This window comes from Spea bombifrons, chromosome 4, assembly GCF_027358695.1.
Source record: "Spea bombifrons isolate aSpeBom1 chromosome 4, aSpeBom1.2.pri, whole genome shotgun sequence".
Classification (NCBI taxonomy): domain Eukaryota; kingdom Metazoa; phylum Chordata; class Amphibia; order Anura; family Pelobatidae; genus Spea; species Spea bombifrons.
The window spans coordinates 105,944,295-106,229,087 of record NC_071090.1 but is presented as its reverse complement, the minus strand read 5'-3'; the positions used below and the strand labels follow the sequence as shown (position 1 = coordinate 106,229,087).

At 44.1% G+C, this 284,793-nt stretch overlaps 16 protein-coding genes and 1 long non-coding RNA gene across 27 annotated transcripts in view; 7 read left to right on the top strand and 10 right to left on the bottom strand.

The window, feature by feature from the left end:
• The window catches only part of CLPP (caseinolytic mitochondrial matrix peptidase proteolytic subunit), a 5,299-nt gene extending 2,641 nt beyond the window's left edge, over nucleotides 1-2,658 (top strand). The window contains exons 5-7 of the mRNA XM_053462253.1: nucleotides 819-1,006; nucleotides 1,399-1,504; nucleotides 2,085-2,658. Coding sequence (XP_053318228.1) covers nucleotides 819-1,006; nucleotides 1,399-1,504; nucleotides 2,085-2,239 — 449 coding nt within the window. The 3' untranslated portion in view covers nucleotides 2,240-2,658. The remainder of the gene's footprint in view (nucleotides 1-818; nucleotides 1,007-1,398; nucleotides 1,505-2,084) is intronic.
• Nucleotides 2,659-11,698: 9,040 nt separating this feature from the next.
• On the top strand, nucleotides 11,699-15,132 carry ALKBH7 (alkB homolog 7). Its single transcript, XM_053463134.1, has 4 exons — nucleotides 11,699-12,004; nucleotides 12,346-12,519; nucleotides 13,418-13,542; nucleotides 14,721-15,132. Exons 1-4 carry the CDS (start codon nucleotides 11,699-11,701, stop codon nucleotides 14,842-14,844), a joined length of 729 nt encoding a protein of 242 aa, XP_053319109.1. The 3' UTR covers nucleotides 14,845-15,132.
• Nucleotides 15,133-16,338: 1,206 nt separating this feature from the next.
• Nucleotides 16,339-18,528, bottom strand: PSPN (persephin). The gene is made up of 2 exons (XM_053463871.1): nucleotides 18,468-18,528; nucleotides 16,339-16,931 (listed from the first exon to the last, which is right to left on the bottom strand). Exons 1-2 carry the CDS (start codon nucleotides 18,526-18,528, stop codon nucleotides 16,537-16,539), a joined length of 456 nt encoding a protein of 151 aa, XP_053319846.1. The 3' UTR covers nucleotides 16,339-16,536.
• Nucleotides 18,529-23,691: 5,163 nt separating this feature from the next.
• Nucleotides 23,692-37,660, bottom strand: GTF2F1 (general transcription factor IIF subunit 1). Of its 2 annotated transcripts, none has more exons than XM_053462628.1 (14): nucleotides 37,641-37,660; nucleotides 36,624-36,659; nucleotides 36,015-36,073; nucleotides 35,436-35,508; nucleotides 29,497-29,690; nucleotides 29,235-29,405; nucleotides 28,759-28,964; nucleotides 28,465-28,609; nucleotides 28,209-28,267; nucleotides 26,708-26,818; nucleotides 25,342-25,415; nucleotides 25,096-25,237; nucleotides 24,730-24,853; nucleotides 23,692-24,630 (listed from the first exon to the last, which is right to left on the bottom strand). In XM_053462628.1, the coding sequence occupies exons 2-14, from the start codon at nucleotides 36,633-36,635 to the stop codon at nucleotides 24,426-24,428; spliced, it is 1,575 nt and encodes a 524-aa protein (XP_053318603.1). In that variant the 5' UTR covers nucleotides 36,636-36,659; nucleotides 37,641-37,660; the 3' UTR covers nucleotides 23,692-24,425. The 2 variants fall into 2 exon arrangements, with proteins under 2 accessions (XP_053318603.1, XP_053318602.1); XM_053462627.1 differs by lacking the exon at nucleotides 37,641-37,660 and adding an exon at nucleotides 37,481-37,634.
• A 1,178-nt stretch (nucleotides 37,661-38,838) lies between these two features.
• LOC128492310 (general transcription factor IIF subunit 1-like) lies at nucleotides 38,839-47,053 on the bottom strand. Its single transcript, XM_053464813.1, has 8 exons — nucleotides 47,023-47,053; nucleotides 46,304-46,362; nucleotides 44,293-44,365; nucleotides 43,202-43,395; nucleotides 42,940-43,110; nucleotides 42,162-42,346; nucleotides 41,776-41,908; nucleotides 38,839-39,771 (listed from the first exon to the last, which is right to left on the bottom strand). Exons 1-8 carry the CDS (start codon nucleotides 47,032-47,034, stop codon nucleotides 39,405-39,407), a joined length of 1,194 nt encoding a protein of 397 aa, XP_053320788.1. The 5' UTR covers nucleotides 47,035-47,053; the 3' UTR covers nucleotides 38,839-39,404.
• Nucleotides 47,054-48,499: 1,446 nt separating this feature from the next.
• Nucleotides 48,500-53,077, bottom strand: YJU2B (YJU2 splicing factor homolog B). Its single transcript, XM_053464637.1, has 9 exons — nucleotides 52,873-53,077; nucleotides 52,715-52,768; nucleotides 52,341-52,423; nucleotides 51,818-51,873; nucleotides 51,663-51,723; nucleotides 51,263-51,405; nucleotides 50,484-50,656; nucleotides 49,688-49,826; nucleotides 48,500-49,578 (listed from the first exon to the last, which is right to left on the bottom strand). The coding sequence occupies exons 1-9, from the start codon at nucleotides 52,873-52,875 to the stop codon at nucleotides 49,130-49,132; spliced, it is 1,161 nt and encodes a 386-aa protein (XP_053320612.1). The 5' UTR covers nucleotides 52,876-53,077; the 3' UTR covers nucleotides 48,500-49,129.
• A 3,224-nt stretch (nucleotides 53,078-56,301) lies between these two features.
• LOC128490833 (surfeit locus protein 4-like) lies at nucleotides 56,302-61,472 on the bottom strand. 2 transcript variants are annotated; one of them, XM_053462924.1, is made up of 6 exons: nucleotides 61,335-61,472; nucleotides 58,994-59,180; nucleotides 58,281-58,357; nucleotides 57,808-57,851; nucleotides 57,359-57,545; nucleotides 56,302-57,275 (listed from the first exon to the last, which is right to left on the bottom strand). In XM_053462924.1, exons 1-6 carry the CDS (start codon nucleotides 61,377-61,379, stop codon nucleotides 57,009-57,011), a joined length of 807 nt encoding a protein of 268 aa, XP_053318899.1. In that variant the 5' UTR covers nucleotides 61,380-61,472; the 3' UTR covers nucleotides 56,302-57,008. The 2 variants fall into 2 exon arrangements, with proteins under 2 accessions (XP_053318899.1, XP_053318900.1); XM_053462925.1 differs by lacking the exon at nucleotides 61,335-61,472 and having other exon boundaries at nucleotides 58,281-58,418; nucleotides 58,994-59,128.
• Nucleotides 61,473-61,734: 262 nt separating this feature from the next.
• On the top strand, nucleotides 61,735-70,195 carry LOC128491974 (uncharacterized). Of its 3 annotated transcripts, none has more exons than XR_008354051.1 (4): nucleotides 61,735-61,861; nucleotides 67,596-67,735; nucleotides 68,602-68,704; nucleotides 69,998-70,195. It is a non-coding gene; the product is annotated as an uncharacterized LOC128491974 (long non-coding RNA). The 3 variants fall into 3 exon arrangements; XR_008354052.1 differs by having other exon boundaries at nucleotides 67,517-67,625; XR_008354053.1 differs by having other exon boundaries at nucleotides 67,517-67,735.
• A 47,741-nt stretch (nucleotides 70,196-117,936) lies between these two features.
• Nucleotides 117,937-192,850, top strand: CACNA1A (calcium voltage-gated channel subunit alpha1 A). Its single transcript, XM_053464950.1, has 46 exons — nucleotides 117,937-118,029; nucleotides 118,841-118,980; nucleotides 128,872-128,963; nucleotides 130,597-130,749; nucleotides 131,769-131,956; nucleotides 137,288-137,391; nucleotides 138,777-138,892; nucleotides 139,725-139,778; nucleotides 140,873-140,962; nucleotides 141,487-141,696; nucleotides 142,104-142,216; nucleotides 142,306-142,418; nucleotides 143,647-143,778; nucleotides 144,080-144,152; nucleotides 145,145-145,262; nucleotides 145,712-145,779; nucleotides 145,882-145,988; nucleotides 146,275-147,063; nucleotides 147,278-147,690; nucleotides 147,818-147,959; nucleotides 148,348-148,477; nucleotides 150,243-150,302; nucleotides 151,011-151,117; nucleotides 156,373-156,472; nucleotides 156,935-157,095; nucleotides 157,357-157,494; nucleotides 157,983-158,184; nucleotides 158,425-158,589; nucleotides 164,726-164,836; nucleotides 165,062-165,145; nucleotides 169,394-169,510; nucleotides 171,140-171,205; nucleotides 171,494-171,594; nucleotides 171,907-172,057; nucleotides 172,503-172,630; nucleotides 178,395-178,491; nucleotides 182,355-182,460; nucleotides 183,112-183,219; nucleotides 183,656-183,756; nucleotides 184,309-184,418; nucleotides 185,420-185,558; nucleotides 185,825-185,938; nucleotides 188,099-188,137; nucleotides 189,577-189,775; nucleotides 190,020-190,231; nucleotides 191,422-192,850. Exons 1-46 carry the CDS (start codon nucleotides 117,937-117,939, stop codon nucleotides 191,950-191,952), a joined length of 6,885 nt encoding a protein of 2,294 aa, XP_053320925.1. The 3' UTR covers nucleotides 191,953-192,850.
• WDR83OS (WD repeat domain 83 opposite strand) lies at nucleotides 146,332-269,687 on the bottom strand. Of its 2 annotated transcripts, XM_053464949.1 has the most exons (5): nucleotides 269,547-269,687; nucleotides 266,417-266,522; nucleotides 264,492-264,589; nucleotides 263,818-263,929; nucleotides 146,332-146,343 (listed from the first exon to the last, which is right to left on the bottom strand). In XM_053464949.1, exons 1-4 carry the CDS (start codon nucleotides 269,594-269,596, stop codon nucleotides 263,863-263,865), a joined length of 321 nt encoding a protein of 106 aa, XP_053320924.1. In that variant the 5' UTR covers nucleotides 269,597-269,687; the 3' UTR covers nucleotides 146,332-146,343; nucleotides 263,818-263,862. The 2 variants fall into 2 exon arrangements, with proteins under 2 accessions (XP_053320924.1, XP_053320923.1); XM_053464948.1 differs by lacking the exon at nucleotides 146,332-146,343 and having other exon boundaries at nucleotides 263,554-263,929; nucleotides 269,547-269,686.
• On the bottom strand, nucleotides 200,272-201,623 carry IER2 (immediate early response 2). The gene has a single exon (XM_053464947.1). The coding sequence runs from the start codon at nucleotides 201,545-201,547 to the stop codon at nucleotides 201,089-201,091; it is 459 nt and encodes a 152-aa protein (XP_053320922.1). The 5' UTR covers nucleotides 201,548-201,623; the 3' UTR covers nucleotides 200,272-201,088.
• On the top strand, nucleotides 212,735-218,390 carry STX10 (syntaxin 10). The gene is made up of 8 exons (XM_053464946.1): nucleotides 212,735-212,911; nucleotides 213,680-213,850; nucleotides 214,302-214,395; nucleotides 215,361-215,423; nucleotides 215,521-215,625; nucleotides 216,809-216,915; nucleotides 217,021-217,115; nucleotides 218,178-218,390. The coding sequence occupies exons 1-8, from the start codon at nucleotides 212,877-212,879 to the stop codon at nucleotides 218,258-218,260; spliced, it is 753 nt and encodes a 250-aa protein (XP_053320921.1). The 5' UTR covers nucleotides 212,735-212,876; the 3' UTR covers nucleotides 218,261-218,390.
• NACC1 (nucleus accumbens associated 1) lies at nucleotides 223,448-232,783 on the bottom strand. Of its 3 annotated transcripts, none has more exons than XM_053464941.1 (7): nucleotides 232,656-232,783; nucleotides 232,167-232,331; nucleotides 225,817-226,749; nucleotides 225,417-225,593; nucleotides 225,165-225,270; nucleotides 224,771-224,868; nucleotides 223,448-224,581 (listed from the first exon to the last, which is right to left on the bottom strand). In XM_053464941.1, exons 3-7 carry the CDS (start codon nucleotides 226,685-226,687, stop codon nucleotides 224,307-224,309), a joined length of 1,527 nt encoding a protein of 508 aa, XP_053320916.1. In that variant the 5' UTR covers nucleotides 226,688-226,749; nucleotides 232,167-232,331; nucleotides 232,656-232,783; the 3' UTR covers nucleotides 223,448-224,306. The 3 variants fall into 3 exon arrangements, with proteins under 3 accessions (XP_053320916.1, XP_053320915.1, XP_053320917.1); XM_053464940.1 differs by having other exon boundaries at nucleotides 232,167-232,378; nucleotides 232,656-232,735; XM_053464942.1 differs by having other exon boundaries at nucleotides 232,167-232,712.
• TRMT1 (tRNA methyltransferase 1) lies at nucleotides 237,700-246,310 on the top strand. 3 transcript variants are annotated; one of them, XM_053464937.1, is made up of 17 exons: nucleotides 237,700-237,734; nucleotides 237,975-238,222; nucleotides 238,604-238,659; nucleotides 239,148-239,287; nucleotides 239,677-239,864; nucleotides 240,176-240,291; nucleotides 240,573-240,685; nucleotides 241,667-241,815; nucleotides 242,317-242,400; nucleotides 242,669-242,738; nucleotides 242,975-243,109; nucleotides 243,922-244,007; nucleotides 244,275-244,383; nucleotides 244,934-245,010; nucleotides 245,568-245,687; nucleotides 245,846-245,963; nucleotides 246,113-246,310. In XM_053464937.1, exons 2-17 carry the CDS (start codon nucleotides 238,002-238,004, stop codon nucleotides 246,221-246,223), a joined length of 1,893 nt encoding a protein of 630 aa, XP_053320912.1. In that variant the 5' UTR covers nucleotides 237,700-237,734; nucleotides 237,975-238,001; the 3' UTR covers nucleotides 246,224-246,310. The 3 variants fall into 3 exon arrangements, with proteins under 3 accessions (XP_053320912.1, XP_053320911.1, XP_053320913.1); XM_053464936.1 differs by having other exon boundaries at nucleotides 237,706-237,775; XM_053464938.1 differs by lacking the exon at nucleotides 245,846-245,963 and having other exon boundaries at nucleotides 237,706-237,775.
• MAN2B1 (mannosidase alpha class 2B member 1) lies at nucleotides 246,964-259,139 on the bottom strand. The gene is made up of 24 exons (XM_053463870.1): nucleotides 259,062-259,139; nucleotides 258,001-258,103; nucleotides 257,630-257,803; nucleotides 257,242-257,435; nucleotides 256,884-257,016; nucleotides 256,453-256,598; nucleotides 256,215-256,331; nucleotides 255,828-255,910; nucleotides 255,397-255,517; nucleotides 255,198-255,276; nucleotides 254,308-254,417; nucleotides 254,025-254,132; nucleotides 253,672-253,788; nucleotides 253,244-253,432; nucleotides 252,797-252,894; nucleotides 251,995-252,112; nucleotides 251,290-251,408; nucleotides 251,119-251,220; nucleotides 249,526-249,613; nucleotides 249,044-249,124; nucleotides 248,424-248,660; nucleotides 247,957-248,106; nucleotides 247,768-247,870; nucleotides 246,964-247,228 (listed from the first exon to the last, which is right to left on the bottom strand). The coding sequence occupies exons 1-24, from the start codon at nucleotides 259,137-259,139 to the stop codon at nucleotides 247,098-247,100; spliced, it is 2,979 nt and encodes a 992-aa protein (XP_053319845.1). The 3' UTR covers nucleotides 246,964-247,097.
• Nucleotides 269,688-269,714: 27 nt separating the features above from the next.
• On the top strand, nucleotides 269,715-274,558 carry WDR83 (WD repeat domain 83). The gene is made up of 9 exons (XM_053464945.1): nucleotides 269,715-269,971; nucleotides 270,428-270,548; nucleotides 270,943-271,048; nucleotides 271,133-271,181; nucleotides 271,333-271,459; nucleotides 271,644-271,711; nucleotides 273,138-273,246; nucleotides 273,483-273,597; nucleotides 274,172-274,558. The coding sequence occupies exons 1-9, from the start codon at nucleotides 269,869-269,871 to the stop codon at nucleotides 274,325-274,327; spliced, it is 954 nt and encodes a 317-aa protein (XP_053320920.1). The 5' UTR covers nucleotides 269,715-269,868; the 3' UTR covers nucleotides 274,328-274,558.
• Nucleotides 274,394-282,667, bottom strand: DHPS (deoxyhypusine synthase). Of its 2 annotated transcripts, none has more exons than XM_053464944.1 (10): nucleotides 282,592-282,667; nucleotides 280,510-280,719; nucleotides 280,069-280,182; nucleotides 277,461-277,582; nucleotides 277,149-277,245; nucleotides 276,982-277,068; nucleotides 276,186-276,291; nucleotides 275,887-275,990; nucleotides 275,668-275,793; nucleotides 274,394-274,876 (listed from the first exon to the last, which is right to left on the bottom strand). In XM_053464944.1, the coding sequence occupies exons 1-10, from the start codon at nucleotides 282,601-282,603 to the stop codon at nucleotides 274,769-274,771; spliced, it is 1,086 nt and encodes a 361-aa protein (XP_053320919.1). In that variant the 5' UTR covers nucleotides 282,604-282,667; the 3' UTR covers nucleotides 274,394-274,768. The 2 variants fall into 2 exon arrangements, with proteins under 2 accessions (XP_053320919.1, XP_053320918.1); XM_053464943.1 differs by lacking the exon at nucleotides 282,592-282,667 and adding an exon at nucleotides 281,379-281,446.
• Nucleotides 282,668-284,793: the final 2,126 nt, after the last annotated feature.

The window sequence follows — 284,793 nt, the reverse complement described above, 5'->3', positions numbered from 1 at the left end:
ACGCAATATAAAAAAATGGGAGATGAGCTCTTATTTGCATTGTCGCCTACATGGGCTGCGTGTGCGATCTCTAGGCAGGGGGCCATCAGGGGCCCACGACAGCCGTCCTTCGGGGCCCCATCGATAACCACCAGACTTTTCCGTCGCTCTTATAAACCAAAAAATGAAGGGGAAATAAATGAAAACGTGGATTGTCACTGAATGAATAAGTCTATGAATAATAATCATTCATGAACGTACTGCGCAGGAAGACAGAAGGACGATCCATTCCTAAGCTTCCGCCCCGCGCTGTTGGTACGTAGTCCTGGGTCACCGCTCGTTATTTACAAGCGGCTGACATCATCGCTCCGCTGCGTCTTTTAGTCAAACCTTTCGGTTTTGCATATTTTGAAAATTAAAACAGTCTTAGAACTTTAACCCACGCCTGCCTGTTAACCGCAGGATTCCCTAGGCAATCGCCTTCCGCAAATCACAGCTCGGCCTGTCGCACACATGGTTATTCCTCCCCGTAATGTTATCGGCCCCTTGTTAGGTTGGTGATGGGTTCGGGTAGCTTTTGTAAGCGTAGAGAAGGGAGAGACCTTCAGGACTGGAGAAGATTAGATAAGGCTGCTCGTCTTCCACGACTGGAACTAAATGTTTCCCAAACAATTGCACTTATTGACGTTAAAAAAACCCGTTTTAAGCTGATTTTCATAAATGAATTACATGTTATTTACGCCTCTAGGAAACGGCATGGAGGCCCTTTCAATGTATTTTGTGTGTTCTTTTTGTAGCCAGAGATGGCCGTTTAAATGTCTGTCTGTCTGTCCGTACAGGGGGCTCCGTCACCTCCGGCCTGGCGATCTACGACACCATGCAGTACATCCTGAACCCCATCTGCACGTGGTGTGTGGGCCAGGCGGCCAGCATGGGATCGCTGCTCCTCGCTGCCGGGACAGGCGGCATGCGACACTCCCTGCCCAACTCCCGAATCATGATCCACCAGCCGTCTGGGGGTGTGAGGGTAAGGACAGCGAGGCCGCCGTTCTCCTGGACCAACGTGTCCCGTTAACAATTTAATATAATGTTTTTTTAATGGAGATTGCAAACTGGCAAAGCATGATGGGGGTTGTAGTCCAGCAGATTTTGCGCTAACATTATGCCACTCCCTTACCTGGAACAGGTGTGTATGCGCGTGCATCGGGTCTAATATGACTCCTCGTCTTCACTTATTTTTGAAGTTTTTACCCTTTTTTTATGAAGTTGTAAGCACATACCCGGTGACCGGCGTGTTTTTACCCCAGGAGTGCGTAAAGATGCCCCAAACGCGCGCGTTGTAACCTGAGACGGTGTCCAGGCGCCTTGGCTTTGCATTGAGTGTCATTTATTTATTTATTATGTATTTTATTACCGCAGGGTCAGGCCACCGATATCGCAATCCAAGCCGAGGAAATCTTGAAGCTAAAGAAACAGATTAATGAGATATATGCCAAGCATACCCGGCAGCCGCTGTCTGTGATTGGTAAGAACCGGGCGACTAGACGGGGGCCGAATGGGGCCCAGAACGTCCTCTCCTAATTACGCGGCGTGAAGGCGTTCTACCCGCCCGTCTCCGTCACACTGTCTAATGCATCCAGGCAACATCTCCAAGATCCTTCGGAATAAACGGCTATCCACGGTTGCTTAGGGACACCTAGAACTAATGGGACACCTAGAACAAAAAATATCAGACCTTGTTCAGCATTAAGCCGTTTAGTTTTTCCTCTGCCAGGCATATTCCAGATTCCATCTTATTATTCTGGGAGAATTCCCTGGATACCAGTGTACGGACTGCTCGATATTTTAAAGAATAAGCCCAAGTCTTACTTAGCCCTGTAGAATATAAGCTCCTGAGATCCGGGTCCTCTTCTCATTCTGTTTTAACGTCGGTTATAGTTATTCATTGAATGTACCCGGCCGATTCAATAGAGGTAACGCCAAGTAATTGACGTTATTTTGTATCCTCGCATTCTGTGATTCGGAATCAGCTGGACCGTTTAGATCTTGCGGAAGTTCCATTGTGTGTTTTATATTCACGGCTCACAAGACTCTTTCTCCCACAGAGTCCGTAATGGAAAGGGATCGGTACATGAGCCCCACGGAAGCCCAGGAGTTTGGCATCCTGGATAAGGTCCTCGTGCACCCTCCTCAGGATGGTGAAGACGAACCAGAGCTGGTCAGGAAGCAGGACACGCAGCCTCCACCAAAAGAACCCTAACGGCAGCAGAGGGTGCTGCCACCGGCACACGCGGCTGCCTTTTTGGGGATGGTGGACACCTTACCCTTCCCAAATTCATTAATGCCTACACCCCCTTTTAGCTCCTTCTCACCGGCCAGGACCCAATCCCTTAGCTCTAAAAACAAAAAATATCGAACAATATCAGGTTATATTCTATTTATTTTTTCTTTGAAGTAAATGTGGCCGGTGTTTGGAATTTTCTGTTAAGGTGCTGACCCCTGGTGGTGGGGAAAGTGTACTGCAGAATTGTCCGTAGCCGCTATAGTTGTTTTCAGTGATTCGGGTCACAGGGTGCGGCGTATTGTATTTAAGGCTCATCAGACCCTTTTTTTTCTCATTGGGCAACCAGCTTTTGTAGGTGGAGTAAAGAAGTGTGAAAATAAAGTTATTTTCGCAAACATTCTGCATTTTTTTTTCTCTTTCAACTGAGGATGGTAACACATCCCTCCTAACTTTTATTTTAACGTAAAGGTCTATTTTTTTGTTTTTTGCAGCCTTCTTTTCATGTTACTTGGGAACCTGGAGGTTACACTAGTATCGCATGTAGTAACATATAAGATCCAACAATCCGATCCTTATTTCTTGTGTGTTCTAGGCACCTATTTTCGACACTTGTGGCAGCAGACAGGTAGCCTATTTACCCCTTTGTGTGCTAGTCTGTTCTGGTCAGGGTTAGTTTCCTTTAAAAACAAAAATGCAGCCTGAGGTCACGTGCCGATGGAAGACACGCAGGGTCAGACTGGGATTTAAATCCGCCCTGGCACTTTAAAGCCTCCATGACCTGGATGGAGATGGAGCACCTGGCACTGGGCACTTACTTCATTGGCCAGTCTGAGCCTGAAGACCTGAGAGATGTTCTGCAAACTTGACCCTAAAAAAAAGAAATGGCATAGAAAAGCATATCCCCTGTGCAGGCTTAAATTCAGTGCCTCTCCAGATATAGATTAGGATAGAGCTGGATCTTTTTGCAAGCTTGAGACCATGTATGCAAGTCAATTTCAATCCATGGAGGCAAAGGGTGGCACTCTATAGAACGATACACACTTGCTTCTATGTGCTATAAAGGGTTTTTTTCTCCCGTCTCTCTGTATTTGCACCTACACATGAATTATATTGGAATATGACTGTTGAATCCAGAGTTTTGCGAATGAATGTAGAAAGAAACGTGGAAAGAAATCATGCCATAGATGGACGGTCGAAAAGTTGAAAAGATTGTACACATTGAGATGGAAGGTGTAAGCAAGTTCCAGGGGTATAAGGCAGCACGAGTGAAAGGAGGAGGCAAAAAGACAGGAGGAAAGCCTTAACCCAAAGAACGAGAAGGTGGAAAATCGCACTGTATAACCCAAGTTCTTATAAGGATTTTAAATGTGGCTTATGAGACAATAGGGAGACAGTCTAGGGCTCCCCATTTACAAAAGAAAAGCGTTGTGTAAGGAAGATAAGCCTGCTTGAATAGATTGCGGAGGACAGAATTGAGATAGAGGAATGCCGACCAGAAGGATATTGCAAGCGTTCAAGGTGGGAGATAAGAGAATGAACCAGGGTTCTTGGGTGAGGAATGGGCGGATGCCAGAGAATTTTTTTTTTTTTTTTTTTTTTTTAAATGTGCAAGGAGCAGGATCTGACGATGGACTGAAAGCGAAGAAGGGAGAGGGCAGAGTCAAAAATGACCCAAGGCATAGTAGGGGAGATAGTCATGTAAATCAAAGTAGAGAATTCAGGTGCTGGGGTGGAGATGGAGTGGAGATAATGAATGAGAGATTAAGTAGAAATAGCAGACAAGCAGTATGATTTGACAGACCTGGCAGGTTGATTGAGAGCAGTAGCATGCACAGGCCGGAGAGCCTCCCCTAAAAATATAGCCTAAGTAGTCACTTAAATAAACGTGTGTATATACATTTTTATTTGCATTTTGAGCTCACTTTCAGTATTATGCATATTCAGTAATATGCCTGGGGGGGGGGGAGTACTAAACCCCACTGTGTGCCTGATCTCAACTAAAGAGAGTTACAGCTTCTGAAGAGGACATGACATAGGATGACCACATGTTCCAGGTCACCCAGGACAGGGTCCCGGAGACCTGGTCAACGGAAAGAGCTTCCACGTAAGGGGAAAGCAGCGTATCCCCATTCCTCCAAGTGTGGGATAGGTTGTCCATTTGGTGCGAAGAGGCTCTGCTCCTTATGCAGAAGCACTCTGCAAGGCTGGTCAACCGAACCCATACCAGGGAGAAGCAGATGAAGAAATAAGACAGATGAGGTGGAGCTGCAGGAAAAGGGTCAGCAGAGAAGCTAGTGAGACATTAAGAAAGACCATGTGAATGGGGAGAGAAAAAAAACCCAAAAACCTAAAATGATGGGAGTAATGCTGTACCACCATCAATGTCAGCCTCAGTATATAGTGATGGGAGTTATGCTGCACTACCATCAGTGGCAGGCTCCCTCTATCAATGTTAGGAAATGTGGATAGGGACCTGCCTCCTGCATGGCCAAGAAAGATAAAGCTTACTTTTAGTTAAACAAAATATTAGTCTGAAATGTTTGTTAAATTAAGACCCTTTATTTAAGATACAAACAAAATTAGCGTACTAGTACCATGGCATATAAGTGCAGAATTATTTGTGCATAGTGCATTCTTTAAACATATATATATATATATATATAGAACTTCATTAATGTGTTGCAAGGAAAGTTAATTGTGCTCAAATAGTGGACGTTGCTTACAAAAGATACCAGACGCCCATAGATAGAGGGGTTACGATTAAAATTAAAAATTAATACATGGCTATAGGTATGAACCCAAGTGGTTGATACCCTGTCCAAAAGGATAGAGATTGAGCATCTCTGGCATTAGGTAACCCAGTACGGTTACTGAGAACAGTCAAGGAACCGGCTCAAGAGGTCCTCGCAGAGGTGAGGGGGATTATATGCTGTAGATTTATAGCCACAGTCAGGGTTAGAAAGGCAGGAGCGGCGGAAGTTGTGAGGAGAGGGTCTGTGGTCAGAGGACGACGAGGAGTCTCTGCGGTGACAGGATGTTCTTCTGGACACAGAGTGACTTCTGCAGCTGTCCCTCGGATGTAGGGTTTCTCTGGACCGGCTCCTTGAGCTGCACGCAGGAAGTCTATCTTCTCTGGACAGGCTCCTGCAGTTGTGTCTAGGGAAGCAGGGCTCCCGCGACTGACTTCTTAAGCTGCTTTGATGGTGACGAGTCTCATTATCGAATACATGGCAGCGATCGCCGGTAGGGAAGTCATCTGCTGACCCATTCCTGTCTTCGTGACGAAGATCTTCATTTGACCTACTTCTGTAGCCGTCTCTTGAACGAGAGGTCTCCCTCAGATGAGCTCTATGACCGTTTTCAGCTACACAAGACCTCTCATTGCATGGCCAAACATACAGACAGGGGACGCCACCGCAATGTAAAGAATCTCTCCTAAGTTGGTGTTCCTCAGGGTGTACGTCGGATCGTCTGTGGAGAGGTGATACTTTACATAGAGAATCATCATCAATGCAGTTAGATGCATCTCTGGGGCAGGACCGTCTCTCTAAGCCAGGGGTGTCACAGTCTTCACCGACGGGCCTGCCACCGTCTCCAGAACATAGAGAGTCTGTCTCATAACTGCCTCTTGTTCGCTCGTGAGGATACTCACAGACAGGCTCAGAGTTCTTGACGTTCTCGTGGCAAAATACAGACGGTGTTCCCTCGTAGGCTCTCCCTCGGTTGTGCGTGTGATACAACACAGACTTCCTAAGAGCACTGTCACATTTTCTGTGGCCTGGTAACACACTGAGACACAAATTGGTACAAACATTACGGTCAACATATGGTACTTAAAGGACAAAACCTACAGGACAAGAAAAAACCCCACCAAAACCTATGTTTATTCTCTATTCTTGGAAATACAGCATCCCTGGTCTACTTTGTACAAAGCCAAGTAGAAATGGAGCATAATGGTACCAGAAAAATTAAATAGCATTTTCATCTACTTGGTTTTACCTGCCAGCGGGGTTCATACCCAGCAATCTGTAGAGTTCTGCGGTGCTGGGAGTCTGCGCATCCGGATGACCACGAGGTACAGATCCTGGAGTTGGTCTGGGGCGGAGATATGGGGTCATGCTAAGTCTTCGGGGTCTTGAACGCTGTGGCTCTGGAGCTAAAGCAAAAATATAAAAAACTAGTAAAAAAGAAAAAAAGAAAACAAAACAAGCCAAGTTACAATTCCATTATATGGAGTAATGGTAGGAGATTCCACTCACACACACTCCTCGGGGACAGGCTGTCACTCCTGGTCTCCTCCGAATCAGAATAAACCTTGTTCCTGCTTTTAAGTCTTTCCGACATCAGTGTAGACCTGCGGAGCATGAAGAACATTCTATGAATACCGTTTAGGACGGGAACTAAGATCACGCCATTTAAAAAGATATTTGTGTTAATTAACCATGTGCAAAACCTTGGTATTGGTCCCAAAAACAAATACATTGTTTATATAAACAATATACATATATCCTGGCTTCCGGAAAGGGTTTCTCAACATGTGGACCCTGGCAAGGTGAAAATACAATGACGTCTCACCCAAACCTCCTGGATGGCCTCAGGTGAGTCCACATCACAGTGAGAAGTAAGAAGTCTACGGCTGTGTCAAAGCTCTTTGGAACAGCTGTTCGGAAGGCGGGAAATTAAGATGCCAACGCTCGGAGAATCTTGTCTCCTGACTAGAGCCTTAAACATCACATAACAGAATTTTGCACCCCCAGAGGTGGTCAGCCATTGTTCCGGTAGAAGGACGCCATTACCTGCTGGGAGGTGCCAGTCTCAGGACTCTATACAGTTCGGCAGTGCTGGGTGTGAAAGGGTCTTGAACAGAACCTCTTTTGTGCAGCGAGTTGCCCGTACAGGACCACTTAGGGGTGAAGCATCGTTTGGAGTTCTGGGCTGACCCACTGGGAGTACGGTTAGCTGGTGTAAGCCAGATAAAAAATAAAAAAGGTAGTAAGGTGAAACGCTTAATTTTAATACATAGATTTAATAAAATAAAGGTAATAACGCGCTATGGAGAAGAAACTCACTGAGTCCAGACCAGGGTGGTGTCTTTTTCCAAGGCGGTGTTTCCAACCCAGGAGTCATGTTCAGGAACTGTTGCTTTAAGAAGAGGGCCTGGTCAGCCTTAAACTGCATACGCTGTAGAACCGAAAGGTAAAATATCATTTTTGGTGTATAGTGATTGTTGTACGCGTTTAAAATAATTTGAGTTCAGGTGTTGCTTCTTTTTTCAGTACATCTAAAGCAAAGACCAAAGAGGTTCTAAGCCAAGGGATGGAGGTCTGCTTGCCTCACCATGCAGCCTGCCCTTTGATTATTGGATCATTCTTAGCATCTCTATAGAGTTTATATTAAATACACTTAGCACAAATGAAGCCATTTGCTTTGAGACAGGGATACACAGAATTCCAGGGCCGTCTTCGGTTCTAGAGGACTAGATTTGTCCACTGCTCTAGACGGATGTGTCAATCATCTAAAAGATGACTTTTGGACCAAATTATTATTATCACCATCATCTTTATTATATATACGCAATACAGCCCAAAATTGCATTCATCTACAATAAGGATTTTGTCAATGAGAGGTGGTCGTAATGCTAAATAGAAGTCACCTCTCGTCCCAGGCGGATAGCTGCCTCGGTGAACTTCTCTCGCTCATCCTGAAACGCCAGCTTCTGCTCCTCGAAAGCTGCTCTATCTTGCTGCAGCCTAAGTTGTTCCTCCAGAAAATAGGCATCCCACAGCGGGGAGGGTTGACCTTCACCAGGTTTTGGCAACATTTGTTCCTGCCGGTAACCAAACAAATTAAAAAAATTAATAAAATAAAAAAAGTTGTGCAATTCAATATAATGCAACATGACCCATCTTTGGAGCCCTGTAGGACACGTAGCGCCCTGTAGGACACGTAGCGCCCTGTAGGACACGTAGCGCCCTGTAGGACACGTAGCGCCCTGTAGGACACCCTCATACCCAGCAAACATTCTCAGCTCCTAGAAAAGAGGGGCATTTGGGTTGCTAGGAGGGACTGCCCTAAACAGGGAAACAAGGACACTTGTCAGATGGCCTTACCTGGCCTGCAGGCTCCCTACAATTTAATTAGCGTACATCTTCAAAGCCCACCATAGACGGCGGACCCCGTTCCTAATCTTACCTGTAACAGCTGCTGCTGCTGACTGATCAGCTCCCGGCTCTTCTCCAGTTCTTCTCGGAGATCCTCCATCTCCTGCCTCATCCTGGTCAGTTCTTTCTCGTGATCGGTTACACTGATCACATCCGCCTGGGCAGCTGAGCGGGACGAGGACAAAAAACGACAATCAGTATTCCGCTCAAACAGATATCAGTGCACCCAGACATAAGACGCCGGACTTCACTGCAGGATCCAGCAATATTTATTTAGATACTTAGCCGTAATACCAGTGTTGATTTTGCTGTAGGCAACAATATTACAGCTTCCAACAGACCTAAATTCGCTAGGGCAGTCCTGACAAGACCCAAGTCCCAGCAAGTGTTCCACAGATTGGAACTGCCAGCAGGTTGCACCTGAATCGGGAAAGAACCTCGGCATTTCATGAATTTATCAGGCATGTTCATGTGTTCTGGAGCGGGATGGTTGGCCTCGTGTAATTAATGGATTAACCAAATACACAATGTACACGTTGGGATTTATTCACCAACAACGACGACATCTCACAGGTTTACCTGTATAGGATTCTCTCAACTCTTCTTGCATGAGAAGCTCCCCAGAGACGGAAACATTCCATCCCTTCCACGCACGGTATTGTAAAACCCCTTTGGCAATCAGTGGCAATCCAATGTTGCCGTTTCGTCCGTCTCACCTTGGACCTCCAGAGTGTCGATCAGCTGCTTCAGGCTGGTCCACTGCTTCTTGAGACTTCCAGCAAACCCAACATCACCGGCACGGGTCGCCCTCGCGCGTCCCAATCCAACACGCCTATTGCTGCCCATGGTATCCTTAGAAGAAAGAACGATGGGTTATATCTCTGGGGTCATTTATAACGAGCAATACAATCGGAATACAGCCAGTCTCACCTCCGCTGACCCCCTGTTACCGTCATGGCGGCTCAGGATGCTCCGCACCTCCCTCTTTATCTGTTCATGGAATTTCTTCAGATCCGCATTCTCAGCGAGAAGATCCCTCACCTGCCGCTCTTGAGCCGCTGATCGGTGCATGTTCACAGACAGCCCTACACGGCAAATAACGGGGATTTCCCTGCTATAAATCAACTTATTGCATAACCTATAAACATGTTTTTTCTTACATTATTAAAGTAGCCTCAATAAGTGCCTTATTACCCCAGTAACGTCTTATTACAGTAACCCGGCCCCCCAAGTGCCTTATTACCCCTGTAACATCTTATTACACTAACCCGGCCCCTGAGTGCCTTATTACCCCTGTAACATCTTATTACAGTAACCCAGCCCCTGAGTGCCTTATTACCCCTGTAACCTCTTATTACAGTAACCCAGCCCCTGAGTGCCTTATTACCCCTGTAACATCTTATTACAGTAACCCAGCCCCCGAGTGCCTTATTACCCCTGTAACATCTTATTACAGTAACCCAGCCCCTGAGTGCCCATTACCCCTGTAACATTTTATTACAGTAGCCCGGCCCCTGAGTGCCTTATTACCCCTGCAACATCTTATTACAGTAACCCGGCCCCTGAGTGCCTTATTACCCCTGTAACATCTTATTACACTCAAGCACATTATTGTTATCCTTTAGGTACTTTGATAGAGGCCAATCCCCTCCGTACTCATTTATGTACACACACACATACATATATATATAACACCACAGTAAGTATACAGGAACTCTGGTTATCTTTGAAATGGCATGAATAAAGCATTTTGCCCTGAATCATGCTATACGACGTAAAACATCTAATACCATCTACCTACACAGATTAAATTACATAAAACGATGGCTTCTTACCGATGCCTGTTATTTAATTACAGAACCGCAAAATCTCTTCCCGTGACTATGTGAACCCTTTAAGAGGAACCAAGCGCGAAACTAAAACCCCCAACACCGCTTCCAACACCTACAAAACCCCATCCGCCATCTGCTGCTTTATCAACTCCTTAATTAAATGACTGAGAACAGGTGAAGCTTTAACGGAGCCGAGGCAAAAAGCACCTATGGTGTACCTCCAAAGTGCCCCTGTGTGGGACGGCCAGTCCCTCTACAGGTAAAGTGACCTGATGTTTTAATGAAATCCAGGGACATTATGTTAAGGGTATATATATGTATGTATGTATATATATGTATGTATGTATGTATATATATATATGTATGTATGTATATATGTATGTTTAGTATATGTAAGCTTTAGTATGTTAGCTGTTTTTTTTCTATTTGCTATCATGCAGCAGCGTCCACTAGGGGGCGATAACAGACAAGCACCATGGATTTTATAGAATAAAAAATGTATCATTTTTATAATTGTGATAATAATGCTGAATACATTGTGGCACTTCAAGCACGTGTGCATCAACGTACAAATGGGCAAAAAAAAAAGAGAATTTGCCCATTTTTTCCTGCTGTAAAAACTCAGACTTTAATCAGACCTTGGTCTCGTCTCAGATTTAGAATCTATTTTTTGCCTATTGCATGTTTAAATTCCCTCACTGTATTAGCCTCTTCCACTTCTGCTGAGAGGCTGTTCCATTTATCTACCACCCTCGTTGCATTCCATCTAAGCCCCTGCCTCTCTATTGTTAGATTATGATCTCTTTTTGTAACATTCCTCCTCTTTTGGAATAAACGTCCCTTCTGTATTTTGTTAAATCTCTTCATGTATTTAAATGTTTCTATCCCATCCTTTCTCTCTTCTCCCCTCCAAGTCGGACATGTTGGGTTTAGGGCCAAAGATGGTACTTCTACATTTGATCAATCGTGGTAAACAGCTATTCTGAGTGTCCTTGAAATATTTTTTGTAAATGCCGGAAATTTAAGATAATCAATTTAGATTTGAAAATGTAATCCACGGAATGGAATGGCTCTGTCTTAATACCCCCGGTGGACTCTCTGGCTAATGAAAGTCTATGGAGGGAGGACTTCGTTAGCTTTGTCATAAAGCATCAGCTCAGTGTGTCACCCAAAATATCACATGACTGACAATAATGGCAGCAGATAAAGGGAGTTTATTGGAGTAAAATCACATAAAACCAGGTTTCTGTCGATGCCGACCTTTTGAGGGACTTTCTCTTTAATGGGACTTTTTTCCAGAAAAAATGATCGTCTTGTCACCCTATAGAAAGTGGCGGCTGCATGTCGATAGGTAACCATTAACCCATAACAATTTATTACCCAGCAGCAGGTAATGCAGTGCTAGAATGCGGCCCTCCCATGATGCATTGCAAGTTCACAATATGGCGGCGCCCATTGCCGTCCCCAGTTGCCTTGGCAACATGCGGCTCTTGCTGGAGCGTATGTGTAGGCCGCGGAGTTTACGCTCTTTCCTGGGCTCCGTACGCACTATTCTTGCGGCTTCTCTGTCCTCCACTTCTCTTCCCGAAGCCCTGATCGCCCCGGCTTCTAACTCGGTAGCCAGCCGCCTCTCCCCAGGCCTGAGCCTGCGCCCTGAATTTATAACCCCAGCCGAGGAGGAGGCCCTGTGCTCGGAACTAGAGCCTGTGCTGCGGAGAAAGCGTTATGAAAGCGGTCATTGGGATGAGGTCAGGCTCTGGGGGGTTAATATTGATACCCCAGCCTCCGGGGGGCGCAAAACGTGTAATATTACAGTAGAAGCAGCTTATATCCTGAAGGATGCCCTTGAAGGGTTAATACATATACACCTCCAAAGCCTGTTTTATCCATTGTGATTTAATAATGAAGCCGGTTATTTACATTAACGGGGACCTAGCTGATACATAAGATACGTTATCATACACTATCACATCTATTTAACGCGCTCAATGTATTTATTCTCATAGCCCCCATATTGAACCCTTGTGTTATTCCTCCCCGCTACATCACTGGTATCTTGATTCACGTCTTTTTGCCCCCCTTTATGCAGGCTATCCATGGATTCCGGGAGACAGAGCGCCTGCACTGGTCGCCAGAGGGCTCGGCGGTGCTGCAGAGGGTGAGGGACGCCGCTTTCCCGCCCGGGGAGTCTCACCTGTCGCTCGTCCACGTCCTGGACCTGAAGAAAGAGGGATACATCAAGCCGCACGTCGACAGCGTCAAGGTGAGAAAATGCAAACCAAAACTTTACGTTTTTTGGGTTTTACTGTTTTTTTTTTTATTATTATTATTTTTTTACATATTTAGTACCAAATTATATATATTGGTTTTCTACAGGGGGAATTGCTGGTTTCATTCGATACCGTACATTGCATGTAAATTTAGAGACAAACTTAAGATTTTGTAGCGCTTATATTAAAAGGTGGGTGAAATAATAATAAAACATTAATTTAAAAAAAAATAGGATTTCTTCTGAGGAATGGCTCATTTTTCTGAGCAAATACACAGTTCATACACGGCGATAGCGCACATGCATAATTTTTTCAGGATTTGGAGTGCCAATATGCTCTTTTACACACTTTATTATTATTATTTTTTATATTTTTTTTTAACAATTTTGACATGGAGCAATACTTTATTTTTTGGGGTTTTTATAAACATTTTTTTTGTATAGGGTATAATTTTTTTTATTATAATTTTATTTTTATAACAATTGTGACATGGTTTAACAAGGGGTTTTTTTGTGGTTTTTTTTTGTTGGCTCTCTTCTGGGAGTAGTACAAGTCACTTTGTTTTTACTTTTTTTACACCAAAAAGAATTGCAACATCATTAGAGAATATTTTAGGGTCTTTTTCTTTTTTCTTTTTTCTTTTTTTTTTTTACCCCAAGGATCTCTTTTAACTAGCGGGTGCCCCTGAAGGTATTGGTGACGTCATAGAGGCCCCGCTTGTACTGACGGCCGATACCCATGAGCCTTGATCCTATAAACGGAGGACATTCTGTGCCCCCCCCATCTGTCGGTGCCGTCTGATGACGCGATGTGATGGGTTTAATTTGCCTCCATCTTTGCGGTAGCGGCCGGTGCGGATTGTAATGTATATCTCTCTTTTTTCCGTTCTAGTTCTGCGGCAGCACTATTGCCGGGATCTGCCTCCTCTCCGGTAGCGTCATGCGTCTGGTGTCTGTGGAGAACCCCGAGGATCGAGCGGACCTGCTGCTCCCAAGACGCTGCCTGTATGTTCTCAGGTAAGCCGTGTGCTTTTTTGGGAAGTGGGACCCTTTATTTGAAAATACTAGGGAATGCGGGCTTAGTTAATAATAATAATAAGCATTGTGCGTCTCTGCCGCTAGATCCGAGGTAAGTGTTTGGCTGCAGTAGTAGTAGTTACAGTGTCGGTTATGATGTTGTGTGTCTTCACTTTTTATTGTTATCGTGTCATTTTATTCAAAGTCCTTTTTGATTTCGCGCGGGGGAAGATTTGTATTCCTCCCTCCTGGCCGTGGTAATGAAGTGCTTTTAACTAAGGGAAGGTTCTTCTTCGGTTGGAGTCCGTAAGCCACCCAGACTCTTTGAAATATGCAGAGTTCCGGAAATAGAATACTCAGGACTTTGGAATTCCAGAATCCAGTCTAGACCATTTTTAATACGAATAACCATACTTTTGTTACTTGTAAATTTAAAGCAAGCAATTTAAACTTAGAAGGCCACGATAAGCATAAATCCCAACAGTCCTGATTTTCAGGCACAGTCCTGCTGTCCCGGTTAGCTGCTCCACTGTCCCTCTCTTGCTGGCCGTGGGACGTATGAGAGATCTCTGATCTCCTTCGTAGCCCACGAAGCTGTAAAATCAATCACAGTCCTCCGTTACAGCTCCCCACATGGAGTCCTTGTGATCCTCTGAAGCTAAGTGCGGCGCTGTTGCTTTTCGGGTAAGGTGGGCGACCACAACTTTAACCCTAACCACTGTTAGTATCGACAGGGCCCACTTCCAGCACTGGCCCTGCCCCATGCCACTTTTTGCTGTACCCCCTACGGTTGTGCTGGTGGCTCTGAGTTAACAAATACCACCTCCGGTATATCTTGAAGTTCTGAGATTCTGCTTCACTAACCCTTTATTCCCTGGGGCTCTTGCCCCTTTTTTTAAAAAAAAATATTATTTTTTATTAAGTGCTAACATATTCTGCAGCGCTGTCCAATCTGAATATGGAGTGGTTAACAAATAACAAGAATACTTTTACACATACAGATAACGGGGGGTTGAGGGCCTGGCAAGAATGATGGTCTTATGGTGGCCCGGCTCGTGAGCTTACAATCTAAAAAATGAATCCACCATAACCTGAATTTTAATGGTGTCCCATTAGTTAAAATTAATGCAGATTTTTTAACTCCTTGAGTGCTTAACAGCGCCTTTCCCGTTTTGCAGCGGGGCGGTACGCTATGACTTCACACACGAAATCCTACGGGACGAAGAATCGTTCTTCAATGGCCAGCGGGTCCAACGTGAGCGTCGCATCTCTGTCATTTGCAGAAACCTCCCTGTGAGTTGACAGTACCGCATGGACTGGTGTAAGGGATGGGAGGAATTATATCATCCTTGTTGCTTAAAGTTACGTCCCTCAGCTAGTTCACCTGCTCTAAGTGCAACATATTGGGTTTAGTTAATTTAAAGAATTGTAAAGTTAAAGAATGTACTGGAAAGTATTTTTAAAAATATATATTTAATAATCTCATTCTTAACACTGCCTTAATTAGTCTTATTTTCCTTCTTATGTGAATGTATGTGTGAATGAATGAATAAATAAATAAATATATTGTACAATACATTGTTTTTGTAAGGACTGATGCTCTTTATCCTGTGAAATTTCTAATTGCCCCTGGTACAAAATCTCAGCTAAAATCCTTCTTTGATGGCATTTTTAAGGGTACCCAGAAACCCACCTTTGAAAATTGGTAATGAAATTATCTCTGTGCAGGAATGTAAAAAAAGTAATAAATAAAAAAAATTAAAAGCTTGTATGTTTTTGTAACCTATGACCATACATGTAAAGCATAATACAGAGAAGGGGTAGCATGTTATAAAACTGCTTTCCAGGATTTATAACGGAGCCATGAGTTCTCCATGCACCCCCACTCAATGTTAATAAGACCAAGGCATTCTAATACTCTGGAACTAGAGCAGTGCCCTGTATGTTAAAGCGGCTCTGTCATGGCATTTATCAATAAAGTAAAAACAACCTGTATTTTGAGTTAATTGGTTTAAACGCTGTTAAATAATAAATAATTTCACACTTGGCTAAATTGTTTCTGCTTGTTAGGGGGCTTTAAAGAGCTATGAAATAATCAGCTTTTCAGAAACAGGGGCAGCGGGAAATCTCACCTTAGCAGTAGAGACAGGGAACCGCCGCAGGCTGGGTTACATCAGATCCACTAAGCCTGCCCCGATGAGCTGCCAGGCGTACAACCCAAACCCGCTTTATCCTTCCCAATTCCGGTCATGTTCATTACGCAAATTCGTTTACAGGTTTGACAAAACATTTACTTTTATTATTCAGATTTTCATTGCAAGATAATAAATAAATAACTTATTTTATAAATAAAGACTTTTTTTTCTCTACAAAAATGGAATAGCGTAATATGAATGATACAGGGGATATTTATATATGTTAATATATATTAAAAAAAATCAGACTTTTTCTTCTTCCTATTTTCGTGAACCCGTTCTTTGCAAAAACCCACAGGATATCCCTGGATTAACCCATCGCTTGCTTTGCGTAGCCTTTTAATGCATTACACAGCCCGGGGTTAACCTAGAGAAGATCGTATATAATGGAATTCTTTCCTTGACTATACGGTATGACCTATACTGCTTAAAACTGCAATCTGCTAGTGATTTATGGATCTCCTGCGTCATTTCCATACTAACTCCATCCTTGCTAGAAGCCTATAGACACTTTAGACTCTTCTTCTTCCATTAGAGACCTCAGGTGCATACTGCCTATGTCTTGCTATTTAAAAAAGCTTTTTACTTTCAAAAGCCTAATCCCAGCTGATACTCAGTAGTTAAGTAAGTTTTACAAAAGCCTCTAAATTTGTAACCCAGCTCCCATATATCTCCCTGCATCGCCGATCCCAGGGCGGCTATCTGTACTATCGCCTGCAGATGTTACATTGCGTGTATTTGTAGTTCTGTCCCTCTGTCGCTTGCCCCAGCTGTTTGGTGTCCGCGCAGCTCCTGTAGCTCAGCCCACGCAGCCGCAGGCCGCCGCGGACAGCTGCTCCACCGTGTGCCACCGGTGCCTGTCGTCCAGGAACGCCACGTCTTCGAAATGCGTTGGGCGACAGCATGGTCCTCCAAAGATTTTGTCCTCCACAAGGGACGGGTGGTCGCTCTTTTGAAGAAGCCTTGAAAGCGTCAGGTCGTGGTTGTTTCGTGATCTGGGGCATCCACCACCGCAGTACTTGAAGAGGACACTCTCCTCGGAGTCGTACCCAAGCCCCAAGTCACCAACGCGGAGCAGTAGCGTCTTCAGCCGGCACTCCCTTTCATCTATACGCGGTCGCCCCAGTTGCAGCGGCCGCCTCTTCACTCTCGATCTGGGTTCGCCTCCGTTTGTCGAAGAGAAACGCCCGGAATCTGCAGCAATACGCAAGCAGAGGAGAGAGACTTTATTAATAGGTTTTCCAGACCAATATACGTGTTAAATTTAAATGGTAAATAAGTTGGTTAATACCTTAAAATATAGCATCGGTTTAGACTGGAAGTACGGCCAGCAATCTAGCAAGGCATGCCTATACCTACACTCAACATCGCGGCTGATTGTAAGCACTGACACTGCAAGGACTTTGAGCGAATGATCTCTTCCCCGTTGCTCGTAGATCATGTTGCTTAAAGGGAAACTCCCTGCTTAAAGAATTCTAGTTTTTGCTCCATAAAATAATGTTTTTAGACAGCTGCTGATCAGCCATTTGTATGAGTTCTACTAGACAAACTCCCCCAACTCCTTATCATACTACCTGTGGGAAAACGGTAGAATGACTCGGTCTTAATCCCCCAGGTGGACACTCTGACTAATAAAAGTCTATGGGGGAACAGATTTCACTAGCATTGCCATAAACCACCAGCTTAGTGTGGTGTTTGAGCAGGGAAAGTCATCCAAAATAGCAACGGCGGCCACCAGGTCTGAAGATAAAGGGAGTTTATTGAGGCAAAATGAGATTAAACCCGGTCAAATACAGCATTGGGGTTATGCTCAGGGCAAAAAATATTTTTCCATGGGACTTTCCCTTTAAGTACTTACAGCGAGTTACAGCATCTATTTTAATTTCCCGACTCTTGCTCGTTATGACTTAGTGTCAGCAACATTATAAGTTTAATTACATGGACATAATACAAGTGCTATTCAAATATTCATTATATATATATATATATATATAATGTGTGTATATTTTGTATTGTTAATAGATATATTTTAAACATTTTCTTAAACTCCTGATCTCTCTCTTTTACATGTAAAAACTGGCCTCCCGGGGGGATATACCCGGGCCTTTGACACCCAAAGGGTTAACCCTGTGTTGCAGGCTAGATGTTCCTCCATCCCATTTGATAAAACTACAAAGAAATGCCTGTATGTGATAAGGACCAGACCTCGCCTATCACAGATGCCAAACCAGTTCTGTTGTCTGATCGTCTTATGGCAGAGCAAAAAATGTCAATCCAAAAGCGGCTTGCGTTACATATAGCCGACTTCCCCCAAATTCCCTAATAATAAAATAATAATATAATATACAAAATGAACATCAATTATTAAAAGATAAGAATTTAGAATTCTCAGGACACTAATCACCTTGCCATTGCATATACGTATGAATTATAGAAAAGGCAAAAAAAACACCCAAAACAAACTAGTTAATGCCTATTAACTAAAAAAGAAAAATAAGAATATGAATTTTAGAAGTGTATTATTTGAATAATACTTGGAATATGAAAGTTTAAAAAAAAAAGCATTGGGGAAATGGTTAATGATCTAGACTTTCCATCAGATCTTTAGATATTTGAGTTGATCGTTTCTTTTTCCTCGGCAGTCTAAATGGATCGGAGGATCTGTAACAAAAAACACTTGCCCCTATCCCCCAATTCCTGCTTTTTAACTTATTATAGAAGACAACTTACCTTGGTGGGAACCCAGTCTACTTCGCACGACCTCATATGCCCTATTGGTTTCAAGAGCCATTGATGCTGCCTTCCCAAGTAGCGTTAAAAGTAGGGTTGCCCAAAGCTGCCCGGCGCACCTCATTCTGTCGCTTCTCAGGCTTTTTCCCGGTCTGCACAGGGTTTCTCAAGTCCCCCAAATATATACCCATCGGCGGGGTTGGGTTAACCATCCATATGCCAAATGTTTCCGTTTCAGACACGTGGTGGTGGTGGGGGGGGGACGTTTGGAAAACCACAGAAGGATATCTTAAATCTTGAAGCATCCACCCACCTTTCGCAGAGTAAAATTTATATACGCGGAGCATATTTCTGTACCTTGAGCAGATTTTTGGTTCTCTGACCTATAGATGTTAGCGACTGAGCACAAACATATCAATCATTCAAGGCAACTTTTTTTCTCTTTAGATCTTTTTAGATCACGTTAGCAGATGAGATGGATACTAGCGCGCTTGGCTCTCCGGCGGCGACTGACAGGGATATTACCGCGCGCCCAAAAGAACGACGCTACCACCTCACAAAGGGTTAAAAATGGGGGGATTTGTGTGTGTGAATCAGAACCAAATTCCTTCTCTGATTGTACACAGATCCCCAGCCGGAATACCTAGAATAGGGGAAGTATTAGGCTTTGGTCTTCATGCTAGTCACGGAAGGAGCACAGCCCTCTACGCCAAGCGCCCACGCACACTTAACACCCAATACTTCTAAGACGACAGTCGGACGCAGTTAGATGATCGGGGAGATGGGTCAGAGCTTCCCCCCCGCCTTTATTCGCTTACTTACAGACATCCCTTAATGCTTTTTTTATCTGGGAGAAGGATCAAACACGCGTCTGGGAGAGATAATACATCTCCATTCCACCAAATCCATATGGTGTGATATATGTATGCTCCAGTAGGCGTTAATGCTCATTGGGTATATTGCACGCGTGGTGCTTGATGCAATGGGGTATTTATATTGCAAGTTTGGCCCTTTAAACGACATTGTGACATGACTTATTATAAGCTTGGTTTACTGTACTGCTCTTCTTTCTACCGCAGGGCCTAAGGGCAGGTGTGGACCTTGGAGGTAGTCCTCTGAAGGTCCCATAGTGCCTGAAATGTGTATGAATGATGATTAATCTAGTCGTAATCTAGACACTCTTTTCAAAGCCAATTAACTCTTCCATTGGCGGTCATGGAAAAATGGGACCCTATGTGATATTTAGCTTAATATCTTCGTTGACTGGAATACAAGGTAATGTTAGGTTGAGCTGGTTATCAACTGGGTGGTCGCCTGCCAGAGGGTGGCCATTGTGTCCTATCACTTCTTAGATAGGATACATGCTATCCATGCATTTAATTTTAGGTAAGATGTAACAAGAAAATATTAAACGTGTGGGGCCAACAAGAAAAGGGCATAGAAGATAAAATGACAGAGAAGGAGAAACCTCCCTTCCAGCTTTGCTCCAGATTGAGCTGGGCTGTGCATGTCTTGGAGCTCTGCTGACTTTTGGTGATGCAAATACGGCCAACTTACTGGCCATAAGGACCTGCTTGGTTGACTTTGGCTCATATCTTGCCTACCAAAGCACAAAGACTTGACTATAGGAGCTCGAGCATCTAAATACTTTTCTTAGATGCACCAAGGTGAGCCTCTTCAAAGAACAAAGAGGGCAGAATTCACGTGTGATATCATCAGAGCCGTACGCTTCGATGAGTATCTGCATGAGACGAATGCCTACTGGTCCAGATGATGGTCGAATGCCTACCGGTCCAGATGATGGTACGCGGTATATTTAAAGGTTCCAGAATATCATCTGGTTGGATCCTAACTATCACTGAACCTAAAGCAACCACATGGACGCCACAGTTATGGGAGGTGGGTTAAAACAATCACTTTGCCAAGCACTATTACAAAATACGTCTTCCTCCTGACCAACCTTTACGATGTTCCCATTAAAATGTCTGTGACCTGTTACAGATATCGTTTTCAGTTGGTTTCAATGAATCTTCTCTGAGTCACTAATCTCAAGTCTGGAAACTCATTATCTCGTATTCTGTGTCTGGAATACACAAGTAAGTAACATCTGCTTGAGGCTTGACAGCTGGACACCATGGTCAAGTGTACCACCTCGCAGACGCACGCAAAGAGACACCTAGGTTTAATGATAACATAAACATTTGGTCTTGTTTCCCTTCTAGGGTATCTGCGATTCCTGGTTCCTTTCCCGGCGCCAAACGTCTCCCCTCCTCATGAGCCTATTTTATTTTTAGCAGCATCTCGAAATCTGGAGGCAACATCCGTCTCTCCCCAGCGCATTCCAGTCTAACCAGTGAAACCTGCTGTAAGCGCGCCAGCCACGTTCGGAATGCAAAAGGAATTCCTCTAAATCAGAATGTGGCATCTTCGGCATGTCTGTGTCTGAGGCAAACACGGAGGAGCAGAAGGATAGGGAAGAAACGCAGGCAGGGACCCCTACGTTCAAAATGGCGTAGGGGGCTGGGGTTTGGTGGCATCTTGGGGTGTAGAATCCATTCCTCCCATTGCCCTGTGAAAACGTGGGTTTATTCACTAAGCTTTATGTAACAAACCTGAGAGAAAGCCTTTTCAATTCAAGGATTCAGCATTTTAGTCGCCCTATGCAAGTATAATGTTCAGTTGACATTGTTGGTGCTGGTACTGGTCCTTTCACCGGTGCAATCTGGAGTAAATCGGTTCCGTTCACTTCTCTTGGTTCCCACACCCATAGATTTACAGCACAGAGTGGACCAATCAGCAGGAACATTTTATTAGTTGCTATGGCGATAAGACCACTTTCAGACCTTCGCACTGCTTTGTAGAGATAAAGCCCACAGGTTGCAGTAGACCTACGGCCGCGCCTCTACATCGCGACATGAAACATTGAGAAACGTTTTGTGATAACGTGGAAGCCATTCTAGAATGTCCCGTTTTCTGTGTGGGACGAGACTATGGCGCTATGGAAAATGAACAGAAAAACATAAGGGATAAAAGAAAATAAGCGACGATTTGGCACCAGAAAGAGATCGGGATGTTTACTATAATTCAGACCATAAAAAAATATCACAGAAATGCAGAGATTTTGTAATTCCTGAAAGAAAAAGAAAACCCATAAATCAGATTGTGGTGGAGACACAGACGGAGGAATTAAGAGGATCTGCGAGCCAGAGACGCACCTGGGACAAAGCAATGAATTATTGGAATGGAAAGGCGAGGGCCGAGACGGACAGGACAATAGAGATCAGGGGAGACAATGTACAAAAGGAACGTGAGGGATGAGGAGCGAAGACAAAGCAACGTTCCAAAGACGACAATGGAGGAAGAAGACTGAAAAGTGATCCTGACGGAAAGTTATGGAATACGGTCTTATCACCATAGCAACCAACAGAACAGTCCATTCACCAGGAGCACTCCATTGGTTGCTATTTTTTTAAACGTTGCACCAGAATCACTTTCTATACGTTACCCTCATTTAACCAATTTTCTGATTCGCAAGGCTTCTCGTCTTCTTCGTTAACTTAACGGGATGACCTCCCTTTTTGGAGGGATTGGACATAATTATCTCAAAGTTTAAAGCTGCTGCTCTAACTACACGCCAAAAACAGCATTAGAAACATCATTCTTTCCCCAAAAATGTGGCCCGATTCATGATTTGTCGGGAATGGTAACCATGTGACACAAAAGCAGGTGCCCATAGGTCGTTGCCGTAGAATTATTTTTTTTTTATGTTTCTTTGTTGCTTCCATGTGGTTAAGCATTATTCAGCAGAAAGAATAAAAATGGCATCTGCTAAGGTTTAACATCCAAGTTCCATGGGACTCCAGGTTGGTCTCTTCAATCTCAGGGAAGGGGAGCGGAGTTTAATTAGTGCAGGAATTCTTTAGTTATTGGACTTCTTTACATAAAGAAGGAAGTGTAAGCAGTAAGCGTACTTCTTGCACATGCTCAGTAGCACTTCCATTCTAGCCAATGGGAGCTGAGCTCTCAATTAAATCAAACGGAGTAGCAGGAGCCACCAATAGCATGCATAGAATTGGCGGCTGCTATTCACGTCAACTTGAACGGAGGGAGAATTAGCGATATGGAACATATGATTACCCACAGATTTTAATATAGACAGCTGCGGGGGGAGGGGAGTACACGAGACAGAAGTCTATTTTTCTAACCAAGAAACCTGCGCCTATTTAAAATCCATCCAGAATGGACTCCAATATACAGTTAACACGAACATTTGGCTGGAGTAGACCTTTAGGAAGCCAGATCGGAATTCGGAAACAACCTAGTAGAACACGGCAGACATTGTAGCGAATGACAAAAGAATGAAAACACTTTTAACCATGAAACAGAGCAGGAACAGTTACCAGGATGAAGAGGTAGAAGAGTCAGAGAAGACACCAGCCCAACCTTCAAGGGTTTGCCACAAGATGCCACCAACCCCATAAGGGCAAGGATACAACTACTACATATCGTGTAGACTTCAGGAACAAGTTCTCACGAACAGATAAGGAGAAGATTAACCTGCATAAGAGCAACGCGAGGAGAAAGGAAGGAGCTGCGCGTATCCAAAGCATGACATCTCATCTGAGAAACATGGCGGAATTAGCACCGTCGCTTGGCATGCGTGGCTGCCTCAAACTGGCTCACCTTCATCTGAATCAACTTTAATACATTACCCTCACTACAATCAAATCATTCTCCCTCAGTCTCTCGCCCTGTGTCTCCAACCATCTAATACATTGTAAGCTCACAAGAATACCAGTGAGTACTTTAAACTAGTAAAACACCCGAGGTAGAAGCTGCAGCTGCACTGCTCCTCTGTGGTCTGATGAATTTGTCAGTCAGGATCAGGATAGTCCTGCATTGTACGTCTCGTACAGAGTGCAGTAATACTAATAAGAATTCTCCAACCTGCAGGTTCATAGGCTGCCATGTCACATAACTTTTACTACCCCTTGTAATATATAAAATTATATAGATAATTACACACAATTGGCTCATATTATAATAAGTGGCGTCACCCAGCTTATATGGTTTGCGATTGGTTTCAGGATACTTGGTTTTATACCATACCGCCTGATCGTATTTTGTCTGCCTTCTCCTCCGAGGGACAAACGACAATTCGCAATAGAAGAGAGAGGAATAACCAAGAAGAGATCACGTTAAGGTGGTACACACATAACGCGGGTTTCTAATATATACCGGTATTGTTTATTTCCACCCAGAAGCGCCACTAAATAGCTGTATTTAGTGCGTTAAACCATAGAACCCCATATTTTGGGAAAATCAATACAGCCAGTTTAAGGAGAAGGGGGGGGCACTAAAATGAAAACACTTTAAAAAGTCTTAAAATACATTTTTATGAATTATGCAAATCATCAGGAATGCTCTGGCAGCCGTGCAAACTACCGCACGTTGGCACAATAGAGGTGGTTCCAGTTCAGCAAAGCTCCGACGTAAGCCGTATGAGATGGGGAGCGGAGCTGTGAATGGCTCCGACTGCCGGCTCCCACCTCTGGATGTTCTTTGTTAGAATGCGCTGCTTCTTTGGGCTATTGTTCAGATATGTGAAATATTCAGACAAACGCATCAGCCAAATGTCCGCACTGGATTCAGCTGCCAGGTGGGGGGGGGGCTCTCCCCCCGTTCGCAGAAACACAAAAATATTCAGTTTCCCCCCCATTTTTAATAGAACTTATGTTGTAACCAGTACAAAAAAAAAACAGAATTGCATCAATTCAGGCTCTGCCCACACCACTCGCACCCCGAAAACGTACACGGCTACACCGGTACCATTCCCCACTTTCAACTGCATACAAAATATCACTATACACACGGGGTCAACGGGTCGGACAATAAAAACCCATCCCAGGGTTACAAAGTAAATTCTCCCGGGATAAAGTCTCTGTGCTGCGTATCGGGTCACTCCTTGAGGTAGAAGTGCATTTTGTCGTGTACAATCTTGCGATCGGGGTTCAGTCTCTTAAGGATCTGCGCAAGAACGTTCACCGTCTGCTCGCTGCTCAAACCCGTTTTCTTAGTCTGGAACTTTTTCAGAAGGTCTTTCGTCGTCATCGGTTTACGGGTTAGGTACCGGCGCACGGCGTCCTCCGTCAACTGGATATCCCTGTGCAAGGGAAAGGAAAACATGGGTGTCAATCGTGTCTAGCGTGTCTTTCAGAAAAGAAAAAAAGACTCAAACACCTGTATGTACTACTCCTCTTACCCGCTGCTGGGAGTGGATTTTCCAGACTGAGGTTGGGGAGTGGATTTGCCAGACGCGTTTTGCGGGGCGGAATCCATTTTCAGACGTTTTGCGGCTGGAGTGTGAGAAGCAGCTCCTCGTTTGCCTGTTAGACACACGTTGGAAGGATTTTAGAGCAGAGAATGAAAACACTAACCTCACACAAACCACCGTGGGACCACCACAGTTCACTTCCCCAAAGACCCACACACTGACCTCCATCATAGTACACAAACCCTACGAGGGGTAAACATTCTAACGCAGAACAGCTTGTTTCTCACACTCTTCCAAAGACTGCAAACATTCTATCGCACAACTCCACCTTCCGCACAGCCATCTCCCACCTACCTTGTTCCAATTTATTGGCTGCTGCTCGTAAGGTGTTCGATGTGTTTCCTGAGTCAGGAGATGGCGTCCCCGGTCGGCTGTTGCCACGAGAGCTGTTATTGGAGCCTCCTTTTTTATCTTTCTTTGGAGGGGTCTTCTTTTTCTGAGGAAGGTGGGAGAAGGAGAAGTATGATGTTTTAGTTGGAGAGGGTGGGTTCCTGTTGTCCCCTTAAATTGCACAGGAGGACCCTCATCACTAACTGTTACCTGCATAAAGAGGGCAGATGATGCTTCTCCATCTATATCGCTATCCTCCGATGTGTCAGACTCATCGCTGCTGTCTAAAAGGAAAAAAAGTTTGTTAAGATCATTTGACGCATATGTTTATATAGCTTATGTTTCAGATTTAAGTTCCAATCCTGAAAATGTACTCTTCTATAAGCTAGCAGTGCATGTAACACCATACTTTGGGGACTAACTCTCAGCATAAATAGCGTAACTTTGGGGCATAACACTGGAGGGAGCCTACAATAGTACCAGTGCACATAAGTTGACAAGAAAAAGGACATGGTTAAGTACCATGTAAGTCAGAATTGATCTATACGATGTATTGGCAAAGACTAATTTCCATACAAAAAAAAAAAAAAAAAAAAAAAAAAAAAAATGTATGATCTCTAACAGCTGACCTTGGCACCACAGGGAAAAAAATATATATATATATACACACTTCTTACCTGTCAATCTGGGCTTTAGCATAGTTACATAGTTATATAGGCTGAAAAAAGACATGCGTCCATCAAGTTCAGCCTTTCCTGTATCTGTTAATTTGTTGCTGTTGATCCAAAAGAAGGCAAACAAAAAAAAACTATACATCGTATAGATCAATTCTGACTTACATGGTACTTAACCATGTCCTTTTTCTTGTCAACTTATGTGCACTGGTACTATTGTAGGCTCCCTCCAGTGTTATGCCCCAAAGTTACGCTATTTATGCTGAGAGTTAGTTCCAATTTTGCACTAACTAGGGAAAAAATTCCTTCTTGACCCCAAAATGGCAGTCAGATTTCTCCTTGGATCAATAAGCTGTTTCCCCATAATTAAAGATTATATCCCTGATTATGTTTTTCCAGGTATCCATCCAGTTGCAGTTTAAACGTCTGTACAGACTCCGATAAAACTACCTCTGCAGGCAGAGAATTCCACATCCTTACTGTCCTTACTGTAAAAAACCCTTTCCTCTGCCTTAGACTAAATCTCCTTTCTTCCAGTCTAAACGCGTGACCACGTATCCTATGCATAGTCCTGTTTATGAACAGATTTCCACACAATGGTTTGTATTGGCCCCGAATATATTTATATAATGTATATGGGCCCCGAATATATTTATATAATGTATATGGACCCCGAATATATTTATATAATGTATATGGGCCCCGAATATATTTATATAACGTTATCATATCCCCTCTGAGGCGACGTTTTTCTAAACTAAACAGATTTAAATTTGTTAACCTTTCTTCATAACTATAGTGCTCCATTCCTTTTATTAATTTTGTAGCCGGCCTCCGCACCCTTTCTAGTGCCATGATATCCTTAGGACGGTTTACTACACAATGAGCGATAAACTTTTTACCTCTCTTTTTTTTCTTTTCTTGAGGGGTGGGGGCTTTCTTCTCTTCCTCTTCCTCCTCTTCTGCTTTTTCTTCTTCACTCTCCTCACTGCTCTCACTGTCCTCATCGATTCCTGAGGAGAAACAAAAAAATCAGTAAAATAAAGTAAAACAACAGGGTAACGGATATGGGAGTAGACCACTTATTTTATTCTGGATTTCCAATCCCATCGTGAACTTTCAACCTGGCAACAGCACAATTACATAAAACCACAGTATTAGCACGTAGGTGTCCGCGAGCCTCGTTAAACACGTCGGAAAGTGGACGGCATTAAAGGCCGCGCAGAAAGAACGAGGCGTCAGAGGACATTCAGCGTGAAATGTCTGGATCGAACTCCAGAGCCTCCAGTGGCGATGTGTGGAATTACAAGAAAAAAAAACATTGCTCCTAAAAATTGATCCCTCTTGCCCCTCAGTCCATCATCCCAAACACACACTAATTTATATATAAATATATATAGGTAAAAGTGATTTACAGGACCCATATTAAGCGATAGTAGACACCCCATGTCCGTATTTTTTCTGTTTCCATGCAAGAATTGTTAAAAGCGCTAATTTTAGGACTTGCTCATAAAAATAAATAAATTAATATATATATATATATATATATATATATATATATATATATTGACCTTTTATTACTGCAAGGTTCCCCTGAGGGTGACATCAGTGGAAAATCATTTTTACATGTTACCATTTTTTCTTGGCGTTGCTGAATGCCTCGACATTGTAGGTCGCTTTCTGCATCCATATAAAGCCATGACGGTCCTGGCACGTAAATTGTCACTAACCGGATGTTGGCACATGACGTGCCAGAACCGGCAATTGTCATTAAGGGGATAAACCAAGTCCTAGGTTTTTTGGGCTAGTAGGCACCCATTTGGCTCTATGTTAATATGCTATGTGTAAGATACACAGCATCGTGTAACACTTCTAAGAGAGAAGCAAAAAGAATACTTTCTCCATTAACACAGTGGACAATAATTTCAAACGTTTGTCTGGCATCTCTATTTGTAAGGAACAATTATGTCCCTAGTAACTACACTATAGGTTGCAGGGGTAACTTAATGCAGACTTGGAATATTTTATAAATCACTAAAAAGAAGCCAACGATTAACCCTTTCAGCACGCTGGTTCAAACATGATTTTATATTGCACTTTTATCTTACGGTCATTGGGATTTCAAAGTGAGCAAACATTTTTTGAACACTAAGCTGCACTGTATTCCTGGAGAAGCAGTTCCCATTAACACAGATCTACAGCGGCTCCCAACCAGGCCAGGATTTAATAATTACCATATTGTACTCCAATAGGGAGCTGCATAAAACCTGAACCGTTTGTGTACCTTGAGCAATGGATTTGGAACTAAATTGTATGTTTGGCCTGATCATGCAGTGTCTTATTCTATAGGGCCTGTACTGTTAAGCCCAGAAAAGTCATACTAAGTAAAGAACTAAACTGTACCTTTAGGCACATCTTCCTCCTTGGTAGGCTTGGGTTTTCCAGGAAGTTCATCATCTGAACTGCAAATGTGAAGAAAAATAAATATATATAAAAAATATATAAACACACACATATAATAGGAATCCTATTATATATTGGCTTGCATTTCAGATAAAGCATTTGTGTGATGAGACTATGCTTGTACGCCTTACCCCAAGAGCCAATTTTAGACCATTTCACTAAATTTGAATTCAGATCACCCCATCTTTACACTCACCTGCTTTCATCAGACATGTAATCCACTTCCTGTCCCTCGAAGTCGCCATCATCACTGTCCTCGAGAGCCTCGTTATCAGATTCTCGCTTCTTCTTCTTCTTGCTCTGAGCAGCAGGCTTTTTCTGGGGCTTCGCCCGACGCTCTCCTTAATCATGGTAAAAATTGAAAAAAAAAACAGTAAGAGAGGGGAAGGATGATGTTGATTTTGCTTTAAAAGCTTAATTCCACAATATCAGTTTCCTCCCTGTTTCACTGTTCATTCCCCAAACAGCCAAAGGTTTCCTGCCTTCTCACCTTCTTCCCCACTCTCCTCACTCTCACTGGAACTGTCTGGTTCATCATCTAAATCGTGAATTTTTAAGTCATTCTTTTTCTTTTTTTTCTTGTTCTTTCCGCCCTTATCTTGCTTTGCTGCACCTTCCTCCTCATCATCTTCTCCCCCTTGGTCTTTCAGACGACGCTGTTGCATGATGCTGAAGTGATTGAGGATTTTGTTACGTCTGTAAGGCGATCAAATATGTTAGGATTAATGCTTCTGAGACAATAGTATAATAAATGGAGCCATGTTACACTTTGTTCCTCCCACTCCAGCTCATAATACCAGAAATCATTTTCGGGAGATAATTTCATAACCAATGAAAGCCTTCTATCAAGGTCAATTCACAGTGAATTGGACATCACGCAGCTCAACACATTTCCTTCACGCCATATTACGGGCCAATACCATCATCAGGCTCCATACTGATTTAACCGTTTAAGAGAAGTCTCACCTTTCCCACTCCTGTTCGGCCTCCTCTGCAGTCAGGGTACGATGTTTGGCCAATGGAGTGAAGTTGTACCAGTTTGAGACAGGAAAGGCTTCAAAGGCTCCATCAGGGCACTGAGTGAAAATGTAGTAGGAAGCGTTCTCCGTCACCCCACCTTTTTTCACCCCTTTGTACCTATGTGGATACAGGAACAGACAGTGACCATGTGCATCCGTTATCGCACGTAGCACATCAGCCATACATTGCTTGCATCTGTATCAGTTACCTGCGTCCTGCTTTGCCGTTCACCCGCAGAACCCACGGCTGGTCCTCGGTCTTGAATTCTTTTAGGATAATACCGTATTTCTTCCTCCGGGACTCCTCTCTCTGTTTACGGTTGAATTCACTCCCTGCTCCAGAGTCTGGAAGCTCCTCTTCCTGATACATCTTCTTAGCGCTCAAGTCTCTTTCCATGCGAGCCTATGGAACATATAGATGACAAGTCTAATAAGATCAACAATATCAATGGCCATGATAATGCAAAGGCAAAAATTAATTTCTCCTCCCATTGATATAGTAAGGTTATCTGAGTAATGACTCTCAACGATATGCATGAAAACTGCGCAGAGAATATGGTCAAATTCTAGATTTCTGTGTTTTTTTCCATTCTGGGGGGATGGTGATCCCCATGGGGATCCCCCTGAGGGGATGGTGTCAACATGTGTCACTACTGTGCTCTCTCGAAGAGCAAGGGGGTGCGCACTCTACACCCATAGAGGAGCTCCAACGGGGAAAAGCCTGTGGATTCTGCCTATAAGCAAACAAAAAGGTGTGGCAGGTATCGGTCCCAATCCCTCCCCGTGACTCTACAAATGTCCTCAGCATCTGTTTTAGGGTCCCATTAAACCCCTCACACAAGCCAGACATCTGGGGGTGGGGGCTGGTCATTAAATGCTCTACCTGCACCCTTTTACAGAGAGACTGCATCAGATCATAGGTGAACTTAGGGGGAAATCCCATACGGGAGAAGAGCATCAGCCACCTTGTCAGCCCCGATAGATGAGAATGCCACAGCCTCTGGGTAGCGAGTGGCATATTCTAGACCGGGCCGACAATATCAACAGCTATCCTCTCAAATAGTTCCCCCACTATGGGAAGGGGGATTAAGGGAGCTTTACTCACCTCCCCAGGCTTTCCCACCCTCTGACACTCAGGGCAGGAGCGGCAGTAATTTGCCACATCCATACCAGGCCAATAAAAATGATGGGACAAGCGGGACTTAGTCCGCAGCACACCTAGGTGCCCAGCCATGTGGATGGCATGAGCGACCTTCAGCAGCTGGTCCCTGTACCTCTGGGGCACCACCAGCTGTCTGTTTCCAAGGGCTCTTGCCCTTCTGCGGAAATAGTTTCCCTATATAAGCTTCCTTTATCCCAGTATACCCGCTCCCTATCAAGGTCTGTGGGCGGCTGCCTAGCACGCTCCCTCAGTTTCTCTAATGCGAGATCTATCTGCTGGAATTCTAGGGTCTGTCCTAAGGTTTGTACCTAACCTTCCTATTCTTGATCCAAAAGAAGGCAAAACCCCCCCCCCCAAAAAAAACCCTAATTAAAGCTACTGCATATTCTGCCATCAGGGGGAAAAATCCTTCTTGACTCCAAGAGGCAATCTGATTTCAATTAATGTTATTCTATTTATAGCCCTGTATGTCATGCCTTTCAAAAACAAAAACAAAAAAATATCCAGACCCCTTTGAAGGCATCTAGTGTATTTGATAATTCGCCACCTCCCTTGGCAGTGAATTCCATATCTTTATTGTCCTCACTGTAAAGAATCCCTTCCTTTGTCTATGAAACCTGCGCTCTTCCAGTCTCAGAGGGCGACCTCTTGTTCTTTGTACATTTCTGTTAATGAACAGGTCACCGAAGAGCTCGTTATATTGGCCCTATAAGAGGCGCACATCCCTTCTGGTTCCGCAGGCTGAGTCAGCCCCTGTCCTTTATTCTGGGCAGACTTGACTGGTTACCATGGCTACAGTTACTCCATCTGTCGCACTCTCACTCTTTGCCCGCAAACATACTGGTTCCTGGGACCTGGTCGTTTATGACAGACAGACATTCACTCGTTCTCTGCCCTTCTTCACAGTCGGGTGGCCCTCTCACATGGCACCTCAGACATTCTGGGTTCTGGCACAGACTGACACGCACAACCTTTATGCCCACTCCCCATGAGGCTGCCCTGGTACATTATTAAACACCGCCCTTTCTATAGTAGGGCCCTTAGAAGACTTGGATAAATCACAGGTATCCTCCTCAGGCATATACTTTGATAACAGCCTACCCAAATCAGTTCCCAGTAACACGTTAGTAGGAATGTTATCCGATTCCCTCGTATCTCTTAACCCTTCCCTGCTCCCCAATCCAAAAATACTCGTGCCATTGGCACTGCAGGACGTACTCCCCCAATTCCCCTCACTGTTAAGGTCTTGTCAGGAATAAAGTCCTCGGAGCTCACTAGCTCTGGACGCACAAGAGTAACTTCTGCCCCCGTGTCTCTGAGCCCCACAGTTACCTTGTTTCCCACGGTGACAGGTTGCATATCCATATTGGGGGTGTCCTGAGCGTTGGAGACGAACACCACCGAAGATGGTGACCCTGAGGGGCGACTCCCTCCAGATGGGGGTGCAGGCTTCCTCTTATCTGGGCACGTATTACGAAGGTGCCCCACTTTGTTGCAAATAAAACATCTGCGGCTATCCCCACGCGTAGAAATGACACTAGCTTCCTCTCTCCCTGCGGTAGAAGCTAATGCAGATGGTGGTACAGCAGGTTGGGTGATGGGGAGCCGTGGTGCAGCGGTCTTCCAGCTGGACGCTCCCTTAGTAAAAACTCTGCTCCGGTCCGCTGGTACTCGGTTGGCAGTGTGGAAATCCGCCAGCTCACCCGCTTCCAATGCTGTTTTGGGTTTCCAGACCAGCAGCCGTTCTTGCGTATTGGCTGGGCACAGCTGCTGTTCCTTGATGATCAGATCTTCGTACACCTCAGGGGTAAGGTTGTACCTTTTCTGCAGTGCAGCCTTAATTGCCTCATAGTCCTGGTCAGATTCTGCTGGTAGCTCCGCAAGTGCTTCCAGCGCAGGACCTCTGAGACCAGGGGTGAGGTACTTTGCCCACTGGTCCTTTGGTAATTGGTACTGCCTGCAAACCTTTTCAAAACTGTGCAGGAAGACATCCAAATCCCCATCTTTGTCCAAAGTGGGGAAATTCTCTGCACGTGGTTCGGGTGCAGAAGAGTCTCTCGAACCAAAACTGATAGGCGAGGCACTTAACCTCTCCAACTCTGCCAGTTTTAGTTCATGCTCCCTGGCGGCCTGGCGCTCCGCAGCCTCCCTGGCGGCCTGGCGCTCCGCAGCCTCCCTGGCGGCCTGGCGCTCCGCAGCCTCCCTGGCGGCCTGGCGCTCCGCAGCCTCCCTGGCGGCCTGGCGCTCCCCAGCCTCCCTCGCGGCCTGGCGCTCCCCAGCCTCCCTCGCGGCCTGGCGCTCCACAGCCTCCTGATAGTTAAGGATAAGCTGAAGTCTTAGGTTTGCATCAGCTGAGTCCGCGTATTTGAAAACAGTTTGTAGATAAACCTCCAAGGGATCTCCAGATCTTGGTACGTCACTGACATCAGTCGCAGGTATCTCCGTGACCATGCCTCTCTCAGAAGTGTTTGAGGCATCACTTCGTGCTGCTCGTTGCATGTCATCGTCCACCAAATCTTGTACTAGCTCCTCTTTGGTTTTTCCCTGGCAGGGAATCGATCTCTCACGGCAAAGATGGTCTAGTGCTGCATTGGACTGCGCCTGGTACTCCATTTCAAACTGGCCCAAACAAACGATGGCAAATAAGAAAAACAGAGAAAAGGGGGGGCTGTTGAGGTGTAAATATACTAAGTATGCACTGAGTTCAGCCTTTGGAAATTGAGAAAGAATTTATTTTTAGTGCCTGGATTAACTATCAAATCCAGCAACACTGAAAAAGATGAAAAATCTTTTAGTTATCCCACCGTCATGCCACCAGTTTGTCACAAACGCACCCTACTCCAAGCGTGCGCGTGACTTGGTTCTGGTGGTAAAAGGGTTAAAATTCTCACAGTGCATACAAAAAAGATGATGAACAGATTATTTACACCAAACAGATAAAAATAAAAAGGAGAAATTATAGAAAACCTAACTACTCACTTGAATGGTAAAGTAACGTTTTTTCTGTCCGTAGGGATCCGGCAAGGAAAATGAGATCTTGGCCCCTAGTAAGCACACTGACCAAATTCCTACCATTAAATTTATACCGTTTCCAGTTCATCTCAAGTTTCCAAGCCGGCCCAGAGGCGGTATAGGGGGAGGGACGGTGTACCTATAGGAGCCATAAGTGACCTCCCCCTCGGGTTGTGGAAACATCAGTCAAAATAACTCATTTTCCATTTTATCGTCCCTCCTGTGCTCGCCACAGCAATAATTCTTGCATTTATGAATTTCTTGTAAATTAAGAAGTCCATAGATATGTCACACTTGCTACTTATGACTGAATACCAAAACCGCTTAAGGAGTGCCACGTTATCTCAATCATAAGGTTTCTCAGAGCCGTCCGTATTTACCATCCTCTCCCCCAACAGACTACAATAGAGACCCCCTACTGGGCTGAGTGCAAACACTGAGTCATGTGCAAAGGAGGGCAGGATGAATAACCGTGTGTGTCTATTGGATGCAAATCAACCCCTTGTACTGTCTATTGGATGCAAATCAACCCCTTGTACTGTCTATTGGATGCAAATCAACCCCTTGTACGGTCTATTGGATGCAAATCAACCCCTTTGTACTGTTTCAATATCCCTGTGCTTCCAAATAAACTGAGTCCTGTATTAACCTCAACCGGAGTGCTGCCTGATGCTAGGGGTTGGCTGCTATGGTTTTTCCACTTCACGTGTTTTTTTTTTTTTGAACAGGGCAAGGAATTGATTTCGATTTTGGATCACGGACTTTGTACTTCGTTTGAGCACTGCACTCCTGCAGTAGACCTGGACATTTTCGTCCTGATGGGTAGAGGTAGTGCGATGCCTTATGGCTCCCTATCGCTCCCATACAGTGGTTCTCCTCTTCGGAGGAGGACCAGAAGATTCAGACTCTCCTTCAGGTCTTACGGCTGGGGAGGAATTTGTGTTTTTTCAGGACAATAGCCACGCTGTGTAGCTAAGCTTCGGATAGCCACAGTGCCAATGCAGCCCCGGTGCAGCAACGTCCCCCCATTCTACAACGCTGGTTCTGCCTGGCGCTGAAGGGGTCAATTGTTGGTGTCCCGGCAGGAGGAAGCAACGATTGGCGGGAGTACAGGGCGTCCCGTCACGTATGGACGTATGGGTTATTGTTGATGTATGTGTTGGATATGACCTTGGAAGAAATGGTTTTCCTGACTGCTAGTGGTCACTTAGCATATCAAAAGAATCCACTATCTATGGGAGGATCCAGGCATACAGTGGATTACTCAGCAAGTAGACAGAGGCACCGCTGCTGTAAGATTTCACACCTTGCAGAGAGCTCTGGTTGGAGTCCGAGCTTCAAAAGACAAATTCATCTTATAAGACCTTTCGGCACCACACACCTATACAACTGAATTAACCCCTCTCATGCTGAAATTGGCCATACCATCTCTACCAGGCAGCAAGTCCATGTATGCACTACACGAGTTGGCATGACACCGCACTCTTCCAAAATAAAAATAAATTGGTTGCTTAAGATGTCAATTAGTTGCAGAAGTCTGAATGCAGGGTTCAGCAGAGCCAGAGCTGGCTGCGAGAACATCGCGTGGCAGGAGATGTATTCAGCCAAATGTTTCTCCGGCAGGGGAAAGGGGCAAGTGCATTTAGGGGGATTCTGAAGAATACCCCATGTATCTGCAAAAACAGACCTTGCAACTATCATTTGTATTAAAGTGCATATGATGGCTGGAGTGTCCCTTTAGTCAATTCTTTCTTGTGTTCAGATAACTTTACGCCAGTCCCATGCACGTTTAAATTCTCTCACTTTATCAGTCTCTACGAGCTGCTCCACGTATTTACCACCATCACAGGCACCTTTTCAGTCTTAAGGACTTATTATGCACCCAATATCCCACATACAGAGGTACAAGACAGATTAATAAATGACAATACACTCAGCGGAGCGCAGGTAGACAGACACTAGCATGTACACTACCTGATTCCACGTGGAGAAATCCACTTTATCTGCAGCGTTGAAAGCCATGAGATTGTATCTCTTACTGGGATTCCTGTACAAGAGAGAGTTACATTATTTTATTAAAATATCTGTTTAAAGAGACAGCATAAGATTTGCTCATCGGTAAGTAAATTAAATACACCTACTGTATATAGAAAAGGCGGTACTGAGATTGTGAGAGAACACATTGGATAAAATAGACTGTGATGAGGATCTCTGGGTGTTGGCAAGCATTCACCGTGCCTTAAACGTAGCGCTAAAGGATTTCCACAAATGCATCACTTGAAAAAGAAAACCCCTTATAATAATTCCATAGTTCACTCACATACAAATGCCCAAAGGGAAAAAAATTCTATTCATGGGGGAAGCGTCTACCCATTCCCTGGATTTACAGGGTTCTTTTGTACGCTTTACAGAACCAACAGGAGCAAAGTGGGTTAGCTGGTTAATCAGTAAAGATCAGTTCCCGACGTATGGCATAGGACTCATTCTTTAAAGGAAGGCTTACTCACTGAGTGATTCTATGGGTAAGTAGACACTTGGAGTGCAGATACATACCTGGGAACCCGTACCACATATTCAGTGACAGACTGCCCGCTGGAGGACTGACTGGTGTTCTGCGTGTGAGAAGAGTACAAAGATGTATGAGAGACCCCCTGTGGAAAGCGATGTGGAAAAAGAGAGGGGGGGGAATAGCGGACCGAGGGGCTTGGGGCTCTCATCTTATCTGAATACACAAGTGCAGTATTCGAGCAGGGATTTTACAGTAATTGCAGGGAAAGAGAAAAGTAGAGGCTAAGGGACAAGGGATGTGAGAGAATGAGTAACATACAGGAAAAAATAAAATGTTAGAAGGGAAATGTGGAGGAAAGCAGGACTGACTGCAATGAAAGGTTATTCACTAAAGGGAGAGCTTGACTGGCCCTGTATAATGTATACTTAAATCAGTGAGATTCCCCCCACCACACACACACTTACGCACCCAGTGAATTATGTATTACACAGGGCTAGCTCATCCCAATTTGCTGGACAAACATGCCAAAGTAAAAACGCTCTCTTTAGTGAATAAACCCCAACGTATGTAGGAGACAGGTCTGAGTGAAGGGAAAGCAGTAGAGAGGGGAACACGGTGGACAGCATGCGTGATGGTCTGGGGGGCAGGCTTACCAGGGATGTCATGACGGATTTCAGTATTGTGAAGATCTAAAATAAAGTGGAAAATACATTATTATACATACTGACATCAAAGAGGATAAGGTTAGATCAGTAACTACACATTTCTAAGGACTAGGTGTGGGGGGTCCAATGCAGAGAAGGTATAAAGGAAATCGGTGGGCAGGGATACAGAAAAAAAGAAGGAAACATGGCACGTGGTGGGTGCTTGTGAACAACGGAGCAATGCCGGGGCAGATCCGCCAGCTGCAGAGATAAGCGGGAGACAGACACGGTGCGGCTAGAACACCAAGCGATGGGAAGGAGGTCTGAGAGAGAGAGAGGGGAGAAGAAGAAGAGAAAAAAAAAAAAAAAACAAAGGCAGGCGCAGGGAGGAACGGAAAAATAAGTGGCAAGAGGAAGGACCAAGAAGCCCCGGAGCAGAGAGGACGCGGCAGAGCCCCGGAGCAAAGAGGACGCGGCAGAGCCCCGGAGCAAAGAGGACGCGGCAGAGCGGGCAGACCAAGGAGCAGGGAGGAAAGGAGGGTTAAACCCAGCAGTGGGCAGCCCAAAACAAGTCATAAAGTGGAAGACGGGGAGCAGACCCCAGAATGTGGAAAATTATGCTGCAGGGCAGATATAAGCAAAGAGACAGAAGAGAGAGCAAAATATTCAGTAACAGCTACTAAAAAACAATTTGGAGTTAACCCTTTTACTGACTTTCCTGCTTCACAATGCAAGACGATGTGTTATAATAAATACATAGTGGGGAGCGATTTTCCATTAGTTAACGGACAGGGCTCCATTGAACAAAAAGCCCCGAGGACCAGCTCCAGGCATCAGTAAACAATGCACTCCACAGAAAAACAAACCTCGGGGGTAACTGGGGGCAAAAGAGAAGACAGTGGCAACTCCGATGATGCAAACCGGCCAGCAATGGCCCCGCACCACGATAGAGGGAAGATGAGCTGCGATAACACAGCGTCCTGATACAATTCACTCAAGCGTTCAACGTTCCTTCCACATTCTTACCCAGGTAACCGCTACAACTTCCGCTTCCGGCCTCTACCTTTACATTTCCGGGTCACACTGCGTACTAGTTTGGCGTAATCCATTGAAAGCCGCTCAAATCATACAGCAGCCTTACATTGACGCCGTATTTGTTAAGGGCAGCAGAGGCTTGACGGCCATATTGATCACTGGAAGCGTTCCGATTTCCATAGCAACGCATCCCGATTCCATGCAGATAAATAAGTCAAGCGCAACATCCTTGTCTTCACCTTAAGTAAAAAAAATACATATTCACTTCCCTCAGAACACAGAACATCGTAGAATGTGTGTTTATTTAATAAACATTTATCACTGCCATTATATGGCTGACAAAATATCAAAGACCGTATATAATAATTGGAGTAAATGAAATATAATCTGGGATTATGCTATGTACAAATCTCCCGTAACAGAAAAATTAGGTTTGGTATGTTCCAGAAAAAACATCACACGATAATAAACCCTTCCACTTAAAATTAAGGGGGTAGTAGAAGCATTATTACACACTCATCTACAGACACCAGACAAGCCAGAAGGCTCCTGCTGAAGAGTCCCATTAAGGATGAAACAGCTGTCCATGAATGGTGATCCGGCTATCGCACCTCTTACCCGAGTTTTTTCAAAGGCTGTTGTGACCGACCAACCAGGGACCTCAGGTTATCCCTCTCTGCCGAGAGGCGACTTCTCCCTTCAGGACAATAATTCCCCTCAATCCGTAGGCAATATCCCCAAGCAAAGTAAAGGCATATTGCTATCCGGTACCCAAATAACCAGGCAAGACTCGTCTTTAGGTACAACAAGAGGATAACTGATTTATTTTAGACGCAGATGGCTGGATATATCCAGCAAAACACACATTAACATAAAACAAGATATTGGGATACAAACCAGGTCCAGGTATATGCCGCTGTCACACAACACCCCCAAAATGTGTTCAGCAACATCTCCAGAGTACAGTGATACCCCCCCACATGCATGGTCAGGTTGTTTGGGGCTGAAAGGCCACATTTGGGACGTGTGCCTTTTTCTAATTGGAAATTTGACAAGTAGACATCTTTCCCTGTGTGTTAATTGGGACATTGTTGAACCCGGCCAATTCAATTTATCCCATCATTGGAACACCTTTTAAAATGGGCATCCACCAGGTTCTTGTGATATTAAAGAAAGAGACAAAGATAAATCATGTCAGAACTTTTCCCACCTTTAATGTGACCTATAACGTGAACAATTCAATTGCAAAACAAACTGAAATAACTGAAAACAACTCACAATAACCTGGTTGCGTAAGCGTGCACACCCTTAAACTAATACTTTGTTACACCACCTTTTGATTTTATTACAGCAATCAGTCTTTTTGGGTAGGAGTCTATTAGCATGGCATGTCTTGACGTGGTAATACATGCCCACTTTTCTTTGTAAAAGCTCTCCACATCTGTCAGATTGCGAGGACATCTCCGGTCCTCCTGGATCACCCCACAGATGTTCAAATGGATTCAGGTCTGGGCTCTGGCTGGGCCATTCCAAAACGTTCATCTTCTTCTGGTGAAGCCACGCTTTTGTGGATTTGGATGTGTGTTTTGGGTCGTTGCCGTGCTGAGAGGTGAACTCCCTCTTCAGCTTCCCAACAGACGCCTGAAGGTTTTGCACCAAAATTGCCTGGTATTTGGAACGGTTCATAATTCCCTCCACCCTAAGGCCCCGGTTCCAGCTGAAGAAAGACAGCCCCAAAGCTGCCACCACCATGGTTCACCGTTTTGCCACCCTACCCCATAGCCCATTCATATGAAGAATACGGGAGATTGTTGCCACATGTAGCACACAGCCAGTACTTGCCAGAAATTCCTGCAGTTCCTTTAAGGTTGCCGTAGGCCTCTTGCAAACCTCTTTGACCAGTTTTCTTCTCGTCTTTTCATCGATTTTGGAGGGACGTCCAGTCCTTGGTAATGTCTCTGTTGTGCCATATTTTCTCCACTTGATAATGACTGCTTTCACTGTGTTCCACGGTATATCTAACGCTTTGGAAATCTTCTTGTACCCTTCTCCTGACCGATATCTTTCAACAATGAGATCCCTCTGATGCTTTGGAAGCTCTCTCCGGACCACAGCTTTTGCTCTGAGATGCAAGTAAACAAATGTCAGGTAACTCCTACTAGAACAGCTTTATTTGTGATTAATCAGGGTCACTTTATATGATGGCAGGTGTGTAATGACTTGGTAACGAGTTTGAATGTGATTGGTTAATTCTGAACACAGCCACAGCCCCAGTTATAAGAGGGTGTGTACACTTATGCAACCAGGTTATTGTGAGTTTTTATTCTTTTCCACCTTCAAAGATTTCAGTTTGTTTTGCAATTGAATTGTTCACGTTAAAGGTGGAAAAAGTTCCGACGTGATTTATCTTTGTCTCATTCTTTAACATCACAAGAACCTGGTATTTTAACAAGTACATTATATATAAGTCTACACACTGTATATATAAGAGACTTGTAATCACATTCCCGCTCCTCCTATACACGGTGAACTCCCATATCTGGACTATTTGAGATATATATATATATATATATATATATATATCTGTCCCTGCCAATATCTGAAATACAAGCCAATATATAATATTATAGGGAGCATATACACACATAAATTACACTCTGCTACAATGTAAAGTAGTGAGTGTACAGCCTGTATAACAGTGTAAATTTGCTGTCCCCTCAGAATAACTCACCATATTAATGTCTAAACCTTGGCAACAAGTGAGTACACCTGTGGAAACGTCCAAATTGGGCCCAAAGTGTCAATGGTTTGTGTGGCCACCATTTTCCAGCACTGCCTTAACCATCTTGGGCATGGAGTTCACCAGAGCTTCACAGGTTGCGACTGGCGTCCTCTTCCACACCTCCATGACGACATCACAGTGCTCAATAGGGTTTAGGTCTGGAGACATGCTTGGCCAGTCCATCACATTTACCCTCAGCTTCTTTAGCAAGGCAGTGGTCGTCTGGAGGTGCGTTTGGGGTCGTTATGTTGGAATACCGCCCTGCAGCCCAGTCTCCGAAGGGAGGGGATCATGCGCTGCTTCAGTATGTCACAGTACACGTTGGCATTCATGGTTCCCTTAATGAACTGTAGCTCCCCAGTGCCAGCAGCACTCATGCAGGCCCAGACCATGACACTCCCACCACCATGCTTGACTGTAGGCAAGACACTTGTCTTTGTACCCCTCACCTGATTGCCACCACACAAGGTTGACACCATCTGAACCAAATAAGTTTATCTTGGTCTCATCGGACCACAGAACATGGTTCCAGTAATCTATGTCCTTAGTCTTTTTTCTCGCCTTCGGCAAACTGTTTGCAAGCTTTCTTGTGCATCATCTTTAGAAGAGGCTTCCTTCTGGGACGACAGCCATGCAGACAAATTTGATGCAGTGTGCGGCGTATGGTCTGAGCACTGACAGGCTGACCCTCCACCCCTTCAACCTCTGCAGCAATGCTGGCAGCACTCATACGTCTATTTCCCAAAGACAGGCTCTGGATATGATGCTGAGCGCGTGCACTCAGCTTCTTTGGTCGACCATGGCGAGGCCTGTTCTGAGTGGAACCTGTCCTGTGAAACCTCTTGCCCACCGTGCTGCAGCTCAGTTTCAGGGTCTTGGCAATCTTCTTATAGCCCAGGCCATCTTTATGTAGAGCAACAATTCTTTTATTCAGATCCTCAGAGTTATTTGCCATGAGGTGCCATGTTTAACTTCCAGTGACTGGTATGAGAGAATGTGATAGCGAAAACACCAAATTTAACACACCTGCTCCCCATTCACACGTGAGAACTTGTAAAACTAACGAGTCACATGACACCAGGGAGGGGAAATGGCTTATTGGCCCCAATTTGGACATTTCCACTTATGGGTTTCTAAACCCCTAATGTCTAAACCTGTTGCCAAGGTTGAGACACTAATGGTTGTGTGTTATTTTGAGGGGACAGTAAATTTACACTGTTATACAGGCTGTACACTCACTACTTTACATTGTAGCAGAGTGTAATTTCTTCAGTGTTGTCCCAAGAGCCAATTTTAGACCATTCCACTGCATTTGAATTCAGATCACCCCATCTTTACACTCACCTGCTTTCAAACATGTAATCCACTTCCTGTCCCTCAAAGTCGCCATCATCACTGTCCTCGAGCGCCTCGTTATCAGATTCTTGCTTCTTGCTCTGAGCAGCAGGCTTTTTCTGGGGCTTCACCCGACGCTCTCCTTAATCATGGAAAAAATTGAAAAGACAGAAAGAGAGGGGAAGGATGATGTTGATTTTGCTTTAAAGCTTACTTCCACAATATCAGCTCCCTTCCCTATTTCACTGTTCATTCCCCAAACAGCCAAAGGTTCAGGATTATAGGGGGATAATCAATCTTGATGAACCCACCCCTCGACTCTCATCTGGAAGCTCGAATACCGGTCATTCAGTTTCTTACGTTTACTTTCCTGCAAAGTTTGTGTGCCCTCTCACCTTCTTCCCCACTCTCACTGGAACGGTCTGGTTCATCCTCTATATCGTGAATTTTTAAGTCATTCTTTATCTTTCCTCCCTTATCTTGCTTTGCCGCACCTTCCTCCTCCTCCTCATCTTCTCCCCCTTGGTCTTTTAGACGACGCTGTTGCATGATGCTCAAGTGATTGAGGATTTTATTATGTCTGTAAGGCGATCAAATGTTAGGATTAATACTTCTGAGACAATAGTATAATAAACTGAGCCATGTTACACTTTGTTCCTCCCACTCCAGTGTAAGTGCTAGAATTCCTTTCTGAAAAACCGTGTTATGAGACAGAGTCCCCATGTCACCCTCTCTTATACCTTTTTAGTGGGAGAAATAGGCACCGTGTCCCATAGCTCTCTCCTCTATCTGTCGCCCTGCAGTGGGAGGGGCAGACTCCGTGCCCCATAGCTCCCTCCTGTCTGTGTCACCCTGCGGGGGGAGGGACAGACTCAGTGCCCCATAGCCCCCTGCTGTCTGTCACCCTGCGGTGGGAGGGACAGACTCCGTGCCCCATAGCCCCCTGCTGTCTGTGTCACCCTGCGGTGGGAGGGACAGACTCCGTGCCCCATAGAAAATGATTTCTGGTACTAAATAGCTCATAATACCAGAAATCATTTTCGGGAGATAATTTCATAACCAATGAAAACCTTCTATCAAGGTTTTCCATCACACAGCTCAACACATGCCATATTACGGGCCAATACCATCATTAAGCTCCATACTGATTTAACTGTTTAAGAGAAGTCTCACCTTTCCCATTCTTGTTCGGCCTCCTCTGCAGTCAGGGTACGATGTTTGGCCAATGGAGTGAAGTTGTACCAGTTTGAGACAGGAAAGGCTTCAAAGGCTCCATCAGGGCACTGAGTGAAAATGTAGTAGGAGGCGTTCTCCGTCACGCCACCTTTTTTCACCCCTTTGTACCTATGTGGATACAGGAACAGACAGTGACCATGTGCATCTGTTATCGCACGTAGCACATCAGCCATACATTGCTGGCATCTGTATCAGTTACCTGCGTCCTGCTTTGCCGTTCACCCGCAGAACCCACGGCTGGTCCTCTGTCTTGAATTCTTTTAGGATAATACCGTATTTCTTCCTCCGGGACTCCTCTCTCTGTTTGCGGTTGAATTCACTCCCTGCTCCAGAGTCTGGAAGCTCCTCTTCCTGATACATCTTCTTAGCGCTCAAGTCTCTTTCCATGCGAGCCTATGGAACATATAGGTGACAAGTCTAATAAGATCAACAATATCAACGGCCGGCCATGATAATTCAAAGGCATCTTGCTGGAACCAACAATGCAAAAATACATTTCTCCTCCCATTGACACAGAGAAGATTGGGGCAAAAAAAGCACAGAAATCTAGAATTTGACCATTCTGCACATTTTCCTGATGCAGATGCTCAGATCTTAAAAAGGGACGGTCTCATGTCCCCGACACCCCTACCATAGAAGAATGCATATTAAAGTACTACGAGTAACCCTAACACGCTGTAAGTACTGCACGCTTCCAAAATGAAAATAAATTGGTTGCTTAAGATGTCAATTAGTTGCAGAAGTCTGAATGCAGGGTTCAGCAGAGCCAGAGCTGACTGGAGGTGAGAACATCGCGTGGCAGGAGATGTATTCAGCCAAATGCTTCTCCGGCAGGGGAAAGCAGCAAGTGCATTTAGGGGGATTCTGAAGAATACCCCATGTATCTGCAAAAACAGACCTTGCAACTATCGTTTGTATTAAAGTGCATATGATGGCTGGAGTCAATTCTTGGTCTTGTGTTAGGTTCAGATAACTTTACGCCAATCCCATGCCCGTTTAAATTCTCTCACTTCATCAGCCTCTACTATTTGCTCCATGTATCTACCACCATCACAGGCACCTTTTCAGTCTGAAGGACTTATTATGCACCCAATATCCCACATACATAGATACAAGACAGATAAATAAATTACAATACACTCAGCCGGCTCACCTGTTGTCTCTGTTAGTCGATTTGTAATGTAACATACTACTTTTTATGTCCTGTCTACCCATTGTACAGCGCTACGGAATTTGATGGCGCCATATAAAACCATAAATAAATAAAACAGACACTAGCATGTACACTACCTGGTTCCACGTGGAGAAATCCACTTTATCTTCAGCATTGAAAGCCATGAGATTGTATCTCTTACTGGGATTCCTGTACAAGAGAGAGTTACATTATTTTATTAAAATGTCTGTTTAAAGAGACAGCATAAGATTTGCTCATCCGTAATGAAATTAAATACACCTACTGCAGGGCTTGACAAATTTGTTGTGAATCTAGGCGCCAGGTAAAAAAGTTAGGAGCCAGGATTTTTTTAAACTAACAGTTGGTCAGGAGTGATCTGATCATCATCAGCCCACTTACTAAACTCACAGCGTTTGACCTGGAAGCACCCTGGACTTTCAGGTCAGTGCTGTTTGTTTTTTTTTTTTTAAATACATTTTTTTCATTTTTTTAACTCTTTCGATGCTGATGTTCCATTGGAGCACAGCATTGACAGATATTTAGTCCCCACAAGCTTGTGGGGACAAATGTTAACCCCTGCAATGCCACGAATGTGTCATACACAATTGTGGCATTGAAGGGGTTAACGCTGCACCGTCGCTCTCATGGAGTGATCAGGCAGCAGGGGGGTGTTGGGGCTGGTCTCCACACTCATGGCGAGACCAAAGAACCCTCTCCCCCTGTCCCTGAAGCTGCCTCTGGCAGCTGGGAAGCAATTGCTGGTCTATAGACCAGCCAGTGCAGGGGGGAGTCTATGATGACTGCTGTAGGCTTCTATGCCTACAGGAATCATCACAGGGCTTGTGGGGGCTCGTTTTTTTTTGCTGTTGCTGGTCTGCCTGGGCTTCCAGGCAGACCACCGGCAGCAGAGCCCCTTACAAAACGGGAGTTAACCCCTAAAACGCCGCGATCGCGGTATTGAAGGAGTTAACACTGCACTGTCGCTCTCAGGGAGCGATCAGGCAGCGGGGGGGGGGGGGGTGTTGGGGCTGGTCTCCACACTCATGTGGAGACCGAAGAACCCTCTCCCCTGTCCCTGAAGCTGCCTCTGGCAGCTGGGACTCAATTTCTGGTCTATAGACCAGCCATTGCAGAGGGAGTCTCTTTGATGACTGCTGTAGGCTTCCATACCTACAGGAGTCATCAAAGGGCTTGTGGGGGCTCGTTTTTGCTGTTGCTGGTCTGCCTGGGCTTCCAGGCAGACCACCAGCAGCAAAGCCCCCAAAACGGGAATTAACCCCTAAATGCCGCGATCGCGCCATTGAAGGGGTTAACGCTGCGCTGTCGCTCCCATGGAGCGATCAGGCAGCTGGGGGGTGTTGGGTGAGGTCCCCAGACTTGTGTGGGGACCCAATCAACACACAAACCCCTTCCCTGAGGCTGCCTGTGGCAGCTGAAAACACGAGTGCTGCTTTTCCAGCAACCGCGTTTTCAGCCTACAGGATCACTCCGTGGGAGTGATCTCAGGCTCGGGGGGCGGGCTCTGAGGGGCTGTGCTGTCTGCCCAGACTTCTGGGCAGACAGCAACAGCGCCCCCATGTGGTGACTCAGCCTCTTACATCCACAATTTTTTCTGGATGTAAGAGGCTGACAAAACCTAGGCGCCAGGACAAAATTCTCTGTCGCCATGGCGACCTGGCGCCTGGGATTTGTCGAGCCCTGACCTACTGTATATAGAGAAGGCAGTACTTTTTTTCTCTCTCTTTTTTTTTTTACACATAGATTGTGAGAGAACACATTGGATAAAACTATGGACAGAGATCAGTATTTAGTTCACCGTATCTGAGTGTTGCGGGCAAAAAAAGAAAATAAACTCTATTGGCAAGCATTCACTGTGCCTTAAACGCAAAGCTAAAGGATTTCCACAAATCAATTACTTGAAAAGGAAGATGGGAGGAAAATTCTATTTATCAGCATGGGGGAAGAGTCGACCCATTCCCTGGATTTACAGGGTTCTTTTGTACATTATACAGAACCAACAGGAGAAGAAGCAAAGTGAGTTAATCAGTTAAGATCAGTTCCCGACATATGGCATTACTCACAGAGCGATTCTATGGGTAAGTAGACACTTGGAGTGCAGATACATACCTGGGAACCCGTACCACATATTCAGTGACAGACTGCCCGCTGGAGGACTGACTGGTGTCCTGCGTGTGAGAAGAGTACAAAAATATATGAGAGACCCCCTGTGGAAAGCAATGTGGAAACAGAGGGGGGGGCAATAGCGGGCCGAGGGGTTTGGGGATTTCATCTATTACCGTAAAATGTCATTTGTTATAAACAGATTTTTTTTCCTTGTAGCTTTTTAGATAGTTGGTGTATAATAAGCAGACAAAAACCATGACTTCTTCAAAATGTAGTTATAGATTACACAAGTGCGTTATTAGAGCAGTGATTTTACAGTAATTGTAGGGAAGGAGAAAAGTAGAGGCTAAGGGACAAGGGATGTGAGAGAAGGAGTAACATACAGGAAAAAATAAAAATGTTAGAAGGGAAATCAGGACTGACTTCGATGAAAGAGGTTATTCACTAAAGGGAGAGTAGAGTTTCAGCTCCTTGATTTACTCCAGCGAGCTTCTGCTGCAGGAAGAGCTTGGCTGGCCCTGTATAATGTATACTTAAATCAGTAAGACCCCCCCCCCAACGCACCCAGTGAATTATGTATTATACAGGGCTAGCTCATCCCAACTTGCCGGACAAACATGCCAATGTAAAAACGCTCTTTAGTGAATAAACCCCAACTCTCAAAGCAGTAGAGAGGGGAACACGGTGGACAGCATGCGTGATGGTCTGGGGGGCAGGCTTACCAGGGATGTCATGACGGATTTCAGTATTGTGAAGATCTAAAATAAAGTGGAAAATACATTATTATACATACTGACACCAAAGAGGATAAGGTTAGATCAGTAACTACACATTTCTAAGGACTAGGTGTGGGGGTTTAGTCCAATGCAGAGAAGGTATAAAGGAAATCGGTGGGCAGGGATACAGAAAAAAAGGGAAGGAAACATAAGTGGTGGGTGCTTGTCAACAACAGAGAAATGCTGGGGCAGACAGACCCGGTGCAGCTAGAACTCCATGCGATGGGAAGGAGGTCCGCAAGAAAGGACAAAGACAGGAGCAGGGAGGAAAGGATGACATAGGACGGGCAAAGAAAGGAGAAAGCATGCAGCAGGAAGGGCAGACCCAGGATCAAGGAGGAACGGAAAACCCAGCGGCAGGAGGAAAGACGAAGGAGCTAAGAGGACGCGGCAGAGCCCGGGAGCAAAGAGGACGCAGAGCAGGGAGGAAAGGAGGGTTAAACCCAGCAGTGGGCAGCCCAAAACAAGTCATAAAGTGGAAGATGGGGAGCAGATCCCAGAATGAGGAAAGTGATGCTGCAGGACAGATATAAGCAAAGAGACAGAAGGGAGAGCAAAATATTCAGTAACAGCTACTAAAAAACAATTTGGAGTTAACCCTTTTACTGACTTTCCTGCTTCACAATGCAAGACGATGTGCTATAATAAATGCATAGCGGGGAGCGATTTTCCTTTAGTTAACGGACATGGCTCCATTGAACAAAAAGCCCCGAGGACCAGCTCCAGGCATCAGTAAACAATGCACTCCACAGAAAAACAAACCTCGGGGGACATGGGGCAAAAGAGAAGACAGTGGCAACTGCAATGATGTAAACCGGCCAGCAATGGCCCTGACCGGCCTCACACCACAATAGAGGGAAGATGAGCTGCGATAACACAGCGCCCTGACACAATTTGCTAAAGCGTTAAACGCTCCTATCACATCTTACCCAGGTAACCGCTACAACTTCCGCTTCCTGTCTCTAACTTTCTATTTCCGGGTGGTACTGCGCACTGGTTGGCGTAATCCCTTGAAAGCCGCTCAACTCCTACAGCAGCCTTACATCGACGCCGTATTTGTTAAGGGCAGCATAGGCTTGACGGCCATATTGATCGCTGGAAGCGTTCCGATTTCCATAGCAACGCATCTTCATTCCATGCACATAAATAAGTCAAGCGGAACATCCTTGTCTTCACCTTAAGTAAACATATATTCACTTCCCCCAGAACACAGAACATTGTAGAATGTGTGTTTATTTGATAAACATTTATCACAGCCCTTATGGGGCTGACAAAATATCGTGGACTGTATATAATAATTGGAGTAAATGAAATATAATCTGTGATTATGCTATGTAGAAATCTCCCGTAACAGAAAAGTTAGGTTAACGGAAAAATTAGGTTCGGTATGTTCCGGAAAAAACATCACACGCTTTACAAAATAAAAATTTGACATGTAAGCATTTATTATGGTAAGATCATTAAGTCGGTAAAACCAAAGTACTCCCGTTACCATAACGACACAGTATTACCCCTCACTCAGGGCGCATGTTAGAGGCTCTATCTTTAAATACTTACTTGACCCAGCTGTAAAAAGCAAGCTATGGCTTTAACTATATGCAAGTTAGTGGCTGCAACGTGGGCCACATCACGGGGGGGTAATGCTTAAAGCGTTCCGTTCCAACCACTCGCAGGCCCATAAATTGAGATCCCACCCAACCGCTTCGATGGCAGCTTCCATTCCCGTCCTCACTCCTTTTCAGTTTTAATACTTTAAGGGGTAACAATCAATGAGTATTTGAAAAGTAGCTCAACGCTAACTCCAAAACCAGCAAGGCTTGGACTCAGCTCACCACCGACTCCGCAGAAACAGCTTACAGTTCCCCAGAACGGACAAAACCGTCTGCGCATGCGCAGAACGAGTACTGTTGTGTACTGCCAAAGCATGGCCCAAAAACACCCCCACCTTCATAAACTTAGATTTATTTCTTGTTTCTGCTTCTTAACATTTACATAAATATCATATTCTGGTGGCATTGTCTTTTTTTTTTCTACATCCTCCTGTGCAGCAGTACTAGTCCTCTGGTCCAGAGCTGGAATCAGAATACGCAGGTACAAGACACGAGATGGAAGACGGGACTGCGGAAGGGTTTTCTGTATCAGGAGGGGTGGTTGTTGCCCCAAAAACCTGTGTTGAACTGTGTCCTTCCTCTGAATGAGGTTGGCCCCTCTGCCCCAGATCGTTTTTACACATTGGCAATTCTCCACTATGGTCTCCCTCAGCTGCTTCTGTCGTACACCCCCCTTCAGATTGTGAACCCTTATCCCTTTTTATAACACGCCGCACAAGCCCATGCGCAAGAGCTGCTGTTCCAGGAGTTAGTGGGGTTGATGGAGATTTGGGGTGGATTCCTAATTTTTTCAAGGTACTTCCTGCTGTTTGTTGCTTGCCGTCTGCACCTTGGGAAAACCAGGAGCGGTTGCATATCTCCGAACGTTTTTTTTTCTGTCTTTGATCATATGCTGTGAAAGGTGGTGAATGAAGAGAAGAAAATCAGAACGGGGTTAAAAATACTGGATTAAAATTATCTCCTCCTATATAGACACATCTCTGCATAACATATCTACTCACACTCCACGCTCCGGTATCTGAGGAGAGCTGCAAGTTTCTTGTCCTCTTCTGTCTCAGGGAGAAGCTTCAAGTCTAACGAAGCTCTCTTGAGCAAAGCTTGATCTCGTTCCTCCTCCTCCTTTATCAACTTCTTCTCCTCCTGCGGAGATGAGATTTAAGAATATTGTGTATAAAAATATAAAAAATCCCCTTTTAGAATGTGAGCAGGGCCATCTCCTTTTTACCTAATGTATGGGTTGTCCTAGTCTGTCAGTCCTAATTTTTTGAGACCCATTGAATATACGTCCTATAGGAAGCGCTGCGTAAATTGTTGGCATTATATAAATAAAATACAAATATTTGCTCCCCGAGTATACTCTGACAGTTCTGGTGGGTTATGGAATGTCGTGAAGAACTGTGTATACTCAATAAATACTGGTAGCCCTAAAAGACAATAGCTTCTCTGAAATCTCAGTGCACTGTTGTTGAAAATGAAAGCCAAACATCATGGCAGAGAATGGCAACTATAAAAGAACCTGATGGGTTAACTTGTAAGATTACATATTCCAGTTTGTATGATCTGACAAGTTTCTTTGTCTATGAGGCTAAACATCGGTACTTCCGGGTTACAGAACCATCACGTAGGCGCAGAGTTCTACAGACTTGAGTCTCATTATATTTCAACAGGGAAGCATTCTATAAACGCAGATGATATGCATAACAACAACAGAGAAAATAAGAATGAAAATATAAGGCAATGAGAGGAATAATGATAAATATGTGCAGTAAATCATATATGACCTGCAGAGGCTCTCACCCTGAACTTGCTTCGCAATAGGCTGTTGATGGCAAAGTCATCTTTCCATGTACTTTGCACTTCCTGCAGCTCAGACAGTGAAGGAACAGCCTTCTGCAGCTTCTCTTTGTCAGCCACTCCATGTTCCAGACGGAACATAGAATCAGTCTCCAGTTTCTGTTTCTGCTCATGCTCTGTGGATTTAGAATTCACAACATGTGTCTTATTCCAAAATTAGCTTTCCTCCTGCCCCAGAGATAACCGACTGGTTTATTCACTAGACCATGAGTTGAAACGGGAAGTAACGCCATAATTGGACAAAAAAAAAACCCACAGCAATCACATTCCTATCATGCCCAGGCAGCCAGTACATGCTAGAACCTGAGAATGATGGGAGTGTGATTACAGGCTCCTTATGCCATGCTATCCCCCCACCACTTACACATCTATGCTATTACACACACTCATTCATAAACATTCATATACTCATTCATTCACAGATACTCATTAATTTCCTTAATCACGCATACTTTATTTCGGCATTATGCCTATAATGCCCTATTCGGCCACCGATATATATCAGTGCATTCCTAAACTTTTCATCTCACTGCCTTTAACATACCTTATGAAGGGACAACCCCGGCAAGTTTCTCCTGCACGAGGCCTTTAATTGAAACTGCATAGTAAAATTAGTGAGATTTTTGTGGGATGAGGTAAAATATATAATCTCACCTAAAATTCATGGCTTAGTAAATAAACCCTAGACTCTGAAATACGTTGGGGTTCTGCATCATACTAACCTGTTGTAAGTATCTGTTCATTTTCACTCATGTCCCAGCGTTCCTCTTTACGTTGTGCTCCACTGACGATGACATAGTCACAATTTGCTGGATCTGTTTGCATTTCAATGTAATTAACACAGAGATGACACTTCATTCTAAACCTAAAGAAAATGGACAGGGATACGATTATCTTTTGTGAGCATTAATGGAAATTTAAACACACAATCTGTACTGAGAAAATCACTCTACTTTGTAAAACTAGCGGATGAAAGTGTAATTTTTAGAGGCTGGAAATTATTTTAGTTAACGGATCCGAAGCCCATCTGGTTTAGTTTATTTTGCACTTTGAAATATATATTTTTCTCCTTTTCTCAATAATGCTTTTTAACTAACATTATGGACTAAATCGAAACCCTACCTGTATATGGGAGTCGTATAGTAATTCCCCATTTTTTTTTTCTCGGCATTATATCGCACACCTGAAAAAGAAAGGAAGAAGGGCATTAAACCGAAGGCGGGGGGGGGGGTCTGTACGTATGGCACATTGTAGGTAGGCTGGACAGACGGACTTACCCATTCCTATGTGATTCTTGCAGCCATCGCACCATATGTTGTAGGGCATCTCAAATCTGAGAAAAAGCAAGAGACTTTAAGCACGGCCTTCCCACAGTATCCAATAACCTCACAATAACCCAAAAAAGCATAAATAACCCTAACAACTTCTGATTTAAAAACAAATTGTGAGAATAATCGGTTGACAATAGCTTACAATGAAGGGGACTGAGCAAGAACCAGATCCCAGCCAACAGTTGGGTAACTGCAGTGTATCCCCACCTAATGGCCCAGCTTGGAAAATAAACACATTGTGCTTCCCATGACTGAGCTCAGACTGCCTGGCAGTGTGCTCTACCACGACAGCCCTTCACAGATGATGAGCCGCATCAAATGCCCTATAATGCTTCAGGACGCCTGATAACAAGGAATTTATATAAGCCTTAAATTCTTACTTTATTGAACTCTGTTGGAAACATTAAGGAAGAACAGTCAGCTACGCACTATATTACTGTTCACACCTTCATGCTGATGTCTCTCTCACCTGATAATAAGGATGCCTTGCGATAACTTCCTAGCCCTTTCCCGCAAGGGGTGGCTGTTTCTGTATCGATTGAGTGATCCATGCTGGTATGAAAGAGATACAAAGTCAATTAGAAACACGCACTGGAACATTTATTGAGTAACAGCAATCAAGAGAACCGGGTCCATCATCCATCACATCTTGGCACAGGTACTGCCAGAAAAGATTTTAAATGACGGATAACTAATGTTCCCAGCGTACACCTGCCAAACCGCAGGATCGTATCACCATTATACATTTTAATTACATACAGCCAATTTGTTTTCTTACTTTGACGTGTAGCTTCAACTTTTTTATCCACTATCAGTAAGTTTAGCAGCATGCCCTGCTCTTACCTTGGCAGGATCAAAGTCCGGAGGGTAGTACTTGTTGGTCCCTTTTCTTTCCCCCTACAAATCACAAAAACGAGATTGAAGACAACATAAATCTTTAGCTCCATCACACAACAGGTCGCGATCAGTTATACATTCTGTACAGCACCGTGCACACTCACCATCCCAAGAAATGTGTCCTGACCCCACTAGGAACACCGTCTGTTCAGGGAGAGAAACGTATTAAATGTGCGACTCGCTTATTTTAAAGGGTCCTATGTGACCAGCACCCCCTCTTTCTCTGAACCCCACTTCCCCTCCTGCTCTAATTTTACTAAGACCCCTCGTAATCTCCTTCCTCTCCCCACATTGCTACATTAGCTACCTTGTTATGACAATGACGTCAACAAAACGCGCCGCTGCAGACTCAGGCGACATTCTACGGCAGACCCAGGAGGACAAACCTCGTCTAGATGCGTTCTAAAAGGCTTGCGTTCTTACCGTGTAACGCTAATGAAAGATGCCGGGTGTTTATTGAGGCGTACATCACATTGCCAGCGCTTCATAGAATTTCCGTTATGGATTGTGTGCTTCTTCATAATGCGATATAAGAGAGCTGGCCCTGTTTTCCTTCTCTGTATGTGCTTCTGTGGGTCATGCTATAATCCAGGGCTTCTCATCAGTTAAAATACATTAGAAACATATATTACAGTAAAACCTGTTAACTTGTATAATTTAAGCCTTTGCACTGGGAATGTTATGTCATACTTTGGGATAGAACACCTGCCAAGTGTCCTTGTTTAGCTGGTCAGTCCCCTTTCCCTCCTCCCTCTTTTCTAGAAGCTCAGAATGTTTGCTGGGTATGAGGGTATCGCAGGGTTCTACAGACCTAGAACGATGAGCATAGAAACAGCCGGAAATGGGTGAATATGTTAAATCGTATAAATAAAATACATTTTTACCATACCTGGGAACTTGTGGGCTTCACCTACCCTGAGCCTACCTTTGCGGGACGCGGTCAGAGCTGCCTATTGATGTTCCCGCTGACATTGCACAAAAGACCCCCCATTTAAAGTGGAAAACACCCCAGAAACTCATTTGGTTTGAGATTCGGTTGTTTCCGGCCCAAACCCAGAGAGTTTTCAGGTATGATTTGTAGGGATTTGTAAAGATGTTGCAGGTGTAAGAACGGTCAGGGACCCGCCGACATTGTTTTTAATAAAATAAAAACAGCTAGTATAAATGGGGGGGAAAAAATACCAAAAAGCCAATTCCCCATCACACTACTAACCCGATATTCATTAAAAAATACAGTATGTTTTAAAAAAAATGACTCCTCCTAGGGTACGAAAATTATTTTTTAAAATTCTTTTTAAACCTGGATATTGTGACCCAGGGAACACGATCAAAGTGAGGCAGAAAACAGAGACAAAGGCAGAGCTTAGAAGCCGATTTTGTACGGCAAAACTGATAAAGTCCTGCATGCACAATGAAATCCTTCCCTCCATAGCCTTTCATTAGTTAGAATGCCAGGTTAGATGTTTAAGACTGAGTCATTCTTTTTTTTTTTTTTTTTTTTTTCAAATAAAAGTTTATTGAGGACCAAGGAGATAAAAAATGTGAGCACATAAAGAGCGTACGCAATCAGCAGTTAAAATACAACAAATCAGGATCGAAGACAAGGAGCATAGGAATACAGATCCACAATGGTTCGTATAGAAGACATAGGCTGCCCAAGGCAGAGTTACAACGTTGTCGACATACCAAACAATACGGAGAAAACTCCTAGTGGAGGTAAAATAATATAATTGTGGACGGAATTACAAAAGGTGGTCCAGTTTTTACATTTAAAGGCAATGTTGTGAACCGAACTATAATAAAAGAACCAAAAAAAACCAACAAAATAACAAAACATATCGTACTCTGTAGTAATGCGTTCGGTGGTGTGGGAAAGAAAAAGTACTAAACATGGCATACCCAAAAGTAAGGCAAGTTGAGAGGCGGTTAGGAGAAGTGTGTAGTGTAAACGGAGCTGTGAATCCAAGGAGACTACACACGGTCATAGATATGTGTAGTGTGATTTACCATATGGGACATCTTTTCCATGACCCTATGCTTCTCCAAGGTGGTAATGACTTCTAAAAGTAAAGGTGGGGACGATGCCTTCCACGTTTTATCTATGCACAACTTAGCCGCCAGGAAGACATGGACAACCAGTTTCCGAACGGGAGAGGGAGGATCGTCAAACATATGAAGGAGGGCAAGCTCAGGACGGAAATCTAAATTAATGTGACATAATGACGGGAAAAGGGAAAATATTTGTTTCCACAGGGGCTGTAATATCGGGCAGCTCCACCACATATGGGTCATAGACCCCACTAAACCGCAACCCCTCCAGCAAAGGTGGGAATGGCCAGGGATGATATGAGACAGGCGAGCTGGGGTAAGATACCACCTGCAGCTTATTTTCTTTTGCAGCTCAAGGTGATTTGTGCAAAACGAGTTTTCTTCCGCGATTTAGGTTCAAAGAAACTCGGCATTTTAGTCGATTTAATGTAATTCTTTTTTTTAATGTAATTTTTCACCACAAGGCATTACGATAACCCCAGATCTCTAGTCCGGTTCTTCTGACTAAACTCCAAATGTTTTTTTTTTTTTTTTTTTTAACAGAAGATAACCTAGAACTTAAAAAAAAAAAAACCATAAAACCCCCTATTTTTAATATATTAGTAAGTTTGAAAACAATTGGCATAACACATTCCAACCTATGGTCTAACTTTCATCACTCTGACTTTTTAGGACTTAAAAAAAGTAAAATTGAATATATACTGTACACATTTGTATGTTCATTTGTTTTGGTTCATGTTAGTGAGGCATAGCTATGACATCACGTTGGTCTCCCTTTTACCATCACACTTGGGACATTTCACCTGCCGATGCTTCGCCTTTTAGATGGCCTGGTTGTCCTTTGCTAGCAAACATGACCTTCCAAGGTCTGCTCTTCTCTGCATTCATGCTTCAAATGAGCTACTCCAGGCCTACCATCACCCCCTGTAATGTAGTCTATTCACTAAAGAGAGTTGTGTTTTAGCTTCTTGACGTCACACTATACATTATAAAGTGTTTCTACAGGAAGATCTTGGCTGGCCTTGTAAAATGCATAATTAAACCAGGTCTGCTCAGCCTTTCTTGCTGGAGGAGCCAGCCAGTTGTGGCCCTTTGTAAGGAAAAGAGAAGTGAGGTAGTTGAAACCACAACTCCCCTTCCAACTCTTCTTTTAGTGAATAGACACCATTGGCTTTGGCTTGAGCCCAGCTTGCTTGGCCTGGCTCAAGAGTGTAGTAGCATGTAATGTATCAATGCCAGCTCAGATCCTGTTTGAGTTTGGTCTTCAAGAACATCTGTATGGACGCCTGGGCTTTATGGTGACCTCAGCCCATATCGCGTTTAAGAACACGGCTCACCCATCTCCTAATTACATAAAGAAAACATATATTAAGATAATATTTAGGTATCTTGCACACATGGATGTTGAGTAGCTCAATAGTAGTACAACTGAGTAAATTGGGTAACAAACTTCCAAGTTAAAATTTTGGACACCACTTACTTCCTTGTCTACACTACTTTTATTTTCTGGTTGTAGCCGCCGTGTATTGTACATAATTTAGCACAAAATAAATTTCTGGGCAATGTTTTATTACACAGTATTTGTTAAGATATGATTATTTAAGCAATATACTTTCATAGTCATGGTAAAAAAAAAAATATTCAACAGGTATAATTGTAATTCACTTTTTTTCTTCTTTAAAAATACTTTTAAATATACTCGGCACTACAATCTGCGATCAGCCGCTTGACCTGCTTAGCGCTCATTTCATAAACCGGTAGCTCCGTCTCATGGAGATTCACAGAAGAAGAACGTTAGCACCCTAACAGCCATATGTAGGTTGTGACAAAGGTATAGGGTACTTGAGCGGGATAGTGTTATGGAATACAGAGAATTACAAATGGGCAAGCAAGATATCTGAAAATAATTCTTATTGTAACACTGGATTATCTTTTGCAAAAGAGAAATGTCACCCAATTGTTTTATAACAAAGTGAGATGCCATCGGCATTGAGTAAAGGGGTCATTGACCGTACAATATGGCATCTTAGTGTCTCGCGAAGACATATGTGCTGAGCGCCCCCTGATGTGTTACTTCGGCAGAAGGTTCCAATGCCGGACCGGCAAGTGCTGTTGTAAGGAACTCTGAAAGTTGGCAGTTCTCGGCGTGGGTATGTAAAATATGTCCTACTTAGAAAGGGGAGTTTGCAGATCACCATTTCTTCTTGTGTTCATCCATGGAGACTCCACCAGGCCCCAGTGCTACGACCAGCAGCAGCCCTCCCACAACAGACATGGTTTGGAAGAAATCATATTTCAGGAAATCGTGAAGCGGACGGTAACTGGGCACATTCCAGAAAGAATTCTGAAGCACATTTATAATCATGAGCCACAGGACCAACGTGAGCGCAGCTAGCTTAGTTTTGAACCCCACGGCTACCAGCAGAATAAGGGCCAAGCCAAAAAAGTCCTGGAAAATCTACAAGAAAGAAAAAAGAAAAATAAACGTGCGGGACAAGAATATGTTCAACAACAAGAATACTTGTGTAGTGTGTTACTTACAGCAAAAGCACTCATGTTGAATCTTAGAAGGGTCATGAACATAAGGACGAGGAGCACGCGCCCTCCGAGCTGCATGTACTGACGTGGGGAATTGTCCCCAACGGTGGGGACGCCTGCAAACATGGACTTCCCTTCAGAGCGAGACTCTGCCAGAAGCAGCAGGAGGCCACCACCCAGAGCAAGATTCCTAGATAAAAAAAAAAAAGAATGAGCAAAATAAGAATCCGATGGACTGAGGAAGTGGAAATGTTTAGGATGGAACATATGAGGTAGACCAAGGAAAGCTGGGAGATGTGCAGGATAAATGAGGTGGGGAACAAACGTGCCACAAGTGATGACCTGGGGACACGCAATGCATGGCCATAAGATGACCAACAGAGAAGATCAGCTATAAGCAAAGTCCCAAGAGGCACAACAGAACGTAAATTACACAGTATACCAATACTGACCTCATCAAAAACTTCACTTCCCATAGGATGTTGTATACAATGGTCTGAAAAGCACAAACATATGAGACATTCAGTCACAGAGAAATTCAACGGCTACCATACGTATTCTGAACTAGCCCATTGAATCGCAGCTCTGCCCCCGGAAGAAGCCTAGCCAACCACAGCTCTGCCCCCGGAAGAAGCCTAGCCAACCACAGCTCTGCCCCCGAATGAAGCCTAGCCAACCACAGCTCTGCCCCCGAATGAAGCCTAGCCAACCGCAGCTCTGCCCCCGAATGAAGCCTAGCCAACCGCAGCTCTGCCCCCGAATGAAGCCTAGCCAACCGCAGCTCTGCCCCCGAATGAAGCCTAGCCAACCGCAGCTCTTTTCTGTAACTGAATCCACCCGCCATTATTCTGTATTCTCATCAGAATCACCAACAATCCTATCCGAATGTGATTGAAGATACCATCGCGCACACAGACATCCTCACCTGAATAAAGATGATCCCAAAGAGTCCAAAACAAGCGTACGGGACAAATTTTCTAGTCAGGACCAGAATACAGCCAGCTGAGGAGAGACACAGATAACATTCAGGTTCACACCCCAGAGGTGGCTGCACTGTGTATAACTGTAATAAAAAGAAGCTGTGTAAATACATATATCTGCTACTTGGGATCTCAACCCAGATGTGGCTACTCTGTATAATGTAACAGAAAGGAGCTGTATAAATACAGATATTACTGGGATCCACCCCAGAGGGGCCCCGCACTGTGTATAATGTAACAGAAAGGAGCTATAAATACACATATTACTGGGATCCAACCCAGAGGGGCCCCGCACTGTGTATAATGTAACAGAAAGGAGCTGTATAAATACAGATATTACTGAGATCCACCCCAGAGGGGCCGCACTGTGTATAATGTAACAGAAAGGAGCTGTATAAATACAGATATAACTGGGATCCACCCCAGAGGGGGCCGCACTGTATATAATGTAACAGAAAGGAGCCGTGTAAATAGATATTACTGGGACCCACCCTAGAGGGGGCCGCACTTTGTATAACGTAACAGAAAGGAGCTGTATACATAGATATTACTGGGATCCAACCCAGAGGAGCCCCGCACTGTGTATAATGTAACAGAAAGGAGCTGTGTAAATACAGATATTACTCAGAACCAGGGGAAAGTCATACACTGAACCCACCTAGCTGGCCAAACATGTTAATGAGGACAAACACCGTTGCCAAGAACATGCCGCAACCCCAGGACATATTGATGTAGTCCCTCTGCTCAGTCCATTGCAACCACATTCGAAGTCCATCCTCCAGGAACGTGCTGATCAGACACAGGTGAGCGATGTGCGGGAGAAAGCGTTTAGTAACACGCAAGAACTGCAAAGAGATCGGTCATAGAGAAAGCAAAAAAAAAAAAAAAAAAAAAAAAAGGGAGACAAATGAAAACATTAAAACACAGAAATGCCAAATCACATGATTCAATAATCAGAACGTTATATTGTCTATATATATTGTCACATAGATTTAAAGGACAACAAAAGCAAAGGGGTTTAAGGGTAACTATGGTTCAGGTGCAAAGTTCCAACTGTGCAATCAATAGAATGTTCGTGCAGATCAGATGATTCCTTTGGTCGCTATGGTGACAAATCCACAAGTTGTATGTAATTCTTAATCAGCGAGCGTAAAATCGCCCAACTCTTGATTGCATCTTACATTACATCTTACATTTTAAGCAATTCTCAATAAATTGTCAAAGAAACATTGGAGTTCACATTGGAGTTTTAGTACATGCACATTTTAACAGCAGAGACTCTTGAATCCTAAATGTATATATAAATATATACATTATATAAATTAAATATACACACACTACTATTTAAAAGTTTGGAGTCACTCAGCAAAAAAACAAAAAAAAAACGCAAAAGGGTTTCTAACGATCAATTAGCTGTTAAACTTAAGCTTGGCTCAGCGAACACAACGTGCCACTGAAGCACAGGAGTGATGGGAGTGATAAAGGGCCACTGAAGCACAGGAGTGATGGGAGTGATAAAGGGCCTCTGTATGCCTATGAAGATATTTCATCGGTTTCCAGCTACAATAGTCATTTACAACATTAACCCCGTCTGGATTTCTGATCAATTTCTTGGTATTTTAATGGACTACATGTGCTTTTCTTTGAAAGACAAACGTAGAAGTGCCCCCAAACTTTTGAATGGGCAGTGTACATGTACATACAATATATATATATATATGTACATACAATATATATATATATATATATATATATATATATATATATATATATATATATACATACATACATACACACACACACAAAATTTCTGCCAGTGATATAGAAGGGAAAGCTCTTTGTTCATACGAGAGCATCCAAACTTTTGCTATAGGTGTAACATACGTTATCCTTTTCTCCAAATTTTTGCAATCCCACCACACTTACTTTGCATATAACAGTTTTGGGATAAACGTAGTAACTTTGTAATCCGATTAAAGGTGCCCTTTTTAAAGGTTTATAGAGGGCTAGTCTAGTGCAATAAAATGCTTTAGAAGTCACCTTATCTCCATAGCAACTAACTGCCCCAGCTTGACTGGACCATTCCATAGATTGCTTTGGCATTATCACTTTTAACAACAAGACTCTACATAAGCAACCCCAAGCGTGACACAAGGGAAGCAATGTTTATAAATAAAGGGTCAGTGCCCTAGCGAACCAATGACGGCAACATATTATAAAGGTTAAAGACTAAATATGGCATGCAGTTGCCTGTAATATCAAGGCGTGAAGGCAAAACCCCTTATCAGTCCCAACAGGGAGAACAGAGAGTTCATGGCAGGTTTAAATAATTTAAAGGGTCAGTCCCACTAAGGAGCGGAGTGATCTAATGACAGCGACATGTCTTAGTACTTGGGTGCTTTATATTAGTGGTTAAGCATTGAACTTGTTTCTATAAAGAATTTGTAGCCACCATAACCCGTCTGTGGATGAATCTGACGTAGTGCCAGAGAATTATGACATGTGACATAGGGAGCAGGGCCCCACTCTTGGAGATCACAGCATATAGGGAAATATGGAACATATACTATACCACAGAGGTCAGTGACACTATAGAGATAGAACACTTGCAATGTGAGGTTGTATATATTATTGCTTATCTATGAGCAAACGAGGCCCATATGCGAGGCTTATAAGCGGATAACGGTGACTGCCAACCATTAAATAAGTGTCAACGTGGCAATAAGTGGCACTGGTTTAAATACTATTTCACATTTTTTCACAAACAATTTATTAGCATCACCAATTAGGCCAAAGCGATTCCCTACATTCCTAAATTGGTTTATTCCTTCTCTCTTTTACAACTACTAAGTTGGGGAGAAACCAATATCTCATGGAGGGGATAAACTTAAACTATGGGCTATACCATTTCCCCTGCCAGCAGCATCTTACTATGCAGGCGTATGTGTATGTACTGAGCCCTAGTATGCAGGGATGCGGCCACCGTGTTTAGCGGTTACCTGGTCGGCCAGTTCCTCCGCAGCTTCCAGCCAATCACCAGGCATCTTCTCCTCCTGCACACTTCGCAAATGAACCCGTCCGTCTTGCGTTCAGTTTAGGAAAAGCGCGTGAGAGGAGCGGAGCGCTGAAAGGACGCGTCACCACATGCTCTCGTAACCATTGGCTGAGCGTTTGTAAGGCGCTAGGCCCACGTTCCTTCAACAGCCAATCGCTGGGCACCAGCTCACCGCTCCATTGTGGAGCGTACGTCACGAAGAACCGTGTTTGTAATCACTGCAGCTCTAATTCGCGAATGGACTGAAGGCGGGTCTTGTGTTAACAATTGAGCAGCCATGAACTCCGCCTATTCAGAATTTATAACCTATTTCGCGCGAACAGGTAACCGCCATCTTTGATAATGGCAAATGCCCTTAATGTCAACGTGTGAAGGCGAAACCGGTTGTTAGTGGTAATAACAGGGCAGTGAAAGGGCATAATTACCATAATGATAACCTAACATTTAATATTCTTAGTGAGACAGTCGAATGTAAGTATAGCAAATAATAATGTTACTGGTGATATGGGGCTAATACCTGGGTGGTAAAAATATCAACATAACAGGATTGCTGTAAAGACTTGGAATCCGGTAAATTTTGGGCCTGAGGTATTTTCACCTCAGGGTATATTAAAATGTCAATGTCTGCTTAAATTAAAAATCACATAAGGATTTATCTTATTACATGTGATGGCGTCATCCCTGCGATTAACTGACGGGAAATGGTGTTTGCTAAGGCTACTGTGAGGTAAAATAGGCGCCATTTCCCTGATATTTACGTAACTAAATATCCTTTGAATGCGTTTTCCTTCCCAGTACATTGTATGTTTATTTGACAGGATTTTTGGCGGGAGAGTATGCAAGTCAAAAGATTAAGGGCCCCAAAGTCAAATCGTTGGGAGGGGGTGAAGGCTAATCGTGATTGTGGGGCAAAATGGTGACTCATCTCCATAGCAACCGAAATCATTTTGCTGCTGACTGGCACTGGATCCCTCGATCAATTCAGGTGGTGAAAAGACCACGCTTTACTTTTTGCACAAGAATCTTTTTTTTTTTTTTAACATTTAACCCAATTTTGTTTGTTTTTACCAAAAAATAATATATATATTTTTAAGAACAAGGTACATTTAGTACATTTACAAACCTAATTCACGCAGGTCCTACTTCTCTATGCATTATAATGGGCGGCTTATTTGTATATATTTAAATATATACGTTTATGCGTGGTGGGAAGCAACGTATACAGCAATGCCAGTATATTTCTAACCTCCCAGGTATCCCTGTTTAATTTCACCAGTCTGCCATAACGACCCAAGTTGTCCCTTTTTCCTCCCCTGATGCCCCTCTTTTCAAGGCGCTTGTAAGCGTGTTTTTTGATGTGTCTAAACAGCAGAGATTATGTGTAATGGTATAAATATACAAAGCTGGCTATATGTGATCACGTTTTCGATAGCAGTATGTTAACGGTTACCCACAAGAACAGACGGTTTCATGATAGCTGCGAGTAGAGGTCATCACCATAAAAAGTCAGGAAAATAAAGTGGGAAAAAAATAAGCAGTGAAAACGTCCCAGATTTCCAGGATCTTGGATGTTCCATCCACATGACTGCAGAATCTACACTCATGAAATATTATTTCTTTAATAGTCCATAAAATAAGATCCTGTGTAGTGACTGGCTCAATGGATCCAATACCGGTCCTGATGGAAACCTAAACTTGTCATTATTTAAAGATAACCTTCACTGAGTCGCCTTCATTCAAGCAGGGATATCAAAAATAACATACTGGTAGCAAAAGCATCAATTGGGAGTCTTATATGTGGTCACAGCCATGTAGAATAGGAAGCAGTCAGCTCCAGGCTGTGTGACCCTGATCTGCCCCTTCACCCTGAGATTGGGGCAAAACCCCTGAGACTCTGGGGCAAACCCAGAGAGTTCCCAGGTATTCTTATCAGTACACCAAGGGAAGCAGAACGGCTGGCCGCCAGCTGGAAAGCATTGAGGCTTTTTGCAATGATGTGTGAGATTGTGTATTATAGGAAAGCATATTATTATTTATTCTTTTATATGGCGCCATCAAATTCCGTAGCGCTGTACAATGGGTAGACAGGACATAACAAGTAGTATGTAACATAACAAATTGACTAACAGAGACAACAGGTGAGGAGGGCCCTCATATTATTTATTTATCTTTTATTTGTATAGCGCCAACAATTTACGTAGAGCTTTATACAATGCATATATTCAAGGGATATGACAAGATGAGAATTGACAGACTAAAACAAACCGATACTTTAGGTGGAGAGACTCGGCTCACAAGCTTACAATCTTGAGGGAATGGGGTGACAAACATAAGGCATAGAGAAAGGGTGAGAGGTATTGTGGTGGGGGTATCGATGACAAGGAAGTTCTAGCAGCTAAGATGGTGCAGCTTCTCTGAAGAAGTGGGTTTTTAGATGTTTCTTGAATGTCGGGAGGGAGGGTGAATGCTGAGGTTTCGGTGGAAGTAGATTCCAGAGATAAGGGGCAGCCTGAGTGACATCTTGTAGACGGGAAAAGGAGGAGGTGATGAGTGAGGAGGAGAGCCTTAGCTCATAGGAAGAACGTAAGGTTCGAGTAGGGGAGAATATGCTTATGAGGGCAGAAATGTATGGAGGAGCAGTATTATGGGGGGGCAGTATTATGGAGGGCCTTATATGTTAGTACCAGGATTTTAAATATAATTCTAGAGGTAATTGGGAGCCAGTGGAGGGATTCACAGAGTGGGGAAGCAGAAGAGGAGCGACGTGCAAGGAAGATAAGCCTAGCAGCGGCGTTTAGGACAGACTGCAGAGGAGAGAGTCGAGACAGTGGAATACCAATCAGAAGTATGTTGCAATAGTCAAGGTGAGAAATGATAAATGAATGAACCAGAGTTTTTGTGGATTCTTGGGTGAGGAATAGGCGGATGCGAGAGATATTATTTGCAGTTTGGGACGCACTGTTTGTTGGAGGGGTTTCTCTGCACCGGGGCTGCATAGTGTTCTCACTGAAGCCTGTAGTCAGACATGAAAGGATGAGACTTTTATGGCCCCATAGGTCTCTTCAGATTATTATTTATATAGCGCCATCACATTCCAGGGTGCTGTACAGTGGGACGGAAAAACAGCTTATGTAACTATACATCTTTTTCTTTGTTGGCCCAATAAAAGCTATTACTTTTCACGAACGGCTTCCTCTTATTTAGGACCGGCGTGGCTATATATATTCATACATCTACAGCTGGCCATAGTGACTTGATTCAGGAATGTCATGCATCCTGCACCACTGCCTTCATTGTGCCTTCAGTACAAGAGCCACTTAAGACTGCAGATCCGTAGTACCCTTTGTAAAAGTTACGGATGTTTTCAGGTTAATGACAGCCTGTGAAAGTTCCCCGTAAGGCATAGATGTCAAAATTGTTGCCTTCCTGCCCTGCTGTAACATTTTACTGCATTGTTCGTGTAAAAGCATCCTATGGCCAATGTCTGGATAGTTTGCATCCCTCCACGTGAAAAGGTTTGTGGACATAATGATGTAAGACGATCTATCTACTGATAGGACATTTTTAATAACAAAGAAAGAATACAAAAATATTTGAGAATACCGGTCATTCTGTACACACATAATCAAACGCTGAATCAGATTCTTTTGTCTTTATATATGAGGGCCGGGGGGAAAAATAGCGCAACATGCCAGAGAATAAACCTCCCCATGTCACATGCATCAGATGGATACACTGTTATCATACATTACAATCTGCCCCATAGAACTGATATCCGGAGCAGATGACCCTTTGGGGTGTATCCTATAAAACGAGGTATCTCACATCTTTGTTAGAACATCTTGTTACTTCCTGATACCGTGCCAGAAATCTGTTCTTCCTTCTAATTTGTTTTGTTTGCTGTCTGGTTCCAAGTCTTGAATTAGCTGACCTCTGTTATGTAGCTTGGCTAGACACAGGCTAAATGTAATTAAAAGTGACAGAGGGTTAAGAAGTAGGCGTTTGTTCTTAAATTGCCCTGTCTCCTGGAAAGTGGAGCTTACAGTGGATCCATCATCCTCAGATGACAGATCTGCTTCTAACAGAGGGATAAAAAATCAGTAGGTTCTGATAGCAGGTACAAATCTAAAGGTATTTGTAGCATATTTTGCTAAACCACGTACCTTTGCTATCCATTTAACCCAGTGAACTCACAACTCACCAGCACGGAGGGATGTATAGTTCAGGATCGTTCCCTAGCCTAGGTTAACCCACTTGCCTGGTCCCACTTGCCTTGTTCATTTTAGGGAACATAAGAGCTACTTGATGATTATCACATTTACTGAGCACTCTAGAACGTCCCTATCATTGAGATATGGAAACGGCAGCCATTTTTTTTTTAGCAAATATATAGATAATAGTTATCTGAACTATAATATTTTTGGCAATGTCATAGAGATAAAAAGGTACAAGTACAGTATAGTTCATCTCTTGTAACTAAATCTAGAGATTTCTGCGCCTGTATTGCTAGTTTCAGGTAAGCATTCCAGTTACATGCATTTGTCGGTGATTTAGCACAATGGAAATCTAATCTTAACCGTACTTGCGATTGTCATCCACATGTTTGTGGAGGGGATGCCATCGCCCCGGTTCCATCAGTCATCACCTAATTGAAATAGCAGTAGTGTATAATGAAATCAGCTATTGTATATATTATTTCTCGTGACAGCAGAGCTGTAAGGGCCATCAAGTGATAGAACGCAGATACAGTATTTATGAGTCACAGAATTATTAAGGCTAGCAGAGAACACTAAGGGAATGACGTTGCTGTAATGTAAAGAGTGCCAGTAATTTTTATCCTACGTAAAATGGCATGGAGCGAGTGACTCACAATGGTTATTCACACAGAGTGATTACAGTGCAATTGAGTGTTAGCTCTGCGCAAAGAAACTTTGTTTTAGCTCTCAAGGACGGTCCTCTCGATCATGAATATGACTAAGACTGGGTGTGAGACCAGGTTCTACTGCTCACATTAAGTGGTATTTTTGATTATAATTATTATTATTATCTTTTATAGACCCAACAATTTCCGCAGCGCTTCTTACAGTCCATACATTCAAGGGTTTGATAAAACCAGAACTGACAGGCTAAGGCGACCTGATACATTAGGCAGAGAGGGCCCCTGCTCACATGGTTCAAAGAAACATAAGGTATTGAGAACGGGCCGAGATGGTGCTATAGATGTATGGGGAGTTGTATTATTGGCAGTTTGTACGGTTCTTAGAAGAGGTGGTGTCACGATAACCCTCTAAGGCTGAGAACTCATGGGGGTATGTTTGAGTTTGGGAGGGGTCCGCTGCTGGATTCCTGGGGAGAGTCCTTACCTGCCTGCCCAGTCCCCTTTTATGTCTAAGTAACACTGTGCTCATTGGGGGGCACAGGGTGACAGGGAGACCCCATCTGGTCTGCCGGAACCTGACTTCCATGAACTAGCCGGCTATGGGGGGTTCACAAAGCCAGGAAACGCTCAATGCGCCTGACAATTGTAACAGCGCCGGTACGGACACCCCTTGCCCCACCGTGCCGCTCTTTTGAGGTTACAGTTCTTTTGATACAAGTTCATGTATGGCCCTGCATACATTGTTGGCGCTGTATAAATAAAAACATAATAATTACAAATCTTTTCCCATAAACGCTAGAGTACCTCCCCCATGCCACTTGGTTTATATATGATTTTTTTCTCTATGAATTAATGGTACAGATTTGTGCTTGTTATGGAATATACAGTTCTGTGAATCATGCATATAATAAAACCAGTAAGAAACTTACTTTTTTAAAAAACAAAAATTATTTTGAAATTAGTTTGTACGTGTGAATAATTTTTTACTGTTTATTTTAAAAAATGTGCCTTATGTTTGTCACCCCATTCCCTCTAGATTGTAAGCTTGCGAGCCAAGCCTCTCCACCTAATGTATCGGTTTGTCTTACTCTGTCAATCCTCTTCTTGTCAGACCCCTTGAATATATGTACTGTATTAAGTGCTGGGTAAACTGTTGGCGCTATATAAATAAAATATAATAATAATAATAAATAGACAAAATGCATGCTTAATCACGGATTTCTATCTTACTGTAATCGGTACACTAGGTGGCAGTCTTTGGAAAGACGATCATTGCTGTATGAGAATTGAGAAATGCTCTTAATATGTCAAATGTATGAATCACAGGAACACAACTGGAAGTTCACTGCACGATCTGTGAGTTCCCATAAGTAATGATCACTATTCGTTGTTTGACCCTGCATTGCACACGGATGGGAATGTCTGTTTTGCAATTGAATTGTTTCACGTTATCGGTCACATTAAAGGTGGGAAAAGTTCTGACATGATTTATCTTTGTCTCATTCATTCTTTAAAATCACAAGAACCTGGCATTTTAACAAGGTGTGTAGACTTTTTATATCCACTGTGTGTATGTGTATGTATATATATATATATATATATATATATATATATATCTCCCTCAGGCCTCAGAACATTTAGCTGTTATGCTTTGTACTTACAAAGAACTTTAATATGATTGCTCATTGCTGAGGCTGCATGGGACACCAGACTGTCCCTTTAATAAGGGAGAATAAAAAGCTATTGCCCTTCACATTCGGTTAAAGCGACGGGGATCAGAGGAAAAGATCTGTATGTAAGAAAATTGTGCTGTGTGTTTAGAGCAGGTCTTTTTATTTATTGCAGGGGACAAAGCCACGTAGGTTCTTGTGTATATCTGACACATACTCAGATCTGTGTCACTGTATATATGCTTTATTGCTTAGGCAGTAAGCACATTTACACCGGCTTATGTTTCCGGAATAGGTGATGTTTAAATTATAAAAATAAGTGCGTATAGGTGCTTTATAAACGTGATTAAGTGCTGCTGAATCACTAGGGATAGTCACAGAAAACAGATAAATATACCAAGAAATAATATGTGAGAGCGCACAAGAACAGTGTGGGGAAAAGAATGTTTATATATACTTCCCCAACAACTGCCTCACAGATTGTACATATTCATGAGGATCCAGAATGCTTAAAAGACATAAAAAGAACACAAGGAAACCATATGGTGTAGTATATCAAACGTCAGGCTTATATATGTTAAAAAGTAATAGGAGAGACCCTTACAGTATATAGGGCACTAACTTGACCCTTTTTTTTTGCTTTCTCAAACCGCAACCTTCAGGTGCTGCGTTTAGTTCATGTGTACTGCGCTTCTGTATACGTGGTTCCTCCCCTCCTGTTGTCATCACCATGCGCAACGCGTTTCGCTTCAAATGCTTCTTCAGGTACGTGACTCCTGTATCCGCCTTACGTTATTTAAATCCATCCCTTTGATCCGAAATATTTCCCTGAAAACTGGAGCGTTCCATTTAATTCCCCAGCATGTCGCTGAACAAACGGACAATATGTGGCTAACATTGAGAGCAATGTAATGGGAGATGCAGACGTTTGAGCGTCTCTCCACCAATCGGATCAAAGGAATGTTTGCACCTCTTAACCTCCCGGGATCTGCCTTTGATTTTCGGGAGAAGAGACAATCTGTTTTACGTGTTTGGCGGCACCCGAAGGTTGCATTTTGAAAAAGCGAAAAAAGGGGCCAGGTAGTACCCTATATACTGTAAGGGTCTCTCCTATTCCTTTTCAACATATATAAGCCTGAAGTTTAACTGAGATTTTTATGTAAGTACAAAAATGACATCAATGGATATTATACCCGAACCTAAGGTGTGAAATCCAATTCTTTATAGAAATGACTTTGCATGTAATGTTTAACTACGAATATTGACTGTATAGAGGATATGCTGTCTGATGACAATATACAATATATATATTATATATTGGATATTATACAATATATTATATATATATATAATATATATACAATATACACCTATCTAATGCGTGCTGCTTTGCATAATATGGCAGAACTGAATACATCCATAATAACACAATGTGGGGAGATGAATTTAAATGGAAGGAAAATGGGGCACAATTACTTCTAGTAGTCAAAAACCATAATCATAAGAAGGAAATATGTTGTAAGTCTGACATTGGTCACTCGAGATCAGGTCTTAAATATAGGCATGATATAGGTGTGAATTACTCAGATTTGAATCAATGCAAAATAAGGACTTTTCTAGGATTGTACATTCAACTCAGAGGTCTAGTGTTTATTCCTTCATTGTACAGTCCTGGAGAATATGTTAATCTACCATAAACGATCAATCATATTTGGAATAAAGTTTATTGTAATGTTACTAAAATAAAACATTCCGACTGCTATATATATTTAACTCTGCGTGGGAGCATTGTAAGCAGAGAGGTGTGTTGTGCGTAAAATGAATTAATCCTCTCCTGTGTTTGTTTGTACAGAAGTTCTCTCTCCTCTTGTGCCCTGCTGGCCGTTGGCACACTACTCTTTGTCTGTAAATAGCATGTTCCTTTATATAATAGGGCGTGTGCATATGCCCCCGGGGAAGAACACTGCTTAATATAGAGGATTTAGTACATCTCTGTTACTGATCTGTGTTGTGCGTATGTTCAACATTTTAATCGCCCCTGTTCTTTTACTTTACAAGGTAGCACACAGCAATGAAGGAAACTCTAAAATATAAGCTCTGATATCACAATCTCACGGACACAAAGCGGCGGACACCAGTGCGGAAGTCGATTGCAGACCCGGATCTCACTAGGGTGGGACGCACATCGTCATTTTATATATAAGCATTTGCACCTCGAACAGAGTTAACTCAGGAACAGAACTAGGGATCGTGTTCTAAGCAAAAGAGAAAGGTAATCTGATACAGATATGTTAAAACCATTTTCAAAAACATTAAACGTTTTCTCGATTCTAATAAGATGAAGGTTTTACAGTGGTCTGTTTTTAGAGAGAACTATCACGTTGAATTCTACTTTGTGAGTGGTGGTATTATTGTTGTTTGTATGTTCCCCAAATTTCTATTTTGCAGCTTTAACATTAAATCTGCTTCTGTGTCATTTAATGCAAAAGTTTCCCACAATCCTTCAGTGACAAAATGGACCCGTCATTGAAAAAAATCCAAGGTGTCACTTTGTACGGGGTACCATGTCACCTATACATTTTGTACTAGCCAACTGGTTAAGAAAATTCGATAAAACTCTAAACATGGCTTCTTCCACCACGTCACAGGCTTTATATGCCATTGCTCTCTCAAATTCTTACTCGCGCTCTCAAATCTGCAATATTCTGGCTTCCAAAAAAGGGCGGAGCCACCGTGCACACCAATCAGGGGAAAGGTTGTACGCGGAAGCTCTACCCTTTTGTGGAAGCCCTCTAGAAGGCCTGGACAATGGCCCGTGCACTGCGCTCCCTTCCTATTTCCTGGGACATGTACCAGGACACTGTATTTACCTGTTCATGACTGATATAAGATAAATATATATACATATATATATATATATATATATATATATATAGTATTTTTTGTTTATAAAGTGCAGGATCTAGCCTAACCAACTGCTTTTCATTATACTTATATATACCCCTTTAATGCTTTAAAGGCAAGGTGAGTTTGTTTCTTGTCAGAAGACATGTTGATATTTTGGCCCAAATACAAAATAATGTTCAGTATTTATTTTATTATTTGTTTTTAACAGCATGGAAGACATTAGATGGGAACAATAAGGTAAGGTTTGTGTCAAGAATATATGTATTAATAATACTCCTTAACATAAACTTGCGAAATCTGTAGGTTACTGACATGACAATGAAAATAAAGGCTTGGATGTAGTATATATAAATATAATATTTTAACATTTTTCATGTTTTATTATTCTTTCCATGTGATATCATTATTAAACTTTCTTACACTACATCTAAGCCTTTGACCCTCTAGTTTTAGATTAGATTTCTCTTCATCTGAAATAAACCTACCTCCTGTACTTTATTGAAAGCAAGCTGTCATTCCTGTATGTGGAATTGAACTGTGACTGCCTGTGGAAAAACCAGGAATCCTAACTGCTAGACAATATGGGAACTATATGAACATGAATTATTCTCCTGACATTTTTCTCTAGCACAAGGAATGGATTAAAAATAAGGCAAACATGGCATTTGCTTCAGTGCCCTTGGTGACAAAGGGGCCCAACTGGCTGCTTACTTGCTTCTATGTGATCTTTCTCACTCACTCTCTCTGTATATATGAGTTAACGGTATAGCAGGAACACAGTACTTGTGCTGGATGATGTGGAGACTTAGGTCGGGGTCTGCTTGGTACATGGAGCCCCTTTCCTGCAGCACTGGTATTTGCAGAGACAAAGATTGCATTTCTAGAGTATAATCATATCATGTGACAGGTTCAGCTAGTAACTGCTAGTCACATGTTTCTATCAGTAAGCATGGAAGTGTCTCTCAGCATGTAAACAAAAAAGGCAAGGCTCTGAGCTACTGTGGTGGGATTCTTCAGTCAACAGCCTGCAGTCATAGGAGCAGAGATACTCTGCAGGTAGGTGCTTAGAGTCTTGTCAGTAGCAGTCAGTAATATGCATGCATGTTTGTATATATATTTATATATTACATTTAGGGCTGAAACAACTAATCGATAAAATCGATAATAATCGATTATGAAAATCGTTGGCAACGAATTTCATCATCGATTAATCGGATCGATTTTTATCGATTACAAAAAGAGGTTTTTTTCAGAGCAAATGCTCTGAAAAACCCCTCTCCTTATATAATCCGACCTCAAACAGAGATCGGATTATAACACCGGAATCCAGATCCCCCGCTACGCTGCAGGGGACCTGGATTCCCCTCACTGTCGGCCGGTCTCTCACTTCCGTCTCTCTCTTCCGTCTCTCTCCCCCTCCCATCTGCCTCCTCCCCCCTCCCATACGTCACTCTGCCTATCTACCCGGCACCGTTACTGACAGGAACTTTCCCTGCAGCTTCATAGAAGCCTCAGTGTAAGTGAAGGTGAGTAACGGAGTCTGTCTGTGCGATGCAAACCCCCACCGGCTAACAGAGAATCATCCTCTCTGACAGCCGGTGAGGGTCAGCATCGCACAGACAGACTCCGTTACTGCACTTCACTTACACTGTGGCTTCTATGAAGCTGCAGTGAAAGTGCCTTCAGTAACGGAGCCGGGTAGAGAGGCAGAGCGGTGTATGGGAGGGGGGAGGAGTCAGAGGGGTGTATGGGAGCCACCCTCCAATACACCACCTTGGCTCCTCCCCCTCTCATACGCCACTCTGCCTCTCTACCCGGCTCCCTGGTGTCTTGTCAGAAACGGAGGTTCACAGGAGGCAGAGTGGAGTATGGGAGGGGGAGGAGGCAAAGTGATGTATGGGAGGGGGAGGAGCCAAAGTGATGTATGGGAGGGGGAGGAGGCAGAGTGCTGTATGGGAGGAGGCAGAGTAGAGTATGGGAGGGGGAGGAGCCAAAGTGATGTATGGGAGGGGAGGAGGCAGAGTGGTATATGGGAGGGGGAGGAGGCAAAGTGATGTATGGGAGGGGAGGAGGCAGAGTGGTGTATGGGAGGGGGAGGAGGCAGAGTGGAGTATGAGAGGGTGAGGAGCCAGAGTGGTGTATGGGAGGGGGAGGAGCCAGAGTGGTGTATGGGAGGGGGAGGAGCCAGAGTGGTGTATGGGTGAGTTATAGTGGTGTATGGGGGGTATTATGAATTTTTAGGGCATATAGGGGGTATAAGGCATATGGATATTAGGCATATCAGGGGGGCATAAACATATCTGGGGGTAAAAGGTATATCAGGGGGCTCAGTGGCATATAGGGGGTATAAGACATATCGATATTAGGCATATCAGGGGGGCATAAAACAAATCTGGGGGTAAAAGATATATCAGGGGGCTCAGTTGCATATCACTGGCATATAAGGAGTATAAGGCATATCAGGGGGCACAGTGGAATCTGGCATATAAGAGGTATAAGGCATATATGGGGGCAGAGTGGCAAGCTGGGGGTCAGATGTGCATAACTGGGGGCAGTTTGGTAAATAAAAAATTTAAACAAGGCTTTTTTCTCAGTTTTTATTAAATATGAAAAATAGTTAACATATGAATTAATATTTACTAATACCTTTGTATTAAAACCTAGTTTGAGAAACACCGTGTTTGGGTTCTTGTAGCTTTTATTATTATAAATAAACCAGGGATGTATGGGGCGCAGGAACGTATATAGGGAAAAATAAAATAAAAACAACACAATATAGTGTAGATTGTACTTCCAATAGTAGTGATAAAATAATGTATTGCACTCACAAGTGAAAGAGGCAAATCCAACCCATCAACATGGAATGTAAAGAGGCTTTTAATATTCTTCAGTGAAAATCTAAAAAACAAGCTTAAAATGGTGCAATATCTTAGGTAAAAAGAATATACCAAATAGAAATGCACTCACATATTTTCCATGCATAAAAATGCATATATAGGCATAGGTTAAAGTCCAATTGAGTCTTTTTCTACGCGTTTCGCCCTTGGGCTTCTTCAGGAAATCAATTGGTGCGGGTCTCTGTCTGTGTCAGCAAGATCAGCAATCCGTAAGTATTTCTGTTCGTTCTATCTGTTCTTTTATAATGATTTATATGTGTGTTTCCGGGTGTGTCATCGCGTATTTTTTCTGCAATTGTGTGGGACTGCCATGGGGACCAGATTTGCGCCCAGTTATGCCAATCTTTATGTGGCAGACTGGGAGGATAAATACATTTGGTCCAATAATCCTTTTCACGCAAATCTGGTCCTCTGGCGACGTTACATAGATGACGTCCTAATCATTTGGGATGGATCTAGAGATCATTTAGAGTCTTTCATTAGATATGTTAACCAGAATGAATACAATCTTCAATTTACCTCCTGTATAAGTGAAAAAAAGATTGATTTCTTGGACCTCACTTTGTATACACATGGGGAGGATATCTACACTAAGACCTTTTTTAAACCAACAGATAGGAATGGTTTTATTCATTTTAATAGTTGTCACCATCCAAACTGGCTACAGAATATTCCTAAAGGACAATTAGCCAGGATCCGAAGAAATTGCACAGAAGAAAAAGAATTTGTAGCTCAAAGTAAAAAACTAATCACCAAATTTGAAGAAAAAAACTATCCGCATGATCTATTAGAAAAAAGTTTCACATCCATTAAACGAAGAAAAAGAGAGGATTTTTTTAAAAAGAATCAATTACAACCAAACAAAAACTTTGAATTTGCCTTTTTCACTAAGTATAATGATAAGGCTTTCGAAATTAAAAAAGCAATTAAAAAATGCTGGCCCATTTTAAAACAGGACAATGTTTTAAAAGACATTATACCAAAGTACCCCAATGTTATATATAAAAAAACTGATAATTTAAAATCCATATTAGCACCTAGTGCACTACCTGAAATAAAAAAGAAAAACGTTCAAAATGGCTTCATTGTCAGAACACCAGGATTCCATAAATGCGGCAGGTGTAAATTGTGCAAAACATGCAATTTACAAGAGAAGAAAAACACCATTTTTAAATGCACAAACACAGGAAAGGAATTCAAAGTGAAACAATTTATTCACTGTAATACGACAAATGTGATTTATTTGTTGGAATGTAAGTGCGGTGCACAATACATAGGACGCACATCGAGAAAGTTGAAAACAAGAGCACTAGAACACATTGGAGGTATCAAGAATAAAAACCTTAAACACAGTGTTCCTAGGCACGCAATTAATTGCAAACAATTCTCTCTTGATAGTTTTAAAATCATGGGTATCGATATAGTCACCCCACATTGGCGAGGGGGAAATATAAAAGAACAACTAGCTAAAAGAGAGACCGAATGGATTTATAAGTTTCAAACCCATAAAAAAGGTGGATTAAACATGGAATTAGATATCCTAGCATTTATGGATTAAATATTTTAAATATTTTAACTATCTTAATTATTTTGAATTAAAATATTGTTCACTTATTTATTTTTTAAAAATATTATATTTATTATTATTACAATATAAATTTTATTGATAATAATTTTATGTACAATTTATTATCTATTTTTAAATCTACAATATAATATTATATATCCACCTATTTTATTCATAACGGTTTCAAATACCCTTCGGATCAGTTATTAATCTTACTTTATTAATATACGAATTCAGACCTTATTTATTTATTATTATCATTATCTATAAATATAAATATTTATGATCATTTTTTCGGATTAGTCATTTTTATTATTTTTTATTTTAGCGGCATTTCATTAAACATATGAATTTATACTCATATGCTCTTGGATTTAACATTTTTAACACATGAGACAATTTCAACACATATAAGACATTTAGAACTATTATGGATGACACTATGTTTAAATTTTGATAATTAATTAATTTTTTCTTCATAATTATTATTTCATTCACATGTTTAACATAAATAGGAGGTTTCATTATCCTCAAGTTGTTTAAATACACATTAATTATGATAATTTATATAAGATAAGTATACACATATCACTATACAGATAGGAGATCTCCACACCCATCACACACATCCACACATGATTATGACACAGATAGGATAAGTTCACTTCCATCACACACGTTCATCACACATTCACATTCAGACACAAATAACACAACACGGGACACATAATAAATTATTGATAAATCATCACTTTATTATCCAATACACATTATTATTTTAACTTATTTATTTGATTAACACACATATCAGATTCATCCATACAAGATTTTTGAATCTATTAATACCAACTAACATAAGGAGAATTAATATAAGTACACACATACTGATTATTTAATTATTTTCCCTTCTATTTCCGTGATTTATTGAGCTCATTCTGAAGACATTGAGCCACACATGTATTTAATAAGCACACATACTTCATGAACCTTGGGAGGTATGTAGGACCCCTCTGGTCCTTTTTTTCCACATGTTTTTTATACATATTCTACACGATTTTAAATAAGTTTTAATTTACAATATACAAATAATATCACATTATTTATTCCTGAATCCACAGACCGGGTCTCCGCTTTCCATTTTCTTGTGAATTTTCATTTCTTTTGGTTTTGGGTCTCCGCACGCTCCTTTTACTCTGTTCTTGTAGTAGGGACATCGTAACCGTTTTTGAACCTCTTTATATCCAACTCCGTTGAATCTCGTCTATGTTTTCTTCGGCTGACGGCGTTATCTTGGTGGGCATAAGCCGCGATCGTCCGATATAGACTGTCCGAATATATTAACACTTATTTTTGTCTCTTGAGTGACATACGGGAACATCTATACGTATGCGATGACGCGGTTCTTGCTCTTCCCAATGATCTCGTCGACAAACTTTATCAATCAACGAGAGAACAATCAACCTGAACAACAGAGAAAAAACGTAATGACAACAGAGAACAAAGGTCAAATACGCGATGACACACCCGGAAACACACATATAAATCATTATAAAAGAACAGATAGAACGAACAGAAATACTTACGGATTGCTGATCTTGCTGACACAGACAGAGACCCGCACCAATTGATTTCCTGAAGAAGCCCAAGGGCGAAACGCGTAGAAAAAGACTCAATTGGACTTTAACCTATGCCTATATATGCATTTTTATGCATGGAAAATATGTGAGTGCATTTCTATTTGGTATATTCTTTTTACCTAAGATATTGCACCATTTTAAGCTTGTTTTTTAGATTTTCACTGAAGAATATTAAAAGCCTCTTTACATTCCATGTTGATGGGTTGGATTTGCCTCTTTCACTTGTGAGTGCAATACATTATTTTATCACTACTATTGGAAGTACAATCTACACTATATTGTGTTGTTTTTATTTTATTTTTCCCTATATACGTTCCTGCGCCCCATACATCCCTGGTTTATTTGCATTCCTACACTTTGAGGAGAGTGTATTTTGGGCAGCTGCGGTCCGATTGGGGAAGTATCTTTATAATTTTGTTTTTTATTTGCACCTACCTGAGTGACACGTGATTTTAGTTTTATTTCGGTTCACGATATTTTCTATATAGCTTTTATTATTATGTCAGTAAAATAAGAAGGTGAATAGAGAGAGGCCATTACAAAGAGATGAAAGTGTAAATTGTACGTTTTTTATTGCAATTTTTCTTCAATTTAAAATAATGTATTTTTTTATCCGATTAATCGATTAATCGACAAAATAATCGGCCAACTAATCGATTATTAAAATAATCGTTAGTTGCAGCCCTAATTACATTACATTAATTAGCCTCCCTCAGAATATGCTGTTTTATTCAGTTTGAAGCGCCAGTTGGTAAGAAAGATGCAAAGAGTACAAATAAGGGCCACAAACAGTGTTCCCCCTAAGCTGTGCGCGCACATAGCTTTTTTAGAGAGCGCACATGTCCAAAAATTTTTGCACAAGAGAAATTTTCTGCGCACGCCAACTAAGAAAAATTAGATGGAACATTGGCCACAAAATAATCATAATACTTCATAATCAAGGTGTCTAAAAGGAGACCTCAACACAATGTACCATTTATAATTAAAGCCACGCATATCTCAGGGGAAATCTTCAGACAGTGTGGCTAAAACAAGGTTACTAGTTATGATTAAAACATATATGGATCCATCTTAAACAGAGAAGAGCATTCTTATCAGTGCTGGAATGTCTTGGAATGCACTCCCCAAGGAGGTGGTAACTAAACAACATGTGGAAATGTTTATGAAAGAGCTGGACTCTTTAGCAAGGAGGGGTATTAATCAGTTGATGTTTTACCTTAATAATCTGTAAATCATTTTTGCACCTTTAGAAGAACTTATCTTTACTTTCAATTAACACGATTAACACCATTACGGGTATCTTTGAATGGTTGCTCTTGTACAACCTACTGGAAGCATTGCTTGCAACCTCATAGGTGACTATACAGCGAAACTGTATCTTAACCTGTGACAGCCTTTTTTCACATAGGTTAAGCCCCTGGGTACTCTTTTAGTTCCAGTACTTGCTAAGTGACAAGGCAAACACTTCGACTTGGCAGTCCTTTTCTCCCAAAGTATAGGCAGGACACAGAAGTCTGGTGCTGTTATTTTGTAGACAGTGCAACCATGTGACATACATCTTCTTCGTAGGAGTGTGAGAGAACATGTCTGCGGCTTATTGCCCTATTCCAATAAACATGGACGTCCCTTCTTAACCTTACTACTTAATTATGTTTGTGAAGGCAGAAGTGGGAAGCGTGCATGCCTTTAATTATCCATGAACTAGCATAAGTACCAATGATAAAAAGAGCACCATTTTTTTTCGCAGTTACCAAGATCATTTTTCCCGTTTCGATCTCTCTCTCTCTCTGCCCAATCACTGCCCAATATGTGTTATTGTATGTGTTTCTAAATTGTTCTTCTGACTGTAACAGCGCTGCGGAATCTGCCGGCGCTTTATAAATAAATGTAATGTCGCTAATTATCATGTAATCAATTAACATTTTGCACCGGTTAGCACTGGGGTATGTGTCTTGGGTACCTGATTTGCCTGTGGACCTGCTGTAGTATACCATGCATCGTGCTCATTACTGTGAAGGAAAAAATAATGTAAGTTTTATTTGAACAGTGAGAAACAGAATAACAACAAAAAATCCAGAATAACACATTTCAAATAAGTTATAAATTGATTTGCATTTTACTCAGTGAAATAAGTATTTGATCCTCTATCAATCAGCAAGATGCTTGGCCCAAGTGTCTTTTATACAGATAAAGGGAGTGCTCCTAATCTCAGCTTGTTACCTGTATAAAAGACTACTGTCCACATGTAGAGCCCGTCTGAAGTTTGCCAATGAGCATCTAAATGATTCAGAGGAGAACTGGGTGAAAGTGTTGTGGTCAGATGAGACCAAAATTGAGCTATTTGGCATCAACTCAACTCGCCGTGTTTGGAGGAGGAGGAATGTTGTCTATGACCTGAAGAACACCATCCCCACCGTCAAACATGGAGGGGGAAACATTATGCTTTGGGGTGTTTTTCTGCTAAGGGGACAGGACAACTTCACCGCATTAAAGTAAAGATGGATGGGGCCATCATGTACTGTCAAATCTTGGGTGAGAAATGCCTTCCCTCAGTCAGGGCATTGAAAATAGGTTGGTATCCCAGCATGACAATGACCCAAAACACACGGCCAAGGCAGCAAAGGAGTGGCTCAAGAAGAAGCACATTAAGGTCCTGGAGTGGCCTAGCCAGTCTCCAGACCTTAATCCCATAGAAAATCTGTGGAGGGAAGTGAAGGTTCGAGTTGTCAAACGCATACGCTACGTTTATATGGACTCTTGTATATTTCTATAACCCCTTGTGTAAACGACATTGCTTCCAGTATACGCCTGACTTTTTGTGGAATAAATTCCTTTTTGAGCCACTACCGAATCTCCTGTATTTGGTATCTTACTGCGCTGTTCTCCGTTCCCCTGCCCCCTGACAGTCATGTTTTGCAAAGGGGTCAAATACTTATAACCTATTTGAAATGTGTTATTTTGGATTTTGTTGTTATTCTGTCTCTCACTGTTCAAATAAACCTACCGTTAAAATTATAAACTGATCATGTCTTGGTCCGTGGGCAAATGTACAAAATCAGCAGGGGATCAAATCATTTTTTTCCTTCACTGTAGGTCATATAATAATAGTAGGAACTATCTTATTGCATAGTGTTCATAATATTTACAGCTATGTCACAGCATTTGTTAATATAGTATTGTCACACCGTGTGGACACATTCAGAATGCACACATCATGCAAAGAGAAAGTTTTCTCATTATCAATGTATCGGTCATCGCTGCTCAGTGCATAGATGTATTGCAAAGACAAATGGACCTGCAGGTGGTGCCAGTGCATTCCTTGAGCGATCGATCCTTGGTTGATATGCTCTAGAAATTCTGCAGTTTTAACCATTATGTTTAAAATAAATACATCATAACCAATGGTACTTTAAAGGGTCAAAAATGTAAACTGTTTTAAAAAAAAAATATATATATACATCTTATATATATATATATATATATAAGATGTGTACAGACAATGAATGGCCTCAAGGAATGCCTCTTTGGCGAGGGTGACCATATTTCTGCTTTAATTGGGACTGCTTTTTTCGATTGAAAAGTTTTTTATTGACATCCAGGCACAGCATACAACAGAATATGCAAAAAAAAACCATACAGGTCCGAGTAAAGCGGCGCCCAGACATCATTTTTTTTTTTGTTCGTGTGATAACGATGGGACTGCTTTAAAATTATTAACTCCCTGCAAGATTTCGGTTGTTAAACATAATGATGCTATGTTTGTGAACATATACATTGAACCTCCAAATAGAATAGACATACCACTCAAACTTATAGATTAGATGGGCTGAATCTGCTGTCAAAATCTGTTTCAAATATTATGCACGCCAATAATAGGGACAGGCCAATTGCATCAAAAAGAATAGTAAAAAAACTATAAGAAATATCAGGTACTACAGTTAACGGGATAGGTCCCTCATGATTTAATTCATATTCAATTCATGTTGTATGCAACGAAACTATACACTCGGTAAATCAAAATATATTTTATTGAGCTAGCAACATTTCTGCCATAATGGCCTTTATCAGGGGAAAAAATAGAGAGGAATGCAAAAGTGTACATAAAAGGGCATGGATTTTGGGGCTATGTGGCCCTTGATGAACAATCCATGGTGCATGGTATGTTCATATTGGAGTTTTTTAATTCGTCAGAAGGCCAGTAACGGAGGCCTTCTTGTAAGTTAACATGTCGGCTTTTATTATTGCTTTCAATATATTTACATTTGTGAGAGAGAAAACTTGTCTGTATGTGGAAGTTACAGGAGAAAGGTGGAGCAGAAAACATTCAGGCCCAGGATATACTAATGCTGAAACAGTGAGGAAACTACTTCTTAACAACCCCTCCTGTCCATCAAATCAGAGGATTACTGTAACTTTCTTTCAAATGACCTACTCTATTACATCTCAGCACTTATGACATCATTCCCAGCTCTGCCCAAGTTATTAGGACAGTCTCGATGCCGCACGGTTTTCCACAATAACATTGTGGATGTTTTGCTGCCCACAATCCAGTTAAAACAATATTTGCTGGGGCAGCAGATAACCAGGATGCAAACTTGTGACTGCCCTGGCAAATTTGTCAAAGTCCTGTGAAGTTAAGACCCTCTTTACAGGCTGTCGACAACTGGACTACTGCCTCCAAGCTGGCAGTTCCGGTCGCCTTCTAAAGTACAAGCTGCTTTGTAACAATGACTTGCATACATTTAATGTATTTTGAATTTATAGTGAGTAAGTCATATTACAATTACCGCATACAACCTGTTCCAGGTCATTGCTTCTTATTTGGCCCTGAGAAATCTGATTTATCAAATATTCCTTTATAAAAGAACTAAACTTTAGGTTTGGAAGCTGGTGCTGGGTGGTTTTAGTACCAGCTGATACATTCATGATATCTTGCATGCCTGCACGCCGTCTCCTCCTGGGATTTCATGTGAGTCACTAAGCACATACTGTTATGGGGTAAACTGAAGCATAGAGCATCTTTGGTAGGTGTGTGGTTAATAGGAGGTTATGCTTTTGTTGATCAGAGCCATGTCCTGTTCCTTTCAAGAAGAGTCGAAGAACCAAACTGTTTATATGCACTTTTAATTGATCAGTAATATCACACTCTTTATGACAAACACAGAAATTGTAAAGGGTGAGATTCAGGTTACTGTACTTGTTTATTAAGAGAAGCTCGTCTGCTTGTATCTCTCATGTTTATATGCCACTTGATTGCCTTACTTATGGTGTCACACATCTCTTGGGCAATAGGTAAACCTAAGACTTATCTTCACCAAATAATGTATCACTTTACCATGCATATTGCATTCATTAACAAAATAAAACTTATCCAGGGATTATTGCTAAAAAACTACAAGACTGATTTATAAAGATACCCCAGGTACTGAACAGGTGCAACACAATGAACCAACCCTTGACAGGATAGAAGGGGCTACTGAAACATTGGTATAGAAGGCTATTTTTTCATCGTTTAACTTATGAATTTGGACTACTGCTATGCATTAAATAAATTATTAGTTTTTGGTGTGCAACTTGTAATTTAATAATATAGCACACATTGTAATATATATATCCATTTATTTATTGAATGTAACCCTGCACACAATCTCAGTTGGTTACTTTGGTGCATCTCCCGACCAAAAATAAAATACATTTAAGAAAGCACACCTAGGATTTATAATGCAGATATAAAGAACTAATTTATTTTAATATGGTGGTGTTACAAACAACTATTTCTTACACTATTATGCTAAACTAAATAAGTTCTTATAATATAATTCCTCTTTTTATTTTCTTTTGAAGGGTTGGTTCATTTTGCTGCACTGTGTGACCCAGACCATTATCCACCCGACATCAAGCTTTATAGTAGGCACTATGCATTACGATAGATAGCGTTCTCTTAACTGCCAAACCCAGACTTCGAGATAGAAGTCTCAGACTTTGAGATAGTGAAGCGTGATTCATCACTCCAGAGAACACATTTCCGATTCTCCAGTGGTGGTGTGCTGTACGCCACTTCATCCGATCTTTGGCATTGTGCATAATGATCTTCGGCTTATGTGCAGCTGCTCGGCCATGGTAACCCCATTTCATGGAGCTCCCGACACACAGTGTTTGTGCTGATGTTGCTTCCAGAGGCAGTTTTGATCACTGTAGTGATTGATGCTAGGTGACGGAGAATAGCTTTCAATGTCAGGGTCCCACACGAGAACACAGTCCAATATTAGAGTCCAGTTGCATAAGACAGATTTTAAAAAGAGGTGCAGAAATATGTTATTTCTGTGTGAATCTGTCTGCAATATTGGGGCTTCTTAGGGTTCTTCCACAAAAGAGCAAAATCATGAGGACAGCCTCCCTGCCAATCAGGGGCACGGGTGTGCTCGGAAGCTCCGCACTTTTGCGGAAGTGCGCTGGAGACAAGCAGGAGACAGAAAATGGATAAAAGAATGAGAAGAAGCAGAGTCGCGTGTAAGGAGATGGGCATGGAAACAGTCTGCGGATATGGTAGAGGGGACATATATCATGTACATATATATATATCTTAAAATACCTAAACACCGATTATAGGGCAACACCCATAATTTAAAGATTTAAATTATGGTAAAAAGTTCTGCCTATAATTGGGGCAATTCATAGCTCCTAAATCACCCTGTGAATCAAAGTTTAACACTGCCACCCACATTTTATATGTGGAGTTGCATGTAACATCACATGGGCTCCGTTGTTCCTTCACATGCTTACATTGGTAAGTGTGATCTAGAGTTCACTTCTGACTAAGAAACTTGTGTATGTAACTAAGAAATAATGCTGTCATTAATAATTTGTTACATAGCACAGTCCATATTCTCCACCCATTTCAGGTTGTATCTTCACCGAGAGAGCCACAGAGATCAATGAGCGAGACTATGTAAGATTTTCATTCAAACACCAAGATCCTTCATGTTAAGAAAACGAAGGGTTTTGTTTTATGGTCATAAACATTAAATTAGTTGAGCATGCGTGAAATTGACAGAGAGTTGTTATAGAGAGGAGGGCCTGGGCTACACTCACATCCAGCACATATTATCCTAAAAAAGAGGGATGTAAGGAGGAAAAGGGGACAAAGGGATTTGGGTCCCAAAGAGGGACTGTCCTTTCTGAAGGGACACTTGGGAGGGATACAATTATGCTTTCAAACAGTGTTATACTGAAAGATCAGGTTGGTATGAATGTGTTTGTAAAAACTCCAGTCTGTAATAGCAATGATGCTGCTTATTCTTTTGTGAAGAAGCTTTTATGCCTAGTGGAATAAGTAGATGATTTTGGTGGTTTGTTCGGTTAAATGGGCTGTGTCACCTAAACATTACAGAGCGTACAAGGTGATCTATACATTTTCCCACCAGAATAGCAAGTGGAAAATTGGTTTTGAATTCTAATTATGACTAAGACGAGGCTCCGTAACTAACGCAACGGAGAATAATTCACGTGACACCGTTTTCCTTAGACGCAACTGCCTCTTTTGTCCCATTGTGTTCAATTGAAATTTGAAAAATATTAACAATTGATTATCTGATGGAGATTCCTTCTAAACTGATATAAGGTCACTTCCCCATTCACATTTCCCGCACACACAATTTGTGTTAAGAAATCATTACGTCTGAGGTGATAAGTTAGACAGGTTTATATGCACATGTTATGATGACTGAATGTGATTGTAGCAGTTATATATACCTGAAAGAAAATACAGTGTTTTGTAGCTTGACTGAAGCACAGGTCCTTTTTTCTCTTTCTTCTGGTTGAAGACTGCGGTGTTGCGGCTGTTGCCTCTTATTATATATACATGATCTTTAGAAACATACAAACACATAAAATAGAATTTTACTGCAGATAAGAACCATTTAACTAGAGATGGATTAAGATTAAACGGGGCCCTGGGGCAATACTGTCACAAGTGGAGAGTCTGGAGAACTTTGCTTTGTAAATAGAAAAGGCTTCATAGCCAGGCAAAAAATGGAATTATAGGGGAGATAAATTAACTTGAAGTTGATTGGAGAAATTCTATATGCACTTCATCTAAGGAGAGTAGGTTTTGGGGAAGTTGAAAGATAATTTCTTATCTGTTTCCTGTCTGCTTGTGGAAGAGACTGACATTAAATATGCGTTACTGAAGTTGGTGATCACTATATGAAGGATGTATGAACGACATACATCCTTCCCATGCATGTCATAAGTCGCGCCCCTGACAAAGCCCCTCCCCCTGAAGACGGACAGCTCCGAGTAGCCGGAGCGTGAAGGATCCCAGGTTTGGTTATCACAACTACTGCAGAATTCTATCCAATATCCAAGTAAACATTTAAGAAATGGCGATCACAACATGGTCTCTTTTGAAATGTATTAATCAGGATAAAAGGGTTTTTTTAGGTAAAAGCACAGAAGCAAATAAATAAATAAACTGTAAAATAAATTTGAGAAGTAAATATATAAACCAATGCAGTTTTAAAAAATAAGTAATTCATTCTTTCGGCGATATTAAAAATAAATGAAAAGTTGTAAAAAAAACAACAGATGAACCCCTAAACACTGAGATGGATATGCTGGTTTCAGATGAAAAGCTGAAAGCAGTACTTAATTCATTTTTTCTACATTATGATTCAGTGAAGAACAATTTGCAGAGATCTCACATACGAAGAAACAATCTAGTACCTAAAATTGTATTGAAATTTTTGAGTACATGTTATATCGACTCCAATGCATTTTACTGTGTATAAATTAGAGTATGCATTGCTTAAGTATAGGATTAAGAAATCCTGGCTGCCTCTTCTGAAACCAGAATGCACTGGTGTATAAACTTCCTGCACTTGCTCCGTACCACTCCAATTGAAGTCACTGAAGCGGCAGCCAAACGCATGTATGCTAGCAAAGCACCAGTGTCCAGAGAGCATACACAATGTTGGATGCTGCTGCGCCCAATGATTTCAATTGGTTCTCGGTTTCCATTGAAAAACATCACAATTCTGCTCAGTGTGTGCAAGAAGCAAACTAAGGTATAATATATGCTTTCAGTAGGGGCATCTGAGGAGGCAGTTACATGAAACAGAAGTCTCATTTCCTAATTTCAATAACTAAAGAACGTTTGCATGGATCTTCTTGCAGTAAAATGCCTTGGAGCCTATTAAAAATGGACTCCATAGTGCATTTAGCATGAAAATAGGGCTGGAGTGCTCCTTTACAGGAGACTAATTTTGCGACCACCATGCATGATCTTTACCATGAATTCAAAAGAGATTGAATACACCCTAGGTTAATAAAGTGCCCATTGGGATTCATCATCAGGTACTTCAGGAGGTAAGTTAGGTAATTGACAGACCCTTTTTTTTTTTTTTAGTTTTTAAAGGTTTGCATCTGGAGCGAATATTAAAAAAGGATAATGTTCTGAGCCTGGAAATTATTGACCAACACTCCTAGCATCCACATTGGATATAAAGCATTAGTAGTCAACGTGGTTTTATGAGTAATCTTTTTTGTCAAATTAAGTAACTTGCTTTTTATGAAAACTGTAATCCACCGTGTGGACCAGGGGGTAGATGTAGTCTACCTGTGTTTTGCAAAGGCTTCTGGTGCCACACAATATGTTACTATCTCATTTAAAGCATGTAGAATTGTTTGAAAGAATACAGATGGTTGCTATTGATATAACATTCTCCATTTAGGCAAGCATTTTGAATGAAGTATTCCAAGGATCTGTAATAGGTCCCACACTTCTTAATTTATTCATCAATAAGCAACATCTCCTTATCTGCAGATAACACAAAATCATGATTAGAATTAAATCAGAAATTGGTGGTGTCTCCCTACAGGGGGATTTAGACAAAATTGAAGACTGGGCAGTTAAACGACAGATGTGTTTTAACATAGAAAATGGTACAATTATGCATTTGGGGAAGGAAAACAAGCATGCTAATAATGCGTCGTACAGCTACTTATTGGGGAAATGCTATGGAGAAAGATCAGGGAGTACTTGCCAATAATATACTTATATTCTGGCTGAGCACATTCTCAGGAAGTTGCTGCAAAAGCAAGGATGTTGTTAATCCTGTATTAAAAGTGGAATGAGTGTACCTGTTTAGAAAATAATACCGGCCCTTTATATATGATTGGTAAGACTATACCCAGAATATGCAGTAAAGTTTTGGGCACCATATAATGGACAGTGTCCAGGGACAAGCAACAAAACTATGGAAATGGAAGATCTCAGCTGTGATGACACACTTATCAAATTGGTGGCATGTGATGATATTACCATCTACAAGTGTGGCTAGTTTTCATTTGTAGAACATTAAAGACTACATAGGGGTATTCTCTAAGGCTGGAAGAAAAAAGATGTCTTATTAAGCTAAGGATTCCCCCCTCGAATCAGTGCAGTTTAGATATGAAATGCGCTAGCAAGTGCTTTTGCCTAATTCAGTTAATACCTTAAGAGTTGGATGCCCTTCTAGTGATCATGGTTAAAACACTTAACTTTAGCTTAGATTTTACCCTGGATCAACATTCCCTAATTGCCTTTGGAGTCAAGGATTGCTTTTTACTACTTTGGAGACATTTTATTTTATTTTTTAATTTTATTTGCCTTCTTCTAGACCAAAAGATGTGGTTAGTTAGGATGTGTGAAGTTGATGGTCACCCTTTTGTCAACCTGATTTTATATGGATGGACAATGACAGGCATGTCATTTCTGCTCCGAGGGATCTGGTGAAATGCATTAGCTTGAAGTGATGAGCTACTCCTGGAGGGTCTTGATCTTGTGTGGTCCCTTATATCACAGTGCCACAAGGGTTACGTTTTGGAAGCTAGGTTGATAAGTTACAGTTGAGCAAGTAGAAGACCCCAATACATAACAGTACTGTGACGGGACCAACCTGCACCCCGACTGGGTACACCCGCCGAATGTTGCTTCCTCCGCCCCATGGCCACTGGGACACCAGCAATTAACCCCTTCAGCGCCAGACAGAACCAGCATACAGAGAGAAGGGCTGCCTTACCACTGTGGCTAGCCGAAGCTGAGCTACACAGTGGGGCTATTGTCCTGAAAAGGATAATAAGTGATCACAGCAGAGGACACAGCTTTTCAGGAACCTCGGCAGCGCTGTAGTATACAGAAATATAGCAATACAGCGCTCTACCACCCTGATAAGGGCAGCACCGAGGCTTACCTCAATAACAAGACAGGATTCATAGTGAGGTAAAACAGGACACTTAATTTGGGAAAAACACAGGCTTATATACAGTCCAACACAGGAAAAAGGCCATGAATGATGTCCACATAACCCCACCCTGCCTAGACAGTCCGGCACCATACTCTGGGCACCGAGCCCCGCAAGGTATGTACAACATTAAACCATCGTTTTCGGGGTGATCCTGAAGGAGCGGCCGCGATCCCATGGTACCGATGGATAGCTCGGTGTCCTGAAGGGACCCCGAGCGGCAGCAGTTCAGAGCTCCACCGGGACGAACCGCGAAGGTAGCTGGGCGCGGGTTCCGTAAACCACGCCGGCTAACCCCCGCTCTTCTGAAAGTTCTGTCGGCCGGGAATCTACAGGCGGCTCCCTCCCCGGACCACCCCTGGTCGGCACCACCCGTGGGGTATCTCTATACGATAGTGCTGTGGTCGGGCCAATGGTGTCCGGGTTATACAGGGTTAAAAGTCTGAAGGCAGGGCATGTGGCACATGGATAGGGTAGGACATGAGGCATAACAAAGTAAGTACACACAAATAAACACCACATATATGGGGAAAATACATAAATCACCAACAATTGTACCACGTGGCGAAAACCCATTGTCCTATGTGGTGGTGTTATTTATGTGTGTATTAGATTGTGTCTTATATGCTCCAACAACATAGTAAGTGGCTGTTCAGTTCTTTTTAATATTTGGTGCATTAAAGATATTGTCTTTGAATATTTTTCTGCTTTTTATCCTGGAGGATTTAATTATGTTATGAATTATTTTTTTTTCACTTCCCCATCAACAATCAATTAGATTGTAAACTCCCTAAAGCAGGGCCCTCTTTTCATTTTGTAACAGTTTGTTACTGTGTGATTTTATATTATTTTTACTGACTGATTGTAACAGCGCTACAGAATCTGCTGGTGCTATATAAATAAATGTAATGCAGTTTAATGAGGAGGATAAAAACATAAACGAAGACGACATAAACATTTTTTTGTATGTTTTTTCAGTTGTTTTGTGCTGCACAAAGTAATATGTGGAGTCTCAGAAGCTTTCAAGACCTTATATTAGAAGAAGGGACCTCAGAGGACTTCAGTCTGGGACCAATATGGCAAAAGCCATTTTTACATTAAAGATAAAGACTGACAAAGGCTACAAGAACATTGAAACCCTTAGGAGAGACACCCAATGATAGTTATTGTAAATGGAAGTGCCACACAGATATCTCTGATGACACTAACTGGCAGTATGGAGACTTGTATGAGTGCAGTCTTTTCTGTTTGCCAGTGAGATGTAATTCTGAGTCAAGCTTTTTAATGAGTATAATTTACAGCAAATGGTAAAGTGTGCTGGTAATATGTAATATTTTTGTTGCCGTATAGCCAGTCAGGGTTATGACAAGCCAATACTGTTATTCATTATCATACAATCAGCTTCACTTGTGACCATTGTGTGGTCACACAAAGAGTTAATCAACTTCTCCTTAGGCCTCTCTGCCTCTCCTGGTCAGCTACTTCTGCATCCCCTGAAGCTTTAAAGTGCTGAATAGGGCAATGAGCTAAGTGCCTATCTCCAGTGTCAGCAGAAGTGCCTGCTGGGAAACGGTTAACTCTTAACCTGCCTCTACTAATGGCACCTAGCACAGGAGGGCTAGCGATAGCTGCAGAGCCTTGAGACAGGAAGGGTTAAGGGTTTTATTTAACATGTTGGAGATAGACTGTGAGCTGATATTTTGCCTATCACATAGTGACCCTTTACATGGTTGGGAAAGGGTCTTCATTTTGGCGCAATGCTTTAAAGAGGTTAATGCCAAAAGGGCGACTGTAGGCTGTTGTGTATTTGACAAGGCACAGGTTAATGGGGTGATGGTCTTCAGACTGTGTTGTGGTTCCAGGAGGCATTGTCTGAAGGTCTCTCAGGGGATAATGCATCAATATAATGGCAGATGTTTCGTTGATAAATGGTGATCCCTAGGTCTGAGTACAAGGAGACATTAATGAAGTGATGTTCTGCAGTCTGTGGGAGAGCAGGGGTTAACTGGGTGATTCTATAATGACTCCTAGTGGCAAAATGGTTAATACTACATAGGCTTATGAAAGGTTTTTTCCACAAGCCTAAAAAAAGGGGCTTTTAGGATGCCCATGGTAGTGAAAAGGTTAATCAGAATGTTACCTGCGCCATTAAATGCAAGTGACAGAACAGTGATACAAAAATACAATTCTAATAATGAAAAAAAAAAAACAGAGATCTAGTTTAACTGAACACATAGCATAGTGACAGAATGGTGAAGGTGCACAGAAGTGGTGGCAGAGCAGTGAAAGCGTTATGACAGATCGGTTATAGTGAAATTATGGTGAAGTGACGGAGCAGTGACAATGAAGTGAGGGTGACTGTGATGTTATAGGTAACGATAAGGCTGCAGTGAAGTTTTGACAGAATATACAATATACCTCCATCCTAACCTTAGGTACAGACACACACACATTTATAGGCAGTTATATATAGGAGTGGAGGTTCGAGGGAGAAAGAGATGCATATTGTCTGCCCAATCTGGGCTACACCTGCATCATAAAACATTTATTAACTTGTATGAATAATATATGGATATTTTTCTATATTGTGTTGTAAATGTAGAAGGCTATCTGTCTGTTTGTCTGTCTGTCTAGCTCTGTAAATGCAGTGTCCATGTTGTAGCCTGGTGAGCGGATTCAGCACTCTGGACAGCTCCCTCGGCTTTCCTTGCACTGGCTATGTGTGACACATCACTGCAATGCTTCTGCTCCCTCCCTCCACTCCTCTCTTATCTACTTTCTCACTCTTTTCCTTTCCTAGCTGACCCTGTCCTGTGTTTCGTGTTTCCTATCCTCCCAAATCCCCTCCTTGCTTTCTCTTTCGCTTGCTACGCTTCCAACTAACCCCCCAATTCTTCATTCTCTGTTCAGCCCTCTTTTAGTCTCACCGAGTCTGCCTGCCTCCCCTATATCTTCTCTATATACCTTCTCTTCTGCTTGTTTAGTCCTTTCATATTTTACCATCCATCCTTCCCTTTTTTCTCCCTCATCCTTCCCATGTTCTTTTTTTCACTCTGCTGTTCAATCTGGATTTCTTGCTCCCTATTCTGTCTGTTTTCCAGATCCCCTTCCCCCCACCTATAGAAACTCCTGTGGGTTTGGCAGGCCAGCTGCTGCAGTGATTGGCCTGAGGGTATCATGTGTAGATCAAGCTGAGAAGCTAGGATAAATTGCCCAGCTAACGTTCATTACACCTCCACTTTCCCTAAACCTTATTTATAGGTATTTTGATTATATATATAGATCCATTTTTGTGGTCACCCCAATCTTCTGCTCATACTAATACACAGGTGCTAAATGACCCATGGTTGCCAGACCCTTCAACATCGGAAAGGACTGGGGAGTTGGAGGGTGGAGGGAGGACTGCAGCATGTCTTTTCCCTCCATCTTTCCCAATCCCTCGCTTCTCTATACCCTCCTTCTCCGTCGCTCTCTTTACTGATATCGTAAAGGGTTCATACTTGACTATTACTGTATTGTCCCAAGTCGGAAATGAGCTGAGGCATCATTTTGAGAGCATAGTAATAGGAAGAGGGGTAGATACAAGATCTTTATTCCCTAAGGATTTTCCTCCAATCTAGCCCCCCTTCTTGTGTTTTTTTTTCATGATTCAGGTCCCCTGCATCAAATATATTTCTCCCTTTTCCAAATGTCACTATAGCTAAGCCATTTGCTTCTCAGGTGCTCCCCCATACTTTGAAATCCTGCCTTATCTCCATCCTGTCTATATCACCCCCCCCATTCCTCTCCTCTCTTTCTCCTCCCTCTCTCTCTTCCACCTCCTCCTCCCACCGCCCCGGACGGATTGCAGGATCTTCAAACTGCGGCGTGAAAGATGCAGCTCTGAAAAAGGCAGAGCGCACCGGGGAGTGGGTCTACACCGACAGACCCCTTGATCCTTTTTTTTTATTTTTCATTTTAATTTTTTTTTTATGTCTCGAGAGGTGGAGGGGGAATGATTTATCTGTTCCCTTTTTTAACCATTCTTTTTATACACATAAATCTATTTTTTCTGCCTGCGGATTGAACTTTGAATTTTTTTTAGCCATGCATGAAGACTCTGTATAGATTTATAGATATATGTATATATAGATAGATTTGGCTGCATATTACGGAGCACACCTGAGCATCTCCGCCTGCAGTTTCTCTGCTCTGTGTGCAACTCTTTAAGTTCAGGTCCTCTTGATCCTGACGAAAGACTGGTTGCTGTATGTTTATCTATCTATATATTTATATATTTTTTGCTCTGCCTCTCTCCATTTGTGTATATTAATATATAGTTATACATACGTATATCTTTATAGATATATATATTTTTACGCCTACTTGAGAAGATAACCGAGGAGCTTGCAGCCAGATTTGGGACGCAGCTTGTCTGGATGATATGTAATGCTTTGCAGCGTCCTCTTCTCTCGGTCTCCTGTGTCTTTTTCTCACTCCTTGTTTTCCGGTAACCCGCGGACTTTATCCCCTGCAGCATGGGGGCACGCTTTGGGGATGAAGTGCCGGCCCGAGGTGGTGGCGCAGGGCGCGGAAGCCGGCAGGGTGGGCCCCCAGGGGCCCAACGGATCTACAAGCAATCAATGGCCCAGAGGGCCCGCACCATGGCTCTTTACAACCCTATCCCTGTGCGGCAAAACTGCTTTACCGTCAACCGTTCTCTCTTCCTCTTCAGCGAGGACAACGTGGTGAGGAAATACGCCAAAAAAATCACCGAATGGCCATATCCTTTTACCATAGAGGGATTGAGGGACGGGTCATAATGCACCATGGGGGCTGACATACAACGACACTAAAACCATTGCTTGTGTATGTGTATATACTTAATAGTTATGTATTTATCTCTTAATCCATATATCCACCTATCCCTGTATACATATCTGTATTCATACACATACATATCTATATATATATATATAGATATATATACACACACACACGTCCATATAACAGTCTATTACGAGGCTCATCAGTTCTGTATTTAAATTGCAAGTGTCTGGTAAAAAAAATGTATATGTGGATATATATACTTATAAGCCTCTATATCACTCCACACTATATATCTATTCATGTCTATTGTGGTGCATGTGTATATGTAAATGTTTTTTTGTGTCAATATCAGGGACATATATGTATGTATGTATATTGCACATAATGTTGTCTGGTGTATCTTGCTGTACGTATCAATACACAGGCACAGGAATATACATTTGTCTGTACCTACCTAGCTAGAATATTTACTGCCATCTGCATGCCCCTGTGTATTATTTGGATACATAAAGTATTGCAGTTTATAACCTAGTCTAGGATTTGTATAAATGCTTATGAAAAAGGAACACACAGGCACATACAACCCTGCTGTGCCCAAATATATGGCAGCTGAATGCAGCACTGCATTGGACAGCTACTGCACAGGCTATGTGGCAGCCATGCAGGGATATAGTATTATAACATGTAGAATACTTCCATAGATATTCCCAGCACTGCAGTGCATTGACCCACTGTGCAATGGCAGAGAATAAACACAGATATTGCTGCATACAGACAGCTGGTAATATATTTTAGGGGGAACACCATTGTCCAGCCCATGATTTCAGAACCAGGGCCATTTTATACCCATCCCAGATGAAAATACTATGTTTTATTATACAATCTACCCATCCTCCTTGTACATGTACAGTCTAGTTATCATTCTGTATATCAATTAATCCATTATATATATATATATATATATATATATGTGTGTGTGTGTGTGTGTGTGTGTGTGTGTATATATATATATATATATATATATATATATATATGCACATCTGTCTGCCTACCCATATTTCATCTTCTGGAATGCTTCTATTGCCTATGAGTTATATAGACATGTATTATTTCATAGGTTAAAGGTGAAATTTATGTATGCATACAAATATGCTAATTTGTTCACAAATTCACAGTTCTAACATATTACACACTGTGTGTTAATTGTATGTAAATACACACATTCAAGGAAATCGCATTACTACAGCGCAAATATACACACCACGTCTATCTGTATCTATCTATCACCGGCTATGATCTCTGTCTGGTAGCTTGTCCCCCCTGTTCAACTATAAATCTGGTTAATATCCATCTAAATAATATATCTATCTATCTATCTATCTATCTATCTATCTATCTATCTATCTAGATATATATAGATATATTTATTTACATATCTGTGTGTGAAAGGGAACATTCAAGATATTATAGAGATTGCAAACAGATATTTACACGTGTGGTTCAAATTCTTAGTGACTTGATTTTATTTTGGGGTCTAAATCTAAGTGACGTATGGGGGAAAAAAACCACACCTTAATTGCCTTCCAGGTGAAAGAGACATATGAATAGAGTGCAAGGCAGTGCTGAAATCCCAGAGCTCCCTGTCTAAAGCTCATATAATGCACCTGTCCTTCCACCATGTTGGTCTCTTTGGGAGGAATGAACTTAACTTGGATTGCTTTTACTGGTGTAGTTTCTCAGTGTAATTGTAATCTGAATATTTGCATAGTTTTCAGTTTGGGAAGTCCATGCAAGCTTCTTGTGAATGGAAGTCTTTGTTACTTTCCATATGTTTATAGTTAACCAGCAGGACAATGTATGTATACTAGTGTGGTGTGTTGCTTGATTAATAAGGAAAATGGCTATGGCCATATTGATCCAAGAGAATGTCAGAATGTCAGAGGTGATACCTTTTCTAGGGCCAATGTAGTAAAAGATGTCACATAAGCATTTGGGTCCTCGCAGATCTCTTCATCAGATGGTTATTTGCAATTGAAATGGCAGTGCAGGTGTAGAAGTATGAGCCAGTTGTAGGCAACAAATAGTTTTCCATTTTTAGCTACATCCCTCAGGATACATTGTAGTTGTAATTTCCCTCTAACTCATAAAATGGGTTGTTGTAGAATGACTACATGGGACTTCATATTCCACAAGAGAAGGATGTCTTCCTATTGGGTATCTCATGCTTACTCTGTGTTCATTTTTGTGTAAAAGGTCCACAAGGATGAGTGGTACGCCATGATTTTAAAAGTTCCGACTTCCAAAGTTCCAAGACATACTCTTTTCAATATACTGTTTGTTGTCCTTTAACCTCAAACTGCTTCACTGGTTCAATTTCTGAGCTAGGTATGTTTAACTGTTCACCATATTTATGGTCTTTCTTCAAAGTAGGATTATTCTGCTTACCTCATTCTGCAATATAGTATAGATATGAAATCTTTTTCTATTACAATACATGCTTTAATCAATATTCTGACATGTAATAATGCAAAGTAGTCACTGAAACTAGACACTTATGCCATATAGTATAAGTACCTAGTTGTTGTTTTTTTTAGGGATTTAAATTAATGTCTACATACGCGCAGTGCAGCCATCAGACCTTGATGGTCAACGCTGCAGGTCTGGCCAACCCAAAATGCCAGCTAGACTTGTCCATCCCTTCATGCATCTATATATAAATAGGCCTCTATTTCCAGATTCATCATAATGTTTTTTTGTTACAGAAAACAGATATATTTGAATGGGTCCCAAATTAAGACTGTTACAGCTGTAGATTCCCATCATTGTACAATATGTCTTTGTTACCTTATCCTGAGCTGGTTTGATATAGAGTAAGTAATAACTAATAATAGTAGGGATAGACAAAGTGTCTGTACAAGGACACAAGTGTCCGTGACAAGGTTTGTGAAGGTCCTTAGAAGATCATTAAATAGTCCACTACAGACCCCAGTAAATGTTCACCATAAGTAATGTTGGTGCCTACCCCCGGTCACGCCACTATGTGTCCATGATGTTATATTTCTGTGTCACATTTATGTTAATGAAGAGGCGTAGTGGCTCGGAAGAATCCAATGAGCAATGATATCGTCGTTCAATATATATATATATGTAAAATTGTATTTTATGCAGACTTTTGACAGATACATGTCATTCTGTGGTTAACAAATTTTATGTCAGACAGGGGGTGTTGTGGAGCACTATTACCAATGGACACACATAGCTTTCTGTACATTAACAGCCTCCAGTTTGATAAAGCTGATTTATTTTGATATTTTCTGCGGCGAGTTCCTCATGTGGAAAAGACTGATGCTCAATGCTGTCAGTTTAAATGATACATGTAATAGTGCAAACAGTGACTGTGGAAAGAAATGAATTACTCCATACACATAGTTTAATGGCAAGTAAAGCCTTACTTTATCTATATAATAAATAATCTTATATTACACTATAAAATCTAATTATACATCATATTAATCCATATAACCTCTTCCTATAACTCCTCCTTATTATTCCATATAACCTCCCTATAACTCCTCCTATTACTCATGTAACCTCTCTTTATAACTAAATAATCCTATTACACCCCATTACACCTCACATTATACCATATAACACCATAAGCCATCTCTATAACTCCTCCTATTGCTCTATATCACCCCATCCTATAACAAAGGCTACCATTAGACATTTGACATTGAGGCCCATATCATCTTAGGATCCAAGCCCACTCTTCTTCTATCGGGGCCTCTCAATGTAAAAAAGTACAAACACCACATCACTATTCACTATGAAGGCATATGGGGTCGGTGTTAGACTGTGCAGGCTCCAGGGCCTCTCTAGAATCTGCTCCCCTTAGATTGTTTTGCTGCATCCCCTAATTTAATTCCTGTCTGTAACGCCTTTAATTGTTCTCTTTCTTTACTCATTTGTATCTCATGGTTCTTAGTTTAATTCCCTTGTTATGCTTTCTCCCCGTCGGTTTTTTGTATTTCTTACCCCGTTTCCCCATGTTTGCCCTCTCATACTTGCTATCCCTGGTGGTATAGTTCATAAAGTGACCAGCGATCTTGACTTGTTCTCAGGATCCACATGATTAATCCTCCACATTTAGTTTTCTCTCACCTATTGTTAAGTTCCTTACTGTTATTGATTGGTTCAGGCATCTTTTCCAAGGGTGGAATTAGGAGGAAAGGGAATAACATTAGAAGATGAACTTTATTGATGTGCTATTCGTGCTGCTTAGTTTTAATATATGAATTTAGTTATCCTAAAAGTTACAAGGCTGACAGTTCCTCATTTAAGTCATACTGTTCAAGACTACAAAGGAGCGGCTTTATTGAGGTCTGTAATGTAAACACTTTGTTATCGCAGGTGGTTAATTGATGTTGGCTTATTAAATGAGATCTACAAAACATCTCATGACCTTACTGGGCACAAAAATTTTTTAATTTTTATGTGTCCCATGATCATTGTGTTCTATACCCCCGCTAAAACTACAGATGGCTTGCCACATTCTATGGGTCACCACTTAGACAATCAAGGTTCTCGTTGATGTTTTTTTTTACTGGCACCTATAGTTTGATTGTTATGTATTCTTTGATAAGATGTGTAGTCTAGCACTGCTCATTTTGTTTATGCCAACCTCGGCTTAAGGGTGTAGCTAAATTGCAGGAAAGCACCTGCAAGGAGATGAATGTTCCAAAGTTTCTAGTGATCTTGAAGTGGAGTAATGCAATATGTACCTCCATTCTCCTTCTCGCTGCCTGTCTACCTTAATTGTGAGGACTTGACACACCAGGTTGTGATTTCATAACTGCAATTTTGAGTGTCATAGGAGTACTGATGGTAGACCAGATCTCTGTTCCATTGCTACCCCACCAAGGAGAGGGGTTCCAGCAGTGATTCTTCCCCCTTGGACCCTTTGCTTTGTGGCCACTGCAGCCCATGTAGTCAGAAGCTGCTGCCACCTGCATTGATTGTCTTCTCTGGTGAACAAGCATTGCGTTTAGGGGATATGCAATAAACTAAATGTGTTCAGCAGCTGAGGAGCTGCCAGAAGTGGCCTGCAGATGTTTTAATGAGGAAGACTAAATTAAAAAAGCAAACTGCATTTTGTAGTTTGCTGAGCTGGGCAATATTGGTACACAGTCAGCCTTCCATCTGACGTAGCCCTTCCCCCGCTTCCTCCCCCTTACAAGCTCTTTTAGATAGCCTCCGCTTTGCAATGCAGCAGTTTTACTTCTAATCCAACCTTTTTTTCCAGGGTCAGATTTAACAGTTCACCCACCAGAGGAATAGTTAAAGCAAGTACCTAGGTTTTAAGGGGTTAATATTAATGGAGCCATGACTAAGTCCCTGCTGGTGGCCATTCTATATGTCTTAGAAGAGAAAGGTCTAGTGTCCATCCTGCATTATTTTAAACAATCTCAAGGGTGTTGTTTTTTTTCTAATTCTTCACCCCCTTTTTCCCCCAAACGATTTGCCTTTACCTTATGAGGGCGTGAGGGATCTCAGCACCTGTGGCACAATCTCTATAACTTCCTCCATTATTTGATAGGGCTGTAATATGACATTGTATTCTGTGGTGTGATGGAAAGAACCATTGACATAGGTGCTAGAGGAGCAAAGATATCAGCTGCCTAGCAAGAAGGGTTCTTACAGAGCCACTGTAAAAAAGGGGCCTTCCCTTGCAGGACGCGGCCAGGAATGCACACTGACGTCAGTGGGCGGTCCCGCTGACGTCGGGGGAGTTCCCGCTGATGGCAGTGGGCGGTCCTGCTGACTTCAGGGGCGTTCCCGCTGACGTCGGGGTGAACCCTCATGTAAAGGAAAAATAGGCGGGGCGTGACCCGGGGGTGAAACCCGGAGAGTTCCCTGGTATGGTGATCACCCAATGTGATGATTCTCAACCAGTTAGCCAAGGCATGGTATTCTTGTAATTAGTACCAGGGGCATTACCTATAGCTCATGTGCCTTCATCAGGATGGCCATTTGTGCATGTTGTCCTCTTTTGCATTAAATGAATGGTATCATGCCTTCAGGGTACTGCAGTACTATTGGCGACTATGATCTGGGTCAATATAGCCTTTGTGGCCTTTTATCTCATCACTTAAAGTAGAATCCATGTGTAAAAGAAGTGTGTTTTTAGCGTGATTTGGGCAGGAAATCCTTATTATTAGTATGTGCTGTGGGGAAGAGAAAGTGTAGTGTCACAATTACCATTTAATTTAATGAAAACAGTCGTATTTTTTTCTCACATTCCTAGCAATCAAAGCAATACACAGCAACGCTAAATTTCTTTTAGTGTCGTAAAAAAAAAACATGTGGTTGTGGGTTAATAAAAACACTTAGTGATAAATGTTTAAAATGACTATGCTGAACTTCCATCTAAATACTAATGAGACAAATTACGAAGAGGTGTTATCTTCTCAAATAATTAGTTTTTTTGTGTCTGCAATGTTCATATTTCAACTGTGGCCAAAGAGCACATTTGTGATGTCACAGAGGGACCTCGTAGCTAGTTATATTACTTTACTGAGTGAAAGCAGAAGTGTGGTGTGGGAATCCCATGCGGGGATCACCTTTAAATGTGAGATGTTGCAAGGTTTGCTGTTTCATGGGTGTGATATTTCTTATGTATGACTAGCAGCATGTTCCATAATCTGTATGCAGGAAAAAATTAAGATACAGGCGCCTGGGTAGGTGCTAGCAAGAAGAAAAAAGAGCAGAGCGCCCCTGTTTGGTGCCATATATATAATGCATCTGCAAGACATAAATGGCCTGGGATGATGAGCTTTCAAAGATAGCGGCCTAAAAATGATGTCACAGAATAGACATTTTGGTTTTGAGTTATATAGGAGGAGGTAGCAGGATGCTAAGCCCTGCCATTAGGATCCAGAATCCTGGATAATGAAAATACCTGGAAATACTCTGAGTTTGGAAATCACAAGGCAACCTCTGATCTCCAGATAGTAGAAATGTTGCCGGTTCCCCACCCCATTTCCTAGACGCTAACCCTGCCCCAGTGCATGACTAGCTTTATAAGACCCTCATCCAGGCACCCATGAAGATCTGGATGGGGAGGCCTTCTTGAACCAGCCTTGGGAAGTTCTCAGGTATAATGCTACAGGAATGCACTGCAATCAAGTTTCTGTTGATATCTTTTACTTTATATCTATAGGGGTGCACCTGAAAAACGTTAGATTAATTGCTGTCATACAATAAATACAAGATATTGGAGTAGTACGGACGTCACAGGAGTTGTAGACTAAAAACTAATTGATATGATGAGTGGGGTTTGACAAAAGAGCCGAGAAATGGGTATTAGGTTGACAGACCGCTTGCAATATTAAAAAATACAGTTGTCAAAGCTTGGGGGAAATGGATGAGGAATGGATTTCCAGTGGATTTGGGCAGTCCAGCTTAAGGCATGCAGGCATGATTTAAAGTAGATGATGAGAAAAGAAGAGAGGTGCAGTTGTTGCAACGTTATTTTTGAGATCCCTGGCACTGATGGCAAGATGTTAGGAATGCATTGTGTAGGGCGATGTTTTGTGTTCTGCACTACACTGCATGTGTGACTATTGTGCAATTTCTACCTGGTCGGTGCTGTTCTACCTGCTATGCTGAAGTTAACACTTTTCAAACTAAAAGCATTCCTAGTTCTGTTAAAACCCAGAAACAAATCTTTAATCATATGAAATTTAGTTTTTTGCTGGGAACACTTGTCATGTGACACAAGAGCAGGTGCTGATAGGTTATTGCCACACAACCTGGCAAAAATCATATTGAGCTGCGGTTATGAGATTAAACCTTCAGAAGAAATAATACAGTAATAGATCTCCTAAGGTTTGTTTGCTTAATACTAGGGAACGGAATTATTGTTTTGTTTAGCACCCTTAAAGAGAGACGTTATACTAAAAGAGTCTAACAGCAAACAAAAGAAAAGGACTAGGTGTCATGCAAATGATTTTTAATAGTTTGTCAGATATGTCAAATAACAGAATTGACTGTCAGTGTGCTTCTCATGTGATTTTAATGATTAATGTCAGGTTCTCAAAGGTGATGATGGGTCTTTAGCTTTTGTTTGCATTGTTAATTGCCCTTGATTGTTAGCAGTCTTCATAGTGCTGTGAATCCCGTATTACATGATTTTTGTGGTATATATGGTTCAATGCATTTAGTATTTGTTTTTAAGTATACTTTTGTGATTTGCATTGTGTAGACTGAGCAACCGAGTGATGTCCAGAGACCTGTTATGTGACACATAGGGTTTTCTGAGGGTATGTCATGGTGGGAGAGAAGAGTTCAAGGTTCTTTGAGAGAGTGTCATGCTACTAGAGGACGAGTTCAAAGCTCTTTGAGAATCTGACACTAGTAGAAGAGAGTTCAGGGTTCTCTCTGAGTGTGTGACACTAGTAGAAGAGAGTTCTGGGCTCTCTGAAAGAGCGTAATGTTGCGACTGATGATTTCCCTGTGAATGTGTCACGCTGAGAATAGATAGTTATTTTGGCGTTTTCCACACTGGGAGTGGTTGGGGCAGTGTTCTTCTGGTATATATCACACTTGGTGTGGATAGATTAGGGTTCTGGGTACACGTACCATAATGACAACTTCAGGATCCAGGATGCATGAATCACTTTATGACTGGCTGGTTCAGGGTTCTTGGTGCATCTGTCTCGCTAGGAGCAACTGGTACAATGGTCTGGGTACATATATCACTTCACCAATCAAGATTGGTGGGTTTAGGGTTCTGGATGCACAAATCTCGATAGGAATTGCGAGTGCAGGGTTCCAAGTGTATCTTTCACATTAGGACAGGCTGATGGCTGGTTAAGGTTTCTCTGGTTTATGATTTGCATGCTGTATATAATTTCGGGTGTCTGTATGAGTGTGTACTATGGTTTTGGGTTATGATAGGGGTGCGTAGATGTGGGATCTCTGGATACGTGCTATAAATGCTTATCATGTTGAACACGCTTGCTGCAGTATCAGGCTGTCTGGTATTCCCTCTTTCTTCGCCCCCGCATTTTCCTGTTAGTTGGCACACTCCTGTTTGCTCACTGCTGTTCACATGCTGGAACATCCTCTAGTCTGAGCAAGTGGCAGCTGTTACCGCCGGCTCATAGTATTAACATGCAGCTAGATGAGTATTAGAACGGGCGTGGTGATACCAGAATTATATCATAGAATTACTTCATTAATACAAAATAATGTGCATCTCAGAATTATCCCTGTACTGGCTAGCTTTAGGCAAACAGGTTACATTTTATTAACCCATTATTGACTATATCCGTGTATTGCTAATAGATATTAACATTTTGGGTAGACATATAATATATGGTATTTATTATTTTTTCAGTTTTAACACTGTATCAGTCAATTGCAATAGCTGTGTAATATTTGGGGTGTTAATTGTCAGTGCATGGCTACCTGTATATTATTACTACTTTATTAATACTAGCATATACTTATTCCACTAGTATCTCAATGTTACAAGTTACTTGTTTATTGATAGCATAATATTCATTGCCCTAGATATTGTAGCTGATTGCTTCGCCTCTGGAAAGTCCATGCTCACCCAGCATAGGGAGTGGCTTTTGTCTTCACCAACTCCTTGGTCAATTCCAGATCTTCTCCTCCTTATTTATAACGACGCTGTTCCACACTAAAGTAGGCACTGTAAAGTTGTTGCTATAGAAACTGAAAATGCTTCTTGAGCCTTCAGATGAAAGAATACACAGATCTCTCAAAGTTTGATTGCTTAGCCAACTAGAGAGTGCAGCTAATGTTTTGTCTAATAACCCTACCTGGTGCGTGCCCAGCCCCACTTGCCTTCTTAATCAGCTGAGGGGATGAATTTCAAGGGAAAACCTCAGGATTAGCAGGATTAGTTGAAGCTGGCACTGACACAGGCTGCCACCATACCTGGGAGCTCTCAGGGTTTTACCCTGAGTATCGGGGTTAAGGAGCAGATTCTCAGGTTCACACAGTCTGGAACTGACTTATTCCTATTCCACACTGCTATGATCATACATAAGACTCTCAATTGATGTCTTTGCTCCAAGTATGTTATGGTTGATATAGTTGTTTTATTTTAGGTTAACTATATCTTTAACTAATGGCACAGTTTCCATGTGAACATGTTATAGAGCCATTTGGTTAACATTTGGGAAATCCCTACATATAATCTAAACTCTAGACTGTAAGCTCGTTTAAGCAGGGTCCTCCTCCCCTGTTATCTTTGTTAGTCAATTTGTTATGTTACATACTACTTGTTATGTCCTGTCTACCCATTGTATATTGGAATTTGATGGCGCTATATAAAACAATAAATAATAATAATGATGAGTTTTTAGTTGGCTAATATTTCAAGGGTCTCAGGGTGAGTTCATTTAGAAAGTTCACATGTATCTCAGATCTCAGCTTCTGCATAGTGAATCCAGATATCTCCAGTTAAAATTACATTTATCGGCAAGCAAAAAGTGCGTATGCTATCGATGGATTTAATTAATAAACATAGTTATCATAGAAGCTATGTCAAGGCAAATGCTGCCCAGCCCTATTTTCATTTCAAGTGCTGCTGAGCATGGATGAGAAGTTTAGATACTAATGCTTCCTGTGTTTTACTAAAGGCTGCATTAAATGCATTAAAGTCCAAAAAAATAAAAAAATTGAGACTGCTACTTTAACAGCAAAGACATATTTCAATATTCTTTATAATTCCTACATTTAGATCAGCATAGATTTTCAGTACCCTGTTCTTCACTATTAATGTGGTTATTATCTGGATCTTCCAATATTACTCGGTGTTGACCCAGGAAAATGCCGTGGTTGCAGGAAAAGTGAGTGAGGAGTGGAGCTTAACCTGGAGAGTTCCTAGGTCTGACCATGCCGGCTCCTCACCCAATGCCCCTCCTACTCCCAGCCCATGTAGTGTTCTCTTTGGCCAGTACCACCCTTGTCACAACTAGTCACACCCTTTGGCTAACCATGACCCTCGAGTGGCCTTGCGTGGCTATCCCTTCACGCAAGGAGAGCTCAGGCCCATCTTGAGAAGTTCCTAGGCTTGTGAATTCCTTGATTGCATAAATTGACTGTATAAATAACTTATTACCATACATTCACATCTGCAATCATTTTTATTACCAAAAAGTGGATGTACTTTTTTACCACATATCTATTATTTATTGTATACTGTTTTCTGTACAGAAATATGTATACTTTGTGTAGCAAAACATTAGGTCAGCTCTGATTTATCTCCGTCTCAGGTTGGTGGTTAATTAGTTTTGATAATTACCTTACTTAGTGTTACATCAGTATTATTACGTGTTAATTATGTTAAATCATTATTATTTGTTGTAGGGAATTAAAAATCTAATTAATTAATAGCCTATCTCTATATATTTTAATCTATTGTTCAGTTTTATGTCTTGGTTGGACATTAGATCAGTATTGAGTATTAGCTGTATTACTCATAAGTCCAAGAGCATTATCATTAAGTCTTTTTAATAGCAAACTATGATTAATATTATCTCTATAGCCTAATGCAGGATCTGTATTGATTATTAGCATTGCATTAAGTAAATATTTCATAGAGGCAAAAGTGGATCCATAGTATTTTTTTTATTATGTTTTTTAGCAGTATTAATTCCATTGGCACAGATTGTATTGGTTAATTATTATTAGCACTATGTTAAATCAATATATATATTAAAGGCAAATGGATTGATAATCATTATCATTGTGATACGCATGAAATACAAAATGTTAAATGAATATTAATTCTGTTAAGACCAGCATTTTTGGCAGAAAACTGATGGTTATTATTACTGTAGTGTTATGCTATTTTAATTAATTACTAGTTCAAATTATTAAAATTGTATCAGTTTCTTACCCTATTTCTATTAGTTATTTAAACATTCCTACATTCCTGTTGTGTATTATAATATTTACATATATTACTGTATAAGTAAATACTCTTTGTTGAGTATTTACTCATACTGCTAAATCATTTGTATCACAATGTCACAATGTTAGTGTGTATTACTATTACTATTGTTCTTATTAGTATTAGTATTATCATTCATTAAGCTTTAATTGCTGTTAAAGTACCAAATAATAAGTTACATGTAATGTTACGTAATTCTTCTTTTATATGCTATATTAATTACTAATATATTTATTAATAACATAAAAATCAAAAGGCCACAAAGCCATACAAACAGTCCTGGCGATGCCCTGTCCCGTAGCCATACCTCTAACTGAACCCCTAAAACAAAAATGCCCCTCTTCGGTCATTTAAAATGGTATGAGGTGTGCTATGAGTGTGCTAAGATTAATGCTGATGTTCTGTTGAAGGACATTGTATGAGCACATTTAACTATTAGCAATGTTATATCAGTACAAACTAATTAGCACAGTGTTAGGTCAGAACAAATTGAATATCGGTGCAGTTTTTGGATCATTAGTATTACACTTTTTATTTTCTACTTTTATTTGAATAATAGCTGAGTTTTGACCCTTTGTTCGTTATTTTCACAACATCAGCTGTGAAGTTAATTAGGAGCAAGGTATCATCTTGGTAATAGCCATAAAATAGTATGAACCAGTTGGCTATTCACAATTTATACACTCTTAATTATTATATAAATTGTACATTAAGAGCACCATGTAGTATGATTGGCTAGCTCCTGCTACTAGTACAGTTTCATGTAATAAAACTGTAGTATATTAGAATAACTCTAATGTATAATAAATATAATAAGATTATTATTAGCGCAGTTCTAATTTACTACGCAAATGTGCCATTTCTTTACTTACATCGTTATAGTGCAGTAAACAAGGTTACCACTTGTTGCTAGTGCTGTAATAATTTAGTATACATGGTTACCGGTCATTTATGGTGCAAAACAAATTTTGTTTCCAGACCTTTCGGTTTGGACGAAATTCAGCAGGGTTTTCCTAACCTTAAGCATCACTTTCAAATCATCCCATCCATTACCTGGCTGATCTCCTACACCACTCACATGCTATCTACAAAACAACCTCTACCAGTCCTCTATAAGTTTCATGTCCCCCAAATGATCTGTTCCATTGCCTCCTCTGTTCCATTCTCCCTGCGCTCACATCTTCTCTAAAATTGCTTATATTGTACATTCTCCCACCACCCACCAAACGCTATCCTACCGCCCCATACCAAAATCTTTATTGGCCATATTACACATACAAAAAAAATACACGCACAACTAGTAAACACATTTAGCTTCCTCTTTCACTTGTTCCATACACCCTTGTTTTCAGACATTCATACGAACAAACAAATTTGCCAAAATTCATTGAAATTACAATTCCTACGAATCAAACACAGTCTTGGAAGTATATTTTCCCCTTGTCATCCTTTTTAGACCAACAGGGTATGAACACTGCATGCAGAGCCGGCCTTAGGCGTTGTGGCGCCCTGTGCAGACTACTCCTCTGGCGCCCCCCCTACTGTCCCTTCAAACTAACCCCCCTCTCTGCCCCTTCAAACTACCCCCACCTCAAACTACCCCTCCCCTCTGCCCCTTCATTTTTATATTCAGTTAAGTGGGCCCCATTGCTTCTTAATCAAGGGTAGCAAATGCCAGGACAGTCTTAGTACCAGGTGGCCAAGGCAGCTGCCTTGGGTGCCTTAATTAGAGGGCGCCTACCGCTGGAGAAGCAGGGCCAGTTGGGGAGATCATGGATCTCATTCTGATCAGCCTGAAATGAAGGGAGCTCAAGGTCTGTTTATAGAGATCATAGCTTCAGGGCTCTCTCGCACTGTATGCTGGCGATTGACGGCAAGCGCTGGGATTTGTGCAGGGTTGAACTAAGTGTGTGTATGTGTCAGTATATAAGGTTAGAATAAGTGTGCATTTAAACTGTGTCGGTTTATGGTCTTTGTGTGCGTGAGGGGAGTGTCAGTGTGCAGTGTTAGAACATGTGTCAGTGTACAGTGCTACAACGAGTGTATGTGTGTTAGTGTACAATGCTAGACTGTGTGGGGTGTCAATGTACGGTATTAGAATGAGCGTGTGTGCGTGTGTTTTTCAGGGGTTGCAGTATACAGTGTTTTTCCTGTACCTGAGTGTGATGTACTTTGTGTACCCGGTTCAGCTGTCCCCTGTATAAAAAATAATTGTTCTGCACCCTACTCTGTACAGCTTCTTCACTGGTCGATCCCTCTAGTTTTTAAACATATTGCCCTCTATGTAAAAGAATGGGGAGGCGCAAGAGAATATTCTTGCCTGGGGTGCTGCTTGGTCTAGGAGCACATGTGTAACTTGTAACAAGGTTTTTTTTACAGTTACATGCCAGTCTTCATCTAGTTAGTAGCTGGCTGAGAATTATGGGAACTGTAGTTCTACATCAGTTAGGGAGCCACCTCTGCTCTAAGTTGTAAGTTTGCAAGCTCTGTCTGATTTTTCTGCATATGTTATACACCCTGTAATAAGCACCATGTAAAATAATTATAGTAAGGACAGTGGTTTCATCTTGAATCAGTTAGTGTTAGAAGAACATTCTTCGGCAGTGTCTTGGTGGTAGGGCAGTATTAGTTTGGCAGTGATTGATGGTAGAGCAGTGTTGTTTCAGTAGTAGAAAATCAGTATTACTTCAGTAATATCGTGGTGTGTAGAGTACTATTTCAGCAGTGGTTGGTAGTAGAGCAATATTAATTTTGGTGGTTGATTTCTGTAGTTGCTTAGTGGCTTATCAGTATTATTTCAGTTGTAACTTGCTGGTTTATAAGTATTATTTAAATGGTAGCTTAGTGGTTTAAAATGAGTATTTCTATAGTAACGTTCTGGTAGAACAGTATTATTTTGCTGTAATTTTGCACTAGAATAGTATTATTCATTAGTGTCTTGGTGGTAGAGCAATATCATTTTAGCAGTGATTTGTTGTAGTACAGTATTATTCAGAAGTAACTTGGTAGTAGAACAGCGTTATTTCACTGCTATCCTAGTGGCAGAGCAGTATTTCAGTAGTATCTTAGTGTGCAGAGCAGTATTATCTCAGCAGTAACTTGATAGAGCAGTATAATTGTGGTAGTGGTTGGTAGCAATGTTTAGTAATGTCTCTGCAACCAGTTTTTTGGCAAAGCAGTATTATTTCAATGGTGTCTTGGCAATAGCATGCAATTGTATCAGTTGTGGTTGGTGGTAGAGCAGGATTATCCTAATAGTGGTTGGCAGTAGAGCATGCATATTATTTCAATAGTATCTTGGTGGTAGAGCAGTATTATTTCTGTAGTAACTTGGTAGAGCAGGATTATCTTAGTAGTAGTTGGCAGTAGAGCATGCATATTATTTCAGTAGTATCTTGGTAGTAGAGCAGTTATGTGGCTGTAGTAACTCGGTGGTAGAACAGTATTATTCATTTGTAATTTGCTGATAGAGCAATGTTATTGCAGTAGTGGTTGGTAGTAAAGGATTATGATAGAGCAGTATTATTTAAGTAGTATCCTGGTGGTAAAGCAGTAATATTTTGGTAATATCCCTGTGGTAAAGCACTATAATTTTAGTAGCGGTTGGTACTATTATTCAGTAGTATCTCAGTGTTTCGGCAGAACATTATTTTATTTGTGTAATGCTGATAGAACAATGTTATTTCAGTAGTATCATTCTATAATGCTTTGATGGTAGAGTGGTATTATTTTTGTAGTAAGTTGGTGGTAGTGCTGAAGAATTTTAGTAGTGGTTGGTAGTATTATTTATGAATAACTTGGCAAAGCAGTAAAGTAGTACAATTTAAGTAGTGGTGGTACTACTGTATTATAAGCGCTGCGTAAACTGTTGGCGCTATATAAATAAAAGATAATAATAATAATATTATTACAACAGTGCCTTTGCTGTAGAACAGTATCATTTGAGTAATGGCCGGTAGCAGTGGTTGTGGTACTGCAGTACTATTATGGTAGTAACTTGATGGTAGAGCAGTATTATTTCAGTAGTGGTTGATGGTGGAGCAGAGTTATTTCAGTGGTTGTTTGGTATTCACTATAAACAGAGTATCAGCTTGTCATTATCAGAATTATTAGCTGTTGACTACATCTTTGTTATTTACTGCATATATCGATTAGGTCCTTAGGTGTTAAGCTCAGTATTGGTTTAGTTTTTTTAATGGGGTTTGCAGAAGTTCAGTATACACAGCTGGGAGAGCCAACATAGGTGTGAGTCTAAAGCCCAGATCAGCCCAGCTCATCAATAATATAGGTGTTTGAGCCGAAGTAGGTGAAACGACTACTGAATTCTGGGAAGTGAGTCTGGTACGGAATCTCTACGTAATACTCCATAGGGATTATTTACCTGTCTGTCAGGGTAAAGACATATGTTACCACGACATCACTTATGTACCCCTCCCCATTGTTTAAGGATGAATGTGGGTCTTCAGGATCTATAATGTGATTTGGTGGTCGGTCCTGGTCATACCCCAGTACTTGCATGTCCTTACCACAATAATAGTATTGCCACCGTAAACTGTATTGGTTTGTTATTGACAACAATAGGTTAAGAATCCAATAACTTATCTGGTTGCTATAGTGTGTAGATGACATGGAAGCAGTTTCTAGATACTGGTGGTAGTACTGACATGCAGGATAAGATTTTCTCATCGATTCCCAATGCCTGAAACCCCATAGTATTTCATTATGTTTCAACTGGGTAGAGAAGGACAAGGAACCAAATGGAGCGTTCGGTGTCCAAACCCATAATAAAATCTACTACTTGCATCGACAATACAGTAATCAAGAACGCAAAAAGAACCGCTAAAGCGGAGCGCTGCCCAACTTGTTTTACCTGGAGGATGCACATCCATTAATCATAAACTTAGAAGACAGACCAGTGGAAGTGTCTAAAAACAATACAGTGGTTACTGGTAAAGTCTGCAAATGGATTCGCTTCAAAGGAGTCCCAACACAAACTCATTAATTATTAAGGCAAATCTGTCACTTTACCCAAATCTTTTTCTGTTACGTATGCATTTTTTTTTTCAAGTCTCAGTCTATCAATTGTTGGCAGATAAAATAGTATTTTTTTAAATAAATCTCCAGAACAATTATACTGCTTTAAAGATTTTTTGAAGTTAATTTAGTTATTCTAAAAAGCTGTGATGGTGGCACATCCCCCTTTAAGACATTTTATATTATAGTATTTATATTACATTATTATAATACTCTCACGCAGCCTTGATATTTTATGGCAGACAAACCATCATTACAACCTTTCAATGCTAGAGAGGACTTCTAGTACTAACAAAGTTGTGCTACAGGTACATTAGTATTGTATGGATAACACAACAGTATACGATCTATCACAATAGTATTGCAGTGTCTTCTCTTGATCTGCCATCACAGTATGATGATGACTTCACTGTAGCATTCTGGTACTCGCAGAGTAACATTGAAGTATTACAGTTGCATAGCGCCACGGTGTCCCCCTTTAGGTCTTTGGGACCCTATCTTTCTTCCCCTGATGCCCCTCTTTTCTAAGAGCTCAGAATGTTCGCTGCATAGGAGGGTATCACAGGGTACTATAGTCCTAAACAATAATAAGCCCAATAATGTGTACAGAAACAGCAGGAAATAGGTTTAGAAATTAAATTGTTTACATTAAATACATTATTCTTCTTTAATATGCCTTTAACCGTTATAAATAGGTCACAATAGCACTGACTACTACTCAGTACGAGTGCACATGTGGCATTGTTACTGCAGTATTAGCAGCGTATGATCAAAACACATACGCAGCGTGAGGGCATTGTTTTTGCAGCATTAGACTGACAGCTCTTCAGCCTCTTCCTGATCTGCAGTATTGGGGCAGACAGTCTTTATGTGTTGTATGCAGTGTGTTACTAGCCTATTACACAGCATTGTGTGCCAGCGCAGTATTGCAACATCAGCACGGTCTGAGGCTTGAATTAGCTCAGCCACATGACTTGATTAACACTCCGATGCTTAAAAACCCAGCCAGGTGCGCTCAGCGTATTAACACCCCATGGTTCCTGCAGTACTAGAGTTTTCATGTCCACTTTCAAGCTCCGTGTCTCATTGATTCCATCTCCACCACCGATCCCTCTTCCTGGCCTAGTTTAATCCGTGGTGAGATGTTCTTCTCCCCAGGGTGCTGCTGTAAGCAGCATGCCAGGTGTCAGCTGGGTCCCCACTCTTTAAATATTTAATAAATAAGAAAGACAAGCTCTGATGTGGCAGGTTGTTTGATAGTAGCGTTAATGAGAGCTCCAGTGCCATCATGTCACGAGATCACACGCTGATCGTTCATTTAGTCTGCAGTCAGTCTGCGTATGTCATTGTGCTTCTGTTTAACCCTTTGATCATTAGAGGGGGTTTTAATCCCACTCCAGCAGTTAAAGAATTCAGCACATCTGTGTTTGCACACCTTTAAAGAGGTTTATTTAATGATGTACTTATGTAAAAAATGATGATGTGTATTTGCGTATTAGTGCATGACCATATTTTAGATGCGTTCGGTTTTAATAAATTTCAAATAGCGATACAAAAGAGAAAGTGTTTGAGGTTAATACTTATAAAATAGCATACACAATAAATTATCCTGGGGTGTGTTATTGTATTCAAAACGATAATCTTTATTATATATTATATTGTTATATTATGTTATTATCTATATATGCCAATCTGTGTGTCATTGGATGTGTAGGTGTGTGCGTGTATGTATATAGTGGAGATTCACAGCAAGGTGGAGGTCTAGGTTTCTAGGGTCTGTAACCCTATTTTAACATGAGTGATATATTTAATTACCTATGAACTAAGAAATTAAACAGTGTGTTGAATTTTGGTTTAAAAATAGGTTGTACAGATTTCAGGTCTCTAAGGAGCATTCTATGAGGGTTGCCCCATAATCTTTGGGGCTGTAAGCGACTGCATATACTTCTTACATATTAGTAGCTCCAGGATTGCAGGATCGCACTCACGCTTGGTGTGCCAAATGGCCAGTCACGTTCTGCACATAGCCCAGGTCATATTAAACACTCACGTACAAAATTCTAGTCCTCTACAACTGCAAACAGGCCACTATTCTTTAGTGTCCAAGCCTGAGCACAGGCATATCAAATTAACCTTGTTAAACTACTTGTTTAGGCAAAGAAGACCTTGTGGACTGAAGTTGTTGACCCCTAGTCTAAATAAATAAGTCTTCTAATGAACCACGGTTGGTTTCTACCAACTGTGTTGGTTTCTAACAAAATATTTGCAAAGAACTAGAAAGTTTTGTTATTTTGAAAGGTATCCGGCAAAATGGATCTGGATGTTTTTGAATGGCTGGACCAGGTAGACCTATTTATGAAGCTCACAATTGTTTCAGCAGGGTTTGATGCTGACAGATAAACCCATCATGGATTAAGCATTGCATTTTTTTTACATTGTAGAAAACTTCTTTATTCCCCCATAACTGAAGAGCGCTTCTACATGAAACAGAGCTTAATGGCCCAAAAGCCTGCTTAGCCTTGTACTGTCTGGTGTACTGTTCTGGACACCTGCTGTTAGAGGAGAAACCATTAGGAGCATATGAGGACCATATGGCCATATGGCCAATTTAAAGGATCCTTACTTTTTCAAACTTGCAGACCTCTTTGGCAGTTCAAATGTTTTAGTTTGATGCAGGTGGGCTACCCAGCCTACAAAGCACAATTCAGTAGGTGCTCTTACTGCTGGGAAATGAGCACTCGTAGATGTTATTTGAGTAGTTTTGCATTGTGTCTTGTGTGCTAAGTGTGTTGCGTACTGCTTGTAACCATGGTTTCTCTGTATGGGTTGAATTGTCACGTCAGTCATTCTGACTGAATGGCAATTCTTAATTTTTGCCAAGACACCATTCAAAATCATGCATTTTATAGGTTAGTACATTTAATAAAGACATACAAAGGTGCGTAAAGATTAGAATAACCAATGTAAGGACTGAAAATCCACTTTACAGATATGCAAGTAAAAGCAGCCATCGTAACCACTTGCCATAGGACTAGCATGATTATTCCTCCCCGATTAAGTTTTCCCTCCCCTTGCTGATCCACATGCTGATCGGCTGTGGCAGTTGTAGACGGGCACAAAGAGGAATTAGTTCACCACAAGTAAGTAATTAGTTGTATACGTTTTATCTGCTATAGTTCGCCAACCTGCTGAATTATAGGAAATAATTTTATTGTTACTCATGCAGCCAATCCCGTCTTTTACTTTAACAGATGGCTGTACACATCATATATTGCCCCCTGGCCTTAAAGTGCCAAGGCTGAATTTTAAGCCCCATTCCATTCTTTCTCAGTGTAAGCAGACTTGACATCAAAGCCTTGCCAAAAACAGTTGTGCGCGCCTGCAGGTTACAATGAATACATTTATTCTTTTACATTTTTTTCTTATATTTTACAAATCATTTTTTCTATCACTTTTATTAGTGTTAACATTTTAGAAACTGGGATTGGGATATAAAGCAGCGTAAAAAAACCTGTGCCCTTTGAGTATGTCAGAGGCTGAAGACATAGATGCATACATCACACACACATACAGACAGTATAGTGTGTGTGTGGCTTGTTAAAGACATTTGTTGCTATAAGTAATGCCCTCATATGTTTATATATAATTATACTTTGCATCAGTTGTATTTGCATTTGGGACCTTTGACACCTGTACATGTACCAACTGACTCTCTAAATGTACCAGAATTACTCCATTCTACACGGTTCCTCGTTTTTAGACTCTTTTTTGATTGTTTGCAGTCATGTTGAATGCATGCGCAGTAGACCTGGTGGCACAGTGTGGCTAGGCACCACTTGTATCAATGAAAGAAGGGGATTAGCAAATGCAACGAATGTCCCTTTAAGTGTTTCTTACGTTTAGAATTCAGTATTTCCTGATGGCTGTCCCCGTTCCACCATTTAAACACCAGCTGTAATACATTACAGATTTATATCTTGAAATTTAAACCTCAGGGGCGAACTTGATTTTGTTGTGAATAGACCTCATAATGCTATCTGTACCTAGATATAAAGGCATCATTTTGCCTGGCATTTCTCTCTGCAAGACTGGAAGATATATCTGGAGAGGATACAAAAAAATCCTGTGTCTAGCGATTGTTCCTCAGCAGTTTATTTCATTCTCTTACTTTATCATATTTTTATTTTTAACCACCCTTCTGTCGTTTGATGGGAAACAACACAGGATGTCCTTGTTGCAAACAGATGCAGTCACACGGTGGGCCTGGCACAACCATCTGAGAGTGTTGTGACATATTGTGACAGCAGCCATATTCTCCCCAAGCATTGTGTAACCATGCCATGTCAAAATACTAGAGTGAGGGTGGCTGTATTATTCAACAGCGAAGAATGTGGCAGAACAACAGAATTTCTCCAAGAACAGCCTAATAACAAACAAATTCTGGTATCTCCTATTAATACTCACATATCAAAACAAATACTAGTAGCAGTAACTGTCACCCTGTCCTAATACACAACCTTAAAGACACCTAATGCGCACCCATTCCTAAAACACATACATCAGTGTATTTACCTCTCACCTCCTCTTAATACCCAGTCTTCAGGACACCTAAGTCTCACCTCCTACTAATAGCCTTCCAGCAGAAGTAGCAGAGGTTAATACAGTGAAGGAATTTAAGCAAGCATGAAAGAGGCATAAGGCTAAGCTAGACATACAATAAGGCCGGGACAAAGAAAAGTATTCAGAGGTTGGGCAGACTAGGTGGGCCAAATGGTTCTTATCTGATGTCACTTTCTATGTAATACACAGATATCAGGATACCTACCTCTCACCTCCTCCTACTACACAGACACCAGTGTATGTATCTCTCACCTACTCCTAATACACAGACATCAGCGTATGTACGTCTCTCACCTCCTCCTAATACACAGACACCAGTGTATGTATCTCTCACCTACTCCTAATACACAGACATCAGCGTATGTACCTCTCACCTCCTCCTAATACACAGACACCAGTGTATGTACCTCTCACCTCCTCCTACTACACAGACACCAGTGTATGTACGTCTCTCACCTCCTCCTAATACACAGACACCCGTGTATGTACCTCTCACCTCCTCCTAATACACAGACATCAGTGTATGTACCTCTCTCACCTCTTCCTAATACACAGACATCAGTGTTTTAACCTCTTACCTTCTCCTAATACAGACATCAGGACGCCTACCTCTTACCTCCTTCTTATATACAGGCATCAGGACACCTACCTCTTACCCCCTACTTATATACAGACATCAGGACACCTACCTCTTACCCCCTACTTATATACAGACATCAGGACACCTACCTCTTACCCCCTTCTTATATACAGACATCAGGACACCTACATCTTACTCCCTTCTTATAATAAGACATCAGGACTCCTACCTCTTACCTCCTTCTTATATACGGACATCAGGAGACCTATCTCTTACCTCCTTCTAATATACAAACATCGGGAAACCTACCTCTCACCTTCTCCTAAAACACAGACATTAGGACACCTACCTCTCACCTCCTCCTAATACATAGACCCCAGAAGACATACCTTCCACCTCCTCCTATGAATGCATGTACAATTTCTGTTAAACACATATTAATGTACTAAGTATGTCTATACCTCATGAAGAAAAGCCACATGAAAATCCATTTAAAATCAAATGAACACGTCTGAAACAGTTTTTTTTGTTTGTTTTTAAAATCCTACGTGCAGTTTTGTAGATGTTTGACGCGCCGTTTGACAGTCATTTCACGGCTTCCTTCCAGCCCATTTATATGTGTGAATGTCTTCCTGTGCTCCTGGAGTGTGGCTTGGAAGGGCCCATGTGAATGAGCAGAGATTAACTGGGTATTGGGGGCAAGTCTTGTTGTAACACCTTAGCTAACAGCTTGCCCGTCTTAAGAACATGCTGCTTCTGTGACTATATTTCTAGGATCATGCCAAACTAGGCTTCTTCATTTTTAAAATATGACCTGAGAAATTTCCCTGATTGAAAAACATTCCTGTAAAGTTGAAAGCTCATTTTGTTCACTGGGCACTCAAATGCAACAATGACCTAGCATAGACTCAGGAGCACTGAGTATACGGGATTACTAAAGAATGTGGTGGGGCCAATGCACCACATTGTGGCTAGCTCTGCTGTTGAGATCTGTCATTATAGTACCTAGGTTATGACTAGTCAGGTTTTTCCACATTATTATGATCCTCAAAATGATTCGGTAGTGCCGTTGGTAGACCTAATTCATTAATAGGCGACCCACTCAACATGGTTTCAAGTAAGTAGAAGTGATCAAGCCAGCCTATGGAGTGGCATGAACAAGGGCTGAGCCATCACACTAGGTAAGTTCTTCTGAAAAGACTAATATACTAACAGGCATGAATTTGAAACAATTTGGCTTCAGCTCTTACTCTGACTCACATTATTCCATGATGAATCAGGCTGAAGTAGGTGACTCAAGTACATGCCAGTTCGACAAGCAATATGAGTTCCATAAAGCAAAAGTTGCTAAAAGGTTACTAGAAGGTTACAATTTAGTGGATCTTCTGTAGTGGACTCGGAGGGGAGATGTCCAGTTAAAAAAACAATAGAATTTGAAAAGGTAAATGTAACTATGTTTCAAGGACCTTTTGGGAACCAAAGCTGGACCGGGCATTTGAAACACATATTCTCTGCAATTGAAAAACATCCGTATTTTTAGCTTCTAGAAAAGATGGTAATTAGGGACCCTAAAGAGGAACTTTCCCTCCTAAACAATGACACATGGGAGGTATGTGAACTCATTCAATTTATGCCGATGTTTCTCTATTTGGCTAAGGTGACTTCACTGTATAAATATCGACTAGAATAAAAACTCGCAGGGTGGTTCACAAAGTGTAACTCACAGCTTACCTGATTGTCTATGAATTTGTAATATATTCTCTCAGCTTCAGCAAATTACTATGTTGCTTTTTTCCCAACCCTTTGTGTTTATTAACAAAGTAGGAGTGTGTGATCTGGCAATTATGAACGTGCCTACAGTTAAATGCATTTGGGTCATGATGTATCAGACAAAAGTGTACATACATATCACGTGTAGCAAGCCATCTAAATATACTCAATACAGTTTTCACAGAATAAGGTACTTTTATTTGATCAGTTGTTGAAAACTTTCCCCCCTAATTTCCATCATTGGGCAACAAATACCTCATGGGTGCCTTTTTTTACCCTTGTAGCAGTAACCCAGCTCCTGAATGCCTTATTACCCCTGTAACACCTTATTACAGTAACCCGGCCCCTGAGTGCCTTATTACCCCTGTAACACCTTATTACAGTAACCCGGCCCCTGAGTGCCTTATTACCCCTGTAACACCTTATTACAGTAACCCGGTTTTTGAGTGCCTTATTACCCCCGTAACACCTTATTACAGTAACCCGGTTTCTGAGTGCCTTATTACCATACCTGGGAACTTCTGGGCTCTGGCTACTCAGAGCCTTCCCTTGCGGGACGCAGCCAGGACTGCCCACTGACGTCAGCGGGTGGTCCTGTGACGTCCGTGGGAGGTCCCGCTGATTTAAAGGGAAAATGTCAAGATCCCGCTTCCGCAACCTGGAGGATTCAAGTCCCGGAGAAGCGGTGCTTCATCCAGCAATCTCCAGGTCAAACCCAGAGAGTTCCCAGGTATGCTTATTACCCCTGTAACATCTTATTACGTTAACTCAGTTCCTCGGTATTTAGGTTTAAAGTTTTTATACCAGAATGTGATGTTGTTACTTGATATTTGCTATTAAAAGTCAATCTCAATTTTAATTATATTTTTCCTTAACTGGTGTGCCTCTTCACTCCTTTTGAATACATGATTTTAGCAACTATCATTGCAAATTGCATTGTTTTGGCTATGGAGCAGCACTTACCTGAAGGGGACAAGACACCGATGTCAGAGCGTCTGGTAAGTGTGCTTTTATTGGCTTTATGTATATCCCATGTCAGGGAATGTTGACAATCTCCGGGGAATCTCACAGCTCATGCGCAGTCTGCTGAAACAATGCAAGTAGAGTCCAGGAAGCTGGCTGCAACTTTGTGCTTGGGCCAAACAGCGAGGTTCCAGTGCAGTCTTACAGAGTACCAAAAGAAAAGATAGAATTTAATTAATGCCACGTATATTCCTTTGATGGAGGCAAATTTTATGCCAGGTGGAAAAAAATAAAAGTATAACATTTACGGTATTGTGACTATATTTCTAGGATCATGCCAAACTAGGCTTCTTAATTTTTTAAAATATGACCTGAGAAATGTCCCTGATTGAAAAACATTCCTGCAAAGTTGAAAGCTCATTTTGTTCACTGGGCACTCAAATGCAACAATGACCTAGTATAGACTCAGGAGCACTGAGTATGCTGGAGTACTAAAGAATGCGGAGGGGCCAATGCACCAAAGATTTCTGAGGGACTAGCAGAAGAAAGGAGGCCTCATAGGTCTTTTAGTACAAATATCTGAGAGCTAGCTTAGACAAAGCTCGACAAAAAATTTAATTCTTGGTCAACAATGACCAATCGGCATATAACAATTAGCCTTTACTTAGCAAGACTGCTATGGTATCTCCACTATAATAGAAAGCATATAATAAGATGATGTCCATCATGGGTAAGTAACAGAATCCTGCCCAACACGAGATGCCCTCATGGAAGAAGCTGCCAATTTGGCAGTCATATGTAACCGGGAGCACTAAGGAAATCTTTATCTTACTTTCTTTCTTACAGGATGACACTGAACCATATTTCATTGGCATCTTCTGCTTTGAAACTGGGATTAAAATTATTGCTTTGGGCTTTGCATTTCACAAAGGATCGTACTTGCGTAATGGCTGGAATATGATGGACTTTGTGGTGGTTCTCACAGGGTAAGGTTTTTTTTTAACATATTATGTTAATCAAAGTGTCTCGTTCTCTGCATGTAAAATAGGCACATGACATACCACGTAATGGTAATACATCTCACCTGCATATAATCTACGGAACTCAGGACATATACCTCTTACCTCCACCGTATAAGTATATGTTGAGATACATGCCTAACGCCATCCCCTAGTACACAGACGCACAACTTTGTTATAACACAAGATATATATCACAGTGCCTGTTTTTTCTGGATCAGGTACATTTCTGCAGGAACTAGTTCAGGCTTTAAATAACTGTCCTCATTAAGCAGTCCCAGCTATAGGATTCTGGGAAGTCATGCCACCAGGGACAGAATTTTTATCTTTCTTTCACAACAATCAGACTTTATATTCCACGTGCTATACTGTCAAGTGAAAAGCAACTGGCTTTTAGCAGCCGTGTTCTTAAGAATGTTACACTGAAATACAGAAAATGTCAGAATCTTGATAATATTTGAAAATCAGATTCCTAAACATGTAATGCTAGCAGTATAAATGTATATACATAGTACGTTATATGTATGAACAAGTATGAGTAAGGGAATCTTATCTATTGGAAAAAAAACTACTTTTTTGTAAAATACAAAGGACCCAAAGGACACACACAGGTAGGTTTATCGGTAGCATTTGCCTAGGGTGCCACCTACGATCTCCTGTTTCCTTTTGATCCATGCACTGCCTCAGTCACTGTGCATAGGGCAATATGGAGTGATGATGGCATTTGAACCACTGTCCTCTACACACTGTATTTTATCAGAATATCATGTGCTTATATGGTGCTTGTTTTCGAAAGCTGTGCGTTATTTTTTTTTTACAATAGACCATGTTGCATTGCTTGTTAAACCTGAACTCTGTAGATCCCTCACACCATCCAAAATAAAATACCTGACATCAGTCAATGACCATGTCTATAAACTTTGAGTCTCTTATGCAGAGTCTTGTGGTAAAAAATAGAATGGTTCAGTCTTAGTCGCCCAAAGGGACCTTCTGGGTAATGTAAGTCTATAGAGGAAAGGACCTCATTAAATAAACAGAACTTCATTAGCATTGACATAAAGAATCAGCTCAATGTAGTGTTTGAGCGGGTAAAGATTAACTAATATCACATGACTGTCTACACTAGCAGCCTACAGATCGGCAGATAAAGGAAGTTTATTGGAACAAAATGAAATCAGACCTACTTTTCTTCGATATATAATCTATTACTGTTTACATACTGTATTGAATGCTGAAATTTAAGAAATAATGGGACTCCCCCTTTAATGATATAAGAGTGACCACCTTCCTACATAATACAGGGAGGTATGGAAAATTACATTATTGTGTCATTTGATTTTCTTTTGGACAAAACATGAGTAATCCTATTTCGATCGGTCTATGTTCTTCCTGATAACCAAGATACAATAGTTGGGTAAATTAAGCTGTTTCTTTAACTATTTCCACTCAAATGGTTATAGAAATGAAGAAATAGATCCACTGAACTCTTCAGACAAAAACAAATCAAAGGAACATAGGTCTTCTACAGCTCCCTAAAACGTCACCTTTCCTCATTGTGTCACGAGTAGTCTGCGATTGAATACTAATTAGCACTGCGTTGGCCTTCATGTCTTTCATTCATGAAATTCAGGCAAAAGTGAGAGGTGAAATTCAGGTGAAAGCTTTTTTTTTTTTCTCCTGGTCGAGAGAAGGTGCTCAATTAAAGGAAGATAAGAGTTATCAAAAGCATACAACTTGCCGCTGCAGTCATACCAGCATGCAATGTCCAGCAATAACAGAAATACATGAGCCACGTACAAGTTCTTGAGAGCGACCGAGGATTCAGGCTTTTAAGTTTTAACAAGGGGACACCTCTTGTATTATAACCTGTCTCAGACAGATTCCCCAAATGAATTACAGGATAAAGCGCAATAATACCCAAAAGCCTCTTCTTCCTGCGGGAGACAAAGCCTGCAGGTGTCAGCTGTGGACGTTCCCAACAGACGTTCATTAAATCCCATCTCAGTTTATTGAATTTGATTCTTGGGTGTACTCTGCCATGCGTGAAATTGGTGCTTCCAGCCACTAACCAACCAAACGCACAAGAAGAACCTACACATTGCTCTCAGCATCAAAACTTTCTGCGGACGTGGCCTGTGATTGACAGCAAATGAAAAATAATGTGAGCACACGTTCAGACATACTGGTACAGAAGGAGAGGAGGGCCCTGCTCATTAGTAGGTTGAGAGTGAATGAGACAGAAGGACAGGGAGGATCTACGCAAAGCAAAATAACAACCCAAAAATATGGCTATTTGCTAACTTATAAGTGTATGTTGTATAGTAGTGTGTGCATGAATGTGGTTGCACTTTTCTCTAGCAATATCATCCCCATATATCACCATCCATGCGCTTGTGTGACGGAACCACCGTCAGTCGATACTAATGTGACAGAGGAAGCTAATTCTCCTTCTTTTTAAAGACGGCTGAATTCACTGTTTCAGCCATGGGACTACAGGCATAATTTATCCTTGCCGTTCTGCTGAATTAGCAAAGATAAAGAAAGCACAACGTACCAGGTACAGACTACGGATTAAAAAAAAAAAAGACCAGCGGCTGATAAATTACATACATGCATGGCTGACAAATATAGACAGCGCATGCTACGCTCTTAAATTTCTGCGGCTTGCAGATATTCATTAGGAGCACGGGACTGGCTGCCCATGGGGCAATTAAGGTATGTAGGAGGCATTTGACGGGTGTGTCTGACAAAATAAGTCCCTTAAAAAAATGATAATGGTGTTTGATAGCCGTCATTTCTATGGAGAGCTTGTGCAGCTTCAAAAAGATGGATCTTCCAAATAGTAACGCAACTTTTGATGCTATCCAAAAAAGTTAATTTTTTTTCTTCATATCAGATATAGTAACCCTATAGCACACTGTAAATCTCACAAAACTACAAACTTTCTATGTGACTTTGTGACATGATAACAACTTATGTAATTTAGTAAGGCATTTGGCAGATGCTAATGCATTTTATTTACACAACCACACTTAGAAAGCCGTTTGCTGACATCTTTTCTTCACTTTTTTCTTTTATCATCTTTCATCTATTCTGCTCCCACACACATACAAATACACACATGCACACATATACACATACATATATACACACAAATACTTACACACATACACACACATACTTACTTAGCGTGTGCTCCACTTCCCTCCTATATGTTCCTTATGGCCTGCAGCTCCCTCACTGAGCATTATTTCCAGAGCGTGCAGTGTCAGTGAGGGAGGATAATTGCTGCACTTCATGGACCAGATTGGATTTCTGCATCAAGGACAGGTGAGAGGTATGGACCCATCAAAAATTGGTACAGGGCCCTAGGCCCTCAGACCTCCAGGGCCCTGGAGCAATTGTTTTCTGTACTCTTCTGTTAGAGAGGCATAGTCACCCACCTGGCTTACACGATTAGCCACCTAGTGATACTAACATCGCAAGGAGGCTATGTAGGACCTCTATCGATTTTTCACGTCTCAGGTCCGGTCAGGGGAGAACAGAAGATCTACCCAAACAGCGCATGGTCCCCATGTCACGCAAAAGTGGAACTTTGGGGCAGCAAGGTGGGACAACAGTATAAAGCCCTAAACATCCTGCCAGTTTTAGAGCATATACAGCTATTTTGGGTATACATGCAGATTTGTCATATAGTGGCCTCAGTGCATCTCTGCTGTGAGTTTGATAAACAGACATTTTGCTTGCCAGCTTGACTATAACATGGGAATTGCCTAAAAACAGCTGTTAGTAGCAATATATGCAAAGTGTCCTGTATCAAATGTTTAATGTGGTGTTTTCAACTTATATAAAACATTAATTGCAGGGCCAGACTGACAATGATAAGGTGGTACTAGCCCTTTAAGGACAGCGGCCCAATGATGAAATAAGTGTGGTCGATGGCTGTATATATGCAGCCATGCATTACGTTTGAATGCTCATGCAGTGTGGGTCCAGGCACATCCAGCCGCAGGCTGCACACAATAGTACCCAATCTGCCACTGGAACGGTGAAGGCCAGATGGCTAGTATGGGCCTAATTAATTGCACACGTTCTAGTATGTTGGACAAATAAACCTTAGCAGATCTATAATTTTATTTTTTCCTCAAAAGGCTTAATCACATATAAAAACAACACAAAACATTTAAGAAGCCTCAGTGAACATGATTAGTGTATGGCGGTAAGGTTAATGTGTGTGTTGGTATATGTTGTTAGCATATGTGTGTGTGAGCATATGGTGTTAGCGTAAGTGTGTGTGCATCAGGATATAGTGATATAATGCATGTATGTTAGTGTTAGCATGAGTGTTAGTATTTATTGTCAGCGTGTGAGTGCAGGGGGTGTTAGCATGAGAGTGTGTGTCAGCATATAGTGCTAGAATGTCAGGGATGAGCCTAGGGTTTGTGGTGCGAGGGGGGGTGTATGGTGTTAGAATCAGTGGGTGTTAGAGTACGTTTGCGTGTTAGTATGTGTGTTTTAGTTGTTTTAGGCAGGGGCACCTAAGAAACACTGCACCCAGTTGCCACTAACCCTAGGATCGCTCCTATGACTGCAGAACCATTTGGCCCTTCTAGTCTGCCCAAACCTGATTTAATCCTTCGTCTTGTCTTATAGTCACGATAAACATATATCTTGAAGAGCTAGATTTACCTTCTACATCATTTCTGAATACAGTGATTATGTTTAGCTTCTAAGAGCTGTAAAGATTGTGTGAGCAAATGATAAAAATAACAATTACCATACATACCACACCTACTCAGTCAATAATCTTTCTCAAAACATTCTACACAAATAAATAATTATTTCACTCCAAAATACGTAACATAACAGTCTCTGTTCGATTATACGCAGCATGAGAAAACAGGTTTGCAAATTATTTAATGCAGTGAGGAGCTTGCAGCCCATTAATTTGGAATTCATCCCATGCTGCAAAAAGGATTAGACAGCCATAAACATCTCTCTCTAGTCTTTGTCAGGCATTTTAAGTCATTCATAAAAGCTGCATGTCTCCACCCCCTCTCCACCAAGCTCTTCCATCCTCGGAGCTTGTTCAGGGAGTTGGAGGATGGGAGAAGGAGCCAGAGCCGCATTCTGGCCCCAGCTAGATGGTATCAATGAACAGTGGTCCATCACCATGGAAACCGAGCAAGGTAGTCGTGGAAACTGTGTGAATGAGGCATGGCTGGTTGCCATGGAGATCTACTGAATGGGGATAGACCCATAGCCTCTTATCACCTCTCCCCCCTTCCACGTTCTTCCACCTTTCATTATTACCATAAATCCATAATTTATGGATCCAATAATTAGATATTAATAACACTGCAAATAGCGGAAAAAGAGGGTGCTATTAGCATAAACAGACATTGTATATAATTTACTGTGTCAGTGAGGGATGGGTGATATATAATGCTACAGCGGACATCAGGAAATAACATCAATAAGACACAGCGATTTATCATTGTGTCCTGGCTGCCGAGTGTTTTATTACCCCTGCAGTAACCTGGCTCTAGAGTACCACTGTACAATATACAGTGCTGTAAAAAATGATTTGCCCCTTCTTAAATGTTTCACATCATCCGACTAATTTTAATATAAGTCAAAGATAACCCAAGTAAACACAAAATGCAGTTTTTAATTTGTGATGTATAGAAGGAAAAAAAAGGCTATCCAACCCTACCTGCCCCTATGTGAACAAGTAATTGCCCCATTATTAAATTAACCAATTTTAATTGATAATTGGGTTCAATTTCACCAGACAAACCCATGCATGATTACTTGCAAAGTGAAGTAGGCTAAAAGGTCTTAAAAAGCAACGCATGATGTCGCGATCCACAGACATTCAAGAGGAGATGAGAAACAAAGTCATTGACATCTATTAGTCTGGAAAGGAATACGAAGCCATCTCCAAGCCTCTGGGACTCCAATGAACCAAGCTGAGAGCCGCTATCTACAAATAGAGAACACTTGAAATGGTGGTGAACCTTCTGAGGAGTGCCTGGCCGACCAAAGTTCCTCCAAGAGCGCAAAGACAAGTCATCCAGGAGGTCACAAAAGAACCCAGACAAACATTTAAAGAACTGCAGGCCTCATTTTTTTAAATCAAAACTTTACAATTCTACAAAAAAAGCAGTATCAATAAAAGATACCTTTCACATACATATAGTGCAGATGGATTCACATACATTACAGACCCCACATTTCCATTACATTTAAATTAAGAATAACAGGATTACAAGAGAATTTCCAAACACATAAAATATGGTTTCGCACATCAAGGAAAGTCCTGGAGAACTTAGAAGGCTGAGGATCAGGTTATTTCTTGTGAACCGTATAGCGTCATTAACACAACACATTAGGCACCAAGCATCTTCAATGACACCTTTTGTGAAAAGTCAAGTGTACTGCCAGGTATTTTCCTCCAACAGAGTCTTTAAGCTTAGGCTCTAGAGCGCCAAGTAAAATCTGCACAAATGGGCACGACCAGAACAAGTGAATGGATGTCTTGTCCGCCATTACACACTGCACAATCTCCATAGCCCCCATGCATGCATAGATGTCCTATTGGGGGAGATGTCATTAAATGGCCATCCGTGCAATGCCCTTGTTTCGGTTGGTCTGCATACTTGATGCTTCATTAGTCTATACCGTCTTTGCCACCATTCAAGTAGAACCGAAACCAACTCCAATGGGAGCTGTCCCACTTCTCCAATTTCAGTTGTCTAAAGAAGGGCAGTAGAAAAAAATGAGAAGTGGAATTTCCATCTCTAATTTCTAAACAGAGTGACACGCAAAGAAGGCTCATTGTACATCATGGTGACCTTTACCCTGTCATTTTTGGAGCCCCAGATAAAGTGAAACTCTGCATTGGTAGAGGCTCTGCAAACAGTAGGTAGAGGTGGCCATGCCTGAGCCAGGTGCTGTAAGACGGAAAGAACCTCATTTTGCTGTACGAGTACTTCTCCCCTGATTGTTAGATTTTTGAGATGCCACAGTCCAAACGATTGCTTCACTCAAAAATCCGTATGAAGTCTGTCTTGATGGGAAATGGGAGTGGGTCAGTAGTCATGTCCCACTGAATAGCATGGATGTCAAATGGGACTTCCCACAGTTTTGTACCTGAAGCTTTGCTGAAGTCCTCACACGTCTGGACAAGCGCTCTCACGGATTGGCAATCTATATAAAAGATGGTTATGTCATCCATGTAGCGTAACCCCTAAATTTTGTTTGTCTTCCGACCCAAAAAGAAGAATCAAGAAAGAGCAACCTTGTTTGAACCCAGTGAGAACTGAAAAGGGGTCAGTATTAAAGCCGTTCACTAGCAGCAGGCTGCAAACATTGAGGTACATCATGTTAAGATAGGAACAGGATATCTATCCTCGGTTGTTCTCATAGTGGGCATGAAGGAGGTATGCCTGTGACAAAGGCGAGGGGCAAGTGCAATACGGAGACCTCCCACGCATGATTTCCCAGCACAGAAATCAATTTTACAGAGTATCTCCCCTATCGGTCCATGAACCCCACTGTCCTGCTTTGGCTGGCCTGTGCGAAATTGGCTGAAAATTGGGACTGCCCAGCTCAAAAAACATGGTTGGGAGGTATATATTTAGTCTGACCTAAAATATAATACTAAATGCATCCTTTACTAATATGGTGCTGGTTTTTGTCTCCGTTTTGCAGTAGAAAGTGTTTAGTACCTATCCCCAGTGTGTTGTATAATGCTAAGTATTCTCACACTGATAATGATCACACTGAGCTGCAGTCGTGCTGAGTACAAGAAAATTTTCCCCAGAATATCAAATCCCATTTGATTTCATTGAGCAGTCTGCAGCCTCCCAGTGTAAAAACCCAACGTTCCCAACCTGATATATGTTCCCAGCGGGGGGGTTCGTGTGCTGAATCATCTGTCTTTAACCAAATGATTCTGGTCGTCATTTCATTAAGCATCCTGAAACGTTTAACTCCTTAACCTAATATGGTTCTTCGTGCTTAAAATAAATATGGAAGAAATATCCACGGGCTGCGTCTCTATTACTGGGGCAATAACTGATACGATGTTACAGGGGTAATAAGGCACTCAGGGGCCGGGTTACTGTAATAAGATGTTACAGGGGTAATAAGGCACTCAGGGGCCGGGTTACTGTAATAAGATGTTACAGGGGTAATAAGGCACTCAGGGGCCGGGTTACTGTAATAAGATGTTACAGGGGTAATAAGGCATTTGCTTCAAAGAATTCGGATACTTGTACCCCAGGCTTAAAACGCTGCAGAAGATCAGCCCTTAGACCGTTTAGAGAATATAATTGGTAAAGTCACATCGGGGGCTTTATTTTATATTAGGGGCGAATTTTCTCAGTTTGCAGAACTACAAGAGAAGTGGGGTTTGGGGTCTAAAGTGCTATTCTCTTACATCTGGACAACTCGCCTTCATGATAGAGGCTGAGAACAGCCGCCTATATCATATAGAGCCATATCCACATGCCATGATTGTGTACTGGAGGCAACACATCATCTCAATGATCCATACATATTGAAGTGGGAGGCAGACTTGCACAGGGTACTTCCCAATAAGACGTGGGACTGCGCTCTATTACACCTTTCCGAAGTATGGAGATTCGCTAGTTTTATGGAAATTTAGGTTGATGACATCTCACACAATGCAGAATACATTTAATGAACCCTGCTGTGTAAGATGACTGTTGGAGAGAATCTGCAGGTATAGGGTAAGTGCTGCATATGCTGTGCCCGAAAATTGATAAAAGTTGATAAAGGTATCTAACCTTAATAAAAATCTCAGCCCTGGATCCTGAAACTCTTATTAGGGGTCATTCCAGAACCCTCTCCTTCATAAGCTACTGGGTCACCTACCCTGGACATACAATCATTTGCGCCTACCTTTATGTAAAGGACATTTGTACTCATGTTCCTACAGATTGTAAGCCTGTTGTTTTTGTTAGTTGAATTTTTATTTTATATACTACTACTATACTACAAATAATACTGTGAAATACCATATATTAATCAATCGATTACCAACAGTGTAATAATGCGTTTTCCTTCCCCCGATTTCTTCCTTCTTTTATGGACACACATATGCACCTGTCACTGATATGGCCTTAGTAGAGCAATAGCTCCTACCTTCCATATTTTTTACTTGATTCTATATTTAAAAACATCCCAATAGAGATAAATGTTAAAAAAAAATTCAGATGCTAAATAAAAAAAATAATCAATCATAAATGATATCCCTATAAAGGCGGTATTTAATCTACTATTGTTTGTAAATGTTTCATACCTTAGGTCCAAACAGTAGAGAAACAGACCTGAAAATCACATGTGGATATTTGATGTATATATGTAATAGACTAAGGAATGTGGCTGGATTTGTGGGCGGAGCCAGGGACCTATATAAACCCCCTACCCCTCTTTCTCATTCTCGTCGATTGTTCTGAGTTTGTCCCACACACTCCTATTTCTTTTCACTTATCACTATAATGCCCTCTTTTTGGCGTACCGACCATCGTGATCTCGGCACACCTCAGATCATGTCTATCTTTACATCCTCGTTCTTTGTCTGTATCTGTCCTTTTTTCATACTGACTCGTGTCATCCCTAGACTCAGGACACAAATATATATACCGTATATATATGTCTGAGCTGTGTTCTCCATAATCATGGTATCCAGAATGGGATTAATGGTCACTCCAGACACTCATTTTAAAGTATTTTTCACCCAGTCTTTCCCAATTTGCCCATACAATGGCAACATTTCTCTGTGTAAGAGAATCCCATATATCCCTTATCTTTCTGTCTCTCCTGCAGAATCGTGGCATCTACAGGCCCGGAGTTTGACCTGAGGACACTTCGAGCCGTACGTGTGCTACGACCCTTGAAACTGGTCTCTGGAATTCCAAGTACGTCTCTTGAATTTAGAATTGACTTTAAATGCACGCAGTAACTTCTTTTGGTTATTGTTCAGGGAAAATTTGTTTAGTTTTATATGTGGAGCCAAAGTATATTTTTAACAGCATGAAGGAAGACCATGACTGTTGGATGCCCTTTTTCAGAAATAATGATGTCACTTTGCTAAACTAAGTAATACTATTTTTGTAATTGTAAGAATCCCAGTCACAGGAAGAATTCCTCATAGATACACAGTAAGTGGCGACAGAATAGAACCAATTGGCCCATGTAGTCACTTTTTGGGATAGCTGAATGCACATCCCAAGTATTCGCAAATGTATTTACTGTGTTTGCCTGTCCTAATACCACTTGAAGTATGTTCCAGGTATCCACTGCCCATTCTGTAAATCATGCTCTGTAGTTTTGGTGCGCCTCTTTTTGTTAAAAATGTTTCCTTCTTGGACTTTATTTAATCCTTGGCCATATTTTAAGGTTTCTATTATATCCCCCCCTCCCTTTGTTCGTTTAGGGCAGTGACGTCCAACCTGCGGCCCTCCAGCTGCAGCAGCTGGAGGGCCGCAGGTTGGACGCCCCTGGTTTAGGGTGTACACATTTAGGTTTTGTTACTATAATCACATCATATTTTAGTGGCCCTTCTTTGAATTCTCTGTGGTCTCCAATACAGAACACAATAAGGTATCACCAGTGCCCCATAAAGCGTGTCCCTTGTTAAAATAATTCACGGTTGGAGAAGACGGGGTCGGCCTGGCTCCATTGAGCCTCCGCTCTAAATTCTGTTGAATGGCCCGATGGTATAGCAACGTGAAACTGCACATGGTACATTTTAGATCCGGCATTTTAAATACTTATTTCTTAATGTTAAATCGTGTATGTAAAAAATAATAACACGGAGGTGGAAAATCTTCAATTCACTTGCCTTGGCACATTGGCTCTGCATCGATAACAGTTCTACACACATGAAACAGGGTCTTATTACCAGACACACATGATTTGGTTTCTATTACATCTACCATTTAGTATGTGTTGTGAAGTTACTAGCATAAGAGGGCAAGTGAACACCAGAGTTAGATTACACATGTTAGAAGACATTTAATCCTAGCCTTAAGTGGTCTGGCTGTGTTTAACTAAATACTTTACGTAGACACTGTTGATAATGTAAAATATACAATAAGCTACCATCGCATCAGATGTGTTTAATATTCAGGGGTATGTGGATTGGTTGAAGTTGATACCTTTCATTGCTCCAGAAAGCAATTTAAAGTCACCTTTTAGCACCTCACACGTCTCCTCTGTAGATAGAATTAGATGGTTCTTATTTGAAGAAAAGACATTTGAAGTCCCAAAGGCCAACAGAAGGTATTATCCACGTCTAAAGACTCCATCTTAATATTTAGGGTGGAAAAAAAATGTCCAGTAAAATCTGAAATAGCGTTAGAACCGTCACGTGCATTCTAGTGATTATTAATTATGTATGTGCAGCGTGCACTAGGCTGTGTCAATGTTCATACAAACCCCTTTGGGTTATCAGTAATGGCTCCTGGGTGTTGGTTTGTAGGCAGATGGGTCTGGGGGATCGTTTTCACTGTGTCCTCCAGCTGATGTAACAGGAGTCTTTTTACGCAGGTTTACAAGTCGTGTTGAAGTCTATCATGAAAGCCATGATCCCTCTGCTCCAGATTGGGTTGCTTTTGTTCTTTGCAATCCTCATCTTTGCCATCATCGGTCTGGACTTCTATATCGGCAAATTCCACACATCCTGCTATGACCTTGCTGGAGGTTGGACCTGTTCTGTACTATGCACTTTATCTCTGTGTTATACTGTGTTACAAGAGACACATTTACAGATTTGTAATACACCACATGCCCCTTCTGTCAGGCACACGGGAAATGCCTGGTGGGCTTGTGGCTGATAGGGCCTCATACTTATCAGTACTGCCCCTCCAGTGACAGATCAGGTCCTACAGAGTCAGCTGGATATGCACAGCCGCACTCTGCAAGATTATAAAAACATTCCATGAGGCCACACATATCCAACTGGTGGGACACACTTCTATCATTTTGCAACCGCTGGCCTTAAAGAACCAAGGCCGCTTTATCATCCCCAGCCTTGCCTATAGCCCCCTCCTGTCTGTTGCCCTGCGGTGGGAGGGACAGACTCCGTGCCCCATAGCCCCCTCCTGTCTGTTGCCCTGCGGTGGGAGGGACAGACTCCGTGCCCCATAGCCCCCTCCTGTCTGTGTCACCCTGCGGTGGGAGGGACAGACTCCGTGCCCCATAGCCCCCTCCTGTCTGTGTCACCCTGCGGTGGGAGGGACAGACTCCGTGCCCCATAGCCCCCTCCTGTCTGTCACCCTGCGGTGGGAGGGACAGACTCCGTGCCCCATAGCCCCCTCCTGTCTGTCACCCTGCGGTGGGAGGGACAGACTCTGTGCCCCATAGCCCCCTCCTGTCTGTGTCACCCTGCGGTGGGAGGGACAGACTCCGTGCCCCATAGTCCCCTCCTGTCTGTCACCCTGCGGTGGGAGGGACAGACTCCGGGCCCCATAGTCCCCTCCTGTCTGTCACCCTGCGGTGGGAAGGACAGACTCCATGTTTCCTTCTGTCAGGGAAATTGGTGAAGGAAAGAGGGACATGAGGGATTTGGCTCCCAAATGGGGATTTTTATTCAGAGGCATGCTCCTGCCGTATGCTGCAGGTTAAATATCCTGTTGCCTGTACTTTTGTTTTTACAACTTACACCCCACATGTACACTGAATGCCATGTTTTTTTAAATATATATGTTATTACTTTGCAGAAGATATAAAGGTGGAAGGTCTTTGTGGTGTAGACGCCAATTCACGTCACTGCCCTAACGATACCGTGTGCCTCAGTCGCTGGGAAGGTCCCAATAATGGCATTACACAGTTTGACAACATACTGTTCGCGATCCTTACAGTGTTTCAATGTATCACAATGGAGGGATGGACAGACATCTTGTACTACGTGAGTATCGTCCGGCATAAGCACTTTCGTGTATCTTCTGTAGCATTACCTATCCGTATTATGTAGATAATATGTAAACATATAATCAATTTGTCAAATTCTAATTTTTTTTACTTAATTCACAAGCTCTAGCGTGTTAACACAAATACACCTTAGTTGATCCGTCAACACAGGAATTTTTTATTTTTTTTATCCGTTTGTATCAGTGTATGCTTTTGTGTCCCGTGAGACAATTTAGTGTTCCCGGCACAAATCGAGAGTAAGATTTACCCGATTAAGGAATTATTTCTGGGAAGGGTTTGGACGTTGAACAGTATTTAGTTACAAAGTGTCACATTCAGAAGACCACACGGAACAGCACCTTTAGCAGGTCATTTTACACATATTTACACATTAAACTGGACACCTCACAAAATTGAGACATGAAACCACTCGTTAATAGTGTTAGACCTCAAGTGATGCCATATTAAAGCCACTGCTATTCAGTGTTTGCCCCTCCGTACCCGGGAACTCTCCGGATCTCGGCGATCGGCGAGACTCCAGGTCGCGAGAGCGCCATTCCCCCACGCCCCGCTCACTTCCCCTCCAACAATGGCGTCAGCAACAGTCTTCTCTAAATAGCAAAATGGGCCTAATTGAAAGGCTCTGTGTCTTGTTTTTAAATTGTCATTTATAATGGATAATTGAGGGAGGCTGAGAGAGGCAGACGACATGTTTGCTCAGAGAGGAGAAAAGCTTGGCTCACTGAGGCAGAGGACAGTCTTGGATCCAGAAGAGAAAACATTGCAGCACAGAAGCAAAAGCTTAATGATTCCGGATTCTGCATAGTCAGGAGAAACAGAGGATAGAGACACGGGGAGGAGGGAGAGCAGCAAACGGCTCACAGGATGATAAAAAAATATACAGAATTGGAGGTGGAGAGAAAGAGAGAGTCGTCAGCGGTAGATGTGAGGGAGAGAGGGATGGGAAATGCAAATGATTATAAAAGATGGGGACGTTATCAGGGGTTGCAGGGGATGGAAGGCCAAGCTGGAGGAGAAGTCGAGCGATGCCGGAGAGAAAATGGGAAAGAATGAGATAGAGGGTGGAACTGAGAGCTTGATTGTGGGTTTCCAGAAATAGGGTTTTGAAGAAAATTAAAGCAGCCTGTTCTATGGCGAGAAGCTTCAGGGAGATCTTGATTAATAACCCTGATACCCTTCGGATATTAACACTTTAATTGCTCGTCAGTGGTGTAGCAACTCGCTAATGGTGGCAACCAAATGGTTCTAATGACAGGAGGGTAAGATATTCTGAGTGGAGTCATTTGTATCCAAGCAGGAGTTTCAGCTGTGAAATGGCAGCGAGAAAAGCACCAAATGGGCTGCTCGGGTATCGTTAAGTGAGAGTAGGGTATCAAGGAGTCAGCTCCGGGCTGTGTAACCCAGAGAATCTGTCCATCCGCCTATAAGTTGGGGCAAAAATACCTTGAGACTCAGGGGCAAAGCCTGCCGGTTCCCAGGTATGGGGTAAGACAGCATAGACAGAGAAATTAGGGCAATATCTAGGCAGTAGTCGGGTAACGGGAGATGGATATAAATCACGCTAGAGTAACGGGAGACTCGCGGGATAGTGTTTCCAGATTCACTGGTTAGAGAGGATGCGTAAGATCAGAATAGAGAGAGGTTGGGGGTAATTTAATAGGGAGAAGCTACACTGTCGGGGTGTTTTAAGGTTACCCACATTTACAGTCAGTATGGAGAATGCGTAAAGGACCATTACCACCCCTTTGCTCCAAACAAAGCCTGATGTGTTCTCGTGATACCCGCCTTAATAGCAGCAGGTTTCTCCAAGACATCTGGGGAGCTGGGCTTCGGAAGATGGGATAAATGTCGATGAAATATTCAAAACACCAACTTGCATGTAAAAGCAATTTCTATTAACCCATGCGAGGCGGAATGGGGCAAATCTGTCGTGCAGAACACAGCAGCGTACAATAGCATGTAGTGTGGAGCAATGGATGGGCACAGCTTATAAGCCATTCATAAAATGGAACCTATACCTGTCAATTCATACATACAGTATATATATATATATATATATATATATATACCGTGCTCTCAGAGAATGGCATCCCCCATACATACAGCTTTCTATATGAACCGCTCAGTGCTCCACATCTCAACGCCCATACATAAAAACAGATATTCTGAATGAAGTCACCTTAATTCAGGCAGGTATTTGCCCTGCATTATAGAAGTGAGAAAAGCACCAGTTGGGATGCTCGTGTTCCATTAAATCAGAGTATGAAGCGGTACTGGACTAGTGGGTTCGACCTGGTACTTTACACCATTATAACGTCGGGAAGGCGGGAGAGAGTCCAGCCGTTATAGGCTTCTGCTTATCCTTACGTACATTAAAAATTACAAATATGGGGGGAAACGAATGTATAGACCAAGGGGGGGAGGATCGCATCCTTCATCCAGATCCGGAGAGAGCAGAATTAGAATCAGGATATAAATAGATCGGCACAGAGATAAAAATGCAGAGATACAAAATGAGCCGCGATGTAGGACAGGAGAGTGACAGAGTAAGAAAAGAAATAGGAGGAGATGTGAGGATCCATATTGATTTTGCGTATCCACGTGGGTTAAAGCGAGTGACAGTCTGTGTGTGACAGGGGAGCAGTCTCCCGGCTGTCTCTCTCAAGGGCAGCCTCCTGATATACAGAGATGTGGTCCTACCCTCCCCCAGCTCCGACAGGAGAGTCGCTGCCTTTCTTAGGATGCTTTCTGCTGCCGGTTGTATTTTTAGCATCAAGAAATGGGCACAGGAACCTTTCACTGCTCACGTAGATAAGAGCGCAACCCCCCATCTCCCTGCGGGGGCTTCGGGAGGGGAGGCGGTAACCCTCCCACTGCTACAAACCTCAAAAGCACATTCACATTCACCTTATGTACAGAGCGGCTTTATCATTTATATTGTGTAGCTGTATTCATCATTAATGTGTTACAGGACCTGTCACCTCATAACTGCCCCGTACTTATCACTGCTTTATTACAAGACCCTGCTTCCTATAACTGCCCCGTACCCATCACTGCTTTATTACAAGACCCTGCTTCCTATAACTGCCCCGTACCCATCACTGCTTTATTACAAGACCCCGCTTCCTATAACTGCCCCGTACCCATCACTGCTTTATTACAAGACCCTGCTTCCTATAACTGCCCCGTACCCATCACTGCTTTATTACAAGACCCTGTTTCCTATAACTGCCCCGTACCCATCACTGCTTTATTACAAGACCCCGCTTCCTATAACTGCCCCGTACCCATCACTGCTTTATTACAAGACCCCGCTTCCTATAACTGCCCCGTACCCATCACTGCTTTATTACAAGACCCCGCTTCCTATAACTGCCCCGTACCCATCACTGCTTTATTACAAGACCCCGCTTCCTATAACTGCCCCGTACCTATCACTGCTTTACTACAAGACCCCGCTTCCTATAACTGCCCCATACCCATCACTGCTTTATTACAAGACCCCGCTTCCTATAACTGCCCCGTACCCATCACTGCTTTATTACAAGACCCCGCTTCCTATAACTGCCCCGTACCCATCACTGCTTTATTACAAGACCCCGCTTCTTATAACTGCCCCGTACCCATCACTGCTTTATTACAAGACCCCGCTTCCTATAACTGCCCCGTACCTATCACTGTTTTATTACAAGAACCCGCTTCCTATAACTGCCCCGTACCCATCACTGCTTTATTACAAGACCCCGCTTCCTATAACTGCTCCGTACCCATCACTGCTTTATTACAACAACCCGCTTCCTATAACTGCCCCGTACCCATCACTGCTTTATTACAAGACCCCGCTTCCTATAACTGCCCCGTACCCATCACTGCTTTATTACAAGACCCCGCTTCCTATAACTGCCCCGTACCTATCACTGCTTTATTACAAGACCCCGCTTCCTATAACTGCCCCGTACCCATCACTGCTTTATTACAAGACCCCGCTTCCTATAACTGCCCCCTACCTATCACTGCTTTATTACAAGAACCCTCTGTCTATAACTTACCTTTACCTATCACTGGTGTATAAAAAAACTGCTAACCTGCCAGTGTTGGCCCTTCATAATGAATAGTGAAGTAATGTAGCAAAAAACACAGACCTGGATTGGGCACCTGGCACACCAGGCAAATGCTGGCCCACAGCTCCCCATACTTACCTGATCTGCTGCTCCTCAACTCTACTGCCAACTATCCATTCATTGAACAGACCCCTCCGCAGTAACTGTCTTTACCTATCACTGGCGCAAAGCCATCAAGTTCAACCCCACTATTTATCCAGAAGACGCCAAGAACCCTACATATAACAGTGTCCTTATTACCCGTTATATCTCTGTATATTGTTTATATATATTTATGTAGCACATATTTAAAGGCACCAATGTAATCTGATAGCACAAAGTCTGTGGGCAGTGAAATCCTCATCTTTACTGCTCTTAATGTAAAGAACCCTCTTTGCTTCTATAAGTAAAAATTCAATTCTTCACATCAGAATGGATGACCTCTTCTTCTTTGCACAGTCCTATTAACGAACAGGCCCTGAGAGAGAGATTTATTGTCTTGTTATGATGGTATCTTACAAACTCTTGCAGCAGCTGCCTGGCATTGAACACCGTCACCAAGTGTATTGTTTATAATCATTTCCAAGCACTTCTCATTTAATGATTTCCCCACCACTACCCAATTTAAGGTATCATTTTCTGATTTATTTTTTCCCCCAAAATGCATAACCTTGCATTTGTCAACATTAAATCTCATCTACCACATGGTCACCCGGTCCTCCAATTTGACCAAATCTTGCAGGGAAATGAGGTCTAGTTCAGACTTTATTACTTAATTTTGTGTGGAAATACCCACACGAGATAATTAATACAGACATTAAATAGCAGTGAGCCTTGGACAGAACCCTGATGAACTCCATGAACCACGTTTGTCCAGTTGGAGAATTTTCCACTAACAACAACTCTCTGAGCTCCATCTTTAAAGCAGTTTTCAATCCAAGTGCACGATGGTTTTAGCGCCAGATCCAGGCTGTCGGCCTAAAAAATGATCCTAAAGTGTGGAAAAAAAAGTATAGTGTTTGCCAGGTGAATAACAGAAGACTGAAAAGCAAGGGAAACATGCGCAAAGTGTTCTGTGCCGGTATTGTAAATCTTAACAAAGACGTGGTGCGCGTGGATGGGGGCAGAGAGTTCTTGCCTGTGGTGTTATTTGGCGATGTGCCAGTCCCTGTTTAAGTATTAATACTCCCCTTTCCCACTTTCCACAGAGTAACGATGTGTTTGGCAGCACGTGGAACTGGCTGTACTTCATCCCTCTTATTATAATCGGATCCTTCTTCATGTTGAACCTTGTCCTGGGCGTCCTCTCAGGGTGAGTATACCTAGAACCGGCCTAGGATACAATGCGATCAACAGTTAGATGTCACAAGATTGACATACAATGTAACTATGATGAAAATAGTATTATCCGATCTGCAGCGTCATACGATTTCATTTTCTACCCCATAAACATTTTTTGGCCTGGGATGAGGACATTGACATCTATTTTGGGACAATTAGTGGGAAGTTGATGGGACAATTATCTGTTCACCTACTTTCTCAAGATGAGTCAAGATGAGTCAACGTGGACTTCAGCTGGGACTTGACTCAGGAATAATTGACTGGGACTTGAAATGAGACGTATGATGTCTTGGCTACAGTCGTATGCAGATTCTAACCATTCTAGCCCTAGAAGAATCCAAATAATGAAACTTTAATTTGTCCCGTTTTTTATTGATCTTGATGTATGCATTAGTTCCTGACTCATTACATTTTCTGTCTGGGTTCTATTTGCTAAATATATTAAATTTCAGCCCCAGGGTCAGTGAAATGATCGATACGGAATCAAATTCCAAATGCTGTATAGAATGCGATCCGGATTTACTTAAAAAATGTGATATACCATCTTTTCTATGGGTTTTCTATTCTCTTACAGCATTAAAACTATATTTATTTTGGTATAGGTTCAGACGTGGCAACGCTTTTAAACATCTCTAAAACATCTCTAATCTGACTCTATAAAGTGGAACTTAAGGGGGTAAAATGCTCAAGAAAAGCCCCACGAAACACTCATCCGGTGGTTCAGATGCCCCGTAGTCTAAATTGGATTGAGTGTTTGGGTGGCATCTATCAGAATACAATAGTCCTAATAACCAAGCAGTCCAGAACAGGTTCAAAATGTAATGCTTTCTAAATCACCAAACAGAATGACCCAGGAAGCCCATAGAAAGAGCCCCCAAAGGGTCCGGTCAGGTGCTGGCTACATGACGATCTGCGGGTTACACTAGACCCCCCTTGTGGCTGTATCTGGAATTTAAAGTTCAAAAATACTATGTGAGCAGGAAAAAACTGATCAAGGCACAATCACCTAAAAAGTCGTTAATCAATGGCCAAATTATAGACAGAAAATGGTAGATTGTAAGCTCCTTGGAGCAGAGCCCTCCTCACCTTTTGTACAACACTACAGTGGTAAAAGTAACTGCGTTGTCCAAATATTTCAAATCGTTGAAAGACTGACATCTTCGCAAATCTCAGGACACTTTTTTTAATGTCTGGAATGTTTTACCAACAAAACCTAAACTTTGAGAAGGTTCCATTTTGAAAAAAAACGGTTATTTATGTGTTCTCTCTCTCTCTCTCTCATCTCCTCCAAGGCAGACGTATTAGTAAAGTCCTTGTGTAAGAAAAAAATCTGATTGTTTGTTTCTTTTTGTTCAGGGAGTTCGCCAAAGAAAGAGAGCGAGTAGAGAACCGGAGAGCCTTCATGAAACTAAGAAGACAGCAGCAGATTGAGAGGGAGCTTAACGGCTACATGGAGTGGATATCCAAAGCAGGTGCGTCTGGACGTGGCGTTTTACAGTCAGGACTTTTGGTATAATCGCGCGTAGACCTGATATCCAAAGTAAGAAGGTCACTGGTAGGGTGAGAAGATATGCTTGTTTTCAGAGGTCCCCTTGACTGAGTCCTCTTTCCTTGGTTACTCTCTGTTGGCAGGATTGATCCCCGAAACCCTCTTAAGTCTAAAAGGGAAACTCTAGTTCAAAAGCAGCATGTTTATATTGTTGTGAATGTCGTTAAATGTATTTCGATTAGCGATTGCCATAAAAATCCCCACCTTTTTCTCACGTTGTGGTTGGGGGTGACTTTTCATGGCAGCCGGCACACAGCGTGGCCTCGTACAGTCAGTGGCTTCTTGTAACCCAGAGCAGGTCCTAAATTTGATGTATACGTCAGGCAGAAAGGTTTTTCCTGCGAGAGGTGAGCTGGAAAGTACTACTTTTTTCAGAAATGTGTAATTTTTTTCATTGGAACTTCTTGCCGCATTAGCTGTACATTATGTACTCCAAGGATGCGCTTATCATGTTGCATAGTGGATGCTGTCAATTGAACTTCATCCCATCTGTAACTCATTTAGTGAATAAATCCCCGCTTAATGGGAAAAAAAACAACTTCATTATTACATCATCAAAACGTGTGCTTGATAACTGAATTTCTTTTTTTTAAATCTGGATTTGGAACAAGGATGCGTTTCTGGTCTGTATTTTATATGATTCGCTTCACTAAAGTCCTCTTTATCTTGGTCTCTTGGTCTTGTCTTTTAACATTCTGTCTGCTTTTTTCAGTCACTCTCAGACGCCTAATTGTTTTTTGACTTCCCCCCAGAAGAAGTTATTCTGGCAGAGGATGACAGCGATGTGGAGCAGAGACTTGCGTACGATGGTAATTCAGCGATGCTGTGATGTCATATTGAAAGTAGAAAGCGTTGAGATGCGTCGAAGGGATCGCTAGCGAGGTTCTGAAAACTATCGAGTGTACAGAATGTGTCTAGATTTACAGAATCATGTGTAAAAACAATGGGAGCGGGGACGTATTATATGTGTAAAGATCAAAATGTACTCGGCAAGTCCCACTGTTTGAGTGTGTTTGCGCAGGTGATTGCTGCCTGTGAACTGTTCTGAAGAACTGTTCTGAAGAACACTATGGCATCATGCCATAGCCTCATATTTCCTTCACAGGAGTGTTTTTAGGCCCCTGATGACCCTTACATTGTGTGAACTATGTTGGATGTTCCTATTACCAGTCTAGATAGCACAAAGTATGCGTGTCAGGTTAGACAAGTGAAAGATACACAAAGGTATTTGACCAAGACTAGCAGGATCATCTCTAGTCTATGGTCTTTCGTCTGATTCAGTCAGTCATTGGTAATCTTCCGCATTTGGAATGCATTGCGATGCCCTAAGGGATGTCTGATTACCACCAGCGGCCATTAAACCCAACTTTGGCCATCTAGCCTTTTCTCTGAGAGTCAGAGTACATAAACATTCGGTTCAAATGCTACCTAATACGCCATAGCAACCTCCACATGCAGAGCAAAACACTTTACGTGAACTACGTTTAAAAATATGTTTTGCCTCAGCATTGCTAAGGAAACTACATAAGATACATGCAGAGGGTGGTGGATACATGGAATAGTCTTCCTGCAGAAGTGTAAGAGATTAATTCAGCGTGGGATTTACGCCTGCATGGTATAGACGAAAGGCTGTCCTGGTCATAAGACGAGACCAAGGAGGATAGACAAATGCAGAGATGAGATGGGCCGTATAGCCTTTACCTGCTGTCAGATTCTTATGTTTCTAGGGGATCTGAATGAAATTGTATCTTGTTGGGTGTATGTGCGAATGAATGAGTTTGCACAGATCTTTTGTTACTCGAAAAGTATGAAAACATACGGAGTAGAGAATAGCTGGTAAAACAGGAAGCTTTCCTATGTTGCCTCAACTTGACTTTTCCCTTGTCTTTTCTACTTATGGGAGCCCTACGGAGACCGACCATCAAGAAAAGCAAACCCGAGCTGCTGAACGCTGACGAGGGAGAGGAGCCCATTGGAGATATCTCTTCAGTGGGTATGTGTCTCTTACAGAACACGTGTCTCGTAAAACCACAAGGACACAAACCAACATACTGTCAGCGGAACGCAGACATCATTCTGCCGCCCGTATGGGAGCAAGTCCAGCAAGCGCTCTCAGTGGGGCTTATTCTTGCGACTGCGAGATACGATAAATATCTATAGCAGCCGTTAACTTAGCAGGAGCAGCTTTAGAATATGCTCACTAACGGGATAAAAAATAAATGTCACCATGACTATCCTGTTTAGATTTGGGTCAGAATGTACCCCCCCAAAAAAAAAAATCTATGCATTTATTTGTTTCCTACATTTTTGTCTGTAAAATAAAGTGAGACAAAATATACCCATCACATATCTTATTACTAAAACACGGGATATACATCTATATGCCCAGGAGATTCTGTAAGCTTTAGACAAACGTAGCCGTGGTGTCAGTCAGAATGCACACTGGAAAGCCCACGTTCCCCCTTTTACTTATTTCTCCCATAACCCCCCACGCCGTCTCTTTTCTCTTTCCCTCAGGCTCACCTTTCGCCCGCGCCAGCATTAAAAGTACCAAGCTGGAGAACTCATCATACTTGCATAAGAAGGAGAGACGCTTGCGTTTCCTTGTCCGGCGCATGGTGAAGACTCAGGCTTTCTACTGGGTGGTCCTCAGCCTTGTAGCACTGAACACGCTGTGCGTGGCAATCGTGCACTACAGCCAGCCGGAGGGGCTCACTCAGTTTCTCTGTGAGTGACACTTACCACTCTCAATATCACTGCCAGAAATGTGGTTATAGAACAGAAGGTGACATTTTTTTAGTTTGCCTAATGCTGGAGTAACTCTGGTGATGAATCTTTTGGCTTCCATGGTGTCTTTTAGTGATTTGTGTATCATATCTTGAATAAAGCCCCATAAAACTCAGTCTTTTCAAGTGACGCCTAATATTGTCTCTTTATCACTTTAAACAGGCAAACAAAATGTAACAGGTTATCCCGATTCAGCATTAGATATGGGGGCTGGATAGGTTTTCTTAATTGGTTACCCGGTTTATTTTTTAGCACATTGCATTATGTTTGTTTTTTTTTTTTTGGCATTGATAATTGTTTGGTGAATTGACCTGGAATATTAAAGAGATGTTGTTTCTCCTCCACAGATTTTGCAGAATTCATTTTTCTTGGGCTCTTTATGTCCGAAATGTTTTTAAAAATATACGGTCTTGGGGCCAGGCCTTATTTCCATTCGTCGTTTAACTGCTTCGACTGCGCTGTAAGTACCTGCTATATCTTCTTAGACGGTGGCCATAGATAGACAGATATGTATTCAATCCCTGCATGCTTACACCTCGTTCTTTTTAGGTTATTACCGGTAGCATCTTTGAGGTGATCTGGGCGATGATCAAACCCGGAACCTCTTTCGGGATTAGCGTCTTAAGAGCCCTCCGTTTGCTGCGCATTTTCAAAGTTACAAAGTAAGTTTTCATTTCTTTTCTTCCCAACTCTCTCGGTTACTTTCTTAACTCATGTGTGTTCATTTACTAAACCTCTGGTCTGGCACGAAGACTCGGTTAAGCAGGTGGAACACAAACAGGTCGATCAGACTTTAGAATTTAGATCCAAGCAGTCAAAAGAAAAACATCAGTACAACTTACAGCTATGGGTCTATACAGTTTCAGAGAATATTAATGGAATAAATTCAAGTTAAGCCTATCGTATTGCATCATTGGATAAAAACTGAAAAGTGGGATCTGCTTCACGGACGGCCATGGTAAATGATGACATCATCATGGAGGCCATCATGGCTGTAATGCGGATGGGCCCTGCTTGTATGTCAAACGATAACACCGATTATCACCAATGGTCATCTCAAGCAGGTTGAGGAAGACTATTGTGTAGATAACATTGACTAACGGGGGAGAATGAACAGAATGTTTTGTAAGACTTGTGTTTTGTGTAAAGGTTTCTTTCTAAATTCTGTGAATCTGTGATATCCTGGTCTCAACTTTTCTCTTGGTTCCATATAAAGACCGTGTTACATTTCTTCTGACCAGCCATAAAAGGTCTTCAGGTTATTTGCAGCCGCTAGTGATGTAATTTCGCAATAGCTTGACCCATAAGAGTACTTGTGTTTTAAGGACGGTGCTTCTCGAACAGATTAAAGATTAAATCTGACAGCATGTAAGAAGCACTCAGCCCATCTAGTGAGCCAAGGATTTTACTCTCTGGCCAGTGTAATGAAGGGTTTAGGTTGCCTATAACTCTTTCTCCATTGTTTCTGTATGAGAAACTGTCGGACTCCACGGGCCCGGGGTCTCTTACCTGCCATAGTGCAGACGCCAGTTCCTCTCACGCTAGCTCTCTAGTTCGTTGTCCCCGTTTGACCCTCGCCTTCGCTGCTCAGCTTCCCAGTTCTTGACCCCGGCTCCCCTTGTTACTATCCCAACTCTCTCCTGGTTCTTGACCACAGCTTGTTCCTCGACTTCGGCTACCTGTCCTGCCAGCCTCGTCCTTTAGTTTGCCCAACCTCCTTGGGCTATCTGCAAGGCCTCAGTGCCTTACGTTTCTGCCTAACACTCCCAGCCGTGAAACTATTCCGTGTCCTGGTGGTTTCAGCTATTGTTGCGGCAGTGATTTTTTTTCAGTACAACGCATTTTGTTTTTTTTTCTCATTGGAATTTTGCCTTTGCTCCTCCTTTCCAGGTACTGGGCATCTCTGCGAAACCTGGTCATCTCCCTCCTCAGCTCCATGAAGTCCATCATCAGTCTGTTGTTCCTGCTTTTCCTTTTTATTGTTGTCTTTGCCTTACTGGGGATGCAGCTCTTTGGCGGGCAGTAAGTGTTTCGGATTCTGCTGCGTCCACCCCTTGAACCTAACAAAAGTCAACTATATTAACTGGAACTGAATGTATTTATACTGGGTGCCACTGGTTTCCTCCAATGTGCGCACAATAAGAAAGATGAGCTATTAGGGCGGCCCCTTTAACGCATGGTTGGATGAATGATCCATGTGGCATGGAAATGATCGATTCTGCTGCCGGGTAACAGAGGGATGCTGTGATAAATAAAAAAAAGATAATAATAATAATAATCATTAATCATTAATAATAATAATAAATAACATTTTTAATTTCAGGTTCAATTTTGATGAAAAAACCCCTTCTACAAACTTTGACAACTTCCCTGCAGCAATAATGACTGTGTTTCAGGTACGCATTATATTCATCGTTGATACTCTCACATTATCCTTTTTACTTGTAATATGTTCTGCAATACGTAAAAAGAAAACTTTGAAAAATCTTGCGGCCGCTTGGGCACAAAGCCAGATAACGTGTTCCAACTCACGTTCGTAGCTGCTTAAATGAACATGCACGCTTCGCGACGAGCATATCTTATAATCACAGCACAATCTGCACTGTTTCCATGTCTTAACCACTGCCCATCTAATAAGATCAAAGGGAAACTCCTAATTGGTGTTAGTGCACGTCGTTGCCACAGCAGAAGCTCATTACAGGCAATGTGGCACAAGCCAGTAGAGTGAGTACTTTTATGTTTGCCGATGTTTGTTTTGATGCCTCTTTAGCCCCGTGTTATTGAATATGTTTGTTTTGCTTTCGCCACTGATAATATGTATCGACCGATATAATGAAGTTGTAAAAGAAATAACACATTTACAGGGATGAATATATAGTAGGAGAGTGACTGTGAATGCGGTGCGGTAATAAATATGTAATTCTATGTAAAGTGTAGGCTCTTTTTATGCTGCAGTCCATGTGTTTGCTTAGAACATGTACTGTTACTGGTATATTTATTTTGCCTGTCTGCGCATGTGCAGGGTGTTCGTGTAGTGCTTACATTTCCTTAGCTGTGTCTTGTGGATTGGAGATAAAGTGTTTTATGGTCTGGAACATGTACATGTACATATCCAAGTGTATCTTATACTCCCCTGATGTGCATCCCATTGAATCGCTTAGTTATTATTCATTGTTTTCAATGCAGTTCAGAGTCCAGGCTCGCTATAGACCTTTACCAAGACATAACAATCTGCGACGTGCGATGTCTGCTGGTGAACATAAGTTACAGATAGTAGTTCTGAAATCTTGCGCGTCCCGGGTCGGATTCCGGAGAGTTCCCCTAATTCTTCCCCGACAGTACCTTTGTCCAGGCTCACTTTTTCTGTGTCTCTTCTCTCTGCATTCAGATTCTGACTGGAGAGGACTGGAATGCCGTGATGTACGATGGTATCAAGGCTCAGGGGGGTGTGAATACGGGGATGATATCCTCCATCTACTTCATCATCCTCACACTCTTCGGTAACTGTATCCTGGAATGATATGTTGAATGGAGGGGCATATGGACAGGGTTATAGCTATGGCTTGTACGGAGTAAGTCGAGGGTTTGCACCTTCTTCGGGGACCGCTAAGATGAATCTTTTTGCTCCACAAACTGTATATTCTGCACTTTTGGGTATTTAGTATATGGATTGATAAAATGCATTATAGTCAAAGTTATATGGAGTGACAAGAGGGGTTATACAGAGTTAAAGGGCAGGGTTATATGGAATAAAAGGCCACCCAGTTTAATTGTATCCCAGCTGTGGGTCCAGGGTATTTTTATGTAACACAATCAAGAAAGATTACATTTATTTTAAGGACTGTTTGGGAAGGTTTATGGGAGGAATTATAGTTGCAGTTGCCAGATTATATAGAACATGAAAACGAAGACTCCGCGTGGTGATGTTGGGTTGACCTTAACCTGCTGCTCTCAGACACTCTGCTGAATGTCTTCTTGGCCATCGCTGTGGACAATCTGGCCAATGCTCAGGAGCTGACCAAGGTAGGACGTTTGCTGCAGGTACAGCACTAGGAAGACCCAGGGGTTCAGCGTATACCAATGGCTATGACCTTAACATCGCTTTCTCGCCTTATGTATTAACAGGACGAGCAGGAGGAGGAGGAGGCAGCCAATCAGAAGCTGGCACTGCAGAAAGCAAAAGAGGTGGCGGAGGTCAGCCCCTTGTCTGCTACCAACATGTCTATAGCAGCGTAAGTCCCAGGGTCATCACCAGAATATGCCCCACAGATCAGTACAATGTACACGTAAGAAACAAAAGTACCCTAAGGTACTACAGTACATTATGCTACAGTATAACTCGCCCAAGGAGCTTTTGTCTTGGGCTTCCCTATTTGTTTGGGCCCATTCATTAGTCTGTGTGGGTTTCAGCATACTTAACTATCCCAGAATTACTTTTACTAATGCCTTCCTTCTGGTATATATACTGTATATACCAAATATGTATTAATGTTATCAAATATTACATCTATCATGTAGAAAAGAGCAGCAGAAGAATCAGAAGATGTCTGTTTGGGAGCAGCGTACAAATGAAATGCGCCGGCAGAATCTGATGAACAGTAGGGAGGCTCTGTACAGCGAGATGGATCCTGATGAGCATTGGAAGTTGTCCTTCATGAAGCGTGATGTTAAGACTCACCTGGACCGACCTCTGGTTGTGGACCCCCAGGAGAATCGCAACAACAACACTAACAAGAGCAGACCTGGGGAAGGGAAAACACCCCTAGAACAGCGTCTATCCCACCAGCGAGCAGAAGACTACCTTCGCAAGCAAGCAAGATTTAAGGAGCGCGGTGGACGGGGCTATGAAATGGGGCAGGAGCCTGTACGCCGGCCGAGGAACAAAGAGCAGGACATAACCCGTGATGGGCAGGATTTGGGGCTTCAAGACAGGATAGGGGAAGTTGATGGAGGAGTGCGCCTCCCCCAGGATCCTCATCGAAGACACAGGGGAGGAGGGAATAAAGAAAGCCGTAGCGGGTCTCCTCTGCCAAGGGGTGATGGTGATCACCGCAGGCATAGGGGTCATCGCAGAACAGGAGATGAAACAGAGGATGTGAGTGGAGGGGGAGGGAAAGGTGGAGATGGTGGTGGAGAAAGAAGACCACGGCATGGTAGAGATGGGGGAAGAATGAGAGAAGGTGGTGGAGGCGGGGAAAATGAAGGTCCAGAAGGGGACAGGAGAAGGAGGCAGCGCCACACTGCACAGTCCACTTACGACAATGATGTGAAGAGAGAAGACAGAGAAAGGAGACATCGAAGAAGGAAGTAAGTGAAGGGGGAAATGTTGTACTGGAAACTTAGGGGAGTAACATGCATGGGGAGGGGGTACATTTTGATTGATTGGTTCTTAATGGTAATGAATTGGGACACTACTCTTCTGGGGATCGTTTATCACAGAGCTCTAGATGAGGTTTTGCTTTCAAATAAAATATTGCCTGCCCCCTGTTGTCTAACTTTGCCTTTCCTTTCGTCCGTGCAGGGAACCAACTGCTCCAGTTCCTGGTTCTGGTCCCAACCTCTCTACCACAAGGCCCATTCAGGATCGTTCCCGACAAGAGAACCAAAACCAGCACCCAGAGAACATGGACAACATCCGGAACACTAAGCTTGTGACCAGTGAACCCCCTGCGAGCGGAGGAGGAATCAACCACAGCCCAGCCAAGCTTGGCAATCACACCAACTGCGCCAATAATAACAGCATTCCCGCCGGGAACTCTGCCCCTCGACGGACACCCCTGCCCACCAACTCTGGCCCCGCTCCCACCGCACCTGACCCAAGCCAGTTACACAGTAACCCAACAGAGACTGCCAAGGGGACTAAAACTGCCGATCAGACAACCGTGGATATACCTCCCCCCTTCCCACCACCAGTGGAGAATGCCATCGGACAAGGTAACACATTGTGTTTTCTGTCTCATTCTGTTGTCCCATTTCGAGCGCGCACACACACCGTCTGGACAAGTAAAGCTGTCTCTTTTTTAAGATATCTCTCTCTTATGCACTTGTGCTCTCCTTGCAGTTAGTAAGACAGTCGCCGTGTCTCCTCTGCCGGAGAAGGAGACTGAAAAGAAAGAGGAGGAAGAAGAAGATGATGATGCAGGGAAGGGGCCCAAGCCTATGCCCCCTTACAGCTCCATGTTTGTTTTGTCCACCACAAACCCGTGAGTGACGTTTCTGGTTTACTGAAGCTACTTCCTCATCACCCTTCTTGCTTTATAATGAGTCTATGTTTCCTATAACCCATATCCATACCCGAGAACTCTACGAGGTCCGCCCGGACACTCCGGATGAACCGTCACTTCTCCGGGTCTCCAGGTCACCACAGTGAATCTCAGGGACCCCCACCCCCCTCCCACTTCCCCTCTAACCATGGCGGTTTTCCTGCTTGTGGGGGGCTAGACCCACATGTGACGTTAGCGGGTCTGCCGCAGGTCCACATACCCGTATTCTGACAAGAGAGGACTCCTGGCAGCTGGAGCCGGGATGTTTCCAGGTATGCTTATATCTATTTTATTTACGTTGATACGTTGTCTTTTTTTCGCGTTCCAGTCTCCGTCGCCTCTGTCATTACATCGTCACCATGCGGTACTTCGAAATGTGCATTTTGCTGGTCATCGCCATGAGCAGTATAGCCTTAGCGGCAGAGGACCCCGTCCAGCCTGATGCCCCTCGGAACAACGTGAGTACTGTTCCCTACGTTCTCATGGCGTGTACCAGATGCCGAACCCCACCTGTGACCCCGACTTAAAGAGGATCTATCATTTTTCCCAAATTGTACTTTTTACATGTTTATACATGAATGAAGTAGCGTCCAGTTTCGGTACCTCTTTCTCAAATAAAAACAAGAGACACTTCTTTATTTCAAAATTTTATTAAACGTCAGAATGGAATTATTTGTCCGCGGTGCGGACTTAAAATACTTCAGCCCCGCGACACTCAACCTTTATTAATATGTCACAAAGTGTCAAATATTATAAACACACAAATTTGACACAATATATATCAATAATTTATTGTCAAAACGAAAGACAACATAACCAATTGTAACCATTAATAACCACTTAATAACCAAATTAATAACCTGCTGGTATGGGCGTGTCCACCTGTATCCCTGCTGGAACTGCCGGCGTCCCCTAGCGCGGCAGTCACATGACCTTACGATTCACAGAGGCGCATGCCCCTGAAGTGTCCTGCACTTACACCTCTGTGCACCACAAGTAACCATACCTAGATGGTTAACTCCTGCACCGTACCAGCTTAACAAAACCAGAGTACCCGGCAAATGCCAAAATTAGGGGAGGGATGGGCGGGAAAAATCTCTTGAAAATAATTGCCCCTATAGGCCACGACCCTTCCTTATATACCCCCCAGGGAGGGTAATTACCCCCTCCCTTCTGGCCCAGCACGTGCCACCAAACTTAACTCTTTCAGTGCTAAAATTTCCGCTTAGTCATGCCTTAACCCCTTAAACCGGCTTGACCATGGGTACCTCGTCCGCACTACATTCATGTGGCCCCTCTGTCCAATTCTTTCCCTCCGGGGCTGTTCTATAAATTAACCCAATTTAGTTGCGCCTCCCATTTGTTATTGAATATAAAGCCCATTCGGAGATGTGCATACACACCGTGCTGAGCTATAGGTCTATGTTTAATGTCATAACCAGTTAGGTAGTGGTACACAAAGAACACTGAAAAGTGGCAAAAGTGAAGCAATCACCGTAGCAACCAATGGAATGTTCCTGCCTATTGCTCCACTTTTAGCTCTTTGCAGCAGCAGAATATCTTTGGATACACAACAGGCCACACATATATGTGCATCCGTGTGCATGTATATACCGTGTACCCCGCCTGTTCGCTGCCAGGAAGGAAGGGTTAAGCGGCGTGCGGGATGGAGACGGCCGGGATGAGGTGCGCCGAGCTGACAGGCCGTTAATCACAGCCGCCTGCATTCCCTGCTTACTGTGCACTTCCTTTCTCTGCTGGACGGATCCCGCGGGGAGGGAGGGCCGAGGACGGAGTAGAGGGGCCGCTGATTGAAATAATGGGAACATTGGCCCCAGTGGAAGGGAAAGAGCTGTGTGTGCGCTATATAAATAGCTGTGTATGTACGGCATTACTATATAGAAACCTATTATTCCACTCATGCAGTTCTATGTATGTAAGACGCCTGAATTTATCAGTGTGTGTGTGAAATGCTTTATACGTGATCTTACGCTGATATACGCTGATTAAACTTCTAATTTCTCTTTTTTTTTTTTTTTACATTTTTTGTCCTTGATTCCTCCCGGTTACTCTCTTATTATCTCTCATTCCCTCTTTACTGACCCCTCTGTGTCCCACTGTCTTTTTTTCTTTCTTTCATTCATTGTCTCTCTTCCTCTCCACCCTTTTTTTTCTCATCTTCCATTCTCTCAATCGCAATGCGTCTCTCTTCCCACCCTCCAGGTCTTGCGTTACTTTGACTATGTTTTCACCGGTGTCTTCACTTTTGAGATGGTTATCAAGGTAAGAATAAGTGGCCGGCCGGGCATCTCTCCTGATTGCTTATCACGGGGTCAGCACAGAATAAACGGGAGACATTTAAATGTCCTTTACACACACGGTCTGTACCTTGTATTTCTGTAGAGCAGGAGAATCGGATTACAATTAAACTCAGATGCTTCAGCTTGCAAAATAAAAATAGCTACTGTACGGCGGTTAATGTACTAATTAAAATACCAGCATTGGTTGTATGGTCAATGCTTACCACACCGCCAACACGAGAGATTAAATCCCTCATTTCTCACACAGAGAAGGGGCCGATGAGCACATTTGGCAGACATCACGTTCAGTCCTATCCGGTGCTGTCTAAGACACATTCACCAGAACAGACTGTATATAAAGTCCATGATGGAGCACAGAAAGGGTACAGTCAAGGGGTAAATGTTGCCAGAAGTCCTTTTTATGCGAGACACCACCCGGTGGCTTATTTGCGCAACTGCAAGTAAAACAAATAACGCATAAAAAGTCTTCAGGTACTGGCAAATGTCTTGAAATCAAGGCAACCCAGGTTTGATAGCGTTTTACCATCTTTCGTGTGGTTTCACAGAACGGGATGTGCACCATGATTAGGACTACAATTAGCCGCACAGCGCTGAAGTCAGATAATTAATCCATTCTTTGCCTGCGTATTCTAAGTATGTAACAACACCTTCTTTTGTTCCCTTTTATCAGATGGTGGATCTCGGCATCATCCTCCATCAGGGAGCCTACTTCCGAGACTTGTGGAACTTTCTCGATTTTGTCGTGGTCTGTGGTGCTCTGGTGGCCTTCGCCTTCTCGTGAGTACTTCTCCGTTCCCTCTGCTCCGGCCTTTCACACCAGCTGCCTTGTCGCATGTGGGTAGATAGAGAGTATGTGCTTGCACCCTACAACGGGTCCATTGAAACCTCACTGCATTGGATGTGTTAAATGCATGCGTAGATTAGGTCTTAGTAGAGGGTCTAGATTGTACGTAGAAGTGGATCTGTCATCAAAAATGAAGAAGAGATGGTGGTACCAAGTTTCCAAGCATGGCCTGCTGGATGGTGTATATACTACATTATATACACAGGGATCATTTTCTGTGGAAGCATGTGGGCCAATATTTGACCTTAAATCTACCCGGAAATAGTTGCTCTTATCCTTTAAGGTAATGCAGATTTTTTATTTTGCCTTGAGTGATTTTTATCGTAGTTAGAAGCTTGATTAGTTGATTAGTTGGTGGAACTGGTCACTGGTCTTACGGTAAAATAAAAGCCCTTTTTAATTTTTCTATGAAGACCTTCTGTCTGTTACACACACACACGTACGCGCACACACACACGTACGCGCACACACACACACACACACACACACACACGTACACACACATAACTTTGGTCCCGTGGGACGCTGTTGTTGGATACGCCATGCCCTCTGTCCTCTGCGGTGTGGTAGGGGATGCCATTCATATAACTCATCATAAAGACTAAGGACACTGGGATATGACATCATCGGTTGTGATTCAGTAATAAAAATCGGAGCGGTCCTCCTGAAGAGGAGATCTTGGTGCTCCTGACGGTCCATACCTTCCCGATATACTGCCAAGGCCCCGTACTCTGTATGAAAAAATCATTTTAGTGTTAGCCCAAGGTTATTTTTGATAAATAACAATCCTGGGAACATTTTTCTTGTCCTCCAGGAGAAATCACTGGATGGATTCGTTAAATCTCTAGGCTTTGAAGGAGCGATCTATCTGGCAGATTGCACCGAGATTTCCCTGGCACCTGCTACCTTCTGTGTCTTAATATTTATATCAAAATTAATAAACAAAAAAGCATCGCACGGTAACGCTGGCGTGTTGCCACTTGCGGAGATGCGTCTGTGTTTGGAAAATACAGTGACAGTAAGGGAGATGTTTCCAGAACCGAGCCGGGCTCTCTATCTCTATCTTGAGTGTCACCAAAATAATTACTGGAATTACTTGGGACCTACAGACAGGAGGAAGGACTGTCACTCCCATCATGTCACAAAGAGCCTAACGGGCCTCGAGCCTTCCAGCCCCCTGCTGTGGGATTTCAGGTAGAGAAGGCACCGTCAGTTCTAATTACGGCACTCGGTTGGTACTCTCTGGGATGAGTGCATCTCATGAAGTGCCATCGCGTGATGCCCACACCTCGTCAGGCGCTGGATACCGCACATCCATGGCGTGGGTACAGAAACGCTCACCAGCAAGTCAGAATCGATGAGGTGTTGGGACTCTTGGCCAAACCCAGGGTCTTCAAGCAAGCAGTACGGTCAAAGCCAACTTAGTATCAGTCTAATCGCCAAGATCAGACTGAAACTCGGCTTAGACATGCCCACAGTGTCTTCGAACCATTTCATGTGACCGCATTAACGCGGTCAAGTGGAATTATTGTACAGCACCGCAGAATAGGATGGCACTATATAAAAAACATATATATATATATATATAAAATATTTTGTGTCTGTGGCACATGCTTATGCACACGGCAATTTTTCCATTCTGTGGCTAGTAAAAGGAATGAAAAGGTGTTGTGTCTATTTTATATATATATATATATATATATATATATATATATATATATATAAAAATATATATTTATATATTTATATACATATATTGGTAGAATATTTCGTGTGCCCTCCTGTGAATGGGAATGCGGAGAGCACCCCCTGCTGGAGATGGAATGGCAGTACTTCTTCTAATTAAGCCAAAGCACCATAAATCTAAGTCCAGTTTGCAGACTCGTGTGGAGTATTTCCAGGCTCCTCACCGCAGATCTGACGGGTATTTATTGGGTATCTGGCTGCAGATATGTGTCAGAAACCAAAAGCCAGGCCAACGTGGATTAGAGAAAGCCAGCTGCAGTGTATTCCGCTCCTCTTGTCCCTTCACAATTTTTGTTTTCTGTCGTAGCTAATTCACGTTAACCAAATGGACCAGACAGGGAGTCATGGCGTCCAAATCACGGGATTACATTCTTATAACAGGTTTAAAACCCTGCCGGGAAAACACCATGCTCTTTACGAGAGCGGGAGGGAAACCTTGAGCAGAGAGAGAGAATAAACCCCTGTAATCCCATGTAAATACCCGGTGAATTCAGCCGGCGAAATCAGTCTTAGCCTTTCATACTGCTTATTTATCACTTCCATCTGTATTCTAATTTAGTGTCAAAGGGAGAGGTGAGTGTTTCTGTTCTAGTTGGATTGATAGATCCCCTGCATTCCATTTATGAAACTGGAAATGTCTCATGGACCCGCTCTCATGAAATGAGACAGCAGATCAGGTCCAATTTCCACGGCTGAGCGGCAGTCCCCTGGATGGAGCAGAATCCAGCTTCACGCTGATAAAGCTGACCTGAAGAGTTGTAGCCGGGTTTTAAAGGGTGTATAGTTGTGTAATTAGTAAAGGACCTGGTGTTGTGTGCTTAGCTAGCTAGTGTTAGGTAAAGCATTGTGTTGGAAGACTTACCTGAAGTTTTCCAAAGGTGTCCATGCCTCCGTATCCCCTCCATTGCAAATGCTACAGTCTCTTCAGCCTTCATGGAACTCCATCATCGCCTCTACCAGCCGGGCCACCGACTTCCAATGACACCGCGCGGAGCGTGTATTGCCGGCAATAAGGCCGACGATATGCACTTAGGTGATGATGCCGCATGCCATGTTGTGCGCGACATCATCACTGCGGTGTACGGGGAAGAAGCCAAAGAGTGCCAGACGACCATGGCTAGGTGAGTATCCCCGCTAAAGAGGAAAGTAAAATAAAAGAACATAAAGTTTAAGGACAAACACTCTCGTTCGATGGCCTGCTCCTCTCTCACGGCACCGGGCGTGCTGGTGAATGCATTCTGGTTAGACTGCCGTCCTCTGCTACAGAGGTTTTTCCCCCGGATCAGGCATTCTCACCCTGCGCTCCGTTCTGACAGTAACGCCACTTATTGCAATGTGCAGCTCCTAGGCCATTTAAAGGAAAAAAAACCCATCTGTATGTAACAGGATCATGCTTTCACCCTTCTGGTGCAAGTGTGATGAGCAAATATGTCTTTTACAATCTGGCTTTTTTAAATAAAGTATATAATGTAGTAAGTAAAATACATATTTAAGTGTGTATATATATATATATATATATAATATGTAGGTTCCGAAAGAAGTGATTAATCCATAGTTAATAACCAAGTCAACAAATTGCTGCAGGCTGGCACCTCGGTCTCCTGGCATCATGTGCCATGGAGGTTTCTCCAAAACAACGGGTTTGTAGTCCCCAGCGGCTAGCGTATTAACCATAGTTAAAAGGTAGGAGCGTTACCGAGTAATAAAATAATAATAATAATTGCGTTTCCACCCTAAGGGACGTGTCTGCTGCACAATTGCTGCTTGTGATCCGGTATCTGCTATCTGATCTCCTAAGAGCTGTCAGGGTGATAATTCCGGTTCTCGGGGGGGTAGATTGGACTGTGCATGGGAAGGCTTGCTGCGCTGCTCGGATGGATGGACGGTTGGCTTGCTTTTCATCATGTAGTTGGAGGTTAAGGCGTATTTTGGTGTCCTGTGTTTCTTTGTGACTCATTCCCTCTCTCCCCGTTTCGGCCGCCTCCTTCAGGAGCAATCAGCGGTAATGCCCAGCTGTCCTCTCCTTTTTCTGTCTCTCTCATATCTTCTACATCCCTCGTTCAAGTCTCATTGTGATTAGAAGGGTCTCTGACATTGCAGGACACAGAAGACAACAGTGGAATGTGCTCTGCCCTATTGTAGAACGTAAAGGGGGGGCTTTATTGTACATGGAATTTCTCTGTCTAGGCAGTCAGCCCACCATGGATTCCGGAGATAAAATATGCCTTAGGAATTCCTTAGTTGCACCTTTTTGATCTATACATCCATATTGCAGATGTGTAGATCAAACCTAATCACTAAAAAGTCTCGAAGGTCTTATGGAAAAAAATGTGTTGTGCCTGTCTGCACGAACTTAATGTCCCTTACACCCCGAACCGGAGCATCTTGCCCTTGTGCAATTGGTGGGGTACTTTCATACCATATATATATATATATACTGTGGGTGCAAGTCAACATTCCCATGGTTTATAAACACAGCAGCTCCTGGCACTGCCATGCGCCCCAGGGGACCTTCCTTTAACGTTTGCAAGCTGCTGAGCAGAGGATAAATTGAGATTAAGAGACTTAGGGATTTTTGCTGCTCATTTAGCAGTACAGACATAGCTCCCGAGGGACGGCACGTGGTGACGGAGCAGCCGGTAATCGCTCCTGGGAGCTTTTTACAAGTTACCAACAAGAGATTGAAAATATCCAGCCCCCTGCTAACTCATAGCCTTTGTTTTTTCCCTTTCGTTCTCTTTCCCTCTCCATATCTCTCCATCTTTCTCTCTCTCCATCTCTCTCTCTCCCCATCTCACTCTCTCTCTCTCTCCATCTCTCTCTCCACTCTCTCTCTCTCCATCTCTCTCTCCACTCTCTCTCTCTCCATCTTTCTCTCTCTCCATCTTTCTCTCTCCATCTTTCTCTCTCTCCATTTCTCTCTCTCCGCTCTCTCTCTCTCTCCATCTCTCTCTCTCTCTCTCCACTCTCTCTCTCCTGTGTATCTTACTATATGATCTAATATCTTCTCTCATATCAATTTCTGAGCTATTTTCAATTCCTGTTTGTTTCTTTTTTTATTGGTCTCTCTGACCTCTCTTTTTTAATGCATGTTTCTCTTCCCCTCTGTTTTCCTCTGATCTTTTCTTTCTTTCTCACGTTCTCTCTCTCACTCTCCTTTTTTGTCTCTCATTTCTTTCTGTCTCTCGTTTCTTTCTGTCTCTCTCTCTCTCATTTCTTTCTGTGCCTCTCTTTATTTCTTTCTTTCCTTCTTTCCTTCTTTCTTTCTTCCTCCCTCTCTCTCTCTCTCTCTCTCTCTCTCTCTCTCTCTCTTTATCTCTCTCTTTCTCTCTCTCTCTCTTTCTTTTTTCTCCCCTATTCTTTTTTTTTCCCTTTTTCGGACTCTCTATCTTCCTGACTACTTCTGCTTCTCCCTTTCCACCATTCTTTGTTTTCCAAACAGAGGTGGAAGCAAAGGAAAGGACATCAGTACCATCAAATCCTTGCGAGTTCTCCGTGTCCTCCGTCCTCTGAAAACTATCAAGCGTCTGCCCAAGCTGAAGGTCAGTGATGCGTTTGCTGCCAACCGGTTGCACAGGAGACTTTTACAAATACATTACACATATGGCAGGATTTTATGTTATGGGATTGATTTTGGATATGGTATGTCACAGTCGTTTATAGTGTTTTCTCTCTCTTTTGTAAGACTTATGGTTTTTGGTAACCTAATAACCTATAATCATGATGTAGGGATACACATAAACATATGTTTCTACGTGTCCATACATTCTCTATTCTAGTGAAAGAGGGAAAAAGAGAATCTAGAATTTAAATGTTTGCAGCCTGATACACAAGAACCTCCTTTGGGTTACCCCAACCTCTTCATTCAACTGAGTTCTTTACTCTTACTCCCACCAGTAATTCTTTTCCCATTATCTTCTCTTCTTTCACTCACTCAAGCTCACTCTCTTGCACTCTCACATCCTCTGCCCGCCTCACTCTCCTTCTGTCTCCCTCACTCTCAGGCTGTCTTCGACTGCGTGGTGAACTCTTTGAAGAACGTCCTCAACATCCTCATCGTGTACATGCTCTTCATGTTCATCTTTGCCGTCGTGGCCGTCCAGCTCTTCAAGGGCAAGTTTTTCTACTGTACCGATGAATCTAAAGAATTTCAGCGGGATTGCAGGTGAGTGGCACTCCACTTCCCCACTGCCGTCCCCAGTTGGCGCCCATGAGCCATTTAGTGTTTCTCCATTTCAGAGGGCCGACCAAGAATGTGCAACCTCTGCAGATTCATAGACTAGTAACCCACCCGCTAGATGCGTTTGTGCTCTTTTGGTGTATTTTAAAGCAGATCGGCCACTTCCTCAACCCATAACCGTCTGAATGACCGTGAATCTCATGACTTAGTAGATAAGCTCCATCATGTGTGTGTTTGTCTCCTCAGGGGCGAGTATCTAGTATATGAAAAAAATGAGGTGAAGGCACAGAAACGAGAATGGAAAAAATGGGCTTTCCACTATGACAACGTGCTGTGGGCTCTTCTCACCCTCTTCACGGTGTCCACGGGCGAGGGCTGGCCGGAGTAAGTAAAGACATCTGTTTGCGTGTATATCCATGTTAATGTCTGTAATTGTAAATGATTTATGGATTGTATGTATAGCGATATTTGCCTATTCTGTCTCAGGGCTGGGGGTTTTCTCCCCTCCGTTGCCACATACTCTCCTGTCTCTCGGATTCCGATACTGAGTAAGATCCAGACTCCGAGAAATCTGGAGTTAAAGCAGACTTAGCAGTTTGCTTCCTAACTTTTTAAAATAAAAACTTGTTTATCGGATTTAGGTTGCAGGTCTTTGCACTTGGCACTTGCCCTTTTCTAACCAGTGCCAAGGTGTGACTGCTAAGACCTGTAGACTAGCTATAGACCTCCTCTGCATTGGGCATAGGAGCTATGTAAAGCTAGGGACTAATGGGGAACCAGCATGGGACTAACGGAAGCAGTGCTTTCTCAGTTTCTATTAGTGCGTTGTGTGTTTGTCCGACATTGCTGATTTTTCTTCTCTGTTGCTGCAGTGTACTCAGGCACTCGGTGGACGCCACCTTTGAGGATCAGGGACCGAGGCCAGGTTTCCGTATGGAGATGTCTATCTTTTACGTGGTTTATTTTGTGGTCTTCCCTTTTTTCTTTGTCAACATTTTCGTGGCCTTGATTATCATCACTTTCCAGGAGCAGGGAGACAAAATGATGGAGGAGTACAGCTTGGAAAAGAACGAGGTACCTTAACAAAGCAGGTCCTGTAAGCCCCGAATAGCTTTCAATAGCCGACACTATCACGTTGTACATAACAAAGTTCCTAAACCATTGCAATCTGCGTGTTACGATGTAACACTGTGAAGTCGGTATAGTTTTTATAGATCGCATATATCCCTCATTTTAACTCTAATCTTCATTTCCTCGTGTTTTACTCATCTTCCATTTTTTTCTCCTCTTCTCTTTACAACTCTTTCTTTACAGAGAGCCTGCATCGACTTTGCTATAAGTGCCAAGCCCCTCACTCGCCATATGCCACAGAACAAACAGAGTTTTCAGTATCGCATGTGGCAGTTTGTGGTGTCTCCCCCCTTTGAGTACACCATTATGGCCCTTATTGCCCTCAACACGATTGTTTTAATGATGAAGGTGAGAGCGAGGTCAGAACAGGATTTTTAAGAAATAGCAGATAGAGATATAATTTATAAGATGCACACATATCAAGACTGGCCCACCAGAGCCCCCGCTCCTGCTCAGTACTGTAGATGGGGATGTGGCACGTCTACTACTCATAAAGGGCAGGGCGAGCACCCATTACATAGGTCTGGGAATAACACGAGAGTTGCCAGGTGGAGATATATGTGTTATATGGGGTCGTTGGGAGAATTATAGGGATAGGAAGTTATTGGGATGGGTTATATAGAGTTATAGGAGTAGTTATTGGGATGGGTTATATGGAGTTATAGGAGTAGTTATTCGGATGGGTTATATGGAGTTATGGGAGTAGTTATTGGGATGGGTTATATGGAGTTATAGGAGTAGTTATTGGGATGGGTTATATGGAGTTATAGGAGTAGTTATTGGGATGGGTTATATGGAGTTATAGGAGTAGTTATTGGGATTGGTTATATGGAGTTATAGGAGAAGTTATTGGGATGGGTTATATGGAGTTATAGGAGTAGTTATTGGGATGGGTTATATGGAGTTATAGGAGAAGTTGTTGGGATGGGTTATATGGAGTTATAGGAGTAGTTATTGGGATGGGTTATATGGAGTTATAGGAGTAGTTATTGGGATGGGTTATATGGAGTTAGGAGTAGTTATTGGGATGGGTTATATGGAGTTATAGGAGTAGTTATTGGGATGGAGTTAGGAGTAGTTATTGGGATGGGTTATATGGAGTAATAGGAGTAGTTATTGGAATGGGTTATATGGAGTTATAGGAGTAGTTATTGGGATGGGTTATATGGGTTATAGGAGTAGTTATTGGGATGGGTTATATGGAGTTATAGGAGTAGTTATTGGGATGGGTTATATGGAGGTAGGAGTAGTTATTGGGATGGGTTATATGGAGTTATAGGAGTAGTTATTGGGATGGGTTATATGAAGTTATAGGAGTAGTTATTGGGATGGGTTATATGGAGTTATAGGAGTAGTTATTGGGATGGGTTATATGGAGTTATAGGAGGGGTTATTGGGATGGGTTATATGGAGTTATAGGAGGGGTTATTGGGATGGGTTATATGGGTTATAGGAGTAGTTATTGGGATTGGTTATATGGAGTTATAGGAGTAGTTATTGGGATTGGTTATATGGAGTTATAGGAGTAGTTATTGGGATGGGTTATATGGAGTTATAGGAGTAGTTATTGGGATGGGTTATATGGAGTTAGAAGTTATTGGGATGGGTTATATGGGTTATAGGAATAGTTATTGGGATGGGTTATATGGAGTTATAGGAGTAGTTATTGGGATGGGTTATATGGAGTTATAGGAGTAGTTATTGGGATGGGTTATATGGAGTTATAGGAGGGGTTATTGGGATGGGTTATATGGAGTTATAGGAGGGGTTATTGGGATGGGTTATATGGGTTATAGGAGTAGTTATTGGGATTGGTTATATGGAGTTATAGGAGTAGTTATTGGGATTGGTTATATGGAGTTATAGGAGTAGTTATTGGGATGGGTTATATGGAGTTATAGGAGTAGTTATTGGGATGGGTTATATGGAGTTATAGGAGGAGTTATGGGATGGGTTATATGGAGTTATAGGAGGAGTTATTGGGATGGGTTATATGGAGTTATAGGAGGAGTTATTGGGATGGGTTATATGGAGTTATAGGAGTAGTTATTGGGATGGGTTATATGGAGTTATAGGAGTAGTTATTGGGATGGGTTATATGGAGTTATAGGAGTAGTTATTGGGATGGGTTATATGGAGTTATAGGAGTAGTTATTGGGATGGGTTATATGGAGTTAGGAGTAGTTATTGGGATGGGTTATATGGAGTTATAGGAGTAGTTATTGGGATGGGTTATATGGAGTTATAGGAGTAGTTATTGGGATGGGTTATATGGGTTATAGGAGTAGTTATTGGGATGGGTTATATGGAGTTATAGGAGTAGTTATTGGGATGGGTTATATGGAGTTAGGAGTAGTTATTGGGATGGGTTATATGGAGTTATAGGAGTAGTTATTGGGATGGGTTATATGAAGTTATAGGAGTAGTTATTGGGATGGGTTATATGGGTTATAGGAGTAGTTATTGGGATTGGTTATATGGAGTTATAGGAGTAGTTATTGGGATTGGTTATATGGAGTTATAGGAGTAGTTATTGGGATGGGTTATATGGAGTTATAGGAGTAGTTATTGGGATGGGTTATATGGAGTTATAGGAGGAGTTATGGGATGGGTTATATGGAGTTATAGGAGGAGTTATTGGGATGGGTTATATGGAGTTAGGAGTAGTTATTGGGATGGGTTATATGGAGTTATAGGAGTAGTTATTGGGATGGGTTATATGGAGTTATAGGAGGAGTTATTGGGATGGGTTATATGGAGTTATAGGAGTTATTGGGATGGGTTATATGGAGTTATAGGAGGAGTTATTGGGATGGGTTATATGGAGTTATAGGAGTAGTTATTGGGATGGGTTATATGGAGTTATAGGAGGAGTTATTGGGATGGGTTATATGGAGTTATAGGAGATGTTATTGGGATGGGTTATATGGAGTTATAGGAGTAGTTATTGGGATGGGTTATATGGAGTTATAGGAGTAGTTATTGGGATGGGTTATATGGGGTTATGGGAGTAGTTATTGGGATGGGTTATATAGAGTTATAGGAGTAGTTATTGGGATGGGTTATATGGAGTTATAGGAGTAGTTATTGGGATGGGTTATAGGAGTAGTTATTGGGATGGGTTATATGGAGATATAGGAGAAGTTATTGGGATCGGTTATATGGAGATATAGGAGTAGTTATTGGGATGGGTTATATGGAGTTATAGGAGTAGTTATTGGGATGGGTTATATGGAGTTATAGGAGTAGTTATTGGGATGGGTTATATGGAGTTATAGGAGTAGTTATTGGGATGGGTTATATGGAGTTATAGGAGTAGTTATTGGGATGGGTTATATGGAGTTATAGGAGTAGTTATTGGGATGGGTTATATGGAGTTATAGGAGGAGTTATTGGGATGCGTTATATGGAGTTATAGGAGTAGTTATTGGGATGGGTTATATGGAGTTAGAAGTTATTGGGATGGGTTATATGGAGTTATAGGAGTAGTTATTGGGATGGGTTATATGGAGTTAGAAGTTATTGGGATGGGTTATATGGAGTTAGAAGTTATTGGGATGGGTTATATGGAGTTATAGGAGTAGTTATTGGGATGGGTTATATGGAGTTATAGGAGTAGTTATTGGGATGGGTTATATGGAGTTATAGGAGTAGTTATTGGGATGGGTTATATGGAGTTATAGGAGTAGTTATTGGGATGAGTTATATGGAGTTATAGGAGTAGTTATTGGGATGGGTTATATGGGGTTATAGGAGGAGTTATTGGGGTGGGTTATATGGGGTTATAGGAGTAGTTATTGGGATTGGTTATATGGAGTTATAGGAGTAGTTATTGGGATGGGTTATATGGGTTATAGGAGTAGTTATTGGGATGGGTTATATGGCGTTATAGGAGTAGTTATTGGAATGGGTTATATGGAGTTATAGGAGTAGTTATTGGGATGGGTTATATGGAGTTATAGGAGTAGTTATTGGGATGGGTTATATGGAGATATAGGAGTAGTTATTGGGATGGGTTATATGGAGTTATGGGAGTAGTTATTGGGATGGGTTATATGGAGTTATGGGAGTAGTTATTGGGATGGGTTATATGGAGTTATAGGAGTAGTTATTGGGATGGGTTATATGGAGTTATAGGAGTAGTTATTGGGATGGGTTATATGGAGTTAGAAGTTATTGGGATGGGTTATATGGAGATATAGCAGTAGTGTTTGGGATGGGTTATATGGAGTTATGGGAGTAGTTATTGGGATGGGTTATATGGAGTTATGGGAGTAGTTATTGGGATGGGTTATATGGAGTTATAGGAGTAGTTATTGGGATGGGTTATATGGAGTTATAGGAGTAGTTATTGGGATGGGTTATATGGAGTTATAGGAGTAGTTGTTGGGATGGGTTATATGCGTTATAGGAGTAGTTATTGGAATGGGTTATATGGAGTTATAGGAGTAGTTATTGGGATGGGTTATATGGAGTTATAGGAGTAGTTATTGGGATGGGTTATATGGAGTTATAGGAGGGGTTATTGGGATTGGTTATATGGAGTTATAGGAAGGGTTATTGGGATGGGTTATATGGAGTTATAGGAGTTATTGGGATGGGTTATATGGAGTTATAGGAGTAGTTGTTGGGATGGGTTATATGGAGTTATAGGAGAAGTTATTGGGATGGGTTATATGGAGTTATAGGAGTAGTTATTGGGATGGGTTATATGGAGTTAGAAGTTATTGGGATGGGTTATATGGGTTATAGGAGTAGTTATTGGGATGGGTTATATGGGGTTATAGGAGGGGTTATTGGGATGGGTTATATGGAGTTATAGGAGTAGTTATTGGGATGGGTTATATGGAGTTATAGGAGTAGTTATTGGGATGGGTTATATGGAGTTATAGGAGTAGTTATTGGGATGGGTTATATGGGTTATAGGAGTAGTTATTGGGATGGGTTATATGGGTTATAGGAGTAGTTGTTGGGATGGGTTATATGGAGTTATAGTAGTAGTTATTGGGATGGGTTATATGGAGTTATAGGAGTAGTTATTGGGATGGGTTATATGGAGTTATAGGAGTAGTTATTGGGATTGGTTATATGGAGTTATAGGAGGAGTTATTGGGATGGGTTATATGGAGTTATAGGAGAAGTTGTTGGGATGGGTTATATGGAGTTATAGGAGTAGTTGTTGGGCTGGGTTATATGGAGTTATAGTAGTAGTTATTGGGATGGGTTATATGGAGTTATAGGAGTAGTTATTGGGATGGGTTATATGGAGTTATAGGAGGGGTTATTGGGATGGGTTATATGGAGTTATAGGAGGGGTTATTGGGATGGGTTATATGGAGTTATAGGAGTTATTGGGATGGGTTATATGGAGTTATAGGAGTAGTTATTGGGATGGGTTATATGGAGTTATAGGAGTAGTTATTGGGATGGGTTATATGGAGTTAGAAGTTATTGGGATGGGTTATATGGAGTTATAGGAGTAGTTATTGGGATGGGTTATATGGAGTTATAGGAGTAGTTATTGGGATGGGTTATATGGAGTTATAGGAGTAGTTATTGGGATGGGTTATATGGAGTTATAGGAGTAGTTATTGGGATCGGTTATATGGAGTTAGAAGTTATTGGGATGGGTTATATGGAGTTAGAAGTTATTGGGATGGGTTATATGGAGTTATAGGAGTAGTTATTGGGATGGGTTATATGGGTTATAGGAATAGTTATTGGGATGGGTTATATGGAGTTATAGGAGTAGTTATTGGGATGGGTTATATGGAGTTATAGGAGTAGTTATTGGGATGGGTTATATGGAGTTATAGGATAAGTTATTGGGATGGGTTATATGGAGTTATAGGAGTAGTTATTGGGATGGGTTATATGGAGTTATAGGAGTAGTTATTGGGATGGGTTATATGGGTTATAGGAGTAGTTATTGGGATGGGTTATATGGAGTTATAGGAGTAGTTATTGGGATGGGTTATATGGAGTTATAGGAGAAGTTATTGGGATGGGTTATATGGAGTTATAGGAGTAGTTATTGGGATTGGTTATATGGGGTTATAGGAGTAGTTATTGGGATGGGTTATATGGAGTTATAGGAGAAGTTATTGGGATGGGTTATATGGAGTTAGAAGTTGTTAGGATGGGTTATATGGAGTTATAGTAGAAGTTATTGGGATGGGTTATATGGAGTTATAGGAGTAGTTATTGGGATGGGTTATATGGAGTTATAGGAGTAGTAGTTATGGGATGGGTTATATGGAGTTATAGGAGTAGTTATTGGGATGGGTTATATGGAGTAAGGGGCTTATAGGGAGGATATTGTGGAGGAAGGGGGTTATAGGGAGGATTTTATGGAGTAAGGGGGGTTATGTGGAGTAATAACATTTGATGACATATTGTATATGAAAAGATAAAAGCTAGTGCCTGTGGATAGACCCATAGCAGACAATGTTAGGATGCTGACATACTTGATTCTTTCTTCTAGTTTCATGGATCTTCTAATACATATGATCAAGTGCTGAAAACATTTAACGTCGTCTTCACCTCCCTCTTCTCTCTTGAGTGTCTGCTTAAGATCATGGCTTTCGGGGCCCTGGTGAGTCTGCCCCAAGCTGCTTTCTGTCCCTTACCTTTCTTCCACGCAGTATTAGTTTGGAGACGCTTTGTCTATTAAATTAAAAGGCCTTACAGGTTCCACCAGCATAGGGGTGCCTGACGGCGCCCATGTGTACTTCCCTAGAGTCTCAGGGCACTGAGCACTTTGTGTACAGCTCTTGCAGTGCGTGTAGTTTGTGTTTAACGTGTGGATCATCTCTCTTAGAATTATTTCCGGGATGCCTGGAATATCTTTGACTTTGTGACGGTTCTCGGGAGCATCACAGATATTGTGGTGACGGAGTTCTGGGTAAGTGCTGAGTTGTTTTGGGTAACATTTCTGCAGAGCGGTTAGTTGAAGAGAATGCGGTATCCCGCGCAGAGAGTATACTGCACCCAGCTGTGTGCATGGTTCTTGCGTGTAGGAAAAGGCATCTTCTCGTTGGTGCAATCACTGGATGGGTTAGAGGGTGAGGCGGATAGGCTTTTTGGTACTTTCTATAAGTGGCAGTAAATTGCCCTAAGGGTTCCTGTATAGATAAGCTGTAATGCAGTAGGAGCATGTAAGGGATATATACTGTACATGGTGCAGTTCTCTGCAGTGTGTGTTGCGCGTGATGCGGGTCTCTGCAGTGTGTGTTGCGGGTGATGCGGGTCTCTGCAGTGTGTGTTGCGGGTGATGCGGGTCTCTGCAGTGTGTGTTGCTGGTGATGCGGGTCTCTGCAGTGTGTGTTGCGGGTGATGCGGGTCTCTGCAGTGTGTGTTGCGGGTGATGCGGGTCTCTGCAGTATGTGATGCTGGTCTCTGCAGTATGTGTTGCGGGTGATGAATTCATTAATTGTCATACGCATTCACACAATTCATCCACACATTTATTCATTCATTCTCATACGCATTCACACTACCCTGTCTCCCCATCTTATCTGCCCCTTCTCACTATGTTCCCCCTTTTCACTATGTACCCCCTTCCCCACTTCTCAATATGTACCCCCTCTCACTATCTAACCCCCTCCCTCACCCTACTTACCTTGTTGCCAGAGCAAGCAGCAACTGCGACCGGGCCCGCGGCAGGGCCGGATTGACTTAGGGGCTGATGGAGCTGCAGCTCCAGACCCCTACCTTAAAATAGACCCAGTCAGGACGGCCGCATTAACGCAGGGCCCCTTTAGCCCGTCGCAACTGCGACCGGGTCCGCCACTCTAAGGGGCCGGGAAGCCCCCACCAGGGCCGGCTTTAGGGGTCTGTGGCCGCACAGGGCTTAAATTAAAACATCGGGGTTTTTTTTTTACTTTATTTAACATCCTCCATGTTAAATAAAGTTAACAAAAACTTTATTTAACATGGAGGATGTTAAAGTAAAAAAAAAAACAACAAAAAACCCCCCGATGTTTTAATTTAAACCCTGTGCGGCCGCACACCCGTAAGGCCGGCCCTGGTGGGGGCTTCCCGGCCCCTTAGAGTGGCGGACCCAGTCGCAGTTGCGGCGGGCTTAAGGGGCAGGTGCCCTTATGCCCTGCATTAATGCCGCCGTAGAGGCCGCATAGGCCCAGTCAGTTCGGTCCTGACTGGGCCTATTTTAAGGTAGGGGCCTGGAGCTGCAGCTCCATCAGCCCCTAAGTCAATCCGGCCCTGCGGCGGCCCGGCCCACCGGGCAAATGCCTGGTGTGCCCGATGGCCAGTCCGGGCCTGGTTGCAGGTGTTGTGGATGATGCAGTATGTGTTGCGGATGATGCGGGTCTCTGCGGTGTGTGTTGCAGACGATGCGGTCTCTGCGGTGTGTGCTGCGGGTGATGCGGGTCTCTGCAGTGTGTGTTGCGGGTGATGCGGGTCTCTGCAGTGTGCGTTGCGGGTCTCTGCAGTGTGTGTTGCGGGCGATGCGGGTCTCTGCAGTGTGTGTTGCGGGTGATGCGGGTCTCTGCAGTGTGTGTTGCGGGTGATGCGGGTCTCTGCAGTGTGTGTGTTGCGGGTGATGTGGGTCTCTGCAGTGTGTGTTGCGGGTGATGCGGGTCTCTGCAGTATGTGATGCGGGTCTCTGCAGTATGTGTTGCGGGTGATGTGGGTCTCTGCAGTGTGTGATGCGGGTCTCTGCAGTATGTGTTGCGGGTGATGTGGGTCTCTGCAGTGGGTGTTGCGGGCGATGCGGCTCCACAGAACTCCCTCTCCCTTATAATGATCAGTGTATTTCTGTCTTGTCTTTTTCATGTCTCTCTCTATCCCTCTGATATTATGGCCCCCGGCAAAAAAATAATTCATCCAATCAAAATGCACTATGAATCTCATGTGTCCATCCATGAAACCGGTCTGTGTCTTCATGCCAACTACACCCCACCTCCCCCCTTACCCCAAAACACCCCCTAACCCCCCCACCAATCCTCCGCACCAATTCCTGCTGCAAACTCCTCCATCTACAACTGCATCGCAGAGCACGGTTGGTTTGTAATTTATGACCTAATGCATAGACATTACCTGCTGCATGTGAAAAGCTTCACGATCCGCTTCCGGCCCCCCTGCCCCCCAAACAAACTGACACCTCTCTGCTACACCAGCAGATGCCCCCATCTGCTAACCCCCTAACTCATACCGGCAAAGCACCCCCGCCAACCCTTCCTTACCTCTCTACCCGGTATAGTATTCTCAGAGCCTAATCCTCAGGAGAATAGACTTCCCCGTTGTACAGCGCCGTGGAATATGACGGTGCTATATAGAGCAATAACTAATAATAATATCATGGTTTCTGCCTTTACGATTACTTTTCTCCATTCCTTCCTGATGACCGGCCTTTTCACGCACAGAAACCTTTTAGATTCTTAAAAACAAGGAAGACGTTATGTGCCCATAACTAAGTTTATTGTTATGAGCAAAGCACACGTCTAGAACGTCATTAATGTCCAAAGAGAACGTCTACTGGTTTCATCAACCGGGTCAGGACTATTTCCGGTCAACCTGGTTCTAAAAACGTGCCAAAAGCCCCATGAGATGGCTGGATTGTCCGATGCTTTGAGCAGGACCCTCGTTGGCTTTTGCCGCGATGGACTACTTTACTTTATAGTCCCCGATAAATCCATAAGTTTCATTATTAAATAATAGGAACAATGGGAAGGGCTCCTGCGGGAATTCACCATTCGGAGAGAAGGTTCCCTATGGCTGGCAGCGCTGGGCGCTCCGTTGCCCCCTCTGTTTATATTATCTCAAACCTTCTCTTGACACACTTGACTCTCCTAAGCCAGATCCCCGTTTCTTCTGGATCCTGATCGATGCGCCGGTTTAATATGTATATATATATATGTGTTATTACATATTATACCTCCAGTTCTCTCTGCCCTACATTCATACATCCCTCCCCGTCCCACTTTCCGGTGCCAGGTGGCCGCTACGCTGCACGTCCGCATCTCTCCTCGCTGCATTGTAGTCTTTCCTCGTTTTCTGCATGCTGCACCGTCCCAGCCAAATCGCAGGCAGCTTCTGGGGTCCGAACTATAGCTGGGGTTGGATACGCCAGGTGACCACGGGCCAATATAGGAGTTAACTCCGACAGAGGGGCGCCATGGCCACGCTACAGCTTAAAGTCAACATTTAACGGGTCAGGGTTAAAGTAATAATACATAACGTATTACCCCGGAACTCTGAACGCTCCATCCATCTTGGCTTAACGTTCTATGAGGTCAGCGACACGGATCCCGTCACTAGAGGACGCTGCGACCTGATGGCAGTCACATGTTGAATGGGTTAAAGGGCCGGTCACATCAACAAGCGCGGGTACCTAATGATAATGGTTAATTATTCACCCGTGTATTCCGTGACCCCAGAAGCACCTGCCGTTTTGGACTTACATACAACGGATCCCTGGTTACGAGAGAGGGGGAGCTAAAAAGGCTCGTAGGATTTGAGAGTCTCCCGCGTTAGGGAAAGCCGGCTCGGACGTAACAGACAATGTATTCTTGGGATCCGTTCCATGTCGACTAAACGTGGTGCGCACCTCCCCGGTACACCGGTAGCCTGCAAAGTAAGGAGTCGGTGTAGGGGGTGAGCGGTGGATCCACTCTCTGCATGCGCCACACACTCAGTACAACTCGTGGCTGCTTGTTTCCGAATACAGTGCATTTGGTTTGATTCTTGTCTCTCAAATGAGTAAAATAAATCATAATTCAAACTTTAGCCGGGGAAGAAGGTGGCAAGAGGTACTTCCTGCGTCCTCCTCACTTTGCGTTTGCACCCGTCCGCCCAAGGAAACAAAATAAAGTCAGCGTTAAAACTAAAACCGACGGAAACGGAAAAAAATAAATAAAATTATTACCTGTTTTTTTTTTCCCATTTTTGGGGGGTAGATTAAAAGCACATTCCTCGTTGTACCTGACCTTTGTCCACCCCCAGTTAGGATAATGTTGGGACGTGGGGTGTTGAGGAGAATATCCAAAGATACATTTTTATATAAATATTGTTACTTTTATTAATAATAATTTTATTTATTTATTTCCATGTCAGATAATTGAGCTTCTGATATTATTTTTTTGTTATTTCTCTCATCTTCTCTCCGCTTTGTTTTTCTCTCTCTCTGTAGGACAACTTCATCAACCTTGGTTTTCTGCGTCTATTCCGAGCCGCCCGTCTCATTAAGCTCTTGCGGCAGGGCTATACCATCCGCATCCTGCTGTGGACCTTCGTCCAGTCGTTCAAGGTCAGAAGCTTTTGTACAATGACGTTACTGGGGGTTAATTGTATCGATGCGTCGGACATATTTGGTATCACTTCACACTTACTCAGGGTTTATCCTGCCCTCTTGAGTGGCGGCAAATGTTTTTATCTTGTGCGTTGTGTTGTGATCGAGTGCCTGTGGATGCTGAGGTATCACTGAGCGTGAATCCTGTTTCTTGGTCGCGTTGGGACCTCTTCTTGAGTATTTTCTGTGTTTGTGGGACATATTGCTGGATTTCATTGAATTCTAAGATATCTTTGTATATTGTATGGTGACGGAGAGGATATGCTAATTTTCCACACTTTTTCAAGAGGCGTATGGATGTATTTGGTCCGCTAGGAAGTTACAGACTTTTAGCTCTTGTTGGCTGTCCGCCGTCTCTCTTGATTTTGGAGGCTCTGCTTGGTCTTGCCGTATCCTCATTCATAGTTTCACCTTGGCACATGGTGGACTCTTTTGTACCCAACAAATACATCAGCTAACGGAATCTCTATAGAACCTTCTCAGAAGGATTTACACATAGACTTTATGTGTTTGATCCAATCCAATACAACAGCAATCAGTTTGCACAGAAAGTATTTAACCAATGCCTCCTTTGACATCAAAAGTTGTAAGACAAATAAAGGTCCCACAGGATGAAATGCCTATTGCAGGAGATAACGGCTTTGGGTATTGGTATGCCAGCTGGGGCTGGGGGCATTGGGCATTAGAGGCATCCCCCATTTGGTAGGGTCTGGCACCAGGGGCTTTGGGTGTATTTTGTTTGGGCAAGTCTGGGTGGACCGGCAGCCCTACTGACATCATCATCTGTCGGGAGGAAGCAGAGACAGAGATAAGGGCAGGAGAGGATAGGAGAGACATGGGGTTGGAAGGGCAGAAAATGAGGGAGTGGAAGAAGGGGAAGAAGGGCAAGAAGTCCTTCTTGTGGCCGTCCATGCACCAGAAGCATTCTGGCTCAGCAGAGAACGTCGTGGTGTCCATGTCATCCTGGTGATCTGGGCTCACCCCTAGGTTGTGCCTCGCTACTTTCTTTGCTGGTTAAGGGCCTGGGTGGTAATTTTTCTCTGTGTCGGAATCAAGTATCTAAACATGAATTGCTCATTCTTCATACATTCCATATCTTCTCTCTGTTTCCTGTGCAGTTGCCGTTCTGTTGCAAATACCACAATAGGCATTTTTGGATATTTTTTCGTTAAAGATGCATCACTAATGTTGTGTATTTAGTAACGATGATGATGATGATTTCGTAGATCTGTTCACTGTTGGTAAATGTTGTGTTTGTTGACTTTGCGTGGATCGTGTGGGTCTGATGGACCTCTGTGGACGTTAAGTGTTTGCTGGGACCCTGAGGATGTTGTGGTTCTGATGACGAATGTTTGGCGGCTTTGTCAGTTATAAGGTATGGAGCGATATTTCTGGATCCTGAAACGAACACCTAGTATCGAGGATTTGCCGGATCGGAGTGCCTGTGATATCTCCGCGAGTGGGGAGCGTTTCTTCATTCCGCGTGGGTGTGGGGTGTGTATGGACGGTGTTTGGATCGCGTGGACGCTGAGTGTTTTTGGATCTGAAGCGTGCCGTTTCTTACCTCCCTACTCTCTCCCCTCACAGGCTCTACCCTACGTCTGCCTCCTGATCGCAATGCTCTTCTTTATTTATGCCATCATCGGCATGCAGGTCCGTGATAGAATCCGATTGTGTGCATATATGCAGTTCATCTTTTGTATATTCATATATGTACCTGTGCGTCTGTTTACGTGTCCCTGTGTGTGTGTGTGTGTGTGTGTAGATTCCCATTCCAGTCCATGACTTGTCTGTGTGTTCATATCATGAGCATCGGCAATACATAGGGCCCTATGGGAATAGATTTAGGTACCTATGTGTGCACGTGTCTCTCCGATGTGTTTAATGTCTCTGTTTGCCATTATTTTTTGCTCCCCGCTACACTCACGAATCTATTTCCAGGTGTTCGGTAACATTGCCTTGGATGAAGAAGACGAAGACACGGCCATAACTGAGCACAATAACTTTCGCACGTTTTTCCAAGCCCTCATGCTTCTGTTCCGGTAAGAGTACCGCTGGAATTCCTTCACGCCTCAAACGTCCGGCTCCATACCTCATAAGCCAAGGGCAAAAATCCAAGCCATAACTTCTTATTTGGGGAAAAGAATACAGAAAGTGGTGGTGGATATCTGGATAGCCTTCCAGTAGAAGTGGTATCAGTAGTATAGTGGAATAGAACTCCTGGAAATAATGAAACCAGATGAGACGATCCAATGGGATATGATTAAATCACAAATCACTCACCAGTGGAAGATGTGTAGATCCGATCGGTTCTTATGCGCCATTTCATTGTATCTTTCTATGTCTCCCTACAGAAGCGCCACGGGGGAAGCATGGCATGACATAATGCTGTCCTGTTTGGGCGGGAAGGCCTGTGACAAGGGGTCTGGTATAAAGGAGAAGGAATGTGGCAGCGAATTTGCTTATTTCTACTTTGTGTCCTTCATTTTCCTCTGCTCCTTCCTGGTAAGTGAAAGAAAGAGAGCAGGGTGACTGCGCGTAAGCCGCTAAAGAAGAGGAGAGATAAAGAATGGAAAGGGGAAAAGGAAAAAAAAGGAAATACAGATATGGGGAGGAGGAGGTTAGGGTGAAGATGTGAGAAATCATCACCCTAACCTCGTGGGAGAGGGAACGGTGTGCTTGGGAAGTGGAAGGAAGACTTCGTGATAATGTGACCCCCAGAAGAAGGAGTGGAAAGTGAGAATATATGAGAGGAGGAGAGGAGACATGTAGAGCAGAATGAAGAACGAATGAGTGAAGATGACCGAGGAGAGGGCGATAACGAGCTGAGAGCAATGGGTGGAGGTAGAAGCTATACTCGATGTTGGCAGTGTGTAGATGTGACAATAAAGAAGGATTGCGTTCTGTGTGTGTTTGTGGTACAGGAGTTATAGTCCTTCTTTCCCTGCAGATGCTGAACTTGTTTGTTGCCGTCATTATGGATAACTTCGAGTATCTCACCCGAGACTCCTCCATATTGGGACCTCATCACCTGGATGAATATGTGCGAGTGTGGGCAGAGTATGATCCGGCTGCTTGGTGAGTCACACTGTCTGTCACACAAATCACAGGAAGGGGAAAAGGACCGTCAAATCGTATCATAGGTAATGGCCATTCGCCAAGCGAGTAGTTGGGATCAGCCAATGGCAGAGTAGGCAGGGAATTTGCAAATAACGATCAGTAGCCCCAGGAGATGACAAGTGGATCATGGTGGAAGTCATAAGGGGTAACGATCAGCCAAATCATTAAAAGAGAACGGAACGCCTGTGCTTTCACCGATTCGTAAACACGTGCAAGGAAGGGAGGAAAATGTGACCGGTCCAGCGAAGACAAGGAACGAAAAATAATGGGAAGAGTCACAATGGAAAATGTGGGATGTGAAGATCGGATAATCAGCAATGGAGCGGTTGATTCAAAGAAATTAACCAAGACAGAGGAAAGATAGTTGGCAGACATTCATCCAGCCAAGGTGGCAGAGATAATATACCAAACACCAGCCAGAGAACATGGATCCAGTTCAGCCAGTCACACAGCCAATGAACTGGATGGTAGTGAAGGAAGCCAAGATCTAATATACAGCAAAATGTAGCTGTACGTTGGTTGGTCATTGTTACTGAATCTTGTGAAAAATTAATATCCCAAAGCTTACATTTCAGACATAAGAAAATGCCATCAATGTGTTTCACTGAAATAACACCGGAAATGAGTATTTTACACACCGTAATGAACATGCCTATTAACAACATTAACTAATTATCATTCTGTAGCCATAACAGGGATAGGCATATTGCTATTGTGACTCTAAGACTAGACTAAGGAATAATTAAGCTCTGAGTCTTTACAGCAGGTAAAGCAGGCAGACTAGACGGCCGAATGGGTCTGATCTGCCGTCACCTTCTATTTTTCCATAATTCCATGTTTCTAGTTAAAAATATGTATCTCTATATGATGAACGTGCTGCTAACAATGGCGTAAATATCTGTTCCCTAGCGCTTGAGTTAAAGGTCAGGTCCCGTTATTTTAAATGCCGTACAGAAACTTCCTACTAACTAAAACACTTTACAAAACTGAATAACCCTGATTTCCCCCCCTAGATTTCTAATACCGAATAATTGTTTTACCCAATATATAAAATACCCAGCCAATAACAAGTGTTTGAAAGAGCTACCGTCATCCTGTTACCATATTGTGGTCCGCAGTTATAAGACCCTCCAATGGTTTTTTACCCGCAGCCACCCAACTTTCAAGGGCTTCTTTGGTTTGTTAAAGAAATAGGGATGGCCTGTCTGTTTCTAACAGCCTCGGCCACCATTTTTTTTAAATTATTATTATTAATGAGAACCCCTACATATGTAAAGAGACGTTCTTTCTAAAGTCGATCCTTTCTTTGCTTGCTCTATGGCATTTTTGTAGAATATTTTAGCGAGAGCGTAGTGTTCTTGGAGCAATGTGTTCCGGATTGGTTTGGGGTGAAGTTTCACTCGAACATTAGAAATGGTTATTGGCCCCGGGCGGCCAACAAAACCACTTGTTCCCTACGTTCAGACACTCATAATGCCCTGCTGTCTCCAAAAAAACACCAACCATACATTATTTATTCTCCCCAAAGATCTGAGCCAGTAACCCGTCCACGTCAACCCCACATCTCCACTTCCGAATCCTTTCCATCTCCTGTCTTCTGCTTATGGTTTCCTACTCTATCTCTCCAAGACAACCATCACCTGTTTATACGTTCAAAAGTGGTGAAGGACGGAATCCTTATTTTAGAACTTCAGATCTGGGTGGAACATCCTTACAAAAGCCCCAAACCTGTCCTTGTCATCTCCAGATAAACCCACCATGTCCCCTTTTCAAACATTCAGGCTACACCAGACCATTTTACAGGCTCCCGGAATCTATCCTTCTCTACAAACAAATTGGAGCTATTTTGTTTTTATATATTTCAAGGATTTTGGCCAATTATCCATATTTAATATGACACCAAAATCGTGCTCCGGGAGCTCTCCTCGTCGTGTTCAATCTGAGTTTGGGGTGATAGGGTGCTTGTAGTTACCTTTAACCATTGTATCGATGCGTTTACCTTGTTTTATACCTCTGTGTATGATCTATGTTTGTTAATGAAATTGTATTTATCCATCAGTGTCTATAGCCACACATGGCCTAGCTTCAGCCCCATTTTTTTCTGGGACACATCCCGGCAAGACTCTTATTCCTTTTTTTTTTATTATTATTAATGAATATGATAATATACAAATACAGCATTCCAAAGATAGGGAACGGGAAAATATTTTTTTTTTAAACTTTAATAGTTTTTAATACTATAATAGTTATATTTGTGAAAGAATACTACAGTATCATCAGTTTTTTTTCTTAAAAAAATGTAAAAAATGTCCCATGAATTAAAAATATTAACCGTATATCCTTTCATTTACATATTTACTATATATGTGCAATTATTATGCTTCATATTCAGATCTATTAAATGATTAAATTGAATCCATTAGCCAAGGTTTTGTACCTCTTTATAAATATTTCATCTTATATTTATTGCTATTTAAATATCCCTTTTTGTAATTGAATATATTTTAAGTCATGATTATAAGGACAAGGACCACGCAAGTTTTGAGGGCTTACAACAAGTAGAAAAATTAGCTAAGAAGCCAAACATTTCTCCAAATTCAAAAACGTCCATGGAAACTTTCACGTGGAAAAACATTCCATAGGGAGCCGTGAAAACACCCTTTTCTTAAGAGTTTTAGAATGTCGTGGTACTCTTGGTACTCTTGCTTGGTACTCTTGCTTGGTACTCTTGGTACTCTTGCTTGGTACTCTTGGTACTCTTGCTTGGTACTCTTGGTACTCTTGCTTGGTACTCTTCATGTTCCTCCACGGAAAAAACACCAAAGGAGAACCCAGCTTTTATTAACCCTATATCTTCCCTGTCTCCTATTTCTATGTATGATATGTTAACCCGTGTATTACCTGTATAACTTCTCTCTGTGTATATCCCTCAGCTGTTTTTACGTGTAGACTCCAGTTAATATTGTCCTGCTGAAGTTCCGGCAAGATGTTTTTGTTTCCTCTATGTATATATTTTAACGGCTGCTGGTGAATGAAAGAGGTCTGTTCACTAAGCTCCGTCTCTCAGCCCCTGAGTTTAGTATCTAAAACTCGAGGGACTTTGACTGACGTTGGCGCTGAGAACTCTACCAAGTCATGATACCAAGAGTTGCAGTCGAGGTGACTTTAGTGAGCAACCAAGTTCTCCGGTTGGAGTTTAGTGAATAGACCTTGAAGGTGTTTTATTTTTTTTGTATTGCTATTACGATGTGATTATGTATATTTATGTTTATCCATTAGGACAAACTTCCAAAACTGGTTAATGTGAACATTATTAGCTGAGTAGCTATGATCAAAAAGCGTCAAATTAGCACTTTGGGGTTTAGTTGGATCATGTGAACCTCTATCAGCGGAAGCCAATAAGTATTTAAAGAGTTACATTATATGGTCCCACATCTGTGCTCCCGTTTTCCTCATCTTCTCTCCATATCTCCACCTGTTGCCTACCCCCCCTCCTATCTCCAACCAACTAGGCCACAACCAACACATTGTGGGGTTTATTCAGTGCTCCCTTTCCTGCCAATGAGCTCCTGAGCTGGCATTTGCCGACTTGGGAACAGCTCTGGAAGAGTTCATCCCATCCAGTTCAAAATCGGCCATGTCTTCTGAACCTGGTGGTATCTCTTGGGTTGTAGGAGTTCCATCAATGACATGCGCAGCCGGAGAAGTCCGCAGGAACTCGGCTGCAAAATGATGTAATACTTACAGTTTAGTGACGAGACTTAAGTGCGGATATCCATTCTCTGTCTCTCCCAGACACACAGCGGGATGTTGTACTTCATTCCGGCTCATCCAGCTGGTGGTAATATAACGAGGCATGTCCAAAGTGCTAATGTTGATGTTATGATTGATCAGAGACTGTTGACATAGCCAGGTTTGGGTGTCTATCCCTCTCTTGTTTATATTAATGTACAGTTCTAATTGTGTTTACACATTGTTTGACTTTTTCTATGTTCTTTGGGGTTCTAAACACTGCTGGGTACACTAACACCTAAGAGGCTAAGGGAAAAGGGAGGTTCACTCCCAACTAACCCCCCTTTGTTCTTATTTCAGCGGGCGCATTCATTATAAGGACATGTACAGTTTGTTACGGGTTATCTCCCCCCCGCTGGGGTTGGGGAAGAAATGCCCCCACAGGGTGGCTTGCAAGGTTTGGAAAACCATTAAAAAAAAACAAAAAACAAAAAAAAATGACAAACTTCCACAACCCTCTCCTATCCTCCCATCTGCCCCTTTCTTCCTTTCACCCCTAAATAATATTCCTTTCTCTCCCATCCTTCAAAAACAGCCCTTTACCCCTGCAAGAATCAGCGGAATGTGCGTTGCTTTCACCTACCTAATTCAATATATATATTCCATATATATATTTCTATACGAAGCTGTATTCAGCTGTGTACACATTGTGCATCCTCTCTCTTTGGCTTCCAGAGGGTTAATCACTCACCCTGTGGCAGCTAAAGGGTTCTAGTTCCCAGACGAAGCATGGGCTTGCTGGGTTTTGGGTGTTGGGTATGGACTGTTTTATTTTTGGGAGGGGGGGAGCCTGCTCTAAAGAAGGAAAGGATTGCTTGATGAAGGGGGGAGGGGTGCGGAGAAGTCTCGGGGGGGCTTCATTAACCATTTCCGGATATCCCTCCCCATTCCATAAACCTCGCCCTCACACACTCCTTTTTTACCACCACCACTGAAAACATTTTCCTCCTCGCTCTCCTTGAAATCCTAACGACCCACAGTGGCAGGACGGGGCATAGACTCACCTTTACCGGAGAGAGGCTGTGAAAGGAGACTCATCAATCATGGCTATGCGTAAATCCAGTATTGTTCGTTAGGAGGAGAGAACACTGGATGTTCCCGGGTCTCCTTCGCATCCCAGCATTCCATTGGGCTGTTGGAACATCTTCCCGTTAGGTTTCATGTCACAGCGGGAATCATGGAAGCCTCAGCCCATCCCTGCAATGGCTGGGTCAGGTGTGGGCACTCTATGGCCCCTTTGTGAATGTGACGAGGTGGACTTAGGCTTTTCTGTGTCACCGCCTCAGACAGTAACGTGATCTAATCTCTTTTCACTCCCTTTTATCTCCACGTTCTTAGTAAACCTCCCGCTGCCCATTCCTTTTTGTGTCCTGGGTTTTGCGCGCTCTCATGTATTTCTTCCTCTCATTTTTTCTTCCTCTTTCTTCCTATTCTACTCTGTTCTTATTTCGCTTTCCTATGATCTTCTTCCTTCTCTGCTCCTTTTCCTGCCGCCAACGCTCCGCTTCTTTCCATCTTTCTTCCATCTTTTGATACTTTTATGGTTTTGTGTTCCTTTTGCGCCTCTTCTCGCAACATTTCTTTCTTTTCTTTCTTTGAGGATCATCTTAATCTATTTTATTAATTACCGCCCTTATTTCATTCCATGGTTCATCAAATGCATATTATGGCCTTGGAACCCCATCTAATGCATCTCCAAAACACCTGCCTTGCCATGCGCTCTGTACCCGCCATTCTTTTCAACATTCTAATCCATGCAAACTGGGAATTCCTGCCCATTTTCGGCCTCTTCCCCATCGCTCCCATTGTCTCTTTTTACATATCCATCTGCGGTCATACTCAAAACTCATCTGCCTATTTACCTGCTTCCATCCCCTCTCATATCTCTACCGTTTCCGCTCCTCTGTGGCTCCTCTCTCTCTGTTCCCAGGGGTCGCATGAAATACACAGACTTGTATGAGATGCTCAGACTTATCTCGCCTCCCTTGGGTCTGGGGAAGAAATGCCCTGCTCGAGTTGCTTATAAGGTAGATCCCCACCACCACTTCCCATGACTCCCAACCCTTCCTAGTCCGTTCATCCCACCCTATAACCTACAAGAGAGAGAGGTAACTTAACCCTTCCGCTGCTAGGGGCATTGTTCTATTCTAGCAGCAGAGGGGGTTAAAATGTACCCCAGAGAGTTCCTTAATGCCAGGACCCATCTTGACTGGAAGCCTCTGGACAGCTCTTTGTCTTTTTTTTTTTATGTTATTTTTTGGATATCTTGACGTGGAGATGTGTTGTCAATGTGTGTGCGTGTATGACCTGTCTTGTACTTTGGGTGACAACAAAATGTCGTGGGGGGGAAACGGGGGGAGGCATTAGACGCAATGTGGCCAGCTAAATCATGAACACAACATCGTCAGCCTGCTTACTGATTTAGCCTTGCTTAGCTGTAGTGTTTCCCTAAAGCAGCACTAGATGCCATCACAAGTGAACTTCAGCCGCTACCACAAGGAAGTGACACGTAGCAGATAATGTACCGATTACCAAAGCACTCACAAAACAAAATATCCATATCCATGTTTTGGGGCCTTTTTTGTACAGATTTAGGGGTGGACTTTGGGACAGAGAAGAGTGTTGTCTTTGTCATGTCAGCATCGCGATTATTCCAGCAGACACGTGCTCAGGCGGTGGGTCACGCAATAAAATTCCTGTCCGTGTGCCGATTGTCACCGAATGCATCGATGCATATGGCTAGAAGTACTGAATATTAAGCCAGCTTGGTTCTTTAAACTAAAAAGCCAGGGGGCAACGATGCTATAGGGACATATATTCACTATCCGTTAGTAAAACCAGCACACAACTGACCAATGAAACCGGTTGCTCTCTTACAGAGTTGTTTTATATTGTTTATTATAATCACAAGTCACTTCTTCCCTGGTTAAAGACGATGTTAGTTGCTTGCAGATCGTGCTGCTGGTCTCTCGGGTCAAAGGACTTTGAGATCTACAGGTGGCTTTGTAGGTGGATCTGAGTTTTTGTGGGGCTTTCTCTAGCTCCGACAGAATCCCTGCCCCGCTTACTCCATGGTTTTTCCTGGTTTTTCCCAGTAGCCGGCAGTAGAGGTGAGACCTGGTAAGAGTATGGCCGGAACCGCTAGGCATTCCATTTAAGAAAAGTGGTGGCAGCTCCTATGGTACCTCATGGAGATGATGATGTTCTGATGGTCTCAATGGTGAATTGGGTTTGCAGAGAGTTCTCCAGGTATCCCTTCGTCTTCGGGGGTTCTTTATGTCTGATAGGTCTCGGTTATTGAGCCGGATGCTCAGGGGCTCTATTTGTTTGCTGGGTATGTGCGTGAAAGCCATAGGGTTATACAGCAACACCCGGAGCTTTCGGTTTATTTTTGATGGCAACGCCTGGTCTGAGCCTAGCTGGGTCTACCCGTGATATATTGTTTCAGACAGACGTGGGCTATAGCACCTTCTGAGCCCCCAAAAAATCCCCCCCCCGCATAAGATCTATGTTCTCGTAAGGAGTTAGGATGCTATGCAGCTCTCGGTCGTATGTTCGCCAGGTCTCCGGTGACAAGCCGTAATGCCGTAACGGACTAGACTAGGCGTTTAGGGCCCGCTCACCATACACAAGGTTGAGGAAAATGGGTGACTGCAGACAGAGGATTGTGTATTAGGTGGACCCCAGACTGCAAGGGACAGTTGCAATTTTTTAAGCTACCATATCATGTACAGATAGGCTGCCAATCTTTCCACATCCCTTTCTCTCTCACTCTGCCTCTGTGTATCGCTCCCTCTTCTCTCTCCACACTCACTATGGTAAGTGCACAGTGCATTAACAGAGTGATGCAGGTCTGCGTTGCAGTCCCTCCTGCCCCCTTCCTGCTTGAATCGTAACCTATGCGATAATAATGTTAATTATCCAGTGGGATCTGTACATATTAATGTGCTATTCTATGGTATCGTATGGTAACATTCCCAGTTACTGAGGGGTCCACTAATTGAACAATGATACTTACTACTGCCCTACCGATCACTGCTATATTACAGGACCCCTACCCCTATAACTGCCCTGTACCTATAACAGCTCTATTACATGCCCCCTACCCCTATAACTGCCCTGTACCTATAACAGCTATATTACATGCCCCCTACCCCTATAACTGCCCTGTACCTATAACAGCTCTATTACATGCCCCCTACCCCTATAACTGCCCTGTACCAATAACAGCTCTATTACATGCCCCCTACCCCTATAACTGCCCTGTACCAATAACAGCTCTATTACATGCCCCCTACCCCTGTAACTGCCCTGTACCAATAACAGCTCTGTTACACAGCCCTTCTCTCTATAACTGCCGTGTACCTAGCACTGATCTATAACAGGACCCCTGCCCCTATAACTACTATGTCCCCATCACTCCTCTATTACAGAGCCCTTCTCCCTACAACTACCCCATACCTATCACTGCTCTAGCACTTCTCCCTATAACTGCCCCGTACCCATCACTGCTCTACTACAGGGCCCTTCTCTCCATAACTACCCTGTAACCATCACTGCTCTATTACAGAGCCCTTCTCCATATAACTGCCCTGTACCCATCACTGCTCTATTACATGCCCCCCTACCCCTATAACTGCCCTGTACCTATCACTGCTCTATTACGTGCCCCCTACCCCTATAACTGCCCTGTACCTATCACTGCTCTATTACATGCCCCCTACCCCTATAACTGCCCCGTACCCATCACTGCTCTATTACATGCCCCCTACCCCTATAACTGCCCCGTACCCATCACTGCTCTATTACATGCCCCCTACCCCTATAACTGCCCCGTACCAATCACTGCTCTATTACACGCCCCCTATAACTGCCCCGTACCAATCACTGCTCTATTACACGCCCCCTACCCCATAACTGCCCCGTACCCATCACTGCTCTATTACAGAGCCCTTCTCCCTATAATTGCCCCGTACCTATCACTTATAAGGCCATTCGATCGCTCCTCGGTTACATGTTTCTCCCATTTCTGTGTCCTGTACCCTACCTCTGGTAACTCTCGTATGGTCAGGGAATCCGGTTAATTGCGTGGCGAAGGTCTCAGTTTTTTTTCTTGGGGTCTCATTGATCCTGCGTAACACCTCTGACTGACACGTTTCACAGCTTGGTTTGTCAATGTGTTTCTCTCTTTTTTTCCTCCCTCTCTCCCTTTCTCACCCTCCCCTTGTCTCACTCTCTCGCCCCCCTCCTCCCCTAGAAGCCCTCTCCCCCATGTGCTCCCCCCTCTGTAGGAGTTATAGTTCTACGAAGGGATTGCATGGGGGGACCCTGCACGTTGCATGGACCAGTTGTGCATGCCGCATGTATCGAGTTTGCTTGTTTTTAATGCCTGCTGATCTCGGCTTCAGTTCGGGTCGCCTCTTGCTAGTTTCAACCTCGTCACTGCCAGAGAGCTGTTTTATAGCTTGGGTGGAAGAAGCTATTTGTCTTCTTCTCACTCTGGCGTTGAAGGGGTAATGTCACTATCTTTCTTGTTATCATACAGAACTCTGAGGCTCTGGTCACTAAGGATGCTTAGAATGTTTTGCACTTGGAAGGCCGAGTACAAAGAAGTTAGTTCTACAGAGAAGACTTTGTACATTAGTATTTTACCCAAACGGGGTGACTGGGAAGATGCCTGGTAAAGGGTGACATCTGGGAAGAGTTGAAATAGAACTGTCCACTTCTGATACACTAGATAACTTTCTCAGAGTTTGGGTATTGCAGCTTTGTTTCCCTAGAGATGCCTAAAATTTGGAGCCTCTGAGTACTGGACCTGGGTTGGGATTAAAGGTTGGAGAGGTGCAGCTTGATGCGATGACCTGACGCCTTCTTCTCTGGGTTCCTACAGAGGCTGCTGAGAATGGACCTCCCTGTCGCTGATGATAACACGGTGCACTTCAACTCCACTCTTATGGCTCTTATCAGAACAGCGCTGGACATTAAGATTGCCAAAGGTCAGTGAGTGACGCACACAAAGTGCCTGAGACCTCTGACCATCCTCCCTGCTGTTCCTCTGTGTTTCGGCTCTAGCAGAACCTGTAGAACTTCTCCTACATTGGTGTCCCTCATGTGTGCCTTTTGTACTGACAAAGATAAAGTCATGCAGCTATTGTTCTGTTCTAAAGACTATTGAGTAGGGGTGTGAGATGAAGAGAGGTTTAATATGGGGCTGTGTTGGGTTTTGGAAGAGTAATGATGGGATAAGGCTCTGTGTAGGATTCTATAAAGAGTTTAAAGGACCCTGGTAAGTTTGAGGTTATTTATATGGCGCGTATAAGGCCAGAGGAGAAGATGTGCCGCATATTAGGAATACTGATGAAAAAAGATGGGGTGGTGACCTGTTTGGGGTTCTGTAGAAGTTTACTGGAACATTGATGAGCTTTGAGTCTGTGTGAGGCTCGGTTGTGGATCAGGTGAACACTCATGAGCTGGGATTCATTGAGAATCAGAGGGACACTGGCACTGCGAGGTTTGGAGTGAGAAGGGCCTCCGAGAAATACAGATGAGGTGGTGTTCGATATGATGCTTTATTCGAGTTCACACTCACTAATACCTATGGCTTTGTTTTGTTGTTGCTGATCTTCACCCTTTTCCGTGTGTTGCAGGTGGAGCTGATAAGCAGCAGATGGACAAAGAGCTCAGAAAGGAGATGATGGCCATTTGGCCGAACTTGTCCCAGAAAACTCTTGATCTGTTAGTTACTCCACATAAATGTGAGTGGGGAACGAGGGCACGAGGCAGCATTGAATGACCTTCATGTCACGTATCTGAAATCATTCTTATAGGTTACTGCTATTCAGGTATCACAGAGTAATCAATCGCCAGACAGTTAGAATTAAATTATCACAAATGTATGGTCCAGGCTAATTATTTAGTTGAGAGTCTGTATCTCGGGTACCTGTACCTGTGAGTTGAAGTTCAAATGACTCACAAGCTGAGATGAACTTGAGTTCATCGTCCCGTTTAACTCGATTTGCAGAGAACGTTAAAGTTGCTGTCACGTTTTGGTGAGGAGTTATGTCAGTCGGGGTCCTTAATTCAAGCCCTTTAATTGCTACCGGGCCGAGGACCCAGCTTCGTAAGCTTAAAGTGACGGCCATTCTCTCGCTTATAAAGTGGAATTCCTTGTATTACTTTGTCGTCTGACAGCCACTGACCTCACCGTGGGGAAGATTTATGCTGCGATGATGATCATGGAGTATTACAGACAGAGCAAAGCCAAGAGACTCCAGGCGTTGCAGGAGGAGCAGGTAACATCAGCCGTCTCTTAATGAACTATTTATCCCGGAAAATTCCTCCTTACCTCTAGCAAAACTGCCCCTCGCTAATGCAAATAACAGAAATAATACCTTTTTAAATTATATTAATGTATTACAATACATTGAAACTTATGTGTAAATTTTCAATTAAAAAAATAATTTGTAATTGGTTTTGGAATTTTCTATAAGAGATATAAACCAGTATTGGGTCAGTCATCTCTAAAGCGGATTGAAATGTATCTCTGTCGGTCTTCTCGCCGGGGCAGGCGTAGTTCTATTTAATGGATGGAAATAGGGCGAGAAGAATTGTGCCCCTCGCTGGCATTCTGAATCCAGCACTGGGTTCTACGCTCTGACCCTGTCTTGGTTTAAAGAAGAGAGACATCCGCAGCTAACTTTATATATTTGGACAAACCTGAGCAAAACAATCAGATTTAGGTCTAGCCGCCAGACCTTTGGGAAGTACGCCTTCCCAATGTGTATTGGCTTCCATGCACGGTTTAGGGCAGCCCGTGATACATGTGTCCTCCTTGCTTCATTCAGAATCGGACCCCGCTCATGTTCCAGAGGATGGAGCCTCCTTCGCCCACGCAGGATGGGCTCCTGGGACTGAATGCTCTGCCGTCTTCCCAGCAGGAGCCAGGAGGGGAGATGTGAGTGAAGTCAGCCCTGTGTATGGCTGTATCTGCCAATCCTCGCACCCGCACACGCAACCTAAACAAGAAATAATTACATTAAAGATACATTGAGGGAATTATATAAATGAGAAAGAAGATCCAGCCGACTGCTAATAAATATTAAATCATAATAAATATTTCTGTTCGGTTTTCACAGAGGTGGGTGATGGGGAAGTTGTTAAAAGAGTTTTGGAATGTCCTGTCAGACTTGTTTAACCTGTCACCGTTGTCAGGAGTAGTTCCAGAAGACTGGAAGCTGGCAGTTGTAGTAGCATTTCATAAAAAAAGGTAGCAGGGAAGACGCATCTAACTACAGACCAGTAAGTCTCACGCCAGTAGTTGGCAAATGAATGGAAACCGAGCTAAAGGAAAGGATTGTTAAATATCTGGAAGTAAATGGTTTGCATGATCAGAAACGGCACAGGTTTTCTACACAGAGATCCTGTTAAACGATCCGTGATATTATAAATCGTGTTAACGGTATGATATGTCATTTATGTCTGCAACAGGGTAGACATTCTGGGCAGAATACGTTTGTTTTTTGGGTGGAAAATGATTTAAATAAATTAGAAGAATGGTTGAGAGGGTGGCAGCTGCAGTTTCATATTGATAAATGTAAAATAATGCACTTGGGGCATAAAAATACAATGGCAAAATGTAGCATTGAGGGCACTTACTTAAAGGTAATCAGGCAATGCAATAAATGCATCAGAAAAAGCAAGCAAGGTGATGGGTTGGATAGATAGAGGCATTAGGGGCAGATCTCTGGGTACAGTTCTGGAGATCCCATCTCCAGAATGATATTGACACAGTGGAGAGCGTTCAGAGGAGGGCTACAAAAACGCTGATCAGGAAAGACTAAGGGATCTCAATATGTTCAGCCTGGAGAAAGAAGAAGGGGGGGGGAATATGATAGGAACATTTAAATACTTTAACAGAGTACAGGATCGTTCTAGGTTTCTATCCTCTTTTCCCAGGAGTATACCTGAGGGTGGTATGAAGGAAAGCCAGTCCTGGATGACCCAAAAGGCCCAACAAATGTTCCGTAACACCGGCACCTGGAGCCCAGAGAGGGGGCGCACACAAGAGAACACCAACAGTTGGCCGAATTCTCAGGTCAGTAAAAATCATTCATATTTATTTTACTTGATTTCTTATCTCTTTTTTTCTTTCTTTCCAGTCTCCACTTCGCACAAAGTAAGTGTGACTACAGCTGGATTAGCCGGCTTGACCAGGTCCATTAGAAGGGAAGGCCAGGCAAAAACTCCCCATAAAATCTGAAAGGATAATTTCTTGGAAGGGTTTGGGTATTCAGCATTACCAGGAATGATGTCTCATTCAACAGCGCTAGGATTGAGTCTCTTCCCATTCTCGTTTGACAGTCGGTGGAGATGAGGGAGATGGCGTTAGATGGTTTTTCAGACAGTGAACAGTACCTGGTGATTGAGGAACACGGGAGAGCGTCATCCATGCCGAGACTACCGGCTGACAATCAGGTGAGTGAGATTCTGACCTATGTCTCTGCCTTTCCACACATCAGACAGAAAGGGCACCAAGACTGCACTCCACAAAAAAAGAGAATAACAAAACTAAACCATGGACTTAATACTTGTTGTGTCTGTGGGCCCAGAGAACAAAGATCAGGTTTACTGCCCAAACGAGACATAGTACCTAAGCAGAGCCTATCCTATTTTATACAAACCTGGACATGCCACTGAGGAACTGGACACCATTCACTGGCCAACACAACACATCGACCCTCAGAACAACACGAACAAATCAACACCAGAAGCTCGCCTCTGCCAAGGTTTATGGAGATCTCATTTTCTTCACTAGAAACTCCTACAAATTACAAATGTAATGAAATCTCTCACTCTCTGAATGTCTCCCTACTTTCTCTCACGACCATTACCACGTCTCACATCTTCTTGTTCCTCATCTTCTTGCTCTTCTCTTTTCTCTCTCTTCTTTCTTCGTCCGCATCACCGCAAACTTCCACCAAAATGGCATCGCTTCCAGTGACATCCTCTCCCCTGATTTGAAGGGTAGAGATAAAGGACATTACCAGAAGCTCCGCCATTTTCACCAAGATAACATGTGTAATCTTGGAGCTTTATGTGACATTGGAGAATCTAGGAGAAGACGTCACCGAAAGCTCCAATCAGGGGAGAGGACATCAACAGAAGCTCCGCCATTTTTTCGGAAGGTTATCGCAGTGGCAGAGCTTCTGTTGATGTTGATGGAGGATCAGGGAGGAGTGGACATCACCGGAAGCACTGCCATTTTGGTGGAAGTTCGCTAAGAGGTTATACCCGTGAAGATGCGGAAAAAGAAAGAAATGAGAAGACAGGAGAGCAGGAAGATGTGAGACACTGAAGCAGAAACGGTCGGCAGAGAAGGTAGCGAGACATTCAGATGTCTGCACGAGAGAGAGCGTGAACTAAAATCATTGCGTGAGAGAGTGAGAGTAAATATGGGCGTCAGACAACAAATTGAATTCCCAAAATTAAAATGGGCCCCGATTTTCGTCCAAAACGTACGGGCAGAAAACTTAATTCGCTATCCGGAAACTAATTGGTCAAAAATGAACTGAAAATTTAGTCTTAATCGTTTTTGACCCATTTGCACTTTTTTCTCCAGTTATAACCAGGTCTATCTGCACTGAGCTAAACCGCAATATTTAATCTCTTAACAAACGTAGTTATTTCCCACAAACATTCACACTGATTGTTATACTGATGGACTTAAACAAAGCGCTAACCTACTGTCCACTAAGATTACGACCAGCGTGGTATTGGCCATAAACAGCTATAAAAAGATAAAATCAAAATTAAAGGGACTCTCCAGCCATCAAATGTACTTTAATGCATATGATAGGCGAGCGTCACCTTATACCCTACATGTTTTCATGTAAATGTATAGAGGGACTCATCGGAGTGCTGGCTGGCAGGAGATGCGTTCAGCACGTTACCGGTGCGCATGCGCAGATAATTACCTCCAGAGCTAGCTCGTATGAACATTATAATGAACATTATTTAAATGGTTGTTTTTATCCTAGGGAACCCATTGGGCATCTACAGATAGTAAATACTGTATTGTCTAGCAGTGGCCCGTTTCTCCAATAACTGGTGCAGAGGACCGGCCCCAGGCACATACAGATCTTGGGACCCCCGCGTGATTTCTGACCTGACGGGGGCAGCCAAAGTTTAGCTCCACTGCCCATCTCTTTTCGGGGTCCAGAGGCACCGGTCACAGGGCCTTCCTTTAACATTTGCTTTTTCAGACCTCTGAATTCTAACATTCCTCCTTTGTGTTCTTGCCCCTTCAAGTCTCCCCTCTCTTTGTCTCTCCCCTGATTTAACACCCCCCATAGTTTCAGGGCTGGGGCTATGACACACGTGGTGTTACCCGGGAGGACTCCATCCTCCTCTGTCTCTGTGTACCGTGTCCTCTCCTTGTGGTCAGTGTATCGTGTTCTCCCCATCTCTCGCTAACACGGGACACTAGATTTATGAACGTGTCGTACTGCTGTTAACCTGTGTTCTCTTTCTCTCTTTGCCCTCCTGTCTCTCCCCATGCTATCTGTCTTACACTGCCCCGTGACCTGTCCCTCCCGGTTGTCTCTTCTCTCCCCTCTGTCTGTTGTCTTGTTGTAGCCGCGAAGGAAACCCCGCTCCAGAGGAATTAATCTCAGTGTATGTAATATCAATAATGTGTCTTCTCACGCACTCCGTGTTCCTCTCTCTCACTCACTCTTTCTCCCTCTCCATTTCGTTTTTGCTCGTTCCTCTTCCTCCATCTTTCTCTCTCTGTCCGTCGGATTGTTGATTGCATTCCAACTGTGTTTTCATCGTTGTGTACGAAGTAATTGTCATTCGCAACAAACACAAATGTTAAGTAAGCCCTTCTGTCCTTTTGTGTCTGTAAGTCCAAGTTGTTATGTGATGCAGCCCCCGTTTATCTATTGTACCGCGCTGCAGAATATGATGGCGCTATGTAAGTCGTTAAATAATAACGCATACCAATAAGTACAAATACCCACATGTAAATGCCTTCATACACAACAGCACCTGTCCGTACATCCACACGCTTTCTCACGTCACCCGTGTGTAACGTCATGTCTTTAGTATGTAGTGCAGATCTGTGCGGCCGTAGGACACGTAGCACGCGTGTAACCGTACACAGGGTAATAAAGAAGCCTATGAAGCTAAGTCCGATTCACGGGTGGAAATTCCCGGTAGCCCGTAGTCTTGGGGCCGGCATGAAATGCTTTTAAATAGATTCCCAGCGTTAGATGAACGTGTGAGCTTTTATTTAACTGGCTGTTTAGTAAATTTAGGGATATTCAGGTTTGAAATTCTGCCCCATAAACCCCCCCCCCCCGGAGCGATGTTAGTTAATTAAAACAAAATGTTTTAGCGGAATCCTCGCATTCTGTTTGTGTTCTCTGAGTGCATCTAAAATAAATAAGGAGTTCCTACACCTTCTTCAACTGCTTTACCTAAAGGACAGACCTAAAAGTCACAACAAAGAGGTTTATTACCCAGAGAGGGAGTTGGAAGGAGAGCTGCAGTTTCATCTCACTGACTCCACTTCCAACGGCAGAATTTATGTTGAGGAATTATTCGTGAAAATACCCGTCGGAATGCCTTACTTGGTTACATAAGCAGCCTTCAGAATTTTTCAATGTCAAATAAAAAGTGTCCCTCCGTGGCCATTTGAAAGGTTAGGGGGGTCCTGTGCACTGTTGAGACCACCCTAGCTGGATTTGGTCATCTCCAGATTACCGCGTCCTTTCACATCTAGTCGAACTCTCCTCAAGCAGGTGGTGCGTGAGACCCTAAAGAAGTCATGGAACCGATGTGGCATATAAATACAAATCCCACATTCGCTTCATTCATTTCAACGTCTAAGAACATTCATTCGCTTTTTAAGATATATATGTATTTGCCGCAGAAAGATTTTTCTCTTGCCCCTTGAAATTTCAGATGTCCTACAACCGAGTTACAATAATAATGCATTGAGACATCCCGCTGTTTCCATAAATCCATAAAGTCATAAAATGTGTATATAAACAGTGTTCATTCAATTGTGTGAATAAAATGCATTATATGCCCCGAAATTTATTTTGCAGACAATTGCAGATGGAAGCCCCATGAAGCGGTCCACCTCTATGCTTGGCCATTCCCAGGCCAGAGGCATTCGACTGAATGATTACTCCTTGGAGAGGGTGACGCCGGAAGAAGGACCTCGTCATGGGCATCAGCGCAGGAGGGAACGGGGACACCGGGTGTCTGAGAAGTCTCTCAACCGATATGGGGATCTAGAATCAGGTGAGGGCACCTCTGCTGGGAAGGTCAAGAAATAAGATGGTTTAAAACAAAAGAAATGAATGAGGGTAAAATTTAATGGAGATAGAACTGTTAAATATTGGAAGGAATTTGAGGAATGGAGAGATGTCTCATTTTGATCTCGGTTATGGCCTCTAGTAAAATATTAACTGTGGTCACGATGTCTGCTCATCACATGGTCGAACCTGTCCTACACAAGTCTTTTCTTTACCCCTCCCCCCCACAGGTCTTGGCACAGAACTCAGCACTACAACGCAGTCATGTGACCTGCCTTCTGAGGAGCGCGGACGTACCCGAGACCGAAAACATCACCATCATCACCACCACCACCATCATCACCACCACCACCACGCCGGCTCCGATCGGGAGCGCTTAGACTACGGGAGGCCAAATTCACGTTCACCGAGTGGGGGCAGAGACTATGCCCCACACCGACAGGTGGGTCACCCCTTCTCAGAGCCATCACATGGAATGCCGTGCTCGTGTTTTAGTGTAATGAGGAAAGTTTGGGTCGTGCTGTGACGAATTAACCTAAAGATCTGTAAATCTGTCAGCTGCATGCTGTTTATGGGACTAGGTGCGACATTAGGGGGACCTTTGTGAAGTTAAAGGGGTACCGCACTAGAATTGGGGTGAATCTGGAGGTTTTGCAGGTCTCCGCCAGGGGAGGGTTGTATATACCTATATAAAAAAAAATCGCCCTTCATCTTTTACCCCTTTTCCACTTTTTTCTCAATTCCTCGCCTTTGTGGTATTTATTTTTGGTTGGGAGGGGGTGCCAGTGTGACGCCCCTTTGTTTCATGTTCCCTCCTCTCTCTGGTGTTGTTCCTCCCTCTACCTGCTTCCCCCCTCTTGCTGGGGTATCAGCTTCCCATACCGCCATATTTCTCCTGCTGCTCATATCTCAGAATGGGATTTCAATTAGCCCTACTATTAACTGCTGGGGGGGGTGTTGGGGAAGAAAGGGGTAGTGTGGTTGGGGGCTTTATCTCTTTTTGTTGCCACCTCCTGCTTTGGTTGGATCTTCTGTCTCTACTCCCTGCTTGTTTTTGCTCAAACTGCTTGTTCCTGCACAAAAAAACTTACAGAAAATCCATCTCTCTTCCACTTTTTCCGTTTTTTATTTTTGTTATTATTCTTATTATTTCTTGTCGCTGTGGCATCCTTACCCTCCTAACCTCTCCCGAACCCCACCTTTATCTGTGTGAGGGCGCCTCTGTCCCTCCTTGCCTCTCTCTCGACCCACCTTCTTATACCTGCTTCTCTGGGATACGTCCTATCTACACACCTCATCATTCCTGTTCTCTTGTTGTTTTACTTCTCTGTCTATTCTCCTCCATCACTTTTCATTCATTCGTAATCATTCTCTCGATTGCTCTTGGCGGTCGTCTCCCATCCCTTTGATCTCCCATCTCTCTCTTTTGACATTTCTTCCTCTTGCATTTCTTATTCCGCTATCATCAACCAACCCTTTGTCCTCTTACCCGCCATCTGTCATTTCTCTCTTCACTCTGCCCTCTTTCTCTGTCTCTTCCCTCTTGTGTCTTGTGTACCACTTCCCTCGCGTGTCTCCTCTTCGTGTTTTCTCTCGCTCTTGAATTCCCATTTTGTTTGGATTTTTGTGTAGGGCAGTAGTTCAGTGGATGGCAGCCCCGTGCCCTCAACCTCTGGGGCCAGCACACCCCGCAGAGGAAGGCGACAGCTGCCCCAGCTGCCCCCAACCCCTAGGCCGCGAGTTACCTACTCCCCGGTGGTTCGCCGGCCTGCCAGCGTCTGCTCCCCCCAACAGCAACAGCAGAGCCCTTGCAGAATGACCAACCCCCTACAACGGAGATACCCCCAGTGTGACAGCCACGCAGGAAGCAGCGAGAGAAGGGCCACACACAACGACTCTCCTCGATCCCACCGTCACGCCAGGGGACATTGCTCTGACGCCCCCCGTGCTGGATGCAGGCACAGCGGTCCTTACCGGGATTCCTCCTATGAGGGCCCTCACCCCTGCGACCAGCGTTCCTCCAGGACTGCCGACCCCGGAGGGGCACCCCCAGTTTCGCCACACGGGCGCAGGCTGCCCAACGGCTATTCCCACGGGACCCCGCGACCCACAAAATCTCGTCACGAACGTTACAGTGAGAGTGAGGAGGACGACTGGTGCTAAAAAAACAAACAAATATATATATAAATATATACAAATATATCTATATATATGTTTACAGGAAACAAACAAAAAAAAACTTCAATCTAGCAGGGAAATCAAAGACACGTCTGCAAAAAGGAGTGAGATTGGGGGGAGGAGAAATACATGCCCCGGAAAAGAAAAATACAAAAATCTCCACCAAAAAAAAGAGAATCTTCCTTTTTATTCCCTGCGAATTTTTTGGGGGGGAAAGGAAGGATGCCCTCGCAGCATGCTTTTTATAATACAATATATTTTGGGAGGGCTTCTGTACGTTGGAAGAAAGTAGATGACACTCAGGAGGATAACATGTTTACCGCAAACCTCCCCCCTTCTCTCTGAGCACCTCCTCGATATGTCAATTCTGAACCATTTCAACTGGTCGAATTTCCCCATCTAGACGAAGAAGAAGAAGAAGAAACAACAAAAAAATAAAAAAGAAAAACGCAAAAAATGGCGTTAGAGTTTCTAAAAAGCTGCTGAGAACTTTTGGAAAAAAAAAACAAATGTACAAAACATGGTATTATTATTTAATTTTATTTTTTTTCAATTTGTATTGATGAGTTTTATCATCCAAAAGATTGGATATAACGTGTGCCGGTTAATGTTATGGAGAGAGCACGCAGATGCACACACACACACGAGTGTTTAGCGCTCATATTTGTTCATATTGCCTGCGGAAATGAGAAAATTAAAAAAAAAAAAACAAAACAAAAAAAAAGGTTGGAGAAAAAAAAAAAAAAAAAAAAAAAAAAGCAGCATTTGATTAAACATCTGATTTTTTGCTTGAAAGTCCCAAATCCGAGACATAAAAAAAAAAAAAAAGAAAATTGCGTTGCTTATTTTAAAAAAAAAGCTTTTTTCCGACTTTGTTTGAAAATGTTAGATTCGGAGTGTGGCGGATGCATGAATATTATAAATGGCAAAAAAAAGTGTTAAATATACATATATATATTGAATTTTAAAAAAAGGGAGTAGAAGAGGGCAAAAAGTGGAATCCCTTCCCAAGTGGCGAGCTGAAAATTCCTTTCGACACAATATTATTTTTCCTCCAGCATGAAAGGGGAGAAAATGGAAACGAATATTTCTAACAAGCGAGGGATTGTTTAAGTTAAGAGGGTCTTATCACCTAAATGCAATAAGCCAGAGGTAGCACGGCAGTATTAACGCATTCATTGCAAAGGATCCTGGCGGTTGTCGTCCCGACAGCTTGGTCGCCGGCTTTACTTGGGCTCCCGAAAAGCAAAATGTCCCCCTGGCCGAGCCGCGTCCCTCTCCGGACTCCACTTTTCTAAAGCTGGAGACTTGAATCTGTTTATTGGAAGCGGACATCCAGATAACTACCCCTGGGGGGGGTAGAGAATAAGATCCAGGGGCAAATCTAATGATAGATAAAGGGACTGTTTGATGGACGTGGTGCATGGTGGTGTTGCAGGGGGTTCTCGCGCCCGCTTGTTCGTTCTCACGTGGCATGCAGCAGTTATTTACTCTAATGTGTGATGTTTTAATTATTGCGGGGTGTATTCACACGCCAATGTACGGTCAGCGCCCTTTACAAACCAGTAAAGGGGGGCTATCGGTTTACAAATCATAAAGCATGGCTTCCCGGCATTTCCTGCCCCGTGCCGCGCATGAGCAGCCGTCTGTTGAAATGGTTCGTGGCGGGGAAAGCCCTGTCCCTAAATGTCAAAAAAAAAAAAAAAACATAACCGAGGTGTGATTAAAAAACAGATTTGTAACTGCATGTCCTGCTCGGATAATACCCACCGCCTGGAATCGTTCATTTACGTAAATTCCGTCTTCCTTTTAAGTCGAGATACCCCCGCGTGGGGGCCGCGTGCGCAGAGACGGACCCGCTGCGGGCGTGCGGAGCGAGCGATGTACTTTCTGTGAAAGTCCGAGGGCCGGATGTTTCTCTTAGGACGTGCATCCATTCCAGTCCGTATTAAAGCGAGTGTTTGGCTGACCTCACTGTCCGGTCGTTATTCCCCCCCGGCGCGTTTATCGAGAAACCTAGATCTTTGTTGCCAAATTCCGAAACGGGCGTGAGAGTCCGGGAGGGACGGGGCGATGATCCTCCGCGGCATATTCCAGGTCACGGGAAGCTGGAGGACACCACTTCTGGTTATTGTAGGTTCCCTTACATGACCTCATCCTTTACAACAATGATGTAAAAAAGTCACTTAAATGCTGCCGGTGACATGACGGGGGGGGGGCAGGAGCCACATCAATGAGAGCACAAGGACTTTGGATGTTCCGAGTGGGACGGACGGACGGACGGACGCAGGGAAACCGAATTCTCCTCCCCTCCTCCGCTGAAACTATGCAGCTTTCTATATTAACGAGCAACAAAGGCATGAAAACACGTGTAATAAAGCACTCTGCCTGCACACGGGTGTGGTTAGAGTGATGTATGCACGTGTAGCGATAGGCACCGCATGTTCTCGAAAGCGTCCCTTTAGGGCAGGACGCGGGGGAAGCGCGGATGACGGGACGCCATGTTCTAAAAGGATGGAGCGCTGACCCTCCCCGTTATGGCCTTTCTAGCTGTAGCCGCGTGCTACGGCCGTACTGATGATGTCATCTCCCCGCGCCACACAGAGGTTCAGGCAACATGGCCGCCCAGCGGGTCTGTAACACAGGCTCACCATGTTGCTCTTCCCTTTGACGTTTATTCCCAACGTGGCGCTTGTCTTCTTTGCACTAAATAAACGAAGCGTTTTCCATCGCCTTGCGAGAGGAGGGGGAGAATATAACACAACTAGGAACTCAGGTCGCAGATTATTTCACGAGGAAGTCTTCTGACGGGCGCCGATCCCATACCGCCCTCTCTCTATATATATATATATTTATATACCGTAGATATATACAGGCCGCAGGCTTAGCAGACATGGCCCTGTACAGACGCGCCGCAGCACAAATACCTCCCTATTTTCACTTCTTTGTATTTTATTTCTTAAAGAGGTCCTGACGAGACGTTCGTGTTTGATGCAAAAGTTGCCTTGTGAATAGAGGGTTAAACGGCACGTTTTGGGGGATATTAGGGGGAAAGGAACGCATGCTTCCGCCTGGCATCTCCACAGACTCGCACTGCATGTTCGTATATATTACGCAGCGACGCGTTCCCTTATTGTCGTTAACCCCTTCCGCGGCGATGGGAAGCCCCTGATTGGTGTAGAGGAAGCGCCTGCTGCTTTGCTTGTAGAATAAAGTAAGGGTGAGTTTGGGCTCACGGATCGTTTAATGGGGAAGGTACCACAGTTCATGGAAACGTTGGATTTGATGGCAGATGAGGAGCGTTCGGCCCGTCTTGTCCGTCTGTCTTCTTAGATTCAGGAGCCGTATGTCTATCCCAAGCACGTGTAAATGCCCTCACTGGATTAGCCGCTACCGCTTCTGCTGGGAGGCTGTTCCACTTAATCTAAATCTCAAATATGTTTACAAGGGGTGAGTTCTTAAAGCCCACCCTCGGCCCACTCTTCGCGATATATGTCCTTGGGGTCCTACTTGGCCTATTAAAGTAAAATGTGAGAAAAGCCCAGGGGATGATGACTGGCATCCTGTGCCGGTGTCGCCAGTTGAATATATAGAGGGGGGGGCGTTAATCTTACGTTATAGGGTGTACAGGAGGGAAGTTTGATTTAAAGGAGGAGAAATGTTAGAACGAGAGGCCTCAGAGGCTTAGATGGAATATACGGAAGTTTTACTTTATTAAGTGGGTGGTAGATGAGAGGAACAGCCTCCCAGCAGAAGTGGTAGAGGCTAATACAGTGAGGGGATTTAAACATGCATTGGACAGACATACGGCTCCTGAATCTAAGACAAGATCTTTACAGCAGGAGAAACGGGCGACCAGACGGGGGGCCGAATGGGGCCGATCTGCCGGCAGATTCTCCGTTTCTTTCCAGTGGGAAGATGTATCCGGGTTTTGATGATAACGGGAATGTGAATCCCATTATTAAACTTTACGCCCCCCGTTCACGCGCCCCCAAGACTACGCCTCTGCTATATGTGGTGCAATGTTATGGAAATGTAGAAAAGTATTATTTTTGTGTTATAAAAGAGTCTATTGCCAAATTTTATTTATCGTGTAGCTATAGAATATTTCGTCTGTACAAAGAATTACACAGATTACAGGGCGCGACGTATATGACAGAGGAAAATACAAGGTGTGGGGCCTCAAAAACCACTGTACAACTATTTTAATAACGTGCAAAGTTAAAACGTATTTAAAAAAAAAGAAAAAAAAAAGCAAAATCATCTATTTTTGGACAAATTATTATTTTACTGTTATATTTACACACATTCTGCGAGTCTCGTCAATGAAATATTTTGTGTACTCATAGAAATGATCTCAGAATAAACATCAGCTCGCCACTTTAAGGGAAATGTTTTTCAAATTAACCCCTTCCTTGCCAGAGGGTCCCGCGGGGGACGCTTTCACCGCCGGCGTTGCACCAATCAGTGCGATGCTTTCCCGCCCGCGGCTATCTCTCGGCAGGGGAAGGGTTAATGAACCAATGACTTAAAACACACACACAGAAAAAAAAAAAAAAAAAAGGATTACGTGGTCACAATTTCAATGAAAAAAAAAAAATGGCCAAAAAATAAAAAAAAAATGGCCCTGATAAATGCAAAGCTGATAAGCTCTTTTACTTTTTATCCTGCCATTTTTTTTCCTGTTTGATTTTAGAATAAAAAAAAGAAGAAAAAAAAAAACTATCAATAAAAACAAAGATGTTTTGATGCATTTTAAAAGAAAAAAAAAGAAATAAATAGTAAACTGCTTTACACGGTTGTTCTTACAGGAATCCTTTGTTATTTGAGAGCATTGCGGGGCGAGTGCGAGTGTGAGTGCGAGCGTGAAGATTAGTGTGTTTGGTCGGAGGGTTAGCAGTCGGTCTCCAAAGAATTGTTTTTATTGATTCACATAGCTCTGCCGTATGCCCCGGCGCTGTACAATGGCTAAACAGTGCATTACGTAACATTTTGGACCTACAGAAAATATAGGTGAGGAGGGCTCTGATCCATGGAGCTTACAATCTAGAAGACCTGCTGTTACAGGCCCTCCTAAGAGGGGCATTTTATGATATTTTTTAAAAAATGTAATTTTATCCATTAAAGCGGGAGATTCCCTCATTCTATAAACCTCAACAACTTCTAATACAAACAAAATCTGCCAGACAGGGCCGCCATCAGGAATCGTGGGGCCCCAGGCTTTAAGTCTTTACTGGGATCCATGCCCATCCCATTACCCCACGCCCATCCCACCTACCCGCCCCACGCCCATCCCATTACCCCACGCCCATCCCATTACCCCACGCCCATCCCACCTTCCCGCCCCATGCCCATCCCATTACCCCACGCCCATCCCATTACCCCACGCCCATCCCACCTACCCGCCCCACGCCCTTCCCATTACCCCACGCCCATCCCACCTACCCGCCCCATGCCATTGCCCCACGCCCATCCCAGCTTCCCGCCCCACACCGATCCCATTATCCCACACCCATCCCATCAGCCTACGCCCATCCCATTACCCCACACCCTTCCCACCTGCCCCGCGCCCATCCCTATTACCCTACACCCATCCCAGATGCCAGCCCCACACCCATCCCATTACCCCACCTACTGATCTGCCCATGTCCCACCCATCACCCTGCCCTAAGAACCTCCCGTAAGCACACCTTATCCGTCTGTGGCACATTGTCCTGCCTTATGCACCTCCTGCTGTCCTTGTGCTCCTCTCTGTATATAGAATGTTAGATTGTGTTTCCAGCCAATTAGGAGTCAATGAGAGAGTAAGGAGACTGGCACCTCTGATTGGCTGGCCCCAGTACTTTTGACAGCCTCGCTTTCACTATTAGCATTGCCAGGGTAGTTGTGATTTTCTTGCTTTAATATTCATTATAAAAGTTCAACATCAATGAGCCTCTGTTGCAGGAAGAGCTTGGCTGGCCCTGTATAATGTATAGTGAAATCAGGGAGAGTTCTCTAGCGGCTCCTCACCCATTGAATTATGCTTTATACAGGGTCATTTTACATTGGAGAAACCTGACAGTGTTGGCCCTTCGTGATGAATAGTGAAGAGAGGGGGCTAAAACCACAACTCTGCCTTTAGTGAATAAAGCCCACTGTGGCTGGTTTGTATAAGGAATGGGGGGTTCTACATAACACATGAATAGAAAACAGACATCCAATCAGAGACCCGCAGCTTCTTCATCCACGTTAAAGGAGGATGCAGCAAGACACCACCAGGGGGCAGTCACACATCACTAGCAGAAAGGGAATCATCACCTAAATGATGAGGACATTTAGGGGGGTTTTAGGGTCACAACTGAAGAAGGGCCCCCCCTGCAGCTGTCACTGGTACATAGTGTGGGATTAAAGACAAAAAGTGTTTTACTGAATACAAAGTATTTCCGGGGCTTGAGAATATAAGGTGTGACAGAGAGAGACAGGGGAATCCGTGTCTGGCGGATAAAGTGCGCATCGGACGGGGGTCGCAATGCGGGAATCTCTGCGATAAACCCGGTGAATAAAGCCCGAGCCACAAAGACGCTGAAAGAATGACCTCAGACAGAAAGTTTGAGTCACAACGCATCACGAACAATAGCTGACCCACAACTGTGACACGCTATCGCTAGGTATGACGCACAGGATGCTCCCCGCCGTTCTCCGATGCGGTCACGCTGCATTACGCAACACAATCACCGGCCTCGCTTTACAACAAAAAGGTCCAAACCCGGTGAGATTCTGCCGCAATAACAGCTTGGCCGGCCCTGTATAATGCAGAGGAAAATCAGTGGGCTTCATCCACCCATTGAATTATACATTATGCAGGGCCCATTTAGCTCTTCTAGCAACTCTCACTACGGCGACCAAACCATGGAGAGTTCCTGCTATCATTTTCTTACAGTAACCGTTGCTATGTGCCATCCACAGGGCAGGGCAGGGCAGCCCCCGTTATCTAAAGCATACTGCTTCACATGAGGCTCGCTACGCATGGAGGAAGAGGGTTTTAATAATAAAATATAACATTAACTCTTGGAATGGAAGCTCAGGAGCCCCCATTAGCCCGCCGTTCATGCCAGGAACTTTGTATGAAAGGGCTTTAAGGCTAGAGGGGAAGCTTGCAGGCCGGACCCTCAAATCCCACTATATCTGTAGTGTAAATATATATATATATATATATAAATATATAACGTAACCATTAATAATAATAATAACTGACCGGACGGGCCGAAGGGTTCTTATCTGCCGTCACTTTCTATGTTTCTAATAAGAATGATAAACATGGAACACGGAGAAGCATGGCTTTAAAGAACGTAACGTAAAGACGGGGCCGGAGGCTCCAAAATGCGCTCTATGAATGGGAACGGCCTGCATTTTGTAGGAAATGAGCGGCTCAAATGTGGCGCCTATACTTTGGGCCACTGTACCCCGACATGTGTTAGAGCTAATCCCTACCGTCTCCACCTATCACTGCTCTATTACATGCCCTCTACCCCCTAAAACTACCCTGTACCCATCACAGCTCTATTACACAACCCCTAAAACTACCCTGTACCCATCACATCTCTATTACATGCCCCTATAACTGCCCTGTACCCATCACTGCTCTATTACACAACCCCTAAAACTACCCTGTACCCATCACTGCTGTTACATGCCCCCTACCCCTATAACTACCCTGTACCCATCACAGCTCTATTACATGCCCCCTACCCCCTATAACTGCCCTGTACCTATCACAGCTCTATTACACAACCCCTAAAACTACCCTGTACCCATCACAGCTCTATTACATGCCCCCTATAACTGCCCATATCCATCACTGCTGTTACATGCCCCCTACCCCTATAACTACCCTCTACCCATTACAGCTCTATTACATGCCCCCTACCCCCTATAACTGCCCTGTACCCATCACTGCTCTCTTACACAACCCCTTGAACTACCCTCTACCCATCACCGCTCTATTACATGCCCCCTACAACTGCCCCCGTACCCATCACTGCTCTATTACATGCCCCATACTCCCCCGTAAGCAGGATTTCCCCAGGAAGCAGCCTGCTCCGGTTTTACCCCCACACGCTGTAAATGAATGAGCCAGACTTCCGGTCATGAGTCACTAATTCCTGCTGATCCGCATTATCCCCGCGCTAATGAGCAGCTGCGCCGACTTCCCCATTCAGCGGAGAGCTGCAGCCTCGCAGCGAATACCTTATAACGCGCATTAATGAAGCATCTGCCCGACTGCTTTAGCAGAACATCCCATAAACACACCGGAGGCAAACGTCACAATAATTCCTTTATTATAACAGAAAGACACATGAGCTCATAACACGAACATCCCGCCGACAGACCCCCGAAAACAGCGGGGGTACCGAATCCGTTCGGATAATCAACGAACCGCCTCACCGGCGTTTAAACGGCCTGAGCAGTAAATACCCAGTTAACCCCATCAGTGCCAGAGATGGAATAAGCAAGTTATTGTATTCGTAAGTTCTATATACAGTTCGTCAAGAACCCCACTCTCACTGCCTAGAGGTGCTGGCTGAGGATGAAAGAGTTGCTGCGTTACAACAGCGGCCCCTCCCCCACAGTGTCCCAGACATAATCAGTATGGGGGTCCGCCAGCAGCCCCCCACATCACGTTCAGTTCAGTCCAGTCCAGGAAGGGGGGTTGATAGCTTAAAAAAGTGCGGGATGCCCACCCCGCGAACTCTCGGCTGTGACTCAGTCAGTAGATACTGTGCCCGGACTCCCCTGAGTCACTGGCTTGTTCCGGAATGAACCGGCTTGGTTACTTTGTTGCGGTTGCTTGTTAACCTATTCTCTTCCAGCTCCCTCCATGGAGCTCACCCAGAAGATTAAGTGTCTTTACGGTGGGTGAGGACCCCGAAGCGTGGCGTCCACGGCTTGGTATCAGCGTTTCTGCCACTCCGCTACAGGAAGCGCTCCTTTCGGTTAGAGATGGGCCCCTGGGAGCCCCCTCATAGCCAGGCGGCCCGGCAGCCTCGTAGGTGGAATTAAACCACATGAAGAAGTCCCATCGGTGACTCCTGGGGGTACAGAGCTCCCCCTTTCAGGAAAACGATCCTGCCCTCCGCTCTCAGAAAGCCTCCACCGCTCTTGTGTTCACCCCCGGGATGTGCCCGGTACCCAGAGCCCGGCACCTTCCCACCACCTGCGAAGACATCAGCAGCTTCTGCAGCACCTGCGCCAGGCCAGGGAAGGCTCCCTCCTGGAGCTGCGGTTGAGGGGTCTCCTGCCACAGACATGCCCGCTTGTAGGGCACCAGCTCTGCCACCTGGGATCCGCAGGACCTCCTTTTGCGGCTCTCTCTTGCGGCCGCCGCTGCTGCTGGCGGGGGTGCCGCTTTGGGCTCAGGGGCCGAGCTGATCAGCAGCTCCCGGGCGCTTCGCATTACCAGGGCAAGCTGCAGGGAACGGTGCAGCCTCATGCCCCCGCGCTGGCTCCGGGAGCGCAACAGCTTCCAGGCAGACAGAGAGGCGATCCTCTGGGCTTCGCGATGCACAGCCTCCTGGTGCGATAAGTACTGGACCTCCATGCTGCAGGACGGAAATCGGGTCGTCGGCTGGAACGTTTAGAACTCGGGGGTCTCAGCTTCCTCAGCGCGACCTCAATCACTCTCCTATCACAAGCGCATACAGGCGAGAGGCGTGAAAGAGAAGCTATTTATACTTCTTACTCACTAGGAGGCGGGGACAACGGCGGCACGACGGGAACTATTTAAAGGGGCAGCATCATACCTACAATAAACACGCAGCTAGCTGCCTCAGCTTAATTATTCAACAAACGGGTTATATGACCCCAGCCGGGACTGTAATAGAAACTCGGGACAGCGGCAACCAAAACAAAGTGCTAAGTTTAGCCCTAGTGACAAAATACGGGATATAATGCAGGGCAGAGGGTGACAAGCACTGGACTTTAATCCGTGATTGGCCGCTCTGAAAACCGGGGGGGAAAGAGTTTTAACATGTAAATGTATGTGGCAAAAGCACGTATAATATACAAGGAAGAAACGAACTGGAAGGACACGCGGGGGGGGGATAAAATTAAAAAGGCGGTAATAATCATATGGGGCATACCCCCGCTGCACACTCGGTGATGGATAAGGCCTTACAATGTGTTTCTCACGCAGTGTGTAACGTTATGTGGGCCTGACAGCTAAAAAGCAGGCTCTATGGTGTTCCTGGGAGCAAAGGGTTAATTATCTGTGCGTCCACACGGCCCGCGTGACGTCACTGCCCCCCCTCTTGCGGATTCCTTTACTATATTAGGCAAGCCGTGACATCAGGGGGCGGGCGCTGGGAAACACGCAGGCGGGGAGTGCCCAGAGGCTTCCTGTGCCCAAATATGGGAGGGCAGGCACAGGAGGAGGGGGAGCGGGCATGCACAGGGCAGACAGCGCTGGCAGGGGGGGTAAACAGGTTCATTTAAGGAATTTGGGATTGGGGGTTGGGTTCGGGGTAAAAGGCTATATAAAGAAACATTACCTTAGTGCGGCCAGACAGGTGTGGGGCAGAGGGCAGGGGTAAACTGCTACAGGGGTAATAGCAGCTTTTGCCATGCTGTTGTAACTCTACTGACAATAGACTAGGCAAAGGGTTAAATTAACAATACTTTGTAGTTAGACATGCCTAGTAAGCAATGTGGGTACTCTCTGTGTATGCACGAGCGAGGGTCTCATGAGACCCCCTGGAAATGTTACATGAGCCAGAGATGGCGGTGAGTATTCATGCATGCGCACTACTGCGCAGGGAATGTGTTCTACTGCATACATGACAGCTGGGGGGCTCTGATTTACCCCTTCACGCATTGACAGGGAGAGACACGCATTTAAAGGCAGCTCTCAGCTATCTTATGCATGGAAGTGAATATAACGGCCGGTGTCCCATTAATCGAGTCTATACATCCCCCATACTGCAGGGCGGCGCTATGTGAGGTGGGCAGCAATATGTAAAATGAAATGTGTTACGGGAAAAATGACCGCACTCGGCTACAGCGTACTCACACCGTTCATGCCAGGTGGACCTGGTAAGGGTAGTGTCAGCGAGTGTGCAATGCACAGGTAAACACACTAGGGGTGAGTGTGCAACACAGATACAGACGCTGTAGGGTGAGTGTGCAACACAGATACAGACACTGTAGGGTGAGTGTGTAACACAGATACAGACGCTGTAGGGTGAGTGTGTAACACAGATGCAAATGCTGCAGGGGTGAGTGTGCAAGACAGACATACAGATGCTGTAAGGGTGAGTGTGTAACAGATACAGACGCTGTAGGGTGAGTGTGTAACAGATACAGACGCTGTAGGGTGAGTGTGTAACAGATACAGACGCTGTAGGGTGAGTGTGTAACACAGATGCAGACGCCGCAGGGGTGAGTGTGCAAGACAGACATATAGACGCTGTAAGGGTGAGTGTGTAAGACAGAGGGGAAGGCTATGTTAGACTGAGTCGGGTCATGTATGAAGTGCATAACATGTCTCTGGTCGCTAGGGTGACTGCTCCACTTTTGCATTTTGGTGCGAAAATTGTTCTTTATACAAAAGGTGAGACTCCCCAGTGACAGCGTATGTCACCAGACGGGAGGTAGAAATATCTGACAGTGGGGCAGATGGTGTTAGAGTCAGAGTGGGGGGGCGATTGTGACACCTTGATGTGCAATAAGAGAGAGAATGTGACAGATGGGGGCAGGGAGGGTAAGTGGGCGATGTGTGTAGAGGTGGAGTGAGCGGGAGACAAAAGAGAAACTGCAGGGTAAGCTGTGTGAAAGAGACGGATACAACATTAGAGCGCCATTAGGTGTTGGCTTTTAAAGGTGCCGTTCCACCTTGTAACTAAATGTTGCCTCATTCAGCATTTTGGCCGGGAACATTTAATTGTCATGGGAAAAAAGGCTCTGATACTTTGTTGCCATAGAAACTGAAAACGTTTCAAGTTTTTCGTTGTGATTAAAACATGAAATGACCCACCTTTAGTTTAACCTACTACAAAATGTAATGTTTTGTCCGAGGGGAAAAGGACCTTTAAATGTGAAAGTCAATTGTAAGGGCCGGTGGCCCCCCGTGGCTCATCAGTGAGACACAACACACAGAACGCGCCCGGTCTGGGGTGTCGAGAGACGGCCGGATCGCCGGTGCTTCCAGACACAGCGTCACCATCACTGTATCACTTTATAGAGCGCGTTTCATAGAATGGGAACCTGGACCGTATTTGTCATCTACTGGCTGAACACAATTTGGGGAGAACGAGCCCCCCCCATAGCTGCCCCTGTAATTGGCACCATGGTGGGGCGGCAAGAGCAAAGCCAGGTCCACTGGGTGAGGATTAACTATTTTTCACCTACAAAATCCCCTGGGATGGTATCTGCCCCTGCCTACCCCGGTACCTGCCCCTGCATACCCCGGTACCTGCTCCTGAATACCCCGGTACCTGCCCCTGAATAGCCCGGTACCTGCCCCTGAATACCCCGGTACCTGCCCCTGAATACCCCGGTACCTGCCCCTGAATACCCCGGTACCTGCCCCCTGAATACCCCGGTACCTGCCCCTGAATACCCCGGTACCTGCTCCTGAATACCCCGGTACCTGCCCCTGAATACCCCGGTACCTGCTCCTGAATACCCCGGTACCTGCCCCTGAATACCCCGGTACCTGCCCCTGAATACCCCGGTACAGTTAGACATGAAATATTTGCAATAAATGTCAATATATCAAAAAGAACACCGTGCAGAAAGCTGTATTTTTGTCACTCAGTAAAGGGATCAACGCATTCTGAAGACTAGCGGTTGGGAGCTGCACTTAAATGCTATTTTTTTGGCAGTAGATTGGCAGGCTGGTAGTACAGCGCTGCAGACTATGATGGCGCTATATAACCCAATAAATAATAATAGTCTGGTTTAGTAGCTCCCTATTCTGTAATACTGTATTGGTTTCACCTGAACTTGTTTCAGAATATAATCTTTTTACTCCTTATTATAATTATCCTTTATTTATTCCTATTATTGTTATTATCATCCTTTATTTATTCCTGTTATTGTTATTATTTTTATTATTCTTTATTTATTCCTATTATTATTAATATCCTTTATTTTTTCCTCTTATTATCCTTTATTTCTTCCTATTATCCTTTATTTCTTCCTATTATCCTTTATTTCTTCCTATTATTTTTATCCTTTATTTCTTATTATTATTGTTCTTATTATCCTTTATTTATTCCTATTATTATTAATATCCTTTATTTATTCCTATTATTATCCTTTATTTATTCCTATTATTATTATCCTTTATTTCTTCTTCTTCTCTATTTATTCCTTTATTTACTTAGTATTATAATTGCACCAGATTAACTGAAAAATTACAAATGTGAATTTTTAATGAATCGTGAGAGTTTGAGTAAACGCTTTATACTGAGGGCCCTGTTCTCCTTTGCACCAGTGTGTTATTGTATGTGTTATTGTATGTGTTATTGTATGTGTTATTGTATGTGTTATTGTATGTGTTAGTGTATGTGTTATTGTATGTGTTATTGTATGTATTTGTGTTTCTAAATTGTTCTTCTGACTGTAACAGCGCTGCGGAATCTGCCGGCGCTTTATAAAGAAATGTAATGTAAATGATCCCGTTTTATACGCGCACAAACCTGTTACTATTCTTAAACACAAAGGCTTTACAAAAAAAAAAAAAAGGTCAGGAATGTTGATTGTGTGCTCCACGTACAGCCTTTTCCTGCCAGATGTTACTCGCCCCGCACCCCTCACCCAGACTGTCTCTACCTGAGAGGTTAAGTGCTATGTAATCTCCCCCCTCCCCCAAGCTCCCCTCCCCCGCTGGGAGATTCCCCCCCCCCCTGCTGATAAAGCATTGCGTGGGTGTCAGGAAGGAAAGGCGGCAGAGGCGGAAACATCTTATTCCGGCTGCAGCCTCCCACGCTTCTGTCCCTGTGTAAACCTCTGAAGCTCGGAAATACATCAAGGGCTTTTAACTGGGGCCCAGCCGTGGAAATTACTAATAGAGAAAGGCCACGGTAACCTCACGAGCCTGTTACTATTCCGCAGCGCTGATATATTACATAGACAGCACCGTATCGATAAATAATACTGGTAATAATAACTATACGAACTCCCAACTCGCAGGCGTCCTCTTAACGCGTGAGATCACGTATCAGGGAGGTACGTCGGCTTTTGTGTGTTTTGCAGCCTGTTATTTTTATTTACACAGATGTAAGATAACAAATCTGATCGGTCGCCCGTTTCTCCTGCTGTAAAGACTCGGACCTTAATCAGTCGTTGGTCTCGTTTTAGATTCAGGAGACGTATGCCTGCTCCATACATGTTTAAATTCCCTCGCTGTATTACCCTCTACCACATCTGCTGGGAGGCTGTTATTGTTATTTTATCTTATTTTAAATAAAACAAAAACTTATGTGCATTGGCCGGGAATCGAACCCGGGCCTCCCGCGTGGCAGGCGAGAATTCTACCACTGAACCACCAATGCTTACATGTATGTTTTATAATTCCCGACCAACACACTTGGGGCTTCGCACATCTCTTGAGCACAAGTAATGGTGACGCTAGTGACACCGTTCTGTTTACGCTGAATCCGGTGCTGGCCAGAACCCTGGAGACAGGAAGACGCGGCTCCTGCAATTTTACAGCCAGGGGCTAAGTATGTGGAAGACCTTGCCGTGGGTTTGTGGAACGCCCCCACTTCCTCTCCGCTCACGCGAGTCCCAATAAACGGGACGTTTGCCGGGACAGCTGATAATCGTGACAGAAGCTGGGTTTTTGGGACCGTTGATGGCAATAAACATAAAAAGCCTGACCAGGACAGCTTAAATCGCTAAATATTTACATTAAACTCGTAACACGGATTATACACGGAAAATACAACCAAACCTGTGTCACGGAGGCCACACGTATGGTGACAAGAGAGAAAATAAGATAAAAGAGAGAGAAAAGATAAACAATAAACCAAGACGTGTAATGTGCAGCGAGTGCCGCTGGCGTCCCATGACAGGGGGGGGGGGGAGATACTGTTCATCCTATGTGTTTATGACAATGTGTCCAAAGAATCCCTATAATATATAAATTTCCCCCAAAAAAAGGCTTCCGGAATTTATGTTTCTCTTGGTTTGAAGCGTGTGTGTTTGTATTTTCATGTCCATGACATGTTGATAGTATTGCGGGGGTTTGCGTGCACTCGTGGCGGGGGTCTGGTATATGTGTAATGCTGTAAACGTGGGAGGAGGGGGTCTCTGTGCTTCATGGCGGAGGGTCATGGCGGAGGGTGGGGACTGTGTGCTGACTCTCGCCCCAGGCGTCTGTGGAATGTGACCGCTGGAGACAGAGTTCTGTGGGATATTTGTACGGAACAGAGGCAGATCCCGGTGTTGAGGGTCTGGAGGGCTCTGTCTCTAAGCGAAGCGTTTCCTTCTTCCCGCACGTATTGCGTAACAGCGCAGGCAGACGGCGTCTGTAATGTCGAGCTCTCTCGGCTTTGTGTCGGCTCGGCGAGGAATGCTCTGTGATAACGATCTGTAATTATTTGCTAAAAATAAAACGCGTTGCGAAATACGCTTTCCCAATATCTGGAAGCACTCGAGAGTTTAGCTTCCTCGCGGAACTTAGTGACAGTAACCAAATCATGACGGGCTTCATTTCCTATTTTTGAAAGGGACCCGATCTTACTATTATTATTATTTTTATTATTATTAGTTTTTTTTTCAAATCATAAAGGGTTGTACGGGTTGACCTACGGCTCTGCAACAAGGTGCGTCCCATAAAATGATTCCCGTCTTACTAATTGTTGCCTGCAATATAAAATAAATAGGAGTTACAAGAAAACCTTCTGCAGAGGAGAATTACAGCGCTTGTGACTTCACAAAGTGAGGGATTTAAACATTGTGAATCTAAAACGAGACCGACGACTGATTTAGGTCTTTACAGCAGGAAAAAGGGCAACTAGAAAGGGGCCGAATGGGGCCGATCTGCGGGCAGATGGTGTGTTTTATTCCAGAAGGTGTATTGCTGGTACACGGGGCGCAGGCCGTGTGCAGCTACCGAGTGGGGAAAGCATCAATCATCGCAAGCGATTAGTAATATGAGAATCCCTGCCTGCTTCCTGCGCGCCTCTCGCTCTGTTCTGTGGCGGAAGCGAGAGCGTCTGTGGACAGACTTCATTAAACATTCCCTCCCCGGGGTTAGGACAATAGCTTAGCTCTGCGCTTGAGCCGTATGCTAGGAAACCACTGAACACCACATGGTGACAGAAAGGGAAGGTATCGGCCTCGCGGCGCCCGTGTATTCACATGCTCTGCTTTCAGCTGTTCTCTCCCCAAAACTCTTTATATGGGCTTTTCCTGTTCCTTCTCAACACAACCGGCTCAGAACTCTCACACGCTTTATTATTATTAGTATTATTAGTATTACCTTTTATTTAGTAAGCGCCAATTTAAATGGGGCAGGTAACACACATAATAAATATACATTAATACATATAGATCAATACACAACGACCATGCCTGGGAACCTTTGGGAGCTGGCTACCCAGACCTTGCCGGACGTGGCCAGTACTACCCCCTGACGTCAGTGGCCGGTCCCACTAACATTGGTGGGGGTTCCCGCTGACGTCAGGGGGAATTGGGCTGGGAGTAGGGCGTATCAGAACCTCGCGACCCGGAGAATTCGAGTGTCGACCCGGAGAGTTCCCAGGTATAACGCAGACACATCGGGAGATGGGAACGCTGCCTGTAAGCTGCCATCTAGCCTTCTGGTACTTTATACACGCTCAAGAGCTTACAATCTAAACTTTAACCAATTTCACTACTCAAGGATCATAAAATGTACGCACCAACCATCATACACACTTTAACGGATATGTCAGCTGTGTGCTCCCTTTAAATGTTGTGTTGTTGCTTTTGCAAATGCCTGGGGGGGGGTTCTGCAGAATCCCCCCCATATGCATTTCCCCCTTTCCAGACCCCTCCCCAGCTAAATGCCTTGCAGGAGACGAATTAGGCCCGCACAAATCTCCATGATTGTGATATACTCACCAGCAGTCAGCTAATCAAGCAGGCAATCATTGACATTAATAGTCGGACCATGGAGGAGGAGGGCAACTGCAGCAGCAGGGTTGCAGCTTCCACCTCAGGTTTTGGAAGAATGCATATTAAAGTGCTCACAGAGGGTTAGGGTTACTCGCAGAGCACTTTTTCATGCATTCTTTTTGAATGGGGTATCCCTTTAAGTCTCTTGATATTTTATACTAGCCGACTCCTGGGTACAGAGGTAGCCATTGTCTCCCAGGACTCCCGTGCAGCCATTCTTTTGGTATTAACTACATTTCTAGGGCACGGACGAATACCAGAAGGATACCTAGCAATTTTTGAGTCGCCTACACAACATAAAATTTTAAAGACACACCTAATGGATGCATGAGACTCCTTACGCTATATAAATAGGTATTGCATGATCTCACTTTGCTTAACATTATTCATTTAATTTTTACTGTCATTCCAGGAACGATACTGAGTGAACAACCCAACTCCGTCTGGACACTACAGTCACTTTATGGAACTATTACACAATACATTTTTCGAGGACACTAGAGCCATCGCATATAACAGCTGTGTGGTCCGTTTAAATTTTTATGATGTCCCTCTTGCGAATGCATAGGGGGGATTCTGTCTTTTAGGAGGGCTGTCAGGGGGGGGCACTCATCAGGGGGGTGCTACAATGGCACGCAGAGGTCCCGAGGCTCCCAGTAATTCCCTCTCTGTCAACGTCTCTCTGCTTTCTCCGTTTATTTCCTTCCATGTCTCTGTCTCCCCGCTTCTGGCAAGAGCTTCACAAGTGATTAATGATTGCTTCTGTCACTCAGGAGGTGCTGCTGCCTCGGGAACACCCAATCAGACATGTTCCTTGGTACAATCATTGGCAAAGAAGGGGTTTTAACTGCATAGGCAGTGATGTTGCACAACAGCACTTTTTGTGCATTTTTAGGTGTTTATTTTTAATTAATTCATTCACTAATAATTACATTTTTTTTTGCTATTAAATGACTACCACAAACTTGGCAAAGGCTAGTGGTAGACCTAGTGCATAGGTGCCTAGATTTAGAAAATATGTGGTTTGATGGGGTAAATTCAACTGGACGGATTCAAAGGTGTCCCAAATAGGACATGTGTACAGGATGAGAAGATGTCAAATTGAAAAACTGAAACGCACATGTCCCAAATGTGGCCTTTTAGACCCCAAGCCACCTAACAATCCCATGCACGGTTTGTATCACTGTACTCAGGGGATGTTGCTGAACTTATATTTGTTACATTATGGGTGTTGTTTCTTAGTAACACTCTATATTTACTACTATATCTACTTTTCATTAGCTTTTTTGAGTAAAAGTCAGAAAAACAAATTTTTTCACCATATGTTATCTTTTTTTTATAGCAAATTAGATGATATGATCAAAATGATGGTATCTAAAGAAAAATCCTTCTTTTCCTGAAAAAAAATAGAATTTGTGTGGGTACAGTAAATGAGAAAGACAAAAATTACAGCTAAACACAAAGACAACAGAAATGTTAAAACAGCCTTGGTCAAGATGGGTACAAAAAATTAGAAAAAAAAATATCCCTGTCCTTAAGGGTCTTAAAGCTTGTTATCCACTGAAACATACTTAACAGATCTAAGACTTACCACACTTAAAGATATATATTGAAGTTTGGATTTTCCTTTCAGGTGAAGCCTATCAACGTTCTTTGCTGTGGGTAGACAGAGGAAAGAGAAGCTCATATTTCTGTGGCACTTGGTGGCCATTTAGAAAAAATCCCCACCAGCTAATTTATTTCAATAATAGGGATATTAAATGTGTTTTTTTATTCTTTTGACACTTTATTTATTATGGATATTTGTATCCGCTCCTCCATGTACAGAACGTACCTTTTGCTAGTTCGATTAATTTAAATAAAGCATTGAAAAAATGCCCACCGATTTTAGTTTAGTTGTGAGATTAGGTTGTAGTCTGTTTAATATCGGCACTCATGAAGCTTTGCAGACACTTATTCCAACCGGCTACTCGGGAAACAAATTATGTTTGCGGCAACTGATTAATCAAGAGCAGGAATTGTTTCAAACCCTAGAATTTCTGTCGCCATTGTAAATGCATGGTGGGTATTCTGCAAAATCCCCTATATGCATTTACCCCTCCCCCTCCTCGTGCAGTTGTCCGTGCACGAGATGTGTTGGTCTGAGCGCATCTCCAGCCCCGTGATTTACTGACTTCCAGCCAGCTTCAGCATTCACATACAGAAAGTGTTCCCATTTATTTCAAAGGGAGCTCTTTCCTGTCACTGATTGGCGAGTGGAGGGCAGATACAGAGCTGCAGCTTCCACCTAGGGTTTTTTTTTCTTACTAATGAATATTAAAGTATTCCTCGGTTGCTTTAGCTTTGAGCTGTCATTTTAGTCTCTCCGCTGAAAGTTTAATCACAGGAAAGCCCCACACCATTAAGACGCTTTTTCACTTGCTACAGCAACAACCTATCAGCCTTCCGCTTCTTTGACACGCATTCCCTGAAAATATATGAATGATGCTTTAGCTGCCCTACTGTCCTGCTTTTGCAGGGCACTGAAGAAAATGGGCCAGTTAGATGGATTGCGCTTGCATGCCCTTGCATTCACTTGCAAAGCAACTGCATTTTCACCAATAACAATAATTATTAGTCTTTTCTTAAGAAAAGACCCCTGAGGTCCCAAAACCTTATGTAACATTGCATCAGTTTCTGCGCTGGTCCAATAAAAGGTATCAACTTCAACCAAAGACTCCTTTTTCTATTGAGCTAATATGGCGACATCCATTTTTCTCATCAGAATTCATGTGAGGTGTTTTTAGGGTTCCTATTTACCAAATCTGACATTATTTCCCACAATCTGACACACTTTGAATGCATTTTGTATCATAATATAAATATAGATCTATTTACTTTATGATACCATAACACCACCAATTACCTGCCTAAGCAGTTAGCCTTTTTCTCTAACTTTACCCTCATTGTCACTGTATACAGCTTTTATAAATAAAGCTTTTTTTTAATTTACTTTCCTTCAAAATCCGGTAACATTAATAGGCCAACATGTCATTTAAATCATAATTTTCCCTGAATATGAATAAGTATGTCTAATTTTCTTACACACCAAATGTCTCCAGCCTCTGCTTAAGCGCTTATTAATATCTACCTTTTACCACAGGCAATGTTCCCGCCAAGTGGCAGGGGCGGGGCAACGACGTGTGACGTACTCAATGTTTCCAAAGAGGACGGGCTGGAAAACGCGTGCCTCGGTAAACTACAAGTCCCGTGATGCATTGCTCCTGGACCGGAAGCATGTGGGTGTATGTGAGCAAAAGGGCGGAAGTAGAATAAGCAACAGGGAGAGAAGGCTGCACAAGTGAAAATATTAGATTATAGAATGAGTTTAAGGACTGGATGTATAGAGAGGAAAGAAGGCTGAGCACGTGATCAGCAGTAATATACAAAGTATACTGACTCTGCAGAGGGAAAGGCATTACATAGTTGTAAACTTATCCACAGAACTTAGTGTATATAAGGAAGCACCTTTATGTAAGGTGATAAAGGGGTTAATGCAGATCATTTGAAAGGAGTGATTTGTCTGTTAAATGGAAAGGCTGGTAAGGTAAAGTATATATATATATATATATATATATATATATAGGTGAATTATTGCTGCACTGTAAAGTATAAAGTATTTTGATTGGCTGGCGTGCTGCACTACAGGTAGACCTATAGAGTATATGCAGAGCGTAAGGTAACCTGCAAAGAAGCAAGAGACTAGAGAACAACGCCGTTCCAAAATGTCACTGGAGGATCCCTTCTCGGTGGTCCGGAGGTGAGTATCAGTCTCTTTTTGTATTTAGACGCTGAAGGCAAATAGATCGCTCACACCTCTGACATTTATCACAGCCGTATAGCTTGGCTTTACATAAGGGGTCATCTGGTGACCCTGCTGACGATTGACCTATGCGAGGTAGCGACACTTCAGGAACATGCGTTATGCATGACGGTAATAGTTAATAAATTTTGTTTTCCAACTCAGTTATTGGTTTTCCCGATTTATTAGCAAATAAAAAAAAAATCCAATTAAATAAATGATTTTCTCGAATTTTTGGCAATTCTATCTAAAAAACAATTCCAATTAAGTTATTGTTTTTTCAGCTACATTTGGAAGCCGCCTGTCTTAGTTGCCTACATGCGCGATATAGTTATATAGACCCATCAGCCAAAAAAAAAAAAACCCTGTAAAAAGGGTGATAAGAATCCATGATGCAAATAATCAACTGCCGTAGGTTAAATTACAAGTTTTTATTACATTAAATCTTGAGTTTTGTTGAGTAACTTATGTTGATCTGTGGTCTGGCTCAACACAGGGATACGTGTGACGGGTCAACCAAAAATGTTTTTTCACTGAAATTATTGTACTTCGCACATTCCGCTCCTCAAACCTTCTGTCTTCCGATCCTCAAACCTTCTGTCTTCCGCTCCTCAAACCTTCTGTCTTCCGCTCCTCAAACCTTCTGTCTTCTGTCTTCCGCTCCTCAAACCTTTTTGTCTTCCGCTCCTCAAACCTTTTTGTCTTCCGCTCTTTCCAACCCCGCAGTGAGGTACAGAAGGCACTGAACACCAGCCGGGGGCTTTACCAACGCTGGTGTGAGCTGCTTCAGGAGAGTCAGGTGACCAGCGTGGAGGAATTTGATTGGACGACCAACGAGCTTCGGAATTCCCTGAGGAGCATTGAATGGGATCTGGAGGATTTGGAGGAGACCATCAGTATCCTTGCGGGGTGGGGTGGTATTTCTGGTCTTTACCTGGCAAGTAACAGAAACCAGTATCGCGCTGACGCGTGTATTCATTCATTAAAAGGGAAGTCCAGCAATAAAATCCCAAACCACGTTTTTCACCCAACAGTTTAATTTTGATGCTCGTTGGCCAGTTCCGTTTTTTTTTAAGGTTCTAAGGACCACTTTTCACGCTTTCCACCAGAATCTCGTTTTATGCGTCCGCAGGGTGCTGGATCTTAAGGGGGAACTCTCAGCCGATCGGATATTGGAACACGGCATTGATTGCGTCATGCATGATGCGGGGCTCAACGTAATCGCTTCCATATTGATGGCGCACAGGGCATCAAACGCCTTTGTTCCGGCCGCGTATTGTCGGTTATACTCAGGCTTCGCTTAAACGCCACCAATCCCCGTTGCTTGATCCTTTACTTGGTTCTCGGGCATCGTGGAATCGAATCCACGGAAGTTTAAGATCTCGGCCTTGGAGGTGAAGGAGAGGAGAAGTTTTGTGGAACAGACCCGGAACTCCGTCAAGGTGAAATAACATTAACGTGGTGTGCAAAGCACGTCGAAAATTATTAATTTCGGATAATTAAAATCAAAAGGGAGCCGAGCAAAAATCAGATATCAAATTAACCCTTACAGACCACATGCTATCTCTTTCGTCAGCCCTAATTTTCCTTCTTTTTTTAGCGTGCCCGTGTTAATGATAAATATATATATTTTCCCAAAAAACATGATTATGCATAAAACACAATACTAATTAGGATTAAATATAGAAAAGGGGCCATACATTAAAAAAATTATCTCACTTCCCCTGATGACGTCTTGTGATATATTCATAAATATGTATTTGTTTTTAGCGTTTTTCTTAATTGTTGAACTTTTTTAAAAAAATTATTTTTGGGGTTTTTAAACTTTTTTTGGGGGGGAAGAAGTCATTGACTTCTCTTTTCATGCCGATGACCCTCCCTACGTATCACACAGTGATGAGGAAGCAGGACTTCTTTATTGACCACAACGTGTCATCAGCCGCATGGCAGAAGGGGAATGCCCAATTCCATGAAAGCCAACCAACCTAAGTGATAAAATCAAACTATATTCAGATTTTTTTTCTCTTTATATATATATATAATATGGAGCAGACACTATGGAAATCATGAAAACATTCGTCGATTAGAGGATTAGTCTCTATAAGTATGGTCCCGAACCATGCATTTATTATCACGCTTCAGCTTTCCCACCATGTTCCTCCCATCTGTCCTGATTCTTGCACCAGTTCTAATTAAGCGACATATTGATAAAGACGAGCAGCCGAGCGGAATGTTACGGCAAATAAAATACATTTTTTTGGTTGCTACCCAAGTCTTGATTAATGAAAGCGTTTTTGGATTTGGGGGTTGTTGGGTAACAGACCGAGACATTGGCGGCCAGGGGCGGATTCCGACTCCTTTAGAGAAGAGGTGGTGAAAAGGCCTATTTTTTTTCTGTTCCGTTTAGGAGATGAGAGATCATATCTCCAGCCCCAGAGCTGCAGCTTTCACCGAGAAGAAGAGCAGAGAGGTAAAGGCTCCTCGGTTTCTGTCCTCCATGCCCCCCCCATCCCTGCGTATCTCGCCAGTCCGGTGCCTTCACATCTTCTCTCTCCCTGCCGCCCCAGGCTCTGGGAATCTCCAAGCCCGCGTCTGATCGCTTCTCCCGCCTGGACGACCAAATCGTCTCTGGGAACTCCCGCTATCTGGAGGATCAGCAGGCGCAGCAGCAGGTTTGTGCGACATCTGGAGAAGCCACGCTCTGTTTTTGGTTGACCGGTTTGGGTCGGTTCCAGGGGGTCCTACAAGAAGATCTCGTCCATCAGCTTTGAGTGAGGTTGGGGAGCATCTTCAAACAACGATAGACCTCGGCTTCTAAAGCTCATGAAGTTATGTTGTTGGTTTTTTTTACGTAGATTTGGTGGATTGATTATATTATTATGTTTTTGAGCCCAGGAAGCACAGAAAACACGGGAAAAGTAATGACAGTTTCTCTGTGCGGGGAGAATTCCATTTGATGTCGCCGTCGGTGGAATTACCCGACCATAAAGCTAATCAGCCCCGCGTGATTAGTACTTAAGACGGTGATTTTCCTTTTTCCCGGGGGGGGGGGTTGCGACCATCTTGCGATTGTTCTACTTTTTTGCGGCGACCCCGGGGGAAACACGCACTTTCGATATAAAATGCCCAATCCTTTGTGCCCCCCCCCAAATAAAAAGACAATTCCTCTGTGGCCTTCCTGAAGTATACGCGTCTCGCCGTGACATCACCGACGCGGAGACACGGTTCTTCTGCGCAATGTTATTTATAGAATATAGGTGAATGTATATGCTGTAGACGGAGGTGTTGAGATCATTATTTATTGTTTTATATAGCGCCATCATAATCCACAGCGCTGTACAACGAGATAAGGATATCGGGGGGGGGACAGCAGCTCCCGTTTCAGGAAATACTCTCTCACATGGACGACTCGGGGAGTTGAGTCACAGTCGAAAATACTTTTTGTTTGTTTTAGATTTTCCTGGAAAGCACTTGCCAAATGACCACGGGGCCTTCATACGTGGCCAACGGCCGCGCCTGGACTTTGGTCCCTTCTTGTTCAAATAACGGTATAGGGCTTTATGGGCATCGACACGTTGAGGAAGTTAATCGACTTGGCAGAGGCCCAAGTCCGTTCCTATTCATGGCCAACGTTGCAGGGAATAGCGGACCTGGAGAGGGCCGGCCACGTTTGTTAGTAAATATGATACCTTTAGGTTAAACGCAGACCCCAGAAACCTGTCCGCTCGCTATCCCGGGTCCTGTTTTTTTAGGCGGCGGAACGCGGCATTGGATCCCCGCCGACTGTAAACGTTTCACCCGTGAGAATGTTTTTATGTGTAGCCCCCCGTGTGTCATGTGTGTGTGTCTCTACAGCTCATCATAGAGGAGCAGGACGCGGAGCTGGAGTTAGTCGGAGGCAGTATACGGGTCCTGAAAAATATGTCCGGGCGCATCGGAGACGAATTGGACGAGCAGGCGGTGTGAGTGATCTGTTGTATTAAGGCCTCCGTGCGCCACCGTGCAGATTTAATGTACGCTCCTGCATGTGTAGATGATGGCGTGTTCTGTGCTCGCTCTTCATTTAGGATGCTGGACGACTTCTCCCATGAGATGGACAACACGAAGACCAGAATGGACTCGGTGCTTAACAGACTGGCCAAGGTTTCCCACATGACCAGCGGTAAGACCTGAGAGGAGCGTTACCGCTTGCGCTCGGAACAATGACTGTCGCCGGAGCTGTCTCTGTGTAATATAACACAAGTGTTGTGCGTCACCTTTTATTGTTGGTTTATTGCATCCCAGAATATATTCTGCAGGGGTGAGGTGTCTTAGTCACATTTAAAGGGGAAGTACAGTGCTGTATACACTAACGTAGTTCAGCATTGAAAGAAAGCGGGGTCAAATCCTTTTTGTTGCAATAAACAAGCAGCTGTCAGCCGTGTTATACTTTGGGTGACTTTCCCTGCACAATTACCACAATGTGCTGATTCTTTATGGCAATGCTAATGAGTGTATACGACTGGGTCATTAAGACAGAGTCTTTTTCTCTCTCTCTCGCTCTCTCTCTATATATATATATATTTTTTTTTTTTTATCCAAAAACTAGAATTGTTTTGAAACAGAAAACACAATATATTTAACGGGCACCCCGAAGCCTCTGCTGTGGCCCACGTGCCAGCTTGCCGACTGCCTGCCCCAAGGCAGGGGCAGCTCGCCGAATTCGTTCTGAACGCCTACTCGATGAGCATGCTTATACACGTTTATTTTAAAAGCAATAAGAGTATAAGCTCCGTTACGTTTCACTGTCTTTTGTTATATCTTAATGAAAAAAAGGGCAGCAGCACACGGGTTCCATCCAAGAAGCCACCAGACACCTTGCACTCATCCGGTTTAATGAAATTATATTTATATGCATTCAGGGTGGATGCAAGGCGTTTGCATGCTTAGGTATATAAATATATATTGAGGTTCGGTGGCTTCTCAGATGGAACCCATGGGTCGCCAACACTTTTCTTCCTTAAAATATAAGAAGAGAAGGGTTAAACATGCAGATTATTCTTCACATTGCTGCATTTAGCCCCTAGGAGATTATATATATATATATATAATCGTGCCTTACTAAACTGTATCTCCCAAGCGCGTTAGTATGTGTGTATGCGTGTATCAGTCTGTCATCTGCTGGTTCATTACAAGTCGCGCAGGATCGCGGATCTGACCCCGTTTCCTCTCTCTCCCCCCGTAGATCGCCGCCAATGGTGTATGATTATTGCCCTTGTGGTCGCCCTCCTGATTGTACTGATCCTTCTGTTCACGGTCAGAACATGATAGGCGCGCAGTACTACCCGCTTGGCCTAGTGCCGCGGCCGTTAGGGGCTCGGGACGGAGCCGGAGCCGACCCGCGGCTCCAGACATGGAGTTTTGACGGTTACACACAGTGCCATGTATCTGCTGAACATACAGCACACGCCAAAATAAAGAGTTTTTTGTATCTGTCTGGGTATATTCCTTGTGTGTCGTTGCTTTCAATTTAACGCCATACTCAATTGGAAAAAGAGCTTGTTGACCTTGATGCAGTAGCTTAATTAACACATGAGAGGGTGATAGGTAAGTGGAACAGCCTCCCAGCAGCAGTGGTAGAGGTTAATACAGTGAGGGAATTCAAACATGCATGGGATAGACATATGGCTCTCTAGCCTAGAAGTATTTCTGGGAAGGCTTTGGGTTTGTTTTGTTAGCCTTCGTTATAAGAATTTAGGTTCAGCAGAACAGGTGAGACGGCAACTTTTTGAAGGGAACCATAAAAAAGTACCATAGAAAAAAAAATTATACAGTAATGTAGGTCGCTGTTAACAAAAACTAATTTTGCTCCTATAAACTCCCTTTACTTGGAGGCCGATCCTCCTTAGACTTTCATTTGTCACAGAGTCCAACTGGGTGATTAACACTGAGCCATTCTATTATTTCCCACAGGCAGTATAAAAAAAAAACTACACAGCATGAGAAGGGTAACATTGTATCCTTAACTCTCTTTCTACCTTGGCCAGCCACTTTCCTGCAGGTCGGCTTCTTCTCTTTCTTCTGTCATCGTCCGCTTTTCCATACGCCAGGCCTCCCATTTAAAAGGGCAGAGTCACGGAGACAGCCACTCCCTCATTCCTCCAATCAGGGGAGAGGGTGTGCCCAGAAGCTCCACCCTTTTGGGAGGCCTGGTTCACAGAGAAGCAGACGAAGAAAGAAGACACAGAGAAAAGAGGCCAAAGAAAGAAGAACAAGAAGAGGAAAGAGAGGATTTAGAGCTTTGGGAAAGGAGACGGGGACGTGGAAGGGGTCGGCAGAGAATAAACCTAAAGTGCACAACCTAAAAGGCATTTCAAATTCAGTTTCCTAGGTTGCTGCTAGAATAATAATGACCAGTAGTTACACAAAACAGTGTATTTTAGGTTGTGCTCTGCCCTATTTTGTATATTTTTGTGCATATTTGCAGGTTCTGGCAAAGCCTTGGTGCACCCGGTGCCCCATAAATTGCTTGAGAGCACCTTTTGGGCTAAAAACGTAAAAGGTGGGCATTGAGAATATCTAAACCCCTGATTATAGGCATATTATATTATTTTACCAAAAACCAAGGCACACATAACATTTTTTCTTTCATTAAATAATCGCCTTACCTTAATTAAGCTTATGTTTTCTGACACTTCTGTTTAGTATAAAGTTTAGCAGATGATTCAACTCGGAAACACGTTTTAGCTTTTAATTCCCACGTATGGCTTCTTCATAGTGTATTCTATCAGCAAGGACCCCGGCGGACGAATAGTACCAGAAATAGCCCCAAATTAATAAAAACAATGTACTTTCTTTTTTAAGATGCAGAAAACACGCTTTGTCATAAAATTAGTTTGGTAATGGTATGTCATTGATAATATTTTTTTTTTTTTTTTTTAAAGTATAAATTTATAAAATATAAAAAAAAATATATTAAATAAGACAAAGAAACACTTTTTTTTTTTTGTTAAAAACCTTTATTAATATTTGTCTTCTGATTTTAATTTTGTAATGTGCAATGCTCCGGTCTCACGGTTCAGGGAACACACAGTAATATCTTGGCACTTAGAGAGCATAGTAGAAGGGACATGTATAGGGCGAGTGGGAGCAGTCCGGAAACTGCATAAAGCCCCGCCCACCGCGCCGTGGGGGCAAAAGGGGGCGGAGTCTCGCAAGCGTTTGCGATTCACAATCAAGAATGTGCAATTAGTGAGACTTTTTTTTTATGGCAGAAGGAAAACATGGAAGTTATCTATTTTTTTTTAGATTTTTTTTTTTTTAATTCTTAATTTTATCTACTGTTGAAAAAAAAAAAAAATAATAAAAAAAAAAAAAAAAAATTCACTGGCCCGGAAGATAGAGAGGAAATATTGAATGTGTGCAGTCGTACTCCCTCTCCTCTCTGCTTGAAAATAAAATTGGGAAAAAAAAAAAAACAAACAAAAAGTTTTTTTTGAGAACGTTGCCAAGATTTTGGCCCATGGGAAAAAAAAAACAAAAAAAAAACAAACTCACTGCCTGTATAGACTTCGAAGGGAAATTTGGCAAAAAGGTAAAAACGTATTAATTTAAGATTTTAAAAACAAGTGAGCATACAAAGTTAATGCATTTTTACACACTGTCTTCTTAGGGACTGCATTTCTTGAGTCTTCACTCGGACCCCCCCCCATCTCCCGCAAAAAAAAATATTAATAAAATGAAATATTTACAACCCTTTAGAGTCCAGATAAGCCCTATATAATCTACGCGTCGAGCGGGATCGTGCGTGTGTGCATATAAATATACAGACAAACACAGGCGAGTCCAAAGTGCTCACCCTGCCCCCCCCCGGCATTCAAAGTGTTAAACTAGAATGGTTCCCCTATAGTCTCCTTTAACCACTGTTTCTCTCTAAATGAGATAACCCATCTCCTGCATGCCTTCATTTACAGAGCCAGAGAAAGGTGCATCCAGACCAGCAGACTGGTTTATATAAAATATATATATTAAAAGAAAAAAAAATTAAGAAAAAAAAAAGAAAATGGGAAAAGTTGGGCCACCTGCTGTAAAATGTTAAAGCATTATGCCCCCCCCGGCTCATTATATATTATACATATGTACATACATACAGCTAATGGAGAATTGCCTCCACCCAAACCTTAGTGTGTCTGGGGGGGTCCAGATCTCTCCCCCCACAGCTTTCTGGGGTAAATACCTCAATAAAAATTAAAGCTATAAAGCTAAAAAAGTCAAAACGATAAAGGTTGTCAGCAAACAGGCACTTCCCTTACACCCTGCCACACAATGCCACTCAGTCCATACAAAACCAAACCGACCCCCCCCCGTCCCGAATAGTGCATTTCTAAATCGAAGCCCCCACATATTCAACTTCAAAAAAAAAAAAAATTATATATATACCGGTATATGAAGAGCTTGTAAAAAGGCTCTATATTACTGCCGATGTAGTGATAACCGTCCCTAAAAGAGCCCAGCGGGTTTTAAGACATTCTAGATCAGGGGTGTCCAACCTGCGGCCCTCCAGCTGCTGCAGGACTACATCTCCCATAATGCTCATTCAGCTAAGGGGCTGTCTGAGGAGGATGGGAGATGTAGTCCTGCAGCAGCCGGAGGGCCGCAGGTTGGACGGTTCTAGATGTTCAGAATTGGTACATGTCTCTTGTTCATAGAACACAATACTCGAGCGGCATGCACCTGACCTGCCCGGCCGGTTAATATAAAGCCTTTTATTTTTTTTTTGTACCTTTAATAATGTTTGTAACAGGAGCAGGACTCCGCTTAGCGTAACCAGTCCCACGGCACGTACATTGAAACGTAACATTAAACACTTTAACGCGGCTGATCCCGTTAGGGGCAAATCGATCTTAAACATGGGGCAAAAACTTAAACAAGGGGTGAGAAGTTACTGATAGTGTAGTGCAAAGATCTGAATGGGCCCTATGCATACCTCCCAACTTCTTACCCCCCCCCCGGTGAGTCGGGATGCCGGGGGTGCAGAGCTTGGGAGGTGGGGTGTCACTGAAACCGGCAGCACTTCTGTGCATGCGCACAATTCTGCACAGACCAACATCCCCCCCCCCGGACAATGGAATCTCAAGTCCCCCGAGCTCTACCCCGTCCTGAAAAGCGGGATAAGAGGTAGAGCTTGGCAAGACAGCAGGATAATGGGGCAAAAATCAGGACTACCCCACGCAGAGAGGGACAGTTGGGAGGCAAGCATATGCTAGAAGAATCTGGCGTGAAATATCTAAAGATCTGTATAAAACAGGTTAATTTAACAGCTGGCGCCCCCATAAACGCCCGGAAACCCACCTAGGGCCACATACAGCGGGAAGAGGACTCAGGGGGGCTTAACTTAACTAAAATTCTTGGAAACAGACCCAAAGATCCACATCAGTCATCTGTGACCGGACCGTGTCTCTCTCCAAACCGCCCACCACGCCGACCAATCACAGCTCTCGCAGGCAGGAAGTTGTGACGTGCTGCTGCGCACGTGCCGGCCAACCCGCGTCCTTCCGATAATTAAAATCAGGCGCCGATCCCGTAAAAAGTTTAACCCCCCCCTCACTAAAAATGTTAGCGGCAAAAAAAATAAATATTAAAAAGGTATTCTTCTATTTCGGAACCCTTTCATTTATAAGAGCGATGCGGAATTCTCGAGACAGTTGGAGCGTATCAAACGATTCTAGTGCAAAGTAGCCGATGAAACATCCCCTGCCGACGGGATCGCTCCACCGGTTGCTATGGTAATAACACCGGCTTCGAGACTTTGCGCCCCAGATTCGCTTCTCGTGTATAACCCTCCGAGGGGCTGAAATCTCGTATATTAATGTAAAAAATATTAAACGTCATTACAGACAGGTTTTTCTGCCCCACCCCCGAACACGACAATTATATAAAAACAAGAAAAAAAAAACACAAAAAAAAAAAAGTGCGCTGGCAGAAAAGCAATAGCTTTATAGTGAATTTAAAGGGACGGTAACGCCTATTATTTTTTGTTTTTGTTTATTTTTTTTATTATTTACTAAAAATAAGTCCTCCATAAAATGTTATATTGTAGACAATATAAACGTCACACGAGATGCTTTCCATGGCGGCTTTCCTCTGATCGGTAGTTTTTAATAACGACGTCATCACGAAGCGGGAGCTTGCAGAGGTTTCGTTTAAGGTGCTGAACATGAATCTAATACTGACCCCCCCACCCCGATTCTATACATTACAAGCTATACTTTGCTGTAGCAGGGAAGCCTAAGGAAACACGAATACGGATCAGCCGCGGGGGAATGGCCCCGGCGGGCCACGGTAACCAGTTTAGGACGTAGAAAGCCTTCGGGGGGCGCGCACGGATTTTAGTCCAATAGCAACCAACAGGCAGAGAGTAACAGGACAGGAGTCATGTTGCCGTCGGTAACGAGCAAGGTTTGGCACTCTGATCCGAGCTTGATTCGGGGGGGGGGGGCTGACTCACTCAAACGCAGCAAGCCCGTTTCCAGAAAACGAGATCGCTATGTATAGTACGTGCATTTATACATAGGTAGGCGGGAACATTCCCGGAGCGCTTATCCCAGTCCCGTTAAGCCACTGGACTCGTAAATTGTGCAAACCGAAGGATCAGCCTCCGTGGAATAAGGAACATGGCGAATACACCCCACCACTTTTTATGATACACATATACACACACGCACGCACACGCGCACTCCTCCCTCCTCCACCACAAACCAGTGTCTCTACACTTATATACACAAACATCATCTCCCGCCGTCTGCGGCGCGGCCCCCCCTTTGTAAAGATCCCCCCCCCTCTAAAGGGGGTTATACAGACCAGGGAGAAATAAAGGGGCAGGGGACATGAATTATTAAAAAATAAAACTCTCTCTCTCTCTCTGGGGCAAGAGGAATGCAGGAGTTGGGTTATCGGGCCCAGTGATATAGAGTATCTACCCCCCGCTGCACTATAAAACGATGCAGAGTATCTATATACAGCTCGATCTCAGTAAACGGTACGGAGTTATATCAAAAAACCGGCTTTGGGACTGCGGTGCGCCCTGCGGCGATGCCGAGTATCTCTATACACCGATAATGAACAGGCTGGGCTATATAATGACACTGCGTATAACTGTATACTGATAATGGACGCGCGGCGTTGGCTAAATGATACGGAGTACCTCATGCAGCGGTGTATAGCGATACCGAGCGCACCCGCACCAGTCTCATGATGGTGTAGCGACGCGCTGCCATGCTGCTGAAATCCTCGTGCGGTGATGACGGCCCATCTCCTGAGTACCTTATTGTCCTCCCCGCTGCCCCGCGGCGAGGCAGAGGGGGCGATCTACATTTCACGGGTGCGTGGGAAAGGGGTCGGCGCAATCCTTCAGACCCCCGTCGTATCCGGACCCGTGGTCGCCGCCGGCACCGCCGCCCCCGACCAGGTCGGGCTCCATCTTGCCGGTGTCGTTGATGAACGATGTGTAAGCGTCTCCCTCGGCCATGAGCAGCTTCAGTTTGGGGATCCAGCTCTTGCGCACCACACGGCGGGCGTTGGTACACATGTCTGCCGCTATGGCGTTCATCTCGCTCTCCTTGAAGTTGGGTGCAAAGTTCTGGCAGTAAACTGTGAAGAGAATAATGGTCGGTCACCACGGGTAGGAGATCTCCCAATCAGCACAACGTCAAACTACTAGATATCATGCGGATTCTGCCTACGGGGCACATTAATAAAAAGGATCAAATAACATGCCCATGCGCTACCACCCCCACCCCCAAGGCTTCTAATGACCACATTTAACGAGTGGGGTCTCACATTTGACTGCGTGCAGCACTCGGCTGTCCAGTGGTTTCCGGCTGGGGTCGTTCGTGGAGGAGCGAATTCCAGTCCCGCAACTGTTAGCCAACGTGTTCCTGCCGCGGTAGAAGAGAGAGTGAGTGAATTATGCCCAAACGACACGGACATTCATTAACACATGCACATACAGCTCCTAAACACATCCTTTAGACCCTCTCACCGCTCTTTGATTTGCCCCAACTTTCCCCAATTACCCCTAAACGCCTACTCCGGCACCTCTCACGTACTAGCTCCTTTATTCAATTAACCCCACGGCCTCTTACCCCCCAGCCTCCTAGCCCTATGGCTCCTCTGCATGGCTAGCTGTATGCGCCCTCTCGCGCATCCTTCCCTGGTCTAGCCCACCGCTCACCTGTCAAAGAAAGACGCCAGGAGCCTGCGGAGAAGCACTTTATGCCGTGTGCCTGCGCTGATGTGACAGTTCATCAGCTGAGCGCGAGTGATAAAGACATTGGTACCTAAAAGAGAGAGGAAAAAAAATATCCTGTGGGTAAATACTTAGTCTCCATCACCGTTAAGTACAGAGCGCCATAGAAGCCCACTGTGATAATTCCACGTCACGTCGAATGCTTCGCAATGTCCGCTCGGCGTGGTGGAGACTAACCTGTAACCAGCTCTATCTTCTCGGCGGGGTCCCCCTCTTCGTAGAGCTTGGGGTGGCAGCGGTTCCCGATCTGACTGATGAGTTCCGCGGGAAGAGTGGCCAAGTCCTGCCTCACGCGCACGCGATTCCTCGATTCGGAGACCACGGGGTCCGGAAGTGCTTCCACCTTCTCAGTGGCTGGAAGAAAATAATAATAATCATTTTGCAGGCGCGGGTGAAAGAAACGCATCGGGGTGACGGGGTGAGGCCAGAACATTGGGACAATGGCACTCACAGGGGACACCGTGCCAATACGCTCAAGAAACCAGAGAAAGGTTTTCTGATACTTTACAATATTTCAGAATTTCTATTCACATATACAGTCATCTATATGAACAAAACATCATAAAGGCACACGCACCTGGGGTCTCACCCGCCGGGTTGACGTTCATCATGCTATACATGGCGTACATGTTACAGATCTGCCTGTACTGCTCCTCGGTTCCATCTTCTCCCACCTCCTCTTCGTCATCTTCTTCGTTGTGGAACGAGCCGGGGCTGTCGCTCGTGTACGCGCTGGAAGTGCCAGGACTTGTTCTCTCGGATCCCTGCGGCGCCACCGGTGCTGGGTTACCTCCACCGCCTCCTTGAGAGAACCTGGCCACCTTCCGGACCCCACCGCCGGCTTCTTTCTGCCCCCCATCCCAGAGTCTCTTGGCCACGGGTGTGCACTGCACCGCCTCCGACTCGTGGCTCTCGGTCTTCACCCGTGGAGCTCGGGACGAGGCGGCGGAGGAAGAAGACGAGGAGAGAGCTGCTGCCGGCGGCGGAGCGGTCGCCACAGCTGCCGCCGCTGGACTCGGTGGCTCGGAGCCGGGGGTCTCTTCGGGGTGAAGCCCCTGGGAGTCGCAGCTGGGAGAGCTGACCTTCAGGAAGAACTCTGTTCCTTTCTCCATGATCTCCTGGATCTGCAGGAAGCCAGCCGTGTACATGAGTAGGAATTGGTCCCCCACGTTCATGCTAAGCCTCCCCGTGTAGCAGAAGCTCAGGATCTGTTGAAAGGACTGCGGTTGGACCGAGCCTGGCAGCTCCACCACCGGGTTCTTGCTGTTGTGGAACAGATCTCTGAAGTAGGAGCTGCTGGCCGCCAGCACGGCCCGGTGGGCCCGGAACTGGTGCCCGCGGACCACAACAAAGACATCGCAGTAAAGTCCCTGGAGTCGCTGCTCGTTCAGGCATTCCAGGATACTGTTCCCAAAGTTGGGAATCTCCATCTGGAGGGTCTGAGACATGGTGAGAAGACGGGGGCCGCACAAGAGGCCGATGGGAAGGGATACAGGGGAGGGTGCAGAGGCTGTGGAGGAAGGACATGAAGCAAAGGAGTTAATAATATTCGATAATATCCCAGATAACGTACATATTCTACAACCAAAGCCTACGGGGGCCTCGGACTGACCAATGGCGACGAGGCAGAAAGACTTTTAACAATGCGAAGGAATCAATCGATTACACGAGAATCCTTACCGACGGCAGAGTCCCCGGCAGGCAACGAGGACGACATTCCGTATTTGTGTCGCTAATTTCACTGAATTTCCCAATTATTAAAACGACATCTTAAGCTTGTTAAAGAGGGGCGGGTTTTTTTTTTTGGGGGGGGACAGGGCCGGGGTTTGTGGTCCTGCCAAGACGCGTCCGTGCCGGCTTACTATAACGCGCGCGGGGCCCGCTGACCGCGGCTAGTGAATGTGCTAGCATCAGTCCGTTCCACTGATCCCTGAGTAATTACATCTGACTGCGAGCGCTCGCTGCCCGCGTGACCACAGCGCCGGCGGCAGGAAGCTTGAATGATCCCCGCACCGTGCCGGGACTAACGGAGGGCGCGTGACGCGTGCTACCGGATCGCCATCCAATCGACGACCAATGAAAAATGATGAAATCCACGTGTGTGTGTGTGTGTGCGTGTGCGTGTACCATAGTTTAAATAGAGCCGAAGCCGCGCCAGTCGGAAGGATAATCCTGATTTTCACTTTTTATAGGGCGCACATTGGACAGTAAGTGCCTCTCACATCCACGCGCTTCACGCAGATCTCCTCACCACGGACGGGTTCAGGAGTCAGCCCAGCGGCTCTCCCTCCGCCATAACCACACAGCAGCCTGCGGGACAGCTGAGGGGTACCTTACAAGTAATATATAGATTATCCTTCTGTATATGAGCGAGGGCAGCCACCCGAGATACCTGTCACGAAATGACTGATTATTCCTCCTTATTAAACCAATAAAGGCGGTGAGGACAGGGCAGGGGAGACGCGTTGGGTATATATATATATATATATATATATATATATATATATATATATATATATATATATATATATATATATATATATATATATATTCTACTCAAGTCTCTAAAGCTATGGCAGGAGCCACGGGCTGTTAAGAAATAATTAACAATCTCCCAAAACATGACGACAAGGAGACCGCTTCACCATCCCGCGGGGCGAAGGCACAATACCCACCAAGAACACTCGCTGCCCCCAGTGCCACCAGTAACGGCACCAACCGGAATCCCATAATAACAGATATGACAGCGGAACCGTCTCTTCCCCCGAATCCTCCTCCTATTCACCAATTACTCTACATAAGATGTTTTTTACATATAAACACAGAATTAGCCGATCGGCCCCGTTCGGCCCCCGCCTAGTCGCCCATTTCTCCTGCTGTAAAGCTCTAAATCAGTCGTTGGTCTCGTCTTAGACTCAGGATCCTTATGTCTATCCCATGTAAATCCCCTTACATTAATATGATTATTTATTGTATATAGCGCCATTAGATTCTGTAGCGCTGTACAAAGGGTAGACGGGACATAAGATGACAACAGGTGAGGAGGGCCCTGCTCACAAGAGCTTACAATCTAGAGGGAGTTGGGGTTTATTACACAAGCGCTGTAAGGATGGAGCAGCAGCCCTGGAGTAAGTATTGCAGGGAATGGACTAGGAAGGGCGAGCTGAAGGAATACGGGTCGCAAGAGATTTTATGAAGGACCGAAGACGGCAGGGGGGATTGCGAAGACATTCAAGAGGATAGGGATAGAAATCAGAGGAGAGAATAAATAATAAAGGAGATGATTGGATGAGTGGAGAGAGCGGCGAGGAGGGTATTTATAGATGAGTGGAGAGAGCGGTGAGGAGGGTATTTAGAGATGAGTGGAGAGAGTGGTGAGGAGGGTATTTAGAGATGAGTGGAGAGAGCGGTTAGGAGGGTATTTAGAGATGAGTGGAGAGAGCGGTGAGGAGGGTATTTAGAGATGAGTGGAGAGAGCGGTGAGGAGGGTATTTAGAGATGAGTGGAGAGAGCGGTGAGGAGGGTATTTAGAGATGAGCGGAGAGAGCGGTGAGGAGGGTATTTAGAGATGAGTGGAGAGAGCGGTTAGGAGGGTATTTAGAGATGAGTGGAGAGAGCGGTTAGGAGGGTATTTAGAGATGAGTGGAGAGAGCGGTTAGGAGGGTATTTAGAGATGAGCGGTGAGGAGGGTATTTAGAGATGAGTGGAGAGAGCGGTGAGGAGGGTATTTAGAGATGAGTGGAGAGAGCGGTGAGGAGGGTATTTAGAGATGAGTGGAGAGAGCGGTGGGGAGGGTATTTAGAGATGAGTGGAGAGAGCGGTGAGGAGGGTATTTAGAGATGAGTGGAGAGAGCGGTAGGGAGGGTATTTAGAGATGAGTGGAGAGAGCGGTGAGGAGGGTATTTAGAGATGAGTGGAGAGAGCGGTGAGGAGGGTATTTAGAGATGAGTGGAGAGAGGGGTGAGGAGGGTATTTAGAGATGAGTGGAGAGAGCGGTGAGGAGGGTATTTAGAGATGAGTGGAGAGAGCGGTGAGGAGGGTATTTAGAGATGAGTGGAGAGAGCGGTGAGGAGGGTATTTAGAGATGAGTGGAGAGAGCGGTGAGGAGGGTATTTAGAGATGAGTGGAGAGAGCGGTGAGGAGGGTATTTAGAGATGAGTGAGGAGATGTAGGGAGGGTATTTAGAGATGAGCGGTGAGGAGGGTATTTAGAGATGAGTGGAGAGAGCGGTGAGGAGGGTATTTAGAGATGAGCGGAGAGAGCGGTGAGGAGGGTATTTAGAGATGAGTGGAGAAAGCGGTGAGGAGGGTATTTAGAGATGAGTGGAGAGAGCGGTGAGGAGGGTATTTAGAGATGAGTGGAGAGAGCGGTGAGGAGGGTATTTAGAGATGAGTGGAGAGAGGGGTGAGGAGGGTATTTAGAGATGAGTGGAGAGAGGGGTGAGGAGGGTATTTAGAGATGAGTGGAGAGAGGGGTGAGGAGGGTATTTAGAGATGAGTGGAGAGAGGGGTGAGGAGGGTATTTAGAGATGAGCGGAGAGAGCGGTTAGGAGGGTATTTAGAGATGAGTGGAGAGAGCGGTTAGGAGGGTATTTAGAGATGAGCGGAGAGAGCGGTGGGGAGGGTATTTAGAGATGAGAGCGGAGAGAGCGGTGGGGAGGGTATTTAGAGATGAGTGAGGAGAGAGCGGTGAGGAGGGTATTTAGAGATGAGTGCAGAGAGAGCGGTGAGGAGGGTATTTAGAGATGAGTGGAGAGAGAGCGGTGAGGAGGGTATTTAGAGATGAGTGGAGAGAGAGCGGTGAGGAGGGTATTTAGAGATGAGTGGAGAGAGAGCGGTGAGGAGGGTATTTAGAGATGAGTGAGGAGATGTAGGGAGGGTATTTAGAGATGAGCGGTGAGGAGGGTATTTAGAGATGAGAGAGAGCGGTGAGGAGGGTATTTAGAGATGAGTGGAGAGAGTGGTGAGGAGGGTATTTAGAGATGAGCGGAGAGAGCGGTGAGGAGGGTATTTAGAGATGAGTGGAGAGAGCGGTGAGGAGGGTATTTAGAGATGAGTGGAGAGAGCGGTGAGGAGGGTATTTGGAGATGAGAGAGAGCGGTGAGGAGGGTATTTAGAGATGAGCGGAGAGAGCGGTGAGGAAGGTATTTAGAGATGAGAGCGGAGAGAGCGGTGAGGAGGGTATTTAGAGATGAGTGGAGAGAGCGGTGAGGAGGGCATTTAGAGATGAGTGGAGAGAGCGGTGAGGAGGGTATTTAGAGATGAGTGGAGAGAGCGGTGAGGAGGGTATTTAGAGATGAGTGGAGAGAGCGGTGAGGAGGGTATTTAGAGATGAGTGGAGAGAGCGGTGAGGAGGGTATTTAGAGATGAGTGGAGAGAGGGGTGAGGAGGGTATTTAGAGATGAGTGAGGAGATGTAGGGAGGGTATTTAGAGATGAGTGGAGAGAGCGGTGAGGAGGGTATTTAGAGATGAGTGGAGAGAGCGGTGAGGAGGGTATTTAGAGAGGAGATGTAGGGAGAGGAACCGCTGTGAAGGGCTTTGAAAGTAAGAGCGGGGATTTTGAAGAGAATCCTGAAGCGCACAGGCAGCCGGTGAAGAGACTGACAGAGGGGAGAGACGTTAGTAAAGCGATGGGAGAGAGGAAGAATTCTGGCAGCAACATTCATGGTGGATTGTAGAGAGGAGAGACGGGTGATGGAGACCATCTATTACAGACTTACAATAATCGAGGCGGGAGATAATGACCTCTACCACTTCTGCTGGGAGGTTGTTCCACTTATTTACCACCCTGTCAGTAAAGTAAAACGCCCTTAAACGTGTGTTCCAGTGAATGGTTTTATCATATAGCATTGTGAATCCGTCTCTCCCCCGCAGCCCTGAACCCAGATCCCCCCTCACTTAGTGTCGAAGCTGAAGTATTTCTCAGCAATTACAGACATGCAAACAGTAAGTTAAGGCAAACTACGCAATAAACTGTTACAATGTATACATCGCTCCTTGTCCCAAACCCTTCACAGGGAAAGGAACACAGTAATCAATATCTGTTAAAAAGTCACGGTATCTTGGGAGAGGTCGGCTGTCAGACCCCAACTTACATATAAAATGAGGTATTTTTTACTGCCGGGGAGACGTTTCACTGGGTCTAAACGTGGCAGAAGTTTTAACCCATTCAGGACCCAGTGGGATGCTTTCTGGCACATTAAGAATCACAGATTAATAACAAAATTATAAGCAAAGACCATATTACGTACGTCGCGAGGTACGATCGCAGGGCTACAACCTAACCCTCGCATGACCGTTACCGGAGTTAAAAGACTAAACATTTTAACTGGGGGGGGGGTGTGTGTGTATAGAATTAGTTTATTTAAACAAAGGGTTAAAATGGTGGTCACTGCCTGCATAGGGTGGTTTCTGGGGGGAGGTGAGCGCAGGCAGAGCTTCTTGTATACACAGGGGGAGGTGAGCAAACAGATAAGATGCATGAGAATGGTGGTCTGGCTGGATATTTATGGGGGGGGGCACAAGTTTAAACATATACATTATATACATTATAGCAATTCAAACAGTGAAATTACTGAGGCACCGTGATATATACTGATAGTGTGACATAGGATCACTAACACACACATTATGTGTATATATATATATATATATATATATATATATATATATATATATATATTTTAAGGTTTAATAGTATAGAAATGAAACAATTTGCTGTAAATCATGAGGTATAGAGAAGTAAGCCGGAAACCTATATGTACTCCATCTTCAGATACCCCATACGACCCCAGCATGGCTGCTTTGGATTGTTAGCCGTTTAATAGATGGAGGGGCCGAGTATGGGATAAATAAAGATGGCGACTGAGGCTTTATATTAGGGGAACCACATGATGGAGCCTGTTGCAACAAGGAGAGTGAACCTACCCGGTGGTCGGTCCTCCTACTCACACCGCGGTCCGCTCCCCCCGGTCGCCGTTTCCGCTGCTCGGGTCTCAGCGGCCATTCATCGCCAGGAAGGGGAAAGGTAGCCAACCCCGATAACTCGAAGCCCAGGGAAGATGGAACGAGCGCCGAGTAAACTGAGCCAGACTATGGGGCCAGACACAATCAATAGATCGCCGAGAGCGGCAGACAAGCTGTGGGGGAAAGGGGATAATTGAGAGGCGAGATGAATAGAGCGCCTATCCAGAGCGTAGATAAAATGTGTAAATTAGTCTAAATTAGAGATAGAAGTGAGTAAGTGACGGAATAGCGCACTATCTGCACTACGTTATAGCGATAACACAAACGAGGTGTCTGGTGTTGGGCCATAGAACTGATGTTAAGAATTAATGTGAGCAGGGCAAAGACTCGGATGAACGGCGGATGGCTAGAGTCAAAGACGATGGGAAACGTTAAAAGTATGGAGCGTACCGAGCCGGTAACTGCAGGAGACGGACAAGCCAGACGGACCGAACCAACGAAGATTCACAGGGGGATGCACTAGATCGCCGATAGTACCGATTCCAGACTATGGAGGAGATACACAGGGGAGAGCGAACGAACGCCGAGAAACAGAGCAGACAAGCAATCCGGGGAAATGCATCAGAGCGACAAAATCAAGAGCCGGGCCGTTGAGGCGAGAATCGATTATCGAGAAACCGAGCAGACTACAGTCTAAGGGGTGTTAATGGAAAGTCGAATAATAGAACAGACGACGGGAGAGATAGACAGGCGAGGCAATACACTGCAGAGTGATGGAGCAGACACCCAGGAGAGACGAATAGAGCATCGAGCTTCCAAGAATAGACAGAAAGGAAACACGGAGGAGGAGGGGTGCGGGAAAACCAAACAAAGGCAGCAGCAGTGGATTATCGCACGACGGAGTCAGACACCACATTTGGAAGTCTGGGATGTCAGAGACGGAGATGCAGACAGGAAGTGGGAATGTGCTGTCTGCAGTGCAAAGGGCTCTGTGCATTATTATTATCATCATCATCATCATCATCTTTTATTTATATATAGGTGTTTTTATACAAAAAGAAACAGTCCTGCACATATCTTAATTTCACTTATACCAGATAAAATTAAAGCGTGGCAATATCAACGTAACTTAAAACTATGCATGGAATAGTTATATGCAATAGCAACAAAGAACATTTTAAATGTCTGCTCAATTACATTAGGCCATGTATATATAAACATACATACGTGCGCACACACCCTCACTCTACATGTTCCTTCCCGGGACTGTACTGTGCAATACGGGACCCTTGGGAGATACGGTCTAGGAGCTCGTGATGTTTGCTGTGTGTGACAGGGCTATACAGCGCGAAAAGTCTCAGTATTGTACAAATACAATCCCTTATTCTTCTCACCGCTCTACACATTTCCATTAAAAGCTGTCGTTGGGTAATATAAAGGCAAATCTTTGGTAAAGCACCTTCCCTAGGTTCACCTATAACCGTACCCCCTAAAACAAGAGCTAAGACCATCTAGACAGCCCCCCCCCAAGGGCCTTGCTGGGATAAGAAAAAACTACTTCATATAGTAGAATAAGTGGATGTTTACATTGCATCTCTTACCCTTCGCCTGAAGATAATATAATTCATATACTGCATGGAACAAGATCATCACAGCGTTGCGGGACACATGCGGTTAAAAATGCATCGCCATGGGTTTTCTGCAAGCCAGGGTTAAAACACGGGAAGGGCTTCACTTGTGTGCTCCTTAGCATGCGTTAGACCTTAACACTTTCAGTGCCAGGAACAAGGACTAATTTTTGAGCATTAGGACAGCCTGGGTAGGTGGGACACTGATGGAGCTCATGCCGAGGAAGCCCACCGCGAGATCGCCATTGCTGCGCCGATCGCCAATCCGTAGGGGGGAGGGGGTTGACATCAGCACCCTCATCATTATTGTGGCTGGAAGTGATGGGAATTGTGTTCCTCAGCCATATTTTTAAATTAAAGACACATAGATCTATAAATTCATGTGCTTTTTATTTTTTTCACAGGAGTCTGGAGCCTGCGCTGTCGCTGTTAATGATATCTGCAGAGAAGATGCATTTTCCTGCATGCTGGTCTCACAATAGATAATCTTGCTGCATGCCAGCGCTTTTACTTTATTTACTGCAGTGGCTATCATGGTAGTAACGGCCATAGCAAGCGTCCCGCTCCACGGACTCGTCTCAGGGATCAAACTGTCACTTTAAAGCTGCCGGTGTTATCAGTCGCTGACTACAGAGGATACCTTCCAATGTAGCTCTAAGTGTAAGGCTTTCCCCTTTAACTTGCATATATGGTTAAACGTATGAGATTTGCCACTACAGATCGTCAGAAGCCATGATGGAGTACGGTATGTGCTTGGCGTCCAGGGACCATTTTTCCGTTTCTCGCACGTGAAGAAAAATGTATTTTTCCGCCAAAATCTATTTTCAAAAATACTACGTTCTAGTTTTTGCATAATATAATGTTTTCAGGCAGCTGCGTATCAGCCATTCTTGCTCTGTTATCTGATCTACCAAACACACACTACACGCCTCCTCCTTATCATGCTTCCTGTGGTAATTATTAGAATAACTCGGTCTTGATCACCTAGCCGTGTACACTTCATTAGCATTGCCGTAAAGCATCGGCTCAGTGTGGTGTTTGAGGTGGGAAAGGCACCCAAAATATCACATGACTGATAACAATGGCCGCTTCCAGATAAAGGGAGATTATTGGAACAAAATGAGGTTTCTGTCAACGCCAACCTACATTACTGTATACAGCGCTTAGGAGTGTTACTGTATACAGTGTTAGAGGTTAATACTGTATACAGCTCTGGAGGGGGTTATTACTGTATACAGCGCTGGGGGGGTTATTACTGTATACAGCGCTGGGGGGTTATATTACTGTATACAGCGCTGGGGGGTTATATTACTGTATACAGCTCTGGAGGGGGTTATTACTGTATACAGCGCTGGGGGGTTATATTACTGTATACAGCGCTGGGGGGTTATATTACTGTATACAGCGCTGGGGGTTATATTACTGTATACAGCTCTGGAGGGGGTTATTACTGTATACAGCGCTGGGGGGGTTATTACTGTATACAGCACTGGGGGGGTTACTGCTGTATACAGTGCTGGGGAGTTATATTACTGTATACAGCGCTGGGGAGTTATATTACTGTATACAGCGCTGGGGGTTATATTACTGTATACAGGGCTGGGGTGTTATTACTGTATACAGCGCTGGGGGTTATATTACTCTATACATCTCTGCGGAGGCTTTCAAGGAGCGGACGCACATTATTATTACGCAAAAGGATTAAAGTGATTAATCACGAGACATCATGAGATTCGACCAATGGTTCCTGGCACAGCTCTCCATTGCAAGCCTCAAGCGGGACCCTCTTTCCCTAATGCAGCGGGTGGTCTTAGTCCCTCAGTTCTAGTTCTGTGTAAGAAGCGCTATGGAAATTGTTGGCGCCATACTGTGTGTATATATATATATATATATATATATATACGATGTCAAAAAATAGAGTATTGCAGAGTATGCGGTGATACCTTTTTTATTGGACTAACATAATATTAAAAAGACAAGCTTTCGAGAGTTATCCTCCCTTCATCAGGTCTGAAGCAATACTAATCAACATGATAGAGGTTACAACTTAAAACAAGTATAGAAAACCCACAGACAGGTACAGCTACCTTCACAATTCAAGCTTTCATCCCAAACACACTAAACAAGGTGTCATTTACAGCCAAGCCATAAGATACCACCGTATTTACTCTGACACTCAGGACAGAGACAAACACCTGGGCGCGCTGGCAGAGTCATTTCAGAAGAAGGGCTACAAGGAAAAAACGATATCCAAAAAAATTTAATCTGCTGTAACGACACCACGGGAAAGGCTTCTAGAATACTAAAAAAAGGATAACACAAGCAGGATCCCTCTGGTAGTTACCTACAACCCAACTCTTGAGGTAATCCGCAAAATTATTAAAGACCTACAGCCGATATTCTCAGAAGACCCCATACTGAAAAAAATATTCCCTCAGCCCCCAATACTGGCATTCAAACAACCACCAAACCTAAGGAAAAGATTAGTGCGCAGCAAACTGGCCCCAGAACAGGAGCATACACAGAATGGCACTGTACCATGCAACAAATCCCGCTGCAAACTTTGCCAACATATATGTGACAGTAACACAGCCAGTCACAACAACAAAACATACATCATCAAAGACTCTTACTCATGTACATCGGCAAACGTGGTGTACATCATACAATGCTCTGCATGTGACAAAGGGTGCTACATTGGAGAAACTGGGCTTAAGCTGCACCTTAGAATGAACCTGCGCCGAAGCTCCATCAAACACCATGAGGAAGAAAAATATTGCACCCCGGTAGGACACCATTTCACACAGAACAATCACTCCATCCAAAACCTAAAAATTAAAGTACTCAAAGGAAATTTCAGAGACTCTCAGGAAAGAAAAACATTTGAGATGAAAATGATTACACATTTTAACACCATAAAAGAGGGACTTAATGTGGATTCTGGTTTCCTTACACACTACCAGAACTTCATATGAACTTCATCTAGTCATCCAATGTCTAATTGCTGTTATCTTTGATGTTTTACTGCGGTTATTGGTTTCCCTAAGTTTATTTGTTCTGTCCCTGGGTTATCTCTCTACCTCTCTGCATTTCTCACCTCCAGACCTATTATTTACGACACCCCACTCAACCCCCCCCTTCTCTTATACCATCACTTGTTTTAAGTTGTAACCTCTATTATGTTGATTAGTATTGCTTCAGACCTGATGAAGGGAGGATAACTCTCGAAAGCTTTTTAATATTATGTTAGTCCAATAAAAAAGGTATCACCGCATACTCTGCAATACTCTATTTTTTGACATCGTGTCTACTGGACTAATACGGCTTCACCCTTTTACATATATATATATATATATATATATATATATATATATAGTAATAATGTATAATTACAAGCACAAAGAGCAATGTTGGCTTTAATGTCATAACAGTTTTTGTTAACTTTCATTTTTATTCAGCATAATATTCGACAAACAGCGAATGACGCCAAGAAGAATCCTGCTGCATCTACACGAGTCTGTATGAATTATACAAACCTCACAGAAAGTAACATTGTATACAGCAGTTAACTCCATACATTTCAATTGGGATCAACTGTTATAAAAGTGTAAAAAAAATAAAAAATTATATATATTATAAAATTATAAATATATATATATAGAGAGACAATTATACACTGACAAAGTTATTATCTGAAGTGATTTGGTAGATATATGTTAATTCAGGAGCGCTTTCTCCCTCTACAGGCATGCCGTAGTAATGAAATAGAAGCGAATGACGCGACTGACTAGATTTGAGCCGCCGGGGCTCCCGTCCGTCGCCTTGTGATTCGCTTGTTTCGAGCACGTGACCAGCCGCAGCTTGTGTGTCAAGATGGCGGCGCCCTAGTGAGCATGCCGGGGTAAGACGTGGATGGCAGGAGTATAAGTTTGTGAACTGAATGTAAGAATATTACGATATGCCTGAATAAAGATAATGGGCGGGAATATATTAAGAAGTATTGGGGAATGCATGTTGTTGGTGTACGGGTCACATGGGCGATAAGAGTATTATTTACCGGGGTGCCTTGGTTATTGTAGCAGCTGATAACTTCACATTAATCCTGAGACTATCACAGCATTCATTTATTTTTCTCTTTCAGGTTTATTTCTCCATAACTATACACCCGATGCGAGCAGCTGTTTGTAGGATCTGCCCTTTTGCTGCCCTTCTTTACAAGCAGAAACAGCAGCTCATTGGAAGGGGATTAAGTACCAAAAACATGGAGGGGGCTGCTGTGACAGAGGGTCCCGGAGAGACGATTATCACCGAGGGAAAAGCCAAAGTCATTTACCCCAGTGCAAACCAAGTATTCTATAACCCTGTGCAGGAGTTTAACAGAGACCTGACGTGAGTATGCCAGAAGAGCTTACTCTCTAATAATATACACAGGTGTATACAACATCTGTTGGTACAAAGAAGGTCATTATTTACTAATATATATGATCCCTGTGTGTAACACATGAAAAGTCTAAAAATATGGCCCTGCAGAGCTTGCAATCTAACACAAGAATATACCAGCCATTCAGGGATAGAAACTTCCATTATTATACGATTATAATGCGGCACATGACCCGGTGATTTGATAAAAGGGAAAACAAAGATAAAATTAACTAGGATAGCCAATCCTGTTCCGCAGAGCTTACACTCCGGAATGTAAAGTACTGAACAGAGCGTGCAGGATAAGCCGTGCATTTGTATTCTGTATCATTTATACATGTTCCCTTACAGTTGTGCTGTGGTCACTGAATTTGCTCGCATGCAGCTTCAACAAAAAGGCATTGACAGTGAGTAATACTCTTCTCTTCCAGCATTATCCGCCCATTATTATTGTTATTATTGTTTTTATATAGCGCCGCCATGTTCTGCAGTGCTGTACAAAGGGTAGACAGGACAAAACAATTCGTATACAACATAACAAGATGGCATACAGGCACAAGAAGCGAGGAGGACCCTGCTCACAGGAGCTTACAATCTAGAGATACATTTGATTACTTTAAGCCTGAAATGATTCTTAATTTTGTATTTTTAGCTTCTGAAACGTGTCTATTGAATGCTTGTCGTACATTTGATTTTACCCGAAATACCAACGTTTCACGTTAATGCTACAGGGCTCTTGATTTACTCTACTAATCTATAGTATAATGAATAGATTGCTGTACTTTTTCTTCTCTCTCTCTCTCGCTCTCTCTCTCTTTGAGATCATGCTCTCTCTTTGTACGTACAATGGATCCTTCAGACCTGGTTGTGATCGTGGCGTTTCTTTCCTCTGCAGTTGAGGTTCCTGGCGAGAGAAAGGAGCAGAAAGTGGTGGTGAATTTATCTGATGCTGGGGAGGAGACGCCAAGTCCCGTTCCAGAGGTCGATCCCACCCCTGCCACTCGTCCAGTTGCGCATGTTGGGGAGTCCTGCCCTGTAAGTTCCCAATAATCAGTTGCTAGATGATCGAAGGAAACTATCGCAATATGTCACCTTTGCTTAAAGTGAAGCAAGATGGGAAACGCGGCTACATGATATAGGCTTGTTGGCTACCCAGACCATGGTGTCAGTTTGGATATTTTGATAACTGATTATAAATTAGCATATCAGCCGGTGGACTGATTAATGGATGAAAAGGGAGAACCAATGTTTGTTTTTCCTCGATGTTTCCATCACATACATATCAGCTTCCTCACACTTTTGTTTCCTTAACACCATTCTCTCCTTCTGACCCCTTGTCTGTCATAATTGTGTTTATATGGACTGAGCTAAGGTTACCCCAAAATGCCTGTTACTTGTACTCACTGCATCCGTTCCCTTCGCAGGACGGCCTGCGCGTTTTGGAGGGCCTGGCCGCCTCTGGTCTGCGCTCGATCCGCTTTGCCCGTGAAGTTCCTGGGCTGCAGAGTATTGTTGCCAATGACTTCTCATCAAGTGCCGTTGAACTTATTAAAAGAAACATAGAGTTTAATGATGTTGGAAACCTGGTTACTGCCAGCTTTAATGATGCCAGGTGAGATCACCTTCCTTAAGCGTATGGAATCAACTCTTAAGAACATGTATGTGCTGCTCGGATGCTCTGGAGGACACAGGAGTCTAAATGGACGGGCTGAGAATGTTAAGCAGATGTGTCCCACCTCAGTCCTCAAGGTCTGCAGGCATCCATGTTTTCTACTTTGTGTGTGAGTTTCTGGAACCCCATCGATGCATTTGGTCTTTTAGATCTGTCTTATTGAGTTTAGGCGGATCTGGGCTATGCATTCAGCACGGCTCGCTTCTTGGTTGTCTTTAACCAGTGCTAACCATCGATCATCGCCTTGATAGGTTACTGATGTGTGCCAAGAGGGACTCGCGCGACCGGTTTGATGTTATAGATCTGGATCCCTATGGAAGCCCATCCATGTTCCTCGATGCTGCCGTGCAGAGCATAAGCGATGGAGGTAAACGCGTTTTATGGCGGGAACCATTTGCGTTCTTACCGGCTGCTCTCCGTTATTATTGGCAGCCTTTTTCTTTCACTTCTACCCTTAGGACATTGCTTTTCTTTCTTTCCTTATGATCATGTTGTGTGACTCCATTCCAACGTTTAAACCATTCCCCTTCTCCCTTTTATGCTCTAAAAGCTTCTCTAGCCTTGCAAGGCCCTGAACCCGTCTGCCATTTTGCTGTTGCCTCCGATCTGGATTATTTGCTGAGCCCTTCCCCCACCTTTTCTTTCCAGGTCTGCTCTGTGTTACTTGCACGGACATGGCGGTGATGGCCGGAAACAGCGGCGAGACCTGTTACAGCAAATACGGAGCCATGTCTCTAAAGTCCAGATTCTGTCATGAAATGGTGAGACTCTCTTTTTAACTCTACGGTCTGTGGGATGCTATGCAGCCTCACCCAACCCATGTAAGTGACGCACACAGCTCTCTTATCTGAGTTATCAATGCTACTCTCGTAGTACTGAGCGGTGTACTGAGACGGAATAAGCGTCGTTGAACGCCATCGGGTAGCCATATTCCCGCTGCTCGGCTACATCCTTAAAAACCTATGCCAACCGAAACACGGTGTCTGTGAGGGCTTCTGGGAGTTGTAGTCCAATAGCATGCAAAGGTCCATTTCACAAAAACTTTCCCACAGCCATAACTCTTTAAGACTAAACAGATCACATTGAAAGGATCTTTCTCCTCCTGATTTTCAGAAGCTGAGAATAACCGGTCGTTTGCGCTGCAATATTTCTGTAATTTTTTTTACATTTTATATTAAAAAAAAAAAGAGAATATGAATGTGATTTAGAGGGTGTGTGTCAGCTAACTTTATATTGGTAACTGCAATTGTTTTTGTGTTGCTGATAATGTAGTATGTTTCTTAAGGAAATAAGACATTAGAGTTTGTTTTGCTTGAGACTTTTCTCCACTGGTGGATAGCCCTATAGAAAAGTGTGTATTATATTTACTAGATAAGGCAAACGGGAAGAACCTGGGGGGCTACAGGGTTTTCTTATCCCTAGAAAAATCTTTTTAACACATTCTTATTATGGTCTGTCGCCCAAAGCCCCAATTAGTCTGCTAGAACTCCCGTTAACTTTGGTGAAAGTCAGCACGGAAAACGCCAATATTTGTAGAGTTGATGAAATTTTCTTCGTTAATGTCTTGGGTGACCTCAGCGACCGTCCAGAATCGGCATTGACCTCGGCAGATTCAGAGCTGCCACGGGATCCTGCACAGCCCAAAAGAGTTATTCCGGAATTTCCTACCGTTAATGGCGGTTGTATTCTCAGCTGAACGTATATTTGGTTTTGTTTCCTTTACTAATTATTGTTTCTCTCAGGCGCTCCGCATCCTCCTGCACAGCTTGGATCTCCGCTCGAATTGCTACCAGCGATACATCGTCCCGCTACTCAGCGTCTCTGCCGACTTCTACATCCGCGTCTTCGTGCGCGTTTTCACGGGGCAAGCGACCGTCAAGCTTTCTGCCAGGTGCACCAACCATTAACCTAAATGTAGATAGAATAATGATGAGGCAGAAGTGTCCCTAACATAATGCGTTCGTAAAGAGGTTTTTCACCTGTAATTAAAATGATCTTAGATATTACTAAACAGTTAAAAAAAATAATAATAATAAAAAAAGTATTATTTCTATATTTTTTATTTCTTGTAAATGTCTGCAAATTCCTCCTCCTGACATCACAAACATCATAACCCTGTGAATATTCCTTGGGTGTCATTATTTAAAAATGTGGAATATATATAGTGTGTGTGTGTGTGTGTATATATATAGATAGATAGATAGATAGATAGATATATATATCATTTTATATGATACTGGTATATACGACGAGGGAATTTAAACATGCGTGGAATAGACATAAAGCTATCGTGAGTCTTTACAACAGGAAAACTAAGCAGGCTAGACGGCAAAGTCCTGTTTCTATATGTTCTGTTTATTATTGTGAATCGTCTCCCCTCCTATCTCTGTAGTAAACAAGCCATGGTGTATAACTGTGTGGGATGCGGCACGTACCATCTGCAGCGACTGGGGAAGGCAGTCAGCCACGGAAACAAGTGAGTGTCACGCATGTGATGTGTGACGTGATCCTGCTTTGTCTATTTTCTTGCTTGTTTTTTTTTTGGGGGGGGGGCATTCCTTTTTTTTATTTTTAAAGAAAATGTGAATAATAGCCTGGTATTTGTAAAGCACAATGCCATGTACAGTGTATATCCATTTTAATATATATATAATATACACAATTATTCATGTATCAGACAAGACTTGAAATGTGGTTACAGATCAGTCCTAAAGCCGCTTGTATTTCTTCCAACCCATCTCCAGTATGAAGTTCTCTGCCGGAACCGGCCCTCCGGTGGGGATGAGCTGCGAGTTCTGCCAACAGAGGCATCAGGTAATTAAAGCCGATGTTTTTAGTATATTTTAGAGTTCACCACACTATGCATTTATTGTGTATACAGGTGAAAATAATAAAATAAATATATAATTTATAGTATGGATTTCTGTTTCTACGTAAGAATGTTCTCATTATGCCCATTAATTAGGCTCATTACCAGTTTACAGGCTTCGTTAATAGTTTTGGTTAATAAACTTTTTTGGTTAATAAACTTCTGGTGTCCACTTTTTCAGATTGGGGGCCCTCTCTGGGCCGAGCCGCTCCATGACACAGACTTCGTGCAGCGTGTTATTTCTGCTGTAGAACGAAATCCAAAGAGATTCAAGACTTCGGAGAGAATTCAGGGAATGCTGAGCATGGCGACAGAGGTGAGAGAGAAGCATCGCAGCCCCAATGCAGATGGGCACGGAGTCTGTCCCTCCCCCCGCAGGGTGACACAGACAGGAGGGGGCTATGGGGCACAGAGTCTGTCCCTCCCGCCGCAGGGTGACAGACAGGAGGGAGCTATGGGGCACGGAGTCTGTCCCTCCCGCCGCAGGGTGACACAGACAGGAGGGGCTATGGGGGACGGAGTCTGTCCCTGCCCCCGCAGGGTGACACAGACAGGAGGGGGCTAGGGGGCACGGAGTCTGTCCCTCCCCCCGCAGGGTGACATAGGCAGGAGGGGGCTATGAGGCATGGAGTCTGTCCCTCCCGCCGCAGGGTGACACAGACAGGAGGGGCTATGGGGGACGGAGTCTGTCCCTACCCCCGCAGGGTGACACAGACAGGAGGGGCTATGGGGGACGGAGTCTGTCCCTACCCCCGCAGGGTGACACAGACAGGAGGGGGCTATAGGGCACGGAGGCTGTCCCTCCTCCTGCAGGGTGACACAGACAGGAGGGGCTATGGGGGACGGAGTCTGTCCCTACCCCCGCAGGGTGACACAGACAGGAGGGGGCTATGGGGCACGGAGTCTGTCTCTCCCACCACAGGGTGACAGACAGGAGGGGGCTATGGGGCACGGAGTCTGTCCCTCCCCCCGCAGGGTGACGCAGACAGGAGGGGCCTATGGGGCATGGAGTCTGTCCCTTCCCCCGCAGGGTGACACAGACAGGAGGGGCTATGGGGCACGGAGTCTGCCCCTCCCACCGCAGGGTGATATAGATAGAGGTGATAAGAATTCTCATGTGTTTCGCAGGAGCTGAGAGATGTCCCGTTATACTACACCTTGGATAACATAAGCAGTGTGGTTCGCTGTAGCACCCCTTCACTGCTGCAGTTCCGGTGAGTCGGGCTGGACTGTAAATATAAATCTAGTTGCTGTTTGTTGGGGTTTATTCTCTAAAAGGTGACTTCGCAGGAGAGCTGTGCTTTCAGCTTCCTGACTTTGCTCTATATTATGAAGGGCCAACCACAGATCAACCACACTGTGCTTCTGCTGCAGGAGGAGCAACCAAGCCCTGTATAATGTATAGTTAGATAAATGAGTTTGTATCTCTGCGTAATTACTTGGCCGTATTTATACGTGACCGTTGTTTTCTCTTCTGTCAGCTCTGCTCTGCTGCATGCAGGTTACAGGGTCTCCCTGTCTCACGCTTGTAAGAACGCGGTGAAAACAGATGCCCCGCCATCGGTGGTCTGGGATATAATGAGGTGCTGGGTGAGTAGAGTCGTTACGTGGCAGGTTCGGGGAGACGTATTGAGATTGTCCCATTTATTTCAAACGATTGTTTTAATGTTGCTGAAAGAACTGCAAAGAAATTCACTAATGTCACACAACAAAAGCTGAATATATTTCCTGCTATAGTTGGTTATAAGAATACAGTCCCATAATAGTCTCTCTTTAGAAAATAACATACTATATATATATATATATATATATAAGATTTATTCAGGCCTTTGCTAAATATACAATCATGGGGGACAAAAAGTGGCAATTTTTGTAATTGCTTTAATGAAAACATGGTAATATATTTTACTGTATTGTAATATGTATGACATCATCAACTCAGGCCTGTGAAGGCTCTTGATTATGATATGATGGAATGCACTGTACTTTAAAATAAATAAATAAACATAAATAGAGGGCGAGGCACAACAAAAAGTTCTGTTTTTTGAAAGCTTAGTCAGTGCCGCATGATTGTCACTCCAATCAAAGATTATTTTGTATAAATTTGATTAAAATGCATATTCACTTTATAACCCTACAGGAAAAGCAGAACCCTGTGAAGAGGGAAAAACTATCAGCAACAAGTCCAGCTTTCCATATTCTAAGCAAAGAACCCAGGTCTGTAAATGCAAAGTGGCCCCTCTGTAATATCTGTATTCATACAGCTCCTGTCTGTTACATTATACACAGTGCGGGGCTCCTCGGGGGTGGATCCCAGTAATATCTGTATTCATACAGCTCCTGTCTGTTACGTTATACACAGTGCAGGGTCCCTCTGGGGTAGGATCCCAGTAATATCTGTATTTATACAGCTCCTTTCTGTTACGTTATACACAGTGCAGCCCCCTCTGGGGTGGATCCCAGTAATATCTGTATTTATACAGCTCCTTTCTGTTACGTTATACACAGTGCAGGGTCCCTCTGGGGTAGGATCCCAGTAATATCTGTATTTATACAGCTCCTTTCTGTTACATTATACACAGTGCGGGGCTCCTCTGGGGTAGGATCCCAGTAATATCTGTATTTATACAGCTCCTTTCTGTTACATTATACACAGTGCGGCTCCTCGGGGGTGGATCCCAGTAATATCTGTATTTATACAGCTCCTTTCTGTTACATTATACACACAGGTGGATCCCAGTAATGTGTATTTATACAGCTCCTTTCTGTTACAGCGTCCAGGCGTGTTTCGATGTGCGAGACGACGCCAATCCAAAATCTCGAAAAATGGGTTTAAAGAGATTTCAGGAAAATCCAGAGGCTAACTGGGGCCCCAAAGCAAGAGCTAAAGCAGGGTAATTATTACATGGGCTGCTCGCTCGTTCCGTTCTTAATGTCATGTAACAGAGAATAACACTAAGGCGCTATAGTCGTCATTTGTTACACTGGTGGACACAATCAGCCATTTCAAGCCTTGATCTTTACGGTCTTTTTTTTTTTTTCTCGTGGGTAGGGGACACGTTTCTGCGTCACTGGAGGAAAGGCGAAAACAGCACCAGAACAAGAGGAAGACGCCTGCGGGCTCTGATAACGGCCAGCTTAAAAACTTCCCCTGCAAGAAGTTCAGACAGGTGAGCCCGGGAGCGGATGGGTAATACTAGACCACCTGACGTGCTGTGACTGTTAAACCCTCCTATTATTCCCTTAACTCCCCCCCAACCATCAGCCTCAATCTGGAGTTTTATTCTATTTTATATATTCTTTATTGTCCTTTTCTAAGGGTTCCTGCGACATGGGAGACGGCTGCAGATACTCTCACAGCGAGTGTGAGCAAAGGGCGGATGCCCAGGACGGCGGTCCTCCGCTACCGGATGAAGCAGCCCCCCAGTAGCGGCACGGGGGGGATAGTCTGGCTGCATCTGTGCTGTTTTAAAGGGACAAGAAGCTCCGGAATAGTATAAATTCTCTATTGTAAATATCAACGTGGCCTTTATTTTTTTTATTATTCAATGTATTTTTAAGTCGCTGAGGAATCCGTCTTCCCCACGAGGACCGGAAGCCGATCTCACGGAACGAACACCAAATCGATGTAGAGGGACTGTAACCCCAAACGAGGAACATAGGGGTGTTTATGGGATTTCAAGCCGAAGGGTGGGGAGGAGGCAGCTATGCCCTGATTTACAAGGTACACGTGATATCCACACGTGTTCAGATTTAACATGTACAGGCATGTGTAAGTGTGACGGTAACTGAACATGTATATTTAAAAAGGCACATAGTCCACGTTATTTTTGTTGTCGTGCAGCGTGTACAGGTCAGCCCTCCAGCTATCGCCTTTACCACTTAACTACCCCTTTTAAGTTTGGAATTTTCAGGGGTCCGAGAGATTCTCGGGTTAATCGCTAAGCTTCACGCCGAGGCATCGTCCCCGCACACCCCAGAAGAACTCTTGCCGTCTGAAATGCGGGTCAAACCCTCAATTATCAGAGGATAACCTCCCCAACGAGTAGGCTTTGGGGAATTCAGTTTCTATTATCTTTTGTAGGGTATACCTCCTGATAAAACCCCCAGCGGGGGGCATTATTTTTTTGAACTTGGATTTTTATGTTGCCCTCGCATTATGAAATAAAATTCTATTATTTGGTCTTAAGACAACTTTGGTTTTTAATGAAAATCATCGGGTAAAGCATTCAATGGCACCGCTGGCAGGACGGATGGTCCGAGGGGGGGGGGAGGGAATAGCTTGGGCCCCCCCCAAAAGATTGTTACCGAGCGTCCCACGCAGGCTGTTTGCTATGCTTGATGGTGGCCAAGAAGGTGCGGATCTCCATGGGGTTCAGGGTAACGTCGGAAGGATCCAGGGGAGGAGCGGAAGCGTCCGAGGTGACGGGGGTACCTGCGCAACAATAAATGCTGTTAATGTTATAAGCCCACCGCTGCGTGCAACCAACTCCATGCAGAGGGGTTACTTAAGAGCCAAACTGACTTTCTGGCCCTGAAAAAACATCTGTATTTATTGGCAAGTGTCTCAGCAGGCCATTCAATAATAAAAGCAAAACTTCTTTATATCGCCTTCTCTCTTTCTTACCGTCTCTGAACTATACATAGAGATCCTATAGATCTGAGGCTGATTTAAACAATTAAACCAACAAAATCTATATGGAGCTAGTAGTAGTAGTAGTAGTAGTAGTGTGAAGGGGGGAGTCCTGCGATATAGAATCCTTTTTTTTTTTTATTGCACTAATTCTATTTTAGGGACGAACACTTGAGAGAATCGACCTCCCTTTATTGAGTCAAAAGCAATGCAAACTGCAAAACATCTGAGCCGTGGCCGGCGGTGCAAGGGTTAAGGAGTATGATAAGGCAGATTAAGGGGGTAGTGAAGAATTTAGAGAGGGGGGGTAATAAAATAAACGCGTCGGAACGCTTCCTTACTCGTCTCCGATCTCCAGCGCAGACGCTTCAGTTTGCTTTTCTCCAGGTTAGCGGCCAGCGTCGTCTCCTCGAAGTCCGACAAAGACAGGGAGGAAAACAGCGTCTGAAATCGAGAGCGGGCAGCGTTACGGGGAGGAATAACGGCAAACCCTGGGGTAAGAACGGCGAAGCTCGGGGGGGGGGGCTCACCTTCAGGTTAACGGAGATGGGCTGAGAATAATTGTCGCTCTCGCGCCCCTGGAACGGATGTTCTAATCGCAGGAGGACTTTTGTGGGCTCATGCAGAGCGAGGGTCAGGAGGTGAGCGTTCAGGGGCAGTTCCTTCCGCAGAGCCGAAAACTGGGGAGAAAAAAAAAAGTAATGACCACTTTGATACGCGGTACAGATCGTGTATCCCTTATCTAACCCCCCCCCCCCAGTTCCTTATCAGAAATGTTTCTCGGATAGGGGGTCCCCCACCTGTACTATAACACAATGTACTTGCACACAGGTGCTGTATTTAGGTGATCGTGACCTGCTGCAGTGTCACATATGATCTAACACCACCGTGTTCTCATGCATTAACGGCCGGACCCCGTCGGCGCTGGACTCCTAACTCCCCCCCCCCTTCATCCACTCTTAGCAGCCAGCACAGTGATCACGGCAGCCACGCTCACCTGCGTCTGGGGGTCTCCGCCGTGACTGTAGGGGGCGCTGTCGCCGGCGGAGAGGATAATCTGGGGCGACAGGTATTCCTGCATCGCCAGCGGTCTGTGCTGTTCTGCTGCGTCGCCAGGAGAGTCCAGCAACAACAGATGTCTTCCTCGTACGACAATCCCGTCTCCGTACTCCCCGGGCTCGAAGAGCGGCTCTCCCACACCCCTGGCATCGTCCTGCAGGAGGCGCCGGTGAACCTGATCATAAAAAAAAACACAGGAATAAACCTTTTTAATGGCGATCGCTTCTTCCAACAGTATTAAATCACTGTATTAGCACCTGCCACTTCTGCTGGGAGGCTGTTCCACTTATCTACCACCCTCTCAGTAAAGTAAAACTTCCTTACATTCCATCTAAGCCTCCGACGTCTAGATTTAGGTCGTGACCTCCTGTACTTTGTTAAATCCCTTAATGCTCAGTGGGTATTTTTTGTTTCCGATGGTCTGGATTGGTCCTCTTAGGGTCCAACTCTCCCCCCTGTCCATTGAGAGGTAAGGTCTCCTCGGAGTTAAACTATAGCAGGACGACCCGAAGCTCTAGCTCGGCCCCGCTCACGACGAGTGCAAGCCTTTAAACCCACCATCAGCTCCACAGATCCGTCCCCGATACTGGATCCTCCCTGAGATCGATCGGTTAAAACCGTCAACTGAGCTTTTTCATCCTGGAGAAAGAGAGAGAGAGAGATTGAAAATCGATTAACCCTTTCTTGACCAACTGCCCTCCACCCACTCTTACAAAGGCTGCCCGAGCCAATCAAGAGCAATCAGTAAGATAACAATGGGGAGGAATAATCATGCAGATGCAATGTCTGTTTTCATAACGTTCACGTAAAATGAGCTTCTAAAACCTACGGAATGGTGTTTAAAAAAATAAAATAAGTGATATAGGTGGGATATACCTGGCAGTATTTTACAGAAGTCCCTACTTTTTTCATGACATCGCTTTTCGTTCTTATAATAAAAGAGAAAACGCCAGCTTTCAGACGCTTGAGAAATTCAGTTTGCAATTTCTGGGCATATAAAAAGTATTATTTCTGTATATGTTATGTAATTGGTCTCTCACCTGGATATAAATCCGGCTATTCACCGGATAATAGTTTCCAGCCACGGGTTCCGTCTGCTGAAATTTCCACGTCTCCCGGCCGTCTCTCCTACAAGAAAAATAACAAATAAACTACAATTTGTTTTAAGAATATTGAAGTAATAATAATATAGATAACATTCTATTATTTTAAGGATTCACATTTCATTCATGATATACCGTATTTGCTCGATTATAAGACGACCCTGATTATAAGACGACCCCCCAAAATCTGAATATTAACTTAGGAAAAAAAGAAAAAGCCTGAATATAAGACGACACTAAAGGAAAAAAGTTTTACCAGTAAATGTTAATTCATGTAAACTATTTTTTTTAATAAAAGCTATGATTGAGAAAAATATTTTTTTTTTGTTTTTATTTCTTGTATTTTCCAACCTGTCCCCCAGTTACGCACATCTGCCCCCAGGCTTGCCACACCAATATGGCACTGTGGCCCATGATATGCCTTTTAACCCTCTATATGCCACTGTGCCCCATGGTATGCCTTTTGACCCCCTATGTGCCACTCTGCCTCCAGAAAAGCCTTATACCCCTATATCCCATTCTGGCATTTAGGGGGTTAAAATGCATATTATGGGGCAGAGTGGCATATAGGGAGGTATAAGGCATTCCAGGAGGCAGAGTGCTCTATTAAATGCCCCCTTAACGCCACTCTGCCTCCTGAAATGCCTTATACCTCCCTATATGCCACTCTGCCCCATAATATGCCTTTTAACCCCCTAAATGCCAGAGTGGCATATAGGGGTATAAGGCATTCCAGAAATGCCCTACACACACACACTTACTTACTTACTTACTTACCGGTGCTTCCAATTTCCTGCTGTATTGCCGGGGCAGCGGGTTGACGTCTCATTCCGCGGCAGCCGGAAAGAGGTGGAGTTGGCAGCGGGGGTTTGTATGCGTCCGTCGCAAATACCTTCCCCGGCTGTCAGAGATCAGAGTTCCCCGCACCGGTGCGGGGAACTCTGATCTCTGACAGTCGGGGAAGGTATTTGCGACGGACGCATACAAACCCCCGCTGCCAACTTCACCTCCGGAAGCACCGGTAAGTGTGTGTGTGTGTGGGGGGGGGGCGTTAAATTGGGGGGGGGGCGACGACACGAGGATCCAGGTCCCCTGCAGCGGTGCGGGGGATCTGGATCTTAGTCTCCTAATCAGACCTCTATTTGAGGTCTGATTAGAAGACGACCCCGATTATAAGACGAGGGGTATTTTTCAGAGCATTTGCTCTGAAAAAAACCTCGTCTTATAATCGAGCAAATACGGTAAGTGACTGTTTTTGACACAGAGCTGTCCCTCCCACCGCGGGGCGACACAGACAGGAGGGGGCTATGGGACACGGAGTCTGTCCCTCCCACCGCGGGGCGACACAGACAGGAGGGGGCTATGGGACACGGAGTCTGTCCCTCCCACCGCAGGGTGACACAGACAGGAGGGGGCTATGGGACACGGAGTCTGCCCCTCCCACCGCAGGGTGACACAGACAGGAGGGGGCTATGGAGCACGGAGTCTGTCCCTCCCACCGCAGGGCGACACAAACAGGAATGCACTTACGTCCTCTTCATGATCTGTCTCCCGTTGGCGTCGGTATAAAACACTCCTTCAGTCTTCAGCTGGGAGTCGAAGCGGCTGATCACCTCCTTACCCCAGCGATCCCTGGAAGGACAGTAATAAGTAACAGCCACGGAGGGACGCAGACGTCGCCCCGCACGGAGAACAGCTCACCCCATGGGTATCGGCCCAACAGTCCATTCCAGCTCCACGAAGCGCTGGCCTTTGTATAATCGCACCACTTGGGAGCACCAAGAAGAGAAGTTCTGATAGACTTCCTCCACCAGGGAGTTCTGCCGGCAGAGGAAACAAACGCCGACTATCAGTCTGTAAACAGCTGGGGTTCTATGGAGTTTACAGGTCATGGTTATAGACGGCCTAACAGGCGCTAAAGATACTTCTGCTTCTGATGAATATTAGCACTGCTTCTGGCTTTTAGTTTGGGCTCCATTTTGGATACAGACAGATTTTCTGGTGTGGAGAGTGATAGATAAGTGGAACAGCCTCCCAGCAGAGTCTCTGCATAAGACTAGACGGGCCAAAGGAGTCTTATGTGTTGTCAAGTTCTACATTTCTACAAGTCTATCTTTGTTGCTGTAAATGACTTCACATGTTAATTAATTATAAATGTTCTGTTTTAGTGCAGTTCAGGGAAAATCCTTGCGATGGAACACATTAAGAGAAGATCGCCTTTTAAATCCAGTTATAGGGGTAGGGGGCGTGTAATAGAGCAGTGATTGGTACGGGGCAGTTATAGGGGTAGGGGGCATGTAATAGAGCAGTGATTGGTACGGGGCAGTTATAGGGGTAGGGGGCGTGTAATAGAGCAGTGATAGGTACGGGGCAGTTATTTGGGATGTTGGTAAATCTCTTACTCACCTTAACAGCATAAGTGTGGACCTTCGTTGTTAAAGGCAGAGCCTCTGAGAGATTTGGTCTGAAGATATACGCTCCAGACACCTGTCCGCTGTCGTCATTACCTATGCTTGCATTATACCTGCAGGACAGAGAGGACACAGTCACCCGTCCTACGAGGGGTTAAACTATTTCACATGAAAGGGAGTCCATTATATGGACAAAAGTATTGGGACACCCGACCGTTACACCAACAGGCACTTTGATGACATCACATTACAAAACCAGGGAGCGTCTGTGAGGTCAGCCGCTGAACGACGCCCGGCTCGCAATCTCCGTTCCGGTTCATCCCAAAGGTGTCGGATGGGGGTTGAGGTCGGGGCTCTGTGCGGCCGGCCAAGTTCTTCCTCCCCAACCTCATCTAACCGTGTCTTATATACTAACTGTATTATTACATTATTTTCACAACGTATGACAATATTAACCTTATAACTGCCAAAAAACTATAATATTTACATATTTATATTATTTCAAACTTAAATTAATGTATTTTGGCCAATTTAGTGACAATGGTCATAGCAAAATCATACAAAAATGTGTTTTTTTTTCCGGTTTTTGATATTATTTATATTAAATGTTGGACTATACATCTAAAAGCGGTATCAACAGAAAGCCCTAAAAGGTGAATCAAAGGTATAAAAAAAGTACAAAGTACCCTCAGTTAAGAAAGGGGTTAAAAGAAGCCCCTTACCCAGCAGTATTTATCTGAGAAGGGAAATAATGTCAAGTCTAATCTGAACAAATCCCAAACCCGCAGCATCCTTACCAGTAAAATCCGTGCTTTAACGGCAACGACATCCTTTTCTCCAGATTGTGAATCCCAGTAATTAGACCGGTTTCAGGACTGAAATCCACTCTGTAATACTGGATGGAGAGAGAAAATATCGATCAGGGGTAATAAGGCACTCAGGGGCCGGGTTACTGTAATAAGATGTTACAGGGGTAATAAGGCACTCAGGGGCCGGGTTACTGTAATAAGGTGTTACAGGAGTAATAAGGCACTCAGGGGCCGGGTTACTGTAATAAGATGTTACAGGGGTAATAAGGCACTCAGGGGCCGGGTTACTGTAATAAGATGTTACAGGGGTAATAAGGCACTCAGGGGCCGGGTTACTGTAATAAGATGTTACAGAGGCAATAAGGCACTCAGGGGCCGGGTTACTGTAATAAGATGTTACAGGGGTAAAGTAAAGTGGTATCATGTACGTGTCACCTCGTTCTGGATACTGGTGGGCCGTGGCTCGCGTTTCTTCTCCTTAAAGAACAGCCCCTGCGTAGATAATTTCTTTACAACAAACTTGCTGAAGCCCACAGGGGGTATCTGCGTCTGGAAGATGAGTTCTTGCGCGGCTCGCCCCTTCTCCCGGCGCACATCCTTTGTGAATTCAGACACAGGCACCACCTAGAAGATAAAGTCAGTAGATTTCTAGTATTTTAGGAGACTACATTCAGTTCATCTCAATGCTAACGGGGGTGATAATCCCGAGCCATTCTGTTATAGAACCTTCCTGCCTTTAGGGATTCCTCTTTAGTAAAAACACCATCAAATCTTCCAATATGGCTACCGGGCGGAAGGCGCATGTCGTTCGTTGCTTTCATCCATTTAACGGAATAGGAAGAAGCAGCTGCCCTGCTGCTCACCTCATTCGGCAGGGGCTTCCCGGATGGGCCAAGGACCGAGTACTTGAGACCGCTGACAGGTAGCCGGACAGTCCACGCGACGCCGCGTCCCAGAGGGTTGTACACGTAGACTGAAAACTGAAGACGAGGACACCAAGTTACATTTATAGGCGAGAAGAACCGACGCGAGAGACCCCGTGTGTGATAGAGAGAGGGGGCGCACAACAATGGGGTCTCGTATACGGAGCGTCGCCTGACCCCCTAACACCGGCAAAAGTGACACTTGGTAGCTTTTCCGCATGGCCACTTGCGCGATAGGCGTGGGGTGAAGCATTGCAGGTACGAACGGCGGCGCAGGCCGGTCTTCTACTCACAGTTTTCGATGTCTCGGAGAGCTGACACACACTGATATTTAATAAATTGCAGAAGACAAAGTTCTCCTTGGACCCCGTCAGACTGGAGAGAGCATTACTGATAACAACCTGCAGAACAAGCGGATAAAAAGGACACAGACATTAATCATTCCCGGAGAATGGACTAGTTTCATATAGCCCGCTATCTCTGGGCATCGATGAACAACTCCTATGATCCCGAGGCAAACAGACTAGCAACACGGTGCCTCCTAATATGTAAGCTTTGGTATAAAGGGACCGGTACCTGGCAGGCGTCCCACCCCTGAGACAGACGCCGGGCGTAATCATCGTTCACATGTTGTTTTGCCGTCCCAGTAACGGCATCATGATGCTGAGCAACTCCCATAGCACGTCCTGCGAAGGAATGGGACGGAAACCTCACAGTTACTGGGGTTACAGGGTAATAAGGCACTCAGGGGCCGGGTTACTGTAATAAGATGTTACAGGGGTAATAAGGCACTCAGGGGCCGGGTTACTGTTATAAGATGTTACAGGGGTAATAAGGCACTCAGGGGCCGGGTTACTGTAATAAGATGTTACAGGGGTAATAAGGCACTCAGGGGCCGGGGTAATGTAATAAGATGTTACAGGGGTAATAAGGCACTCAGGGGCCGGGGTAATGTAATAAGATGTTACAGTGTAATAAGGCACTCAGGGGCCGGGTTACTGTAATAAGATGTTACAGGGTAATAAGGCACTCAGGGGCCGGGTTACTGTAATAAGATGTTACAGGGGTAATAAGGCATTCAGGGGCCGGGTTACTGTAATAAGATGTGACAGGGGGTAATAAGGCACTCAGGGGCCGGGTTACTGTAATAAGATGTTACAGGAGTAATAAGGCACTCAGGGGCCGGGTTACTGTAATAAGATGTTACAGGGGTAATAAGGCACTCAGGGGCCGGGTTACTGTAATAAGATGTTACAGGGGTAATAAGGCACTCAGGGGCCGGGTTACTGTAATAAGATGTTACAGGGGTAATAAGGCACTCAGGGGCCGGGTTACTGTAATAAGGTGTTACAGGGGTAATAAGGCACTCAGGGGCCGGGTTACTGTAATAAGATGTTACAGGGTAATAAGGCACTCAGGGGCCGGGTTACTGTAATAAGATGTTACAGGGGTAATAAGGCACTCACTCAGTACAGAGCTGTTGCTAGAACCATAGGGCCCAAACCGAGCTGCCATTCCTGTTAAAGCCTCCAGCTGGTTACAGACCTGAGATATAAAAATATAGTAGAATTAGTACAGAAGGCACATTTTCTAATAAATAATGTTTATTTACGACGGATTCCGAGGTCAGACGGTATGATAAATAAATGGTTCTGATTCTGTCACCTGCAGGAAGTTGTTGCTTAACCTCTCGTAGCGTTTGAAAGTCGGTCGGCTGGTGAAGTAGCCGGTCCAGAACATGTGGGGTCCGTCGGCATACGGGAAAAAGTCGTCCATCTTCATGGGCCTGAGAGGGAGACGAACCGGGGAGTAATTTATACAAAGTGACAGAGACAGTATTAATAGACGGATAAGACGAGAGACGCAGCGCTTCAAGACAGAGCGGTGTACGCTCACCCCGCAAATATTCTACTGTATGCTATAAATGCATATAGAAATTATAATGTATACATGTTCCATATATTAATGTTACATGTCTGCAACATTAAAAGAGGAAAATACAGACAGCCGCACCCACATAAAGAGATATAAACCCCGACAGCAAGAGACAGTCAGACAGTTCAGACCCCTCGACAGGCAGCCGTCCCCCGTCTCACCAGGTGAGATTGGCTCGGTGCAGGGCGTTCAGGTAACAGCTTGGAGTGGAGTAAATGACATTCACTTTGCTGCCGTTTGTTTGCTGGAAACACAGAGAGGGAATTCTAGGTTACCGACCCTTTAAGTGACATCATGTGACATCATTTCACAAACGCTACACTTTACCATAACGGTGAAACGCGTTGGCGTCAGGCAAGGAGAAACTCCCAGGAGCCTTCGGTGCACTCACTGGTTGGGGCCGCTGCGATCCGCTAAAACTCTGCTATTCTCAGATTTACTAAAACACGGGTTATTTTTCTACCGACTGCGATGGTTTCCCCCACTTACCAGAGACCGGTATTTAGGCTAAAATACTATAAGAAGCTCCAGCGCTGCAGCTTTCTCACCTGGGCATTGACCAACGCGATCAGTTTATCCATGTTTTTGTACCATAGGTTGGCGTTCTCATAGTGGAAATCAGACCCCATGGTCATGATGAGATGGTTGGAGCGATAATGTTGGGCCTGAAAGGGTTAAGAGAAGGCTGTCAAAAACAGGTTACGCACATGCGCAGACATACACAGAGCACACGGACAGCGCCGGCACTCATGCGAAGTGCATGCGGTCTCTCCGGCCTTCACTCACCTGATCAGCCACAGCTTTCAGGAAGTTTTTCAGGACGGAGTCCGCGTTGTAATCCTCCAGCCGCGGGTCGTCCATAACCGGGGAGTCGGCGCAAAGCAAATCCCAGCAAAATCCTTGCGGTGGGTTATAACCATTAGGGAGAGCGCCTGGGACAGAGAGAAAGAGAGCGTCCAACGTGCCCCTTCTACTACCTTAACCAGTCATTGGTCTCGTCTTAGATTCAGGAGCCGTATGTCTATCCCACGCATGTTTAAATTCCCTGACTGTATTACCCTCTACCGCTTCTGCTGGGAGGCTGTTCCACTTATCTACAATAATAAGAGGGGCAAAGTACGTAAATACTAAAAATCTATCCATTACTAGGCAGCGGCGAGAAGGACCCATGATGAGATACCGTGGTGTATAATGATACAGAGTATCTATATACCGACCCGTGAACAGATCCGCCATTGGTGGGCTCAGGTCATCGCTTCCCCGCCAGATCATTTCCATCTGTTTGGTTTTCTCTCTGTTTTCTTTATCCTGGTAATCCAGTCGGCCAAAAAAAAAGCCATCGTACCCCATCTGAGGGAGAAGAGCTGACGATCTAACACCCAAGACATAAACCCCAGCACCCGGCGCTATTACAAGGACATGTATGTATCCGTTAGAGTGTAAGCTCTGCAGGCTCCCAATGATCCGCCCTCTCTAAGCATTACCTGTTTCATGTAAAGAGGCGGAGCCAATGAAGGTAGAAAAAAAAAATCCTGTTCTGCGGAGCTTACGCTCTAAAAACAGACAGACGCTCACCTGTGCAAACAAGGAGGCCTGCTCCCGCGAGTGCCCGAAGGGATCGATGTGCCAGGCGACACGCGGCCTCCCGCATTCCCCGAACCTCAACCGAAGAAACTGCAGCCCCAGCGTCATCTGGTCGATGACGGCGCTATAGTGCGCGGCGGCCTCGTCGTTCATAGACCAGCCGCCGTTTATAAACTCCAGACGACCTGAAAAGCCAGCAGAGAGAACATCTAGAAGCAGGAGGGAGGACGCAGGACCGGCGAAACGGTCAGACTCACTGGGGCGCAAACACACGGTAAAGGGATTAAAGGAGAAGTCCCACTGACCGGCCAAGAGCCCCAATAAAGACCGTTACATGTTTAATGGGCTCAACGTATAGAAAGCGTTTAGTGTTCTTTACCTTCCTGTACGAGGTCGGTGACGTCCCTTCGCAACGCCTCCGTCTGTTGCTCCCACCAACGCCAGAAAAAAGCCGTTTCCACGTAAATAAAGCGTTTCCGCTTATCGGAGAGAAGCTGAGGGATGACGGAGTCTAGAATGTACTGGACCCCAGCGTGCTGGATATCATTCCGGGCTAAAAGACAGAATTATAGACACATTTCCTATATATAATATATTAAATATATTACATACAATATATAAAGTTTAGAACCTTCAAAGCCATTGTTTGACGGACAGGGGGTCCACCTGGCAAGACAATGGTCCTCAAATACAGAACCATAGAATCTGCCGGCACATCGGCCCCATTCGGCCCCCGTCTACACCTCTCACCTCCGTAATAATACTGGTCCACCGTTTTCAGCCAGCCCACGTCGTTGTGAGTGTGTGGAACGAGATGTACATTCAGGAAGCCATCGGGGGCCGGAGGGCAAGTCTAGAGAGTGAAAGAAAATACGATCAACGTTCCGCTTTTGGAATTATAATCGTTAACCGCTTGCACATAGACTGTAAGCTCTTCGGGTCAGGGGCCCCTTTTCTAGTGTATTAACACTGATTGTATGGTGGTCCCCTTAAATTTCCCCCATATCTATTTGCCCCTTTCCACACCCCAGGCTACTAACCAGGCAGGGGATGTCGTGGGCATAGAAAGAACCATCAGCGATTTCAACGGAAAAGTTTTCCTGACGCTGGTAAACTAAGAGGTAAGAGGCCAGTCACTATACCTCTCTCCCCTCTCCAGTCACTGTACCTCTCTCCCCTCTCCAGTCACTGTACCTCTCTCCCCTCTCCAGTCACTGTACCTCTCTCCCCTCTCCAGTCACTGTACCTCTCTCCCCTCTCCAGTCACTGTACCTCTCTCCCCTCTCCAGTCACTGTACCTCTCTCCCCTCTCCAGTCACTGTACCTCTCTCCCCTCTCCAGTCACTGTACCTCTCTCCCCTCTCCAGTCACTGTACCCCTCTCCCCTCTCCAGTCACTGTACCCCTCTCCCCTCTCCAGTCACTGTACCTCTCTCCCCTCTCCAGTCACTCTACCTCTCTCCCCTCTCCAGTTACTGTCCCTTTCTCTCCCCTCACCAGTCACTTTCCCTCCCTCCCCTCCAGTCACTTTCCCTCTCTGCCCTCCTGTCACTTTACTTCTCTCTTCTCCAATCACTTTCCCTCCATCTCCTCTCCAGTCACTGTACTTCTCTCCTCTCAGTCACTTTAACCCTCTCCAGTTACTGTCCCTTTCTCTCCCCTCCTGTCACTTTACCGCTCTCCTCTCCTGTCACTTTACTTCTCTCCCCTCTTATCCCTAGTCTTCTCCCCTCCTGTCACTTTCCCTCCCTCCCCTCTTATCCCTAGTCTTCTCCCCTCCAGTCACTGCCGTTCACCCGGGTGCTGCCTCACCTCCTCCCCGCAGGCCTGTGCCCGGTGGATGATGCCGGCTGCCCCGAGGAGCAGTAATAGTAGCACCCGGCTCTTCATGCTGCCGATAGCGATATGAACCAGCGGATGAGTTACAATCCGAGATACAGGAGTCACATGACCTACCACAACACGCCCACTTGGGCATGCTCTCAAATCAGAAGAGAGGGAAGAACCACGTGACAGTAAATGTAATAAAGGAAGTGAATAGTGAACGTCAGGTAAACAAATGACTGGAGATCCCCAACTAACCCTTCTATACAGACCATGTTCAGGGGCCCCTCTTTCCCTACCTGTTATACAGACCATGTTCAGGGGCCCCTCTCTCCCTACCTGTTATACAGACCATGTATAGGGGCCCCTCTCTCCCTACCTGTTATACAGACCATGTATAGGGGCCCCTCTCTCCCTACCTGTTATACAGACCATGTTCAGGGGCCCCTCTCTCCCTACCTGCTATACAGACCATGTATAGGGGCCCCTCTCTCCCTACCTCCTATACAGACCATGTATAGGGGCCCCTCTCTCCCTACCTGCTATACAGACCATGTATAGGGGCCCCTCGCTTCTGCTCACTTGATATAAAGACCATCTATAGGGACCCCTCCCTGCCACACTCCTGGCATACAGGCTGTGCATAAAACTCTGTCCCTGGAAGTCTCTTGGTACTCAGTCTATGTAAATGTTGGTACATTATATGTATGTATAGGACATATATAGGGGTATTGCACATGCATTTAGTTTATAAGCCATATATAGGGATGGGAATTTGCCAGGTCATGGGAAATCCAGTCCTCTGTCACTACGGGTCATATAACATCCTAACCATATCCGAAATGGTGACGGCGTGCCAAGGGTGAAACGGAGCCGATTTAAGGCCCCCGCGCACCACCAGGTCCCCAGTCTTCATCTTGTGGGGGCCACACTCTCCGAAAGGCGTCGCGCGACTCCTTCCTTTCCTCCTCTCCAAAAAGGCCAGGAGGGAAACATTTTCTAGGTCCCCCTCCTCAACGCCCAACAGGTAGCCAAAAGGCACCCACCTCCTCCCAGAAGAAGCCTTTGGAAATCATGTTTTATAAGATTTAATATTAATCTCTGGATATAAGAAGAATATTTAAAATTCAGTGTAAATTCAGAGTAAATCTGCACATAAGAAATCACTGTGTATGATGTCGGGCTAAACCTGCATTGTGATGTCATACGCACCCTGTAACTGTACAACAAGAAGGAAACTATCACCAAAATTAGGGGGGAGAGTTTTTCATTTTATTTTTTACTCTCCTGGAGAAAACAAATGTGGAAAGTCTTGACAATCGCTCTGACAAAATCTTCAATACATCCAGTCTGGAGTCACAAAAGAGAAGCCGAACAGGCTCTGGTCACTCGATGAAGAGGACGCGCCGGCCGGGCTCTGATCACTAAATAAAGAGGAGGTTTCAGACAGGCTCTGGTTACTGGATGGAGAGGCAGCGTCCTCTGTGATCTCCAGAACCGGTGGTATGGGTTGGATGTTCTTGAAGCGGCGATTGGGTCTTTCAGGCTTCTGGTACGGGGGATTTATTCTCCGGCTCTCTATGTCTTCCCAATTGATGCTGTCAAAGAACGGATGCTCCCTGATGTATTCAGTCATCCAGAGGCGAAGCTGGGGATCTTTCTTTAACAGACAAGTCAGGATATCCACAGCTTCTCGGCTTAATGCCTTGGTGTATTTGGGCCTGCCATTGATAATAGAATGGACGGTTGCCTTCTTGCAGTAGCCAGTGAAGAAGGGAAACGTTCCGTTAAGCATGCGGAAGAGAATAACCCCGAAGGACCACCAGTCGACAGCAACACCGTATTGTTCCTTTAGATATATTTCCGGGGCCATGTAGAGACGTGTTCCACAATGTCCTCTCACTGTACTTCCTAAAACACCTTCTACAGCAAGACCAAAATCACTGATCTTGGCATGGCCCTCGCGATCGAGTAGGACGTTCTGCGGCTTCAGGTCTCTATGAACGATGCCCTGGGAATGGAGGAATTGGATGCCACAGACCAGCTCTGCAGAGTAGAATGCGGCTGTGTTCTGTGTCATGTAGCCAAGGCTATCCATATAAGACTCCAAGGTTCCTCCAGCCATAAACTCCATGGCGAGGAACACACAGGTCTCTGTCTGGAAAGCTGCATACCCGTGGCATAGAAACGGGCTGTTCCTGGCTACCTCCAGAATCCTCCTCTCTCTCATGATGTGCAGAGACTTCATAGATCTCTTGCGGATCATTTTAACCGCTATTAGAGAATCCTTGGAAGGAACAGAGGCCAGCATGACCTTTCCAAAGCTCCCTTGTCCTAATTGAAAATGAAACCTTAAGCAGGACACCGACATGGGGAGAAGGTTCCTGAATCGTTTGGCGGTCAGGCCGCAGTCCTCCTCACTTCTGCGCCTTTTCCTGGGAACCTTCATCCTCCTGCTCCTGTACTCCTCCAGGTGCGCATCTGCTTCTGGTTTCACCTGCTGCCCCAAATCATGACTCTCGTCATTTCTAGGCTTCTTCCGCTCATAGTCACAGCTGCCGGTGCTGGTTCTGCAGCGCTTTGTCGTCTCCTTTTTCCTGACATACAGGCGGTTTTCCTCTCCCGGGTTAGCAGTGCATCTCCTCCTTTTCCTCTGTCTCATTCTCTTTTCTGTACCGCTACCTTCGTTCTTTCTCTTCAGCACAGAGCTCCTGCTTGGTAAGAGCGCGATGTTTTCATCTCCTGTGCTGAGGGTTGGAACGTTATTGGAAGCCCTTTTGAGCCTTTTGAAAAATGTGCGTAGTTTTCTGGGGCAGCACTTCTTTAAAATCCACCTTAACCCCGAGAAGAGACAACACTCCGCCATAATGCTCGGCGAGTTTTTCTCCTCTGGTGACCGTTGACGTAGTTGGTAACCACACTTCAAGAAATAGCACCTTGAACGTGTCGAGCGCCCAACTGCACTGAACATAGAATGCTGTGCCGGCCGCTGTATGGGCAGGATGATGTCATAACTCACTATGAGATCACAATCACAGTGCTTGCTGATGGTTTCCCGGATTCCGAGCATGGATAGTGTTTTCTCCCTGATTGTTTGCTTTCATTTGTTAGAAAGGCGGTTTATTTGATTTCATACACACCGCACCACATACACGACACAGTGGGTCACACACAGAAGATATTAGTGTTTGGGGGGGGGCTGTCCAGATCTCTTCCTCTTGCTTTAAACAAATAAATATTTGTATACGTTTTGTATTTTTGCCTCTGTTTTATCTGCGTTACTTTTGAGAAATGCAGAACTTAATAAATATGATAAACACTTTTGGCCCCTCTGGCTTACTGTATGCAGGACATATCTTGGTGGGCAAAACGCAGTAAGAGGGTCCTTTTATGTTTCAGTAATGACCGTTCCAGCAGCGGAGGCGACTATATCACGTGTAAGGACATACGTGTACGGCCAAAAAGATCAGCCGTGGGTGAGGAAAGGGGGGGGCAAATGTATATGGTGGGGGGTTTCTGCAGAATCCCCCCCAAGCATTTGCAAAGGTGACACCGTGTACATTTAAAGGGACCCTGCAGCTATCATATGCATTAAATTAATTGATTTTTAGGGATTAGTTGTCATGTAAAAGAAAAAAAGGGGGGCTGATAAGAAAAATGAATTAAAAACCCATAAAAAAACCAGAATAACTTTTTTTTTTTATGCGATCAAACCTCCAGATAACAGAAGAGATACAGCGATGTTTATTAGCGTAACGTACTAGAAGTAGCGGACGCGTTGATAGTAACGACACTTTCTCTTTGTTCCTTTTCTGAAGGCAGGAAACGCGGCCGGTCTCGTTACTTTATCAGAAAGAGAGAATCTTTTCGCTAGAAATCAGAGCTGTGCCTAAAAAAACAATATTCTTTTTTTTTTTTAATCAGCAAAACTTAAGCAGCCAGTGTGTTGGGCTAGCGATAACAGAAACTCGGGTAATATACTTCTCATTTGTTTCTTTTTCCGTAACCAAAGCGGTTAATGGACAAGAAACACTAAACGGATCTTAATGTGTCCGGCTTGGAGGAGAGAAGGGGGGGGTGGAAACATTTAAATACTTAGAGGGATTTAACAAAGTACAGGAGGGACGTTTATTCCAAAGGAGGAGAACAGAGGCTTAGATGGAATGGAAGTTTTACGGAGAGGGTGGTAGATAAGTGGAACAGCCTCCCAGTAAAAGTGGTAGAGGGTAATACAGCGAGGGAATCTAAAGTGTAACTTATGGTTTGCGTAGGTTTGAGGCCACAATAGATAATACTCCCCAAAAAGGATTTGGATCCTATTTAAAAGAAGGCAGTAGGGTGACCACGTCACTTATTTTAGTATGTGGGGGGATCTCCTTCTGAGTCGCTGTTCAGGAACATGTTAACTGCATGCATGTCCATCGCGGTCACCCTGGCGTACGGTAAAGCGGTCCCCGAGTAACGCAAGCAGACACAGGTAGGGCCAATGGAGATGTTTATTCACAGACCTCGTTATAAATGAGCCAAGCATTCCTTTTATCACTGACTGGGCGCCCGGGGTTTGCCAATAACCACTCTTCAATCTTCCTGTAGAGGCGGAGAGCTTCCTCGCAGAGGTAGTGTGCACCGGTTTACCCTCCGCACCGAGGCAGAGGGAGAGAAGAACACTCGCTTTGCTTTACATACACAAACGGTCTCGCAGTCTCTTTGTTCTAATCGCTGGCACACCGTGACGATGGCAGAGAGTGGCAATCCACGATCGCTCCCCTTGTCCGTCTCCGAAGGCTCGCTACCAGGGGGGAGACATGGGCTGTGGGTTCTGGAGATAGGACATGACCACGGCGGAAATGGACAACCTGCACAGAAACGCATACAAGTTACACGACTTACGGCTCCCCGTAGCCATCGGTCATCTATGTCCCAAGACCTAAATTCTTAACCTAAAAGCCAGGTTCCAAAACATTAAACCAGTATACTAACGAACTTCCGTTTCATTCTTACTCCCATATAAAAGGAGACACGGTCAGGAAGCTTCTGCTATGGAAACTACCTATCACTGTCTGATTTTGTGTCACATGACAATTATTTCCAGAAAGTCATTTAGCAGTTTTAGGAATTCTGTTTCTAAAGTGTTACATTCAGCAGAGTTTTAGTTTTAAGTGAATACGGCCCCCCTCCCCAAACCAATTTGTATTGTAATCTCTTCTGTCTCTTTAAACAAGTCTTATTATACTTTTACCCCCATAGTAAAGCGCTGCTGCGGCGTAAGGCGGCGCTATTAAAAGGCAGCAGCGATAACATCGGCCGCCTATCGCCCAAGTGCTTTGGTTTCTTTATTTAAGACCTGCTGATTTATGGAGGTAATTAGCGGAAGCGAGGAAGCGGGAAGCCCCCCCCCCCCCATCTCGTTATACTCACATGAAGCTGCTCATCATCTGTTTAGTGTCTTCGGAGCTGCGTGAATTCGCGAAGCTGATGAATGAGCAGTAGACGGCGATCCAGGCGCACCACTTCAGCTGCCAGAGAGGAGCAAATATCACGCCAGCGTTAAAAGGACCCAAAATACCCCCCCCCCGTATTAATACCGAGCGTGTAACGTTTTATTTGATTTATCCATGGAAATGAATGGGTTAAAAAAAGACAAATAACGATAATCTTTTTAAAAGAGGAAACTACTGGGCAAAGTTCTAAATGGGAAATAACGGAGCAGGAACATTCCTTGGTTTCCATGGTGAATGCTCCAGAATGAACATTCCATTGAAATTAATAGATAACCCCGCGTGTTTAAATATTATGTATCCTCCCCAGTCGGCCACCACTTCAACCCAGAAGGGCCACTCCATTGAGGATCACTCCACATGTCAGGGTTGCCTTCGGTCTCGGCATGTCTAATGCATGTTCCATGTTATTGTATAAAGCACTACGGAATTTGCCGGTGCTCTATAAGTAACGTGTAATAATATATAATATATATATGTGTAATAATATAATATATAGCATTGAGGGAAGGTATCTTAACTTTGTTTTCATTCGATCTACACGTTTATTCCTCCCCAGTAAATTATCTCCGCTGTATCGTTAACGTGTTGATTTGTTCGGGCAGTCTTTCTAAGGGGCGGGTGAGTAGACGTTAGGGAGTTTCAGGACAGGATATTAGATAACGCCGGCCTCGCCATCCTGAGATACAGATCTCTGGACCAATTACACAGATTGGCAAACAGAAAGCACACGCCGCAGATTCAATTAACGAAGTTCTCCTAAAATAGCAAGTTTTTCTTGGAAGGGAAACTCCCACTCAGACAGCTTCACATCTGCTATTTGTATGAGTTCTCCCTCTGTTATCCGAGTCCGGCGTAACCAGACAAACACCCCGACTCCTTATAACATGCCCTGTTAGAAACAATAGAATTGCCCAGTCTTAATCACCCACCCGGACACTCTGACTAATGAAAGTCTATGGAGGAACCGACTTTAAGCTGATTCTTTATGGCAGTGATAATAGCGCGGTGTTGGAGCAGGGAAAGTCACCCAAAATATCACATGACTGATAACAATGGCGGCCTCCAGGATGCCGATACACCTGGGGGTTGTTACTGTGTACAGCGCCAGGGGGAGGTCATTAATGTGTACAGTGCCCGGGGCTATGCTCAAGGAGATTTTTTTCCACTTTTATAGTATTTAGTTATTGTTGCACATCAGGTGTTGGGACTCCATATCTTTATTATATTAATTGATATTATTATTGTGTATAACCCCCTCCTCTTGCTGAATTATTAGTATCCGCGGGTCGCAGGCACCGATTTACCCCGCACCGAGGCACGTGGCTTGCTAATGGTACACGTACGCACCCGAGAAGATACGATAACAAGAATCAGATGATTGCTTGGATTGGGAAATATGTACCATGTAATAAGCGTTACGCAACTCATCTGTGTAACGCTTCATACACACACCCTTCTCAAGAAATGGATGAAAACGGCAGAAAAAACGCACAAAATGTGAAGCGGAATTATTTCTGGGTGGGCAGCCATATAAACATTGTTTCTAATAATATAAAAAATAATAATAATAATAAATAATATTCAGTGCACATTTTTTGTACACAATACAAACAATGGGTCGCATTCTAACTGCTTTATGAATAAATGCAAACTGAAACTGGATCATTTGCTTGGGTTGGATCAGCTGTCACAGATATTTATCAGATGGGGAGGGGGGCTAATTAATCAGAAAACAACGATTACAGACCCAGCGTGAGATAATCTGAGAGCAGACAAGCTGAACGAAACGCTACGCTAGCCAAACGGCCAACAAATACACAATACATGCTTCCGGGTTCTCACCTTAAGCATCAGGCCACACATGCTGAAAATCATACCCAGCAGGTTCATGTAATCCGGCGTGGGGTCGTCCAGGGTCGGGGAGTTCTCCGTCGTGGGAGGTTTGTACCTGGCGACACATAGATTTTTTTTATTATTTTTTTTTTACTGTAATAGCTGTCAGAAACCGGCAAGGACGGCAGATTATTGGGCACGTTTTACCCAGATGCAACATTTTAAGGCTTTATAAACTAATCCAGATAATCGAAACACTTTCATAATGTATGTTATAAATATCATAATATGTGATGCTATCCGGGGGCTTGAATACCCACCACAACTCAAACAAAACACACACATATATAATATATTAGATACTTAAGTGAAGAAAAACAAAAATATTTTAAATATATGCGTTATATATCGATTTATATAGCGCCATCGTGTGCTGCAGCGCTGTACAAAGGGTAAACAGGACACAACAAGCAGTAAATAACAGAGATAACAGAGGGCCCGGCCCTCAGGGGCACTCACACTCGTATAACTAAGTATAGCGAAACCAGACGAGGCGTATTACTTTGCTTTAATCCCAACCCGAAGCGCACGCTCGTGGAACTCAAGGAGTTAATCGGCCTTCTACCCTTTACAAATCCCAGGTTTAAGTCGAGGAGCCTGACGATAGGAAAACAGGCGGCAGCGGCCATGGGCGTTAATCTCATCCATTCTGTGTCAGAGGAAGCCAGCTGCCATTTGCTAATTAACCCCTTCAGTACCAAGGGTTCTTAGTACCCCCCCAAAAAGTGGGTTTAATAAAGATCCCCCTATTCCACGTTCGATGTACTTTTCTATACTCTCTTCGTTCCGCTTCCGCCTGCACTGATCACACTGTGATCAGCAAGCAAGGCTCCATAGACAGCAATGCGTGCGAACGGCCAGCAGGGGGATGCGGCAGCACGAACGTCAGTACCGGTACGTCCTAATGGGCTTTTAAGCACAGCATTTTAGGATGTACTGGTGGGTCCATATGGGTGTGAAGGGGTTAAAGATTCTGTTCCACTTAGACAAGATCATTAATTGCACTTTATATTATGCAAGGAAGACAAGTTTCATCACATAAAAACAACATAGAAACTTAAGAAGCATTTTCGGTTTCTGTGGCAACAGCCTATGAGTGCTTGCTTTTGTGTCACATGACAATTAAGCATTCCTCGCAAAATTGTAGAGGATTAAATATTTGTTTCTAGGGATTCAGCAGTAAGAGGACTGATGTCTCATGCGGCTTTTAGTAACAGACGAAGAGCAGAGTAGGTGGAACTGCCCCGTGAATACCCCAAGGTGCCGGGGCAGTTTCTGTGAACCCAGATATGGTGTCGATCTCAATCACTGCAGCTTAACGGAAGGAATGACCGTAGCAAGCGATTAATAACCGCTCCTAGACCATGAAACTGATCCCTGATGATGCAGGAAAGGCGTCCTTCAGGTTTATTGTTTCCTTTCCATTACGAGATTAGAACTTGGCCTCCAAAGCCACGCAAGGTCCCCCCCCCCAGATATTTCTCATCCTCAGCGACAGGCAGAAAAGGACGAGTTTCAGGGAACCTGCGCCGGTGTGAGCTACGGAACACAGCATGATGTATATCCAAAATCAGTCCTCCCGACTTTTTTCCCCCTTGCTCGCTCTGCGGCCTTAACCCTGTCGCCTTTGCTCGCTCCGCGGCCTTAGTCCTCTCGCCTTTTCCTCCTTTGCTCGCTCCGCGGCCTTAGTCCTCTCGCCTTTTCTCCCTTTGCTCGCTCCGTGCCCTTAGTCCTCTTGCCTTATCCACCTTTGCTCGCTCCGCTTCCTTAGTCCTCTTGCCTTTTCCACCTTTGCTCGCTCCGTGGCCTTAGTCCTCTCGCCTTTTCTCCCTTTGCTCGCTCTGCTTCCTTAGTCCTCTCGCCTTTTCCACCTTTGCTCGCTCTGCGGCCTTAATCCTCTCGCCTTTTCCTCCTTTGCTCGCTCCACTTCCTTAGTCCTCTTGCCTTTTCCACCTTTGCTCGCTCCGCGGCCTTAATCCTCTCGCCTTTTCCTCCTTTGCTCGCTCTGCGGGCCTTAGTCCTCTCGACTTTTCCTCCTTTGCTCGCTCCGCAGCCTTAGTCCTCTTGCCTTTTCCACCTTTGCTCGCTCCGTGGCCTTAGTCCTCTCGCCTTTTCTCCCTTTGCTCGCTCTGCTTCCTTAGTCCTCTCGCCTTTTCCACCTTTGCTCGCTCCGCGGCCTTAGTCCTCTCGCCTTTTCTCCCTTTGCTCGCTCCGTGCCCTTAGTCCTCTTGCCTTATCCACCTTTGCTCGCTCCGCTTCCTTAGTCCTCTTGCCTTTTCCACCTTTGCTCACTCCGTGGCCTTAGTCCTCTCGCCTTTTCTCCCTTTGCTCGCTCTGCTTCCTTAGTCCTCTCGCCTTTTCCACCTTTGCTCGCTCTGCGGCCTTAATCCTCTCGCCTTTTCCTCCTTTGCTCGCTCCACTTCCTTAGTCCTCTTGCCTTTTCCACCTTTGCTCGCTCCGTGCCCTTAGTCCTCTCGCCTTTTCCTCCTTTGCTCGCTCCGCGGCCTTAGTCCTCTCGCCTTTTCTCCCTTTGCTCGCTCCGTGCCCTTAGTCCTCTTGCCTTATCCACCTTTGCTCGCTCCGCTTCCTTAGTCCTCTTGCCTTTTCCACCTTTGCTCGCTCCGTGGCCTTAGTCCTCTCGCCTTTTCTCCCTTTGCTCGCTCTGCTTCCTTAGTCCTCTCGCCTTTTCCACCATTGCTCGCTCCGCGGCCTTAATCCTCTCGCCTTTTCCTCCTTTGCTCGCTCCGCGGCCTTAATCCTCTCGCCTTTTCCTCCTTTGCTCGCTCTGCGGCCTTAATCCTCTCGCCTTTTCCTCCTTTGCTCGCTCTGCGGCCTTAGTCCTCTCGCCTTTTCCTCCTTTGCTCGCTCCGCAGCCTTAGTCCTCTTGCCTTTTCTCGCTCTGTGGCTTCAGTCCTCTTGTCTCTGTCCTGTTGCTCATTCATTGCCCTTGTTTGCCTCTCATTTCTCTCCCCTCCCCCATTACTTTCTTCCCCTCCTATGACGCTTCCTACTCCTGGCTCTTCAGGTTGGCATCACGTGTAATAAGCCCCCCAATCCCAGACACAGCCCCCGTCCTCACCTCTGCACTTTCCCCGGCCTCCTCGGGTCGCTTCCACCGTTCCCAGTCATCTTTCCTCGACCGCTCTCCGCCTCCGTGTACTCTAAGCCAGCTGCTTACTTGCCAGATCTACTTCCGCCACAGGAACAGCACGTGATCCACCCGGAACCGGAAGCACTCGCAACATCCCACATGAGTCTTGTTTACACTGTAAAGAGGGTACCGGCTCAGCTGCTTCGGTCCTGGCGGTTGTGTATGTGGGGCTGCAGGCGGTAATATCAGAGGGGCATGTACTGACCGGTATCACCCCCTGGGAGGATAACTCCACCCCGCTGCTACTGACATGTCTTACCCGGCCCCCAAACCCAAACCCCCCGAGCTGCCCCGGGTGCTGCAGCGCAGATTGGACTGTAACCAGGGGGCGGTGCGAGCCGTGAGATTCAATGGTGAGTGTCCAAGAGCTTGCAATCTATTGCAGACTGCGCTTGTAGGGGGAGCAGAGACAGATAATACGTTTGTATGTGATTGTATAGACTACAATTCCCATCATGCTATGGGCGGCAATGATGTCAGGACCACAGTGTGTGTAAAACCTGCAGCCATGTATATGATTGCTGTGTATGTACAGAACTCTCTCCCTAATAATATTTTGCCTCATTTCATGCCATGAACACTTAATTGTCATGTGACACAGGAGCAGGCACTGATAGGTAGCTGCCTTTTTAAGAAACTTAAAAAAATCTGGGGAGCAGTGAATGACAGATCTGCTGGGGCTTATTTGCTTAATGGAGAGTTGGGTTAATGTTTTGCCTCCCAAGTGGAACATCTGCTTTAACCCCCTCGGTTTAGCAACCGTCCGTATAGATTCTATACATTTACACCCCTCCCCCTCTGTCCTCCAGTTGACGGTAATTACTGTATGACGTGCGGCAGCGATAAGTCCCTGAAGCTGTGGAATCCGCACAAGGGAACCATGCTGAAGACGTACAGCGGGCACGGCTACGAGGTACTGGATGCAGCAGGGTGAGTACCCGTCACCCAGCCAATCATGTCCCATCTCACCTTGCCCTGCGGCTGATGGACTACAGGTCCCATGATCCTCACGTGGTCATGCTGAGTATGTTGGGAAATGTAGTTTAGCTTAATGTTCTGTTGTGTAACTGCTATTACTTTAAAGGGACACTCCAGCCATCAGAAGCACTTTAATGTCCCCCTTGTAAATGCTTGGGGGGGGGGGATTATGCAGCATTTGCCCCCTTACCCCCCCCTTCTCCCCCAATCAGATGCAGCGCTGGCCCGGTGAACATTACGGGGGTAATAAGCGATTTCCTGACACTGATTGGCTGCTTCCGGGTAAAGTTACAAATCCGATCACCCGCTGCGAGTAGTACAGACATGGCACCTTTTCCCCGCACAGGTCGTGTGATAACAGCCAGCTGTGCTCCTGCAGCTCAGACAAGACGGTCATTCTGTGGGATGTCGCGCAGGGTCAGGTGATCAGGAAGTTTCGAGGACATGCCGGGGTGAGCGGCTCTCTACCCACCCTGTATGTATTCCCACTGGCGTCACCCATCACACGCTAACTACATGTCTCTCCCCCCCTGCAGAAGGTGAACTGCGTGCAGTTTAACGAGGAGTCCACGGTCATCATGTCAGGTACCGATCACACTGCGCCACTTCCATAACTAGATCTGTGAAACCAGCCATTGGGAGCACCGGCCGCTTGTAACCTCAGTCACCACCATGTCACATGTCACATGTCACATGGTGTCTCTTCTCTTCCTGATCATCACTGTTTTCATTCCAGGCTCCATTGACTCTTCTATAAGGTGCTGGGATTGCCGCTCCCGTAGGCCGGAGGCTATTCAAATCATGGATGAAGCCAAAGATGGAGTCTCCAGCATCAAAGTATCAGACCATGAGATCCTGGCTGGGTGCGTGTCTGTTCACCCGCGCCATCGCTCCCTCCCGTCCATCACCCTGCGGGGGGGGGGGGGACAGACTCCGTGCCCCATAGCCCCCTCTGTCACCCTGCGGTGGGAGGGGCACCCATTGGTGAGATGTTCTTGGCCCTGAAGGGGTGAGTCACTGTGGTTCTTCCTTCTCTCCCTCATCTAGGTCAGTAGATGGGAACGTGCGCCGCTACGACCTCCGGAAAGGGGAAATGTGTGCAGATTATCTTGGCAGTAAGTCCTGTTACAGCGGGGTAATTATACCGTCTGCCTGGGGCAGTCTGATGGCTTCACATCAGGGCTGTGTGTTTGTTTATCCAACTGCAAAGCGGCTTCCTAACGAGCTCATTAATATTCACACTAACGAAGAGTATTACGAGACGGAAAACAAATTCCTGAATACATGCGATATATCAAGATACTCGGTATTATTATACAGCGCGGGGTTCATTATCAGTGTATAGATACTCGGTATTATTATACAGCGCGGGGTTCATTATCAGTGTATAGATACTCGGTATTATTATACAGCGCGGAGCGTTCATTATCAGTGTATAGATACTCGGTATTATTATACAGCGCGCGGGGTTCATTATCAGTGTATAGATACTCGGTATTATTATACAGTGCGGGGTTCATTATCAGTGTATAGATACTCGGTATTATTATACAGCGCGGGGCGTTCATTATCAGTGTATAGATACTCGGTATTATTATACAGCGCGGGGTTCATTATCAGTGTATAGATACTCGGTATTATTATACAGTGCGGGGTTCATTATCAGTGTATAGATACTCGGTATTATTATACAGCGCGGGGCGTTCATTATCGGTGTATAGATACTCGGTATTATTATACAGCGGGGGGTTCATTATCAGTGTATAGATACTCGGTATTATACACCGCGGGGGTTCATTATCTGTGTATAGATACTCGGTATTATTATACAGCGCGGGGGGTTCATTATCAGTGTATAGATACTCGGTATTATTATACAGCGCGGGGCGTTCATTATCAGTGTATAGATACTCGGTATTATTATACAGCGCGGGGGGGTTATTATCAGTGTATAGATACTCGGTATTATTATACAGCGCGGGGGGGTTATTATCAGTGTATAGATACTCTGTATTTTTATAGGGGGGTTATTATCAGTGTATAGATACTCGGTATTATTATAGGGGGGTTATTATCAGTGTATAGATACTCGGTATTATTATATGGGAGGGTTATTATCAGTGTATAGATACTTGGTATTATTATATGGGGGGGTTATCATCAGTGTATAGATACTCGGTATTATATGGGGGTTATTATCAGTGTATAGATACTCGGTATTATTATATGGGGGTTATTATCAGTGTATAGATACTCGGTATTATTATAGGGGGGGTTATTATCAGTGTATAGATGCTCGGTATTATTATAGGGGGGGTTATTATCAGTGTATAGATACTCTGTATTATTATACGGGGGGGTTATTATCAGTGTATAGATACTCGGTATTATTATATGGGGGGGTTATTATCAGTGTATAGATACTCGGTATTATTATAGGGGGGGTTTATTATCAGTGTATAGATACTCGGTATTATTATAGGGGGGTTTATTATCAGTGTATAGATACTCGGTATCTCTCACCGTTGTTTTGTGCCGCAGACCCCATCACCTGTGTGAGTTTCAGTCGGGACGCGCAGTGTGTTCTGGTCTCCTCGCTGGACTCGATGCTGCGTCTCCTGGATAAAGGCAGCGGGGAGCTGTTGGGCGAGTAAGTGCCGTGCGGGAGACGGGGCCCTAAGTGATGTGTGTGGGGGGGGGCGCAGCTAAGTGGCAGCAGCCGTCTTGCACCAACACAATAACTCCCGCCTGTCCTGTTTATTTATGGCCAGGCTCTCAATTCTCCGACTGTCCCTGCTGTACTTCGTTAAATCCCTTTATGTATTTAAATGCCCCCCCCCGGCTGTGGGTTGTAGGGGTTTCTTGCTGACACGCTCTGTTCCGCAGATACACGGGACATCAGAACCAGAGCTATAAGCTGGACAGCTGCCTCAGCGAGAAGGACACCCACGTCGTGAGCTGCTCTGAGGACGGGACGGTCTGCTTTTGGGACTTGGTGGAGGTGAGGACAGAAGCAGCTAGCGGGGGTAGGGAAGGTCCAGAGTCAGACAAGGGCCCCTGGCCCTCAACTCCACAAAGTATGTGCACACATCACTGATTTCACCTATTTTATTTGCTTAGTTTAGTTAATTAACCCCTTTGTGACGCAGGACGTAGTGCTACATTCCAGAATTCCAGTATTTGAGACCTGAGGACGTAATAATACGTCCTGTTACTTTAATCATCAACCGGACTAAATCCTGGCCTGTGAATGGGAGATTAGGCCGTCAACTGCCCTATTCATTTAATATTTACCCTATAACTGCCCAAACGAATGAAAAGCTTAGGTTAATGAGGCGTGTCGCAGTGCATGATAGGTATACCCCCTCCCCCCAACATAAATGATCCTAAATGATGGATTATATAGATTAATATGGTTTGTGGGGGTACATTAAATGAGAGTGGGGGGAATAACATCTCACACAAGTGTGGCAAAATAGTTTTCTTATTGATTGATATGGCGCCAGCATATTCCACAGCGCTGTACAATGAGCCGGATCCTTGCCTATCCCTGTGCCCTCTGTCTCTTCCCGCAGGGTTCTCTAGCACTAAAGCTGCGTGTTTGTAAAGGAGTTGTCCAATCGCTGTCGTTCCACCCCAGCGAGCCCTACCTGCTGACAGCGAGCGAGGGGGGCGTCCAGGTCTGGACGGGAGAATCGCCTGAAGGGGAAAGCACCGCCACAGAGGGTTAAAGCCCTTATTTCGTTAATTTTTTTTGTTTTTTACCACCCTAAAAAAAAAATTCAGTAAAATGTAGCTTTTGTGTCTTTGGAGATCGCCGCTTTTATTTTTTCACACGCTTTTCTTCTTTTCCACACGCAAGTCACATAAGCTTTCTCGGCATCTCCACACGCAAACATACAACTTAAATAACAGGAGAAAAATCATAAAATTAAGTAAAAGCGCAGCCTTGGTTATCAGCAGAGCCGTATTTACATATCTTTATCCCAGAGACGCTGCCGTATCTATTCTTATACGCGTCCCGGGGTCCCTGCGGGTTGGTGGTGTTCTGTGAATGGCCGTAGTTGCCCCGGTCCTGGCCCGTCCTCACAGGTGGACATTCCGAGTTGGAATGTTAGGGGGTGTTGGGTTCCAGGATCTGCCCCTCCCCCACTTCCACCGCCACAATCTTCTCAGTCCTGCTCCACCTTCTTCACCGTCTGACCGGTCAACTCCGTGTGCTTCTTGGCGAAGGTTTGCGCCACCAAGAGGGGGAAGACCAGGGTGGCATCCGCATAGACCTGCGACAAGACAAGAGGAGCCGTGAGCGTCACCAGCGACGGTGGATCGGTGACGGTTCTAAAGCCGCCATCAGTGTTTGCTGTCCTAACGTTATCTCCCGTCTCTTCACTGCTTACAGAGGTGGAATCGGCCAATCAGCAACTTAACAGAGAGAACAATGTCGTAACAGAGCGGGAAGTGAACTTATCTTCATCGGTCAAAACGTACTCTAGTGTATAAAACTATAAAACGTAGGATTTGGTAAAGTAACAAAGTAACGGTGCTCACGCATGTCTGGTCAGGTGATAGGAGGATTGATGACGTCAGGTGATGTCATTTTTCTGTACGAGTAAAAGGATGGACAGCCAATCATATTGCAGATGATGTTGAATGGGCTGGTGTAAGTATAATGGGTACGCAGTATGCATTTACCCTTGGGGGTCCTTCCTTTATTTTACAGAGAACCCCCTGTAACAACGTGGGGGGGGGCTATTTCAATGGTAGGGAATACGGGGCAGTACCAAGAAAACTTATCAATGAGAGAAAAAAAATTGTATCTCGACACCAAGTATACAATGATGTCATGAGTAACCTTTTTAAATACAGCGCTGCCCATCCCTTGTTTTATATTTTTGTTGTGAGGTCCTTTTTAATGCCTTTATTATTACGCCGTGATATAAGAGAGAGAGGCGATAAGACCTGCGCTATCAGTGCGAGGGAATGAGAGCGAAGCAATGCTTGGCTGGGCGGTGGTTCCTTGCGTGTGGATGTACGGGGCGACCCCCAAAATGGAGCTCATATAATAACAGACCTTTACGGGATGGGCGTCTATGCGGATCTTCCCCCAGGACACAGCCTCGTCCGGCCTCGCTCCGGCGTCCGAGCCATCGAACTCTTGGGCCGTGTTCACATAAACCGCATACTCAGCACCGTTCCTCTAGGGGGGGAGGAAAAAAGGGTTTGACAATCAAGGACAGGCGTAGGCGGGGATGCTGGGCTGTACCGGATAACTCGGCCGCCTCTAACTCACCATCAGGTTGGCGTTGGCAATGTGGTGCTTGATGAGTCCTCCACCCAAGATAATCATCCCCGTCTTCTTTGCAAAAATCACACGTGAGTTCAGACTGCGTATGTCTGGGGGGGGGAATATAGAGATCAGGCCGGTGTAAATACCCAAAGTCTATCCCGTCATCCCCCCTCTGAAATCATTCCGCACGGAACGCCGCTGAACTACAAACCACGGATGTTATTGGTCTTCAGAACATGAAGGGTTAAACCCTACGACCGGACGCACTAAGGTCAGGCACACGGCGGGCGGCAGGGACTCACCTTCCACAATGTCCAGCCTCAGCCCGGGTTTCTTGTAGGAGTGGAAATACATCATATCCCCGAGGGAGCCGTCGGTGAGAGCCGGGCTAAACACCGGGATGTCGTTCTTATCGCCCGGGAGAGAAAGTAAGGAAAATGGTCACAAACACATCGAGCAGGCGAGGAGAACGTCCATCTTTTAGGCTCTGCTTCTTCTCTTGCCTCTTCTTGTTTTTCTGCCTTCTTTCCTCTGCTTCTCTCTGGTATCAGCTCCGTTATCTAGGTAATTCCGCAAATGGGCGGAGCCACGGTTTTGCACCCTCCCCCGATTGGTAGAACGGGGTAGAGGCTCTGCCAGTGGTGAGTGCTGTGGCTCCGCCCTTTCGCAGAAGCACTCCAAGAGGCCAGAATATTGAGCATTCGAAGAAAGACGGGCGCAGAAGCAGTAATGCTCTGCAAGTCCGTCTGCAATCTTCTGGCTTCTTGGGGTGAAAATGGGCGGAGCCACGGCAAGCACTACGGTGACAGTGTCTCCCTCAATCCTCCAATCGGGGGAGGACGTGTGCCCATAGACTCCGCCCCTTTTGCGGTAGTACATGGATGATGGAGCCGATACTGGGGAGAAGTTGAGAGCAAGAGGCGGCAAGAAAAAAAAGCGGAGCTGCGGAAAAGGAGACGGTGACACGGCGAAGAAAGTAGGGAGACACTGAGAGAGTGAATGAGAGTGTAAGAGCGTGAATGACAATCCCCTAGCCTAAGTTGGCTATGAAAAAGCTGCTTTTATAATAGAGGAAATACGGTAACGTCGATTATGTACCTTTTGAGCCCAGTAGTACACAGAATCTGGGTGATTAATCTCTTTGCCCAGGCGGGCGATCATCTTGGACGGGGTCCACTTTGTGCCCTGTTGGAGAGGAGACGGGATGAGTAAACCTCGTTGGGAAACTGTATCGCTGAAATGATTTATCCCCGCGTTCGCCTCACCTCCGTGTCCTGCTCCAGCACCATCTGGTCCAGAATCGGTGTGACCCAATCTTCAAACATGCAGTAATTATTGTTAGGAATCAGGAGATTTCCAATCCTACGAGAAAAATAATGGGGTTTACTGATAATCCCCACCCCTCAACAACATTTGTGGGTCAGCAATTTCAATAGTTTAGAGATAACTTAATGGGGAGGAATAATAATGCTGATGCTGGGAACAGGAAGGTAAGAGGGCTGCTCCAATGGTATACGCATCAGGTGGGTTTCTCATACATTCTGAAGAAGCGTCTCTTCGGACACCATGATTCTTACCGGTTAATACCCCGCGGCCTCAGGTCTGCCCCTCTCAAGCTAAAATCACCCAAGTAGGTGGGAGCCAAACATTTAATGAAATCCTCTTCGATGCCTCCTGCTGTGGTGACGACGACATCGACCTGGGGGGCACAAGACAGAGGTTACAGGGGGAGTCCGTGGGGAAACATAGCCTGGAGCATAACCCCCAGCGCTGTATAAAATAATATAACCCCACCCCCAGCGCTGTATACAGTAATATAACCCCCCAGCGCTGTATACAGTAATATAACCCCCCAGCGCTGTATACAGTAATATAACCCCCCAGCACTGTATACAGTAATATAACCCCCCCAGCGCTGTATACAGTAATATAACCCCCCAGCGCTGTATACAGTAATAACCCCCAGGGCTGTATACAGTAATAACCCCCCAGCGCTGTATACAGTAATAACGCCCCAGCGCTGTATAGAGTAATATAACCCCCCAGTGCTGTATACAGTAATATAACCCCTGTGCTGTATACAGTAATATAACCCCCCAGCTCTGTATACAGTAATAACCCCCAGCGCTGTATACAGCAATAACCCCCAGCGCTGTATACAGCAATAACCCCCCGGCGCTGTATACAGTAATATAACCCCCCGGCGCTGTATACAGTAATATAACCCCCCAGCGCTGTATACAGTAATATAACCCCCCAGCGCTGTATACAGTAATATAACCCCCAGCGCTGTATACAGTAATATAACCCCCCAGCGCTGTATACAGTAATATAACCCCCCAGCGCTGTATACAGTAATATAACCCCCAGCGCTGTATACAGTAATAACCCCCAGCGCTGTATACAGCAATAACCCCCAGCGCTGTATACAGTAATATAACCCCCCAGCGCTGTATACAGTAATATAACCCCCCAGCGCTGTATACAGTAATATAACCCCCAGCGCTGTATACAGTAATATAACCCCCAGCGCTGTATACAGTAATATAACCCCCAGCGCTGTATACAGTAATATAACCCCCAGCACTGTATACAGTAATATAACCCCCCAGCGCTGTATACAGTAATATAACCCCCAGCGCTGTATACAGTAATATAACCCCCCAGCTCTGTATACAGTAATATAACCCCCAGCGCTGTATACAGTAATATAACCCCCCAGCGCTGTATACAGTAATATAACCCCCCCTGCGCTGTATACAGTAATTTTTTCCATTGCTCTCTAATGGCCGTCTCTGGAATGTTAATGTGAATCACACAGAGTCATGCGGGGACAGAACACTCTATGCATCAGGGATTAGATTATCCATAAGTAGGGTAACGAGGCGGTGACAGCACAGCCCGCCGCCCCCCACCAAAAGCCAAGTCTTTGGGGGCCAAATGCAAAAAAAAAATCTAAACGAAATACGATTCCTTATTCTTAGGCATATATCTGTGTATATATCCCGTATTTGCTCGATTATAAGACGACCCCCCCAAATTTTTAATATTAATTTAGAAGAAAAAGCCTGAATATAAGACGACCCTATAAGAGAAAAGTTTTACGACTAAATATTAATTCTCATGTAAACTATTTTTTCACATTTAATAAAAACTATGATAGCAAAAAATGCATTTTTTGTTTTTATTTCCTTTTATTTACCAACCTGCCCCCGGTTATGCACATCTGCCCCCCAGAAATGCCTTATACTCCCTATATGCCACTCTGTGTCCCTGCTATTCTTTTTAACCCACTATATGCCACTCTGCCTCCAGTTAAGCCCTTCTACCCCCCATATGTCACTCTTACCCCCCCCAACTTACCAGTGCTTCTCCCCATGTTGCAGACTCCTTGGTGTGTAGTGGTGGCAGCCTGTGAAGTTCTGCGCGATGCGCACAGACAACCCCCGCTGCTGCCGGCACTTCTGCCGGGGCTTCTATGAATGAGCACCAGAAGTAGTCTAGGCGCATCGCACAGACCTCCACCGGCTGCCAGAGAGGAGGATCCGGGTCCCTGCAGCGCTGCGGGGGATCTGGATCTTAGTCTTGTAGTCAGACATCTATTTGACGTCTGATTATAAGACGACCTCGAATATAAGACGAGGGGTATTTTTCAGAGCATTTGCAGTACAGTATATCTCATCTCTTATGTCTGCTCTGAGGGATCATGGGAAATAAAAGATTTGCACGAAATACCCTGCGATTGGCTGAAGCAGCTGTGATGTCACGGCTGGAAAGTAATTGAAGCGAGGGGAGGTCTCCGGCGTTGGGCTCCGGGACGGGTCTGTCACTCGCCTCATAAAGGCCGCTTTGTTCTGGGAACTAATGTGTTCTCCAAAGCGGACGCTGTAAACAAGCAAGCTGTCTGGAAGCCAAACCCCCCAAATGAACTGCCCTCCCACACCGCCAGCAGCCCCCGGGGCAGAACAACCTGAAGGCCTGAAGCTGCAACCCCTATTGTCCTCAGCCAACATTTGGCTGCTGCTGCTGGCGGCTCGAGACGCGTCGAGTCTCTTTATACATCACGTCATCACTCAAACTCCCTATTAATGCAGATGCCAAACTCCTCAGACCATTACTCCCATCACTACGAGCCATTAAATTCACGCAGATCTCATACCCCCGGACCCTCGAGTGTGCACTCACCATCTTGTGCTGCACCAGATACCGGATGGTCTCGCGCACTCCAGAGCTGATCAGGTTCGACGTGTATCCCAGGAAGATGACACAACCGTCAGGGGTGGCGAGCCTGCTGTCTATCTGCAGAGGGGGAGACGCACGTCACAGGAGTACACGGCCCCGCTTACTACATATATCTGAGGACCACCTAATGTCTCCTAGATTCAGGAGCCATACTGCTCTCACCGTATCAACCTCTACCACTTCTGCTGGGAGATGGTTCTACTTATCTACTACTCTCAACAAAGCACCTTTTCATTTATACATTCATTAATTCATTAATTACGATGCAATGCCAACACACACAAACACACACACACACATTTATATATACTCACACACACACACACGCACTCTCCTTCTCCCTGCCTCCCTCCGTGCTCCCTCCCGGTCCCGCTCCCTCCTCACCATGTTGTTGATCTCGCCCACCGCTTGCCCGAAGTGCGTGGCCTGGAAGCCCGTGGTGAGGAAGCTCTGCAGCAGCTTCTCGTAGTCGATGCCGCCGTTGAAGTCGTAGCCTCTGACCTGCGGCGTGCCCTCGGGTACCGAGTCACTGGGCATCAGTACCGCGCCCTTGGCGTCGTCGGGCTGCCCCTCGGCCATCGGTCTTTCCAGGGCCTGACAAGCAACGAGCAATCAATAATTATTCTCCGTATACATTTCACCTACACATACTATACGTACCCGACACGGACGGAACTTACAGCAAATACTAAAAGGGATGGCTCAGCCGTGACACATTAAATGCTTAATCTTTGTATTTTATTTTACAAAGCTGGTAATGGGGAAGATAAGTGGAACAGCCTCCCAGCAGAAGCGGTAGAGGGTAATACAGTGAGGGCGTTTAAACTTGAATGCGATAGACATACTGCTCCTGAATGTAAGACGAGACCAACGACTGAATAACGTATTTACAGCAGGAGAAAGAGACTAGACGGGGGCCGATTCTGCGTTTCTATGGCAATTATGTATATTTATTAAGCATATTTATGGTACCCCCCCCCTTACTGAATATACCCTGCAGGTATGGGCCGTGAGGAAGGGGGGTCATCTTTATTTATTAATTGGGCCTTCGTCACAGTTCCATTAGTGATATAGGTCTTTATATCGCTAGAATATCGGGAGTATATGGGCAGCCGGCTCAGCATGATGAGCCTTATAGTCACTCACTGAAGTTACCCCATATAGTGGGGTGAAAAGATTACCCCTGGGGCAGGCGGCACGGGGCAGGCAAAGGGTGCACTCAGCCCACAGAATACAAACACCGCGGTACGTACTTTCAAGATCCCGGCCCACATGCCGCATTCGTCTTCTTCTACGGAAGCCGGTACTGGCCGCAAACGTGGAGCTGTGGCGGGGCTATGAAGTGACACGCCCCCAACCAATCAGCGCGGGATAATTTGATTAAGTCACACCCCCGGGCGGAGTCACCGGGTAAACAGGTTCATGTACGGGAGCCCGCACATACCACATTACAGGAGCTCAGCCGGGTGATCGCCTTTGTGGGAGCGCTGCGCCGAGTATACTTCCCTGGTGTTTACAAGACAGTCCCTCTATCCTCCTACTCTGATGGGGAGGACTAAGTCACAATGTGTAAAGAAACAACAGAACATGTAATTGTGTAAATGGAATACAAAGTTTTAGTATACTGAGTTTGGGCTGAAGGCGCTTGCTGGAATCAGTACTTTGGAATTGGACACCCAATTCAAACACCTTTTTTGCCGGCCTGTCTCCAGCTCTGGGTTAGAGCCACAGCGTGACCGGTGGCGGTGACCTCATCAACCATACATAGCCATACGTAATCATACAGAAAATGGCTAAAATTAATAAAACATCAAATAACACGTTATTCAAGCAAAAATATCAACCATCGCATACTGGGAGTCATATACGGCCACAGGAGGCAGCTCCACACCATGTGACCCGGAGAATCTGCCCCTCAGGTTGGGGCAAAAACCCTGAGAGATCCCGCATACGTTTTATTGGCCTCCTCCTGGATCCAACAGGGTGGTGGAGGCCAAAGGCCGTCACCCCACCAGATAAGTCTTTATTGTTAGGCTTGCGCCCCCTGCTGTGACGTACAAAACTGGACATAATAATAAATACCTCCAGCCCTTGGACTAGAATGATAAAAAGTCTTCCCTCAACCAGCCAGAAGGTGGAACAGCCTCCCAGCAGAAGCGGTAGATGTTAATACAGAGGGGATCTAAACATGCATGGGACGGGCATACGGCTCCTGAATCTAAGACCCAAGGTTTGAGAACATTCTATGCGAGTCAAGGGTGCACGGTCTGCGCGACCCACCCATGGGTGAAGGCAAGGCTGGGAGAGGGCAGCATGTCATCCTTGAGTCCAGGGGATTAATGCCCCCCCCCAATGCTGATTCCAGCCAAAAGCCCCCGGCAGGTGGGGTAATACCGGCATCAAGCACCCCCTGCCAGCCTGTTCTACAAACACATTCACGAACCTCGTCCGGATGCGGCTCCTTACCTTTGCAGACATCGGTGCCGGCAGCTCTAGTGTGCGTCGGTCATTCAGCTCTCGGAATTAATAACTCGCTCTCCCCCCTCCCCGCCGCCCTCTCCCCATTCAGATTCTCCCACATTTACCAACCTCTCCCCTCGGGCAGTCAGAATACTTCCAAAAAAAAAAAAAAGAGTTTGAATTTGTGTTTCTGCAGATGGCGCCAAAGGGGAGGCCGTGCAGAGCGTCTCACCGCAGAACCCGGCAGCGGTTCCCACTACTCCCATCACACTCAGCTAAATGTTAGTACTGAACTTCATCAAGAAGTAGAGGGCTGTTGGTTCTGTAAGTCCTCCCAAACATTTTAAAAGTGCCCCATGGGGCAGAGGGCAGCACCGTTCACGTATCTCCCCCGTCCAGCCACCTTCCCACGTTCTGAAGCAGATGCTGGGTTATCGCGACGTTCTGTTTTTAAATATCGCGGGGTGGGCGCACGGACCCTGATCGATTTGACGTCTCGGCGAGATAATAACCAGGGATCTCCCTAACTGGCACACGAGTTCAGTAAAACTCATGATTATTCCATCCGAAACAGGATACTTTTATGTGAATCAACGCAATCTAGTTGAGTCACCTAGTAATACGAGTGTGTATCAGTGTATGGCGTTAGTATGTGTGTGCGCTTGTTACTGTATTGCGTTAGCGTGAGTGTGTGTCAGTGTATGGCGTTAGTATGTGTGCGCTTGTTACTGTATAGTGTTAGCGTGAGTGTGTGTCAGTGTATGGCGTTAGTATGTGTGTGCGCTTGTTACTGTATTGCGTTAGCGTGAGTGTGTGTCAGTGTATGGCGTTAGTATGTGTGTGCGCTTGTTACTGTATAGTGTTAGCGTGTGTGTCAGTGTATGGCGGTAGTATGTGTGTGCGCTTGTTACTGTATAGTGTTAGCGTGAGTGTGTGTCAGTGTATGGCGTTAGTATGTGTGTGCGCTTGTTACTGTATAGTGTTAGCGAGAGTGTGTGTCAGTGTATGGCGTTAGTATGTATGTGTGTTAGTGTATGATGCTAGAGTGTCACAGGTAAGCCTAGGGTTAGTGGTGCGGGGTAGAGGAGGGGGCAGCGTGTAAGTAATAGTATATGGCGTTAGAGTGAGTTTTTTGTGTTAAAGTGTGTTTTAGTTACAAAGGGAGGTGGGGGGGGTTGCTGAAGAAATCTTACACCCAGGTGCCGCTAACCCCAGGCTCACCGCTTATGTCTGTAACAATCTAGTACAGCGAGAAATGGGTTCATCTACCAAGAAATGGCTAATTAAGGAAGGTTGAATGACAAGCTGGGTTAACCCCTTCAAGTTGTTGTAGCGGATGCCGCAGCACACCCTCCGGGGTTTAGTGCATTCTTTGACCCGTCAGGGCTGTTCGGGCAGCAAAAGGCATCCAGAACTAGAGGTCGCGCATGGGTCCTTTCAGACCCCCAGGATCTCTTTTGAAACAGGGAAATCCTTGTGATGACGTCTCTAGAGAGGGGTTTGTGCCAAAGCGTAACGTTAGAGCGCGGCGGGCGTATCGGGGTGCGGCAACCCCCCCCGAGCAGATTCGCTCTCCGGGTCACAATAACGAGTGTGAGGAGCAGCGGTAAAACCTGATTGGAGATAAAAACCGCATTCTTTGGTATTTATTGTAATGACTACATACCCCAGGCCAAGTCGAAATAGGATAGCTACACGTCATGCCGCCATGATAAAGAAGAGCCCCCTTCCCACGTTTATCATAAGACTTCCTATAGATAACAGGTGCTCATTCTTACATTCTTTGGGGGGTATTTATTTAGAGCGGGAATACGTTTCAACTCCGCTCCTGCAGCAGAAGCTCACCGAGATCGGCCCCTCACAACGCATAGAACAGTCCGGGAGCGTGACTTCCTGTAGAACGTTCCCGCCTATTATTGAGAAAGGATCGTATCGATGGGTTTGCCGCGTGTCGTAATAGGTGCTCACAGGCTGAGGTCTGGAGGAAGGATCCCTCTCAGGAGACAGCTTCTTGGTAAGTTAGGTTAACAGCTGACCTTCTAGAACCGGCTTGGCTGGTTAGTTGGTTGGCTGGACTTTCTAACCAGAAATCTGGACTCCAAGGCAGGTAGGTGAGGAAGGTTAGTGAGTCATGGAGAGACGGGGTGCGTCGCGCCATCGGACCAGAAGAACCAGACTGACAGCATCCCGTTCTGAACCACCCAACTC

What these genes read in the sequence shown, in the direction of transcription:
- ALKBH7 (XM_053463134.1), top strand. Translation starts at nt 11,699, where the DNA reads ATGGCGGCGCCCATTGCCGTCCCCAGTTGCCTTGGCAACATGCGGCTC. An exon ending in CGCACGTCGACAGCGTCAAG is followed by an intron (nt 12,520 to 13,417) that starts GTGAGAAAATGC and finishes TTTCCGTTCTAG; the next exon opens with TTCTGCGGCAGCACTATTGC. An exon ending in CGCTGCCTGTATGTTCTCAG is followed by an intron (nt 13,543 to 14,720) that starts GTAAGCCGTGTG and finishes CCCGTTTTGCAG; the next exon opens with CGGGGCGGTACGCTATGACT.
- PSPN (XM_053463871.1), bottom strand. Translation starts at nt 18,528, where the DNA reads ATGGCTCTTGAAACCAATAGGGCATATGAGGTCGTGCGAAGTAGACTG. An exon ending in TAGACTGGGTTCCCACCAAG is followed by an intron (nt 16,932 to 18,467) that starts GTAAGTTGTCTT and finishes GTATTGCTGCAG; the next exon opens with ATTCCGGGCGTTTCTCTTCG.
- GTF2F1 (XM_053462628.1), bottom strand. An exon ending in TATGTGGTACGGGTTCCCAG is followed by an intron (nt 35,509 to 36,014) that starts GTATGTATCTGC and finishes TCTCTTGTACAG; the next exon opens with GAATCCCAGTAAGAGATACA. An exon ending in AGCCAATAAATTGGAACAAG is followed by an intron (nt 24,854 to 25,095) that starts GTAGGTGGGAGA and finishes TGTGTCTAACAG; the next exon opens with GCAAACGAGGAGCTGCTTCT.
- LOC128492310 (XM_053464813.1), bottom strand. An exon ending in AACGGCAAAGCAGGACGCAG is followed by an intron (nt 43,111 to 43,201) that starts GTAACTGATACA and finishes GTATCCACATAG; the next exon opens with GTACAAAGGGGTGAAAAAAG. An exon ending in GATTACATGTTTGAAAGCAG is followed by an intron (nt 39,772 to 41,775) that starts GTGAGTGTAAAG and finishes CTTGCATCTCAG; the next exon opens with AGCAAAAGCTGTGGTCCGGA.
- YJU2B (XM_053464637.1), bottom strand. An exon ending in TGAACAGATACTTACAACAG is followed by an intron (nt 50,657 to 51,262) that starts GTTAGTATGATG and finishes CTAAATCCACAG; the next exon opens with AGCATGAGCAGAAACAGAAA. An exon ending in CAGATACCGGAGCGTGGAGT is followed by an intron (nt 49,579 to 49,687) that starts GTGAGTAGATAT and finishes CACCTTTCACAG; the next exon opens with CATATGATCAAAGACAGAAA.
- LOC128490833 (XM_053462924.1), bottom strand. Translation starts at nt 61,379, where the DNA reads ATGCCTGGTGATTGGCTGGAAGCTGCGGAGGAACTGGCCGACCAG. An exon ending in TAACATGTTTGGCCAGCTAG is followed by an intron (nt 58,358 to 58,993) that starts GTGGGTTCAGTG and finishes GTCTCTCCTCAG; the next exon opens with CTGGCTGTATTCTGGTCCTG. An exon ending in TCAACATGAGTGCTTTTGCT is followed by an intron (nt 57,276 to 57,358) that starts GTAAGTAACACA and finishes TCTTTCTTGTAG; the next exon opens with ATTTTCCAGGACTTTTTTGG.
- CACNA1A (XM_053464950.1), top strand. Translation starts at nt 117,937, where the DNA reads ATGATTTTAGCAACTATCATTGCAAATTGCATTGTTTTGGCTATGGAG. An exon ending in GGACAGACATCTTGTACTAC is followed by an intron (nt 131,957 to 137,287) that starts GTGAGTATCGTC and finishes CACTTTCCACAG; the next exon opens with AGTAACGATGTGTTTGGCAG. An exon ending in TTAACTGCTTCGACTGCGCT is followed by an intron (nt 142,217 to 142,305) that starts GTAAGTACCTGC and finishes CGTTCTTTTTAG; the next exon opens with GTTATTACCGGTAGCATCTT.
- IER2 (XM_053464947.1), bottom strand. Translation starts at nt 201,547, where the DNA reads ATGGAGGTCCAGTACTTATCGCACCAGGAGGCTGTGCATCGCGAAGCC.
- STX10 (XM_053464946.1), top strand. Translation starts at nt 212,877, where the DNA reads ATGTCACTGGAGGATCCCTTCTCGGTGGTCCGGAG. An exon ending in GATTTGGAGGAGACCATCAG is followed by an intron (nt 213,851 to 214,301) that starts TATCCTTGCGGG and finishes TTGGTTCTCGGG; the next exon opens with CATCGTGGAATCGAATCCAC. An exon ending in GGTTTCCCACATGACCAGCG is followed by an intron (nt 217,116 to 218,177) that starts GTAAGACCTGAG and finishes CTCCCCCCGTAG; the next exon opens with ATCGCCGCCAATGGTGTATG.
- NACC1 (XM_053464941.1), bottom strand. Translation starts at nt 226,687, where the DNA reads ATGTCTCAGACCCTCCAGATGGAGATTCCCAACTTTGGGAACAGTATC. An exon ending in CCCGGCGGGTGAGACCCCAG is followed by an intron (nt 225,594 to 225,816) that starts GTGCGTGTGCCT and finishes ATTTTCTTCCAG; the next exon opens with CCACTGAGAAGGTGGAAGCA. An exon ending in GAAGATAGAGCTGGTTACAG is followed by an intron (nt 225,271 to 225,416) that starts GTTAGTCTCCAC and finishes TCTCTCTTTTAG; the next exon opens with GTACCAATGTCTTTATCACT.
- TRMT1 (XM_053464937.1), top strand. Translation starts at nt 238,002, where the DNA reads ATGCGAGCAGCTGTTTGTAGGATCTGCCCTTTTGCTGCCCTTCTTTAC. An exon ending in GCAGTCAGCCACGGAAACAA is followed by an intron (nt 242,401 to 242,668) that starts GTGAGTGTCACG and finishes ACCCATCTCCAG; the next exon opens with TATGAAGTTCTCTGCCGGAA. An exon ending in CCTTCACTGCTGCAGTTCCG is followed by an intron (nt 244,008 to 244,274) that starts GTGAGTCGGGCT and finishes CTCTTCTGTCAG; the next exon opens with CTCTGCTCTGCTGCATGCAG.
- MAN2B1 (XM_053463870.1), bottom strand. Translation starts at nt 259,139, where the DNA reads ATGAAGAGCCGGGTGCTACTATTACTGCTCCTCGGGGCAGCCGGCATC. An exon ending in AGACAGATCATGAAGAGGAC is followed by an intron (nt 249,614 to 251,118) that starts GTAAGTGCATTC and finishes TTTTTCTTGTAG; the next exon opens with GAGAGACGGCCGGGAGACGT. An exon ending in CCATCTCCGTTAACCTGAAG is followed by an intron (nt 247,871 to 247,956) that starts GTGAGCCCCCCC and finishes TCTCGATTTCAG; the next exon opens with ACGCTGTTTTCCTCCCTGTC.
- WDR83OS (XM_053464949.1), bottom strand. Translation starts at nt 269,596, where the DNA reads ATGACTGGGAACGGTGGAAGCGACCCGAGGAGGCCGGGGAAAGTGCAG. An exon ending in AGGCCGGGGAAAGTGCAGAG is followed by an intron (nt 266,523 to 269,546) that starts GTGAGGACGGGG and finishes ATGTGTCGCCAG; the next exon opens with GTACAAACCTCCCACGACGG. An exon ending in TGTGTGGCCTGATGCTTAAG is followed by an intron (nt 264,590 to 266,416) that starts GTGAGAACCCGG and finishes CCTCTCTGGCAG; the next exon opens with CTGAAGTGGTGCGCCTGGAT.
- WDR83 (XM_053464945.1), top strand. Translation starts at nt 269,869, where the DNA reads ATGTCTTACCCGGCCCCCAAACCCAAACCCCCCGAGCTGCCCCGGGTG. An exon ending in GAGGTACTGGATGCAGCAGG is followed by an intron (nt 270,549 to 270,942) that starts GTGAGTACCCGT and finishes TTCCCCGCACAG; the next exon opens with GTCGTGTGATAACAGCCAGC. An exon ending in AGTTTCGAGGACATGCCGGG is followed by an intron (nt 271,049 to 271,132) that starts GTGAGCGGCTCT and finishes CCCCCCCTGCAG; the next exon opens with AAGGTGAACTGCGTGCAGTT.
- DHPS (XM_053464943.1), bottom strand. Translation starts at nt 281,399, where the DNA reads ATGTGGGCCGGGATCTTGAAA. An exon ending in AGGCCGCGGGGTATTAACCG is followed by an intron (nt 277,246 to 277,460) that starts GTAAGAATCATG and finishes TTTTTCTCGTAG; the next exon opens with GATTGGAAATCTCCTGATTC. An exon ending in TGCTGGAGCAGGACACGGAG is followed by an intron (nt 277,069 to 277,148) that starts GTGAGGCGAACG and finishes CCTCTCCAACAG; the next exon opens with GGCACAAAGTGGACCCCGTC.